Source organism: Simochromis diagramma, unplaced genomic scaffold (assembly GCF_900408965.1).
Source record: "Simochromis diagramma unplaced genomic scaffold, fSimDia1.1 OVJJ01000304.1, whole genome shotgun sequence".
NCBI lineage: Eukaryota > Metazoa > Chordata > Actinopteri > Cichliformes > Cichlidae > Simochromis > Simochromis diagramma.
Window position 1 is genome coordinate 8930529 of NW_024387030.1, and position 288358 is coordinate 9218886.

The following is a 288358-nucleotide window of genomic DNA, read 5'->3' on the forward strand; positions in this document are numbered from 1 at the left end:
TGCTCAAATGAATGAAATATGCTAAACTACCTCTTAACTCACTTTAATCATGCATATGTTATACAAATTGTTTAAAAATGTACCATGTTTTTTTTAAGTAACCTTGTTCTGAATGACAATTTTGAATAATAATGACATGCAAAACACGCACCCCAAAAATCTCAGAGGGATCGTGTGGCATTAATCACTCTTGCATATCAGTTCGATTATGTTTACGCGTCTGTTATCAGAGCAGAGAGATTGTAACACAGGCACTGCGTATGCTTTGAAATGCACGCACGTGCATCACTTAAGATATGGACCACCTCACTTTTTATTTGCCTGAATCCTCTGTTATCAAGCTTAGTTGCTGTTTGAAGGATGTCTTCAGAAGTGCAAAGTCTTCACAGATTTTTTGATATTTCTGTTTTCCTCTGTGAAGCATCGCCATCCTATTACAATCTAGGGAGGTGTCCCATCCTATGAGCCCCTCTTGAGAGCGAACAGGACATCAGTATGCAGACAACGCCCTACAGTTTGGCAGTGCATGCAGCGTGAAGCCACTAAATTATGGTGGAATATGCAGAGGGGAGAATTCATAACATTCTGTCATTTTCTGTTTGTTTATGATCCATCACCACAACCTGGTTGATATTCACTAAATTCCACAGGAGGACTGGGGGAGGCGACGGAGAGTTTTGTGTGTGTCTTTTTGCATGTGACTGCAGTGTGAAGTTGTGAATCAGCAGAAGCGTGTGTCTTCCTCTTTATCGACTTAAGAGATTTATCTTGTGGACAAAGGGGCGGTGCCCAAAACCGTGTATATCAGCAAAGTAACGACAACCGTGGCACCAGCGCCAGAGGGCAGCAATTAACATGAATTAATCACACTGATTTGGGCTCTCATCTGGTTAGAGCCCCGCCTTTCTCTCCTGCATGCACACATACATGAAGAGGCACACTCACCTAACCTGTTATCCATAAATCAAATTAGTTTTGCCCGGAATAATGGGATGATAATGGCTTCTTATCATTTGGCTCTCTGAACAAATAGAGGTCAAGTTTAATATATGTAGAGATCCTCAGATATGTGTCATCATCTTCTCATCAAGATACAATAAGCTGGTGAAGAGAACGGTGTGTAAATCTCCAAATTAATGAAATGACTTGAATTCAAAGCTTCATATTCTGTAAACAGAAGACAGTAGTGACAAAATTCTGACTGTCAAGCCTAAAGGAGGTTCAATGGCTGTTTCTTTATTCATATTCTAAAAAGTAATTATTGGGGTTTTTTTTTTCAGCCTACCACACGTTTCTATTCATTCATGTAATATAATACAATTTGTCCTTTCAAAGGAAAAATGATCATCTTGTAGCATAGTGATGTGCTCCGGTGTCTCTTTTCCTGACCGTCTCTACTAAGATCTCTAGTCTCTACTACTTCGACCACTGAGGGGCACTGCAGCTTCAGTTGAGTCCAGTGGAGCTCGAGAACCCGAATGAACTTTGAGCAGCGCGCACCAGCCGAGGCAGCGTCAGATCCTCACTTCAGTGCCAGCCTCTAAAACTTACCGAGGATGCCTAAATCTGCTGAGCTGTCTCCTCCTCCCGCTCCTCTACCGCAATATGACTTTTCCACCAACTCCCGAAGAAACTTCTTTATATCTCACTCTTCTGGTTATCCTCCTTTCCCCCCTGTTCGCTTTCCCTGTCGTGCTCTTACTCTATCGTCCTCTTTTCTTAGAGGCATCAGGTCCATTCCAGCTGTAGTCAATCTAATCCCTCTAATTCAGTTAATCTAATTTTCTGGATATGGTCACACTGCTGATCTCCACCACTGGTTCTGTATAATCTCTCTCTCCACTCAGATTTGGTGCCCAAATCCCCTGGAGCCTGCTCTTTCTCACTCCATCTCCACATTACTTATTAAAAAAGTAACAGATTGGCACCAGTTTGGTGAAGGTTGACAAAATATAACCAATACCAACAGCTTGCTTTAGGACATTCATTAAAAATACAGTATAGAATGATTTAATCTATGTAGCTTTTAGTGTTTGCTATATTGGGTGCTGCTTGTTTAAATATCGGTGGCATTATGCATGACTTTGCACTCAATGATTGGCACCAAGGCTTGGATGATTCATCTTTCATAATATCACTATTTTGCAAGTCAGATCACTTGTTAGGGGCAGTCTAAGCAACAAAAATAATGATTTCTTTAATTCATTTAAATCAGATTCAGGCTTGCAGTAATATAGATATGAGTTTAAGTATTTTAGTTTTTTCAGAATTGGGTTTAATAGATCTAATAATTTTTGGATATTTTTCACATTACAAGGAAGGCATGTTTGCTATTTGCTCATCTTTATAGTTTTCTGAAGATTATGCACAGGAAGTATACTATAGTGTTGAGAACACATCTAGAAATTTTAGTGGTGGAGAATCTATGAATTACTGGTTTCTAGCAAACTAGTCTCTCTCATTCATTAGAAGCAGTCAGTGTTCGGTACATGCGTGTTTGAGGGATTACCAAGGTCTATTAGCAGATAAGAGGGACTTTCTCAGTGGAAATCACTGGAGATACGTTATGTGGGTTAAACACTGTGTGCCCTGCCATTCACTTTTTAATCACATTGCTTGATAAGCTCAGTGTTATTCGCATCTTGCGGACCATTTTAATGCACAGCATCGCAGCATTAAAATACCACTTGTTCCATGATGCACTCACGCTGCCACTCTTTACTTTGTCTCCCTCACTTTGCCTCATCTATCCGTGGCTCCTGACTGCAGCAAATCTCTGCGGTTATTGTGAAAAAAAATGAATGCGTTTTATCCGCATGGAAAATCATTTTCTTTACACGCCCTCCTTTAAACTGTTATCATGTAAAAGTACAAAAGGGGGGGGAGGAAAAAAATCCAGTTTGCGTAGGGGGACAGGAATGGTGTCAGTCTCCGAGAGAGGATTAGGGCCAGGCTAACCAGACATTCACAGGAACTGAAAGTGGGCCGAACAGGACACACCCTTGTGTTGTTTGTCCTGCCTGACGGCTGAAGGGAGACAGCACATAATATCCCTGTGTGTCTGTCTCTTTCTATTTTTTCCTCCCATCTCTTTGGACTTCTCTTTTGATCAAAGCTCTCTAAGTCACACTTCTTTCATCTGTGTCTCTCTGTCCTTTCCCCTTGCCCCCTGCGGCCCACTTGTAGATTTATAGGTCAACCGTCTGGCGATTTCAGGTCTATCTTATTTAATTCCCTCCCAGTGGGTGAGATATCTGCTGCAGTTCAGTTTTCAGAAATACAGCAAGTAACCGTCCGGTGTCAGCTAAGCTGATAGACTGCAGGAATGCAATCTGTGCTGCACACGAAGAGTAAAATAGAAGTGTCCAGGATGAGTCTAATCAAATGTGAGAGTGAATAAGTGAGTGGTAGAGATATTTTTGTTCACAAATGATTTCATTCTTGAGGGCTGATTAGAGTTGATTGGAGCAACATGTGGCTTTGTCCTGTGACCTTCTGTGTCTAATGGAAAATTCAGACAAGTTTTGTCTTGCTAATAACACAGGGATGTGTGAGACATGCTGAAAAGTTTTCTTTTTTCTTTGTTGTCACTTTTTATTATATATTTATTACACTTCCTTGCGTACATCTTCCCCCCCCCCATCTCGCATTAGTTCTGACATTGTCCTAAGCTGCCTTTTCTTCGATCTGTCTTCTTTTCCCCAGTGAAATATGGACGTATTCAGGATGACTGCAATGCAGTTGAAACAACAGCAATGGTCTTACTCTCACATCAGACAAAAGGGAGGGTGGCCTGTCATCCCGGCCTGCGTAAAGGTTTAAAGAGCCCATGTGCTTTCAGGATCTGGATTGGACTGGGCCGGCTGACCTGCCTCGCCAACAGATCCTAGAAGAAGAAGAGAAACGCGTTGCTCTTGTCTCAGCATGGGCACGCCACTACAGAGAGGGAGAGATAAAAGAAACAGACACAGAGAGATAGAGACTGAGAAATAACAAGACAGACTTAAAAAAATGGGGGAAAAAAGAGAGAAAGTTAGAAAGCATAGTCACAGCCCACTCTAAAGTTCAACTTCCATGCATTCACAAAGGGAAACAGTCATGAAACGAAAGGCAAATATAACATATTTTTCATACGCAGCACAGAACCTGCTATCATTATCATGATGCAGTATTTTCAGAAACCGACCCGAGAGTCTCTCAGCGTCGACTCAGCCTCCTGCGGTCCGTGTAGGCAAGCCAGACAGGTGTTTTCCATTCTGCATTATCCTTTTGTTCAGTATTGCTGTCACACCTTAGCCAGGCCCCACGCCAACACAGCAGGTGACTCAGTGGCAGCCAGTGCTCACCATGCGTCAGCAAGTGTAAATATAACACTGACTTTGGGGCTTTGGAGTTAATTTGAATGCCATATGCAGCTCACTGTTTCCTTTCACTGATGTTGTATACAGTCCTGATTGTGAAAACAGTGGACAGGAATAACTAGAAACCATTAATTATTGCTAATCAGCTGTACAGATTTGACTGCCATGAGACACGAGATAACACATCAGCTGCACTTGGGGGCTGTTGTGTCAATTTGCTTGGATTTCTTACAGGATTGTAAAGTATAAATTATATATTTGTTTAAAAGTATGGTCTTTTTTTTTTTTTTTTTTGCGGAAAAAACAATGAAAGGAACCATAATCGTATTTTTAACCCTGTAACACCAAGTGTATCATACTCCTGTACAATCTGATGCATTCAATCAGACACCTGCAGTACTACTGTGAACAATAAATCGCACAAAAATAATGAATGTACATGTAAACAGCATGTCTTGTGTCCCATGTGAATGATCAGGACTGTCTGTCAGTGTCCTCCTGACTGTCAACCTGGGATGACAGACAATTAGTGGCAGTAAGAATGGCTTTTGAAGCAGACCCATTTCCCCCAAATTCCCTTGTCACAGCTCAGCGTAATAAGACTATGACTGTAGAAGCACTGCAAGCAGGATAGCGGGGCAGTTACACTGTGCATTTATATTTCAACATCCACTTGGGCTGGTATTCATTTAGAAAGGTACACACACATAAATACTCACCATAGCACTTAGAAAACAGGTCCTGCTCCATCAAGCACAAGCACGGTGTTTCACTCGAGAGTCTGATTATGCCTTCATGTGGTGCACTGAGCCCCAACATCGCTCACCGCAGATGTATTTAATCCACTCGATGAGGGAAAAATAATTTTTAATGTGATATTCAGAATTTAAATGCACTCCGCCACTGCGTGCTTAAAAACTACTAACTTATTCAGTGCACAAAAGCAATTAGGAGAAGAAATGTCTGCATTTGTGAGCACAGTTGATGTTTGCTGCTGTAGCTGTGGAGTGAATTAATTTTTAGATGTGCCAGAGAGAGAAATAGGGGGGGGGGAGTTGAAAATGTCAAATATAATCAGGAAATAATCTGTTAATGTGTTTTTCTTTCTCTGGTATCGGTGAACTGAGGCGTTATGTTGTTGGCTGTCTTTAGTTAAGAGAAAATGAGCACATGCCATTTTTTCCCGTGCTAAACGTTTGCAGGGATTAACATCACTACGTTGATGCAGCATGTTCAGCTTGTTACTTTCATTAATCGTCAGCCACGTGCTGCTCGAAATTAGTCCGAGTAAAACTCCTAGAGTTGTGACTCATGCTGTCATCTGAAAGTGTGTGTGTCTCTGTTACTCATCAGTTTGGGTAGATTTGCACAGAGAATTTTGCTGTGAATTAAGTTTCAGAATAATTGCTCTGTTTTTGTGAGTTTGCAGAAACGTGTATTAACTTATTAGTGCCAGGTTATACTTAATAAAAGTTATTTAAGTTAAAACTTTAATCTGAACTTTTTGTATTTATATCACTTGATATGCAGAGAAATTGCTCACATTCGTTTCAAAGAGGAGGCATAAAAATCAGTAATTTTGCTATGAATTATAAACATTAACCTGAATGACCCTCATATTAGAGATCTATTTAAACCTCATAAACAGGATATACAAATTGGTACTTTAATATATAACTTATGCGAAAACAAATTAGCAAAATGTTAATTTGTTTGTGCATAAAGAAGCTATTATTTGAAAGTGTTACACAATCATTTAGATTTCATATATTAGCAATTAAATAGGTAATTACATTTGTGAGAAAAACATTGGTGATCATTAGGCATACAGATTAAAGTGCATAAATGTGATTGATAGCTAATTAGTGGCACATAAAGGATGTAATTATATATACATTTATATACTCATATGTGAAGTTATATAAAATTTCATGTAGCAGATTACATAGTAGTTTAAATGATCTGCATGTTAAATCCTTCAAACAAGCTTTACCAATTTACGCAGATTTTTCAACATATCAAGGGAGGAACGTTACACTCTGCATGCTAGCTCGTATCAAGGTGGATGATTGAACACTACTCATTTACAGTGATGGATTTCTTTTTACATAAATCAGATAAGCTTAGAGTACTCTTTTTATTTAACCTTGCCAGATTAATCCTAAGCATTATACATGACCAGTAATGCCTGACAGCATACATTGCAAAGTGAGTGATCCAGTCTCCAGATGTTAAGTTGTATGTAGTGTAGCTTGATATATGTATTCCAGCGTGGTTACAGAACTCCAATTTTAAAAAGAAGTTGGGGCATAAAAACATTATGCAATGACTTGCAAATTGCATAAACGTATTGTATTTCTACTTTATTCACTGTAAAACAGAGTAAACATATCAAACGTTTAAACTCCTATTTAAAAATTTCCCATTTGAAAAACCCCCCAAGAAAGGTCATTTTGAATTGTATCATAGCAACATGTCTCGAAACAGCTGGGACAGGGCCACTGTGTTGTATCCCTTCTTTAGCAACAGTACATAAAAGTCTGGGAAATGAAGATACACTTCCTGGAGTTTTGGAGGAGGAATGCGGTCCAAGTCTTATCATCCAAGATTCTAGCTGCTCAACAGTCCTGGATCTTCTTTGTTGTAGTTTTCATTTCATGATGCTCCAAATATTTTACATTTGTGAAAGGTACTGTATGAGCTAAAGTCCACTTCGGCAGCTGGACTCTTCTGTGCAGTATGTGGTTTAGTATTGTCTTGCTGAAATATTTAAGGTATTGTCTGAAAAAGATGTCGTCTGCATATGTTAGCAGTGATGGTGCCTTTCCAGATGTGCAAGTTGCCTATTTCATAGGCACTAATGCAGAGATGCAGACTTTTGAATTGAGTGCTAATAATAATGGGTGGTTCCTCTCCTCTTTAGTCTGGAGGCATCCACGTTACCCAACAAGAATTTCAAATTTTGATTCGTCTCATCACAAAACAGTTCATAGCTTGGCTTCAGTGGCGTGAGGGCCCAAAGATCATGGGCATGCATTCATTTCCAGCCTTGTTCCTTGAGATTTCTCCAGATTCTTGGAGTCTTTTGGTGATATTATGCACTGCAGATTCGATTTTCATATTCAAAGTCTCCACGGTCTTATGTTGAGGAACCTTATTCTAAAATTGTTCCCCAATTAGTAGATTTTTTTATTGCAGATTGATGGACCTGTGCACATCTTTACTTCTAAGAAACTCCACCTCTCTAATATTCTCTATTTATACCCAGTCAGGTTGCTGAGCTGTTTCAAAATAACCTAATTAGTTGCAAAATTGGGTTATTTATTTCCCCCCAGCTAGTACTACTTATTTTTCTATCCAATTTTGTGACATTTTGCTGCCATCAAATTCAAAATGAACAAATCTTTTTCATGAAATAGTACAATCTCTTACTTCTAACATTTGATGTGTTTTATATTATTGTCTTTATATATTTTCTTTCTTTTTGTGGAATTGGGGCTTTAATTCAGAGATGGTGAAATCATTCTCTGTAGAATGTCCGTAGAAAAAACTAATAGCTGTTTGCATGTATTAATATGTGTGATTGGTTGGAAGCACAACAGCTTTACATGAACTTTACAGCTCAAACTGAGTTTATACTAAGAACAAGAACAAATGCAGAGAGCTGGTGATTTGGCATGGAAATCTAGTAGACCTAGTAGTAACTCTGTAGAAGAAACTTATGTCATATGTAAATCGCAGGGGTTTGAGATTTAAAGCTGACCTTTGTGCCCTGACCTTTTGCATCTATCTCTGAGTCAGCAAAGCTGAATAGTGGGCACTCAGCATCCCACTGCTGGATAGAGCGGGAGCTGAAGGGGAAAAATATACAGGACGAGCTGGGACTCTTTAAGCAGAGCTCCATAGGTTGGCGGGTCAGAGGGAGGCACCAGGCCTCTGAGACCTGCTTTGATCTCCTGGTCATGGCTTTATTTTTGCCTCACTTTGGGATTTAACACATGTGCTCCTCTGGTCAGCAGTTTGACTTAACATTAGCATTATTACAACGTGCTGGGCTGTGACATGGATTGCAGGTTTAAACCATTCCCCATGTGAGTCGGATTTTATGCGGCACTGTTCGCCTGTTGCATACTGAGATGCATAGATCACTATCTTAAACACCTGTTCATTATGTTCTACAGTCAGTAATATTAAAACCAGTAGCTGCAAAGCCTGTTATATATAGTAACTAAACCTGGCAGCTATATTAATCTTTTCTAATAAGCATTCATATTTCTTGTATTTGCTGAAAGAACATTTTCCTCAGGTCTGATGAGATCCATTATTAAACATTATGTATTTCACTTCTTGTATATATTGAGCCAAGCGTTATGATAAAGAATGCAGATTAAGTTTTTTACAAGGTAGACCCAAAAGGCACCATCTCTTGCAACATTAATGTACCATTATACGACAGTTAAAGCTGAATATTACATTCACTAACATCAGACATTATGTGCTTTTGCTCTTTGAATGTCATTTACCCTGAGAGCAGCGGCATGTCCAAGTTTGTATTGTCTTAGTATTTTCTGAAGGCACCGTATTAGGGAACATTGAATAATTTATGACCCCTATCAGCCACCAGGAGGAGGAAATTACATAACATCACACCACTCGCTCCAATTTACACCTTACTCGTCTACAAGCACGGCGCTCATGCCCTATCAGCTCTAACCAGCTGCAGGGGTCTAAAATTGTCATATCAAATATGATCTGAAGATGAGCAGCTAATAAAATTAATTTAGCCACTGAAACCCAACAGTGATATTTGTTCTTTGGGTAGGGGATTTGCTTTTTAGCTGTTGTACCCCAGGTGAAAGGTTTCCCTCTTGTTTCATCTCTGCTATCAACACTCATACCAAACCCCCTTTTCTTTCAGTGTATTATTCGTATCAAACATTGAGCCCTTTAAAGCATTCCGAACATCATTTTTCTTACGTGGGTAGTTAGGTTTTATTTTTACAAAATTTTGGTTTATTTAACACACAACGGTGACTTCTGCTGCTGTAATTTGTATTTAATATAAAACACTAAACACAATCCACCTTGGCCCCTGTGTCACAAATGTCTCTGTTGGTCTGTTTATCTCTCTTCTGTTCAATGAATCTGTCAATCCTCAGTCATGGCAGGTTCAGCCTTGACCCTGACCTGCACCAAACGTGTCAGAGCTGACAGCATTTTAAAAAGCCAACACATGTTTCCGTCCCTCTCTTTTCTTTGTGCTCAGCTGGTTTCCTATGTTCTTTATGTTGTAGGTGTATTTGATAATCACTTGAGTATTTTTGCATTGCCTGTGCATCGCTAACAGTTTTAGACCTCTAGGATTTAGGATGGCTTATCTTCATTTTGTTGTTGTAAATGGTTCTGGTCAGAACTGATGTGAAGCTAGAAAATGTTAGCTTGTATCCTCAACTGTTGAAGAATTCATACCTCTGCTGTCCTGTAGTATCAGCTTCTGGTGTGTCTCTATCAGACTCAGCCCTCCATCGTTACCCCTCCCCTTCTCCATTCCTCCATTCCTCCCCCTTGTCTCAACCCCCTAGAGAGGAGTGATACTGCTGATGCATCACCACCCAAGATAATTTGTTTAAATGACAGATTAGGACTATAACTCGATTTGTGTCCAATGCAGTATGTAGTGTCTGTTACCAATCTAATAAAGTCAAACTCCCCACCCCCTTTGCTCCTTCCTCTCAACCCATTCTCCTATCTATATACCCTGCCCCCTTTGCTTGTATCTGCCGCAATAAGCTCCTAGTTCAATGAGAAGGGAAGAGGAGGCGGGGGGCAGGAGAGGTTTGTCTCCAGTGTTTGCAACATGATTGTAGGCAGGGGCCACCAAGGCTTCCAGGTAATTGAATTGCAAGGCCGGGAAGCTGTGAGGTTTGGCGAGGCGCTCATTGACTCATTGATCGGCGCAGAGGGGCTTCAGAAATATGCCTCGCAGTCGTGACCAATCAATCAAACAATTAAGCCTCGTCTCTGCTGCCGCCTGTGCTCCATTTAAGTCTAAACTCTTCGCTCCCGGTGCAGCACATTCCAAATTAATTGCTTCTTTCCACAGAATAGGCCCACCTTACCCCACCCCCTCATCTTTTTACCTGTGGGGGAAAAAAAGGTAAGTGTGAGTCTGCATTTCTATAGAGCTTATGTTAAAAAGTAGGAAAAAAATCCAAAATTCCTGCTCTGCAGTATGTTTGCATAAGGGATGCTCGTGGGAGGGGGGTTGTGGGTTGGAGTAGCGCGGCCTTTCCTGCGGCATGCCCCTCCTCCTCCTTCCGTTACCACCACCTTCATCCCCTTCCCTTTTCCTCTTGCCTCCTTCCAGTCTTACAGGGCAGTAAAACCATGTCCTACAACAGCAGCAGGAGGATTATTCCTCGTTCATGGCTTCGTGACTGGAATCCACAGCTGCCTTCTTCTAGCCATATGGCATTATCTTTTTTTCACTGTGGCACTGCCTATCACCTTAAGACTGCGCCTCCCTGGCATGCCGCCCTAGCTAGCATCTGTCATACGGGACTAGTGAGGGTTTGATGTCTCTCTGTCTTGCTTACACTCTGCCTTTTTTCCTCGCTTTCTTCCCTTTCCCTCTCCCAGTTTTCCCTCAAATGCCCTCCTTCCATTTCATTACTGTCATCGTGGGGTGTAACATTTAGAAGGGTTTAGGAGAGATTGCGGGTCTAGTCTGAAACCTCATGGGTATCTGCAGAAAGCCTAGCTCCCCAGCCCTTTACTGATGCCCTTTTATAGCAGAGATATGATAAATCAGATGTGTCCATTTTTTAGGAACGTGTCCTTAATCTTTCCATTGGCCACCTGGCCTGATTTGTGACCTTGAGGATATGTGTCTGATGCTGCGAGGAGCAGCAGGATGTCACAATTGCACGCACTGGCACACACTACATATGCTCATGCATTCAGTGCACACACACGCACACATGCTCACATACATTCAGGCACATGACAAGAAGCCCACTTGTCACATGGATGTCCTTGAGCTGTAAACACAGTCAGCCTGAGAAGTGAAGGACCTGGGATGTCACGAAAAAAGGTGTGAGGATTAATTCTGTCATCAAGGAGGCATCTGATGTAAACCACCAAAGACAGGCAGAGACAGTGTGTTCATATATAAATATATGTGCATATCTATATCTATATCTATATCTATATATCTATATATATATATCTATATATATATATATATATATATATATATATATATATGCATGTATTGAGACAGACAAGTGGGAGTGTATAATTTAGGCTAAATTATACACTCCCACTGCTGTGTTTTATCATTAATGCAATCATATATGTGTGCACACATATTTAATGCTTCTAATGAAGTGCAGTTTCTTAAGATATGTAATCCCTCTGTGTGTGTGTGTGTGTGCGTGTATGTGTTTTATCATGCAGTCTTGTTTTGTTGTGTGTAGAAATAGTGGGTTTTATGATGAAAAAATCCTGCCACAACAGATTGTTTATGAACATCCTTAAATCTGATGCTTTGTGAAGCTCTGCTCCTACTTTTTGTGCATCTGTCGATGTATTTAGTGCTTCTTACGTAGTGTTTTTCAGGGTTCAGTCCTCAGCTTTTTTCTCCTTCATTTTTTATGCCAATAAGCTGAGGTTACATTATCCAGCATGACCCACAAATTGAATCAATAATATTACACATTCTGCGCGTTATTTTAGACACGTTTTGGTTCAAACAGCCAATCACAAAATGTAATTCATTCACAAACTAGCCTCTGTTTGTTGGGTATATGGTCAGATTTATCAAGGGCTCACCAGTATTCAAGGTACAAAATCTCTCTTGTCTGGTTTTATTGTATTATTTTATTCTAGTCTTTGATTTTCTTTCTTTCTTTCTTTTTTCTTTTTTTCTTTTTTTAAACACAGTTAATAGTGTTAACACCAAAATAAAATCAGGGAAGAGAGAGAGAGGAAGACAGACAGCAGCAGGAGGCTTGTGTTAACATTTACTTCTAAGCAGCTCCAGCCCGTCTTCAGTAGAACATTTACACTGTATTGAAATCATCCCAAACGCTGTGGCAGCTTATTTTAGCTTGGCAGCACTTATCTCATAGAAGGTAATTTTTAGTAAGATGATGTGTCTCTTATCTGTACGTTTGGAGCACTGGATTCTCAGAGTCCTGTGATTTAATATTCACAACACAAACGGGCATAAATGCTTCTAATCCGACCCGGGAGTTCTCTTTGCTTTCAGAAAATGAACATAAATATTCAGGTCGCTGATTCAGTGATTAAGAAATATTAGAGTGGCTGACAAAAACACTGGAGCACTATATGTTTTCAGGATTGCAAAAACCAGCCTCGAACTTGCTTCTTATTTGTGGGAGTGGATCTTTTTCATGGCTAGTCCCTCTTACAGAGATGTTATTTCCCCATATCTTCTATTCAGGTTTTGAATGTATGTGTGGAAAAAGCTAGCCTATCTAAGACAGGCATCTCGGAAGAAAGACAGCATATATTATATCCTCTAAATTTGCCCCTTTATATTCACATCTTCTTCTCTTAGCTCTTTGCATATGCCTTCATTAAGGGTTCACTCTTTCTCTTTCTCTTGTACTGTGTAACCATGACAAGAAAATGTTCGCTGTTAATGACTATCACACTTCCAATCACTAATTAGCTTAAGAGAGGAGCTCGTTAATTACTTTTTATACAGTTCACCAGTCACTTCTTTGAGGTTTTGAATACTGGGAAGGTGTTTTTTTTTTTTCTTCAGCTAATATTTCTGTTTTCACTGTATGGCCCAAAGAGAAAATGCTGCTTTATCTTCATTTTACTTTGTGTTATTACATTTCCAGTGAAGAGGTGGTTAACATCTTTGTCAGCTGTCTTGTAAAAACATGACAGCTAGCTAGCACATACCAATCATGTAATAATAACAAATACTAAGCGACTTATGGGCTTTCTGTTTTCCTCACCGCTGCTTTGAAAATCTCACTACTTCTGACAGCGTGTTACCTGTCAAGGTAACACAGACACACACATACACACAAGCTGTTGTGAATTACAGAGCTTGTTAAATAGCTGTCTGTTCCCATGTTTGTGTCAGAGGAAAAATGAGACAGCAACTGGGGAAACGGGGAGGTGGGCACATCCAATTATTCTGGAGGGTAGGCAAAATTGTAAACATTTTGGCAAGTCACAGTAATTATGACTGCCTGGCTCACCACTCCAAAGCACTCATCTGGAAGCTGAAACGCATTTGATGACAGATTCTTGTGTGTTTCTGTAACACTGAATGCAAGCTTTTGTATGCACGGGGAGGAGGGAAAAAGACAGAGACTAGTATGTCCCCTTATTTAGTTTTAAGCTCCGGCTCTGTCCGCTCTGACTGCTGACAGTGTGCAGGTTCGCAGTGAAAAGCTGCTGAGGAATCCCACAGGGATCCTATTAGGGACACTTCATCTAGATGCTGAGACTGCATTGCAGACATGCAGGGCACACTCGCTCTCTCTCACACACGCACACACAGATCATTTTTATTGGGCCACAGATTGTAAAAATTATACTATCATTTTGGTGTATTTACTTCTGTTATTGATGTTGAGTGACAGTTACCCAGGCTGTTAATACTCAGTCAGTGGACATTTATATTCCTTGAAAAAATACACTAAAAATGGAATTCACCTCAATATTTTAGACCGATTTCCCCACCCAAGCATTTTGACCAAACATCCCATCCCTTTTTTGATTTTGGTACAGCAATTATGTTGAACAGGTGCAGAGAGCTGAAGCAATGTACTATTGAACCGTTTAAAGGGCGTAGATTGATCTTGGTTGGAAGCCATCAATAAATGACCATCATGATAATCAAAGGCCGATCAATACGTGACCTTGTTACCGAAATACAAGTCAATACACAACCTTGTTATTATCATTTAATGATTTAACCGGCCATAAAATACACATCTGTAGAGTGCTCAAGCAACAGTGACGGCTACAATGGGGATAAAGAGCAGAGCTGAAGTAATTATAGTCAGTATATATTGCATCGTAGTGATAAGTGTTTAGAAACAAGCAGATACTTTGCTTTTATTGTGGTATCAGTTTCAATGCACCGGTGACTATTTGATGTGTCAGCAGATGCTTGTTTTATAAACCAAGAAACCATGAAGGAAAAAAAAACACAAAAGACAAATGTGTGGGATGGTATCCGATTTTCAGAATGTGACAGGGAAAATCACTTTGCAAGGCTGTATTTTTCAGACCTTTGGGAGAAGCCAGAGAACATGTAGAAAGTCAGTGTCAGAACAGGGTTACAGTGCATCCTGTTGGGATCACATGTACCATTTGATGCTCTGTAGAAATATATGAAATATGAGACTGATTCTGAAAGTGAATGAACACATACAATGAGCACTGTATCTGCTAAGTCTTCCCTAGGGTCCTCTCTTACATTACTTGAGAGCATTAAGGAGAGGGTGAAATAAAAACCTGTCTGGTTGACTGATTGGAGGCTCATTTTCTTTATTGGTGGATTTAGGCTCATTAGGACTGTTTTGCCCCATTACTTTTATTTCCAGTAGGCAAAGCAAAGATGTCCAACAGCTAAAACATGGGAACATGGACATACAGAAACTGTAATGCATAGGAATGAAATAATTATTCACTGTACTAGCAACTGGAGATTTATTTAATGCAGTTCTATTATAGTAATTGCTGAAAGGGAAAATTGTGGCTGGTAAGCTTTACTTTCGTGCTAGTTCATTAATTCCTCAGTTTTTGCATTTTTTTTTTTTTTATAGGAACTATGTGAGACACCTTACCAATGTGCATGCCCCACTGTTGATCAATAACTGAAGTGCTATGCTTTAGCCACTAGCACATTTTTGATGGCTTTAACCTCTAAGCAGCGAATTATAATTGCCCCAATGCAACGGCAAGTTTCTGCAGTTTACACCACTGATGCACATTGTAAATATATACATTATATGCACCTACATGCAAATTTGCCCACCTGCACGCACTTGTCACGTTGATGTTGTTTGTCCACACAGCTGTACACATAGCTTAAACAGAGATAACAGAGCCCGTATTTGAATTGCTGAGAAGGACTAGCAGTACGTTTGGCTCTTAGTCAGCGGCAAGATGACCTTCATTCACTTCTTTCTAGACAGCATAGATCCCTGTGAAGAGGATGAAGGGGATGGAGGGAGAGGCAGGTGGGGTGATGGTGGGGGATGGTGGTGTTGATGTTTCAGTTCTGTTCACTGGCTGCATTTCTATGTGTTTCTGGCTCTGAAACAGATACTCTCTCAAACAGGAGGAAGTGAGTGGGGGAGGATGGAAGACCTCTCAAGGTGAACAAGGCAAAGATATTCACAGATGGAAATATTGGTAGTTGTGGTGGTGGTAAATATTCTTTGCATATCTTTGCAAAAGATATGCAAAGAATACAAATGAAGGCTCAAACCAGGTAGCTGCAGTGCGGAAGACTGAGGAGGAAACTTCAGGGTAAGGTGGAATTGTAAATGTATTTCTCCTGGATTATTAGACAGAATTCATCAAGTTCCTCAGTGAAATTTATGCACGAAACATCCAGAGCCTCACACTACGACACCCATGTTTTATTTCTAATTAAGAAAAATGAGGTAGGTGCTACGTAAAATAGCACTTTCCAACTCGTTCATGAACATTAAAACTATACTGCATGCATAAATTAAACAAACATGCAAAAAAGGGGGAAAAAAAGACAAATGGTGAGATTCTACTGCGCTCTCTACGGATGTTTTAAATTGCAAATGCATACTGCCATACATTCATCTGGCACATCCGGCACCCTCCCAGGCACATAAAGTGTGAAACATGCATGATAGATAAGCCACGGAAGAGCATCCCATGTCCCTTTAATCAAAGTAGCAGGTGTAGTGAAGTGAGAAAACTACGCTGCTAAGAAGCAGAGATTGTTGGATTCCCAGCACACAAACTGATTGTGCAGGTGGGGGAGAGGGACCAGCAGAGAAAGAATACAGTTATACAAGGATAATGTAGGTAAGAGTGTCCAGATTAATGTCCTTACATGGATAGATAAGACGAACACATACTCTTTTGTCCTGTTAAGGTCACCAGGTGAAGTATATGTATCTGGGAGTAGTATAAGGTCAGTGTCTTCAGCAAGTGAATCATTATGATAATCGTTCAAGGACATCATCCTTGCTCCTGTGGACTATCCACAGAGCAGGTGCCTCAGTGGGTGTGACAGGGAGAAGCTGTTGGGGAGACACCCTCAGCTCCTCCAATAATAAGCGAGCTACAGTGATGACGCTGACTTACTCTGCACCTGCGCCATACGTTTCTGTCTTTGTCTGTGAAAAACAGCAGCACTTCATCTTGGAAGAAGTTTTCAAAAAAGAAAAAAAAAGATTTCGAAGTTCTGAAAAATGTTTTTTGTGTGTGGTCTCTATCTTGCGGAGACCTCAGCTTATTCATTTATGTCTCCTGTCATGGATATTTGTTTTTGGTCTATATCTTATGACTTATTTGAGCTACGCTACTAAGTCCTAATGTGCTTACAAACCGTGCTGGGAAGGTTACTTTTAAAATGTAGGAAATGCAGGAAATCACAAAAAAATTTAACTGAAATAAGCTTTTTTCATCACTTTGTCACATTAAACAAATGTCTAGATTAGTGGTTGAAACTGATCATTTTAACATGGCTGTAGTGTAAGAACTTTTAAAAAAAAATTGTTTGTTTGAACCTATTTCACTAAACTTCCAAATTGCATTTAGGTGTTCTAAATTAAACATGTGCAAGAGTTTCCTCTTCAAAGTAAGCTTAGACTCAAGTATTCAAGACTCAAGGTAAACTCAATAAATTACTTCAAATAATTAAAATCCAGCGTACACTTGAATTAGTGCTTAGATTTCTGCAAAAGAGATTTGTCTTGCAAATGGATACGATGCCAGAATTTGTACCATATACATAAAAAGTATACTGTCATGTTTGTTTAGTTTTGGGGGGTAAAATAATTGCCCCTGTGATGACTGCTAGCAATAATTAAATTCTTAGTTTTGTCCTTTGACGTGAAAATGTATCAATTGCACTGCTGCTTTGTGCCAATATACCCTCACCGGTCACTGTATTAGGTGCGCCTGTTCAGCTGATCAGCATGATGAATCACATGGTCAAGACCACCTGCTGAAGTTCAAACGGAGCATGGCTGTTGGTGCCGGAGGGGCTGTCTGGGATTTTCCCACACAACCATCTCATGTGTTTACAGAGAAAGGTCTGAAAAAAGTGGAAACCTCACAACAAATTATAACAGTTGTGATAGCAATAGAGGTCTAAACTGGCATCAGCAAGGCGTACTTGTGAGTGTGAAAGAATATAAATGTGTTTCTATAGTTAGCCCAGTTCAGTTCTTTGGCTTAGTGTAGTAACAGTTTACAGTTTATGAGTTACATTAAACATTCTTGCTGAGCCAGTGTTGCTGTTGCTGCATTATTAAAAACTGTGTTCTTTGTACGTAAGCCCAGGTAATGCAGACTTGTGTATAAGCTGATTGTCCCTCATTAGATGTCTGGATTAAGATCAGGATTGTTAACCTGCTCAAGGACTCTCTGACCCTCTACTTTTAGATTTCCACTTTAAAACTTAGTATTTTAAAGTGTTTTAAACCATTGCCATTTTCACCCACCAATCTAGCATTTATAACAAAACTGATTATTACCTCTACTCAGTTGTTTTGTCTTTTTTAATATCTGAATCTTTTATCAACACGCACTTTGTAGAAACACTTAATAGTCAGCAGATTTAAGTACGGCACTTTTCACAGACAAAGGTCACAAAAGAGTTTCCCATTGAGAAGGTACGTAGTACGTATTGAAACATAATAAAACATAAAAGGAAGTAATTATCTAAAAGCCTGTGTCAAAAACAATATCTTTATCTGTTTTCTAAACATGCCCTCAGAGCTAGCAGAGCAAACAGTAACAAGAAGCCATTCCAATGTAGGTGTTACCTGCAAACCTGGAATGCATGGACTTAACGGGTTTTTAATCAAGTATGATTTACTTTACATTATCAACAACCTTCGGTTTACTGAAGAGTAGACTAGTGTGTAGTGACTCATAAGTGGATGAACTACTTAAGAGTCCAGTGTCTTAAACTTAAGTGCAGCTTTTCCCCACTTAAAAGAAAAATGCATTCACTTTTAACTTTCTGAAGTATTTTTTAAAGGATAATTTTCTCTTGTTGGCAGTAGTGGAGCACTTAGCATCTCCTCTTCATAACAAATAGGTCCTGGGTTTGAACCTGCCGGCCAGCCTGTGCCTGCGTGGCTTCTCTCAGGAGGTCCCACTATCTTCCCAAAGATATGTTGTCAGGTTAACTCATGAATCTAAACTGGTCATAGATGTAGATGTGAGTGTGATGTGTTGTCTGATTCTCTGTGTGATGGACTGACAATCTGTCCAACCTGTACACCCTGCCTTTTGCCCTATAACAGCTACAGGGGTGGGCAATCTCAGTCCACGAGGGCCGATGTCCCTGCAGGTTTTAGATGTGTCCTCGAACCAACATAGCTGATTTAAATGGCTAAATTAGCTCCTCAACATGTCCTGAAGTTTTCCAGAGGCCTGGTAACGAACTAATCATGTGATTCAGGTGTGTTGACCCAAGATCTAAAACCTGCAGGGACACCGGCCCTCGTGGACTGAGATTGCCTACCCCTGAGGTAGGATAAGCTCATGTTCCTCACTGGATAAGTGGTTAAGAGAATGGATGGATGGATGGATGGATAAATTTTTTAGTGTTCATGGCATTATTTTTTTAAAGAATGACTACTGCACCTGCTGTTGGCAGGTATAGCTACTACCCACCGTTTTGGTTCAGTTGCCTTGGATACTCTCAATAGCCTCTCATTTTTATTTTAAGCCCTAAAATGTTATTTTATTTTTCATTTGTTCAGTCAGTTTCTTACCATGTGCAGCTGTGGTGTTTTAGACACAACCCAGGAGAGGTGAGATCACGGTGTGGTGTTAACAGATTACTTTATCATCTTGTTCATTCAGTTAGCTCTATTTAAACGTTATACCTCTGTTGGCACAGATGTACTTATTTTTATAGTGCTGAGGTTGTTTTTTGGGCCCTGTATTTTCTAGGTAGACTATTTAACCTGTTTGTTTTGAATTAAACAACATAAAAACTATAGTGTATAAAAACGTATATAGTATACATGCGGTTGTCGTATGGTGATGCATTTCTGAATCTGGATCCCTCTTAGAGGTATCTGTTTGAGCCCTTTTTGTTCATCAGATTTAGTTAAGCAAGAAGGTCAGAGAAGAATCATCTGATTCAGATGTGACGTAATCCAGCTCCCCAAGCTGACAAAGCAGGGGAAAGGCGGGCTTTGTGTGCCTATAGTGACTAATGTGCCTGTAAGCACTAAGCTGTGGGGTCATGGGTTTCTGGACACGTGTCATCCAAAGAAAAACTCCAATCCCCCAGACACAGTTACCACTGGTTTTCAGTGTCACATCCCTTGTCAGATGGATGCATTTTTGATATGGTTATGTGGCAAGACACTGGCACGAAACTGAATTAAAATCAAAATAATCTCAGGTTTTTTTGGTGACAAAAGAGAAGAAGGAAGTGTAGACACAGAAAACCAAGCGGATTGCTTGATTTTCGTTGTGCCTTAAGGTTCAACTCTGACTTCAGCTCTGCTTTGACGCTGGATCCAAATGACAGCCTCTGTTTCAGCTGCAAGACACCAACACTGACAGCTGTGTGTATGTGGTTTTGTCTGTGCTCAACATAACTGGACTGTCTAACATGTTTCACAAACTTACGCATGATAAAACTTTTATGCTCCTAAAATAACGCTAAAGGTAGTATGAAGACACACAGAGAGAAAACACATGAGACGGCACACACAAACACCCAACATGTGCTTTGATCTGTTTACACTGATGAAGAGAGAGGGAATCGGGGGGGAAAAAAGTAAACGTTTGTCCACCCATTTGCCATGCCAGCAAGGCTTAATTACTCGCTGAATCACACTGGCAGACTTGAAGCTCTCTCGTGATTACTGTAACTCAGAGGAGCTTTTGATGTGTCACTTTGCTCGCTGTGTGCACGCCTTCACCACAAATCTTTGCCACCGAGCTCCGGACACAATCTGATTTAAAAAACAAACAAAAAAACTGTCCGATTAGGTCATTTGTAACTTCATTTTCATATTTTTAACTTAAAAAAAATGCAGCAGCTTGATTGTCTGACAAATTAAATTAGATATTAAGATTGTGCAGCTATGTAAGGCTGTGTTTATGCAGTACTTCGAAGCATTTTGAACTAAGCAAAATCATTTTTGCCTTCTTTGTTTAATTTGTGAGCATCCTCTGATTTTCTGATCAAGTCTAACCGTAGCTCAGGATAATGGGAAGCCATTATTTTGCCCATGTAGGCATTCACAAATCAACATATTGCTTACATAATGTTCTTTTTTTTTTTTTAAATCTCATACAACTGTTATATGGTAAGTTAAAGGATTACAGTTCTTCCACTAAATCTACCAATGGAAGACTCTTGGTAGCACATGAACAAAGTCATCTGGATTCATTGTTGTAAGTCCACAAAAGTCTGTGCAATCCTTGTTTAGACATTACAGTAAAAACCAAACATTTTAACCTCACAGAGGTTTAAATGAGTAAGTCAGGAGATCAATGAAATCAATAGGATCCATCTTCAAAACAACATGATTTGTTAAGATTTGCTGGTGTGATGGACTGCCCCTCACAACAACATTACCAAACTTGAAGAATGTTTTGTGTACCCTGAACGTAGCACAATGATCACGGCTTTTAATTAATCTTAAACCATCTATGTACCTCCTGTAATCCGTGACATTGTTACTAATGTTCTGTAGCATAGAAAATAATCTGCAGTTCATCATCGAGAGCTACTGCATTTGCAAGGAAACATACAAGGTTGAATTCTTGCATGCCCACTCAGGCGTCTGCCTGTCTGTCTGTATCTCGTTCTTCTATGATAGGCCATCAGTCAAATTTAATGACAGGTCATTTACGCCCAATCTGTCACAGGACTATGACTGCTCTGCATGTCTTTCTATTCACCGGGAGGAGAAAAGGAGAGATTAACAGGAAGGAAGCAGGAAAGAAGACAGTAGGTGGGCAAAGATGGAAACAGAGATACATTTTTATGGTTTTAATGCGAGTGTCACTAGGAACCTAAGCCTCTGTCAGCCCTGATTCTCCAATAAAGTCTCTGGCTTTAATCCAGAGACCTCTTAAATCTCTCCAGAGAAGTATGACTAGCTTGTCCCAACATCTTACCCAGAGGGGTAATGGATGTTAGATGAGGTTAGAGGTTTACCACCTCAGTGTGTAAAATGTTGCATGTATAGATGTGCATGTATAGGTGATTATTCAAGTGTTTATCCAAGCTTGTGGTCTTGTCAGTCTATGCATTTATACATTATATGTTTGAGGGTATGTGAATTGCACATGTTTTTTGGCTTAAACTGCGGTCACATATGTTAAAACTGCTTGTTGGGCATTCATGTAAAAGCTATTGATTTTTTCCCTTCGTTTCTCAGTGGATCAATATCTGTCTGGGACAATGCATGCAAGTGCTGAGCTGAAAATCAGGGAACAACTCCATTGATGCCTTTGCTCTCAGGGTTTCACAAAAAACCAAAGATACTTAGATGGTGTCTGAGATTAAGAGCGCTGTTTCACATTGGCTTTGCTGTTTTTAGTGGAAGGATGTACCATTGTCTTGTCACCAAAAGCTCCTTCACTGACCTTATGAGGTATATAACTGCCACTGTGGATGGCTGTCATTGCATTGTTATTGCTAACATTATTTTTTCAAATTTTTAATCACTATTCACATTAAAATGGTCTCACTGTGCGATGGCCCGTGTAGTTTAATAATTACAGTTTTACTCAACATAGTTATTTAGCCCCATGCTGCTACATTTATTTCTGGACAATTTCATTACTGTGTGTCATTAAATATTCATAGAATCCGAATAAAATCCAGTTGGGGGTAATTATGTGTTTGTTAATGTGCAAACTAATCCTTTGTGGTGCATGAAATACTGACTGGCAGCTGTCAGCCTAATTTTAACTGTTTGCTATTATTTCTCATAGAATTGTTCTACCACAAATAACATTTTCTCTTCATTTAGTATGTATTTAAATAAATATTATTTAGAGTTCTTTATGCCTTTTGTATAGTCATATTTACTGAAATGGTTCTCACTGGGAAAAAAGGCTAACATATGTTTTATTTCTTTCTAATTTATTGATTATTTTTCTTTTGGTTTGGATGCAGTGAAAATTCTGATCTCATAAATGTTCAACTTCCAGTTGTTGAAAATATCAATGCCTTCAACTGTGCCGGGTTTCATGATTGATTTTTTTTTTTTTTAAATTGTTCATCTGTTGATATAGCTATGAGTACAGCACGCATAGTGTCCAAGAAAATGAGAAGTATGGAGCAAAAAAGACTGACAGCACCTGCTGTATTCTGAAAGACCGCTGTCTCCACTCCTATCCCATAACCCCTCTCTGCCTGTCAACACCAGAGGAACACAGCAATATGCAGTAGCAGGTGACACTTCCATGGCTCATCACAGTATGAATACACACACACATATACAGCGGATCAAGCTGTCAGTGTATGTGGAGGTCCTTGTAGGAGCATCGTGTCTTAGGCATCTTGAAAAATCAGTTCGCCTCCTGCATGTGACACATAACTCACAACGAATATTTTTAAAGATTTGTGCCCTTTTGTTCAAAAGGTTTTCAGAACTTTTTTGCTGGTTGTTGCATGTCACCTTTGAATCTGTGATAACATCTTGCTGGTGCCATAAAAAATGACAGCAGCTTTTTCACCTCTAGTATCTTTGCTTTATGTGCTGCAGTGGGAACAAGAGAGGGACAGATTTACTAATGGAAACCCTCTTTTGGAATTCAAAAGCCACTCTCCAGTGACCAAAGATGCACCGTGTATATTTTGTGACAGAAAGGAGCAGACAGAGTTTGGTTGTTTTTGTTTCACATTTATCAAGAATACAGCTGTTTCTAGTATCTAAGAACAGACACAATCCCCAGCATTTCTAATACAGAGATCCAACTCACCCATTACTATCACTGGGGTAGTTAAGCAACTCCTTGCAGCTAGGCTTCTGGGGTGACCTGTGTTTCTTGGGACCCTTGATGTTGTAAGACTGTCTTGTTGAAACACTTGTGAAATATCACATTGAGATCTCTGGATTGGTGCCTCTGGATTGCCTACTGGGGTGTTGGTTGCCATATAGTTTGCCCCACCAGTCTATATGTTTTTCTGTGAAATTGGAGAAGGCATTCTACCACGTGTCTCTGGGGATTCTGTGGGATGCGCTTCGAGAGTATGGGGTATCTGGTCAGTTGCTATGAGCCCTTATATTCCTGTACAGCAGCAGTGAGAGCTTGGTCCTCATTGCCAGCAGTAAATTGGATTCATTACCAGTGGGTGTTGTACTTTGTTAGGACTGCCCTTTGTCACTGATTCTCTTTATAGTTTTTTATGAATTAAAAACTATGAATTTTGAGGTGGAACTAAGAGGTAGAAAGCTTCCAATTTGGTAGCCTCAAGATCTCATCTGAGTTTTTTTTTGCAGATGATACAGTTCTTTTGGCTTCATCAGGTGGTGGCCACCAGCTTGCTCTGGAATAATTTAGAACCAAGTGTGAAGCAGCCTGAATAAGAACTCTCAACCAAATCAATTAGGGGTCAGGGACGAGTTGAACAACAACTAACCAAATCAAGAACATTTTCAAGGAGGTAGGTGTCGTGGGGTCTTGGCCACAAGTGAGGGGAGAGCTCGCTGTCCATCTCCCACCCATCTGCAGTGATATGGATCCTGATCCAGATCTATGTTCCTACCTTTGCCTATAGTCACGAGCTCTGGGTAGTGACCAAAAGAGTGAGACTGTGGATACAAGTGGCAGAAATGAGTTCCCTTCAAAGGGTAGCTGGGCTTTCCCTTAGAGATACAGTGAGGAGTTCATTCATTTCAGAGGTACTGATGGGAGAGCCACTACTCCTCGACATTGAACAATTGAACAATCTGAGGCGGTTCAAGCATCTAACTAGGATGCCTCCTGGGGACATCTTGGTTGAGGTGTTGATAGCAGCTAGCAGAAGGCTTCAGGGTAGACCCAGGGCATGCTGGAGAGAATACATCTATTGGCTCACCTGAAAATTCCCCCAGATGAGCTGTAAGAGGTGGGGCTGGTGAATAGGAAGTCTGGGCTTCTCTGGCTAGGCTGCCGCTTGATGACCAAGCACTAGATATGTTACAAAAAATGGATGGATGGACGTTTATGCCCCTCTCACACGAACTGTACTCAAATAAGTACAGCTAAACTTTTGATTGATACAGTATTTTGAAACTAAAAACATAGAAAGGAACAGCAAAAATATGCAAATAAAAAAAATGGAGGCAGTGAACATGATATACATAATACCTTCTAAATAAAATGAAAGAAAAGTAAAATCTGATTAGTGTTTAAGTTATTGCTCTTTATAAATATAAGAAGAATTTTTTTCAATCCTTATAAAATGTTGACAGTGAAACATGCCTGTATACAAATGTAACTGGGCCAGATTCAGCTATCCTGTCAGTTTTGCATACACACACATACACACAAAGCTGTCCAAAGCTGACAAGCTCAGCAGGACAGGGCCTTCTTCCTCTTCATCATTTATTCACCAACACAGCACACTGTGGGCAACACATCCTATAGAGCAAACATTTATTCTCAGCATTCTTCAATTTCCCTCACAAAGCTCTTTTCAAGCTTGGTGCTTAGCCGTTTCACTATGCAATGTGCTGGCAATATTGGTTCCATAAGCCAGTTTTCATTGCTTGTATATTGTGATCCGGTCAAATACTGCTGAGAGGTGATATCGGGGTAACTGAATACATGCATGCATGGACAGTATTATGTATGAATGGACAGGATGGAGTCATGTTTTTCACAATGTGTCGCCTGAAGGTCTTAATTTGTCAGCCTAAGACAAAGCACTGAACCAATGGCAGCTCTGGGAAATGATACATATCACCTGAAGTCTATTTGAAGTCCAGTTTGAAGCTACACTTGGTTCCATAAGTTTTTGGACAGTGACGCAATCTTTGCAATTTTCAAATATCTGGATCGCAGATATCTGTATATCAGCTCAGCAACACCAAAAGGTCTGAAAGACCACAGAAAAAACTAAAGTGCATGATCCCAAATTATTAAGAGCAACTAACCACATCAAGGACATTTTCAAGAAGGTAGATGTATCATTGTCAAAGTCTACAATTAACACACCCTTTCATTAGTGTCAATTCAGTTACATAGGACAAAACTGAAGGCAAAAAGACCCACAATGTCATTAGCAGTATTTTGGGGAATTTTTACATTTACCACCTGTATACCTCTCTCCATCTAGGTTGTTTTATAAATATATCTTACTTTATGCCACCATTTACAGCTGGAGATGGAGAGTTTACAGTGTTCAGTGATACAGTTCCCAAAATGAAGCACATAAAATGTGAAATGGCATGCGCATTTTTTTTTTTTTTTTTTAATTCACATTCCTCGCTTGCCAGAGCTATTCTATGCCGTTTCTGCATAGGTTGTGTCTCATAAGTCATACCCTAATGGTATTTGTGCTTGTGTGCCTGATAGATAGTTTCCCCATTGCAAATGGAGTTAAAGCAACAGCAGAATCATTAGCAATACCCCATTAGCACTGTAGTGGCAGGCACAAAGATTGGATGATTTAACTCACGTGTTTGTTTGTAATTCTTTTCGGGTACTATTTACTGTTTTTTTTTCTACTTCATATATTGTGCACAGAGAGGCAATTATATGAAATGACTTAAATTAGCTGCATTTAAATATTCTCACTATGACAATAGTATCAGAGCAATACAAGCATTTTTAAAAGCCTTCATGACATGTCATGTTATTGCATCAGTGAATATGTGAGGTAAAATGTAGAGTAGATCATGAAAATTTAAAAATGTGGATGGTAATTACAAGCTTCCATTTTCTAAACTCTGTTGTTGGTATGGCATGCATCTTATTGAGTTTTTCTTTCATACAGTGCCATGATGGAAGTCTTAGCTAAAGGTCTGTACTTTTGGGTCTAAACACACACTAGGAAACATTTAGCAAAAATCACCCAAAACAGGATGTTTTACAGCCGCTCAAACCAGGAGGGAATAGCATTGGAGGGCAATGATAAACTAGACGCTGTGCAGTGTCTATACAACACAATATAATTCAGTTTCACACAGGCATGTTTATATAAGCTTGAAGAGTAATGGCCAAATTTATACTTTTCTATTGAAATATCAACAGCAGCTGAGAAGCATCATAAATCAAAGAGGTGGGCAACATGGGGAAAAACGGGAAATGGCTACAGTAAAATAACATGAATCCTACAGGATACTAAGAACACGTAACTGTATAGTGAGGAAAGTCAGGCATATACAGTACTGAGATTCTTTGCACATTAAGTATTTACCCTGTTTTCGTCATCTTTTCATTCACAACAATCCTTATTATAAGACAGTGTTATTGCAGCTATACCTTTAGCTATTTCAAATTGAGGCTGTATAAGAAATAAAGAGATAATAATGTCTCTTTATGAAAGTCAAATCTGGAGACGTCGCCAGGTTGACTCACAGATTGACAGTCATAGGAGATGCTCCAGAGCAACATGAGTAAGATGGTGAAATGAAGCGCCTTAGACTACAGGGGGTTTATGAGCTCTGTGTCATTCACCCACCCAGTGCCTGTCCAACCCTCAGGGGAGCGGAGGAAGTCCCTTACTCGAAGCTTGAAGCTGAATACATCATGACATTGTCCCCCAGTTTGAATCCTGCTGCTCTCCCTGCTAACCTCTGACATGAGCAGCTCACTTATGCACAAAGGCCACAAAGTTCTATTAGAGGCGCGATGACTCTGCAGACTTTTGCTCACAGCTCAACTGAAAACTTTGCTGCCTAAGTCACAATGTACCAGGCGGGCATGTGTGGTAAGTGCTCAGAAGCACCAAGTTTCGTAATATTAGTCATTTGAGCTACAGAGGGATATAGCAACCTTGAGGCTGCAGTTCTGGCATTTGGAAAATAGAGTTGGAAGATTTAGAAAGGCATGAGTGAGAATAGGCAAAGGCTGCTGGGCTTTTCCCTCACTAATTTTCCGTCATAAACATTCCACCACCCTCTCATTTAAGGATGTCACCTGACTTAATTGCACCCATCTTACCTGTGATTTAGATATCAAATCTGGCATCTGGAGCTATAAAGCACTGGAATTTGTGCTATTCAGTCTACCAACAGCATCATTTACTTTCAAAGGATCGTCTAATTTTGATGTTACCCCTGTGTCACTTTCCATAGAGGAGCACATTGTTTTACTGGGTTTATTAACTGTGCTGCCTCTCTTGGACAACACTTCAAAGACGTCTCCTTGTGGTTTAGCAAGGTTTGCCAGTGTTTCCAATAAGAAAACCCAGGCCTACTATGGTTCTGCATCAGATCATCTGGGATGCCCAATGGTATACCCGCTTCTAAGCAGGACAAGCAGAAATACTCCCAGTCTCTGCACACATGCACAAATTCCTCCTCTTATAGCTGTTTGTGTATACAGCTCACCAGAAGCAGCTTAGCTCCTTGTCGACCTTGAGGGATAGATGCAGAGGTGGTAGAGCAGAGCTGAGTGGCCATGTGGAAGCTCATAAATAAGAATGAAGGATGGCCCCAGGGGCCTGGAGTGAGGAAGGTTTGGGGGCCATCAAGAAACACCCTGGTATACAGAAGCATGATATAGACACTTGGCTGTCCAGCACCCCTTCACTCATCTGGAGATTCATTACGCCCGTTTCAACATTACTATCCAGTACCCCCATCCCCCTCTGGGGAACCTTGACTCCTTCAACCTCATATGCACTCGTCATCCATGAAAATCTATCAGGCTATAAATTGCAGTATTTATGCTACTGTTAGGCTGCCTTAGAGGTTGAGAATTCCTATTCTTGTCATCAAATATCATTTAATATAACCTCTTTTTCCCACTGCATATCTGTAATCATATATGCAATGCAGGAGTAGGCGACGGGACTCTTTTTCCATTGGCCTTTCCCTGCATGATGACAGTGCTGCACTCATCATTCACCACATTGCCCTCAGAGCTTAAGCTGCCATTGGATATTGATAAGGCCTTTGAAAAATCACCCTCATAGAAAGCATTCTGCCAACAAGACCTATAAAGTAAGCTGTGGATCTATAAGGAGGGATAATGATGCTTAAAACCTGCCACACCGTACATGCTAATATATCAGTTGCCAATTATGTGGTAATTGTGGATTTCTGCAACAGTGCGCTGTCATTTAGGGGAAACCTTCAGTTTTACAGGAAATTCTGTTTTCTTTTCTTTTTTTCTTGAGGCTTTCAGTAAAATCTTTTGTAGCTTTCAAGTAGCAGGTATGCTAAAGGAGACATGCAATTAAAGCTTAGCTTAATAACAACACACAACTTACAATTATTTCAATCCACCCTGAGCCTTTAGTCAGTAATTATGATTTGTGATTGATATAAAGCTAAGGTCTTAATTCCTTTTATTTATCTCATATACCCATCTATTCATGAGTCTGTGTAGATAAAATACTGAATTAAGTCCATTTCTGCAGTGTGGCTATAAAAGTGAATGTCACGGCAATGAGAAAAGCTGACATTTCTGCTAACTTTGTTTTAAAGTATGATGTGACAAGAACGCTGACGTAGAATCGATTTTTCACTTTACACTGGTGTGATATGAGAAGCATGTTATTCCGTTAATTGGGAAGTATTTAGCAACCACGTCAAGGATTAAATACGACTTTAGAGATTTTTGCTTTAGATCCAGTTAAACTCTTTTTAAAATAAAGCCTGCTGTTAAGGATAGAAAAAAAGTATTCCCTTGTAATTTGTAATATAGTGTAGTATCATAGCTGCTTTAAATATAACGTTCTTTTCCTTTCTTAAACTCACAGTGGCACATAAATGTTTTTGTGTCTTTATCTTTTTCTTCTACAATATAAAAAATTCATAACTGAAGTGGAATATGTGAGCAAGGGGGCGCTTCATGGCTCGTTTAAAAATAATATATCACTTTTAATTGGATCACTTAAACGTGAACGGCTTACCAAACACGGTGAAATCTAAACACAAAACGCCATTTATTAAGAGTCGTGTCCCACGGCCCACAAGTACTTCAGTTTTTCCTACAAGACAAAAGACCATATAAAGAGATAAATGTGGAGTTGTTTATTTGTAGGAGGCGTTATATTTTGATCAACCTACCTTTTTGAAAAATCTACAATAAACCCAAAATGCTGTGAGGTTATATCATAAACTAATCTGCAATTTAAAAGTACAACAAAAAATTAATCAAAAGAAAATAAATCTAAGAAAAAAGATTTGCAGATAGATTTATAATGAAGTTATTAAATATTATATAAAATATTTTTAATATATCACAGCAGGGTTTTGCAACGCTTTGAAATCATGAGCCTTTTATGTTGTTTTGCAGCTAAATCTCATGTCAGCAGCTTAAGAGAGATGGATAGCTTCTATTTACAGCCTAATTATATGCCAGCAAAATTGCTAAACTTGTCTGTAGATCATGTTTTAGTAATCATTAAATGGTTTCTGGTTTGCAGGTGTTTTCCCTGGAGGAGCCAGGGTAATGAAACACATTTTTACTGATCCTAAACTAGACCTAGAAAATATAAAACTGTGGAAGATTAAAAACTGGCTCCCCAAGCCTGATTGGATTGTCTCTTGTCATGAATATAATAATGTACCGGTAAGTCAGTTTTTAATTCAAACTTCCAGATTGATGTGCGAATAAAGGATATGGTTTGATAAGAGGATTCAATCTGATTTTCTGTTCAGCTCTAAATTCTACCAGAACCACCAAAACCTGATGTGATCAGGGGTTATCTTTTCTTCCTACCCAAGCCCAACGAGAATGTGCTGCTTCAACAAAAACTTCTACTGTAACTTTGTACTTGTGCTGATGCTTGAACATTTACTAGCTTTATCTACACATTCTTGCATGACTCAGAACTTTTTAAAAATGATTTTATTCCCTTTTTTGTTCTGCTCATACCCTTCGGTCTTTGCTTTTGTATCTCTGTTTCCATCTCTCTATATATCTGTCCGTCTGACTTGCTCCCTCTGTTTTTGAATCTAAGCTTCAGAAACCTATACGGGGGAAGATAGCTGACAGGCTATCTAGGTTCTCAGTGAGAACATGACAGATATCCTCTACTCTCGCCTCCGTGTGTATGTCGAGCCTGAGTCTGAGCCAGTGCGGCTGTTCAGATTGCATTGTGACTGCTCTGTGTTAAAAAAGAAACCTCTCCATTATCTTTATTTATTCCTCAGGGAGCCCTGTCACTTGCATATCACCCTTACCCTCTGAAATAAAATATAAAGTTTGCAGGTAAGAAGAGAACAAACAGAATTCTTAGTCTGTATATTTACCATTAAAACACCTGCCAGATTCACTGTCCCAAACATGGAAACATCAACAGTTTGAAACAATATGTCCCAGTACACTATATATTGGACTTTGCACACCTTTCACCCACCGTCTGCACTGCAGTAGGAGGCGTAGATGCTCAGTACTTTTATTTTGCTTGGAGTATATATTGATCCAGCCACAGGCATAGTGCTCTAGAAATAGAACCAAAAGAGACAGAAGAGGGAGGGAGGGAGGGGCAAACACCTTTCAGGAGCCTAAAGTAAAACAGCCGCTGTTATGTCATGCTGCACCCCTCCACTCTCCCCTCTCTACTTTCTGTTTGTGTCCCTGTCCATCTCCTGATCCAGAATGAGATGACCTCTCTGAAAACAAACCTTGACTTTGCACTACGGGGACTTTGGTTTACTCACTGTTGGTCAGGCCTGTGTTGTGAACCCCTGGATCCGCTCTTAAGTACCGAGACCATGCAATAAATCAAAAGGGGTAATGGCTGTTCTCTCCTCTTCTGAGGTTATTAATGATGTGTGCTGAGAGAGGACAAAGCTGGAAGCTTGCTGCTCCTGCTGGGAGTATGAGCGTCGCCTTATATTTAAAAGCCCTATTTCCATATTGTTGCATGTATGTGCACATGTGTGGATCAACTGTGCACGTGCATGCACATTGTTTTTCACTTTGAAATTCCAAATAATTCACCACACAGCCTTCTTTATGTGGTAGCAATGCAAATGGGATGATCAAAATGGGATTTGGGAGCAAAAACAGATAGCAGTAACACTTCCTGTCCCCCCAACCAAAAAAGAAATCTAAAATTTCTGTTTAAAGGAACCTCCTCAGACAGCAACAGTCACTGAGACCATCCAAGGTCAACACTGACTAGACTACTTGTAGAGCAGAATGTCTTCCTGTGCTTTATGAAGTAGGGTTGTAGTCAAAGTGCCAAAACAATGACAGCATACTAATATGAATATTTTATTTACATAACCATCTAAGTGTAAACTCATTTAATAGTAACTGATGTGAGGATCAGTTTAGTTATCGAAGTAAATAAGATGTTAAAGGAAGGTTATGTTAGTCTGAAAAGGTTATGAATATCATTGAATTATTGATTCATGGCTTTTACGCATAAGAATAAATCATTCTGACAGTTTATTGCCTCAAGGGGCGAAAATGTTTTTATCACTGCTCTTTGATTCTTTTTTATATGAATAACCCAGAAAACAAAAGGAAGATTATGAAAAATAAATAGAATGCAATCTTTACCAGCAATATTTAAATGAGTCAAGTGTTTTGTTTAAAGTTTTCAAATACTCTCATATTCACAGCAGGTAGCTTCACATTTTTAAAGGGTTTCTGTCTTCATCCAGGAGCAAACTACTCTTAATAAACTAAATATTGAGTCTTTATTACTACAGGGAAACACGCTGTATGCTATAATTGTGCTTTTCTGTTCCATTTATGATCAGTTTTCAGTCATCGTATACACTTGCAGAAGCAAAAGGTAGAAGCTGTCCTGTGGTGCAGTAAAAGTACATCAACTTTTTTGTCCCTGCAGAAAGTTTAGCGAGTGCAACAAGTCATTTAGAAACAGAAGAACAGTGCTGGGTTTTGATCGTAGCGTGGGGGTTCAGGTAAAGAGTTGAACTGGCAAGATTAGAGTCATTATTCAGAAAAAGTAAAGTACATTACTCATTACTTTGTAGTAATGTATTATATTACTTGCTCCCCAGAAAAGCACTTTTTATACTACTTGTTAAATAACTGTCACATTTCTCCATAACATGTCCTGAAATGCATTATCACCTAATTATACAAACAGTCTACTGTCCCACACACTGACTCAAATTCCCATTTTAATGAGGGTATGTATGTAATCTTACTTTTTATTGTTTAAGTATGAACACAAAGCGAAGCTGAAAAGCTCAAAGAGCCTTCAACTCAATCTCGTTTCCGATTCTACAGTACAAACATGTGCAGGTAGAAATGGAGGCTACGGTGCTATAACCCTGACTGCTCATTGCTGCCATTATTTCTTGTTGAAGATCAGGCTATGTCTCCTCGGTCAGGTCGGCATATAGTAGTTTCGCTCTGAGTTCTTCACCAGCTTTGTGTTAGCATGGTGTCTGTGCAAGTTTTCGCAACAAGTAGATGTTGTGTTAGCACAATAATGCAGTTTTTGCACTTTACCATCATGCTCTTATCCTTTTGTGCAATATAAATAAAAGTAATGTCCACATCACCACTCCTTAAAAGTTCTAGGCTGCTCCAACAAGTGAAGACTGTAGAAAGTGTATAATACAATAATTTAACTGAAATAATAACATAATTCTGACTGGAATGATTACTGAATATATTGCGTTTAAGTATTGCTGTGCAAAAGCAGATAGAAAAATCATGCTTTTAATGTAGTGGAGTTTGAGTTAATTACTGCAGTACTATTAACCCTTTATACAAACTGTAAGGCACATACAGAAAAGAAAGACTATGTTGTCCTAGGAGCATCTCTGCAGCTATAGTCAGTGACAAGAGAAAATACCAGCCTTTATTATGAGAAAGCACTGAATAATGTCATATATGGCAGAAAGATTTAGCCTACAATAGTCCATAATTAGTTGCCATAAGAAGACGAATATAAGCTGATCACGTGAAAAAGTATTATGTCAACATTGTGTTTTTATTACTTTTCATTATAATTTTAAAAACCTCTTAATAGGTTTTTTTTCAAGCTCTTTCTACATATGTATAAATGGCTAATGACAACAGAAAACTAATAATACACATTAGCTAACTCAAGAGTTAAATCATGCACTTAAATATGAGTGTACAAGAAATTTTAGATACCTGATATGGCACTCCTTTTGTTGTTGTAATTTGTGTCTATGTTCATTCAGTGTCAAAAATGAGAAAACTTGAGAAAACCTTTGACAAGCTCAGGTATGAAAATTCTTTATTTTTAACTAAATCTGAAACTCTCAGATGAGGGTTCCACTTTTTTCTTTTGGATAAAAGGAAAACAAAGGAAGAAGGGAAAGTGAAGAACCAAGTAGAACAACAAAACAGGTGACACGGGAACACTATCCAATGAAAAATGAAGCTGCTGATGTCTGCTACGTAATACAAGTTGACATCTGCTTGTGTCAGCAGAATTTTTTATGGAATGCTCCACCCCCTCTCAAGAGAGTGTCACGGCAAATATTTCATGTCATCGCCAGGATGCAGAGAGTCTCCCAGGTTCTGTCATGCTCTAACCTCGGAAAAAGGCCGATATCAGCAGAGCAACCTGTCTTTGTATCCGGGCACGATGTGGCCTGTACTTTTAGGGGCAGCACACATCATCAAACCAAATCCATATTTAGATATGCCACAGCAAAAAAAGAAACATTTAAAAACACCTGTATGATTAATTATCCTCAGAACAGTGCTAACAGAGATTAAATCTTACCCATTTTGCTTTTGGAAGTGTTACATGGGCGGTAAAAACAACAAGCATAGTGCGACAGGAAGTAATGCCTGTAGCTGTAAAAATTAGAGCCCGCAATGCAAAAGTCTCATGACCTAAATAAATCAGCACAGACTTGCTTTCAGCTCCTTAGACTGTAATCTATGAAATGCAGGGAAACTTAACGTATTCTACAGCTACCCAAACATATCATGTGCCATTGCATTTGCTGAATGGATTGCATCGCTGTAGATTTAGATTTTTATTTGATGTAACTGCCAGCTGTGGCAAATTTGCAGCCAGTCTGCCGACAGTTTGTTGCCATGTCTTTAGTTCTTTTCTGTAATCGTCGGTGTCAGAAATGACTGAAACCTCTGACTCAGAGTCACAAGTCAGAGGCAGAAGTGAATAATTCTTTCACTCTACTGTTTGTAATTATGACTTAATCGATATGACGTGAACATGGCATTAATCCTAGCATTGATTCACCCCAGGTGCTTTAAGGTGGTCTGCAACTGTCTAATTTGCTTCCTTTTTTCTCACTCGTCTTCTTGTCTACTCTGCACATCCTCCTGTGTCAATCCTTTCATGAAGTGTACACGAGTTTGGAAGCTTTGATCATTCCGCGGATGCCTCCTGGTGTGAGAGTGGGAAGCTCATTAGCTGTACCTTTCACCTTTCTGTATGAGACAACAGGACTAACCAATCACTAATTAAGTGGCACATGGATATTACATCCTGTTGTTTATTGGACACATATTTAATATGTTACATGTATCCATGAAGTATCTAGAGTTTACTGAAAAATGCTACACTTTAAACATATATACTCGTAATCTATACATAAAATTAGGACAATTATGTAATTCATAGTTTGATATGTTGTTGATTACCAAACCACCAACTGATTTTTCCACAATCAGCAATTACAAATGGCACAAATGTAACTGCTCTTTATGCTTGTTCCAAATAACCACTTTATGTTGGACATAAAACACATCCAGCATACACTCGAGCAGCCACCCACAGGTATACCTGTTCAATTCCTTGTTAAGATAAATATCTAATCATAGACAAAGACTGGTCCAAAAAGAGGAAATAGCCAGAAAAGTTCTCTGTGTGAAAATGCCCTGTTCGTGCTAGAGGTCAGAGAAAAAATGAAGGCAACAGTAACTCTAATAACCACGACTAAAACATGCTGTGGTTATTAGAGTTACTGTTACTGCTGTTGTGATGGAAGACCACACCCATCAGATAAGAACAGTAAACTGAGGCTATAATTTGGCTCACCAAAACTGTAAAAAAAAGAAGACAGGAAAACTGTTTCCTTGTCATGTGAGTTTTAAATTCTGATGCAACATTAGGTCAGAATTTTACTAGAGCAATATGAAAGCACTGATCGAGTGGTTTAGGCTGCTGATGGTGGTGTAATGTGTGAGTGATATTCTAATATTTATATCTTTTAGTACCATCATTTAAACTGTCACTGACTGTGTCCATTTATTACCACCCATTTTTTGATGGCTGCTTTGAGCACAATAACAATCATGTCACAAAAACCAGAGCATCTCAAACATCATCTGTTTTCTTAAACATGTCAATTAGTACTCAAATAGCCTCCACAGTCAACAACTCCCAATCCAATAGAGCACCTTTGGAATATGGAGGAATAGGAAATTTGTATTTTGGATATGCAGCTGACCAATTTGCAGCACTGTGTGATGCTATCATGTGTCAATACGGACCAAGATCTCAGAGCAATGTTTCCAGCACTTTACTGAATATAATGCACAAAGAATTAAGCTGGTCCCAAAGGCCGAAGAAGGTTGCACCCTACCAGCAAGGTGTAACTAACAAGATAACCTTAATGTACAACATCCGGCTTCAGAAATATATGAAATATTAGTCCCTTAGGTCTATTCAAATATATCACAGCAAACAAAATGCTTTCCTTTTTCTTAATTTATGACTTTGCAGAAAGTTGCACAATAGGTAAAGCCTGATTTTGATGTGAGTTTGCATTTGTTATAGCACCACTGGGCCAGTCTATTGTTTTCATGGCCTTTGGAGCTCTGCAGAAATGAGTAAAAGTGCATAAAAAAGCTTTTCAGGGCACTGCAGTGGTATCCTACTGTATTTATCACCTGCTTGTCCTTCCTCTGTTCTTCTACTGAACTATATGAGTCACCAGCATTTATTGGCTTTGCTCCCTTTTACTTATACCAATTAATTTGTTTATTTCTTTTAAAATAAACTTTTGACCCATCTATCTCAATCTTTTCTTTCTGTCCTTTGAAAAGTGTCAGTTCACAATGGATGAGCTAAGTTTGAAAACCCTTCACTGGGATAAATTAGTGTAGTTTTAGATTTTTTTCAAGCCTCCTAGGAGGTGCTAAATCAGGTCTTAAAGGAGGCAGAGGGAGTGGAACACAAATGAAGCAGTCAGAAGTGAAAGGCAAGACAGAAAAGAGAAGCACAGTGAGCATGAGGAGGCTCTTTGTACTTTATTAGGTCGATATCGCAATCTGAGTGTCGGCAATGCAGTTCAGTTCATACTTTATCAGCCTCTTCTCCTCCCTTTCCGCAGAGAAAATCTCTCAGAAACCATTTAGTCTCTTTCTTTGATGTAAAGAACTTAATGTCATTCTGAGGGCTTTCTCTTTGTATTAAAAAAAGAGGTTCCTGAGCTTTCAGATAGCTGTGATAATAGCAGAGTTGTCACTGAGAACTAATGCAAAAATTGTCCTGTGGCTACTAAAGTAAACTTGAGCTCATTCCTATTAATATTTTGTGGTCAAGTGTGGGACATCACCTGAGAGAAATGTGCTTTATCCTTGAGGAAAGAGAGAAAGGGTGAAGGAAAGATTAATTTCAGTGTATTTCGTAGTATCTCCAGAAGCGACTAATTAATTATAGCCATAACAAGCCGAGAGAGCGAGCGCAAATTCCCCCTCTAACCAATGGCCACATGGTGGTGGATTTGATCTTGTACTGTTTGTTTTAGCTGCTGTTAGTTTCCCACCATGTGTAAATTAGACTAACTAGAACTTCTGGTTTTTAGGCATTTTATATGAAAGCATTGTTTTTATTTATATGTATCGTAAGAAGCACATATTTTTGCACCTGTCCAAATTTGTCTAAAATGTAGAACTTCCTTACCTTTGCTAATTTGTAATTTCACACACGTGGATAAAAGAACTACAGCTTTGGAACTATGTAACCAGACCGGCTCAGGTCTCTGGTGTATGGCAACATAAATATAATTTTTGTCACTGACTATTTCACTCTGTTTATGTACTTTGATCCTCAGGATGGAATTGCATAAAGATAAGTAGCAGAGAAAATGTTTTAATCAGCATGCCTTTATCTTGACATTGTAAGCTAAATGTTTCAGAAACGAATGCATTTCAAAGTTATGAAGCACAGTGTGGCTGTCAGAGCAGAATTTGAAAAAACAAAAACAATGATATGATATGATATGCTTTACATCAGGTTATTATTTAACTACTGCAAATAGCTTTGTATCCATGTAGGTCTGATGGTTGAGATGGTTAATGTGTTTCAAAAAGTCTGACACTGGGATTTGGAAAGAAGGCCCCTCTTAGATTCCTCCCCATATTAACAACTAGTTCAACTGATCAGTGTTAGCCAGTGATACCTCGGTTCAAGTTGAGGACAAAATGAGACTGTACTTTTTAGGCTGTGGCTCTAAGATTGCAGGACTTTCATGGGACTTAACATCTATCAGTCAGTATCAGTATCAGACCTCTTGTTGATACCTTTAAAAAGCAGATTAAAATCTTTCTTTTATTTCAATTAATCTATTTAATTTTTTTTGTCCTATATTATATTGTCCTTGTACTTTTGTGACTTTTGTTCTTAAAAGAACTATATAAAAATATACTATTACTACACAAATGTCAGATTTTTCGGAATAAATGTCCCATCTTACACAAATTTTGCTAATGTAGTTTTCACCAAAGTTCCGAATTTAATATTTAATAGCATAATAAGAAAAAAAATCTCCTGTATAATTTAAAACTCAATGTCAAATCTGTCAGTGAAAGTAGACAGTGAACTTTTTGATAAGGAAAAGCTATCTAACAAAGTTATGCTAATGTAATCAGGATACATTTATTAGATAGATATGCTGCTAATGTATTTCATCTGCTTTGTAGAGGAATATATACAATCTACAAACTAAACAAGTTGTAAATATATCTTTTTTTAATCTTTAGTGAAATTATTTTGTGAATCCTGCAGATTTTAAAAACATAATTATGCAGTCATTAAAACTGAATTGAATGGTATCAACCTTTAATTTGAATTAGTTTTCTCTTCTCCTTATTGTAATTCTTTTATTATTATTATTATTATTATTATTATTATTATTATTATTTCTTATTTTGAGGACTTTTCCCAAGACCTCTGACAGACTTCTGGGCCATAGGAATTAAATTATAGTCTAGTTATAGTTAAATTATCCTCAACAGTGCTGATTTAGTACCTGTGACTCCTGCAGTCCTCCATCAGCTTTGATTTGTTGATTCAATCGATCTTCCCCTTCCAAGACGAGCAGCACAGTGATCAATTAGAATACTCGGCTTTGGGAAGATTCGCTCCTTGATATGGTTTGGTTGTTTTAGTCTCAGAGTACTTTAAATTTCCTCTTAATAAAGTAATTTTCTAAACATCCTATTGAAAATATAACTTTTTCTGTATTTTAAACTTGTATTAACCCCCAGGATCTAATACATCATACTTTTTTTATTCTTATTGGTTAATGGTTTAAATGTTTAACACTTTATAGTTTGAAAGCTGAAACAATTGATCCATGGGTTTTTGTTGTTGTTGTTGTTGTTTTTATCTATATACTTAATGATTTCAAAACTTTGCAGGTCTTTAGTGTTTATGTGTTTTTGTTTAGCACTAACTGTGATGCATGGTAAAATAGGTTCTGCGTGAGATGTAATCAACTTTCATTGGGTGTTAACTGTTCTCTACGCTCTGCTTTTCAGTTCAGATAGAAGCAGGTTGGGTTGCGATAAGCCAGGATTGATGAGACACCCAGATCCCATCATGCCACGGATCATCCTAGGCTTGCAAACCAGTGAATTACAATCCTGACTGCCCTTTCAGTTCTTATTTGCTTATTGATCACAGATTGTCATCAGTCTTAAGTATTGAACTACTGCTGCGAGGACGGTCATGAATCTTATACCAAATAGCAGCACAAGCCATAAGTTATAGCCAAAATCAGGAGCTACTTGCCCAGTGGAAGCCCAACTCTCAGACTGAGGTTAACGTTGTAAATCCAGATCCAAGGCTTGTGATGGATATGTGGGGGCTGAAGGCTGAATATGAATAAGGCTGTTGATAAGGCTGAATAAGGCTGTTGATGCAAAATTCACATTGTTATTAACCTGCAGATGTGCCCCACATATCCATCACAAGCCTTGGATCTGGATTTACAATTATATATATGTAATGCATCAACAGCAATACACCTAAGAACAGCTATACATTATGTTGCACATACCAGACCACACCATGCACGCTTGGTGCAAGCACATGTATTTGTGCAAACATCAGCTGCATCTCTTATGCACTTCTGTCTGCATTGTTTGTCACTGTATCTCACAGCCATACAGCATGCACTATATTCACTGCTTCTCATGGTTTTCCCAGAAAACGGGGAGGGTCTCACTGACCTTTCAATTATACTGAATTATCATGTCAGTCCTGGAGTAACTACCAAGAGGATCATTAAACACTGCACCTTTATGTTCCGGTAAAGACTTTCTAATTCATTTCAAAGTTGTAAAATACTTTCAGTATATTAAATGAACTTATCCTTGCTTTTTCACATATTTTCCCAAATGCATCCTTCTGATGATGCAGAAAATGCTTCTCTACTTAGTCACTGACATGTCTGAAAAATATTTTAAAATCTGTTATTCTTTGGCTGAATTAGAATCATTCATAGTTAGCTTGTGTCTGTCTGTGCAGAACATAATCTCTTAAACTGCACTGACTACACATGCAAATCATTGCTTCCTTGTGAGAAGGCTTTTGCTGCATTCCCATTATCTGGAATGAATATGCTGACTGGACATGCATAATACATGAGAAAATGCATGCTTTTGCAATGCGTGTTTTTCAGTGGCAGTACCCTCACGGAGACAAAACGGACACTTACATCCAGTAAAAGGGACATCACAATACTGGAGGCCCATTGCCTTGATGCAATGCTAAGAGAGAAGAAGGGAGGAAAAAGAAAAAAAAGAAGGAAAAACTCAGAAGCCCAGAGCTGCTTCTTATTATTGTTGGACTCTCTTTCTTTCTCCATCCATTTTTCCTGCCTCTCCCATCCTTTCTTCCATCAGCCTCTGGCCCTTTAGCCACCATCCTCCTCTCTCCCCACTGGGCTACCACCAGTAAGTGGATATGGCCTGGATGTTGGCACTAAGCGCTAATTACACTGTCTATCTCACCACAGTGACAGTCATGGCCACGAAGATCTCTGCTCCCTTTTTTGCTAATCCACAGCTGGGGAAAGAACACTTCCATGAGCACTTGCTCCCAACTGATGTGTTTAAGTTGACATTTAGCAGCATACAAAAATGATGGGAATTCTTGCACCACAAGAAAGCATCCGTTGTCCGTTGGCATCACTCCAGCAAATGAAATGGCTTCAGAGGAATTATGACATGCTAATTATCATGTGTATGTACTGCATATACCATAGATAATTAGATTTGATGTAGTGTCTTTTGTGGTATGGTTAATGTGAATGATGTGATGCTGAAATCAGTGGTCATGCAGTCCATTCAAATGCTTGATTTTCCATGTTGCATAACATGTTGCATGTCAAGTTGAGGATGTCTGAGGAGACATGGGGTGGCACCACTGCAGACAAAAAAAGATCTTGGATCATTTACATTGTAATACACTTTACCATCCCATGTTTAGATGGTAAACTCCCCTAATCCTGTTACTTTAAGCCTTCTTTCAAACCTGAGGCTGCAGGCTGCCAAGCCTATTGCAGTGCCCACTATGTGTCCCAAAACGAATGATATCTCGAGAGAGGCACCTGTGTGGTTGTGGCTAATCATGTTGATCGTGCACTTGGTCATGCTACCTCATCTCTTGCCATAAGCAGGATAAAGGATAAGCTAACAAAAACAAGCCAAAGCAATGTCGCAGTGAGTGTGCTCACCAGTGCAGTCGTCTTTTCAAAAGACAATCATGTTTGTTTTTGTTCAGTAGAGAGTTGCATGAGAGACAAAAGACAATAGAGATTCCAGCCCACACTGACTTGAACAAATTCTGCCTTGACCCATTTAATCAAAAAAGGAATTTATGTTTACTGGAACAATGTCTCTAAAATTTGAGCTTTGATTACGGCTTTATTTTTTTGCATCACTGGTATTTTTGCAGCATCAAAAGTGGTGATAAGTTGATAAGATGCTGCCTACTTACCCAAAATTAGTAATTATGCGACATGTGCGACACAGCAGTTTTCGACACTTCCTCTTCTTTTTAGCCCTCCTCCAAAAACTGTGGTAAATACATGGGGGTGGGCTTATATTACTGATGATGATGTCTATGACTTCCCTTGCTCAGTGCTGTAGGTAGCGTTACAAAATACTTTGATTGTTAAATGTGTTTTTGATGCATAGCATAGCTGGAATCCTCTGACAGGACAGTTTCAGGCAAATCCTCAAAGCTTGAAGGAATGTGTCCACAACAGGCCATTCTTATTTTATCTGCTAAGCCTATTTAGTTGCAACACTAAGGACATCAGTGTTTTCTCATTGTCATGTTTACTTTTCCCAAACTCCATCTCCTGATACCACACAACAAGGTCAGGCCAATTAAAGGAGCTTTAATGAGACTCTAGCAGTGTACTGCATATGCGATTGTTGTCTGAGGGAACAAAGTTAATGAATAGCAGCTTGAAGACATTGCAACAGGTTCTATTTATACTTTATGTGAGTCAATAGTGATATATATATATATATATATATAAAGTTATCCAAGTAGCATTTGCAATCCCCAAACATTTCTAGTAAGCTGTAGCTTTCAAATATCTGCTGATTTATTTAAATTATTTTCTTCTAGTCATGTTACAGCACACAAAGACTGAGGGTCACCGGGTTTGACAACCTGTCACCTCACTGTCTTTGTAAGGTCTTGCGTGTGTGTGTGTGTGTGTGTGTGTGTGTGTGTGTGTGTGTGTGTGTGTGTGTGTGCAGTTCAGTATATTACTTCCCCTGCAGGATAACCTTTCAGGGACATATACCTTCACAGTGACCGGAGTGCTGATCAGCAAACAGGGATGAGGTAAATACACGTGCCATTCACAGCCACATGGGATCCCCTCTCCAAATGCAAGGGGGGGGGGGATGAAAATTAGAGACATTTGGGCTTTGACAGTAGACTGCACAATGCAACTTAAACGAGAGCTGGCAATATACAGGAAGCCATAGAGCTCTATCCCTTTAATACAGTTGCTGACCTGTACTGTATATTACAGTGCAACGACTGTGGAAAAGATCGGTTTGGGTCAGCTCCATCTCCTAAGTCAAGGTGATGTAAAAGAATCCGAGTCCTGTCTAAGTGAAGCCCTGCTGACTGCTGACCTTTGTGTCTTTTCCCATCTATCATGCCGAGCAGACTATGTGTGTGCGTTAGTGGTGAAGGGTGCTTGTTTGCGTGCCGGTTGGTGCATTTGGATGTGCATGTGCAAGTGAGGGACTTTGAAGGATTTGTCTTTGTCGTTGTGTTGCGTGAATGAGCAATCTGTCCTGCTCATATTCAGCCAAGCATATCCAGTTGTGGCCCTAGCCCTGCCTGTGGTGACAGGAAAGCCGTGGCAGTTTAAATCAGTTGACATTGTTCTGGCAGTGGGAAGTACTTATGGTGAAGATAAATCTGTTTGTTTTTGGTGATCTGCAACAATAAGAGTAGCAGAGTCATTGATAGATGCCAATCAGGGTGCAGAATTAAAGAGTAGAAGAAAACAATGCTGTAGATCAGAACTGCATTTTTACTATAGACATAGAATAAAAGATAATTTAACTCTATTCTTTATTTTAAAAAATACTTTTTTAAGTCTTTGAAATGACTCAAAATAATGGCTTTACAAGTAAATCACATTTTCATTTTCTTGTTAAAAGTTAGAAGATTGATAATATTCTCAGACATATCTATTATAAATTATAGAGCCCTCTAGCCGATATGCTTAAAATTCAAGCCCTGAACTTCAGGACTTTCCCCAGCAAAGGTGCATTCATTCGTCTCAGTTGGGCACTAAACCTTTATCTGTCAGCTCCCAAAATCTGTCTGTCTAACTGAATCTATTTGTGTAGATGTCAGAGAAGCACAGGTGAATGCAAAATTCAAATAGTTAGATGGATTCAAAGCTGGCAAGTAGGCATCATTTGTCTTCCCTCTTGCATGCTCTACTATGACTGCTAGTGGTGGGCGGATCAATCCAAATATTGATTATATCGATACCAAGTTGGTATCAGATCGATACTCGCCTGGTGAGATCAATTCTTTACATTAAGTTCTGCTCTTGTTTGCAATGATGTTAAGAATTTTAATTGTAATTTTTGTATTATAGTTTCTCAACAGTACTTGTTTGTTTTCATTTGTTTACTGATTTGTGTGCACTTTTTATTTAAGATTTTTCTAAAAAGTAAAAGGATAATATAATTTTCTATAAGCATTTTCTATTTAATTATAAACTTTGTCCTAATTATGTCCTGGGTTTTAACTATTTAGTAATAAAAAAGGAAACATCATAAAAAACACTTAAGGTCATGAAAATTTATTGAGATTTAGCAATTCAATGACGCATCCACCTTATTATTGAAAAGTATCGGTATCGGCAATACTGGGCCGTATTTACTTGGTATCGGATCGATACCAAAATAAGTAGTATGGCACACCACTAATGACTGCACCCATGTGTAAATCAAATAGTATTTCCAGTAGTGAGAACTACTCGGGAAAATGTCCCAACATTTTCTATATTTGATGTCTGAAAACACAGATAGTCCATATGTCTTTGGACAAGCCCCAAGGCTGGACTGGGACAAAAAATCGGCCCGGGCATTTTGACTAGAGACCGGCCCACCAGGATAAAGATTGAAAATGTGACGTCATTCAGGGGTAAAACCGCAAAGGGTTCTGGGAACTTGTGGCAAGAGGTACTAGCGCACGCAGGCTTTCAATTGAACTCAGTTACACAGCGATAAAAAGAAACCCAAAAAATGGCAAGAAGCTGTTGTATTATTAACTGCAATAGCCGGTCGCATGACAGCCACGGGCAGCCGACGGGTAAAAAGATCTTTTTTTTTTTTATCGGATTACGTCGTTGAAGAGAAATTTTTTTAAGCCATGTTTCCGAAGTAAGAGCCGACGGATGGTCTGGATATACCAAATATAACGTCTCAGAACACTCCAGCTCACATGTTAGTCTGCTCCAAGCATTCCTACAAAGGTCAGAGTTTTGTAGTAGTTAATACGTCATTTTTCTTAACATAATTGGTGAAATAGGTTACAAGCAAGTCTGGCGCTGAACAGAAATTGTTCAGCGCCAGAAACAGAAATGCTCCTTTGTTTATTGTGCATAAATAGTGAATTGTCCTGACACAATATTGCGTTTCGTTTCTGTTATTACCATGGTACATTGACAAAACCATATACATTTATCATTTATACCAGAAATTATTTCCACTACTAATTAATTACCGTTGAGCTCAAAGGTTATATTAATAAACGGTTAACGAATGTGTATTTATGACGACGATTTGTGAGACTGGTAAACTTACCTTTGTTCGTACGATGGTCTTTCGTTCTACACGGTGCATTTCAAGGTCCTGTACCCATCCGTCGGTAAACTGTACCTGGGCTTGTTGCAGTGACCTGAAGTTACTAAACTTCATGAGTGTATGCACTCACTCCAAGAACCGCTACATTTCACTGTGTGTTATACTTGTATAACTATGCATGTGACAAATAAAGAACCTTGAACCTTGAACCTTGAATTATAAATCTGAGCGTGGTGAAAGTTGGGCAGCACGCTAACGTCTTTTGTCCACTCTGTGTGCTCGTAAGGGTCTAACCCTTTCACTCAAGTCTGTCTTTGTATGGACTGGGATTACAAGGCATTGGAACCGGAGAATGAACGTTTTGCGGTGCTGCAAATGCTTGCATTTGATGCGGTACTTGGATTGTTTTGCCACGAGTTCCCGGCATGCAATGCGCGAAAATCACGTGATTGCTAAACAAGGGGGAGGGTGCATCCGGCCTCCTCGGCTGTAATTGGTCCAGCCCAGAGTCGATCATGACCAATTGGCCAATCCAACACCTTTCATTATACACTCAAAAAAATGAAACGTTGACTTTAATTAAAATTATTTTGTCAACAGGTTCCACGAAATTGAATTATGTTAGTTTAAAGCAAAAATCTTTAGTTCATCTAATTTAAAAAAAGTACTTAAGATTAACAAGACTTATTTAAGACTAACTAAATCAAGTTATGTTGTATGAACATAGATGATATATTTACAGGTTAGATAGTTTAGATTAGTTACTTCAACACATTTCTTATTTGTGGCAGTAAAATGTTAAATTTAAGTTAGATTAATTCAAATATTATATTTTCAGCCACCTTGTGCTTTATTAATTAGTTTTACATAAATCTATTTTGTCAACAGGTTCCACACAAATGAATTAAGTACATCCAACTTATTTTTTAAAATTTCTTTTATTGCCAACACATTCAGTGAGCATTTGTGTAAACCCAGTCCAAAATAAAACACAACAGCTCATTAGGGTTAGTAATTAACAGTATGTAGACAGATGCAACATCAAGACTTTAAATTAAATGTCTGTATCTACCAGAAATAGAAGGAAAAAAAAAAACGCATTGAAGATCACATAACACATTGATAAGATGACACTTGAGTTATGCACATGTGATGCTAGTAAGGTCTGTGGAGTGTTTTTTCTTTTAGTGTCTAAAATGAATAGCAAAGTTGCTATTTGCAATGATTGCTTAGGGTCAGTCCAGTAACACAACGCCAATGAAGTGCTTTCCTTTAACAATGCAAAGTGAAGTGTCCACCTCAACAGCCACAATTAAAAAAAAATAATTAATGTAATAATAATAATGATAATAATAATAATAAATAGTCCACTGATATTAGCAATCAAAGAAAATTACATCACCATCCCAAATAAAACTTTAACAAAACATGCCAACATTATGGTCTAACAATAAAACAGCTTGTCAGCGTTCAGTTTTTTTGCAACAGCACAGCAGTAACCATTTAACACTCGCCACTGTCAACGTTTATTTTACCAGTGTTTGGGCAAAAAAACTTCAGTTGTAAACATTTTAACATGGAAACAATTGTTCGTCTTTAAAAGTCCGCAAAATATACATTCATCCTGCATTCCTAACTTACCCTTATTCTTAGTATGTTTTGCAATTACCTTTACAATGCACACAATGTAACACAAACTGAATATGAACATATTTCCACCTCATAACAATATGTCTTGAACGCTAATATACACACCACCCTTCAACATTTCTGGTGCAGTATCATCTCTCAATTAAATCCTTTAAATCTCAATACTTTTGATGGTCTCTTACTAGCCCCCCCACAAGAGTAAAATCTCTCAAATTGTAGTAGTTTACAAACTTTTCAAAATGTTCTAAATTTCTCTTAAATGTAATTTTCCCTTTATCTGTCATTTACAAATTACCATTTTATTCCCATTCAGCCTCCGAAAAACTTCTGTCCATCTGACAGAACATTCATCATCCAAATTAAGGGTTGGCTTATTCATTCAGTTTATTCTTGAGCAACTGTACCTTGGTCAAGAGTCTGCTGACATACAGATGAAGGAAGAGCTTCTGAAGTACTTCAAAGAAAGCTTTCAGTCTCGAGGTTAACTGAGATTCAGTGTATATATCCCATCCATTAAGAGTGCACATGCAGAGGCCAGGTCTTCCAGGTCATGTAGGACACACTAGATCATAGGTGTCAAACTCTGGCCCGCGGGCCAAATTTGGCCCGCAGCCTACTTACATTTGGCCCGCAAAGCCATACCAAATTACTATCAGAGCTGGCCTACTGGTATGATACAGCTAATATATATATTGTTTAGTATTAAGCTTTGCTTGTTCCATATTCAGTTTTTCAGCAAAACGTGTCCATAAGAAAAGATTCATTCTTATATCTGGAGGAATAAATACATTTCAATAAATATTAACGTTAGCCCGCGACTTTGTTCCAGTTTTGAATTTTGGCCCACTGTGTATTTGAGTTTGACACCCCTGCACTAGATGGTTATACCCACATCGGCTGGAGGAGTGCTGGCATCAGCTCTTTTGATGGTAAAGATAGCAAGGGTAATTTGTTCCAGCTCCCTCTGAACATCTGTAGCTTAGACACAAAAACATAGAAAAATGGCATCCAGTTTTAAAAAAAGAAAGAAAAAGGGCCAAAGCTACCCTTTAATGACATAAACACAATATTAGGAACATGCACCCCAGTGCGCCACTATTTTAGACTACAGATTCAACAATAAATATAAATAGTTTGGGTATACAAGAAGATTTCCCAAAACATTTAAACAGGTTCCATGCAAATTACAACAACAACAACATTACAACATGCAACAACATTAGTTATTCAAAATTTGGTTTAATACAGATAAAAAACTAAACTAAAATTACCAACCAATTATTCTTTGAAGAGGATGCTTGGGTCTTCATTCAGGTAAAAAGGTAGTGCCCTGAGGACACACTCCCTCCCCTTTCAATAGTTTCCTTCTGTAGAGAGTGGCAGAGATACAGGAAGAGAAAACAGAAATACTTTAGGATGACACAAACTCACATTATATGCAAAATGAATGACATATCCACTGCACAGATAGACATGAACACAAGACCAACTAATCATCACATGGACGTGAATAGTTAACCTGTTGGGCAGGGTTTCCACCACATTATATATGTCCATAATGGAGGTAAAGACAAACTAATAAATCATCTTTTTTGCATTCAAAACATAACATAAAAACATTCACTTCTGGTTTAACCTAAATCGAGGGATCAGGTTTTATATATGTTTAGGTAATTTAAATTTTCCAACGTTTTGAGTACCAAACTTTGTCTTGCTTAATATAAATTAAGTGCACTGTGCAGCTACCGTACACTAGCTGTTTAAATTTGAAAATGATCTTATTAGCCATAATATTTTGCTACCAACAGAATAACTCACCTGTGTGGCAGGGGCCAAAGTTTGTCTAATTTTCTTCCCTGCAACGCCTCCTTTTTTCTTGAAGACTTTTATGAGCTGGTCAGTGTATTGGTCAAGTTGTGCAAAAAGCCTTGGAACAAGTGGAGCAGTAGTAATCCTCACAAATTCTGCTTCCACCTGAAAACATGTCAACAAACACAACATACTGTACTGTAAATATACATACTATATGTACACATATACATACTTTATAACTAAAACTAATGTAGTAAGACCTCATTAAAGCTATAATTTTAACAAAAACATTTACACAAAATGCTAAAGGAGCCATTACAGCTTTTATTGTTATTTATCAAGTTCCAAAAAATATTGATCACAGCTGATCTGAAAAGAATTTCATGCCTCAGGCCCTTGAACTGCAACCTTTACCATGGTTCAGATGTGGAGAAGAAATAACAGGGGCATGGGATGGGTGACTAAAGAAAACTTAACTTATAAAACAGTTTTGTTTTTAAAAGTATAACAGTTCACATACCACATACAAGCTCAGCAGTACCACATACACCACATCAGTATAGGAGGGAGCAGGTAAAGGCAGGATCTGAGATTTATAAAGTAAAACAAGAAATTCATTACTTAATTTCAAGAAGCAAATTATTGTTTGAATTACAACTTAATAAAATACTACTCAGAAGAAAAGCAAGAGATTGACACTGCCATGTGCTAACTTTCTATAGAAGCAATTATCACCAGGTCTGTCGACCTCCATTGTCTGTCCACTCATATGTCTTGAATAATTTTATTTAAAAATTTAAGTGTGTACTTTCACAAACTGTAATTTATAACTATGTTGATATGCATAACTCCGCTAGGAAACATGCTGTATTTACAGACCATTTTTACATAATACAGATTACTGATAGAGTATAACAATGGTGTCACAGTGGCTTTCGCCCTTGACTTTTTGGATTTTAAATGTCACTTTATGCTATCCTTGCTATCCTATTCGATATTTCCGACTCTCGGATTATAGAAAAGGAATCCCAAGAAAGCAAATAGAAAAATAACCCCTTGAAAAAATAACCCCATGAATCCCTGTAGCTAATCCCTTAATAAAACAAAAAAACAATAAAAATGTTTCTTACACAGTCCACAAAATAAGCATGTCCAGGACCCAGTAAAACTAATGTAGAACAAGCGCACGCAAACGATATAACATGTCTTGTAAGACAAACGCAAAATATAACCATGCTCGACATGTAGATACTACACAACATAGTCAAAGAAAAAAGTGATCTTACCTCTCAAAGAAACAGCAGCTTGGCGCCAAAACAGCGTTTTTCAATTAAATTTGAAGTCTTGCGCATGAGCAGGCACAAGCCGTGAAACCTTCTTGTTCTGCGCGGTTTCATTACAACTGTTTTTGCATTACTGCCACCTTGTGGATATACAAGGTATATCGATCCTAATTGACTTAACTTAAATGTTATGCCATCAAGTAACACATTAGTATTATGTACGTTGAATAATAGACACAATTACGTAGACTTGATTAGAAAAACATATGTTAACTTAACAAAAACATATATTTTAAGTAAAATGAAAATAAATAATTAATATACACTGAACAATCCACCTCATTCATTTTTTTGAGTGTATATACCCTTCCTAAAATAAATAAATAAATAAATAAATAAAAAATCCATCGGCCCATAAAAACAAAAAATCGCCAGCGGCCCACCGGGCAAATGCCCGGTATGCCCGATGGCCAGTCCAGCTATGACAAGCCCACATTATTTTGGATTTTTGCCTCTTTATAGCACCACAGAGAATTTTAAATCAAACCATTAATATTTGATTGAAGAGGAAATGTTTAGCTTTAATTCACAAAATTAACAAAAATTGTGTTATTTAGGAATTAAAGACATTTTTTCCATACTCTCCTATTTTAAGAGGCCCAAAATGATCTAGAAAAACTAACATAAGTGTAAAGGTGAGAATGTTTTTGATACATTGAAAATCTTTTTCAGTCAATGCCTACCCAAAGTCTAAGAACATTTCTTCCCTTTAAGATCTCTGCCAGGCCTTTATAACAGCCACCATCAGTATCTGCTTATTTTTGCGTCTCTCTGCCCTCAGCTTTGTCTTCATTAACTGAGAAGCACGCTCTATTTGGTTGAGATCAATTGACCGACTTGGCCATTGACGTATATCCCATTTCTTTGCCTTGAGAAACTCTTGGGGCGCTTTTGCAGTATCCTTTAGGTCTTTATCTATTTGCACCATGAAGCTACGTCCAATCTGTTTTGCAGATTGCTGAATCTCAGCAGAGAGTATAACATGTACATTTCAGAATTCCTCCTGCTGCTTCTATCAGCAGTCACATCACCAATAAACACCCATTGCCATGAATAAGATTGCTTCTGTCACTGCAGACAGGTGATGTGGTAAGCTTTTCATCATAATCCTGCATTTGTCCTTTGTGCACTTTTCTCTTCCCATACAAATTAATCTTCTTGAGTGTAACTAGAGGTTTTATACCTTTTTATAAAATATCTTTACATTTATGAAAGTGTCTCTTTGTCTCTTCAGTGCTTCACTAAGACATGCCTATGTTCTTCAACTGTTTTCTTAAAGTGGCTAGATGTTGTCAATGGTTTTCCATAAACAAGGAAGGAATTATGTGATCATCCACTTTGTCTTCTGTGGTCTTTCAGGCCTTTTGATGTTGTTGAGCTGTCCAGTGCATTCCAACACAATTCTTAAGCAGTTAATGCAACTTCTTTCTTAAACCTCTGGAATTAAGACTGAAAGTCATATCTTCATTGCTTGATTTCAAATTCTCTGTGGTGGTGTACAGAAGCAAAATTACAAAAAGAAAAAAAGCCCAATTACAAAAATTGCCCCAAAACCTACTGACCTAAGTGTAGCTTCGGAGTATTAGTCATTTCTCTGCAGTTGCTCTTAACAAGAAAGCATCAAACAGCAAAGTGTATTTTCTAACATGTCAGCTATTGATTTATTCCCTTAACCTCTCACCTCCACCCCCTCACTGACTTAGCTGTCCAGAATGTCTAATCGTTACATGAAATATATTATCATGGTCGGAAAATAAATGTACTGATGCGCAAACCAACAAGAATAGTAATAGCAGGGATCAGCATTCCAACATCTTGTTAATGGTGAGGTGCAAGTGTCATGTCAGGGGAATATTCACAGTTTTCCTGTCTTCCACAAGGATAACAATGGTGTATACAATGCAGTGCCACAGATGAGAGAGCTCAGACAGACAGTGGGATGTGTTTACCAGTACCAGAGGCATTCCCCAAGGCTCCATATTAATGGCCGCCTTACTCTGCATCTTTATGTTCATGGTTTTGGAGAGTGGCCAGTTCATTTCTTCTTTTTTCTTCATGCTACTTCATCTCCTACTTCCTACCCCTTGTGTCTTTTCTTCTCCTTTTTATCTTTTACCCTATCCTTCCTCCTCCTGCCTTTTATCTTTCACCCTTTGTTTTTAGCTTGTCCTCTTTCTGCCCCATGCCAGGGTGTAACAGTCTTTCTGTCTCTGTGTGTGTGTGTGTTTCAAGCCTATCACTCTAGGCTGATTTACTACACCGTGGGGGAGACCAAGGTGCAGGAAATGGAGGTCAGAACTCATTGTTAGTGGCAAATGAATTCTTAATTAGGGCAACAAATGGTGCAGTGCTTCCAGTGTGGCTGGACTACTCCCAAAGCACCAGAGATCGGAGGCCAGTCACCTACACTGCATGCTGTATGTGATTATGTGTTGGACTGCGGCAAAAATAGGTTATCGTTTAACTTGGTGACAGCATCTTTTACATACAGTCTCAGCAAATTGCAGCTTTAAAATTTGCTCTTATTGCAAAGACTAGCTTACTAATGTTTTAAGATGGAAGGCATGCTGAATAAATGAGAGGAGCGAGCAAAACCTATTATAAAGAGTCTCTGAGCGTGGTGTGGATGTGATATTCTATGTGCCTTAAGTGATAAAGTGATAATGGGAATACAACTGTGTGAGCTTGACTGTTTATGCACATTTAATGAGGACAGTAAGACAGCAGGCATTTTTAAAGTGCCAAGAGACCATTATTTTGTCTCGCTTTCATGTAATTGAAGCCGGCAATACCCTTTCTGGGAAGGGTCAGGACGAGAGCAGTAAAGCGAAACAGCTTTTCTCCATTTCCAAAAATTCATTTTAAAATCTTGGTAATTATTAATAAGTAAGAGCTTGTTGTAGTTTCACTGAATAGCACTGCATAATTACAAATTCCTTTATCATTCCTTTGGGTCCAGTCATTATGGTGAAATATAATAAGTTTTACAATTCTCTGGCACTCAGTAGGATCTGGTTATTGTGCATTTTTATCACAAAGCCTGACTTGGAAGAAGACGTTAGCAAACTTTGCAAGATTGTTTATAACACTTTTGTCTTAACTTAGTGAATTTGCAACCACTGAATTTGGGAAATCTTTTCCAATTCCAGCTTTCTATCCTCAAGGCTGTGCAGTAAATGATGATTCAAGTCAATACTTATCTAATTAGCAACTCAGCTTGTGACTGCTTGCCTTGACTGTAAAGACAAGTCATGGTCCACTGGTTCCCGATAATTCTCTAACAATTTAGCAATGCTGTTGCTGGAATGCAACATCTGTCACACATAAACAATGCTGGGTGTAAAGGAGCAAATACACCATGTAAATTTTATACCCATATTTACTCTCTCCCTTGGCGCATGTGTTATTTTCACCTGTTCCTTTCTCCTTTTCTCTCTCCTCCATCCATCTCTTCCTTCCTCCCATCTGTCCTCTCATCCTCATGTGGTACATCAAACGTTCCCAGGCTGGCTGTATGCTGACAGGCAGCCCACTGACAAGCTCCCAGGCCATTCTGAGGGGAGCCGAGCTTCCCTTCATGAGGCTAGAAGAGACAGTGTCACAGCAAATCCACTCTGGATGCTGCCCAGCCTAGTCAGGCTTGTTCAGAGAACACACTAGAAACAAAACATAGGAGTTCTAGTTTGTACATCTGTAATGTGTATAAAAAATTACAGCTAATGCAGTTATGTTGCATAACTGAAAAACAAAGGGCAAGGTTAAGATTCATTTAATGTGATAATTTGAGTAGATATAAAATTTCTAAAGTTTAATTCTAGCCTTTTAACACATTTTCCAATTATCCAACTACATATTAGCCAACACTAACACGGACAGTAAAACATCAGATTTGGATGTAACCTCTGGGTCTGCAGCATAAAGTTATTGTAGAAGTGTTTTAAACCTGCATTTCTTATAACCAACAAGGTGTGACTTAGTTGGTTGCAGGAAGATGTATACGAGTGTATGGGAAAATGGCCTTAGCTACCTTGCTTTGAGTGGATGTACTGTTCTAATGAGGCTGTGGACTTACACTGAATAAAACTTGAAGTTAATTTTGTATAATATGATCATTATTAGAGTAAGCCAGGAAGGATGATTATCCAAATATGGTCAATATGGTTTGGAAAATAGATATTGTCTAAAGATGGTTCATTCAAACGGTAGTGTGTCATTAGTTTCATTGTCAGATTAAAACATAAACATAAAATACTATAATTTTATGTACCAAACTTGCAGCACAGAGTTGTCTCTTAATACAACTGTCAGATGATTATTTGAACGACAACAAATGTGGGGTTAGTGAATCCAATCGGTTGTGAAACTCACCTGTCACTCAGAGCTGCCATTCCTCTAACAATACATAACTTTAAGCCTTAATACAATATGAACAGCGTAGTTATGAAATGTCTCGCTTTTGGAACTAGCTTCAAGCCACCTGTTGTTGGCCTCATAGGTTAAAGTAGGCTAGGGTTATCGTTTAGCATCGTGAAAAATAATTTAACTGGTAAAAGTGTTTTATTTTTCCTTTTTCATTTCCTGTATTTTGTCCTTTAGGGCAGGGCATGACTCTATAATCCTTTTTAAGTCTGAAGCATGGGTCCTCAGAATCATCCTTTTTGAATATTAACCCCCTTTGGAAGAATCAATGAGCTAGCATTAGACTAATTTGCTAGTTAGCTACAAGAGATAAAATCAGCTAGCAGAAGGTTTTTGGTGAGAAATTTAATGTCTGCTTTTCTTTGGATCTGTCAGGTTGATATCAATCACTTTTATTCAATTTCAAAGCACTTGCTAACCTAGGTGTGATAGTAACTAACTATCAGATACAGATATCAAAGACAAATGCTGAAAGAAACAGAAGGACAACTGATAGGCGAAGCGTATGGGTCTCTTAATATCACTCTGCAGATTACCTCAGTTGACTCAGTCATGGGACCAGTTAGAATAAGAGTAGCTCCCCAGGGAGCCTTTATGTAATTTCATCCCATGTTAGTAAGAATCAAATTTGAGTGCTTGTTTCTATTCCTTTTAATCTTTTCTATTCTGAACAGCTGCCAGGATTGCATGTACATTTTCTATTTGTTGTGCTTGTATATGTATATGAGTGAGTCACATGACATCTTTCATAATCTATAATTAAATGCTCTGCCAGAATCTGACAAAGTTGCAGCTGATTAATAACTAATTAATAAAGACAAGGCCCCAGAGGTTGAGGCAAGCCCAGAAAGAAATGAATTCATTACAAACAGAACTAAATCTTACAATCTAAACTAACTTTCCCTTTTCTGAGTTCTGCCTTTCATTTGTCTCATTTGTTGTTTTCATCTTGTTCAGCATTTCAGGAGTCTTATCACTGCTACCCTTTGGGAGAAGCTGCCCTGAAATTATCTGAAACGATCAATCTCACTTAACTTTCTTCAGAAGCTTCTCTTTGTCTGCCCTTTGGAAGGAAAGGGTGTTATGTTGTATGCATGTGTTTGTCTATGGCAGAGAGAAAGACAGTGCAGAGGGTGGTATTTAGATAAGTACACCCTCTACAATTCAGTACCTATGCTTGTTTATAAAAGATGTGGGATTGAAGATCAAGGAAATACTACTAAAACATAATGCTGTCCAACTATATCTGATCATCCTCACACACCCCCTCTCCAACGCAGATAAGCTTGCATTCACAAGAGCGCACAGGCACACATGCAATGTACACACAGCAACACGCGCACAGTGTCATCTTCAAAGGCACCCAGGGGCAGCATGGCCGACGTGACAACAGCCCTAATGAGCTCGCCTGAGTGGGTGACCCTGGCGCCTGGCGAGAGGAGTGGTGTCGCCATGGAGATGCGGGGGCGAAGGGTCTTAGTCATGGTGTCATGCAGGTGTTTTTGAAGCAAGATTAAACACCTTAATGTCATTTTAGTATTCTTACAAGTATGGAAAGTTACATGATGAGCCACTGGTGTGAGAAAACATCTTAAGAATAAACAATTGTGCTTAAATACATTTATTACCACACTAGATTTTCATATTTCCAGCACTGCCTGGGGTTTTTTTTTGTGCGTCTATCCATGGTATTTCAACCCAACATGCCTTTAGCTTATAAGTGCCCATTATTGTGCCTGACAGTCCAAACCATGACATATTTAGAAGTTTGAGGTGTATAATGATGCCTGTGTGCATCCCAGTCTTTCATCATCTTCAGCAAGAGAGAGAGAATCAGAAAAAGACAGCAAAAGTGTGAGAGAGAGGGAGAGAGAGGGAGAGAGAGTACGGAGTGAGAGGAATGCGGAGAGCTTCAGGGTCCCCACTGTGCTCAGTGATGATATGCGGGGTAATGAACATCCAGACTTTATGCATCAGAAAAATGACGCTCTGCATCGCCTTGACTGTCAGCAATTTCTGCCCTTTATTGGAGAGATGAGCCCCCCTATAATCTCCTTCCATCCACTCCATACCAGCTGTTGAGGCTCGCTCTGCCGACTTAAAGCCTGCATTTCATTTGTCAGCCTAATGGTGAAATTTGTAAGGAGTTTAAATTCTTGCTTCTCCTGGAGGTGTCATGTGTCATTGACAGTGGTGTCAGCGGGGAAAGAAACGTGTTTGCTGCTTGGTTTGAAAAGTAATCACTTTAAAGTTAGAGTGAGTTAGAGTGTCCTCGCAGAAGTACGACACTCAGTGAGACTCAGTTGCGTACAGTTGCAGTTATTATAGCGTAAATGTTGTGGATGCATGTATTAAACGGCACATTTTGGCTAATCCTTTAAGTTGCAGCTTGGTTATTTCTCTTGGATGTGATTGCACTGTGTTCATCAGGGCTGAGCTCAGCTGGAGTAATACATAACAGATCTAAGGAAATAATGTTGCTGAAAACTAGTAAAACTGTGTTGTTTTTTTCCAAACTGAACACACTCCAAAAGTAAAATGAATGAGATGGGTTGTTAACAAGACAAAATTATTTATTACCAAAAGTGAACCCGACAGCATAGTCATTATTCCCTTGAAACACAGAAATTGTAAAGATGGCAGTGGAAGTCTTTGTAGTGTGATGTATGCCCACAGCATTCATTCTCCTAATTACATTTTGACAACCTGAAATTTGTTTAATATCTTTAACCTTTAAATCCAAACAGCCACACTGGCACAAAAATGCACAGCGTGTGCGCGCACACAAACACGCCCGTGCATTTTCCGAAAGAAGCACTGGTTTCTTGGCTTGCAGTTGAGAAAAGCCAGAGCCTCTCATCACACATGAATAATTAAAACCGAAATAATGCCTTTGGTTTTTTGCAGGGTCAGCGCACAATCGGTTGGAAAGGTCGAATCTGTGGACTCTGTTTTGAAGGGGGAGGGAATGAAAACAAGCCTGTGCTGCGGCACACAGATAAAAGAGAGGTGTGGTGTTGAGATTGGGTGGCAGGAGGGTAGGGCATGGGATATTGGACGGGGTTTGAGAATGAGATGAAATGGATTCAGAGAGGGCGGATGCCTCTTTGGAGTTATTACAAAGAGGGATTGATATCTTGGTTTGGATGATTGAACTGAGAAATTGATCACATCTGTGAGGCTGGCTGATAAGACCATTTCTGCTGAAGCATTACCACCATGCCTGTCTTTATTACGTATTGTAGATGATATGCTCTGTGTCAGACTTTTTATTAGATTACGGTTGCAGAGCAACATTTCTCCATTTGAATGCGCTAATGTTTACATGCCTCTTTACACGAATACTAAAGATCAAGAGAAGGCGTATTTGTGCTGATGAGCATGTTGTGCATGCATGCAAATTAAAATATGCTAATGTGAGTGAGGGTCTGTATGTACATCTATAATTTGTTATATAAGTATTGACTACTAAGCAGTGACCGATGTGTCTTATTAAACTGAATGAACTTTGATATTCGATATTAAGCCCTTCAAGTAGAAAAAAGAAAATAGTGCTCGTTCTTTATAGTGACTTACAGGTTCCGGTGTGGAAAAGTAGATCAATTATAATCAGCTTATTCTAAAATTCTGTTGTTGTTTTTTTCCAAAAGAGATACATATGTATGCATTTATGTATGTGTGTATCTGTAATGTTGCCTCTACACTACATATTAGCTAGCTGCCAGCTGTCTTTATTAAGGAAACCAGAGCCTCAACTCAATTACTGTGATGGCTTAGTCCTGTGGTTCCCAACTGCTTTGGCTTGTGACCCCTTAAGAACAAAGCAATAACTACTTGTGACCTATTGTCCCTAGTTCCTGCTATTACTAATGGTAGGGTCAACATACCAAAACTAAGCAATTCTTTCCCATGTCTGATTTTGATGAGATGGGAACAGATAGAACCATTAGAGTCTAAATATAGCACAAAAATGTATTTTTTAAACACCAGGTCCTACTTTTTTTAAGCTGAACTAGCAACTGTTGGTTATATATAGGCCATGTGTTCTACAGTGATTACCGATCTGGTTCTGGGTACAAGGAGAACCTAACCCAATCAGCATTTACAGAACTCTAAGTCCTCATCAGGCTTTCACATGACCTCAGATTGGTACCAGACCATGTGTCCATTCTGCCCACTCTAATCATCAATCCGCAGCCTGGTTCACCAGCCGCTGGCACCTGTCAGGATGAAAGACATGGATTAGAGACATAGAGAGAGAACGTGAAAAAGGTTGGCCACACAATACTAGCATCACGTGTTCCGTTGCTAGGGAGGTTGTATGTGTGTGTTTCTGAGTGTGTGTGACTTAGGTCTGTCAGGCCTAGCCGCAGGCACAATGGGATAATATCCAGATTTATTTGTGTTTTTGTGTGTGTGTGCGTATGTGTGTGTGTGTGCTTTCTCTTCGACTCATGTGTGGCTTATGTGATTGTGTGTGAAGTGCAAGAAAGCTTGTGCTTCTTTGCGATGTTGTCTTGGAAAAGACTATCACCATGCATCATTCTCACCCATAGAATCAAACCTCCTTATTTGCGTGTGTACACACAGACACGCATACACACGCACTCACACACAGCCACATGCACATTGCTTGTACTTATCCCCTCCCCATTTCATGTCTAAAAATAGATCTTTTTCTCAATGATCTCTCTGCTTCTCAAAGCAGGCGGGCATGTGCATGGGGTTAACTACAGCCCATGCTCTGAAGAGCTTTCTCTTTCTCACCCACCCCCACCTCCACCCTTATACACATGCACACGCACCCTCAGAGCAGTCCATTCAGGGTGCAGATGGCAGCCAATGTATCTGAGACAAGAGACCCTGTGCGCTCAGACAGTTAACAGGGAATCGGGCTCATTGACATGCAGGCAGCGCTTCTCTTCCAGTCCAGGAGAGCAAGCCTCACCCTATAGAGAGCTGGGAGGTAGTTAGCTCACAATCTATGACAACCATGTCTTCATTACACCCTTACATCCTATCACCTCCCTCTGGAGAGGTTAATCTCAGGCTTACAATTAACACAACACAATCTAATGTAACAGAACTTGTAGTAGTTGAGCAAGTATGTGGGCTAAGGATGGACTGCTAAGGAGCTATAAATATGCAAGGGGTTTTTTCTTAAAATTGCTGGACATTTGTTGTTATGCAGAGGACACAATATGTTTGCTTCTATAATCAGCAACTATAAGACTGAACATCATGTAAAATCACACAGACAGTTAGCTCCTTAGCTAGGTGTCTTCCATGTAATCATGCAGTCATTCGTATAACCAGGCTGTCAGTTTAGCTGCACAGTGATTATAAAAGAGAATCGGGTGTTTTACACATAATTATCATTTAATATTTACTACTAAATTCATGAACAGGTAAATAAATATGGGTTACATGAAGTAAACTGAACGGATTTGCAATTTTAGATTGAATTAGACATTATTCTGTGGGTGCAGATGTAAGCTACAACATACTGTATTAGCGGTTGGGTAAGCTGGCAGGTGTTGTGAGAGAAATGTATCATTTATTTTGGTCTATGTGTAGGATTTGTCACAAACATGAAATAACACAAGCTTTTTCATCTGCATTGCATGTAGTGCATGCAGAGCTTTCTTCTGTTAAAACATTTCATGTAGATTCAAGTTTGAACTGACAGCACGTAGCCACAAAAAACACCCACAGTTGCAAACATGCAAGTAGCCAATGTCCTCATTAGGAGGTACAGCGTAGTGTTGCAGGTAAAGGGAAGGTCACTGGGCTGTGATTCGAGTCTACTTGAGTCTAACAAGCAGACAGGATCATGTGGGATTAGTACAGCCAAGCAATCTCTTAAACATGTGCAGGGTGACCATGAGTAGTTCAGAGGAATCAACTGATTTAAGGTACCTTTTAGTATTTCAAGTTGTTTATGGCCACTTGGGGCTTCCTGCATTTTATACTTTTGCACATAAACTGTCTTTTAATCCATTTTGTGTTGTGACTTATGAGCCACGTCAAAACAAAGCACACACAATAGAACACAAACCCTCCCTCATACTCACTCCCCAATTAGTAATACTGTTCATGTTCACATCTTTTTTTTACTGCCTCATGCAGTTATGTTAATTAATAAAATTGTCATCCCTCATAAATTAGGATAATTGCTGGACTGTGTGTGTGTGTGTGTGTGTGTGTGTGTGTGTGTCTGTCTGTCTGTCTGTGTGTCTGTCTGTCTGTCTAATCAGTGCATCTAGTACGCTTAACCAGTAGGAGCAGTATGTGTGTCAGCAATGGCTGTGCAATAAAGTACCATCTATCACTCTGCTCAGCCAGGCTTCAATAATAGGTTAGAATAAATGGGCCATGATTTTGGAGCAGAGAGAGGGAAAAAAGAGGAAAGATTGCCAGGCCAAAACAAAGCAACATACAATTCAATAACTAGGCCCCACCCAGAGAGGCAAGCAGCAGAGCAGGAGGCACAGTGAGGCAGAGGCTGCAGACACAAAGCGGATTGATGTCCTGTCCCTGGACGGGGCCAGTTCTGCATAAAGATATATCTGTTACTAATGCAGGGAGGAGGCTGTGGCCCTGAGGACGTGAGGCAGAATGACACAGCAAAACTTGGTAGTATTTTATCAGATAATATACAATGGAATTCATGGAAATATAACATTTTGTCATTGGAAGGATTTACATGCTGATAATGTTGACTATAGTACACCCAAGGTAAAGGAACAGTTCAACAGTGGAGTTTGAAACGTGGGGGTGAAACTTTCTTTTGCAGCTATTGAAAGATATAATGTCAAAACAGAATTCAAACTTTAAAGAATGGTGCATTCCAGAACAGCCACAGTACAATTAATAGAAATCATCAATGGGCTGTGCTGATGCCATTGAATGGGGCTCGTCTAAAGAAAGACAACTCTACCGTACACGTGTTGTTTATAGATCCAGAGCCTGGGTTCAGGCCACAGTCACTGCAATGGAGCCTTCAAGATCATTTGTGTGCATTCAAGTGGCATGATTTGCAAAAGCTTAGTAAAAACCAGCTACTCATGAAGTATCACGAGTCTTCCACGAGAAAAAAGTCTTCTGCACTCAGGGTCACAGTTGTGCAATATCTAAGTAATTGCATAAACAGAAAACCAATTGTTTACAAATCAAGGAACAATAGAATACATCAGATCATCAGATGAAGATTAAAAACTACTGGAAAAATTACTGCAAATAATTTAGAATAGTGACTGAAGCGACAAGAATAAGGAGAGTGAGACTTATCACTAGTACAAAAAAAGCAACAAAGGTACGGTCCAAGGTACCTCTGGGCATCTTGTGTCTTGTACAACAGCTCTTCTATCCACACCCACATGGAAACACATATTCATACTTGTGGCAGGAAGCTGATCCACCGACAGTCAGTGAACGACAAGGTAGCTGTCAGTAACTGTGAATCCTTTGGCAGATTCGCTTGTACTCATGCTCATACGCATTACTCACTTGCTGATACTATTTAATGTATACAGTGACGGATATAGAGAACAGAATGTGTATTACTGCAGATCATTCTCCAAAACAAAACAGGCGGAATCCACCTTCCTCCAGTGGATTCGCATCGGGAAAGAGATTAACACTGCTCTTCTTATAGAATCTTTCATGGTGTGAAACAGAGTAGTGGCTCGGATACAGCAAGGCAATGTGTTCCATTGCCTAAAGTGGGGGTTTTGAAGTCACAGATAATCTGCTTTTGAAACAATGAGATAGTGTTGCTTTTCATTCGGCTCAGTTAAGCCACGCTCCAAATGAGGAGAGGGAGATAGTGTGGATCAAACATTTTTTTGTGTGTTGATTCCTAAAATTTTACAGCTCTTTAAAGTCTCAACAGCTGCAAATTCTCCATCTGCTCTGCTTATTTATTTTGGAGATGATAGAATTTAGCATTTGGGAGGCGGTGAAAAAACCTAATAAAGAACTCAATACAAAAATTAATAAGAAAAGAACTCATTCTTTAAAAAAAAAACACACAGCTGTGTACTTGTATTGTGCAGTACTATCTGCATATAAGTAGCCTGTAGTAAGAAATACAAAAAACATAGCAAGTACAAAGAACAAAAGGTGACTCCACAGCAAGAGTGTAGTGACTTCATGTGCCATTATCTCAGTTCATCCATAGCCATAAACATTACAAGATTTCTCTTTTCATGAACATTTATAATTATTTTCATTACCAAAGGATTTTATTTAATTAAAAGAAATTCAGGCACTGATTCAATTTCTCCTCATTTAAAGGCATTAAAGGTATCAGCATGTTTTAAACAAATAAGAATATAATATGATGCACATGATTATAGATTACATTAAATAAGAATATAGCATAATTATTTATAGCAAGAATAAGGACATATAGAGAATACATCCATGATGTCGAGAAATTGATAGAAGGAGATAAGCAGCTCTAATGAATGTCAGACGCTTAAGCCTGATGATCAGAGTCAGCTACTATCACGTAACACTGTCACCCCATTTTATGACATCATGCAAGAGGAATTTACAAATCTTTTCTTTCCAGGGTTCATAGGTGAACAGTGAAAATATGCCATTCCCACTACAAAGAGAGTTTTCTACAAAGAATAATTGCATGCATGACTGCCCACTGCAGCACCTTGGCACAAGATATCACACTCTGTGACTCTGTTTTTTGTCCTAGTCTGAATCTGAATCCACACTGCACCGAAAAGAGCGGCCTCATTAAAATGAATGAGGGGACTGCATATTTTCACCCAGTGCTCTTCTTTGTCTATGTTTGGCCATAACAACTCACACCTGGCTAATTCCTGCAAAAACCTGATATAATTGTTGAGTAACTGGTTTTGCAAAGATGCTAAAAAATGTTATGGGTGAGGTGATGGTAGCAATTCTATAACAGGGACCTTGTTTGACACCATGGCATACAGCCATCATTTTTACCCCCTCAAATTAACCTGTTTATTGTTTTTCATGCTTTCATTTTGCCGGTTTAACTTATTTTACTCACTGTCTGTTGCTGACCTTCTGGTAACTAAACTTGGATCAATCTTAATCAATCTCAGTGGACCGATGGATATTTTAATACATACATAGTACTGAATGATCAAAGCTCATTTTGCACATTTGAACACAGTTAAACTTAACTTTTGAACGTAGTTTGAATTATATACTAGATCAATTTAGTCCAATCCATACCTTGCATATCAGTAATGGACAGCTTTTTATTACTCTTGTTATTATTATGACTGGGTTGTGATCCATGTAGTTCTCTAAAGCTGTAATTCAGATTTAAGCTTAACATAAATACTGATCCTTTTGTTCTGCTGCCTTTATTTGTATGGTAATGTTTGGGAAAGAGGCATGGTGCTGAATGACATTTCTGTATTACTTTGAATATAAGCCTTGCTGTGCAGAATACCAACTACTGTATTAGGATGTGAGGGCTGAAAAGGACAAAGCAGGACACTGCAGAATGGATCAGAACAGAGAGCAAAAAGAGATGTTTCTCATTGAAATTTCAGTCAGGAAAATTACTTCAACAATTTAATGTGATTTGTACACAGGACAATATTCTTTTTTCTCTGTGCGCATACACATGTTGCTCGCTCATGGCCCTATAGCGCAGCAGAGAAGGTGAAAGCTAAAAGGGGAATAAAAACTGAAAAAGGCAGAGAACACGGAGTCCTAAGCACACATATCCAGGTCTGCTAATGGAAACAGGCTGCTTCTCGGCCCTGCCACTTTGAAAAGAGCCCCGGACCATCGACCACGCTTTAATCTTTAGCAGGTGCACAAACACAGGCTTACATAGAAAACAGACATGAGGAAAGGGGAAACAAAGGTTAAGTGGAAAGAACGCTGTACAAAATGGAAACCATAGCAACTTGCTGCAGGTATAAAGTGACTGCCTATTACATAATACAGCTAAATTGGCGTCCACTCAGTCATACGCAGTCCCAACAATTCAGCTTTGTGTAATTGAACAGCGCTCTTTATTTTCATTAGTCATTGTGGCTTTTTCATTATTTCTTATAAGTGAAGCGCTATGAAAACACTTCACCCTTGCAGCTTTGTTTGAACACAAAGGTGTCGGTGTCATTTTAACTGTTATAATGATTTCCGAACGGGACGATCCAACAATTTTGGCATTTAAAATTTTCAGAGCCCAAAAACTTTGGTCAGAAAGAACATAAAAGTTAATGTTACTTTTTTTATCTGCTGCATGCAAGAGCAGCAAACTATTTAATAAATGTATGAATCAATATGTGAGTCTGTCTGCTCTTTGCCTTTCTGAACAACTATTCATCTGATCAGTTTGGTGGCTCATCATCTGGGTAAGTGCAATGCCAAGTTTAAAATCATTCAGCTTTTGGATATTTTCCTTTATAACCTCACAGATTCTCCCAGGCAGATCTTTCATAGGTTGTAACCTCACAACTAAAATCTTTGTTTTGACTTCACAATGACCAGTTCAGTTTAACAAACCTCTACAAGCAAGTATTGAACAGGGCATCACATCACATCACATTAATTTGTGATATCACACTCCTCTGCAGCCTTATAATATGAACACTTTGTTTTATAAATACACTTCCACTTTCTTTGACAGCTACATTTCCCAATGTTGGCATGCATCTGACAGCAGGCACTGCTCTACTAATTACTAATTAATTTACAGACACTATATGTCGCCTGTAAGTTACCATAACAATATTTATATGGCTGTGTGTGCATGCTGAATGCTTTCTCGCTTGTTTGTGTAGTTGTGTATGCTGTGTTGTGTGTGTTTGCTGTCTGAATAGCCTCTGGCAGCTCTCAGAAACAGAGTGCAGGATCAGAGATGAGGAAGGCACACTAGCCCCAGCTGAGCTCTGGCACTGATGAGCAAACAAGTAATCAAAGAGACGTGAAGAAGGAGAGATGCTCCAGATTTGTGATAGGAAGGAACTAACGAAGGACGGCGAAAAGAGTGTATTCTGTAGAGTTTTCGCATTAGCTGATCTGTTCCACTTTTGATGTCGACTGTAGTGGGTGACAGGCACAATATCTTACAACACAACTGTCAAGCTTGACGTGACTATGTTGTTATGCTTCTTATGTTACCGGTGTGGCAAAATGGATCAAAGAAGATCTCAGGTGCTTCATTTCATGTTAGCTAACGGACTGTAAGAAAGGCAACCGGCACTTTGTATTTCCCTCATCTAATCAGCAGCCTGGTCTTACAGTGTACCTTAGCTTCCCAACACAAGCAGCAACAACCTGAAGGAGCTGCAATTTGGAGCCCATCATGGTGGCATAACATGTGTTACTCACTCTAACTCACATTGTTAAGAACAGAACGTTAAAAGTCTTTGGATTGTTAAGAAGCTGCTCATACCTTTATGGTCTTGCAGCTGTTAGGTATGGCCCGTTTAGAGCTCAGGGTGTATTTTAGACTGACAAGTAAAAGAATTGTTGCCATTTCGGTCAACTACATGTTTTAAAGCATGATTTGTGGTATAGTAGCATGGTTAAAAATATATCAGGTGAGGTGCTGGTTATGTAGAGTGAATGCACAATCAGAAGGTGACTAGGAGAATTCACCAAGACAGTGCGGCACAGGTAGCATTACCTTTTTGTATATTGAAAAACGTATCTATCTCATTTTCTGTAAGTGGAAAGTCACAGTTTTAATCCCTGCAATAGCCTTTAGCCTGGGAGCCAGACTCAGGAAGTTGCCCTTATCTAAGGCTGCTGCATTAAGACCTGACCCATCTCGCAGCACTCAAATTAAATTTTAAAACCGATGCCCCTGTGCACTGCCAATACTGAAACTTCCTTTTTTTCTAAATCACTTTGCCTGGGGCCCAAATTTAAAACAGGAAAGAAACGAATAGAAAGTATGTCACTAGTTGAGTGTGTAGGTGCAGACTCTCAAGTGAGCAATGAAATGGATCAAAAGTGGCTCCCATGAGCACAAAAGCATCCATGAATCATTACTTAGGGGGCCAAGTTGAAGTCTGTGTTTTTGTACCATGCATTTTTTTTCTATTATATTATTCTTATCATTCAGTCCTACCTGAAACTGTCTCTCTGGAGATGGACCTCAGGACAACCTACGTCACCAGAAGTCTGTCAGCAACTTCACTTTTTATCACAAACTTCCCTTTCGTTGCCTCCTGCCACTTGAGAGGCCAAAGTGGAACATGAACACTGGGACATCCGGCAGGAGAGAGAGGGGAAAACTGGTTGGCTGACTGGAGAGGTGAGTCCTGCGGGAAGGCTCTCAGCCCTTCCAGAGAAAAAAATGACTGACAGTGAGTGTTTATATTGCTGGCAGACATGAGCACCCAGAGGTGGGTGAGGAGAGAGGGCCAGAATGGCAAAAGACGTGCCAGAATGGGGACAACAAACAAGGTCATCCAAACTGTGTCATCATCAAAACTACGAAAGGGCAAAAAGACTTTTGAGTTTATGGTTGCACTTTTGAACCTTAACTTTAGATACACATAAGTGTTTAGTTCATTTAAAAAGTATGTGAACGATTTGAAATAGTGAGAAAAGAAAATATCGTAGCTCTTGCATGGAAGTCATTGGTCCAGTTTATGAATGGTTTGATGTGCAGTGGATTTACAAAGGTTCACTGCAAAAAATGTGTAGAGGATTAGGAGTTTTAACACCTCCAGATAAACTGTTGATTAAATAGGAATTATCTTTCTAATTTGAAGGTGAAAAAAAAAATCTAGGTTACCACTGTAGAAGGGTGTGTCATGGCATTGTTAAAGATTTTGCTTACAAAGCATTTATCAATTATGTAAAACAATGTCTGCACTATTAGAATGTAAATGAATATAGGGCTCAGTTCTGACAGTGCAAAGGTAGATATCTTCAGCCAGACATCTTTATGTTAGAACACAGTTACACCTCAGCTCTGATGAATTATGCAGGTGAGTTGAGATTATGTTTTTGGGATTTGGGTTTCTCCTCTGTACCCAGTGTAGTAGTAAACACTGCATGATTTATCAAAGGCTGGAAACAGCTTGTAGACTGCTGCAGGTTTCCACAGAGGCTAGCAACTTGCATAAAAGTATTTGGCAGCTCCTTGCTAATGCTGGATGGCATAGTCTCTGTCTGCATGAGTGAGATCATATCCACAAACAAGGAAGCTGCGGTGAAGTCACGTCTGGCTGCCTGGAAGAGACACTGGCCTCACACGCTGCTCCCTGGATTCCATTCCCTGGTTCTTTTTCTCCTTCTGTAAGCCTTTATGTCTCTTTCTTTTCCACTTACCCTTCCTCACACTTATTTTGTCCTGGCCTTGTTCTGATTCACAGCACCCATGACGATGGATGTACATAGGTGATCTAGTGCAGGTCTGCGCTCATGAATGTTTGAGCAGAAATTTCACACTCTATTTCAGTCATGTGAGAAGCCAATCCAAAACAGGAGATTGACTGAGCACTTTCATAAAGTGAGTGGTTCTTTCCAGTCCTTCCCATCTGGTAACAATGAGAAAGAAAGAAAAAACACCTTAAAAACATCCCGTACATCTGAGAAATCCCAACAATCAGGTATATAAAGGCTCGCTATATTTTTCACTGTTTATATCTCCTCTATATTTACAGTATTTAGAAGCTATTAAACATATGGAGCTTACTGTGAATCAAGGGTTTCGTTTAAGTATGCATGTTCTCCGCTGTGCATACATTAACATAAGTTTGCATGAATTGACTATGATTATATTTCCAGAGCTGAAGTGGTTATTCAGTGAATCTCTTAGAACTTCAAACATTATTAAAGTTAAAGCAACAAAACTTCCAAACATTTATTTTTAAAATGTGTGGATCTATTGTTTTCTCTTTAAAACAGCTTGGCATAGTTACGGTGTATTTTCACTGGTGTTTGCTTGCTGGTTTATGTGTTTTCTGCAATGATTTTCTGTAAAGTTAGTGAAGGGGTAGTGTTTGGGCAGAACAAGGACCTTTTAAATTTTGGTGCTCATCCAGATCTGCTTATCTTCTTTGCAAGATAAGGAATTGGCCTTGGCAGAGAACTGCACTACAGGAGTGGTCTAGGAAATATATCAAACCAAACCATGTATTCAAACGTATCACTTTGTACTCTGAAATTGCAGTTTTTATTGATTTTTTTTTTTTTTTTTTTTACATAAACAATCATTCTGGTCAGTGATGAGTAGTTATTAAGAGTTTCCCAATTGTGGGGAAAGGTATTATCTTGCGTTTTCTTAATGATTTGTGTTGGAAGAACAATGAATCTTTGGTAAATTGATGTAAGCACTGAATTAAAACAGTCAACATAAATTTTGTACCGTTTGCATCTGATTTCATTAATAAATGTGTTTATGGAGCTCTCTGGATGTTGAAAGAGACAAAGAAGGGAGCTCCAGTAACCCAGAGAGAAAGAGAGTTACGAAAACAGCGCAGTCTTTGCCAGATGTGTGACGTCTCCCAGGAGGGAACCCTGGTGCACAGTGCTTCAGGATTATTCATTTGAATAAAAGAAAATATAATTAAAACCTTCCCTCATGCCCAGGCAATCAAATAGATAGAGAAAGGGAGAGAGAGAGAGAGAGAGTAGAGAGACAGCTTTGATGCTAACCAATTGCATCCCCAACCACATACACACACACACACACACACACACACACACACACACACACACACACACACACACACACACAAACACACAACACAACATGCATTTTGCATTTAGATGACATACTGTACATAAGCACAGCGAGCTGAAATGATAACTTCTGTCTCTCAAACACAAACAGCATCAAATTTTCCTGTGTGACATTATACCGGCCATGAGATGGGCTGGCAGTTGGAGTTTTGATTACCACATGAATCAGGAATGCAGTGGTAATGATTTTGTCTGCATGGCATCAAAAGACTGTTGGTATGTAAATAAACTGCAGGTCTTTTGCATTTTTTTGTGTTGTGGCTTGATCTCCATCAACAGAGTTTTTATATGATATAAAATCATTCTAATATATCTTTACAAATTTGACTATGTTTTAATTGTTGAGCACCTTCACTATCAGCTCTTGATAATGAACCAAAAATGTCTTCCTAAATAGGCTCTTTTATTCTAAGCCGTCCAAACACATTCCTTTGCAGGTCTTATATTAATAAAAATTCCCTTTATGCTTTTTATGTATTGTTTTAATTGTTCAGGAAAATAATTCCAAGTGACCAAATTATCTGAACTCTATGTCTGACTCATTTGATATTATTTTGTTTAAAGGTATCCATAGATAAATCCATTAACCCAAAAGAGCTGACAGTGACTTTGTGGAGCAACAGCACACATGAAGAAGAATGGACAACTTAAAATTCATGCATTCATGCATGTAGAGCGTTTACAAATCAATGTACAAAAATAATTCACAAATTAAATTATTTATGCAAAAACATATTTGTATACTGTTACAAAGAAAATATGAACCTTATACCACATCAGTGGTTTCCGAGATTTAGTCATAAAGCATTATTTCTTCTGGCCAGCAAGCGGCAACCTGTCTGATTTGACTCTGTAAACTTGTATGAGAGAAGAGCCTTACTGCTCACATGATCTAAGAGCTCATTAATCATGTTTTCATTGACTTTATGGTCTCAGTCATTGGTTTCAAGTTTATTTTTAATGCAACATGTGTTTATTTTGTAAATAAAGGTCTGCATTCGGAGCAAAAAAGATGACAATGTAGCATGTTTTTTAAGATTCTCAGTTGCTCCACTCCCATTTTTACACTGTTTCAGTCATTTGACAGCCTCCTCTGTATCCTTGATGACCAGTTGTGACACTTCAGTATACATCAATGAAGATGTGGTTTGATGATCGTTAGAAGACTGTAGCTGCTTATTCTATTAGAAGGTCAAAAAACATGACAGAAACCACTGAATTCAAAAAATAACTTCAGGTGTTACTCCCACTAGGCTTTCAAGCGATAAAGAGTTAAAGCAACAGTGAAAAAATTCCATTAGTCATAACATTTTGTAAGGTGTGTATATTTGAACTTGTTGTTTCCAAGCTCTGTAGAGTCATTTTGTATCCGTAATGACTCTACAAAATATTGTTTTATATGGATGGTTTTGGTCTTGTATGCCTTCTGGGTGTTCAACCTTCCACTGCAACATTTGTAAAGACTTGGCAAGCTACAAACCACCACTTCCTCAGTATTCATGAGGATATTCTGTAGTCCTGTATGTCAACATGGGGTGCATACAGCATCCTGGTTATGTTATCTAAGCACAGATTTATTGCCTATATGAAACAATGAGAGTAACTCTGCACTTTGCTTTTTTCATACCATGGCCTATACACATTATGCATACTGTACATCAGTATGTAAGTGCATAGAAACATCATGTTATGCTATATAAATATAATGCTACAAAATGACGTGAGCTTCAGCACAGAGGACATTCCCAGTCAGCAGTGTGTGATGCTGCAGGGAAGGACTGTGTGGGGGGAGGGGGGCAGCTGCTTGATCAGGTCATGTGAACCCAAATCTCTGTTTGGAGAGAGACCAGCTTGTCTCCAGTTGTGCCTCCTAAGGCCATGGGAGAGCTCCCAGACCAGCCTGAGCCTGACCAGCTCTAACTAGAGAGGCACTGTACCAAGTGCCTTTTACATGTCTGTGGACAAAAACAAGGCAGTTATAGGAAGACAAAAAAATCTTAAGTATAACAGAATAATTTTTGGTTAAAAAAGTGAAGTACAAAATGACTAAGTGAATACTTAAAAGAAAGAATGTCAAGGCAATGTGAAAAATCACCATCATCCAGAAAGAGGCACTTGCGTGGGCATATGTGTTCAGGGTCTTACATCTTGTGTGTCTTTGTGTGTTTTTTGGCAAAAGAAGTTACACATTAGTTTGCTCAAGGCAACCTTTTGAACACTCAAACACTTGCTTTAATGGAAAGACACAAACTGAGCTCTTCAGCACAAGACTACCTCAACCTAAGTAGAAAAATCCACAAACAACCCACATTCAAAGAATTGATGTACGACAGCGGTCTAATGCATCAAACCAACAGCAACTGATCAATAAAATGTAATTGCTACAGCAGATGTTTTGTTGTTGTCAAGTCAACCATCACAGATGGATATTTGCCAAATGTCTATAGGCTTGTTGGCCAGCACTGGGAATACCTTTTTAACTTGTGTTTTGGAAGATGTAAGGCAGAACAATGATGTTTTTCCCCAAGGAAGGTGGGAAGCACTGCCATATTCAGTACTAGTCAGCACGATAAAACTGTCTCAAGGATTCATGATTCTTTGCGATACTGAGCTAACCTGTGTAAAGCTGCCATTTTTCAAAATGTAAGCATTCTCCATAGCAACTAAAACTGTAGTGGACAGAAAACTGCCGAGAAAAAAATTACATTTCAACATTATAAAGGTACACATTTTTGGATTGTGATAGAATAAATCAGATGAAGTCAGAAAAAACAGACCCTCAGCAGCTAGAGCCCTTCTGTTTGTTGACTGTGTATTGATCCTAGAATACCATTAAGCCATTTCTTTAAGTATTCCACTGCATCAGCAGCCTGAAGGTACAGTACTGAACTCTGCCCCCACTGTCCTTGTGCAGGTTCTCATTAGTTCTCCAGTCTCATTATAGATTGCTGGTTTGCAACTTTCTTTAGTCAAGTCATGTGTAATTGACTAATAATTTTACATTTCTTACATAATATTCTTATTTTTTTCTAGTTTGAAGCTCTTCAATCCAGTTTCTTGCTGTTACAGTATCCAAATACAGGTTGTTAATTATGTTATGAAATCATGGCAGTGTTGCCTTTGGCTGTAAAGATAAGTTGGCAAGAGAAGGCAGAGAATCATTAACACAATCAACACATGCAGCATGTCATAGCCTGGCTGCGATGATCCTGCTAACAAATTTGCACTAGATTTGTCAGCGAAATGAATAACTCAGATTACGGGCTGATCTCTCATGATAAGGAATTTTATGGACACATTTCAAGTGCCGTACAGCTAAGACATCTTTTGGCAGGCTGGCGCACGGCGTGGCACGGATTTCTCATGTGTGGGGGAAGGTGTTCTGTGAAACCGGACTGCTTGGAAGGAGAGTCGAAGGCACAATTTCTCAGTCTAATTAACGCCTCAGTCACAACAGCAGCATACGTTTCCACACAAATTTCCCAGCAGCCCTTATTTTGTTTGGAGAATTGTCAATGGAGCATCACAGCATGTGTGCTTAAAGGTGTAGAATAGTCATTTCATGTTTCATTTTTGGCAATTATATAGAGTATTTGTAGTTCAAAGGCAACAGCCAACTTGTGTGTTACCATCACCACCGTGCTGCCCATGTCATAGATCAGAAGATTTCAAAATGTTTAAAGACAGACAGATATGAAACAGATATGATGTATGATAATGAAACCCTTTTTGTTTAATTGAATCATTCCAGCAACGACTCAAAACACAGCATGAAAATGTATAACAGGAGAAAACAATGTAATTTAGCTACCTATAATCAGCTTTATTTTCATGCCTAGTTAATAAAAAGAATAGAAATACATGGGGGATTTAAAGGTGATTTAAGTGACTCTGAATATGGTAAGGTTGTTGGTGTCAGATGGACTTCTCTGAGTATTTCATAAACTGTACCATGGGTGTACAGCAAACAAAACTGCAGCAATAGTGTGATACTCTCATGTCAATATGGAGCAGTATAGCTGAGGAATATTTCTAGCACATTCTTGCATAAATGCCAAGAACAGCAGCGCCGTGCTGTACTAGCAAGGTGTACCGAATATAGTCCAGTGAGGATATTTGCCCATTTGATATATTATTCTGTAATATGTCATACATATATTGTAACACTGTGCAATACTCCACTGGATACATTGTAGTCTTTATTATTCTCTCTTGACTCATTTAACTGTTGTATCCCTCTGTGCCATTTTTAAGTTAAACAAAGTGTTCTCTGAGCAGCGCTGCATCCAAAAATGACTGTGATAGCTACACAGTAAAAAAGTGTGATCTCATACTATTTTTTAAGGCCCTCTAAAACGACTGCCGTGTGATTCACAGCAGAGTGGCATCACATCTGAACAGGAGTGAGAGAATGGATGAGCAATGTGGAAGAACACACTAAGGAGGGAGGGAGGGAGAAAGAGATTATAGGTAGTGAAAGGTTGAGCATTGCAGAGAGAGGCAAGTGGGAGAAAGGCGGAGTAGATCCTTTAGCAAGAGTGAAAGGGAATAGGAAAGAAAAGGTAGAAATGAGGGAGAAATAGGATATTTACAGTAGATGGCTGTGTGTGGTTCATACAGAGTCCAAAGGTAAACCACAGTGAGCTACATCATAGCCTATGAATCAAATAGCAGTGGCAAGCGTCAGTCAGCCCAACCCATTGCCTCTTTGTAATCTTACACTTCCTCTAGAACCCATAAACAACTGAATTCATCATGAATGTACATTTGTATAATTTCTTTGTTTTTCTTATTCTGCATTTGCATCTCACAACACAAATGCTCTTTAAAAAAAAAAGTTATTTATTTTTGATAGCAGCAGCTTCCCACTCATCTGGCTCCTAAGCAGACAAGTTAGAAGGTAGTCCTTTTATTCTGCGCCCACAAATCTTACCAGATGGATGTTATCTTCTGTCCCTGTGTGCCTCTGTAGTGATTCATAGCCTTCTCTTTATGTGACTGCATTTCAGTGTGGGTAGTAGTAAATTAATATCTCTACACCTCTGCCTCTGTCTCCTCCCTCTTGCACACTGCTATTCTGTACCTCCTATATCAGTACAAGTTCAATTGGCCGGTGAACAGCTCTGTGTCCGATTAAGGCTTGCCAGCCACTGATTTTTATTGGCTGTGTAATGGTGCAGAACCTAAACATTTCTCAGGGTCGATGGGCTGTGTGTAGTACAAGCTATTAGGGAATGCAGAGGAGGCAAGTGGGTGTAGAAAGTTGGAACAGGCTGTAGATGCGAGAATGAATTGTCACCTCAGGAGGGAAATTTGAAATGTCACAAGCAAGAAATTATTTAGCTTTTGTTTATTGTTGCAGTGCGGCCTGGTCCCATCTGATTTGCATTAATAACATATACTTTACTAGGGGAACTTGGTGCAGTATGGCAAAAAAAAAAAGGTGGTATTACAAAGATTAGGGCTTAGACCTGTTAGATCTTCACCACAGAAAATTGTTACGATATAAAAAAAAGAATTAAAATGTAATGAGTAAAGTTACCTGGTCTTTTTTTTAAGTTCTAATAGTCTTATCCTGGCTAACTCCATCTTCCCCTGGCCTACCTGAACAATAGGAATCCATCAGATTTTGGGTTCAGGTGCATTGTGTCCTTACCCAGTTGCTGGCTGTCCCACTGTGAACCTCTGGTTGACAAATGTGAGTATAATCCGCTAATGTTCCTAATCCTCGGGTCACATTAAAAAATGGATGAGAAATTAATCTGTTCTCAGGTCTGTCAGGTATATTTTTTCAGTGCCAGTGCTTGTTTTCAACCAAATCCTTCTGTATGGGTCAATACGACCTAACCTACAACCAAACCAGCCAGCCAAATCCCTCAAACCAGACTCTGTCAGATGTTCTCTGTCCTTTAGTCCTTGTACCGTGAAGATTTCATTATATTGGTGATTTTTAAAGATAAAGCGACCATAGGCTTAGTGAATGAAAAGTTTGTTTTTCTGCTTCTTTTAGCAGCTTTAAAATAAATTGGAGAGGATGAAGAGACAGAGAAACCTACTTTACAGCCAGAACAAAGTGGATGCCTTCCCTCCTCCGGCAGACAGAAAGTTACAAAGTTGGTCACACTCTGCAAATGCTTTCCGGCGTCCTCCTCCACATGAACGTGAACATCCAGTGTGTTTTGTGTCAGTGTCTGCCATATCTGCCCATACCATGCTATACCATGCATATGTGCTACCGTAACCGGGCTAATTTTATTGCTTCTGGCTGAGTGGATCAAAAAGACCCACATTCACTGTTTTTCTTCTGTTTGCTCTCCACCTTTCATGCTGTAATCTGTGCAAAAGGCAGAATTAAAGCAGCACTTCCCTGGAGCCAGCCTTCTCTTTTCAGATTGGTAAAAGAGGGGAAATTGGGAGGATGTGCTTGTTTGGGGGCAAAAGGATTGCAGGATTTACTCTCAGGTGAAAGTTCTGGATTTCAAAGGCCACGCGGATCAAGTCGCGTTGCAGGAAAAACACAGACGAGCGGGTTCTTCTTCTTCTCAGAAATGTATTTCTAGGATCTTAAAAAAGATCATTTTAAGTTTTACAAAAGACAAACCCACAAACAAATAGACACCATATAGTGTTTCTAAAGTTTTTGTTTTTGGCAGTAAAATGTGAACCAATCTTCATCAAACCAACAGCTATACACAAAGAGCACGGGGTGAATTTTAGACAGTTTATTACAGAAAATATCCTGCATTACTCCTGATATATTTGGTCATTCTATTCCCTCTTGATAACAGCCATTCAAGCCGATGCAGTGGTATTTCCTTTACTTTCATCACTCCACAGCAGGTAATGGCAGTGTAACGGTGCTGTTTGCAATCCTTCCACTGTGGTGTCTTTCATTTGGCTACATTCCTTCTCAATAACTTACTGACAGTAACTTACTCAACCCAACCGGTCGTCGCCAAATAGCAACAGTGGGAACAATCTTATAATTTTTGTGTTTTTCTTTCTATGCATCAATGCAGGGTCTATCTTACAACATAAACAGCCTTGAGGTGACTGTTGTTATGATTTCGAGCTGTATAAATTGAGTTGAGTTGAATTAAACTGAATACAGTAGACTCATGAACAAGTGTTAACTAAACAAATGGTTCCTTCTGTAGCTGTGCCATGTTTTATTTATTTATTGGCATTTAATGCTAGGTATTAAAGTACTAATATATAATTAGTACTAATATAAATACTATATAAAGGAAACTATGTCGTCTTTTATGTGTAGATGTGGGCTGATGAAAATGACTTTTTTACTGTTTCCAGCTTTATTCAGAACAATGGTTCTTGACATTAGAAGATGTGTATTATGAACTTCAAATTCAGTTATTTGAGGGGTTTTTTTTCAGTTATTATGTCTCTAACCTCAGTGACTTTTTTATTTCATAGCTAAAGATTTCACATGCTTCTTCTAGCACAGAAAATGTTAGCATTTTATATTCTCTATGTATGGACAATCTGTGTTTAGGTTCCAGAGCAACACAGTGTTGTCTTTTGTTATTTCAAATAAACAGCATTTGTTATTAATTGCATCTTAGATGAAGCTCTTATATATCAAGCCTCGGCTTTAGCTTTGGCTTCATCACTTGTGCCTGCGAGCCTGGGCTTGCAAACACACTCTGGTCAGAATATAACACATTCCCAATTCCTAACCAGGAAAATTACTATTTTGGTTCTTCTCAAGAGAAAGCGAAACCAGGACAACATAGATCAGTAGATCAGCTCACTGAACCACAAACTAATTTCAGACCTAGGCTTGGAGCCACACTGTCGCTAAAATATAAGTACTATACTTGCTTCTGCAAACCTGTTGCTGTGTATAATATAAAATATTTCTGAATTACAAACACATACATTATTATGATGTCATACGTACAGTATAGTAGCAACAGAATCACATCAGACTGCTGTACTCTAAAATATTACATTCATACTATTTTTCTTTCTGTAATTCCACAGGTCGCTTTTTACCATTGTTACAGTATTTTTGCTGCTTTGTATTTTGATACATTTAAAATAGTTTTATGTCTATATATTTCATCTTCTGTTGAGCCAAGTGTGCCAAATTTCATGTCTTGTGCACTTGTTGTACACTGAATAACAATAAAAGCATGCGTGTCTGTTAACTGGAGCAGAATTCCTGTTAACATTAAAATAACTTCATAATTAAATAAAACCTCATTAGTATTTTTATTACCTGCATGTATTTCTTAGTATCACTGTAATATGTATGCCCTGTGTGGTGTTTGTTACATTATGCTTGGTTTTTTCTTTGTGCGTGTGATTTTGTTTAAACAGTAGATGATTATATTTTGTGTGAATTGTGTCTCATGAGACTGTGTGTTGTGGTAAGATTCATATTGTCCTTGTGCAACATAATTATTAACATTTGAATTAATTAGTTATATTGCTTTTCTGAGCAAATCACAATATGAGTCCCAAGATTTAAATCTTAGAGTCCTTATATTAAAAAAATAAACATTTACTATAAGAATGATTTTTTTTCTTTTTTCTGTGGTATGATACATTAATGTGAAATATCAAATGTGAAATAGAAATGTAAAAATAATTCTGCCAGCTACATTAAAAAGCAGATGTTTCTGAAGTGGAGATTCTTATAGTCTTTATTGATTTTTTTTTTTTTTTAAATGTTTTCACCACATTTATCAAAATCTGCAGGTTATTAAAGAATATCTTACATCTCTGATATCTGTGCATGTGCAGCACATGGTTTATTTTTATCAAGAAGCAAGGTGGCAGAGTTATGATGAAGAGGCCCACAATGCTCATAATAAATCCCTTTGTTTATGAGATGAGAGCCTTCCTCTCCCACAGTATACAGCCTAGGGAGAAGACCTTCCCTTTAATATAAGGGTGATTCTTTGTCTGTGACTCACATTAAAGGGGGAAATGGGACTCTAAAAACCCCTGCCTTCAACCTGTGCATCTGCAATCACATGAAATTAGAGGTGTTCCCACAGTGTTTTGACTTAGAGTTTTAAAAATAGCTCGCATATGCCCTTATTTTGTTCTACTGCAGTTGTCGGGGTGGCTGAGGCCAGCAGATAAATGCATATATCGTTGAGATTACTTGGTCTCCATATGCAGTGCACCTATATTGTCTCAGATGTTTAATCTCCCACAAGATATATGTCATGTGCATTTGTCAGATCACCGGGCAAACACTCTCTATGTGACTGGTAGCCTGGCTGCCATGACCACAAAAATGCAGACAACACATGCGCAACGTAATCTCCGCTGAGACCTGCAACATTCATATGATGTAAATGCAAAACAGCATGCGTAATTGCATTCCAACATACCCCAATAATTTTGCTCTATGGCTGGATTTTGAAACCAGGTAAAGTATTGCGAGAAATTAAATAAAACAATAGCATCCCATTCCTTTGTTTGTTTCTGGAGATACTTTTCATTTGATTTGATTTTTTTTTTTGTGGCAAAATTAAATGCAAAAAAAGAGAGCGAGACAAATGCACACAGCTGTAAACTGCACTGCGCTGAGTTAAAGTGGCAAACAGCTCTTCTTTCCTTTCATTTCTTCTCTTTTTTCATTTTTTTTACTTCAGGACTTAGAAAGAAATCTTTAGTCCCTGCTGAGATGGAGATGGATGTGTGGCTGCCCTTCCTCTTTGATTACACCCAGCTTTGCAGAGTCATCCTAGATGAGAAGGGACCAGCCTTTTCCCAGATCACCTGCAACGGTGAGCTGCAAAAATTCGTCTGTAACTGTATGTGCCCACCCCCCACCCCCTTTCCCATCTTTGTTTTCACTCTGACCTTCAGAAGATGCACACAAAGGCTCCCCTCAGCTCAGGCTGCTTGCTTTCCTTAAATAAGAGGAGAAGGGATGAGCAGAGAAAGGGCAGCTCTTTCAGCATTCAGAATAATAATCAGCTTTTCTCATCCCTGCACATTACAAGTAAATTCTCACAACAGTTTGCTCAATAATATATCACCCAAACACTCCGTCAGAGCTGAGGCCAGTGTCTGATTTGATGCATGTCATATAGACTAAAAGTTCCCCCAGGCCACTTCTTTATGTAGCATAAGTATTGATGCGCCTCGTGGAAGCAGCATCAGTGTTGCAACACATTGCAGATTGGTGAGATCCTGCACAAGGTGTGTCCTGCGGTAGGTTTTTCTTTTCCTTTTTTTCCTCCTTTTTTTTTTTAACTAAGTGGGTGTGGCTTAATTCTTCACTGCACCAAGGCAAAACTTCCACTGGATATCTGTGTGATAGGTCAGCTCCAAACAAGCTCCAGCAGCGGACACAAAGTACTGCACCTCACACATTTCTGGTGTACATTAATCCCACTTTTATTTTCCACAGAAAAAAAAAGATGTTAGTTTTTTTCTGATCTGTTTCGGTTACATTTTAAAACCATTCTATGAAAAACTGTAGCACCAGAGCAGATTTCTATTGCCCGTTCTTTGATAAAAATTTCAATTTTGTGCTATTTTTCAGTTTTTATCAGCTCGGTTTGGGGAGAGACATTTCTTGTATATAAAAAAAGAGTAGCACTTCATTTCTTCTTCCAGTCATTTGCAAAATAAAACAGATAAAATTTTATATCTCTTTTCTTTTTCGTTTAAATCACAACAAATACATTTAAAGCAAATAAGAAATTAGGCGGTATTTAGCATAATCCAAGCAGGGAATCGGCTTTCATGATGATTATTATATATTTATATATTCATATGTATACATATCTATATATATATATATTATGTCTATATACAAGTATGGCACTTGATTACACAAAAGCAAGAAAACACTTCACAAATAAAAGCAGTGGGCGCTTTGGTGTGTCATAAATTAAGGAAATCACAGACGTTAGCGTTTTGCAGCAAATTCACCAGATACTGTTTTGCAAGTTAGCTATTAAGCAGTGGAATGGATACATGTGTTAAGGTCAGTGGTGCAACACAGGCAACAAAAAAACATGAAGTAAGCTGATGTGTTTTATCTACGCTGAACCATAGTCAGTAAGGATTTATATATCTATATTTATATATAAATCTGGGTGGTTGATTTTTTTTTCCTTTGTATGGTGCCATTTAATTAGGTTGGTGCCAAAAACAAAACAGGTGGAAAGAAAATGTCTTAAAAACACCGTCAGGTCAGTAGCACATTTGGATAAGGTCAGGCTCTCAAGTGTTCACCTCTTAGTGCAATTATTTTTGCATTTACTCTCTTCAAGTACAGCAGAACAGCCCCAGAGTAAATATGTGAACACGTTAACATGGTCTCCGTTTACCATCCTACAGAGTATAAACGTTACTAAAAAGTTGCATCAGTGCAAGAATAAATAAGTAAACAAACGTGTAATCCACGCTTGCCATGAAGTCTGTCAAAGACCAACAAATTAAAAAGAAATTGCCCACTCTTTAAGTCATGACACGAATTCGGCGTGCACAGCTGTCCATCATGTCCATCATGGTTTTTGTTTTTTGTTTTTTACATGTTTTTTTTCCACGTGTGTTACACATAAGCTGAGTCACTGGATTGAGTGCGGCCAAAATTAGGCACACTCATCCTTGGCAAGTCCTTATTTCTGATTTCATAAATGGACTTTCGCCGAGCCTGCACGCCTCGCACGGCCGTTTTGATTTTCCGCCAGCCCAAGTGATTGAGTTCTGCCAGGTTCAACACCACACAAAACCCACTGACAGCGAACATGAAGACCAGGAACACCGTCTTCTCCGTGGGTCTGGAGACGTAGCACTCGACATCTTTTATGCAGGGGTAGCGATCACATTCATACACCGAGGGGACGTTGAATCCATACAAGAAATACTGACCCACCAAAAAGCCTATTTCCAGCGCGTTTCTGAAAACCACCTGGATGATGTAAAACCTGGAGATGCCCTCTTGCCTCCTCATTTTGGACTTTGTAGTTCTCATGGCCGAATTGGGGATCTCTTTGACTTCTAAACAGTCTGGCTCGGCTTCTTTGGTGGAGTTCTCTGTGTTCTGAAGTACTCCATTAACAATGGTGTTCTTTATCTTTTTGCTCTCGTCTCGTTTCAGCGAATCTTGATCCTTATCTAGTGTCAGATAGACTGTTGAGTAGCGCCGCTCCTTCTGCTTGGCCGACTGATGCACCGAGTATGTGATAAAACAAAGGCTCGGAGTGCACACCATGATGATTTGAAAAACCCAATATCTAATGTGTGAAATGGGGAATGCCTTGTCGTAGCATGCCTGGTTGCAACCCGGTTGCAAGGTGTTACAAACAAACATGGTCTGCTCGTCATCATAGACAGTCTCTCCAACTATCGCTACGATTAGAATCCGGAAGATGACCACCACTGTTAGTAGGATCCTAAAAAGCAAGCAAACAACAATGTGAAAATACGTGTAAATATGTACGGTTACTGTAAGCGTGGTTCAGTTGTGCGCTGCCTCGGTGGCTGATGCGCTTGGAGTCAAAATCTGGCGTGTTGGTGTAGGGAGCTGTCCAGTGCTGAAACAGGACGCTCTTTGACGTGTTATGTGCTTCTAACAGCGTTATTCTCTCATGGATAATGTCACGTCTGTATATAGAGCGTGTGTCTTATGATTTAATGGGAATGACATGTAGGAATCGGTGTTGCCGTTACTGTACCTGTGTGTGCTTTGTTAATGGAAGGAGGTGATAACGCCGACTCTCGTTCAATCTTTGTCTGCCACCCATGAGTGCACAACCACCACTCAAACTCACCACCAAACATCAAATGGATAAATGGATGAATGAACACATGAAACGACACATGGATTTTAGTTTAGGCTTTCAACTTCGCAGCACCATCCCAGGTTCTGAAGAGACAGCTGTTAACTGATCTACTCAGCTGTCTCGCTTAGGAGGAAGAGGACGACGACGACGACAAAAAAAGGATATCTGTGGAACAAGACAGAAAAATCCACAACACAGACACGAAGACTGGGCACCATGCTACAGAAGATCCTGGAGGTAAAAGACAGAAACGGGGGACTGGGAACCATGCTAAAGACGATCCTGGAGGCTGCTGCGTTTCTTCGGTTGATCTTGGTTTTTGTTGGTCATCTTACCTTCCGATCATAGTAGAGTGCTGCTGGACAGCAGCCTCCAGGAGCCTCTCTAGTATAGTCCATTCCCCCATTTCTGAGCATCCGGAGGAGACGAGAGCGCAACGGCACTGTGTTCAAATCCCTCCAAAAAGAAAGGGTTTTATTTCCCGTCCGGCTTCTTTCTGTCTATTGCTGTTGTCAGTCTCCACAAGACTCGATTTTAGCTAAAAAATGCATCTGTCACGGGATGCTGCTACCGTCCTCGTCTCTCTCTTTCTCTCTGCGCGCTATCTGGTTGGTTATGCGCTGAGCGCGCAGCGCCAGTCCTGCTGTGTGTGCCGAGCGCTCCCACAACGTTGCCACACTTTTCCTTGTCATGAGAGTCTGAAGGGCTGATTACTATAAGCCCTCCTATTTTCGATCTTCAGATCAGTTTGATGGGCTGCGCGCTGCGTCTGGATGGAGGGAGGTTGGATTTAATGTCTTGCCAGCGTTAATCCGCCTTTAAGTAGTCTTCCCCCTCCCTCCCACGCGTCACGTACGCGCAGACAGGTCGGTGGAGAGCAGCCAGAAGTATCAGGGTTTCTGATTTCCAGGTACTTAGTTTGGGACATAACGTGCACCGTCCAGTGGACTCTGCTGTAGACTAGGGTGTCCAGAGTGCTAGAATCAAAGGTTTATACATTTTTGCATAGCTTGCTTGAATCAAACCGGTACACTGTATTGTTACTTAACAAATTGAGGTACAAAACTGCACGTGCAGCCACATACAGCAACATCTATATTTTCTGGACAGTGCTTGTGGGGGCACCGTGTTCTGAGAACAAGGTCAAGGGGACTTTTCTGGGGGGGTTTTGTTTTTGTTGTTTTTTTTGTTTTAGTTTATAGATAAACACACTTACAGGCAGGCTGCGTCTACCTAGTGTTTCACATTGCATCAGTTTTAACAAAATCTATTGTTTTATCTGCGGTTCTAGGTTATATCTGAAACACAAAGCGAATGCAGCTTTATGGGCTAAGTGGAGGCAGTATTTCTTTCTTGGAGCAGACAGCTTTACATACCCGGAGGATTCCTCCCCATGTCGCCGTCATCTTTGCCCGGTTGGTAGCTGTTGTTTCCACCTCGGGCAAAGATGATGCTCTGGATACAGTGACAGAGTGAAAGTACCATCCGAGCTGCTAATCGCTTTACAAGGCAGCCTGCCTGTCTGCCTGCCTCTCTCTGTTTGTGTGGAAGTTTAAAAATAGAAGCAAAATATGTGACCCCGCCCTGTATAACGCTCCGAGGCTTCAACCTATGGCACGGCACTGTGTACTCATGCTAATATTAGACTGTTGTGTGGTTTATAGAACATGTTAAGTCAAAGCGCCCCCCCCCCCCCCCCCCCCCAAAAAAAAAATGTATATGTATACATACATATACATATATAGGAGCTTTATTACACAGACCTCTTTATATTAAAATTATAGCTGGTTTCAAACACTTTGTGTCCCCATATATCTGCATTTCTTAACCTCGGAGACGTGGTTTTCTGGTCACGTGACGGTGGCGTTTTCACTAAATGAAACTTTGCTAGGTTAATTTCTCATGAGGTGGCTTATCCTCTCCGCTCACTGTAATCTTTTCTAATTCAAATCTTTAATAACCTTTACTCATCCGTCACGTGATGAAAGGGCAAAGCTTTGGCGCTTAAGGGAGAAGGAAAGAAAGGGGCTGGGCAGGCTGTTTGTTTATTAATAAACTTGTACATCTTCACATAAAATTGCACTTGTGTAAACAAAAAACATTAACAGCAACGCGCGAATTGCTGTTTTTAGTCGTAACTTCGGTTGTAATAAAGGGTGAGGTAATAAAGGGTGAGTGCAATGCGGAGGTGGGCAGGTGGACTCTTAGAAGCACTTCCTGTGGACAATGGAGGGTCCAGCCTCGTCGTACTCCTGCTTGCTGATCCACATCTGCTGGAAGGTGGACAGCGAGGCGAGGATGGAGCCGCCGATCCACACAGAGTATTTCCTCTCAGGGGGGGCGATGATCTAAACACAAGCACGTTTGTCAACTTGGGAAAATTACAAATAAATGTGTTATTCAACAGTGTGTTAAGTTACCTTAATCTTCATGGTGCTGGGGGCGAGAGCTGTGATTTCCTTCTGCATGCGGTCAGCGATACCCGGATACATGGTGGTGCCGCCGGACATAACGTTGTTAGCGTACAGGTCTTTACGGATGTCAATGTCGCACTTCATGATGCTGTTGTATGTGGTTTCGTGAATGCCAGCGGATTCCATTCCTTGGCAAACACACAGAACAAGTGAGTGGGTTTTTACCTCGTGCAGCAAAGTACACATCTGACAGCGCGGTCAGCTGGCACAACAGGTGCTGAAAGGGACAGCTCCGCCAACAGCTGATGTTTGCGGAGCTAAGGTCAATGTGAAGTGGAAGGCACTGCTTTAGGCAACTGATATGCATTTAACGGTAATAAGGTGGTAAATCGGTGATGGATATATCTGAAGCTCCACTTGGTTGCCATAGTTAGTCAAAAATGTGAGAAATAGACGTGTATATGCTTAGAAAACAATTCATGTACAAATGTGTGGTAGTATTCTATGAATAGGCCTAAGGAATAATTAACAGTTATAAGCAAGCATTAAATATTGAGAGCCATATTAAGACCCAGATATTAGACTGATTCTTTGACTGACAGCTACCCCTCCTGCTTCACGATTGGTTCACATTAATATTGTAACAAGTTCCAGCAATGGAAGGAATTGAGCTGATCGAAACGTTCCTTACACCAGAAGAAAGTGAGTTTAACAGTCTGTACATTGCAGTGAAGGTCAGACTATACGTGAATGACTATTGCAGGGACTTACAGTTAATTCAGCGCGACGTTTCAACAGTGTCACTGCAATTAAATTAGTGCTTAGATGTTGTGTTCGCTTTTACGCACCAATGAATGAGGGTTGGAAGAGGGTTTCCGGGCAGCGGAAACGCTCATTGCCGATGGTGATGACCTGGCCGTCGGGCAACTCGTAGCTCTTTTCTAGAGAAGAGGATGAGGCGGCGGTGGCCATCTCGTTTTCAAAGTCCAGAGCGACGTAGCACAGCTTCTCCTTGATGTCACGAACAATCTCGCGTTCAGCTGACGGAGATAGACGGGCGCGTTGTAGTCAGAAAAAATGTACTTTGGACACAAGATAAATCTCTCCTCTGATACCGTGTTATAATAATTCTTTGTATCTTTATACCCGTGTTGATTGTTGAAATAAAACAAAATAAAAGTAAAGTAAAAGTAAATGATGTTTGAGTGATGTTTTAGTGCTTTACAGGTCGCCCGTGTTTGAAATTTGTGACTAACGCTTTACACTCACCGGTTGTGACAAAAGAATAACCACGCTCCGTCAGGATCTTCATGAGGTAATCTGTGAGGTCACGGCCGGCCAAGTCTAAGCGCATGATGGCGTGGGGAAGAGCGTACCCTTCATAGATGGGGACATTGTGGGTCACACCATCACCGGAGTCAAGGACAATACCTAGAGCCAACAGAGAATATGTAAACATTTAATGTACCTTTTTTTTAAAATCTACTCAAATGCTGCACAGCACCTGTCGGAGGTCTGTGTCATACCTGTGGTACGCCCAGAAGCGTACAAGGACAGCACTGCCTGGATGGCCACATACATTGCGGGGACATTGAAAGTCTCAAACATGATCTGTGTCATCTTTTCTCTGTTGGCCTTTGGGTTGAGGGGGGCTTCTGTCAATAGAGTGGGGTGTTCCTCTGGGGCCACGCGCAGCTCGTTGTAAAAGCTGTGGTGCCAGATTTTCTCCATGTCGTCCCAGTTGGTGATGATGCCGTGTTCGATGGGGTACTTTAGTGTCAGGATTCCTCTTTTGCTCTGGGCCTCGTCCCCGACGTAGGAGTCCTTCTGGCCCATACCAACCATGACGCCCTGAAAACATCAGGAATCGGTGAAGTGATGTAGTGAAGGATTTACTGATGATTAGAACAAAACATGGCTGGTGGGTTTCCTCCAGTGTAAACAATAGATGCGTGCGTAATTACGCACAACTCTGCTTATCCTTGCAAAGCCTTAGATTATTTTTGATTAAGTATAAATCATGCATACACGTCTCTACAGTGCCACTGTTGTGTTTATGAACAGTTTAAATTACCTGGTGACGTGGGCGACCAACAATGGAAGGGAACACCGCTCGTGGTGCGTCATCTCCGGCGAAACCCGCCTTCACCAGTCCAGAACCGTTATCACACACCAGGGCTGTAGTCTCCTCGTCGTCACACATGGCTGCAGGTCTGCAACAGACAGGCGGGTGCGCGCACGAGCACAATTAGTTCCGATAACAGTTGTCCTGTTCTTTTTGTTTTGTTTTGTTTTGGGGGTTTTTTGTTGTTGTTGTTTTGTTTGTTTGTTTTTTGATTGGGGGATTAAAGAGGTTCCCTTCTCTTTATAGGTTCAGCGCAAACAGCACACATAAGATCGTTTTTGGTGGATCCTGAAGCCAGAAAACTGGTTATGGATAATAATAAATTAGTTTTATGTAATATATCACATAACAAACTACATATTTCACGAATTTGAGAGTTGTTTATTCAGATATTTAAGTCACTAACACTAGCGCTGTGTAGCGTAAAAGCGTTGTTAGGACTTTGCATCAGTTGTAATCCACAAAAGAAGTTGATGATCCACATGTCGCTTTTGATGAAATGATCGGTTTAATTTAGATAATGATTCTTGTAAGTAAAAGATGGAGGTCATTGCCGTTTGCATTAAAGTCCTGGATCGATCCTAGTGTAATAAATCCAGTGTTTGTCATTTTTTCACTCCCGTTTGATCAGCTGTGAGTACTCACCAGATCAGCACCAGAGGCCGACTCTTGAGTGTGTAAACCAGGGGTGCTGAAATGTCATGCCCCGCCAGTTTATACTCTGACAGTGTCCACGAGAAGGGGCCAACCAGTGCGACCCCTTCTCCATATTTGGTAGCCCACTGCCCCATTGACAACAGCTTCTCCATGAAAGGCATGACAAGTAGAGGGATATCCCCATCTGTGCCTGCTCCCCATTTATGGACGACAGGGATGAGGACAAAGAGACAATGAGAGGCTTTCTTTTGATCCCTCTCGATAAATCACTGTAGGATTATTTAGAAACATCGCTGTGTCTGGAAAAGTTCTAATCTAGTCACACATTTCTATCTTACAGAATTGTTTGAACCCAGCCAAACTAAGTAAATTCCTACATTTAAACATGGGTTACACTTTCCTGTATAATCATTGTTTACACAATTCTGTCCATATAAGTACTGAAAGGCGTAATATTGGTCAATATATGCACAGCTTTTTTTTTTTCTTTTTTCATTTTTGCTATTGTAATATATTTGCTTGTAGATTTAAAGGACACAGCCTGTGCCAAGTGTAGAGACCACTTGTGCCACAAACCTGGTGTGAGCAGCTCTTTGACTTTTTAGAAGCTTCAAACCTCTCGTGTTGATTTTGTGTTAAACAAAGCATCTTCCTGAAGAAATAGTCTCATTCTGGTGCAGCGACTATGTATATGTTTAACATCCTTGACTTGCCACGAGGCAAAGGAAAAGAGATGTTCACAGATGCATTCAAATATTTCCATAAAATCTAAGTTTCCATGATTGTAATGGTCTCTCTGTAAAATAATAATGTTGTGGCCATAGTGCATGCTGCTTGTTTGCCTTTGGAATATACTCTAGTTCATGATTGAGCCCCTTCTGTTGTGTTTGCATTGAGTGTATTGAGCATAAAATACATGCATGAACCCACAGTCAAAAATAGAGGCAATTACTTGGTCATAGTATAATGTCAAAGGTCATTGTGGTATGCTGAAGGCACTTCTACTTGTTTCTTTCTCTCTGTCTGAACAGATAGTATTACCTCAAACACCAAATACTGTTCTAATAATTACCTTGTGATGTAAGAACAGCCAGAGATAATTCATTCTTCCTTGTAGGAAACCTTTGCAGATAAGTCAGATGTAACGCTGATACTATTTGCTGTTTCCGACATCAAAACAATAAAGAAAAGGGGAAATCTTCTGTTGTGACATGTGCCATATTCTTTCTTTATTCCTGCACTGAGGAAAGAACAAGACATAAGAAATGACATTGCCAGTATACTTGAAACAGACAGAGCCCAAGTTCTGAAGGCTGGAAAATAACATTGGCTAAGAGCAGTGGATGGTCCCACCACAAGGAGGACAAGACAAAAGGGCACAGCAAGCCATGAATCATATGCTGCTGTCACCCGACCCCAAGCCATAACCCTTCACTGTGTGACTCTTTGTTTTGGTGTTATGTAATAATTGGTAGGCAGTGGTCTGCTTTAAGCATCCCTTTGCCCCAGCATTTAAATATATTCCTAATATGTTTTTGACCATAGCTAAGTTAAGTCCATCTAGGTAGACCAGCACTGTAACTGTAGCTTAAGGTGGACATCTTTGCCCGTGTTCCAAAATATTATAGTTTGAAAATGACATTTCAGTGTTAGCCGCTGTTCTCTGCAGGTTCTGTCACTGCCAGGGTTCGTTCTTAGGATATATATTGTGTAACCATAAAATAATTTTTATGTCTGTTTTCCTAGCCTGTTTTCCACGGGTGTGAAAGGCTCACACCAGTGCCTGAAAAATACACAGAGACACTTGGAGGCTGCTCAAATAATCCTGTAGTGTGACTTTCACTTTAGCAGTTACTGAGATTAAATCATTGTGGCATGATCGTTCTTGTCCCGCTCACAACCCCTCCGGAGATCATCATCATTACTCAGCAGTGGAGATGAGCTAATAAGGACAAAAACTGTCCAGAACAAAGAAGTATATTGATTTTCTATGGGGAATCAATATTCATCATTAATAAAGCGCAAGTCTTTTTAATGAATCCAGCCTGGATGGAAGTCATTCACCTGATAGAGGCAAGGTGTTGTACATAGGTGGGAAAAGTGAAGGGCTGTTGAAATGTCCCAGGATTGAAGCATTTAATCGGTTCATCAGAAGCTCACTTGATATAAACTGTCTGGAAATGCTTTGGCCATTCCAACATTCATCTTTCTTGAGCACCAGGAGCCACTGAAAGGTCACAGCCAAAAGAAGACATGAAGCATATTGCTCAGTGAAAACTGGGTGTCCTCTTTCTGGCCCATGCACTGAATACTGAGTGACATGTTGTTGGCTTAAGTTAAAGTCTTCTGCTGGGTACCGCAAAGGAGCGCATGGTTTGGATCACTGTCACTATGCCTGAAGTTACACTGCAAGCATTTACTCATTCATTATCACTGATACTTGGACAGTAAGCTGCACTTTCCTAAAGTGCACAGTTTCCAGTTTTTAGACTTTATGAACATCTGTTACATAATAAGCTCATGAAGCTACTCTGAAGAGAAAATAAGTGCTGATTTTGGCGAAGAAAGTCCAAGTTTAGGTCTATCACATCTGCCTACACACACACACACGGAAAATGTTACATTTTTAATTGAGTAATCTAAACAATATCACAATTCTTAGTGTATTTGTTTGTTTTCTATAACTAACTTTTACTATTCCAATTAACTAATATACAATTCACAAAAAACGCCAACAAGAAATTCATATTTTGCAGTCTAAACATGTTTTTCCCAATAAATCACTTAAACAATATCTTTTTTGTTAAAATTGTTTATGATTCATTCAATTGAATAATGAAAAACACAATTAATAGACTAATTTTAGTCTATAATTGTGTAAATCTTTGCAAAACAAAACTTTGCATGAATCTACTTATAAGATTTTTTGTAATGTAGTTACACTGTTAACTAATTGATCATATTTCCATAATTAAGGTCTTAATGCAGCACAGTAAAACTGGGTCAAACCTCTTTACTTTGGGGGATGTTGACTTAAAGACATCCATGGTGAAATATTTATACTTGTTTACTTAGTCTGTGATCATCTATTTCCTGATTTAAATTATTTGAGCATACTGAGTGTAGCATTTTCATATACTAGATTGCACAAAATAATGGGTCCAAACATGCTTATGGTATTATATATACTCATTTTTTTGATGCAGAATTTAGTGACTGTTTAATGTAACCAGCTATGGGAAAAATAAAACCTCAAATTCCCATTTGGTGATTCCCATTAAAGGTAGAATTCCCACTTGTTGTTTCTATTGAAGGGCATTTTGTAGACAAGATACAAAGAACAACTACAACAACAAAAAACTTTGCAAAGATTCTGAGACCAGGAGAAGTTCTCCCTCCTGGTGTCCAGACGAATGGCAAACTGATATTTACTTATATAGCTAGCATCCACATCACCGTGTGTTTTTGTGTGCATGCGCATGCCTGTGTTTGGGGGAGAAATTACAGAGCAGTATGTGGCCAATTTAATGGTGAAAGTGTATACTCATCTTCTCTCTTTTTGCCCCCCAGGTTTCCCTGAAGCCAACAGGAACAGACTTTTTCCATAGCCAGTCTCAGACCCCAATAAAAAATTTACTAGCTCCTCTCTCTCTTTCTCTCTCTTCTCCCTCTCTCTCTCTCTCTCTCTCTCAATCAGCATCAAGGCCCATTGCCTTCTGTATCCTCTGCCAAGATTTCTGGAGTGAAAAGCAGACAAAGTTGAATTAAAATCTGGCTTTTCGCAAGTGACTTTTCTCCTCTGGATATTTGGGAGCAGAATTGGGCAGACAAAAAGCAATGTAACTAGGTCTCATATTGCACCCACATAAATATTGCAATATGCATTTGGGCATTGGCTACTTCATTTATTAAAGAAATCTGTGTCAGATTATAGCCGGCATTTGAAAGAATGATTGAAGTTTTGTCACAGTTTCAGTCAATAGTGAGGGCTAGAAAATGGGGATAAGAAGCAGTTTAGTTTGAACATGAATAATTTATGAATCAAATTTGAATAAGCTTCAACAATGACAGCTACACGGATTTGTAGGTAGGCTGCTCGGCAAGAGTATTTTGGTAAGTATTTAGAGGCGCTCCTAAGTGTTGAATCCTGAGCTATTTTGGTGGTGGCTGAGAACACATGATGCCAGTCAAAACTGATAGGGAAGCTTCTGACTTTTTAAGCAAAGAACCAGCGCACCCGAGGACGCACAGCTAAACAGGCTTTTGCTTTTTGCCTCGCACACATTTCAGCTGTTTTAGTTAGCCTCCACAGCATATACATATTTGCAATTCTAACACGCTGCTTGTGTTGCGTCATGCACCCTACTGGTTTCAGAGATGCTGTTATGGAGGTAAATCTGCTCCACACTCCAAAGGAAACTATGCCGCATGAAAGTACTGCGCATTTTCCCTCCAATAAATAGTTCAGTTATGCACTGCTATTTCATGACCCCATCTGCCCCTTTGGGATTTCTTTTGAGCTGTAATTCCGTTTCATGTGGTGCTGTTCATCTCACCACCAGCATCAAAAAGTATGTATATTACAAGATAAAAGAAGGTAAGGTGCTTCAGATGGACCTTTGAGCTGACTTTTTCATTGAACTTACTGTGATGTTTGCAGTGAATATATATACCGGACACTTTACACTTTATTAGCTACACCTTGCTAATACAGAGTTGGACTCCTTTAGTTCAGTTCCTTCAGAACTGCCTTAATCTTTTATGGCATAGATTCAACAAAGTGCTAGAGACATTCCTCTGAGATTTTGGTCCATGTTGATATGATAGCACCACACAGTTGCAGAGAATTTGTGGCCTAAACTTCTATGGTACAAATCTGCTGTTCTACCCAAGGTTATCTATTGAATTTGACTGTGAAGGCTGTTTGAGTACAGTGAACTTACTGTCATACTTTGAGTTTTCTGACATGTAGCATTGTCTAACTGGAGACAGCCATCAGAGGATGGGGACACTATAGTCATAAAGGGATAAACGTGGTCTGCAACAATACTCTAGGTCACAGGGATGTCGAACTCCAGGCCTCGAGGGCCGGTGTCCTGCAGGTTTTAGATCGCACCCTGGGTCAACACACCTGAATCAAATGATTAGTTCATTACCAGGCCTCTGGAGAACTTCAAGACATGTTGAGGAGGTAATTTAGCTATTTAAATCAGCTGTGTTGGATCAAGGACACATCTAAAACCTGCAGGATGCCGGCCCTCAAGGCCTGGAGTTCGACACCTGTGCTCTAGGATGTGGGGTTTAAATGATGCTCAGTTGATACTGAGGGACCTAAAATGTGTCATGAAAATATGTTTCACACATTACAACCGCCAGTACTCTGAGCCATTGATAAAAGACAGTATAGATCCTTGTTTTTGTGTTTTTTATGCCCAATTCTGACCCTACCATCTGGATGTCACCGCAGAAATCAAGATTCATCACACCAGGCAACCTTCTTCAATTTTGGTGAGCCCATGCAAATTGTAGCCTTGGTTAAGTAGTTGGACCTGGTGCGGTCTTCTGCTATTGTAGCTCATCTGCTTGAACGGTTGATGTGTTGTGCTTTCAGAGATGCTGTTCTGCATATTTTGGCTGTAACAAGTGGATATTTGAGTTAGTGTCTCCTTCTGATCAGCTTGAAGCAGCCTGGCCATGATGCTCTCTGGCATTTCACCCAGAGAACTGCTACTCGCTGGATATTTTCTCTTCTTTGGACCATTCTCTGCAAATCCTAGAAGTGGTTGTGTGTGAAAATCCCAGTAGATCATCAGTTTCTGAAATATTTAGGCCAGCCTATCTGAGACAATAATCATGCCATATACAGAGTCACTAAAATCACCTTTCTTTCCTATTTTGATGCTTAGTTTGAACTTTATCAGGTCATCTTGAGCATAACCCACATGCCTAGATGGATTGAGTTGCCACCATGTGACTGGCTAATTAGATATTTGCATTAATAAGCAGTGGAAGCGGTGTGCCTAATGAAGTGGCTGAGTGTATTTTCTAATGCCTTTGATACATATATATATATATATATATATATATATATATATATATATATATATACATACATACATATATATATGTGTGTATATGTATATGTATGTGTATATATATATATCACATCAACATCAACGGTGTCACATCAACACCGTGGTGAAAAAGGCCCGTCAGCGTCTCTACCACCTCAGACGCTTGAGAGACTTCCAACTGCCCTCCAAGGTGCTCAGGAACTTTTACTCCTGCACCATAGAGAGCATCCTGACGGGAAACATCTTAACCTGGTTCGGGAACAGCACCATGCAGGACAGACGAGCTCTACAGAGCGTTGTGCGGTCAGCTGAGCGCACCATCCGCTCCGAGCTCCCTGACCTGCACTCAATCTACAGCAGGCGGTGCTGGACCAAGGCCAGGAAGATCGTGAAGGACCTCAGCCATCCCAACAACGGACTGTTCTCTCTGTTGAGGTCAGGAAAGCGATTCCGCTCCCTGAAGACCAACACAGAGAGACTGAGGAGGAGCTTCTTCCCGCAGGCGATACGGTCTCTCAATCACACCACCACACAGTACTGACCCACACATACAGTTCTTACACACACTGGACATTCTGGACATTGTTTTCACTTCATTACTTAAATCACGCTGCTGTTATTGTGTATATGCTGCTGTTATTGTGTATATATTTATTTATATTTCTTCATACATTCTTATATAGTTCTATATTGTGTATTTTGCTGTACAGTTATTTTATTTTCAACTTTAATTTATATATTTTATCTTATTCTCCCAGTTAAATTTACCCTTCATTCTAATTTGTGTTGTACAGTTATTTAATTTTTAACCTTAATTTATATTTTATTCCTTCCTAGTTAAATTTACCCTTTTTAATTTTTCATATTTATTTCCTATCTTATTCATAGCCTTTTCCTTTTTTTGTTTTCCTCAGGTCACGAGCAGTTGTCCAAGCATTTCACTACATATCGTACTGTGTATGACTGTGTACGTGACAAATAAAATTTGAATTTGAATTTGATATGTATATGTATATATATATGTGTGTGTATGTGTGTGTGTGTGTGTGTGTGTGTATATATATATATATATCTATATACACACACACACACACACACACATATACCTATATATATATATATATATATATATATATATATATATATATGTATATGTGTGTGTGTGTGTGTGTGTGTATGTATATGTGTGTGTATGTATATGTATATATATGTGTATGTATATGTATGTGTGTGTATATATGTGTGTATATATATGTGTGTATATATAAAATGAAACTGATGCAATGCCACAAACAAATTCCAACAATTAACATCACCCACATGGTTCGTGTACAAAACGCTTGTGGTAACAGTTTGCAAATTATATAAAAAAAGGGATATTATTAACACTAATATATATGTATTGTTTTTTTTTTTTTTAATGTAGCCAAGTGAGAACTCTTCAAATTAGCTTTTAGTGAAGTACAAGTATAGGTGCAGTTACCTTAAAACTGTGATTAATACATTGCCTGTGTAAATGTATTTCGTTATATTCCACCACCTCACATGCTTTCAATATATTTTTTCGCTGATGAGTCATGGCAGATCCCCCATTTCAAAGAGACCAGAGTGGAATGTTCCACTTAACCTCTGGAGCCACATTACCTTTTGCCTTTTAGCTTTGGTTCTTTTCCAGGTTGCCGGTTACTACAAGTGAAGGGTACTGGGGGGGGGAAAGAAGCTTTTATGCTTTCGTAGTAACCTTTTTTCCCAGAAAAGAACAACTCATGAGCACAGTTACTGCTGGTCTCACGGCTCAACAAAGCTTTACTAGAGCAAATCTTACTCACCCCAACAGCAGTAACAGAGCAAAAAGGTGGCTTACGGTCACTAAATTAGTATGTGCTAGATGAAAATGATAATTTACCATGATCTTCCTCTAAAATGTTTGGTCAAGCACAAGCATTCCTCCCCTATTTGTCATGGTAGCTCACGGCACACTGCACTGAGTCATGTGGGTTGAATGTAACAATTAGCCTTAAAGAAATGGAATTAAACATAGGCTAATGTCCCTCTGAGACACTACATGGAATAATAGCATAGACTTAACTTGACTTAAGGTCAAAGTTAAAGTTTTATGGCAGTTTATTTGAAAAAGACAAAGAATAAAGGGCATTAAGGTCAGAAGAATGTGGAATTGCGTAATGCTTGAATATCCATGAATAAAACACAGAATAAAATAAAGTAGTGAATAAAATGAAAACACCAGTAATGAAAAGTGTTTAAGAAATAGGAAACAGAAAAGAATTCATTATAAACATCAAAACAACAAAAAAGTATATAAACTATATGGTTGTACGGTTTTATCTGAAAGTTATTAATCAAAGAAAAGTAACATACTGGTTACTTTTTTGCCTTCTGCCAATACAGAGATTTGAACAAGATCAACATCTTCACATTGGCTAGTCTAACACCTGGCTCTATTTATCTTATACAGTGGATAATGTGTTTATTGAATACTGAATGTCCAGTGACCTAGCTCTAGCCTTTAATCACATAAAATAATTTTGGACTTTATGTTGCATAAAGTCCAAATAACTCAGCAAACAGCACATTATCCAATTATCGGATGAAATAGCTCAGATTAATTATAATTGGCTCACAAAGCCAGGCTGAGAACCATTTAAGTTTTCCTTTGGGCTTTCACTTTTAAAATTTTCAATAACTTCCTCAGACTGGACCCCACAATGTCAAAACGCCTGTTCAGCCCTGCAGCACTTTGAGCCCCCTTGATGGTAATTCTTTGGAGAGTTTTCCCTTTTTTTTTTTTTTCTTTTTTTTTTTAACTTTTCAGTGTTTACTTAAGATGTATGTTTGCAAAGGAAAATTGGGTCTATACACTGAACCTTAACCTCAAAACTTTCATAACAAGTTTATTGTTTAGTCCAGTGCCAGTTGCAGTCTCAAAGTTATTACAAATTCCTCTGTAGAAATAATAGTACAGATAGAAGTAGCTTAGACAATCTTTGAGCTAATGGTTCTGAACACTCCATTTATCACTGGAAAGTTGACACTAGAGAAGCGGATAGAGAAGTTTATGATCTACCCGCAAGTGCGAGGGTTAGCAGCTCTCTGCCAGTAAATCATTTTATTTTAACATTTATTTTCTGAGTGCTTTTCCAGTGTTTTGCTGACTTAGTGTGGTCAGTTTGGTGCTGTGTTATCAGAAGTGCTCTAAACGTTTTTTACTACTAATAATAAATTCTTATACCGTGCAACAGTGACCATCAAATTCCAAACAGGGATAAAGCTGACAGTGGCTGAACAAAGTATGTCTATATACATATCTTTAAAAACTCTAATATTTGTGTGTACTGCTTACTTCACTGCCTCCAGGTGGCCAGAACAATCATTTAAAGTCATCGTTTTGGTTTTCCTCATTTTCTTGTCGTATGCATACTTTTACAGCAGTGGAAGCTCATATTAAACAGACAGGTTTCGGCTCTGTATGATGTCAAAGAGAAGGGATATCCTTAATGTGGTCATATTAGCAACATGGCAATGGTTGCGAGCCCCAAAGCCCCACTTACCTGCTGTCCATACATACATATACTGTTTGTGAGGGGCAGCCAATCAGAAGAAAGCTAGCTGGAAAGTAAATCGTGTGTGGAAAGCTGTGTTGAGCTTGGCATGACCTAGAGAGCATGTCTCAATATTGTCTCCTTGACTTCAATTTAATTAATTTTGTGGTGAGACCCAAACATCTGCGACCCCCTAATGTGAAAACACAGGTAGATAAAACTCAATGAAGGAAATGTAAAATGAATCTGTTCAAATCTGCAGCTCTCTCTTTCTCCCCACTTACTTTCAGTATTTCACGGCATGGATTTTCCTCAAAATACGTGCACCAAAAGTCAATTAACAAACACGAAGGGCAAGTTCAAAGCAGTTTTAATCGCATTTCCATATATTTCCATACAGACATTACCAAGTCTAAATATTTTCATTGTTAAATTGGCATTTTCGTTCTTATCGTCTCCACGCAGCGTCATCGTGAATTAAACAGCAAACACAGACCATGCACTGCAAGCCTATTTTCTTCCTGACAAACCCATGCAAATTTAAAATCTGTAGTTAATTACATGTTACCAGTGAGAGAGGAATCAATTTTCCAGGACTTTCTGGACCTTATTGTGACATAAGTTGCTGGAAGGTTTCTCAGGGAATTATGCACCAGTCGTGCTGGAATAGCTCCACATAAATCAGACATTAACAGTTCTTCCTGAGGTGAAGGCTTCGACCTCTGTTTTTTCTGGTCCTGATCAGACAGGATGGATTTCAACACAAAGGCTTGCTGTGCCTCATGTTATTGGCACAGGTTCTGCCCACATTAGCTCCCTCCAGGAGTAAATCAGACAGTCGGTCCAGACCAAGGCAGGTGGTGAGGGGGCTGATGAGGCCGTAGAGACCCCCTAAAGCGATGCTGATGGGCCAGCCAATGAACAGCAGAACAATGAGCCATATGATGCACCAGAAACATGACCCGCAAGTGGCCATCTTAGTCTGGAAAAAAAGAGAAGAAGCTTAGAATGATGATTTCCCCCAAGGTGGGCACACTTTCCAAAGGCAAATGCTTTTACTTTAGTTAAACAGCTCTAACACACTGTGCGGTAAAGAGCACTTTAGATGGCATACAATAGTGGGTCAGTCACCTCAGTGGCTACTGTGTTTCCTGTGAGCGGCAGTGCTTCTTTAGTGATGATAGGAGATTATTAGATTGAAATGTGTCATGTCAATGATCTGTATGTACAGGATTAGGCACCAGTCTTGACAAAGCACGCTAAGCTGGTAGTAATCACCAGATCTGCATACCCACTGGAGGTCAAAACTTACACAATGCTGAAGACCTGTGCAGGCACATTAGTCAGCCACTATGAGCAGATCAGCAGAGATCATAACTCATAACAAGTATACTGTACTGTGCAAAGTGTGCATACATCTGACTTGATGATTTATATTAGTATAGCAGCAAAAATGTGTAAAAATCTAATTATGAGAAAAGTTTTTTATTTTACAAAATGCAATCTTATGCCTGAGCAATCAGGCTGTAAATGTTTTTGTCCAATAAAACTGTACAAGATCTGCCCCAAGGACAGGCCCTGAAGTTGAGATTGTAAAACTGATGGTTTTACGAGCGCGAAAGTGTTGTGTGTTGTCAGATTCCTTGAGCTTAGTTTAGGTTTAAGACACAATGGTCAGATCCTCTTCCCCTCCAGGCTTTGCTGTCTTAACTCTATGTAATGTGTAATTTCCTGTTGTGACACTGCTGTCACGTAGTGTTGGGCAATAGATTAAAGATTCAACACGAGTTTGTCCCATGGTGGATCCCGTGCTTTGGTAAACGCTCTCACTTAAAACAAAAAAAAAAAAGACGAGGTAGAGGAACCACTAAAGTACAATGATTACAGCAACATGATGTGAAAATACTTAAAATTCCTCTTCTTCAGCTTTTTTTTCTTTTTTTTGCTTTTGCATTGTTACATTTGATCACAAGCACCTTTAAATAACCAAATACCAAACACAAATAAACCACCCTAAATCTGAACCTATTAAAAGATGTCAATTTTATCAGAACCTCTAAATTCACCTTACAAGTCAGCAAAACGCTAATGATTATTCAACACAGTGCGACTGCATGCTGTTAGTCTCACTCATGAATCAGCCCTTAGCAAAGGTTAGAATTGAGAGCTTTGCAAAGTAGCTATTAACCCAATGAATACCTGCCGTGTGAGTACAAAAGACATGTTCACCTTCAGCAGGAAAGAAGAACGGTTCTGGAAGACGTGTGCACCTGGTTTCCTTCTTGCTTGTAGAAAATCTCCCTGATCCTCCTGGAGATTCACAGAGATGATGATTGTGTGTGTGTGTGTGTCTGAGCAGTAGCCACGTCCCACCAGTTAGCTCTAATTTACTACAACAAGGTACCACAGGCAACTAAATTCTCATGAGGCAAGCTGAAAACAGAAGTTTAATAGAGGCAGGATATTACACAATGCAGACATTCATGTGACTCAAGAGAAAAGTATGCCTGGTGTCATGGGTTTCTAGGAGCTGGTAATGCAACAGAATATTTGATACATCTGCACCTAGGCTAGTTGTTCACTCTTAACGTAAAACCTATAAAATATTTAATCCTTATGTGACACAGTACACAGATATTGTTGTTGGCTCCATGTCAAAACTTTCAGCAATTTATATGTGCCCAAAGTCCTGAGCCAACAGAGGTAACCTCTTATCTAACCACTCATTCTAATCCTTTCCTTAGCCAACAGAAACACGTGTCTTATGACTCCAGAATACCTACTTTATACCTTAACCCAGAGTGCCCTGCACTCAGGAGACAGGAAATAAGAAAGACGTTTCATGGCTCCACACTTGACTGAGTTCCACTGATGTTACTCCACATCCAGCAACACATGGTTCTCCATCAGGTCTTTTAACTAACCCAGGCACAAGCAGCTGTGCAGCTGACCTGTTCCATCAACCTGCCTGAGGTATGATGTAACAATAAAAATAAAATGCTCTGGTGCATGACAGTGAATTAATTTCCGGTCTGTGTTTTTGCCTGCAGGGTTGTGGACTGTGCTAACCTCTTCATTTTAATTAATTTATTGATGTTTAAATCACCAAGTTCCGGCTGTTTTAAGTCAACATATATAGTTTGCCTGCTTGATTGTTTTCTTCAATCTGGTCATCATATGTTAACCCTAACATTTATTCAGCTGTGAAAACACTTTGCTGTTAGTGCACAAATCATGAATGGCAGATAACTTGAAATCCCCCAACACGCACACTTGGATATAGTGACTGACTTACAAATGGAGCTTTTTTGAAGCTTCTGTTGCTGATACAGGCTCAGCCAATGAAATCTGAGCTGTACTTTATGCAGAATGAAGTAGATGAATATATAAAAGTAGCATGACAGAGATTCTATCAGTCAAAGAAACCATCTTTTAAAAGACGGGAAATAATGGGGAAAACCTAAGGTATGTCAAATTACACCAGAAATGGACTGAAACTCAGTAACGACAGGTCTTTTGGAGCAATGACTCCAAACATGTGAAATGTTTGGTTTAAATCCTTTTAAGTACGTAGAGGAGATCAGGGAAGGGAACAACAGTGAGTGTTTGCAGACATTTCTAGAAGGTTGATCTGATATCCTCGTGTTGGTGTTGTTCCCAGATCATCATACTAAATGTTGTTCCAGGATCAACATTGCAAGTGACCAATCAGAATGTTGTGACGTCATACTTTTGCGACTTCGGGAAAAACCGCCGTAAAACAAAAAACTGTACTTAAGCTGCGTGAAACCGCCTCTGTCCACCGATCAACGGACCCTGACCCTAACCCTAACTTTTTAATAAACAGTAAGCAGAATTGATATTGTCCTTGCAACATTGGAATTTCATAAATGCACGAATGGCTTGGCGGGCAAAGGAATAACGTCACAACAATGTGATTGGTCACTTGCAATGTTGAACCTGGAACAACATTTTCATGATGGTCTGGGAACAACACCAACACGAGGATATCAGATCATCCTTTGTGGAACACAGTGGAGACTTCTCAAGGTTTGGAGCTGCATTTCAGCCAGTGGTGTTGGACATTTTGTCAAAATTGATGAAATTATGAACAAAGGAAAGTACCATCAGATTCTAATCCACAATGAAATGCCATCTGGAAAGTATGTGATTGGAAATATCATATTTTTTCAGCATGATAATGATCCCAAATACACTGCCAGTGCACTAAGATAGTGTTTCTCTGTGTGTTTTTCTATCAGTCTTGGACTGACCCCTCCCCGAGAGCCAGGACTTTAAACATTATTAAATCAGTGTGGGATCATCTTGACAGATATGGAACAAAAGGCAGCCAACATCCAAAGAGCTTTGAATGTCCTTCAAGAAGCCCGGAGACTACTTAAAAAAAATTGCAAGTGAGTTCAAGCTGTTTAAAGAATAGAGGTGGTCATACCAAATATTGACTTTCAATCTTATTAGAATTGTACAAACTCTTTTTTTGCCTTATATACTGTATTTATATAAATGTTTGCGGGGAAATGAGGAGGGGATTAATACTTTAGCACAGAGCTGTATGTGTTGGTTGTGTGTGGGACACCCATAGAATGGTATTAGTATAATGATGATGCCACAGTCTGAATAGATTTTTTTTAATAAAGTACTGATAGTAACAAAAATTAAATGTTTTAGAAAAAATAACAAAACATCACAATGCTCTTCTCTCAGTAGAAAACAGATTTAAAATAGGTGACTAAGCACTACATTTCTCTTCAGGGGATCCACTTGTTCCCTCTATGGTAGTCCCATGTCAGGATGTTCTACTGTTCTTGCTCATCTGCGCTCTCTCCATCGCTGTCGCTGTCTCTACCAGGATGCTCTGGCATCTTAGCATGGCCGTCAGTATCCTTGTTTCCTTCCTTCTCGCCGGCGTCCTCCGAGTTTGGCTCTGTGCTCGCCGTTCCTTCTGGGTTTTCCTGCTCCATGGGGGTTTCCTCCTGTGGCTCCTTAGATGTAGCCGTGGTCGACAAAGCGCCAGCATCTTTTTGGGTCTGTTTTGGAGGCAGAGCCAGTTCTTGCTGTTGCTGCTGAGAAGCCAAAAGAAAAGGGAAATGTTCAAAACACAAAGGAAAATATTTCCACTTTTTTTTGGCATTATATTGTCAAATATACTCAGCTAACTGATTATAAAGAGCACACGGCCAAAACTGATGTAATCTTATACAAAAACCCTGCAAGGAGTCCATCCTTTGCAATTTTCTTTAAGTTCTTTTTGCAGAGCCTGTCAGTCTACCACAATGCCACTGAACACCACTATGAACAGCGGCCTCTAAAACGTCTATTACATTACACACGTCTACGCATATGAAGGAAAAAATAAACATCACTATCTTCATGGATTTACTGCAGCACTCAAAATGCATTAGTTGGATTTAGGTGTTCGTAACAGCGTGGCAAATAAGTGTTTGACATATAGGTGTATCTACAGGAACATATTCTTTGTTGAGGGTATTTTAATAGAGATAGCTTTATAATAAAATGTCTCTTCCTTTTAAGTACACATGTTTTTAGTATCTACTATTATTTCTCTATAAATGATGATAAATGTATGTTGAAAAACTACATTGTTCTGTGTAGCCCGTTCCTTCTCTACATTTCTTACATCTGACCTATTTACTGTACTCCATTAAAAGTTAAAGATTAAAAATACAAAAATGGCAGCTGGGGACAGGCGCTGACAGCTGCCAGGAAAGTTGATGACATCTGTAAGCGTGTCAACGCAGGATGGTTGCCAGTTTTTAAACTGCCTCAGGTGTATCACAGAAGAAACTTTTATGATATCGCAGTATCATAAACATAGTAGGTGTGCTGCTGGTTGATTTATATGGCTCCTTTCACACAGTCCACTTTGTGGTTTTTACCTGTCTGTACTGCTGGGAGGTCTGGATCATGTGCATGTACATATTATACACCAGGTTGGCCATTTCCGGCATGTTCTTCACAATTTGGTCAGGCTGTCCAGAAGTATCTCGCTGAAAAGTAGAAACAAAAGAAGTTTGATTTCAGCCCAGGATGCGATCAGAGAGGAATTATAATGAAGAACTTTTATCGGTCTTGCTAGGGATCACTCTTTCAGGCACACGGACTTGGTTAAGTATTGATCTGAGGTAAAATGTGCAGGGAAATTACAATTCAGCAGCCCACTGCTACCCGCTGGTTATTTCAAACAAATTTCCCTCTCCAGTGATCACTGCTCATGTATTACCAAAGAAGTCGGGGATGCAGAGTTTTTAATTTGATAATATTAGTATGCAGACAGAGTCTTGGAGGCTAAACTGAAGACTGAGGCAAGCAGAATATTCAATCTGCTTGGCGGATGCCTCTTAAATACAGGGGAGATGCCCACAGAGGCCCTGGGGGCATCATGTCAAAGTATACTACTCCACAGTTTAACTTTGTGTGCTTTCACTGCAGTAAAACCTTCATTAAAAACACTGGGGGGGAGAGAATATGATAACTGCATATGATTATAGCTCGAATATGTATGTTTCCATATGAAGCTTTAGGCAGCTTTGTTTTTTTATAGCAGCTTCTGAGTTAGCACCGTTAAATAGCCCGTGACACTTCCAGTTGAGTGTTGCTTGACAAAGTCTGACTTTTAATCTACATGTGCGTGTAAGCAGCGGGGGTTTACTGACTCTAGATAGATGGGCTAAGCAGGGGCCACATGTGTGTGCCCGAAAGAACTGTCCCCCATGGGGATGAACACTCTAGTGTCAGAGAGGCTATTGGGTATTTTAGACATCACTGTTGCCAAACACGCCTGTCAGTGAGACACTGTGACCAGACAATGGTCGTTTCATGCTGGTCAGTCGGTGGTTTTGTCTTCTGACCTTTGGGGTTAATTATAGCCATAACTGTGTTTCTCATCTTTGCAGCTGGTCTGCAGAATGCTCTTACCAGACTGGGTAAAGCTGCAGTAAGAAGTGGGACCAGTGAGAACCAATATTCTGAGTGGAATGAAGATTCCACTCTGAATATAAAAAGGGGGGAATTAGACCGAGCCAGTGGGCTGTAGCGGCAATGACGTGGTGGGATGGTGAAGACGGCACGAATTTTATGGAAATAGGCACTGGCCTGAACCGTGGGAAAGAAGCTCAGTTCTTATCAGCATATCTCCCACTTGAATATCTCATAATGGGGCAGATCTGATATGGTAGGTTTTATGAGATCAGCATGAGCATGGGTATGACTGCTTACAGGCTGTTCCTGGTTGTAGTACTCGTGTGGTCTAATGTGTAGCTGCAGTGGTCTGGCAGTGAGCTGGTTGAAGGCAGGAGTCAATTCGAAGCAGTTCTGAAACAGTGACACTCGGGCAAAGATGTACAGGCCCAGTCTGGCTCTTGACATGGCTACCACCAGACGCCTCACATCCCTGTGGAGAGACAGAAAAAAGGATTGACTTGAGGGGAAAAGACGTGAAGGGGTGGTGGTAAAATGTGTGAAACTGTAAAGAGGAGAAGAGATCCTGCGTAGGGGCAAAAACAAAAACTGAAGTGAAGAGATCACAGTGAAAGAACCGAGTAATGGTTGAAGGGGAAGAGAAGAAAAGGCAGCGTAGTGTACGAGGAAAGAGGTTTAGTGAAGGATAAGCGGCACTACTTAAGTGGGAAAAATACTGAGGATAAGAGAGAAATACAGAAATGGAAGACAAAGGGCATGGATAAGCACTGCAGGCAAGGAGTCAGAGAGGTAGGAGAGCACGGGAAAGGGTAGGTGGAATAGGTTACTTTTTTATGCCATCAAGTAGTATTAAGAGATTAAGGACAGAGGCAGTCGTTTCTCTGAGCTTTCTCTGGCTTGCTGTACTAGCCAAAATACTTGTCTCTTTGCTCCCCTGCAAAAACACTGCTCGTAGTACACATCCCACTATACTGTACATTAGCATTCTATACAAAACACACATACATGAGGAGAGGGAGAAGATTTGGACAACTGTAAACACCACAGAATGAGGCATTTACAAGGGGTTTCCCTTTGAACCTATTGAATCCTTATATTGTCTCAGTTATCTGCACAGTTAAATTTGCTTATTAAAAAGAAACGTGTAACTATTTAACTGACCTGTAAGTCTGTGGTGTGAGATTAAACATTGGTGAAAGCATTTGAGGAAGAAGCTGTTTTTACTCAAACAGCTCTGGCAAAAGTCTTTATTTTGATGCTGATGAATAAGACACACAGCCATGTTTTTCTATATAGCCTACTCTTAAGTATAGCCAAAAATATGAAATGTGGAGTCCACCTGAGCACTTCATGGGATTAAGAGGATTAATCTTTGCAATATGCATGATGAGTTCTGTGAATATGACAAAAAGGCTTATGGGAGCCATTGTGCAGGGTACGAGTGAGTAAACGTGAGCAGCCTATAGATTAATGTGAAAATTACTGCACATTTCAGGCAAAAATGGGGGCACGGTACAAAATGAAACATTTCCACAGAGACAAACTACCGCTGCCTAGACCAATGAGCACAGACATGTGGAGCAGATGAACCAATCATGAAGCACGATAGCCTGTGGACATGGCACTACGGAGAGACGCCCACCTGGACTGTGCTGTGACATGACAGGGCAAAGTGGACGGTGTGTGTTCCCACATGTGTGTTCGTGCATGTCAGAGCATCTCTGAATTTGTGCTGCCCTGTCAAAGTGTGTGCTCCTGCATGTGAGCGTGCCCGTGTGTATCACGGGAATGCTTCCCCTGTCAAAGCGAGGGTCAGCTCATCATATGGTCAGCTGCATCCCCTGTGGTTGTCACGGCTGCGGATTGCCATGAGGAGAGGGGCAGGGGAGAGAGGGGGAGGAGGATTGTGAGGTAAAAGCCAGTGGTACACCGCAGTGATCCCATTATAAGAAAAACACAATGAACAGCACTAGGAGCTCCTATGAAGCACTGCTCTCTCAACCACTTAGCTGACCATTCACAAGCTGTCAGGGAAGCCAACATATGAATGACCATTATGAAAAACTATAGCAACAGACATAACTAGACATTTTCTGTTATATTTTACATTAATGGTTTATTCTGACTGACTCATGGTGGTTGATTTCTTATTCACACCCCTCACAGTTAACAATACATATTAACAATTAAAAAAGCAAATCTGAAATTTGATGCAGCCCGACAGAATAATCACAAAAAGGTTGATTCAAACATTCTTATATGAAATAACCACAAACATTATCAGTGACTGACAGCTTGGTTTTCAGGGCCTTGAAGCTCAGTGTTACCAAAAGTCTTATTCAAGGAGAATAGAAGCTCTAGAACTATTGTACGCTCCCTGCACTGAAAAACTGCTACACTGAGAATGTGTAAAAGGTGGGATGTAATATCGAGTCAAAGACAAGATCAAATGAATGATACAGAGAGGAGAGCAGGCACTGCCAGCAAGATAAAGCACCCTTCTCTGTAGTCAGCTGCAGTTTCTCATTTTCAGCTACATCAATTAATCGCTCCATCTGTGAGATGAAGAAAGAACAAAATAGAGTTTTTAAGTGTTTTCTGTGCTAGCTAAATGGCCACGGTGATGGGTGGGGTGCACAGAGCTACAAAGGGAATGGCTTATAATTTGCACTCGGGTTCCAATTTGCAGACTGTCCAATTCTCTGATAAAGCTGTGAGCAGTGCAACTGCAACAGCAGCTACTGTTCATCACAGCCAGCGGCCGGCATGTCAAGTAGAAGTGCTGTGGATCATATGCCTGGTATAAAACCCTTGGTTGTTGGAATCTCACAGCAGCAGAGAAGTGAAAGATCATTTGACTATAAATTAATTCAGTGACATGGGGCAAAGAGGCCATAGCCAAATGAACAGAAAGCAGAGAGAAAACAAAACAAAGCTGCCAATGAAAGAAGACGCCATGAAGGGGCGTGTAGCAGAGCAGTGATTATCCATCATACTGACTGCTTTACAGTTTGCCTTTGATCAGAACTGAGCTCTTTGTTAGTTATTGTCAACCTAATCATCAGAGCACAATTATTTCTCTTAATTGGAACAAAAACTACAGTCAGCTCCATAGATGTGTCCTTAAGCACCTTTATCCTCCCTGCATCATAATTAAGCTCATACTTACCTCAAAACTGCAACACTGTTATTTCCCTCAGCAAACTTTATTCAGTAGTTACACATGACAAAAAGAGAAAGCCTCCTGAGAGCAGCTGTCTCACGAGAATTAAGTGCCAGCTTTTCTGCAGTGTTATTTCCCTGGAGGATGTTTATCTTAGGTGTATTTCATATTACACAAGTATTTTAAAGCAGAATAGCTGCTGAGAGCTGAAGGCTAATTTGGATCAGATACTTTTTTTTCCTGCTTGGCATGCAAAGAAGTAATTACCTCAGGTGTCCCACAGCTTTGGTGCGGACCAGGGAGAGGATGATGTAGTTGTTCTGCTGACCCTGGAACCTGTCCACTGTCGTAATCTGTACAGACACAAACATATTTATTATTCAACAACACGACACACAAATGCACATAAATATCAAAGATATGCTAACTAAGCTCCGGCAGCGGATACGCTTTGCAAAGTAAATGAGTGTTTGCATTTTAGGTAGGTGGAGGGATTTAGCTGAAATGTTTAAAAACATGAGCGAGACTGCTTTCCGTCTTAAATTCTTTTTCTTTGCCTTTTCTTTCTTTTTTGAGGGTGAACGTTAAGAGATGGCAAGGTACTTTCTTGTTGCTGCCGTTATCGCTGTGGGCCACACGGGCAGCCAGCAGGGTTAATACGGCTTAAAGGGCATTTGCCACCAGCAGCCTCTTACCTGGTCTCCTGGGAATCAGGGCCACTTGGGAGGGGGAGGGGGGACTACTTGACTGCATCAGAGATTATTTCAAGGAGACAGAAAATGTAGAAGTGGCTTTCTCTGTGGAATTTTTTTTTTCTAAGCAAAAGGGAACCCGTGTCAGCCAATTTGCTTTTATACCCCAGTAATCCTGTCTTGCTGAGAAGTGTACTTATTCAACTACATAAAGAACTGTGCTGTGTTTTGACTTTGTCAGTCATGTTACTTTATGTAATAAAGCTATCATAAAGCATGTGCACTTCAAACTCGATACAAGGACTGGTCTTGATGAGATGCAAGAATGTGAAAACTTTCATACTGTACTACCTACACTGAGTGTGCACAGCCTTGACAGTGTTGGAGAGTGTATACATGGAATATGCTCCAACTTCATAAGCTCTTTCATGATCATATAGCCTTCACTCGGTGTCTATTTTTAGTGGTGTTTCCGAGTTGGACTAGAAATATCTTAGGGATGTAAATCTGAGTCCAAAATCACATTACACAGTGTCTACACTGTGTAAACAGCATGTGTGTAACTATAGACTGAAAAGTTGATGTTAATGCAAATAGTGTGATAGCTGGGTGCTCCTGTTGTTTTTGGTTAGAAGTTACATGGAGATGTTACTGGTTAATGCTTGGTTAAAGTATGCTGCTCTGGAAAAAAGCTGCAATGTTTAAAGATTATTCCGGAAAAATATTAAGTAGAATTATAATAACAGAGCTAAATTATTTTAATCAACTACTAATAACTGAGTGATTGTGCCTTGGGTAGAAATAATTCCTTCCATCCCCATTGTGTATATATCCATCCATCCATCCATCTATATAAATAATTGTTAAATCAATAACCGATTTAAATCTGATAGCACAGTATTAGAATGATCAAGGAAAAACACATCAGAGCTGGAGTGTCCCCTATCTTGCAAATGGTAACAGAACCAAATAAAAATTGAGTTTAAAAGCCAAGTTACTAAGTCCTTTTTTTTTAAAGTACTGCACAAAAATGCTTCTGTATAGTTACATACGACACGTGCTAAAAAAAAAAAACTCATAGCCAGGCAGAAAGAAGTTGGCCTGTCCTTTATAGTTTCGCTTTTTAAAATGGATCAGTAGGACATCAGCTTCCATTGAGGAGCCATACAGGCCCAGAACTACAGCATTCAGTAACTAGCCATGCTAAATAAATCATCCTGTGGTTGTGGTTACCACCTATTATTAAATGCAACCCTCAGTGAACCTCTCCAAAACTCCTTTTGGATAAGAGGAAGGGAATGTGGGGAGACTGTGTGAGTATGTGTGTTAATGTGTAAAATCGAGAGCGATGGGACTAATGAGGTATTTATTTACGTCTCCCTGTTGCTATGTAGAACAGGTGCAAGGCCAGAGGCAACAATATGTTGCTTTTACAATAGCAGGAGATATCGTTGGCCGTATGCTCAAATTACACATCCATGGTATGCATGCACGTACTGACACATGAGAAACGGTGAATCTTGGTTTGCAGTAAATGTGGCTCTTTAGAGAGGGAGTTATTCTTAGCCTACAGAAAGTGATAACAAAGCCCGGGTCGAAATTCTCCCCTAGGTATAGCATTCTGCATGGTGTTTAGTTATTTATGAGAAATCTTCCAGGGAGAGAATTACAGAGGTCGTGTCATTGTAGCACATGCATGTCCGAGGACATAAGGAAATACACACAGCGAATACACTGTGAGATACACAGACAGCTATTGCATTGCCAAATGTTTTCTTCCAACATGCCTTCTTCTTATGGAGACAATAGCACACTATTAGATGATGATCAACCACTGATCTCTCCCATCTTATTTTCTCTGTTACTCTGTCTTACTTATGGTAATTACTGCTGGGAATGTGCACAAGTCAGACCTCTGGATTATTCAATTTTTCACAAAAGGAATGGCAGGGACGCCAGAGTTAACAGCTTTGTATTGCTTGTGTGTTCAAGTCTACATGTGTCTCAGGATTTCAGACCTGTCTAAGAAAAAACCCCAACAAAAAATATGACGCTAGGAAATGTTAAGACACCTTTTCTAAACGTTTCATGTTGTCAAACAGGCTAGTACTGTTGCTCTCAGTATATGAAAGCTGTGTGTTTTTGGTCAAGGAGAAGAGTTAGACAACTGCAGAGGGTCATTCAGAATAAGGACTGAAACCTTAAATAGGTACTTTGTCACTCTGCATTCATCTCTTCTTGACTTGGTTGATGTATCTTCTTACTAACGAAATAGTCAAACTCTAACAGTCAGACTTCCAGCACTTCTTCATCAAAAGAAAAGAGAACCAAATGGATATTTTCTGTAAAACTCAGGAAAATAAATAAAAAGTGTTTGCGCACATGCTGTATTTACGCAAACTGTTGTTTGGGATTTGGTAAAAACCTTGAGCAAGCATGTTTGACGCTGGCACTGTGACTTGTGCTAACTGGCCTTCCTCTGCTTTTCTTTCTAATTAAAGTTATAACAGTAAAGTAAGCTGGATGTTGACATTTGCGCCGTTTTACCCTTTGTGACACACTGTCAGACACACTGTGGACACAGTGCTCAGCGCCATGACCTTTCAGCTGCTCAGCATTTTTTCCCACAAGAGCCCATCTTTCTATTTCATCCCTCTCTGTCTCTGGCCATCTTTCATCTCAGCAAATCTAACAACCTGTCACTCCTGTCACTTTATTACTAGGCATGCATACTGACTAAGGCCATGAGCACAATGAATGATGCTTTATGTCTTGACATTGCAGGACATTTCACATGGCTAAGCAAAATCTCTGGCTAGCTGTCAGTGCAGGGAATGTACTTCAAAACAAAACAACAAGGTAGGGTTGCACAGCAAAAAATACAGACACAACAGTATGGAATGAGTAAAGACTGAATCACAGTGGACGCTATAACAAACCACTATTCTAACCTCCAAATTGCTATCATACTTGGAAGAACCTGCTTCCTGTCTGCCTGCTTTTGGACAAAAACAGCCTATGTATATTTTTGATTCACTTTTTATGTACTCAGCAGGAACAGATGAGTAATGAGTAGACAGTAAACTTTACAAAATACTGTGTGATAAACAAAAAGATTCAAGTTACATACTATTTACATTTTCTGGGCATTTGTGGGAAATAAAAATACATGTCTTCTAAAATAGAGAATATATCTGGATTATTGCTCTGAGAGCCACCTCACTTTAACATTCCTGCTGTTAAAGAAATACCAAAAAATATGCACAACTAAACTAAACCGATCGCAATATTACTGAAGGCGTGCTGCTGCTGACCCTATGCTACCTGACATAACAAGGCTCCATATAACTGTTGATATGCCATTTTCACTCCACTCTTACTGGAATGCCGAAAGAGTCTGTGACATTGTTAAGTGTGTGAAAACCCTAAAAGAACAGAGACCGAAGAAAGGTGAGACAATGTGTGTAGCGGGAAAAAATGAAGAGCGAGGAAAGCATAACCTGAGGCTAGTGAGTAAAAGCATTTAGCAGTACAAACAGAAAGTGGATGGGAAACTGTGCCGGCGGGTTGCTGACTTAACACATTGTAAAGAAAGGAAAAGAGGAGAGACGAGAAGTTCGGGGGAATAACATAGGCTAGAAAAAAAAACAACCTAACTGTATCCCTCAGGGATGAACAGACTCTCCCTGTATTCACAGTCAGTCAAACAAATGTTGCAAATACTTGCACACCTCTAATTTGCTTTACCTGTTACCACTCTGCCTTTTACCCACCGTGAAAAACTGAGATTCACTAAAATTTAAATAGTATTTTAAGTTATACACGGATAAACTCCAGTTCAAATATAAAACTCTTCTTAAAATGAACAGACAAACAATACAGTTTACACATTAATGTTAATGAGTGACAAACACTTAAGGAAATCCCTCCAAGATGCTTGGAGAGCTGTGAATATCTTTCCCAGTGCAAAGGAGGATAAGAGGTTGGTGCAATAACTGCAGCTGGCATCCGGAGGTGTGAAAAAACTATCCATGTCATGTGTGATACGCGTTTCCAACACGCTAGTCGTAGCCCTACACATATATAGGTTATATATAAGTTTGACTGAATACTCGCAAAACCCAGTACTTGCTACAAAACCTGTCCAATAATCCAGTGTGTTTATTTAATCACCCCTTTCTTGTGCTTTGATAACATGACACATAAAAGACTGCTGCTTCTTAATTGGTTTGTTTCAAATGGTGCTTACCTTGTGGGGCTGACCAAACACTGGATTTCCAGCACAGCGTTGGTTGATGACATCTCTGATCAGGTGTTTTTGTCCATTGTAGGTGGTGAGGATGCTGATGCGCTCAGCTGGGTAGCCCAACAGACGCATGTACATGTACAGAGCCACAGAATACTCTGCCTCTGCCAGGTTCTTAACAGAGAGAGAGAAAGCTTGGTCAGAATAACATTATATTACTGAAATAAACCACCATTGCTGCCCAACCTCTGGGGCTGAAAAATGAAACTTGTGCTAAAGTGGTACATATTGCAGTCCCTCAAACTGCCACTTATAGCTGGCTCCAGAAGAAACTCAGTCCCTAATGAATTCCATGTTAAAGGAAGTTTTGATAACCTCAGACCACCATATTTTATAATGACACCAGGGACTATTGAGTAAATTGCAGCCTCTTGGTCACACACAACACATGCCTGCACACCATTTGCTTGCATCAGCCAAAAAAGTGATGATACATAAATAAGCCTGTCCTGCACTGTTGTATACTACTGTGCATCATGTGTTTTGCACATCAGTTATGAGACCAGTATATAAGCTGAGTATTAGTATAATGACAACAAATTTTACTTTGACAGGAAACAGCTGTCAGCACCAGAAACATGTTGTGTAACTAAGTTACAGTGAAATGGCCTACTGCTTGTTCATCATAGAAGGGAATGTTATTCATACATATTGAAGTATATATAACATAGTGAAGCAGGCAAGATACATTTAACAAGCTAGTGTTTGGCTGCAAATTTGCTATGTTGCACAAATATGGTGAAGTTTAGCTAAAAGAAAATTGGCAGCTTAAGTAATTTAGAATAATTAGCCAACTTGTTTGTTGATATTGGAGTCCATTTCTAAGCTACCACTTGCTATTGAAGCTCTCCGTTTACGCTGTGAGCAGACGAGAGGCACTGAAGTGATCGGAAGCAAGTGTAAACATCAGATTTCTGGAATTTTCACGGAAAATCACAACTCCAATGTTTACACAGACATTAGTCCCCAGTCAATCTGAGGCAACTAAGAGAGTCAGGGACAGTCTCTTTTTATGTTGCAATCACTCAGAAACTGGCAATGAAAAGCATTTAACCGCTGAAAAAGGTTACCTAACGTACATTTAAAATGCTCACCAACATGTGTTTTTTCTCTTTTTTGTCACTATGCACAACACAGGAGCTCTCTATGCTTCATAGATAGAAACACACATTCAAATAACCACACTGACAATGGCTACATTGTTACTACCTACACCTATCTGATATAATGATTATAATGATTTCTCTTTCATTTCCAATTACAAAGGACCTAGAAGTTTTTCTCCCAATGTGAATACATGTAAAACGTTATTCACCAAATTAACAATCAACAAATTCCCAAGCTCGTGCACCCTGGTTCCAAGGCTACATTCTGTCCTTCAAATAAAACCCAAAAAAGAAAAGAAATAAAGGCAGCGCCATGTATTATTCATTCAGTTTCAATTAAATGTGGACTGCTGCCTTGCATCTTTGATAATAATGTATGCAGCTTCATCAACAGTTCCTGAGCTAGCTGCACTAGAGTCAGCACATCAAAAACAATGACATCCTTTGTTCTTAGTCCCTTATTACCTGCCTACAAATGGCACAGATATTTAAAAATCGCAACTTACTTCTCCAGCAAAGTTACTTCTAACCCTCTGCATTTACAGATCATCTACAAAACCACAATCATGTAGCAAAAGCCAAAAATGCATATCTCATACACACACACACACAATTAAATAGACATTCAAGTAAAAATCTGTGACGCTTCCAGATTTCTGTCTTTCATTTGCATGTCTAACATACATCAGATCTAAAGCCTAAACCCCAAAAGAAGCTGGCAACTATTACAAGGTCAGACCTAAGCCATTGAAATTTGAGCCAGTGGTTCGTGACTGCAAAAGGACTAGATAGGATAGAATGATCAAACATGCACCGAGGAGAGAGGGTTACATACAGATACACTTTAGAGTAGATACAAGAACATTATTGATATCGAGAGGCATAAATTCAGGCTACCTGTAAGTAAACTCCACCATGCAGGTTGCTCTTATGCAATTTAAAATGTAGCTTGTAGAGCAGAAATTTCTATAACTAACAAGCCTAGTGGCTGAGGGAGGCAATTTCCAAACAGAAGATGTGGATTTAGATAGGTATCTTACTCTTCATGAGCCATTTGACAACAATGAGGTACTATCAGTTGGCTGAGACTCAACAGGGAAAGAGCTTTAGCAAATGAGGCAAAGCACGGGAAAAAGACCCTTTGCACTATATTTTGTGCACACAGTATTTGTGTATGGGTTCTGCACAGTTCACGTGCAACCACAAAGCAGTGGTTGTGGCAATGTTTGTTCAGCTGCGACATGTATTCAGTGTACACTGGATACAATTGCTCCTCTAGTGTCAAATTTATCCCCTTTGGTTTCCAGGAAAGTGCATCTGTGTGTGTGCTTGTCAAGCATAACGAGTGATATTGAGGAGATTCCCTTGAGGAGACTCAAAATGGCAACTGGCAAATAGAGTTGAGGTTCATGTGACCTGGTACTGCGACAAGCACACATGGTGCTGAATTAAGAACAATAAGAAGCTTTAGGGACTTGAGTGTGCACAGCGTGAATGTAGTTGCAAGATTCATGAAGCAATATGATCCACTTAATGGGTATGCAGGTTCTAAATTGAAAGCTTCAATTTGATATTTCAATCATTACACACGATACCTTATCTGAAATCCAGTGCTGTCGGTATCTTACATTTCTATAAGCTATACTATTTTTATTTCTCTTCTTGGAGAAATGTAATTTATTTTTTGTTTTTTTACTTCTTGGGCTGGTGCACTGCAAAAGTAAACACCCCTATCAACCCTGCCCTGTGCCCAGACACAGTCTTTGTGCCTCAGCAATGTCAGGATGAAACACAGTCTGTCTTCCGGTGTGAAGGACAAACCGCCTGGTCTGTGCTGGGCAGCCAATGTTAGCTGCACACTAAGCAGAGTGATGAATATATTATATGGACTGGTAGCTGAACCAGTGAAATTTAAAAATGAATGAACTGCTGTACAACAACCAATTTAGAGGAAATGGGGGCTAGAGAGAATATGCTTCTGTTTCCTGCTGGAAGTGTGAATGTGTTTATTTGTAAAGGAGTGTAGTTCCACAGCTTGTGTAACATGAACCATTTCAGCTATTCAAACAATTTCTGTACTTGTGCTACATATATACACAAAATAATAATGGTGTTCTGTTTGGAGTATTCAGTTATTTCAATTGAAGTAGCTCATACTTTGTTGTTTTTACATTTTTAAAATTAGTATTAAGATATTGGCAATATGTTGGACAAATGGCATACAAGGATGTGCAAGGATTACATCAAGTGGGTTCATTCGTGTGATCTACTAACCTGATAAAAGTAAGGGTTGGGCTCAGATTCTCCCACTCCATTGAAGTCTTCCACGTTAATTAGCTGGAAATCAAACGTCAGGCCAGGGTTGGGCACCTGAAACTCGGGAAGTTGCTGAACGTGAGGCAGGTTTCCCAGGTGTTTGTAGCGCCAGTTGTACAAATTGCACAGGCTGTGAGATAGCAACACAAACACGCATTAGGTCACATCTGTGTTACTGTAATACAGTTTCCCTGACAGGACCACTGGAAATTTTAATCAATCAGCACAATCAGGGTTCCCACAGCTTAAGGCAAGGCAGATATATTTATTGTGTTTAATGCAACTAAAACTGAAATGCAAGATCAATTTTACAGTAAATAAAGAAAAATATTGCAATTTCTCCATTCTAATTCAATTTCTGGGGGTTAGAAATAACCTCGCTCAGTTATTTAAACAATGCAGCACATCTTGGGCTGAGCTATGTCTTGTGAACTAACATCCCAAATATCTGGACTGGACTTTTTTTCTCATGTCAAAAGAGAACAAGCAGATTTTTTTTCTTCTTGCTTCATACAAGACAACTGATGCACAAAACGCCAGATTTCAGGCATTTGATCTTTCTTCATTGGTGTTGTCATTTTTGTGCATGTTACCATGATAACAGGTGTTATTCTGATTATGTTGCTATGCTCTGCAGCCTGCAGTCAGAGAACAGATGGGCTCTTCTCAGTAAATCCAGTAAAGGTATCATTTCCCAACTCTGGCTGTTTAAACAGAGTCTGCCTGACCATCCTGCTTGCCCGGCATTACTACACAAATGTTTTCTCCATTACCAAGCAAAAACATTTCTTTTGACAAAGGCTCAATAACTAAATATACTAAAATGAACTGATTTATCTTTAACTGTTTGCTAATGATTTGGACATTTCGCCGTCGCTGTGGCCAGTCTGAAAGGTTTTTTTTAGCAACAACAGTAAGAGGTCTCATGGTCATTGCTTAGACTGCCTTACCTAGATTTAGCTGCTCAGGTTTAATGCAAACTTGAACATTCTGAAGCAATAAGTTAATAAGTTTGAGTTTTTTGAATCAAGGTTAAGACCACTGACTTGCATCCATAAAATAAAGCACTGTAAAGCATAAAGGTATATAGAAAGAATAATTACTATTAAATTACTATTCAATTATGTTTAAAGAACTGTTTCCGAATTACATTTAAACATTACGTTTTTTTTAATCATTGTGAGCCCCTGTGGGTAGTGAGATTGTATTTTGCTTGGTGACCCACCTTGCACGTGCACGGCCCTGTGCATCCAAGTCTATTGTGGGCACACCTAGGCGCACAAATCGGGTGAAGAGAGACTGCTCCATGTTGGAGTACTTCTGGAAAGCCATGTTCTTGATGACTGGGGGCAACTGGTGGTGGTCGCCAATCATGATCCAGCGCTTTAGCCTGCTGTAGCCATCCTCTGGGTTCTGCAGATAGAGGAACATAAGATGATCAAGCAGTAAAAAATAATAATAATAATAATAATAATAATAATAATAGAGATACTGTGACAATATACAGTGATCAGTGAAGGTGAAACAGTTAATTTAGGTTTACATTTTAATTTCCAAATCATCATCTGGCATGCTTACTCTAACAAACATATAATGTGTCATACTGTAAAATGCAGTGATGTTATTTGGAGCTGGACCTCACAAAGATCTAATATCCCACCCATTGTCTAAGATTGTTTTAAAGTGTGATCACTGGTTGTGTGTTGAAAAGCTGGTAGTAAAAGGGAAGTGGAGGACAATGATCCTGGCCAAAGCCTCTGACTGGCACAGTGGTGAGGAGAGATAATGAGGAGTTCTGGCAAGGTTGCTGGATAGGCTGGTGTGCCTAATGATCTTTTCCGTAAACAGAAATTACAACACAGAATGTTAGTCATAGCTACCAGAGACCAACACCATTTTTATGGAGCCCATTAGGAAAACCTTAATGGGGAAAGTCAATTTGAAAAGGCTACTGATGTAAAGATTAAACTACACAAACCAGTCACAATGACAAATCCTGGCAGGTTTTGTGAGAATAATTTTTCAGTCAAGATTAACAGTCAAAACAAGTTAGCATTTCGGTTACCTGTAGTAATAGAGGGATGAAAGTCTCAATTTCCAGAATCTGTGCAGCTTCTTCCATCAGGATGTTGTCATACTAATAAAGAAAGGAACAGCTTGATGTAACTTCAATAAATAAACTAACTGCATCCAGACAAAATACAACCAGATTATTGGGAATGTATTTTTAAACTGACAAAAGTCTACCTTAAATCCCAGCTCCACTAGGTCGTGACGTTTGAGTGCAGCGTGTGTGCAGGTCATGGCAATGATTTTGGCTTCTTTCACTAGCAGATATTTGGAGCGATCCAGTCCACTTCTTAGCAGCTCGAAGGCCCTGAATTCCTTTTCGGATAGAAGAAAAGTGATACTCAGGAATGACGTCACAGAGCTATGTTATAAACCAGATTGATAGGGAACAAAAAAGTAAAATATTATCACAAAGAATTAAAATTGCTGACATTTATTCTGTATTGAGTCATTTTTAAAGGTTTTTTTCATACTAGTGTGGGGGATGACTTTAATGAACAATTAGTATGACAGATGATGGCTAATATAAAAATCTCTTGTAACATAATAGAATCTTAAATTTCAAAAAAGCACATTTCAATATTCAGAAATCCAGTCAGCACACATCACGATACACTGAGTGGCTTATCTTTCGTCCAAATGTTTGAATTTCTCCAACTGACTCTACTTTTCTTTGCCGAAGTGCCTAATTCAAAGTGACACCCGGAAGATGAACCACAATTCTAAACTTCAACAAAGTCATGATGGACATCTAAATGACTGGAAACTTACAGTACTCCACTTTTTAATGAAATGTATAATTAACATAATCCCTCTGCTTTCTTCTCTCATTAGAAGTGAGTGTCCTCTTTTTCCATGATGCAGTGATAGAGACTAGCCAGCCGCAGGGCTCTCCTGTGAAGTATGTGGGGTGTATTTTGTTTTTCAGTAGCTGTGGCTTGAGGAGCACTTTAGCAGAGATTTTCTTACATGGGTTACACTGTAAAGGAAAATTTGGGGGATTTTGTAACCCAAAAAACAAATCAGTTCATTTCAGGGTGGTGATATGATGACACTACAGAAAGCTGTGGGGGGGGATGCACAGAAGAGGAGTAATGGTAAACAGGCAAGGCTAGTTCTGGAGGGTAGGGATGGAGGAGAGGAGACTCGGACAGCACCATGGTATAAATATTTAATGTGTTACTATTTTAGCATTAATATTAAACTAATCAAAACATGGAATACTGATGAAGTCTATTTTTAAACCCCATGGTACCAAATGAGTTGAGGAGTGATATTAAGATTGTTAGAATTCATAGAAGTTGAAAAAAACTAGGAAAAGGGAACCAAAAATAAGTTAAAAAGTGGAATGAAACGGTGGAATTGCAGAGGAGTAAACAGCAGATGTCTATACATGAACGCAGGAGGCACACTGTCTCCCTCTCTCTCTCTGTTTGCCTAGCAATACATTCTTAGGATATTCCTTTGACAGCTTATTCAAAACTGCTTTTACATTTGAAAAGGTAGACAGATAAGCATATTCAGCACAATGTTGCTTCTGCTACCCTGCACCACACAGAGCAATACTTCTTAATGGGTGTACAGATTACACTGCAGCATGGGTGAGGCTCAGGGAGGAGGGAGGAGGTGCTGTGATGCAGTGATACAGAGGCCAGCCAGATAAATCAAGGTCACAACACATGTTGGGATATTACCTCTAGCCAATAACTTTTTTATTGCTTTTCGGAGACCACCTTGGTGTTCCCATAAATCTGAAATGTTTTTGTTATCCCTACAGAAACACTTTGATGGGCTCAGAAGGAATAATAACAGACTTTCAGCTGTGTTTGAGAGCGTGAAGGGGTGTGAAAAAGAGTGACAGAGAAAAACACAGAGCCATGAGCATATCTATAGGCATAACATGCAAGGCGGAATTTTAAACTCAGAATAAACACATCCAGGATTGTGGATAGTCACTATTAGCTGACAACAGTCTGTTAATGTGGGGGCCAGGTAGGTAGTTACTTGTGCAAGAGAGAATGTGCAATACCTGGAAAGACAGCTGGTATGAAAATAATCAAATACAGCAGGTAAAGCTTATATGTGGGTTTGAGTGAAAAGGGGTATATATTTATTGCTAATTTTAATTTGTATTTAAACATTAGTTTTAGATTTAATGACAAACTATCTATGAATAAAATTACCTTGGCTTTTTTTTTTTTTACTCAAGTAACCAGTTTACATGCCACTTGGAGTTGCTGGCCCTGTGATCTTCTTACCTCCAGCTGGGTAAATATTTTCTTGATGTGGCGATAGCAGCCCTCTGCGATGTCCATGTCCTCCTCGTATGACCGACCTTTGAACACAGGCTGGGGTGCATTGGAAAAGTACTTGTGGAAAGGAAAGTGTGCAGCAACAGCCTCCACCTCCACGTTCTTGCCCTGTTTTGGTTTTACTTTGCTCATGTACTCTTCCCAGCGGGATATCACCTGTTATGGGGAGAGACAACAGTCACAGAACACCCTCTCAAAGAGTCCCAGTAGCGATATTTAGTATACACCCGAGAATCAGACATCTATGTCTTATTCGGGTTTGAGTTGCAAGTGTTTGTCACCTTCAATAGAGTCAATCTTTTCTAGCAAGCTGTAATTGCTTTAAAGTGGGCTGTTATGCATGACAGGTGGTCCTGAGATTATGCTGAGAGGAAAATCACACCTGTTCACACCAATAAACTCTTAAGGGTCTGCAGCATTTTATTTGGGAGATTACTAATTAAGGGTTTCAAAAAGTAGCCTTACTTAGCCACGGCATTCAGAAAATGACCAGGGGTATTTTCTCACATGAGCGATGTTTGTATGTTCTCATACAACATTTGTTTTTGGACAGCAGAAGGAGGAGGACTGCCAATCTTAAATGGCTCTGCTAAGCTTAAATTCAGACAAAAATAGATAAACAAGCAAAAATGAACAAATGAGAAGCAATAGGCTCACTCTTGCTGAGGTGCTCCTGCTGAGTATCTAATAACCAAACCCAAACAGCAGGGTAGCTTATTTCTATAAATACCCCTTTAAAAAAACAACATTAAGGATAGCATTAATGAGTCTGCTAGAGGACTGAGCTTAATTGCATGTTGAGTATCTGTCTGCACAGATTATTAGGACTACCATGGAAACCTTAATGATATGTACAAAGTCACTGTTATCAACAATCACTCACATTCACACGAATAATCAAGGAAGTATGCTCACGGTCAAGTTATCACTACACCAACAACCTCCTGACAACATCTTCAAAAGACAAAGAACTATACAGTTGGGTCTGAAAATGTCTGAACAGTAACACCGTAATTTTGATCATTTTGGTTCTGGATGCCTACACAATAGATTTTACCTGAACAACTGAGATTCAATTACAGTCTTTAATTAGAGGGGTAAACAAGAATATTTTTACACAACATTAATTTAGCCCTGAGTGAAGGTGAAACCTTGGACTTCTGTGTCAAAAATGTTTATTTTTGGAATTGTTCTATTGAAACTGGGGAAATTGTAGTAGGTAATTGCTAGCAGTGGAAATTCTCCTGCAGCCTGAGGGGACTGTAATGATGAGGTGACGGGAATAAACAGAAAGCATTAAGAGCGTTTCTAAATATTTATATTCTTGACAGAAAGAGCAGATTGCCAGGAGAATGGAAACTTCAATAATGTCTGCATTTCATTCATCAACTGTCTGAGGAGGAGGATGGTCGTTACAGAAATCCATTCTAATTATTTCTGCAAAATATCTCCTTAACTCCATCTGAAAATCAATTTCAAAATCTCTACACAAATGGTGCTTAATGCTTAATAGAAGGATGGATCTGAAAATGGTTTTTCCCCTTACTTAAGTCACACACAAAATGAATAAAAGATCAGAGTTAGAAGTACATCCAACATTACACGTGAATTTTTTTTCTATATCACAGAAACACATGTACTGCCTTTTCTCTGCAAGAACAGACATGGCACGGCAACATTTACAGCAACACCTCAAAAACCAGGCCCTTCTGTTTCAAATGCTGTGTGGTCATGAGGTTATATAATAATCCTGTGACAGCTTTGCCCTTGACTTCAACTTCTGAGTGCACCAAAACAACACAAGTCATATCCATAACTGTGTGTGTGTGTGTGATATCAAAACAATAAAGCAATTGAGAAAACTGAAATGCTTTCTATCTGCACAGTAGTTTTTTAGAATGTTGATGCTGATGTTTTGAGTTTTCCATCCCGTTTCTCACTGATTACTGTCTTTTAAAAATTACCATTTGTTGCAAGTTTATCAACATCAAGGCCAGATACCAATTTTTTGGGGCAGTGAAAAGTATCAGATCTTTTTCCCCCCCTACCCTGAGTTCCTACAGGTGTTTCTGACACTGGAGGATAAACACAGATGTCTGCAGTGGACAATTGCCTATACTTGCTAATTTAGATTGCAGCTATTCACAGTCTTACCTGGTAGAGGTAGAAATGTCCAGCAGTCTCACAGGTATAAGAAACATCTCCTGGGACATCCAAGCTCTCCTGTAACCTTCCCACCTCTCGGAGAAGCTCCAGTCTTCTGGCCAGGACGTAGTTTACCCTTCCATATCTGAGGAGAGCACAGGAGTGTTAGTCAACAATCTAAATGGTTAACCCCTGTAAAAATAAGAAGGCAGTTGGAACAATGAGCCAGCTATAACAAGCTATCACAACATGACACAAGAGTGATATTGAATCGAAATCACACTTCCTATATACACCCAGAAAAAAAACAAGGCATAATAACTAGGGTATGTTTGATTAGTTACACTAACGTTCAATGGCCGAAAATTAATTTGTACCACATAACAGAATTAGAGATGAGTAAAACTGTTGTACATAGCAGAGGAACGTCTGTTTGCTCGTCCATATTTTTCTGTTAGCGCTGGCTTTCAACTTAACTGCTGGTTTTGTAGTAAAACTTAAATAATAAATCTTATTTATATCATCCTGATTGGGTTTTATGTATGTGTAAGGTTTGAGGGTGTATTTTTAACAGGCATTTAAAAATCCATACCCTCCAATCTCCAGGAGAAACAGAAAAGTAATTTGTAACAAATTGCTTTCTACATAAATCCAACAATGGTCATGACCTAAACCAGCATGTCTCGTGACCTGCATGCATGACTCATAGCAGCACGTATTTAAACGTACAATTGAGCAATAAGAAAACCTCAGACTGCAACTTATGGCAAACATGTGAGACAGGGTCTTGTGATTACTGACTTGACTGTGCAGAATATTGGCTGTCTGGTTATGGTCACCTGGGGATATACTTCCTTTTCTACGTTCTAACATACATCTCATTATGCAGCTAAACAATACTGCTGAAAAATGTCATCAGATGGCAGTGAGACAACAGACAGGAAGAAGGAGGGGTTACCGGGTAACACTAGAGGTGAACACTATTTTTAGACCCTCTCCAAAGATTCTCGGTCAGCAGATGACTCAAAGACGATCACACTGCTCTGCCTGAGTAAAATTAAATAAAAGTGAGAAGTGACGTTGCCTCTTAGGATGACACACCTGTAATACACTCACCAAAAGCCTAAAATAGATACAAAGGTATAGTGCATGTGCAGTGTACATTAATCTACAAGTCTGTCTTAGTGTTTTCGTAAACTCTGATAAATGTAAAACATCTGAATGAGAATGGTGTGTTTCATTTTCTGCCCTAAATTGGAATCATAAAATGATCTTGACAACCTGGGATGCAAATGTAGACCATCCAAAACTAAACAAGGGCTTCCTTAAGCCATCACCAAGATCCCCCTTTCAAAACTCATTAAAATGGCACAAAATTTTTCATGAAATGCATGGAGGCATTGTTAATTAAGGCTGTAGCTTCCCCCTTTGTTAAGCACTCAGAAAAGCACTGCCGTCTATTTTTTATCTCATGTACAGTGTTAATTAAAACTCTCTGGCTCTCTCCTCATTCTGGTGTCAGTGGGGTGGAAGAAGTGTGGAGTCGGCATGTTGTTGTGAGGCAACTGGGCAAGCGGGAACATGTCGACTGCTGCTAGCTAGAGCTCTTTCTTTTATGTCTGTGTTGCTGCATAATTTAAGAACGCATGAGACTGCCTTCATATGCGGATGCCCAGTTTCCATAAATCATCATTCATACTACAACCATGCACTCCCAGTAGACAGCAGTCATACAAAGGGTACAGCAAATGAGAGGCAATGTAACTCCTCCCTCGCTCCTTAAGGAAAGCTGAGAGCTATAGGGTGCAATTTGCTCAGTGCCATGGATGGATGAGATGGTAATTAACATTGTAGGGTATAAGAACACTTTAAATAGTAACAGCATAAAAAATGTATTAAAATTCAGTGACACTGAGCTATTTATATTCAGGAGGTGGCAGGAGAGCGCTGCCTGTGGTGAAAAAAAAGTTTCCGGCTGGTACATTTATTAAAGTGTTAAATACATTAGTGATTATATAAAACTGTACATGTTTTGAGTATTTTGTGATACTCTGGTTTTCTGAAGTGTGCCATGAGTACAGTGACCCCCACCTACTTTTTCATGCTATCTTACTACGTCTTAATAGTACTGAGTCACTATCCTTAAAGGCATTAGACATACTAGGAAAAAGCATATATAAGAGAGTTGGGAAACACTGGGACTTCCTTATGAGGACCAGTGAGTCTTATCTATGGTGTGTTCTGTGTCCTGCCTCCATTTTTGCATTTACAGCTAGTGTTAAGCCTGGGTGGTGCATGTATTTTATTATACTCAGATAATGTCAAATCACCACTGATTTAAAAATGGTTTCTTCCTGATCTAAACAAAATAAACGTTCCTAAGTTTTATGAATTTATGAATTTATTACACTGTTGATAATTCCTAATTAAACAGATCTTTCTATTCTTGAAGTAGATTAAGGACATTACTACTGCTACTTTTCCATCTGACTTATCACCAATGATCTTAATTATTTATTTAAACACTTCTTACTATGTATTAAGTTATTTACTTGACTTCTATAGTGCCAGCTCACAACATGTCATCACCAGGTGCTTTTTATCACAGCATAAATATCCTGTAAAATTAAGGGAAACATGCAAATGCTCCAAACAGTGGTAATCCATATAATTCTCTCTACATGGCCTGCTGCTATCTTATTAAAATTTATTTTAAAAACTGGGGCAGAACCAACCAATCAACTGTTGTGGTCCAGAATACCTATGAATGGGTTACTTGGGCATGTACTGCTTCTAAGTGCATGTCTGCTGAGACAGATCCCTTAGGCTGGTGGAAAGGACTGAGAGTCCAACAATGCCTAGTGAAAATAAACCAGGTCCAAAGCCTGACATATGAGAGTGTAGCAGCCCTGTCAGTGTATTGACTCAGACCTACGGTGTATGTGGGAGATGGCATTAATGGATGTGAGTTGCCTCTGCAATTTAGATACACTGTAACTCTGAGACATGATTTCCCACAAGTGATGGTGCATTCAAGAAATATTCAGTTTTCACATATGCAGTACTGTTTGGTTAGCTGTACCCATTTGTGTGTGTCATCTTCCACCTGTTATCTTCTTTGCTCACCTGCTGAAATCCTTCTCAGTCTCCAGCTCTTCCTCTCCATGGCCCAGACGCAGAAGGTGGCGCTCGTCGATGTCTAGGGCCATGATCTTTTCAAAGAGTTGGTTCAAAGCCTGATGTGGAATGAAAAAAAATCTCCTTCATTTGTATGTAATATACTTAAGTCAGTAAAATAATTTGGGAGGGTGTGCAGAGTCTTATACAGGGAAATAATTATCATCAAACTATACTTCTGGTGTTTAAGGTTCCTTCTGTCATGCTTCCCCTTAGTTTAAAGCAGCTAAAGATTACTTTATGATTAAATACTGAGGGGAAAAGACCAAGGCACAAGGGAGCTTAGCTTTTAATTTCTCCTCCATGGTTAGAATATGACTCTTGCCTGATTAATGGGCAGTTCTGAGAACAAGCTTTAAATTCTCTTGACAACTTTACATTTAGTTGATCGATGTGTTATAGAAACTTTTCAGAGATCAGACTTGCACGTGGAGATGCTGTGTGCGTATATGGAGGGGAGTGTTGACCTGATTTGAATGTGTGACTATGAGGGTCCTCTGCTCAGGGAAGTTGTGATACAGGTTTGAGATGATCTGAACGGCAACATCGGTCTTTCCAGTACCCGGTGGTCCCACAACCTGGAGGAGCGAAGTAAAAATGGGATTATGTCAGAAGAAATTAAGCATTTTAACTGTAGGACATAAAAAAAATAAGAAATTGGAAGTTAGGTTGCAAAGGCAACGTTTCTGTAGATTACAAAGGTAGACCTAAGCCAGTGGTATCCACATAAAGGTAGGGAACATAGCTAGCGAAACAAAGAAGAAAGTCGTAGGAGGAACAGAGAAGGAATAAATATTTTCAAGCCTCTCCTGGTTTACAAGTTATCATGATAATAAGCTCCAAATTTACTTACCTGGGGGGGAACAGCACATTAAATTTACTAAATTAATATTCATGAAACAGGTTGGTCTTAGTGTGGGTCTCTCAGGTGAGTAATCTCTGCTAAAATTAGTAAGCACAATTACACATTCATGCATAAATCAGTGCGTAATCAGCTCCTTCGTTTCTCTACATGAAAGCTAGGCAGACCAGGAGGTAGTGTGTGCTTGTTATGGCTGCTAATGACTGTGACATATGCCAAGAAGGAAGGTTAGAAGGGGTGAAGTGAGTGGCAGATGAAGGCATGCATACAGAGTTGTTTTATGGCTCTGGTGATAGCCTTCTTGCCATATTTACCTCAGCTAGCTGTGCAATAAATAACTCTGATCCCACTGCCAGTTTCCAGTCACCACAACAGAACAGCACTCTTGTCACAACAGTGTGTTAAACAACTTTTAACATAAAAATAGCAGGTTGGGGTGAAATTTTTGTGGTTGTGCATGTCAACTGGTGGCTTTAATCCTATTTTGACTATTTCGCTGGTATAGTCAATGTGTACTCCTCAAAAGTACACAGAGAATTTTAGTGAAATTTGATGTTTTCCATAAGTATACAAGACAGGGATGAGTTAGTTGTTTTTTTTTTGTCAAATACATAATAAGAAAATATCATTTTAAATAGATAGCTTCCACACAATCTTGAAACTAAAATCAAACACTGGATTCTTACCATTGTTAGACCTGGCTGCATCCCGGCTCGAATGGCTTCAATTTGAGTAGAAGTGAATGGAATTGTGTTCCTGTAAGACACGTACATGCTTGAAATTTATGAATCAAGTAATCTGATACTGAATACCCTTGGAAGCATAAACCTATTTGTATTCAAATGACTTCATTTGTTTTTCTAAGAGATGCTTTGTGCTGCAACTGTTGAGATGCATTTGGAGACCACACTGAAAGATTGCTAAGTCAGGGCCTCCCCACAGACATGCTGTTGCTATCAAGATTTGAATATCAAAGTGCAAACTGAAAATGCTCAGGAAGCACAGGATGAATCTCAACTTTTCATGTAGTACAATTATTTTGGGTTGTTGTAATTAGTACAGGAATATTACAGCCCCTTCTATTCCCCATTCATTTCATGCATAACACCAACCAAAACAGCACCACAATATTACATCCTAAACACATCAGATACCATGGAAACGATCATAGACAAAGAAATCAGAATAGATTAGTAGCTCAGTGTAGGGTACCTACGATGCGCATAGCTTAGAGATTTGCACCTCCACACTTCTTATATTGACATGAAGTCTTTGAATAACAGGTTAAGGACTTAATATGCATAAGATTATAAAAAAAATAGGTGTGGAACTCAAGAATATATTAGTGTACTATACAATGTGAGTAGAAGGTGTAATTGCATTACAGAAACAAATCAGTGCACTGTACAATTACTTGACAGTAAATCTTATTAAATGATAAATGGAAAGGTTCGAGTATTGATCTCTCACCGTTTGGGCTGATTGTAGGGATATGGCCCACGATTGGGGGTAACATAGGGTTCGACAATCAAGGTCTTGTCTTCCTCTTTGTTTTCCACTTCTTCATCAGCCTTTCTTTTCTTTCCTTTGTCTGCTGTGTTTGAGGTGGGAAATGTGATTCTGGTACAGCAAAAGAGAGAATAAGAAGGATAAATATCATGTATTATGACATATTTAACAATATATAAACAATTATATAAATATGGTTACGCAAACAGATTCTGATTAAGATTGATCAAACAAAACATTTTTCTTTTAAAATTCACCTGAATGGGGGAACCTGAAGTTCAGGGTTCTCCTCAGCGACCTTTATGGTGTTACCAGGGAAACATGAACGCAAGTGGTCCAATGACAAAAAGGTGTCGTTGAAGTCCAACGTCGAGATCTGATTGGGCATTTTTGAATAATGTGCGCTGCCCGGGTCACCATAACCTAAGATGATGTCATGAAGCCAGTCTGGGACGACACATTCTGTGTTCATCAGATGTCTGATGGTCTCTAGCACAGCCTGAAACAGAGAGAGAGAAACATGTTACAGATGACACTGAGCACAAAACAGACACAAAAACAGTTTGGCTGGGTAAGAATAGCTTTGTGGCAGACTGATGGGACAGCAGATAATTTATAAGTCTGTCAATTATATTTTAATGAGCTGCAAACTGTCTAATACTTTGTGCATCAAACGGGGAAGCGTGTTTACTTTTAGGTCTGTCATGCTTCAAAGATGGAGATGTTGCCTGAATATCTGTTAGCTGCTGCGCTTTTCAAATTCAGAAAAAAAGCAAAAACATCTGTAATTGCTGTGGCTGTGAAAGACAGAAACTGATGTGCAGAATTAGAATTAGCAGATCTGAAATGCTCTAATGAAAAGCTTTTAAAGAAAGAGATGGTGGGGGTGTTTTCTTCATGCCGGTTAACAATCTAATGACGCCACGCTACATAAAACCAGTAATAAAGGTCTCAGTACTCGCATGTTTGATTTTATCATGACCTGAATTCCATGATGTGAAATCTGTGTAACAGGTCTTGAAATCAAAACTTGAGGTTTGCATTTTGTTAACTTTCTAAGAACATGTTACACTGACTGTGTACCCCAGTCAAAATAGTTCACAGAAAGCATCACAACATTTTGAAACACTGCGAGTTTACTGCTACAAGAAAAGCCTTGGACGAGAGTTAGAGGGACCACTGAAAAGGACTCATTGTGTGGCAACCTCAGAGTCACCCTGGCCCCAATCTCAGAGCTAGAACACTAAAGACAGTGATACATCACTCAGGGCGATGTTGACAGAAGCAGAACTCAAGGTCTGAAGCTAAAGCAATCCAAACCTTGAAATTGTTTTCCTTAGGTTTGCGTCTCATGATGATGTTGAAAGTCTCATATGGGTCTTCGCTGTTACTCTGAATACTGCTGGTCATGTCCTGCTGGTACTGGTTTGGGTCAAGCCATACACGAAATGTTCTGACATCTCCACGCAGCTTAGGCTTTGGTTCAGGACCTAAACCAAAGTACCAAGGATTATTTATTATAGCAATGAAATAATGAAAAAAAATAACCTTAAAAAAAAAAAAATCAGAAACAGTATAGCATTTTAGAAACATTGTTAGAAAGTTTTATCCTAATCCTAAACACAGGAAAGTAAAACTAAGGACAGAGAAAAAGAATAAAGATCAATGTTAAGTGAGTCAATGTGAGCAAGTCAAAGTAATTAAACTCATATATTCTCAAATTAAAAAATAAAACCCTTTAAAAAGAGCTAAGACTTTCAATGCCTTCTCAGGAAGAGGAATTACATTACACTTGATTGACTGGCCATGGGCTTTAGGCCTATTCCCATTAGGGGGCCTGTGTGGTGCAGTGTGCAGCTATCACATATTTCTAAATAGAATCTGTGTGGAGCTGCAGGGCACATAGCAGAAACCAATCCACTCCAATTCTGACATGTGTTCCCATGTGCAAATGTGCACAGTTATGTGGGGATCAATAAAATCCACCTTACCAAAATGAGTGTGGTGATAGCTTAAGAGTGGAAGCTACACCCTCCACACTATTCAGTAACAATGTAGCGAGCTGGAGTAAGGTGTCTCAGCTGTTATAAAAGATATTTATGCCTTTGTATTAAGTTGTCAGTTATTAAAAGGTGGGATTAACTCAATACTTAATGTAAAGGGACATACATTGTTCAAGTCATTAAAAATACATTTAAACCATCGTAGCTCATATAAATGTTCTACACTTGAGCAGTTTTATAAAATGGTATGTCAGTTAGCTACGAGTGTCCCAAAATGCACACGTTGCCCTGTGTCTCCCCCCCGTACGTTCACCAAATGCCAGGTGATTTATGTGACATCTCCCCTCCACACAGCAAGCCAAAGTACCACTTATCCCTGTTGGGAAGCTGAAAGTTTAAACAAGCCAACATTGGCAGGACATGTTCCCCAGCATGTCTATTTCTAAAGCCATTCCCCTCTGCATATTTAAAACGTCATGAAAGAATAAGGGAAGGATGTTTCAACACATGTACACATGTTCTGACTCCCACACTTGCAACCAAAAACTGAATCAGCCAAGATTACTTTAAGGACTGTTGCAGAAATGTTTTTTTTAATTTCACAATCTGCTGCTGTTGGCAATACTTTCATCTAAGGTGATTGTAGCTTATGTACCACATTACTTAATTCTGCAGGACAAGTACATTAAGTGCCCTCTTATAGATAAAGCAAACCAGAGCAAGCCCTTCAGTTAAATCCAATAAGTAGAACAAAGAGGAGAGCCAGCAGCTCTCAGGTGTCATTGTTGACCACAGGTTAATGAAGTCTTAAGGTGAAAAAGGCCAAGTTTCACAGTGACAGTCACCATGACAACACCAGTCTGACCCTCTCCTGAGGATTAGCTGCTAGGGCTGACGGTGTACAGATCTGATAGGTGGATGGATGTCAGGTGTCACTGCTGTGTGTGTGAGCCTACGTATACAGGCGCAAACGCATATGAGCATACCTTCCTCGATGACACGCCCCTTGTCATCCAGCATACCCTGCACCTCACAGCCTCTCACATACACAAGGCCAGTCTGATCCACAAATGACTGACGCCGGTCAAAACGTGTGCCGTAGAGCAGCATGGGGCGCACCGTGATCAGAAAGCAAACATCATGTTTCCGCAGACCTGCAGGGGGGGAAAAAGGTTTATGGGTGTTAGACTTATAGCAAAAAGAGGAAAGGAAATGACTTAGAGATAAAAGATGGGAGAATGTAGTATGGTGGGGGAAGAAGATGAACCACCATGTCAACATTTGCCTGATCATTAAAACCTGAAGCTCTAGGGAAAGAGCTACTGGAAGTAAAGAATGGATGTAATATCTAACACTTACTGAAATACAAAATATAAATAAAACTATAAAAGTAGTTTTAGAGAGAACAGAGTTTTCAGTTTGTGATATATATATATATATATATATATATATATATATATATATATTAGGGGTGCAACGATACTCATATTGATATTGAACCGTTCGATACAGTGCTTTCGGTTCAGTATGCATATGTATCGAACAATACAACATTTGTAATTCATTTTATCAACTTTCCTTCTGACGATGCTGTCTGTGTTGAGCGCTCAGTGAATCTGCGTTCGACTACTCCGCCTAGGCTGCACTGTCGAGCGCAGATCCACTGAGCGTTCAACACAGACAGCATCATCAGAAGGAAGAGAGCAGGGCAAGCTAGCGAGACAGAAGTTAAGCTCTCCTTGCAACATGGCAAATTGAACCTCCCCCACCCTCATTCAGATCTGGCGTTTGGAATTATTTTGGTCATGGACTAAAGTAAAACAGTATGTTGGATGTGCCACGCAATGCTCAATTACATGGGTGGGAACTAGTGTGTTAGCGCAGTTAGCTCGTTAACGTGTTGGCCATCTAGCCCCATGCAGGGGTAGCTCGTTAACGGAGATTTGCCGTGTTGTGGCGTTAACGTCATTTCAACGAGATTAACGCTGACAGCACTAGTGGGAACACAACGAATATGACTGCACATTTACGCCGACATCATCCTAGTGCAAAGACAAGTGGAAGCAGACAAAAACAACAAGCATGCATGCTACAAACTTTACCCGAGTCATTTAGACAGCCGTTAGCACATGATTCTCCTTATGGGGACCTGATATGTTTAATATTGTGGCGAGCTCAGACAAGGAGGAGACGGAGGTGTTGTTTGGTCTTGCTTCCCGTGAGCTAGCCAGGGAGCACAGCCGTTTATTGACACCTGCAGAAGAACACTGCTGCTAGCTAACTGCTCAGCACGGCAACCGCACAGCAACAACAACAACAACACACAGGGCGCCCTCTGACCCCGGAAAGACACACCGTCGCAGCGAGAGGGCGTCACCCGTCACTATGGCAACATAAACAAAACATAACTGTACAAACAGAACCCCGAACAGCCCTGACCCGCTACATAGCCCCCACCTAAGGGGTCAGTCGTCCCCGACGACCCCATTACCCCACACAAAGTCCTGCAAATGTCCAGGTGCCTTCTTTTGGCGCACCGGCCGGTACACGACCGGCGGGGGAAAAGTCACTCAGGTCAGAACATGGGGTGCCACCATCATCCCACTTCTGACACCAATGTGGCGAGCTCAGACAACGAGGAGACGGAGGTGTCGTTTGGTCTTGCTTCCCGTGAGCTAGCCAGGGAGCACAGCCGTTTATTGACACCTGCAGAAGAACACTGCCGCTAGCTAACTGCTCAGCGCGGCAACCGCACAGCAACAACAACAACAACACACAGGGCGCCCTCTGACCCCGGAAGGACACACCGTCGCAGCGAGAGGGCGGCACCCGTCACTATGGCAACATAAACAAAACATAACTGTACAAACAGAACCCCGAACAGCCCTGACCCGCTACAATATGCTGCTGAGAATATAGCCCAGAAGAAACGGATAGTATAGCTTTTACTTTGGAAAGAGCCATTTCTCTGTAATAAACTCTCTTTTCCAAAGATGAGTGATTCCTCAATCAGATACAGGTGTTACCGCGCCAGATCCGCGGCCCCGAACCGTAGTAAGGAAACCTCTGGCAGTTACTTGAAGGTTCCGTAACTGACTCGTAGCCGGCAACAGCTTACTATACAGGTCAACTCCGCTAGCAAAAAGATCGAAGGAGGCGTAGGAAACTGCTTCACCGAACTTTATTTCTTCTCTAAGGCACGAACACCGCGTACAGTGGGCTGAAACAGTTTACTCACAGCGAGCATCGCCGACACAACTCTGGCTGTCGAGGGAGTTATTATATTCCTTTTATTTCTTTTCTTTTCGTCTCTTCTGTAGCTAACCGTTACTTTTTCCCCTTCTCCGCTCTCTCTCTTCACACACACACCAGGCAGTCCCGCTACACACATCCCGAATACATTTCCCATCAGGCTTCATCCTTAAAGGGCCATGCCTGTAACACAGGGCTTGCAAAATCGCTAGCCCGACGTCCCGGGCCTAGCGATTTTTCCAGTCGGGCTACCAAAATCTATCTCTGCCCTGCCCGTCGGGCTATCATAGGAAGGAAAGATATATGTCAATGCTTTTGCATTCTTTCGGAAATGTAGCTGGGTAATTATGTCATTGGCATCGGTGAGCCACTGTCAATATGTGACATATTGAAATCGCGTTTGAATTTGCGCTTGTTTTTTGCTTTCACTTTGCAAATGTCCAGGTGCCTTCTTTTGGCGCACCGGCCGGTCACGACCGGCGGGGGAAAAGTCACTCGGGTTAGAACATGGGGTGCCACCATCATCCCACTTCTGACACCAATGTGGCGAGCTCAGACAACGAGGAGACGGAGGTGTCGTTTGGTCTTGCTTCCCGTGAGCTAGCCAGGGAGCACAGCCGTTTATTGACACCTGCAGAAGAACACTGCTGCTAGCTAACTGCTCAGCGCAGCAACCACACAGCAACAACAACAACAACACACAGGGCGCCCTCTGACCCCGGAAGGACACACCGTCGCAGCGAGAGGGCGTCACCCGTCACTATGGCAACATAAACAAAACATAACTATACAAACAGAACCCCGAACAGCCCTGACCCGCTACAATATGCTGCTGAGAATATAGCCCAGAAGAAGCGGATAGTATAGCTTTTACTTTGGAAAGAGCCATTTCTCTGTAATAAACTCTCTTTTCCAAAGATGAGTGATTCCTCAATCAGATACAGGGCTCGCAAAATCGCTAGCCCGACGTCCCGGGGCTAGCGATTTTTCCAGTCGGGCTACCAAAATCTATCTCTGCCCTGCCCGTCGGGCTATTGTAGGAAGTAAAAATATATGTCAATGCTTTGGCATTCTTTCGGAAATGTAGCTGGGTAATTATGTCATTGGCATCGGTGAGCCACTGTCAATATGTGACATATTGAAATCGCGTTTGAATTTGCGCTTGTTTTTTGCTTTCACTTTGCAATAGCGTGAACTGTGTATAGAGAGCGACAGCACTGATTGGTGAGTGATGATAATTTGTGCACCAATTCCTCTGACATCGTCTTATCAATCGTTAGCTTACTATGCAAACATGACAAGTGAAATCTCCCGCAGCAAGCTTAAACATGTGAGAGGTTGATCGCGCAGAGAATCGCTGACCGTTATGTGTGTGTGTGTAAAAGCAGCAGGATATATATTTCAGTTCTGCTGAGCCAAATAAGACAGGTCAGGGTGAAGAAGTGACAGCCAAAGAAAAGTTTACCACAAACCGGAAAAGTTATGACAAATCAGACTATAAGGCAAAAAGAAAGTGCAGCTTTATGGTTTCATGGACAAAAGAATTTCTGTGGCTGCAATATGACGAGCTAAATAACCAGGGCTGCACATAAGTGGTCCGCAGGTGCGCATTCGCTGTCAAAAAAAAAAAAAAAAAAACGCGCACAAGATATGAAGTTGCAACGCGTGTTTGCATACATAAGATTTTCTGGAGGACAGACATTTGTTTAAAACTCTTAAAGATGTCGAAGAAGCTCCTTTAAGCAATTACTTTGGTGTTCCTCTACCTCCAAAGAAATGTCAGAAAGAGTCCGAACCACAAAAGAAGCACGTATTCTCGGAAAAGTGGTTGCAGGAGGTGAGCTGGCTTCAAACAAATGATGAACGCACAGAGATGTGGTGCGGAATGTGCCGTGAAAATCCCACTCTAGCGGACAAAAACAGTGCTTTTTAAATGGACGCAAACGCCCGTTGCAACTTCTTATCTGGTGCGCGTCTTTTTATTTTGACAGCGAATGAGCACATGCGGACCACTTATGTGCACCCATGTAAATAACATAATGTTCTGCCGGGTGTGTTGTTGGTTTTCTCTCGATTTCTGAGTCGACAAGCGCCTTTGTTACTGGGACCAGTCATTTTAAGAAAGGCCCCCATTAGAACCCATGAGAAATGCAAGAAATGCATTATTGCTCAGTCTGCAATATCTTTCCCAGAACAAACACCAATTGCAAATAACATACTAAAAATAAACCTGAAAAATCTGTTTAGAACAGCGTAGTATGTTGCAAAGAGTGAACTACCACTGGCAAAATTTAGCAGTCTTTGCAAACTTCAAAAAGCAAATGGCCTAGATCTTGGTTCCACTTGTCTCTTACCCGTGACTTCAGCGGAAATTTCAAATTCAGGATCTGACACAGACTGATTCATGTCCTACACAGTTCTTACAAGTTCATAGAAATTTCTGTTCAATTAGAACCAAGTATTTGAGTTGATGATTGTAATTTTTATACAATGTTGTAATTTGTTTTTCAACAATTTTTTGATTAATGTTTTGTTTCCTTTACAATATTATACTTTAATGTATAATATTGTAAAGGAAACAAAACAGGAAACAAAACATCAATCAAAAAATTGCTCTCTTTTTTATTCAGGCTACTTACATTTATTTTGGGCTACCAAAAACTGAAGAGTCCCTGCCCGAAGGGCTACCAGGGATTTTGAAATTTTGAGAGCCCTGAGATATATTAATTTTTTTAATTACTTTTGTTTCAGCAACATTAAATTTAAAAACTGTACTTTTGAGTTAAAATATATATTTATAATTTTTAATAAATGACAAATTAAAAAGGCATGAACATTTCTTTTGTATCGAAAAAATATTGAACCGTGACACCAAAGTATCGAACCGAACCGTGAAATTTGTGTATCGTTGCACCCCTTATATATATATATATATATATATATATATATATTTATATATATATATTATTTGCTTTTTTAAAATCCAGCAGAAAATCACCTTTTTAGAAATATAGCGATTACTTTTTTCCCCCTATAGCATTCATTTTCGCTAGTAATCAATCCAAATGCACTGGCATACATTTGCTTAGGAACATTGAGCTGGCATCTTTTTCCGGAAAGCTATAGCAAAGAGCCAGTCAGAGGCCTCGGTGTGTGTTTTATGTTCCCTGTGAATCACAACTGTCAAGCTCCTGTTGACATTATCTATAGCTGCCTCATCAACCACACTGAGAGATAGTAAGAAAAATGACCAGGAAATAAAACAAACGCTCTGTGGTAAAGGCAGAAAAAAGGGTCATGAGCCTGACAGGATAGAAAACAGCAGTACGGGAAGACTTTATAGTGATTATAAACCCCTGTAGAACTGTACAGAGGGGAAAAAAAGGAAAACTAAAAGTATACCAAGGTAATATGGAATGTGTAGTTAATCTATTGAAATAGGGTCAATTTCATAATCAGTTTGTTTGACTTTATAATGGTCCGCTACTTTTACCTTCCCACTCATGCTTAATATGGTCTTGTACATTGAGGTTGATAGTCACATCTGCGCGAACACGAGCAGGCCAGCTCTCTCCGATGTTGGGCTTGGCAACCTCAACTATGGAAAAAGAGGTGATTGGCTGAGCCATCCTCGCCCAGCCTCCAAACACCACTCCACCATACTCTGACTGCCTGTTAGAAAGACAAACACAACAAGAACTTAAGACAAGTGCTGTGGGCTGTTGTCAAGAATGGAAATCAGCTGGATTTAGGGCAACACATGGCACTACTGCTTACTTATTTACTTCTGCAGGAACAACAAGCAAGTTGCTACATCACTTGACATAATGGGAGCACTTATTATGTTAAGCAATGGGTTTTAAAATGTGGTGAACCAAATGCCATAAATTATTGTCAATGTGCTGCGCCACCACGTGACAGGTAGACAGAGGATACAATTCTTCATTAATTAATCTAAAAACACAAAGTATGCTATAGATTATTTAATGCTTTATTTTTGCATTAAAAGAAACACCAATGTTTATCATTCCTTTTTCAAACTATGTCTTTCTATTACTTTTTCAATGATGTTTGCATATTTTAAATCAAGAAAACAATAAGGCACTATAGATTAAGTGTTCTGTGCTGCCAACAAAATTGATGACATCTCACCATGGTTTCATGCGCCAAATCACATCTTCTATGTCCTGTCTGATCTCATAGGTGGACTCCAGACGAAAGAGGTTAAAGTTCCTCAGCAGGTAGTCGTGGAGTGTCAGGAACTGGAGATTTAGCTTTGGTAGAGCCAAACAACCTGAAAAGACAGAACAAAACTAATAACTGATGTCTGCATGTTCAGATGTAAACGTCTGTGAGACCTTGTGTTATAACACTGCATATATAACAGAATATCACAGAATGTGGGTATATATTTAGTATATGCAAATATGAGGCACAGATTAGACAGATATAGTAGCATGTATTCTATTTCATGTCAACTCACATAGATACATGCACAGACATGCTAACTCAGTAACAATTCACACATTCATTTATAATACACACCTTCTCCTGAGTAATACTCTGTTGGCACAATGTTCTCGTCCCAGATTATCTTCTCCGTTGGATAAAGGGGCATCTGGTTAAGTTGCTCAATCTGAGAGATTCTGCGCTCATGACAAGACACCTGTACGTGGATGGCAAACAGCAAGAGAGAAAAATGACACTGAGAACATGTTTGGAGAGAAGATGTCAATAAGCAAATGCTGCACTGCCCTATTGGCCCAATGTTTAGGATTCTTACTTCCTCCTTTAGACATAAAGTTATAGGCCTTTAATATAGTTTCATTTTTCAAATTAAATATGTTTTTTTTTCTGTTGAACTCTTGATTCTCTGTGCCTCATTTATCTACACTATATGGAAAAAAAAAAAGAGTACTGTGCCACCTACACCTACAGGAGCTGCTTGGCCATGCAAATAACACAATGTTTACAGATGTCTGATGTTTATCTGATGTGTCAGAAACATTTTGCACTGAGTAGATGTCTGAAGATGTGATGCAGAGCTGAAACAATTTAAAACAGTTACTTATACTAAGGATTTATTTGTTTCCTTGACATAAAGGGAGGATAAATAATGTCAACAATAAAATAAACTGTAAAAAAAAAAAAATGCTGTCATCTGCTATCCTTATAACTGGTTCATCCTATATGCTGTCTGTAATGACTGTGTTCAGTCAACTGCTTTGCTATAGCTTACAGTCCTGCAAACACTTGTTTTTGAATCTATCTGTGCAAGGATGTTGGTTTTAGGGCGTAACTTCATGCACACACAAATGAAAGCCCTCAAAGAGTCTCCTGCAAAAATTGACTCAGATAAATAAGACACAGCTCTTCTCCGTCACGTCTTATGTGTAATTGTGCTAAGGACAGCTTTGAAATAACCACTTTGATGAAGAGGTCTGCCACGAACAGGTAAGTGTGTATTGGAGAGACTAGACAAACAAGGGTCCCCCAGATTCCAGGAGAGGTTTTGAAAGAGAAAATTAGGAGAGCAAGCAAAGGGTGACTACAGAGCAAAATCAAAGCTTAGGCTTCTTCAGAGATTCCACGAAAGGAAATAAATAAATGACTCTCCATCATATTAGTCCTGCCTACGATTTACCCTATGTTACAGAAATGCCCACATGAAGCATTTATTGGATTAGAAGGCAAATTCACAAGGGACAGTGCAGTCAAACTGCAAAAATAAAATATTTATTTGAAGTTAATGAGATTAATTATTTTAAAATGTAAAATCCAATCCTAGTATACGGTATTGCCAAATGACCAGTGAATGTTTTGTAAAATAACTGTTTATAAACACCAGTGATACATCTTTTATATTCTCAGTTGCCATGTAACCAATGCCTGATGTATAGGTTTATTTAAAGGGTTAATTTAAAGTCTCAGGCGTTAACCATTGCCTACAAATCCTGGAATAAATATTTTATTTTTTAAATTTCAAGAAACATGTCATTAAAACAAACAAAATGAAACAAAAAAAAAACACTGATATGCTCACATACATAACCCAGTAAACCCAACAGTGCACTTACCAGCAACTCAAGCAGAACCTCTTTCTCAATAGTGGTGTCTTGCCCTTCAGGCAGTTCAGGCAAGAGGCACAAATAAGAGGCCACCTTGTGGAGCATATTGGGACTACAGAGAAAGAAAAATCAGAAAAAGAAGCAACACTTCTGTCTAGAGCAGGTATGACAATAAGTAAATATTAACTAAATCCTGTCTAATGTTTGGTAAAGACTCGAGTGATGAAGATTATAAGAATACCAACCATAGGATTTCTCAATTAAGAATACATTCTTACTATTATTTGTCCAACATCTATATACAATCTACACAAATCCCTGTTTTATTCAAAGAAGTACAAAGATAATATTTCAGAAGATGGGGGAGAGGTGCAACAGTGTTGGGGAAAATCCTCAACAATTAATTGTGTTTATTAATATACAGCTGCAAAGACATTAGTGATTTTATAATCTACCTTGCACAATACTGAAATGCCATGATCTTGCATTACTTAAAATAAGACACCATTCTGCAGTGGAATCCCTCCATGTGCTTGGGTATGCTCCTACAACAATTGTCAGTGTCATTAACTGCATGAGTAAATGTGCAGAAACTGCAAAGTCTATGATGCAGAGAAAAATCTAATATAAACAAGACAAAGAAATGCTGCCACCTTTTGTTACAGTAGAACAGACTTTTTTAAAATGAGGTGAAGTGGAAAACTGTCCTGTGGTCTGACAATTCCAAATTAGTATTTATTTATTTTTTGGCAGTCATGGATGGTTTTCAATCCACTAAATGGTAACATTGTAAACGTGTTAGAATAGGAGCCTCATCAAAGTCTTATTAGTGCTTATTAGCACTGTGGCACAAAATGCTTCTGTTTGCTTTGACACTGCATTCCTGCTCTGTCAGCATGTATGTTGAGGGGTCGAGCTGCACTGATGAGACAGGATTATGAAAATCAAAGTCCATCTCCGCTTCGGAAGGCTGAGGTGTGGCTCTCTGCATACAACCTATTTTAATCAGGCTGACACACTGTGACACAGACAGGGTCTGGTGCCCAACAAGGGACAAGGTCTGGACACACTTTGACAGGCCTGGGCAGCCACACGTGGACTGACCAACTGTAGCTGTGTATGTGCATGCATTTTGCTACTTGTGATGCCACGCTCGAGCAGTGGGGTGGCAATTCTGCCAATGATGCAGTTTGGTGGCCCACTGGATGTCCTGCCATGGATCATGTGGACATTCCTTCCCTTAGCAACAAAATAAACGCAGCACAACAACTTACTATAAGAAATGTAGATGGCCCAATTAGGTCAGAACTGACACCTAAGCCACTGCAGGATATGGTAAAGAGGGGGGGGGGGGGGGGGCATAACAGGAGTTTTTCTAAAGTTTACTATATATATCATGTCTACACACTTTTCTGAGCGAGGTTTTGGGGGAGAAAAAACCTAAGAATTCTCATGTTGATGCCAAAAATGTGTTGTGTGACCTTGACTTTTGACCAATAACAACTAATTTCAAGAATTTCCATCACATTTTGTGGAGATATTACATTCACAGGGATAGGTGGTACTGATGGTTGAACTACTTAAAACCATAATGCAACTGGTCATAGCTGTCCCAGAGGCAAAACAAAACAAAACAAAACAAACAAAAAAAAAACCCAGATAAAAAGGATCTAAACATCTGTACAAACATCTCCACAGTGACTATAATCCAGAGCACCAATCACACTCCTTATTTTAATATGCTGTGCAGTGTAGGTTAACATTTGTCACAATTAGGATTCTTTTCTGTTTGAATTCAATATCATTCAATTCATTTATGGCCACAAATGGCACTTCACCTGTTGTCACATAACTGAAAAAAAGTGTTTATTTGTGTTTGCGTATATATGTAATAGTATGGGTGTGTATAAGTGTGGGCTAGCTAGCTTTTGTGTGTTTTGGGGACTTAGTGGATAAATTCAGAGCGGCAGGTGACTGGGAGCTTAGCCCATGGGTAGTACTGCTGGAATAAACTGGCATTAGCAGGAGTTGTTTGGATGAAAAGTGCCTCGTTAAATCTGATCGTATATTTGGAGTAACCCAGGAGCAGCTTTGGTGACAGTTGTGGAGCAGTGAACAATGCCGTCCTGCTATATTCAAAACCTTAATTCTATGGAAAAATGGAGCAGAGCTCCTGCTCCTAGAAATGCACAAAATGGTTCAGCTAAGTCTTTACCTGATTCAGCTCAGCTCGGCTCATATCCCTTTGCCTGATTCAAAGAAATTTAATATGGGGTTTAAGCTTTTATAATCCACCACTGAAGTGGAAAGAAATATGTATATGGAGACATTGCCAGCTAAGACTAATTTTGAGTTGTTTAAACAACTATCACAAATAAAGAACTTCCATACAGTAAAAACAAAATAGTAATCACTTGGTGAAATAGAATAAAGCCGAGCCAAACACAAAGACCTTAAAAAAAAGTTTTGGTCAGTAATTTGAAAATGTCAACTTCAAGAAAGATAAAATCTTGAAGTAATTACAAATTACTAATGAATCTGTTTCTTTTCACTCTCATATACATGTGAACAAGTGAAAACAGACACACAGGCCAGTTCATCAAAGTGAGGGTGCTTTTTGGCTCCTTGGCAAGCTAATATGATCTGACAAACACAGCTGTTCCAAGAGTTTATTCTCAAGCCACTGCAAATCGATTAGATTAATGAGGCGTGCCTCTCTCTCCGGCTGGTACCAGCTGCCTGTTCAAGGGTTCACTAGCTGCCATTTAGCAGGAAGTCAGACAGCAATGGTGGAGCTGCTATATTACAACACAGGATCAAGATAATCATGGACATGGGCCTCAGCTGGTGGGATTGTTGTGTAAGCAAAAATCCTACTATATTGCTCATTATTATTACATTTTTTCCTTCTTTGTTTCAATTGTAACTTGTACTTTATGGTGTTCAGGAGAACCTCTGAACATGGTATCAATACGCTAGGAGCTGATTCTTTTGGACCTATACGCTGAGAATTTGAGCTTTCGAGGTCAAAAGGTACTTGAAAATAAGGCAGAATGATGAACACAGAAAGCCTCTAATAAACATGCAAAAATATTTACACATTAGCAATCATGCCAGCTAAAGCGATGTTCCGTTGCTAGCTAATTTAGCAGTTATGATGCATATCCTCCCATCACATCCTTTACAACATGCTACTTGTTTTAAATGATTTTAATTACCTGAGATGCCCAAAGTGTTTGGTCAAGGATTCTCGGGTGTCTACTGATGCGACACTGGATAAAGCAAAGTCGTGCAACTCTGGGAAATGAGCAAAGGCTGCCCTCTGCAAGACAGAACCCAATAAGCAGTGCTATGAGACACTGATGTCTAGATACACATCACCATTATAATACATAACTGTTTTTTCCATGAAATAGTTTCTTGAGATAGTTACTGAAAATGTGATTTATAAAGATATATATAGAAAAATCAACAGTCCTGAATACTTTACATTCATTCTTATTTATTCAGTCATTATATTCACATTCAGCATAAGATGAGGAAAGAGTTAATTTCTTATTACAACTATGAAAAAAAATGATCTGATACTCTGGTACATACATTTCTCTCTGCAACAGTTACTTTGATATATAAAACTAAAGATGCTTATGAGGCATGCTGGAAAATCAAAAGTATTCCATTACATTACATGGAATTCTGTTTTTTTCAGTCCCATTACCACAGGTGTATAACTCAAGCACCTAACCGTGCATCCATTTGTATGTAGTATTATATTACCCCTGCAACAAGTTTTTTCCCTCTTTGATATTCGATATTCAACTGTAAGTAGTATTACTGCATTTAGGAAACACCGTAACTTAGCCATGAAGCAGCAGTCCACATGAAGTTACCGAGCGGGGTTCCAGAGTGCTTAGGTGCATAAAAGTACGCCAATAGACTCAATAACTCAACAGCTCTAAACCACCACTGGTATTAACATCAGCACTGTGTGCTGGAAGCTTCAAAGCATTACACCTACAGCTCCTGCTGTGTATCTGGCCCAGTACTTTTATCCATATAGTTTATGCAAATGAAATCATATATCTGAAAATCATTTTATATCATTCTTACCTGCAGTGAGGTGATTCTGTCATAGTGCAAAGTGGTCATCTCTTTCTGAGTCAGTGCATTTCCTGTCTGATCATTGATTTCAAAACCAGTGTAGAACTTCAGCATGTCCAGCAACTAGAAAGATGAGGAAATAACAATTAATTCTTTGTGAACATGAATATTGTCATTGACAAGTTTTAATGCATATTTGCTTATTTTTGTACCTGACAGAAGAGATGCCCCTCCTTCTCTCTTTTTGTGAGGCTGGAGAGGTGACATCTGACCACCAAATGAGAGTCATCCAGCACTGTATTGAACCAACGCCTGGTGGGCAGCAGTGCCTATACACACATGAAACCATGTTTGTGGAAATAAATCCTCACCTCCAAACGATAACAAAGTAAACCACACTAAACTAAACTTTACTGGTTTGCGAACAACCATATTTTTCAGCATCGTGATTATCAAGGCATCTTATTGATTGCTGTTTTTTCGTCTTGAGGTTATTTTTCAACATACGGTAAGACAGTTTGTCTTATTTTTCGCTTTCTGACAGAAAGATGTGAAGACAATATGGCAAAAACTGTCTAACTCTCGTCTATATTCATTATTTATGTGGTTGATGCTTGCAGCACAGGAACATGACATAAAGGCAAGAACAGAGGAGACCTGTCAAAATGAGATAACAGACCTGCTTTGGTGAGAATATAACAAAGAACACTTTTGAGTGAGAGAGTGACTAGAGCATACAGATTCACACTATAAAGAGTGCTGCAAAGGGGAAAAATGAACACTAATGTGAAACCAAATGTGAAATACAAAACTGTGAGGCAAAACACAAACAAAATATCTATATCAATCATGGAAAAGTGATGTTCAAGGCAGCATGTGCTGGAGTAAGAGTAAGACCTAAAGAGAGAAAGAACAGATACCCTTTATATGCAACAGCAATCTCTGATCTCAACACGGTTCTGACAGTCAACACAGAACTGGCTTGATAATAGGTGTATTTTTCTCTGCAATCATTTTCATGTTGTCATCAGAGAGTAGAAGTATGGATTTCAGGCAACTGAGTCTTTGTACAATGATAGTGCTGAAGGACAGGAGATGAGTCTGGGGACAGTCAACTGGCCAGCTAGTAGCCACTGCCAGAAACAGCAAGGCCAGCCTGTCAGCAGAGGGCCAGATGACATCCATTGTGCTCACTCACTAGTAACAGCAGGTCTGCCCAGGCAGGAGGCGTAAAAATCTTACGTGACACTGTGTCTTAACACCACCTTCATTAGTCAGGAATTAAATAATTATGTGAAGTTCTGCGTCACTTCATTATTTCTTTAAAAAATGGATACATCAAAAATATTTCTTATCTTTAAAAGCTATTTCATCACCTTAAAAAAACAAAAAAAACCCCAAAAAAAACCTGACTCTGTGACAAAAACGCATCGTGATTTCCACAGTTGAATACACTCTATTGCATGGCATCTACGGCAACTAAATAAAGTTTTCTTAGTTTTTACTTTTTCTCTAGGAGAAGCTTCCCCCGCCTCAAAATATGAAGAAAAAAAAAAAAAAAAACAGCTGCAAATAGTACACCATGATTTTCATTGAGATTTGGTGGAATACATTTTTTTTTTTGCAGATCTCACATCTAATAACGCTGCAGCTCACAGCCGAAAGAAACTGACACTTTTAAATAACTATCTTTCACCTACAAGACCTTTGCCTCAAGTTTCCAGGCAACAGTCGAGCACACGGGAGTTAAATTAAGAACAGAAAACAGACATTGGAAAATAAATTCAAATCTGCAATCTGTTATAAATTTAAAGAGACCAACAAACCAAAAATATCCCCCCAAAACAAAACAAGGATATTTTAAATAAATTGTTCCTTCAAACATCATTTTTCTAAAAAGGGAATTGGATGTCCCCAAACATTATGTCATTGGGCTTTGTTATACTTTACAGTTTGTAGCACATGTCAAAAGCCATCACGCTGAAAATAACCTCTCATACTATGATCAGACTACTGCTTCAAATAGTGCATAGCTTTGCAGACAGGAAAGAGAGAAGCACAGAGAGCAAAGCTGATGCAGATCATTTATCCAGTGACTGTTAATGACATGAGTTAGCTATAAATGTGAAGGACAAAAGACAAACAAATGAGATCTGCAGAAAATTAAGTCTAGACTGCTTCCTTCATCAGGATATCATGATTACAAAAATACTGTAGAACTACCCTTGTACTGAAAGTCCCATAGAAACAAGTCTAAGAATGAATGCATTATCTCTCAACATAAATAAAAAATTAACATGGCTGAGAAATGTATGATTAAGAAGGTTGTGCTTTACCTCCAAATCAATCATGAGTTCTATGAATCTCTCGCAGTAATGCACTTGGTCCATGGATACAGGCCCTGTGGAAAATAAGAGGGCATAATTCAGGTTATAACTTTGGCTCAGGAAATCCACATTCACAGCAAAAGATAAAATATGATGAATAGACAAACCCAAAAAAGACAGGAAATATTAGATGTTGCTTTGTAGAGGGCGATGTGTAGTTTTCAACAAGGACACGAGGACAGCAAACGCATATGGACAACGCCAAAGTGCCATGCTGAGTGCGTGAGCCTCGCTACGAGATGCTGCACGGCTCGCACAGCAGCATGTTGGGTCCCCAGCTCTCATTAGGCATGCTGGTGTGTAAGTGTGTGTGTACACTTAGAAGTTGAGCCATGCAGTAAGTATTGGAGTGATGTGGATCCTACTGGGTTTTAGATTCTGATCTAATCTGTCAGGTTTGATTCTATCTAAACACACGAATACACACATTCTGTTTTTAGCATTCAGGTGGGGGGCCTGTGTGTCGGCCTGCATTACAACATAGCGGTGAGCGCCGTTGGCTGTGTGGCAGCTGGAGCACATCCTCCTTGGGCAGCTGCACGACTCGAAAAGAAAGAATAGGCGTGCTGCAACTGGCAACAGTTTACATCCATTTCTATCCAGACTCATATAACACACAGAGATTATATGAAGACAATCCAGTATCTAATCAAATGTTAAATATTCTCACAAATTTCACTCCTGCTCCTGAGATATGGCATTCGGTAAAAACTAGAAGGGTGTTTGTGCAGAACATTACGGTGTCATAGTGACCTTTGACCTTTTTGGGTATAAAAAAAAGCATTAGTTGACCATTTTATCTTATTAGACTTTTGTGTGGAATTTCATTATAGTCAGCATATTCATGCAATGGAGGTCATGATGACCTTGACCTTTAAGCACTAAAATCTCATCTGTTCTTCTTAAAAACTGCATCAAGGCAAGAGAGAAGAAAGAGAGAGAAGAAAGGATAGCTGGAAAACATAATGCATTATGTTGTGTCAAATTAGCCATTTCTGCTTCTCACACACACAGATACAGCATAGAATCGCATTTTCTTTGTGGCAACATTGTATTAACACCAAATTTTCAATATTTTATTAAATGAATTAAAACACTCTGGGAATGCTACAAACAAAAGGGCTCATCCCATGCACCACCATCTAGAGTTAGCTTAGCAAACTTAATTAAATCAGCTCAACTGAAAAACCATCCAACACTGGTCACGTCCTAGATTGTCAAAGGTTTGCAAATAATTGCTATTTAGTTGATAAATGTAGACAAATCAGCTTGACACTGCCAGTCTTAATGAGTTTTTGTCAGTGAGCACAACTCAAGGGAACTCAGCTCAACTGGCTGCAAGCTGGTTGTATTCTGGTTATGCTGCTAATAGAACAAAAGGTTTCGGAAGCACAAAAGTAACAGTTAAATGGGAATTTATGTCGATGCAAAAAGCAACAGATATGCGATTTGTGATTTTCCAGTTACTGCATGCAACTGACAACTTGACCCCCATTCAACTGCAGACCGACTCCAACTTTGGCAACATTTATGGCAGGTTTTAGTGACAGTGTCGGCATGCTTGACAATTTCATTTTGCAACACAAATAACAAAAATATCATGAGTAATGAATTGTGACAATATCGTACCATGGGGTTCTCGTATTTATAAAGAAATGTAATTTTTTTCACGTTTTTCATATTTGTATAGCAAATCAAGTCCACTTTTTCATCTGGCTTGCATTTCTCAGTTCAGCAGTTTTACTTTAAACCATGATTCAATAAACAGAACACATTTCTTTTTCTCCAACATCTCCGTCTCTTAGTTACACTTACAGTGAAAAAGCACTTCTGTTTGCTGTGGAATTCACTGCTGTGTCTGAGGTGCAAACAGCATTTAATTATGCAAATGATTAAGGAGTGTATATTTATGGATAAATACCAGAGTGGAAATAAAGCTTGTGCATGTGAGTACAATCTTACTATGACTAAGATTTATAAAAGAGGGCCATACACACAGATGTATCTGTTAATTTTACAAAGAGAATGCTTAAACACATTTATGTTTTTGAGATTTATGGATCTGACCAATTATTTACGGTGAAAGTCCAAGAGATAGTCACCTAGACTCTATAAAAACCTTCTAAAAGCTATTAGGACGTAAAGAAAGTCCTTATTAAATTGTTGTGTAGAGCTATTTCCCAAGAGATATACAAGCATTTTTTTACCTGTTGGTGGAATTGACGCAAGAACTCCGTGAAACTTTTTAATAAGAGCCGAGAGGAAGGTCCTCTCCTTCTTTGCCCTGAGGAAACACGAAGAAAGTAAATCAGAACAACCTAGAAACAGATTCTCTAAATCTGTATAGATTTCTTTGAACACAAATATCATTACTGCTCAGCTGTGTCAGCATCCATTTTATCAGATTTCTTTTTGATTAGATTCCAGAACTTCTGCAGCTTTGGAACTTTCTTCAACTCGTGCTGGAGTCTGGACTGTAAAAATCACAGAAACAAATGAGTAACAAATGAGTGTAAAGAGGGATTAGTCTCATAGCAAGGAAGCAATTCATTCCTTTAGAATTATCAAACATTACTTGGTGTGCCAATAAACACCACAGCTTCTTAATTACGATAATAGTTTGACATCTTACTGGTAAGAGGCACATCCACATTGGCAGAGAGATGAGCTGCTGCACCTGCTCTCTGATCAAATCTACCTCCTGGGAGGAAAGTGCAGAGAGAGAGAAAGAAAAAAAATGAGGGAAGATTAAGTGTGAGAGGTGGGGGTTGTCAAAATGCTTTGTGCATTATACTTTAAAAAAATATATCATACTTCAATCCCTAGTAGGAGTCTCCAACTAAATTATTTAGAGGCCTTTATGGGATACAATCAAAGGGCAGCAGGCTATCACAGCACATTTTAAGTGAAACATCCGCAGTGCTTGCCTGTGGTTTAATGCAACTGCAGAGGATACAGATGGAGAGCACCCAAATTGACCTGTCCTGTCTATTATTGCCATCTAGTGGACAGTAAAGATAATTGCATTAATTCTTACTTCGCTTGCCAGTACCAGTACATCAGGCATAACATCATGACCACCTGCCTAATATTGTGTTGGTACCCCTTTTGCTGCCAAAACAGACCTGACCTGTCAAGGCATGGACTCCACTAGACCCCTGAAGGTGTGCTGTGGTATTTTGGACCAAGATGTTAGTAACAGACTCTTTAGGTCCTGTGGGTATGAGGTGGGGCCTCCATGGATTGGACATGATTCTCAACTGGACTGAGATCTAGGGAATATGGAGGCCAAGCCAACACCTCAAACCATTCTTAAACCATTTTTGCTTTGTGACAGAGCACATTATCCTGCTGAAAGAGGCCACACGCATCAGAGAAGATAGTTTTCATGAATGGACCTAAATGGTCTGGAACAATGCTTGGGTAGTTGGTCCATGTCAAAGAAGCATCTACACAGATAGCAGAGCCCAAGGTTTCCCAACAGAGCATCGCCCAAAGCATCACACTTCCTTTGCTGGCTTGCCTTCTTCCCATAGTGCATCCTGGTACCCAGTGTTCCTCAGGTAAGCAACACACCCAGCCATGCATGTAATGTAAAAGAAAATGTGATTCATGAGACCAGGCCACCTTATGCCATTGCTCCGTTGTCCAGTTGATGAGCCCAAGCACAATAAACTGCGATGGACTGTGTATTCTCACACGTTTCTATCAGAACCAGCTACAGTAGCTCGACTGTTGGATCAGACCACACGGTGCCTTCACTCCCCACGTGCATCAGTGAACCCTGGCTGCTCATGACCCTGTATCTTTTAATAGATACTGACGACTGCAGACTGAGAACATCCCACAAGAGCTGCAGTTTTGGAGATGCTCTGCCAGCGTTGTCTAGCCAGCACAATTTGGCCCTTGTCAAACTTGCTAAAATCCTTATGCTTGCCCAATTTTCCTGCTTCTAACACATCAACTATAAGGACAAAATGTTCACTTGCTCACTAACGTATCACTCTCACTAACAGGTGCCATGATGAAGAGATAATCAGTGATGTTTACCTGACCTGTCAGTGATCATAATTCTATGATCACGGTGAAAGTTCAAGAGATAGTCACCTGGGCTCTTTAAAAACCTTTTATAAACTATTAGGACGTAAAGAAAGTCCATATTAAAATGTTGTGTAGAACCATTTCCCAAGAGATATACAAACATTTTTTTACCTTGTACCTCTTCAGTGTATGCTGACATTGCTTCCATTATGGTGTAAGAAAGTGTCTTAATTTGTATTATTTAAATCATTATGTAATTGGCTTTACATTTTAAGACACTAACCTGGCTTAAATAGACAAGTCATGTCATTTTATAATATATAAATACTGTCTTTAAAATATAAACCGATGACTCACAATAACACAGACACAAAAACAGACATCACTGTGGTAGTAGAATAACTCTAACTTCTCTGAATATTTAGTTATAAGATATCAGTGTAGTGGTACACACCAGACTGTTGAAACAGTGGTCCATAAAGACCAGAAGCACAGTTTGTTCCTTCAGAGTAAGACCAGCCTGCTCATCTGCCAGAACGGCTTCCATCACACATTTGAAGAAAAATGGAAAATGACTTGGTTCCTTCTTGAAAACCTGAAACACAGCAAACAATAGAAAATGTAAAAAGCTGAGCTCCTGCATTAGCTGTGGCAAACACAATCAAATATAGACAACATTTAATGATAATTAAGCTAAACTTCAACAAATTACTGCTTTTTTTTTTTACCTCCCAGGCTGGAACATTTTCTCTGAACTTCTCATTGACAATGCAACAAATGGACATGATGTAGGCATTGCTGGAAACCTCTGGAGTGTAGTTCACCCAAAGGTAGTTTTCAAGGTATTGGCTGAAATATTAGAAATAACAAATTAATATCCATGTAGCAAGTAGTGTTGTCAAATCACTGTTTTTCCAGTGATTGTTTAAATGATAACATAAAGAAAATCCAGTAAAAATAACTTACCTGAATTCAAGCAGCATAATTTTCCTAATGGCAAATCTGAAAATATAATGGGCATAACTCAAAAACAATGAACGGTGAAATATGTCCTTTATGTTTTTTTAAAGTGTTTCATAGGGGAAGAAAGTTCAAAATTCACTTACTTGGAGTTGAGAATCTCCTTCTCGTAAACATCTTCCATCACCTAACCCCCCCACAAAGAACATTCAAAGCATTATAAAAGCACAGAAATTTAGCGTTAACAAACATGCGCTTGGTAGTTTGCTGACTCGACTTACTATCTGAAACTATATGATAAATGATAAATCAATCTCTATTAGATACATGACCAAATCCTTATAGTGCTCCCACTCTGGGCTGATACCAAGGATTAAAATAACAATTAGGCCAATAAGCAGTTCCAATATCAACCTTTACTTTATTTTTGTTTGAACTTGATACAAATTATAAGCACTGCATTATAATGGAGCACAAACTGTGGCAATTTTCATCACTGAATGTTACACTGTTTGCCAAAAGCCCTGGTGACTGGTTATCACTAATAAAAGTTATACCAACACCTCTAAATTGCAAAAGCGCAAATAACTCACCTTAGGGTCAAAAGGTAGTTTGTTCTTTGCATGAGGCGCCCAATATTTGTTAGACAACTGAAAACGGGAAATGTGAAAATCACACATAGTATTAAATATAAACATGGAAGATGCAACAAATTGTTAATTGAACATATGCCATAGTTACAGCCATTTGGCCTATCCTATCTCCATGCAAAGCTGTCTTTATGTTTTTAGCATGACAAAGAATGCAACAAAAGAAAATCAGGACACTTTTTTTTTTTTTATCTTCAGCATACCAGCATCATGGAAAAACTTCACAACACAGTACTGAACCACATATGCAGAAAATAAATGCTGTGATTACCTGCGTGACATATTCCGCATTTATCTGGGATACAGACGGAGTAGCAGCCTTTTTAGCAGGGGTTTCTTTCTCCATGGTGGCCATAATAAAATGACGACTGTGAGAAGAAGAAGAAAAAGCGCAGAAATCGTTTGTTTTAAAGTATCGACTGATACAAGTATCTGTTTTCAACTTGAGCCTTTGTAAATATACGATAGCTGGACTAATACAGGGTAATTTACTGTTGAGAAAGTTCACAATCTCGGTTAAAAAGTAAACTAGGAGGTTTCATAACCACGAACTAACTGACTTTCCTGTACTTTAATTAACATCAAATTAAGAGTTACGAGTTCAGAAAGTAGTAACATGACATTAGTAACTGTTAGCATTCTCAATGAGGTGATATAGCTAATTAATAGCATTTAGACACAACTGACTCGTTAATCGTTCAATATTAACTCCAGTTCAGTGGTATAACGTTACCAGAATTTAGCTCACTAACCTTTTTTTATTATTATTATTATTATTTCAGCATGAATGTAACTGCCGTCGGACTGCTGGTTATGTACCTCCACAATCAAACGCGCTGCGTGCGACTAACTTCCTGAAAAGGTACGTCCCTCAAACCGTCCCCTAATTACGAAAGCTTGCAATCCGTTCCGTTCCCCCTGGTTTCGTATTTGTTGCGTGTGGAAACTGCTGGGAAAATTAAATCAGCTTTTTATTTTGGCGACAACGCAAGAAAAAATAATTGGTTAAAAAAAGGGATGGAACACGTAACAAAATAGACTATTTTCAAGTGAATGTGCATGCGCAAAGAAGATATTTTTATCAAAGGATGTTGAATAAAGTGCTGCCAAGCAGGAGGGGGACAGGAAGACCACAAATGCCACACCTAAGTGGCCTCTGTCCTGTGTGGACAGCATAATGCTTTGCGAATTTAGAAAGAGACACAAACTTTTTGAAGCAAATGCCACAATGATGGTCTGTCATTTGAATATTATTTGAACAAATGTGCCGCTTAAGATCCTTTTCATTTAGAAAACTCGCAGTGCACCTGTCTCATTCAGAAACACTGAGTGGTGCACACCAATCATTTTCTTGTTGGATCTGATTCTCAGCCACTGAATTTACCAATTCATCACTAAGCAGCTTGTCGCTACCTGAAACAGTTCTAACTCCTTTAGTCATTATTCTCATGCTTAACACTTGAGCTGGCATTTTTGATTCTCTACTTCAACAACTAGTTCAGTGGGAAATAAATTGCTAAAATTGTATGTAGCCTCTCTTTGCTTTTTCCCCGATTCGTTACCCTTCGTTCAAGGCTACCTCTTGATCTGCCAGCCAATCAGCATCCACGGCCTCCAAGCCCTGAACTACCTCTTTATTAGCAAATGACTTGTAACAAGTACTAGCATACAGTGACTTTGGTTTGATTTGGCATCCAAATCTGTACAATGAATACATGTTTGAATACACTTATCTGGACGTAGGCTGGCATTTTTCATTTCACTTTGGATACTGTTTGGAATTTCGTTGCAGTGCCTACATGTTTGCTCATGAGGTATCAGGTTACCCTTCTGTGGGAATATTTTGCTACATAAAACACATCTGTATGACCTAATCCCACAATGAGTGACCAAGTTTGTAGAGCATATTCTGCATAATTGAAGCTTCTCTTTTTTTTACATGACACAACACCTTCTGAGTTAGTCTTAACAAGGCTACTTACTTTAATGATGGATTTTGCACGTGTGCTGCAGGATACTTCATTCATTCCATTACGGACAACTTCAAAATCTGATAGTGTATCATGGGTGTTTGCAGACTTTTTCTGTGATGGCATATGAACAGTGATTCCTGAGAAAAAATGCTTTTCATGTGTCACTTTCAGTTTTCTGATGTTCTCCTGCTGGTTGAGGGGCTTGGTTGAGTTCCCTTTCAGTGAGTTCTTTTGTGGGTATTCAGATGAGAAGCTTGTCTGCATGCTTTTCCACATATAGGACAATGACATGGCTTCCTGCTTGCGTGCACTATCTCATGCCTTTGTAATTTAGAGGCACTCGGAAAACACTTAAAACAGTGGAAGCAGTTGTGCTGTACACCACCTGGGTTTTGTGTTGATTTAGGACTTTATTTCTTTTTCACAGTCACTCTGGAAACCTTTCTCACAGGTTCACCTTATTAATATTACACATCTGTGTTAACATTTGTGTCATTCTCTGTCTTTAGACTTTAAACGTATCACAGCAGTGTTCTGTGAGCTGGGAAATCTGTCCCCACCTTTGTATTTAAACTCGCTAACTCGCCAGTGTGGTCAGTTGATATCACGCGATTGCCATGTGTGGTATTTAGACCACATATGAGTGCGGCAGTGGAACCTCAAGTGGCTTTTCTGATGAAATCTCTTTCCACATATCTCACAGCCAAAGGGCCTTTGTCCTGTATGAATTATCTGAAGCTTGGATGTAGAAGGAAAACATTTTCTACAAATTCAGCACTGACGTAGAGCGTTAATTCGCTGCTTGCTGGTAGCACGGCAGGTTTCCCTCTGCTCCTTTCCCCTGATGTGATTAAGGCAACATCCTGAGGGAGAGAGCCATTGTAATCGCTGCAAAACTCACTGCACCCTTCTGGTTTCACAGTCATAATCTGGGAAATTGAGTCTGCATTACTGGGTTCAATTAAATGTTTTATTGTTTCTGAATTGGGTATTTTCACAGCATTGCTGTTTTGCACAGGGGGAAGACTTTCTAATTCTTTTTGACTCCTATGAATTTTGTGATGGCGTATCGAATTAACTTCCAACTGAAACGATCTTCTACAGATCCCACACCAGAATCGTTTCAAGTCTTCGCGTTTTATGTACTGCTGCTCTTTTCCTGCAGACTGCACAGGAGAAGGGTTTCTTTCAAGTATAAATAAGAAAATGTCTGTAATTTGGATAGTGAGCAGAAGGTTTGAGACATTTATGACATTGGTGTTTCAAAGTTATTTTGCAGTCCCAAGTGCATTCTCATATTTGCCATTGCAGGAAAGATCTGAGTTGACTCACTGCCTCTTTCTAACTGTTTTGGTCTGTTATGAGTGTGTAAGTGAATCCAAAGGTTATTAAATAATAAGCAGTCATTATGGGTAGTGCTTGCAGATGTCCACATTTGGACAATCAGCTTGCTCCCACAGTACTCGACCCACAACATTAGAAATGTTTCCCTGAGTCACTGGGCAATCATTTGCATGAGGCATATTTTTCGGACAGCCGGAGGAGGCCCCATATATGACTGCTAATGCCACAGTCTTGTCACAGTCAGGCCTGTGTAAAAGCCCTCTCCAGACTTTACAGATGAAGGGGTGTCTGATTGGATGAGATGATGTTGCTTCAGTGTGTATGGCAATGAAAAAGCTTTTGGACATACAGGACACACCAATGCATTGGTCTCACTGTACCTAAAGATTAAAATAGAGAATGATGAATAAACTCAAACTAGATCAGTCAATCAATACATGTGGCAAAATAAAACTAAAAAGAATCAAAATTACAAATAACTGGCACACTGTTTTACATGTGACATGACTAATGCGTGACACTTTCCTGTGTGTATGAAATTGAAAATATACCAACAACGTCAAATTTCGCAAAAGACGCCAACAGCAGGGACATGTACACAAACTAACAACTGAGCTGTGTAAAAGCGTAAATCAACAGTACTCCATATAGACGTCTGAAGCCCCAAAGACAAAAGCATTTACTTTTTTTTTTTTTAGCGTCTTAGCCTTCCTGCTAAAGATCTGAAAAGCGCAGGGACGCATGTTCACTCCTTAAAACATACCGTGGGAAACAAAGATTTTTCGTTCCTATCAGTCAGTCCGAAGATTGCGAGGACAACTCGTGGCTTGAGTGTTGTCAATAATAATAATAATAATAATAATAATAATAATAATAATAATAATAATAATTTATTCTTTCTGGTTGTTTGGTATGTCTCAGCTGCTTTATTTTATTTGGCCATGGCTAAAGTTTGTTTAGTTATTAATACTTTTTCAGCCTAATTATGGCCTCCCTTACTTGAACTGGAATCTCTCTGGGTCTCATATTTAAAATTACAGTGTTAATTATGAAATACAAAGTCAATATTTCTGCTTTATTAGGGCCCGAGCACTGACAGTGCGAAGGCCCTATTGTAATTGCTCTGTTTATTATTATTATTATTATTATTCCGGCAAATGAATCGGCCTTTTGAGGGCCTAAACATGCTCAAAAACTCATGAAATTTTGCACACGCGTCAGGTCTGGTGAAAATTTACGTATTTTAATGTCCGCAGACATGGCCAGGGAAAATTGGCTCAGTAGCGCCACCTAGAAAAATGAAAAACGCGAGCCCCCGGTGGGGGTATGACCTACATGTATGAAATTTGGCACACATGTGTACCATGCTGAGACGAACAAAAAAGTCTCCGGGGCCCATTGACGCAAACCCAACAGGAAGTCCGCAATTTTGGATTGAAGGTGACATTTTGGCTCTGATTTTACCATTTCCATGCCTTGTACTTTAACGAACTCCTCCTTGGGATTTGGTCCTACAAACTTCAAATTTGGACAGTGTCAACTACACCCTTGTGCCATGTTAAATTGCGGAGCTTTTGAGTTTTCACAATACTATGAGGCCGTGGCGCCATGGCGAATTTCGATGACTCGCCATGAAAATCTTATTGCCTCTCATTTTGTCATACATTTTCTGACCTTGACCAAAGTGAACACATATGATAAGGCTCCACCCCTGAACATATTTCAACTGCCATATTTGACATCAAGGACAGCGCCACCTAGTGGGAACAGGAAATGTCATGTTTTACACTTTGGGGTACAGTATAGTGATGGGTGACATCTGCAGCCTCAAATTTCTCCAGGAAAGCTTTAAGGAGTTGGTCTTGGGTTACAGTGAAAACTGTGAGTTTTCGCGAAAGGGTGTGACCCCAGCAGCATGGCGAACTTTGATGTCATGCCATGAAGAAACAAATTAGTATAACTCAATGAAATCCAGTCTGATCAGTACCAGACTTTACAGGCATGATGTCAGACCCGCCCTGAACAGATTGATGTGCCCATTGTCGGAAATACGGACAGCGCCACCTAGTGGGAACAGGAAATGTCATGGCTTTAATTTTGTTGTACTGATTTTCACAGGTTCATCGTGGCCACCTCAAAAGCGGTGAATATCACCATCAGTCCCTCGTGATGCTTCAGTGCAAAGATTATGACTTTAAACTGAACGGCGCACCCTGGTGGCAACGCTGTTCACCATGAAAGATGAAGTGGCTTTTGAGGGTCTTGGCAAGTTTATAGAGGCTTGAAATTTGGCACACACCTCCAATGTGACGAAGGCTTTGTTGTCATGTGATCATTTTCATTGAATATCCCAAAATGGCTCCACAGCGCCCCCTACAAAATTTCAAAACCGCAGCCCCAGCTCTGTGTTTTATGTATGAATCTGAAACCTGGTAGGCTTATAGGAGATATCAAGATGTACAAAAAAGTCTCTTGGAGCATTATCCCAAATCCAACAGGAAGTCAGCCATTTTAAAATTAATGTGCAATTTTGGCAACATTTTCCCCTCTTTTCAGGCACCGTGCTTTGACGTACTCCTCCAAGGGATTTCATCAGATTTATGCAATCTCCTGTGTGTGGAATCTAAAGACCTTTGTGATGTTAAATTGCGAAGCTTTTTACATTCAGGAAAATGGGGTGGTCATGGCGGCACGTGGAGTTTCAATCACTCGCCAAAAAGCAGTAATCTGCTGTCACTCAAAATCAAAATGTTCAATCTCTCCCAAAGGTCGCAGGCGTGATGAGACTCGAGCTAGGAAATGTTTGTTATGCCATTTGTCAGTAATGGTTAGACCGCCACCTAGTGGGACAAGTATAATCATGATTGAATGAGATGAATTGTTAGCTGGTGGTTAAATGCATGAATTCCATCAATGTGACATCAGATCGGAGGTGCTGGTTTTAGGTGTTGGGCGTGGCTCGACGCGCCGGGGGTGCGAGGGCCCTCATAACGCTGCTTGCAGCTTTAATTTATATTATAACTGCTTGATTTACCATGGAATAACAAGAGAACAGGCCTTGCCTAGCCATGAAACTGCTTGTCAGTTAATTGTCCAATTATTTCTGAGCCACTAAAATCAATTTCTTAAATTCCTAAATAGTTAATATAATCTTTGCAAACAAACAAATATTGAATTAAAGCTGGAATCCTGTGCTTCAGTGACATATTCTTCAATTTAAAATCTACTGTGGTGGTGTACAACTATGAAAACAGTGTCTCAAACAAATTATGGATCTAACATTCATCTTCAGTCTTCTAGTATTTTGTTTATCTAACAAAGAACTGATAAATATGACATATTTAAGACACGAATGAATATAATCAACAGGCATAGCCTTACCGACAGGCGTAACTAGATTGTTATTAACGGCATCCTGTTCAGGGGTTCTAGTGTTACAGCTTTGGTATGTTGTTTGATATTTTCAGGCTGGCTCATTATTACAATGACCAGAGTGAACCAGTTGTAAGCGCATTACTTTCACAAGTGCTTTTTCTGCTATTGTATATTGAAATACCTGTCGACTGGGCATGAGCGTAAATAAATTAGTCAATGAAAACACAAAAGTATGGAAAGAGCGATACTCAATTCCGTACTGTTTAGATATGGATTCAGCATTTCAGTACCTTCATATGATGTGAATGTGGGGGGAAAGAAAGAAATATTTCAGTGATCTTGCAAATAAGATATAAATGTAAACAAATTCTGTCTGTATTCCTGCTTGGCTAAATTCACACATGATTTCACTGAGGATATAATAGGAAAAGAGTGAAACTGGTTGCTCTTACTCGTTTAAATTGCAGTTTATACGCTGACCACATGAGGGCAGCAAACACCACTTAATAACAAGTCTCAGCTTCCCAGTTCAGGAGCATGAGGAAAGTTTCATGAAGTCAGAGCTGTGACCATAAAGACATCCTTTCACAATGCGTCAGGGGACGAAAACAATGCATTACGAAAGGAAAAGGATTCAAACATCAAAACAAACAAAACCACAGTCACTGAGGCAAGCAGACCACAATACGAGGAGGAGGCGTCTCATGCAGAGAGGCCGCTCCCGAGCTGGGCTCTGTAGCCCACTGCTATGGGGAAAGAGAGTCAAACACATCAGCGGGGTTTGCCTAGAGGAAGAAACACACAGTTAAAGTCCATGTGCAAGGCCACAATGACAAGGGCCCGAGGCTGGTACACTGCGCACAAAGGACAATATTAGCCACAACAGCCAGTTTGTTTGTAGAGTGGTTGCAGGTCAGCTTGGTAGAAAATGTACATTTGACAAAACACTCTTGAAAAATAAATGTCACCCTGTCTGTATTCATTTTGTGAGGCACCACAGTGGTAAGGACACAAAGAAGTGCGTCTGCCATAGGCCATCGCATTGGCTTGTGATGATATACTTGCCGCTTCGTCTGTGTCTCTGTGAGAACATTCCCACTGAAAGACGAAATGTAATGCTTGGCGCGTGATTGACAAGTTGTAGCTGTGCAAAGAATTTCAGTGGCTCTGCTCCTCTGTATTTACTGAGAAGCTGACTCTTGAATTTTAACAGTTTGTTTCATGGGAATTCCTCGTACTGTCGCTGTTTCACAATCAAAAAGAGGATTCAAAGCACAATAAAATTACATTTCTCAATATCCTTTGTAAAGCAATAAACAGAAAACTGCTGAGCATGCAAGTTTGTTTAGCACAGATTTGGTAGCATGTTGCTTGGAATTCACATATTTAAAAAAAGGAAAATGACATAGGAAAGACTGTTTTATTCAGATTTTTATATTTAAAGATTTATGGACAACATTAAAATACAGCCAAAAATTTGTGGATGACATTTACAGCTATTTACTCGACTCACAAAAATCAGCGTACAAAACAACAACAACACTGATACACATTTGACAGGTAAAAAAAATCCCCTGACGTTGGGCCCTTTAAAAACCAGGTGAAAGTTAAACGCTCTGTATTTATGGGGGATTGGCTCGCTCTCATGAATAATTGCTTGTTTGTGTTTTTTCAACCTTCAATAAAATTCTTCAGGCTCTATTGGCCACCTCTGTTGTTCAATTTTTGATAACAACAATCAAAACAGCGCCGTGGTGGGTTGGGTGAAGATCGATAAGCCCACTCAACTCCACCGCCATCACATGTGCGATGAAGAGAATAGCTGGAGTGAAGATGTATTCCAACTCAAATTATCAATACAGTTCATGATCTTTGAGAAAAGAAAAGCTCCAGGAGCAATGGTTAATGGTGTTATTTTCTTTGCGCATTGTCACACTGTGTCCACTGACAACCCCCTGCACCCCAAATACACACACTTTTACGTTCACAGGACACACACATGCCCTGCAGCTGTGTGTGGTAGCGTCTTTCTCCTATTAACCAGGCAGCCTTAGAATCAATAGAAAACATAAAGAGGCCTAATCTTTTCAGGTGCTTGGTGCTGATTGCCTATTACACAATAATAACACACCTTGAATCTCACAGAGCACGAGAGACAGAGAAAAACTCTCACCTCATTCTAATGCACTTAAAACAGCCACAAGCCAGTCGCACAGTAAATCTATAGGTTTGCAGTGGAGCAGATGGTTTCAGCTGTGGCCTTTATGAGGGCTGTTAGCTAGCGTGCTTAAAGAAATTCTACCAGAAGCAATGACATATCAGAGGATACAGTTTATTGCTACATGGAATGAGACACTACCAGTGTCTCCTTTTGCAAACTCCAGTCTCTTGTTGTTTGGCACGCAGCTTTAGGTTGTGGAAGTTCCATACGCTTTGTCTCAGAGGTAGAATAACAGCTGTTGCAGTCTATGTCTCCAGTGGAGGACAAAGGGGATTACCGGCCTTCATTCTGGGGTCTGAAGTGGACTAAAAACATCCTCAAAACCACACACTGTTAAAACCACTTGCAGGCGCATACGGCTTTGCTTTTCAACAACGAGCTGTAAAACAAAAAAAACAGTCAAACATTAATGAGCAGTTACGCCGTTTTTCTTTTTCCACATTCACTGATGTCCTGTTGTAAGTCATTAGGTGTTAGTCTGTCAGTGTCTTCCTCCAGAAAAGCTCTACTAAATTCCAGAGCTGTGTATGGCTTCAGTCTGGCTGTTGACTCTGGCTGAGATTCTATAAACTGAGCCAGCAGGACAGGTGGAAGATCTGGGAGTCAGGCAAGTCCAGGACTGGAACCAGTGCTATGGATGGACTGGACTCTGCTACTGAGCTTCTTAAAGTTTCCTCAAGTCCTGAAAAGTAGATTTGGGGAGGTGGGTAAAAGGGTGAGGACAAGAAAAGCATTAGTTTCATTAAAACTTTCGCAGGAGTTGAACATTATGTTCTCATGTAGATGCCCCACTGGGGGTGTCCCAGGACAGAGGCTACATTTACCCTTCGACCAGGGAACACGGCCCATTTACAAATTATTGGCATTCTTAAATACTTGGCAGATTGCAGCTGCCCACCCCCACTTCATTCATCTTCCTGCAGTGCAAGCATATGGTCAAGCAAGGACTGATCTCTAGGCTACCCCTCCCAAATTTTGAGACACATATGACCAAACACATACACAGACACATGCGGCCTACAGGGGGCTAAAGGGGTCTCAATTTGCCCTTTTGGACAATTGAGCAGCTTGTTGGGGGTATCTAGTGGACTGCATCCTTTACTCTTGTTGAGTGGGGATATTAGGAAACTGTGTTGGGGCTGTCACTCAGCTTCGCTGGAGCTGAGACATGTTGTTAGAGCATGTGTATGTGTGTGTGCACGCGCGTTTGTGTGTGGCTACAGATGAACAGTGGACATGTGAGAATTCTTTGAGTGTCTCAGAGGCTGTTCTTGATGACAGCCTGTCTATGTAGCAGTAGCCAGCTGGGATTTTGGTCCTTCCCTCATCTGCTCTGTGCACTAATTGATCACAAGTGTTCCTGTCTCATGGTTGACTGTCCTGCATTATTTCTTCTGATTTAGCAGCACGTCGGATGAGTCTTGGGTGTGGTCACTACAATCCAGCAAGGTCGTAGAATTAAACATCTGGGAAACACGCTGCCGTAAGTGTAGCATCACAGACCTCACTTATGTTACATTAGCAATTATATTTGGCAAAAATAAATTCCTGATGATTTACCTTCAATCTGAGTGGTCAAAAACAAACTAGTGCTCTTTTAATAACATCTACTAGTACTATATAGTAGTCTGTGACATCTGTATGAACTTCTAAAAAGAGAAATCAGGACACAGAGGTTACAAGAGTAGTTCTGCACTATTTAATAATCCCCATTCTCTTTCATTTGAAACACACACAGCATGTCAGACATCCTTACAAAGAGCCCACACACCCTAATTAGCTAATATGCACTACAGCTTAAAATGCCCCCACTGAACATAGGCCTTTTGTGTGGGGGGGCATTAAAAGCCTAAATATGTGTTATCAGAGCATGTGGCACACCCTGGGAAGCGGGATCCTCTAGAGATGGCAAGCTGACAACTGAATGAGCTATGGCGATCACAGACAGGGGATGGTTTTATTAAGAGAAGAAACATACCCTTCATCACACCTTGTGTGCTAAGCCTGTTTTATGTCAGGATGTTTTAATCTTTGTACCAATGGATAGGAAATAATTGTGCTCTCTCTTTGAGAGTCACTTTCAGTGTCTGTGTGCACAGACATGCATGGATGGAAGGCAGGAGGGGGGTGAAGGTGACATGAATGACCACGCAATTTTTTGTGGGGATTTTTTTTTTTGGTCTTTTTAGATAAAAAGTGAGCAAAGGGAGAGTGCCTCTTTCCTCCTGTCCCTATAAAAGCTTCTGTAAAATTCACACAAAGTCCGATGAGTACTTCCCATCATATACCCAATCCCCTTCCCCTGGTCTCTTAGCCCCCCGCCCCCCTTTTGGGGGCTACATGGGGAGCCTCATTGTGAGGCTCAGTGGACAGAAGCTGTAAGATTCAAAAAGCCATCAAATTAGCATAAGATGAGACTAAACCATCTACCCAAGAGGACCAGTCATTATTCTGCTTCACGGCAAACACACAGGGAGCTGAAAAGGCTGTTTTCAAAACCAAAACATTACTAATGCCCACAACACCCTTTTATGCTAAACATTAACAGCCATTTTGTTTGAAGCGATTAATACATAAATATTGTAAGCCTAAGTGAATAGAAGGAGGGGTGTCAGTGAAGGCTGTGGTGGGGAGGAAAGAAAAGGGGTCTTCCTGTGTGGAATGGATAATGCCTGCTGGGGTTGTGGGGCTTTTAAGCCGTGGCTAAGGCCCAGAGCCAGTGGTTTTTAGTTGTGCTACACTGACTTCCAAACTGGTCAAATTAACCGGTAAACGAGGTGGTAATTAGCAAGTGTTGGCTCATGAAAATTGTTTATTTAGTCCGAAGAGAATAAAGAGAGAAGCCGAGGAACCGGAGGAGCACAAGGCTTGCACACCTCTCTTTAGCAATCTTTCTATGCTAACGCCAAACCACATGACTTCTTGTAATGTGAAAGTTTTCTTGTAAAAATGAACCCACAGAGAATTACCGCGCCCAGCTGTAGCTCTTGTCAGTTCTGCTGAGGCTTACATTGTTAAATTACCTACATTTTATTTTATTCAATTTCTGTTACTCATTATGCAAAATAACGGATTTGTTTCTAATTATATATTTTTTTCTTTTATTGTAAAATAAGACTATTTAGGTCCATCAAAAAAAAAAGATTTATTTTCTTCAGTTGTGAGGTTCTATCTTTGAAGGAACCTTTCTATCGTAACTAACAAGTTGAGACAAGATGTTTAAAGGTTTCATTCGAACCATATGTCATGTCTATCAACTGTGAATCCTAACGCAACCAAAGAAAGGAGGGGGTGTGCAGTCACATTTTGCTCCAGTGGTGTCTGTCTGCCCGCTGTCAGCGGCAGTTGCAGCACTGTGACTGCTTGCGCCAGAGGTGTTACTTTTCCTCCTTTGACTTTTTGGATTCATCACCCAATGAGCACAGGCTGTGACCCATAAAAAAGCCCACGGGTAAGCTTCCAGGGCTTAGTTGTGCATGTGCTGTACGGGAGCAAATTCTACCTCAATGATGAGTCAGTAAATGGTTTGAGGAAAGCAGTGTGTGCGGTCCATAATCAAAGAAACAAACATGTCAAGGGTAAATATCTAGGTTGAGCTTGCTCCAGTTCACAAATGACCCGGTAACACGGCTAACAGTTTCTATTAAAACAACAAAATCTGGAAAAACAAGCTTTTCCTTTTGTAGTGGATGACACAAGAAACAAATGGAAAGAGTTGTATATCATGAAACAATGTTCAGTAGCAATTATATAATTAGGTAAAAAAACAAACAGCTCTGCTTGGCTGGCACACATATATCAAGACGTATTCTCAACAGAGCAACCTTTTTCTCATTCATATCTGGTAACTGTAATTTCACATCCTCAAAGTGATGAGTTATGTCAAAGCTAAAAGTGACAGTAAGATGGCTGGTTTGGCACAAACTCAAAAATGTTAATTAACTGCTTCAGAGATGACTTGACAACTGAGCCTATGTGATCGATGTGCTCATCGCCCTTTTTCCCTCCGAGAGAACATCTCTCAGGATAAAACAAATACCGCTCCACGTTTGTCTTGACAAGAACCTAGAATCCTGGGACGACGATATGGCGGCGTATGAAAGTGTAATGATGACAAAAGACTGCCAGCTGCTTGGGTTACTGTACACAGTGCAGACACAACAAATGAGTTATAATAATTAAACACAGGAAGGAGTTGAGATCCTCAGGAGAGACTGTTTCCTTCAATACTTTATGTTGACTTAACCAGTGTCAGCTCAAACTTTCTTTGAAACAAGAGCGCAGAGAGAGACAGAGAGACAGTGAGTCACTTTGTTTTCATTAATACAGTGATGTGCAGCTTAACTCAGAAGAGCAGTATATCTCACACGTGTTCCTTCTAACAAAGCAGCCTATTTAGGATAAATCCTCTTAATGGGCGCAAATATTGGATCACTTTAAAAGCACGTATGTGTGTGTGTGTGGTGTTACAAGTGAAGCCCGTGACATACCTTTAACAATCTGCTGTGCCAGTGAGTGGCTGCACTTGAAGAACACCCTAGCACACTGTGGCACCAGCTTAGCATCCATCTTCTTTGTGGCTTTCCTGAATGCAGTGCCAACTTCTTCTGTTACATGCTTTACATCAGTGGCCTCCAAGTTATCACCATGGACAGCCAGGGAAAGTGAAAGCGAAGCACTATGGCTGTCAGCAGACAGAGTGTAACACTCTATAGATCCACAGGCTATCTTTGTAGTCACGTGACAGGAAGTCCTTTGGGTGGGATCGTCACGAACTGCAGTTGCATGAAGCTCAACGGCTGCACCCTTGGGCAAGGCAGGTACCACAACGACCAATAACGGCACACGTCTGATCGCAGAGTCCCACAACAAGTCCTGCAATGTAGACAGATGGTACTGAAATGAATTGGGTGGCAAATTATATACTATGTTGTGTTACGCACTACAATCAAATGTATGGCCCTCCTGCTGAGTTTCACGCTGCGTCTTCGGAACAAAAACACTACTCCATCAGCATTATCCCAAATGCTACCACACGGCAGTAGGACAGGCTTTTTACTTGAAAGACTGACAGACTATCAATTAATGTGAGACTGGGAGGTGACCCTTGGTAATGATAGTGTACAAACAATTCAGAAAGAATCCATCGTGCTTGCAGCCACCATGAATAAAACACATAAATGCATTCATTTGAGCTTCATGCACTGACATGGCAGGTCCTATCAAAATGACTTCTCACCTTTCTAAGAAGATCATCCACAACATGTGACGGCAGTTTCACCGCACGCATTTAGAGAGAAATGGCCTCGAATTTAACTACAGGGCCAAAATTTCTCCTTTTTTTCCCTCCTCTGGACTGAGGGCCATTAGCACTAACAAAATGTCTTGGAGCAGTGCTACAATGTGGCCCTCTAATAATACTTGGCTGTGGCTTCATCTGCTAATGGGAGAGAAATGAGTGTTTTATATAACCGTCATTTCAGTCAGAGTCGATAGGGCAAAAACACTTAACCCCCCCCCTTTCAATTTGCTGGATCAATTTTCATCCACTTACACCCCACTTCGTAAGTGCAGAATAATAACAGGTTACTTACATTTTATTTTGATATTCACTCACAAAAAGAAGAAATCATTGACAAGCCACATGGCGGCCTCTTTGTCCCTTCAGCAGACAAACCTGTCATGACCCAAACCGCCACATTCACTGAAGCAGCACTTACCTTCAGATTAAACTTCAGCAAATGCTTAATTGTGTATCAACAGCTAACCTCTTGACTTGGAGAGTTAGAAAAAGAAGAAAAAAAACCATGAAAAATGCAGGTGTCCACAATGAGTGTGTGTAAAGAGGTTAGGTTAAGATTTCGCTACTCTTTACTGATTTTGAAGAGCGCTAGCTTGCAGTGATCAACAATAACAATCTCAGAAGGAGAAGCAGAACAATTACCATGTGATCTCAAGCCTCTTAGCATGTCAGACAAAGTGACAGCACACATACGTGTCCTATGCTTTGATAAATGTTATATTAGCACTTCTGGCTCAGGCTAGGTATTTTCCTAGAGGGAACTGGTTCTCCACTTGTCAATAGTGATTGAACATAGGACTGAGAGCTGAAACTGAAGAGAAGAATGACAGGACAGAGGGGTCTTGCTCAGCCAGGCTTAAAGGCCACCCTGCGGGGCCTTGAATGCTAAGATGCTATACCCCACCGACTGTCTACAAGGAGATCAGAGGGACTTCAGCGCAGTGCTCTAGCCTCTGGCAGGACATTATTGTCGCAGCAGAGTTGCTGACTTTCTGTTAAGAGCTGTCTGTTAATGTTACATCTACTTCATTTTGCCTTTTTGTAATCGATGTACCACAATGTTAGAATTCATGGGATGTTTATTCAGCGGTTCTGTAAATGTGTTTAAATCGCAAAATTGTGTATGTTTCTGCATTTGTGTGTATGATCTGTGGATGCGGATCATGCTTCTCTTGCAGTGGACTGAGAGGGGAAGAACTCACGTCTACCTGGTGAGAGGTTATTAATGACATTAAACTAATAAAAAATCTAATTTGATATATGGTGGAGCTGAGTGCTGGAGAGGCAAGTGGGGCAGGCTGACAGGTGGCTGCGTGTAGATGGTTCAATTCTGCTATACGCAAGCCACTTAGCACGCTCATTACTTCATGCCAATTCATTTCCAGGGCAGGCAAACACTCCCCCTGTGCTCTCTCTGTAGGCAGCAGGTAAAAGCATATAGTCTGAATCTGCTGCGCTCAGCTCTCCACACTGATGGGGTGTGACCTGCTTCTCCTTATGTTTGTTTTCTTTCTCCCCACTTTCCTCCCTCTAACTCACGTCCATGTGCCTGGAGCGTGTGCAGGGTTGAAGGGCCAAGAGGCGTGAAAGCCGAACGGTAAACACGGTAATAAGGAAGTGGTGTAAAGGCGGGGAACAGCAGGGAGCTGATGGGACTTGCTCTGCTTAGCCAGTTCCCCTACATTTCCTGCCCAGCAGGATGCCTTCAGCATGTGGTTCTATGCCTCAGCACTTACTGTAGTGCTGTCAGTCTGCTATAATATCCCTTCCCATTCACTCCCTCATTCACTCTTCTTTTCTCAAGATTCCACTCTGAAGCTCATCAGACTGTTTTTGTAAATGAAACACACAGGGCCATGTCAGTGAGGCGAAAAGTGGAAGAATATGAGGGTATTTCAAAATCACAGCAGAGGCCACAGTTCCTTAAATCTCCCGTAGTAAGCATGTTTACTGTGGTGTACAAAAAAGAAACTTTGTACACTGCAAATTCAGCGTTTTATTTCCAAATTTCAAAACCAAACATTTCTTTAAGAACGTCTCGTCTTTTGCAAAATAACTCGACGTTTGTGCATGTGCAAATCAAGTTCCATTTAAACCTTAATAGACAAAAAAAGAGAAAAACAACAACAATTGAAAGCTGCCATGCTTTCAGAAGCTATTGCTGCTAAACAAAGAGATGTCTGTTTAACATTTATTGACTTATCACATCAACATCTCCCTGTTCATCAACCCTTCTGCACACACATGCACACAGACAAACAGGCTCTTTGTGGTTTAATGCACCGTAAATACAATTTCACACTTGTAGCGACTCCAGTATGCTCCCAATTAACCCTGCAAGCTTCTTCATCCACCTGATTAGAGAAATTATCAACGCACAACAACAACATGGCCCTTTAGCTTCACAAACACACTAGGCACTGGTGTTTCTTAATATTATAAAATTGCACTTCACAGGTCTGCTGGGCCTTTATATCTTTGCATATAAAAGAATAAGACCACATAATCCAACACATGTTTTTCTAACTATTTTTTAAGTGTAATATCTTAACAGTTTTTAACCTCACACAGCATGTTGTTATTATTATTTTTGCTAGTGAGATGCATATATTTACATATCATCTGTATCCTTTTCCCCTAAAACTATTTTGAGCTTTGTTTTGAAAAGGCTTTATAAATTTGGTTTAATAAGTCACTAACTTATCGCTAACTTATAGCTACTCATAATTTAAGCACTTGTCTTTGTTCTTTCGTGTGTTCCCTGTATTTCTTCTGCTGTGTGTTATAAATCTACAGCACAGAGAGCAAAGTGTAGGGGTCAAGGGAAGATGACATGTCAAAAGCTAGACCAAAGACAAAAGGTGATAGAGCACAGAGTTAGGCTAGTAACCCAGCACCCTGCTTATAGGTGAGGCACCCTGATCTGTCAAGTACTGTTGTTTAATTTGGAGTCAGTTGAAATTAAAATGTGGTCTCCTGGTAGCAATCCCAGGTCAGTTGAATGAATATTTTCATTGTTCTGACACATTGCTTGGAAGGAGACCAGATGGCTGGAGTTGTACATCTTCAGTGACCTCTGATATGAACCTAGTCCGGTTGCCCCCCAAAGCTTTGTCCTCAGTTAGCCCTGTTATTATGTGAATGACTCACTCAGTACTTCAAATTTCCACTACACTGTCAATGCTTTAAAATTCTATTCCAATGTGAGTTACAAGGACAAGCAGAACAACACTAACCTAATCACTATACTAGACTTATCTATACGACATGTTTATATTTTAGAATTCAGAAATTTCTAGTTTTATATATACACGACTGCAGGATTTAAATAATATTTGGAATTTTATATTCTGGTATACTACTAAATACTGTTAACTGACATGATGTTGACATTCTCTATCCACTCTTTAACAGTGTTCGCCACTCTACCAAGCCACATGTTGGAGGTGGGCTCCTGCATTTCTCCCTAAGGCCCTATTCCCATGGCTAGAGAGATTACTGTGGGAGGAGAAGGGCTGCCAAGGGAGACTGGAGCCCCTATTAGATGTATGGAGCGGCGTTGTAAGCCTTGGCGGTAGAATGAAGGGAAGGATGGAGGGAGGTGGCAGGAAAGAGGGGTAAGGAGGGAGATAAGCTGCTCTGAGAGTTGAACGGAGCTCCAAAATGGTGTGTGGGGGCAAAGGATTAGGGAGGCTCTGAGGAAGACATCTGCTTCTGTGCCAAGCTCCACATTATCAAAGACACCAGCGTTTCCCACATCATCAACTTTTCATGAGTGCACTCACTGGTAAATATCAGTAGCAGCGGCTTGGGTCTCAAGGGGGCAAAGAGGGGCGAGAAATCTTGCCTTATTTCACAACTATAAACCACAATTCTGAAAGGCCTCTCTGAAAAACTTGGATACCAAATCAAGTTTCTCTTCTTTTACTTATTCATTGATGCATGGATCCCACTGTCTTGTAATCCATTAAACATGTGTTCATCTTATGTGGGTGTAACATTTTATAAGTATGATCAATATTTCCTCTGCATCCATGATAAAACAGTCAGACATTGCTCTGGCATAAATTTTACAAATAAAAATCTCACTCCAGAGTGACTGACCTTCTCTCCTTCTGTGGCTCTCAGCATGCTCTCCCAAACGGCACGGATGATCTGGATGTCTTGGTGCCTTGTAGTGTAGCAATGGGCCTGGACAACATGAGCCAGAGTCAAGCTGCCAATCACAGCTTCCAGAACCTTCTTCATATGGCTGAAGGACAAGTGAGCCTGGGTGTAGGTGGCAGCTTTTACCAACTCCATTTTACAGGGTACCAAAGCAATTTGGCCAGAACAGAACACCACGTCATTGATCTGGAGAAGAAATATAAGGAAAAATGTTACAATGGTATGGTAAAAACCCAGACTAAGCATTAACAACCCACTATGTTAGCTGGGCATATTGAAGGCTGTGTGTGGACAGATATTATCAATAGGTGGAGTGATGCAGATAAATTTAAGCATACTGAGAAATCAGCAGGGTGCATGCTAGAATCTGATGGAACATTAGCCACAAAATGTGATATCCATGGATTAAAAAGAAAATAAATCTCAGTTTTCATTATGTTTCACATAAGGGATTGGTTCAATAGATACAGTTGCATTTTTAGATGTTTTAATAATTCTAGCATATTATCTTTCTGTGGGTTTAGTATCTTGATCTCACATATAAAAACTAAGAAGGAGCAGAGCATTTCTAGCACCAGCCACCTGACAGGAGTCACTGCAAAGAGCACCAGAAACAGTGGGGATATATGGTGTCAGAGTTTGCTTCAAATTAACTGATAACAATATCTATTTTATTAGCAAAATTGTAATAAAAGACAAAAAAATTTAAAAATTTCTCCTGCTGCTTGGTAGGAGGAGCTAAAACTGCTCTTTTGAAGCTGAAGGTTGCCGATGCCTGCCATAGTCTGACCTAGCAATCCACTGGATCCATCTATCTTGGACAGTTAATCTGGGTCCAGGTAATGGAGGAGCAAACCAAGCAGAAATGCACTTTTCTCTGGTCCCTGCCTCCAGCTCCTCTGCTGAGATAATGTGGCGTTCTTAAGTCAGCCAAGAAACATAATCTCAGAATATCCAGCGTGTCCTTGATCCATCGTCTGAGTCTCCTCTTGATTGAACATGCCCAAAACACCTCACCTAAATGCTGTCCAGGTGGCATCCTAGATGCCAGAACCCCCTTCATATGGAAGAACAGTGATAGACACCCTTTTAAGGAAGCCTTTTTTTAACTATTAGCAGAGAGAATGAATGTAAAGTGACCAGTAAATTCCCTGCCTTAACATACAGACTCACTTCTCTTTTTCCAAAACGATACAGCAATTGCAGAAATTGAGATAAATCATCCATCTCCCCATTCACTTTGTGTCCAAGACAATTGAACTCCACAACTTGAGGTTCATCCCAAAACTCAACAAGGCACTTTACCCTTTTCAGATGAGAACCATGTCCCTGTTAGTTCTCATTCAAACCACTTGGCAAACCCAGAGGTCACTGCTCGATGAAACCTAAGGCAGTTAATGGGTTTAACTACATGTCCATAGGTGTGAATGAGAGTATAAATGGTTGTCTGTCTCTCTGTATTAGCTCTGTGAGAGAATGGTAATCTGCACATGGTGTACCCTGCATGTATGGATGGGTGGACGGATGAAATCATCATCAACATGTATGGAGGAGGTCAGTAAAGAGGTACAACATCTGGAAAGCATCTAATTGGCAACAGCTTCTTTTTTAAGCGTTTGTTTTTCTATCCACGCAAAGAACGTGGATAGGAAAACACAGAATGGAACAACATCAGTCATGGATTGACCTCCCCAGACCCCGAATCTAAACATTATCGAAGCAGTATGGGTTCATCCTAACAAGAATTCATGACTAGCGGAGCCCCAACGACTATAGAGGCCCCTGGGATGGATTTGAACCCACGATTGCTGTGAGGTGCTAGTGCTACCCACAACACAACTATGATTCATGATCTCAAAATCAAAATCCCAGCAGAGACAATGGAAACATAAAAATAAGCACTGTTTAAGACGTGCAATCAGTCCAATTCAAAAAGTTGTTTTATTTCTCTAAAAAAGTACAATACTAAAAAAGGTGTTATAATCAGATTAACATTAATTATAAGCATGTTTGATTAGCAGTGAATTAATTAACAAGTTATGCCCCCCCCATTTTCAGCATCTTATCACCAACCATTCTCATTTCACAGTTCTTAAACAAGCTGTTTTTTAGTGAGAGGTCTGCCAATATATCTCAGTGGCACCAGTGTTATTTATAAGCATAATTAACTTAATAAGCTCAATTTTCTTTTAATACCTCTGTTAGAAATAAGCTCCTTGCATAATGAAACCTGAAAAAAATCTATCTGTTTAATGCAGAGAGACGAATAGGGCTGAGGAGCGGCATTAAGGAGGTCAGGTCTTTAGAGACCTTGTAGCTCACCAGTGCTCGAGACTGGATGGCATTAGTGCTGGACACTGGCTGATGGTCAATGCAAATAAATGCCGATGATAAGATGAAAATAGCATTACTCTGAAGGATCCGGATCTCCAGGGAGTAGCAGCCCAAGACAAGGTATTCTACTAATTTGCAAAGACCTAGTTGGGGCTCATGTATTTAACTGCAAGATTACCAGGGTAAGCATGAAGTAAAAGTCATATTTAAAGGCTTTCATTCACGCTTTCAGTGGCTGCTTTAGTGTGTTATGTTACTATCTTCCAAATGAAAACACTGTTGAACTGCTGGATTGGTGGCCGAGGCTTTTCCTCTGTTAGTTATCTACATCACATGTGCAGGCGGTTGCCAGCTCACATGCTTTTGGGTAGCGAGACATGTTTTTACGGTTGGTCTCATGCTCTCACACCGCCCAAACACATCTCAAATGAAGTCTCACAGGTCAATTTGATCAAACTCACAGACAAAGAAGCTTTTAGTTTGGGGTTTTAAAGAATAATCTGTGTTACTATTATGTTGAGGAACTGTTGAAGAACGAGCAGTTGCATTGCAGCCATCCGCAGCACAGGAGAGAGGTTTTTTTTTTTTACGATGAAGCATGTAAATCAGCTATAGTGTAGTACAGTAGACATCCCTAATGAAAAACGAACCTGTAATTTGTCTACTAAGGGCTCTTTGAGACTGGACAACCCCTAAAGTTCTTCTCCTCCACACTCACTGCAATTCAAACTAAACTTTTTCTTGTAGGATTCAATTCTAATTGGTCCGCACAGATGGCACTTTATTTAATCTTGAAAACCTGAAGCAGGCTGTGTACCATTTAGAAATTCCATTTAAAACACTAACAGGACAACATGCTACATAGCCATTTAGAGGTCAGACGCAATCATGGCTATTTCCATAATCAAATGTGCCTTCCATGAATCACAACTCCTGGCCTCACTTTTCAGCTCTGATGAATCTTTTGCTTCCATCTCTGCTGCTGCAAATTACTGGAACAGTGACAAGAGATGGAGAGAAGACAAATGCAAGCAATGTGAGCGAGTGAGGGGGCAAAGAGAGGGGAGATAAGGCCTCCAGTGCTTTCAAGCATTTGGATCAATCACCGGATCACTTACCTGCTACAATGATCTACCTAAGAGCCAGCGTTACTGTGACTGGCTAACATAAAAGCCAGATTCCCACACATCAACAACAAATTGTCATTGGCGTTCCATTTATGAGCCATCAAATGCCATCATATCCACTCCAACAAAGAAGAGCTCCATCAGGTTGAATGGGTGGCCAGAATCTTTTAACAAGCTCATCCCCTATGAAAAGACCTCACTTCTTTCTAAATTCATAAAGGCCAGCTACAATTTGTCAATTTGAATATCAAAAGGGTCTAGCATGGGGTCCCTTGGCTGTTAAAGGCAGACTCCCATAGCTGCTACCAAGCAGGTGTGTGATGATCAATTATTAAGGATCCCACTCTGGTTACTCTTAGTGGGAGGTGAAACTGGGGATCTGGGGGGTTTGTGGTGGTGGGGGAACATATTTCTGTGTTGAACCTGGATGGGAGAGAGACAGCAGAGAAGGGAGAGCGAATACTATTTACATAAAATTAACAGTTCAAAAGAATGAGTTCACACACCAATCAAACTTGTTAATTGACTGTCAATGGTGTGTCCCTGAATATACAACACAACTACATTATTCATCTTAGGCCTTGACAGGAAGACAGTCCAATTTGCATGGGTGTTCTAAACGTGATCAACAACCACAATGCCACATGCATTTTTAATAGGCCAGAGATGGGATCCTTTAATATTCATAAGGGTCAAACAATTGCATATGACATTAAACTTTCTATAACAAGGTAAGTATTTTTCAAATGCTAGCCTTAGTGATCTAAATGGCCCGCAGAGAAAAGGGAGAAAGTGCTATCTTCCAGTCTTCACAGTGAATCAATGCTATATGTCCATGTTGGTTCATTTTATTTAAATATCAAATAATATTAGCTATGTATTGCCAAAATAAGGTTGACTGAAAGTTGATTTAATATTAGTCAGTTGGTTCCGAGCTGGTTTTATTTATTTCTTCATTTACCAATGTTTGAGAATAACACGCATCATTAGTTTAAACAACCATGTTGAGACATTTTTCATTACGTAACAATAACTGAGATTTACACAGCTATAATAACAAAACATCAAACTTAAAAAAACACTTCTTGAACGATCTCTAAGCCGTGCTTCCAATTTACCGAACAACTGAGAAGATAAAACATTTTCCAACTAATTTGTGTTTTTGTGCTGTACTTCACTGACCTTTATTCCACGGTAAAAACAATGTGATTCTTCTAATGAACCCAATGACACATCCAAAGGTCACCAAATTCAAAGACATTTTTTCCCTCTCTGAGAGGCGCAGACAGTAGAACGTATGTAAATGTACTCAGGAAGCGCCTGGCTGTGTCCACTCCCAGTCCTTAACAGTGTCTCGTTTCAGACTGGTGTGTCTGAGGTGTTTCTAATTGCAGTTTGTGTCAAAGGGTTTCCAGAGATGACCAGACAGTGCTAGACTATATTCACATCGGTGTCGAAGCCCTCTGGGCCCCCATCCCGTTGAAGACATCTCCAAGTGTCATTAGCAGAGCCTTGGAATGGTATAGATGAACTAGGCAGGCCTGGATAAAATGACCTGGTATTGATGAACAGTCAGGCTTTTCTGCCTGGTTCCAAGGACAGAGAGGTGGAAAACTGCTCCACCACTCCTATCAGATATGCTAATGGTCACATTTCTCCCCATTGAGACCTCATGCATAATTTAACTAGGAAAATGATAATACAAAATGTGTAAAATAGGTTAGATTAATATGGTGTAACTTTTCCTTTATCCAAGGACATATAACAAAGCTAATGGGGCAATGGCAGTACAATATCAGCTACACTGTCAGTAATTAAATGCAAAATGTAACTAATATTTGGTAAATTTAATTTGTTTAAATGCTGTTGCGTGTTTTTTATATAGTGAAGACTAACCACGGAGTAAGAGTAAGTAAAAGGCAACTTGTTCATTGTTGAAGCGTTACATTGCACAGGACTGATGACGATTTTTGAAAACGTGGAAAATGGAACAGAATAAAATGGTAAAATTGTATGTGTAAGAAGCACTAGACTACAAGTAAACCCACAATACTGCGATTAAATGTTATTTGAAACCCTAAATTGATGTATAAGTTATAAAAAACACTTTTATTGGAAAATTCTTTGGTTTACTTTTAATCCCATATGGAGCATTTTTAATGTGACAAATTTTTCTTTGGTAATTTTCTTCTTTTCTTGAATACTTTAGGGTTGGCAAATAGCTCAAAATAGTTCAAAATCTGGGGATCAAAAACTGAGGTTGAAGTTTTGTTGAATGTATTTAAGTGCATATATTATTCCTGCTTGTTGGCGCGGATTTGATATGCAACAACCGTTTAATCCTTGTGTGGTGGATGGCAGTTTGTCAGGGATGTGTGCTGTGATTTCATCTCAAACTGGCTTCAAGTCAGTGGGGTTCTTTCAGCATTAGTGAATTCAAAGCAGATCACGTCTGGGAGTGGGAAATGATAAGAAATGGGCTCGTGTTGTGCCGCGCCCTGAGGAAATCCTGCCTCTTCTGACACCTCATTTCGAAAATACAAACCTTTCAGGAGAACCACAACCTTTCTCCCTTCTCCCAAATCTTTCAGCATGTTAGTCTTCTCATTTAAGGCTTCATGGGAAGGGGAAAAGATATTTGCCTTTTTTTTTTTAATTCCCTCCTCTTTTTTCCACTCTCTTTATTTTTGTCATCCTGTTTGTGTTCCAGTTTGAGCCTAACCCCTGTATGCTCAACTGTCAGACGACATCAGTGTTACTTAAACTGCGACATAAATAGCCATATAAACTGCACAAAGAAGAGGCATTTCTGAATGCGTGCTCTCAGGTCTAAAATGGAACATTTATTTTGAAAGCAATCCATAAACATATGTTGAAGACACTGTGACAATTTTAGCAAAATATGCAATATTACGCAAGTATAATGACCCATTGTTGAAGCAATGTGTGGTCAGTCTGAGGGGCTCTGGCTATTCCCCAGCCCCCCACCCTCACTAAGCTCATCTGTATTTTTATTTTCTGTCTGTTATGTCTGCCCTCGACATGCCTACTCCATACACAATGAACCTTGTGGAAGAGTAACACTGCCATGCCAGCTCTAGTCAACTTAATGCTGGTCAGGAGCTGCCAGTCAGTACTATAACCAAGGTCAGAGGAGCTTGACTGCTGGATGCCAAGGGACACACACTGGAACGTCAACAGGCATAAACAAAAGACAAAACAAAAAAAGTAAATGCATCTTTCCCCGTCATAAAAAATGTAAACTTAAAAAAATAAAATAAAATATGTGTTGTGTTGTGTTGTGTTTTGCTGGACACATGTATTGCTGCTAAAATGATGTTAAATTTAAGAAATAGGATCAAATAAACATAACAAATACCTCAAACTGATGTAATATAATTGTCTGCTGCTTCAGACTACTGTGCCACACCAGAGTTGGGTTGAAAATGAAGAGTGATGGAGGGGCATGGGTTTTCATTGCGTTAGGCAAAATGCCCTGCTGCCTTCAACTGTCCCGACCTCACATTTTTTGACAAATTGGTTGTGAGGCTTTTACGACTGATGCACATATCGCAAAAATCATTTCTGCCAAGCTTCCTCTATGACCTGCCCGTGGGACATGACAAGCCTCTCCATGCATCGCTCTATCAAGCCGAATCTTTCCAGGACAATGCAAATTATGACAAATTCCATCATCCTGCATTATGCGCTTTCCCGCTAATCTCCCTAATTCGAGAGAATCGGGGAGGGTCTCGCTGTTTCAGCTGAGGGGCATGTTGTCTGACTGAATGATGCTGAAACTACAACCCTCATCCCCCGTTCTTTCTCCCTCCCCAGCTGCGACCACCTCGTCTCTTCTGTCTTTTCATATTTTTCTTTTCCGTGAAGCAACATTTCTTAGTCTGGCTGGTAAGAGAAGCGTCAACTTAACCTGGCCACAGAAGAATTATGTCAAAATAAAATGCTATAGCCGTTAAAGTGTAACTGTCAGGAGTGGTGAAGTTAAACAAGTCTGTGTGTGAGTGTATATGAGGTATAACCAGCACAGGACCACGGTGTGAAATGTCTATTCTGCATGACACAGGCTGAATCAATCATTCTGTGTCGCAGCAACATGAAGCTGCTAATCGAGCGAGAAAAGTCCATACACATACACACATCCTGTCTTGTCTATCCTCTTGAAAATTATTTTTTTGCAGTGGACACAATGTGTAGCTTAGTGTGGAAAAATAAACAACAAATTAAACATTTAAAATAAGAAGACTAGCTGACAGAAATATGATAGAGAAACTGCAGCGCAGAGCAAATGAAATGTATTCCTTCTTCATCTCAACAGATGGCAGTATGACTGCATTAAAAAGGCAGCTGGCACATCAGCCATGGCGCAGATACTGTATAAAGTCCAGTCAAAGCACGGACATTCTGACCAGACAGCATCAGAGTCTCCGTGGATTTTCGTTTCATTTCTTTCTTTCTTTCTTTTTTTTGACCAAGTTAACATATTCACAGAAACAAGCCACAAATACAACTGGTGAATTGCAGGATCGTGGATTTAAAAAACAAAACAAAAAAAGAAACAATAGGAGGAAAATATATTTTTAACATTCACTTGATTCCACTTTGTATTTTTTCATTTTATCAATGAAACGCCAACATAGCTGCAACGTGACATTAATAATATAAAGAGGAACAAATCAAAATCACAAAGATGAAAAAATATTTTAGTAAAAAAGGGCACAAGGATGGATAACGTCAAATAATAAACTATCATGTATTATTCCTACAGTATGAGTATTGTATAATAATATAACACTATTGGAAAATATAAAAAAATATGGTTCGTAAAATGCACCAAATCCTAGGTGAAAAACCTAGAAGAAAATTAACAGCTGTGTGAGTGCATCAAATTTAGCTCAATGCATTTTGGCATGCAGAAGACATTGTGCAGTCTATATTATATTAAATGAACATCTCAAATTCATCATATATTACCGATACACACAGTGCCTGACATTCTCTTTCATAAAAGTTCTATAGGAAAAATTAGAAGAAAAAAAAACATAATAAAAGTAAACATGCTGACACATGCCAAAAAAAGAGGAGGCAGTATATTATTCATCTGCAGTATTTTTACCTCAGCAAAGCATACGTTGATGACAATGGCATTTTGAAAAATGAATAACCCAGGTTTGAAGCTACTACTTACAAGAACTGCTCTATGTGAAATTTATGATAGAGTGAGGGTGTAAAATTAAAAAGATGCAATACTCATTTCTAAGCTAGTCACTTACAGCCATGTTTAATATGTTGAACTTGTGGAATAGCTGAAACACAGGCATAACAAATATAGAAATAGCGTATAATGGCAGCTGTATTAAACTCTTTCCAATATTGAATTCAATCATCAGTGAGAGTTAGATTCAATTAATGTTTCTGAGCTGACTGTTTGGCTTTAAAGACTTTGGGTAAGAATAAATTGTTGACAAGGCGGTGGGTTACAATTCCTAATGCTGTTACTTATTACTGTCTGCATGTCACCACACTAGCATGTATGCGTGTTGGTCACTGTATTGTTCTGTCTAGATTTGCCACACATGTAGATTTCACAAGAAAAGCGTCTTCCAGACCCTCCCTATCTGTGTGTTTGCATGTGCGAGTGTGTGTAGGCCCTGTCAGCTATGCCCTCTCGTCACTGCTGGGGGAAGAAACACACCGGGGCAGCTCTGAATATAGTGGCTAGTTACCATAGTAATGGGATGGTCATACGTCTCTCCTCTCTCAGACAGTGATGGAAGTGGACAGGACACGCTGCCATGCTTTTTATCTATGCATTTGGTATTCAGTTATTTCATTCCGCAAATAAAAAAGCTAAGCCATCCCACCTCTCCTTTTTCTGTATTCAAATAGATGGGTGAAATGCGAAGTAAATAGTTGGATATGGGGTAATAATTCACACATGGGACTACAAATAATTGATGTGTTTTGACTGAGTGTTTGTGATTGCAATTGTAATAGCGCAAGTGTCTTGGCAGATGTCTGCGGTGGTGGGATCTTTACATGACGCTTTTCAGATGCCTTCTTGATGTCTCTGAACCATTCACCCCTCCACTGCTCATCAGCAGTGACAAAGTGAGAAGCAAACAAGGATGCATTCACATACACACACAAATACATACAGAAATAGCAAACAGACAAAACACACACACACACACACACGTACCATGTGGTTCTCTCAAATTAAAAAGCAGAGACTACTATTTATCAAGTGTAATCATATTCATACACCACAACTGATTACATTAATCTACATATCATTAAATATTCTAGTGCATTCCCTACATACAAACCCCCAAATGTTATATATATATACACACATGTATATATCTATTTTTTTTTTAACAAATGGAAGTTTACTTATTTGTAAAACTGCAAAGATGATTGACTTTTGTAGATGCTATCCACTAGAGACACAACTCAATTTCTTGAGGGAATCAAGGTCTTTGTAGCTTTAATATTTAATTGTGTGTAAAGACACACTTACACAATGTGTAAATACTTATATTAATATATTGGCATCTTTGTCTGTATACTATGTACATATATAAGGGGAAAAAAAGAGAGATGATAACTGTGGCAATGCTGTCCCTGCTTCCCATGGCTTGTTGACATGGACCAAGGCAGTCAGGCACCAATAATACATGAAGAGCTGTTCAAAGGCAATTAGGATCAGTTGTCATGGCTGGGCCCATTAATGAGTGGGAGTGTGGCAGGGGCCGAAGCAGAGGCACAGCGCCGGCAAATGCGACCGCATGAGAGCCGATGTATTCTGACAGATCCAGTCCTTCCCCTGTCCTCGCCTGGTACAAGCTGATACCAGCCTGTACCCACATAGTGCTGCAGCAGCAGCAGCAGCACAGGATAATGTAGCAAAGAACGTCATGCCTTCTGGAAATGACTACTGCCGCGGTAGGTCAGCCTCCACACAATCACAGCAGGAGAGAAAGGGGGGACAAGGGCCAGGGAGGATAGGGCTGGAAAGAATATAATTACCCTTGCTGCTGTGTAGCGCTTCACATAAAACTGCCTCTTCATCAGATTAAAAAGGTAATCTCCTTTGACCTGTCACATATAAGTGTAGACATTTAGAGGCAAAAATGTACATTCCCCGTGCAGTAGCTCCAGCACGGTCCCTAGACGAAACTATGAACCATATTTCAAAGCGGATATATTTCTCAGGATTATATTTGGGGAGGCAAAGGAAGTCCTGTTTCTGTAATATAGGAGAGATTATGTGTATATGTTGTCTGTATGCAAGTAAATATTTGACAACATTTGTTAGGTGTACATTTACTGATGGTTTGAGATGATGCGTGTACGCTCGGGTGTTTATTTTGTTTGCCTTTGCATACATATATATATATATATATATATATATATATATATATATATTTGCATCTTGCTGAGTTTAGCATGACTGCTGTGTACCTATCCTGTCAATCATGAGTGTATTACATTGAGTCAGCTGTGACTTTTTTTAATGACCAAACCAGTTTACCTTGTCACTCAGACAGAGCTTATCGCAAAGAGCACACAGGTGTGTGTGTGTCCTTGTAAGACTCGGCCTCAGGGCATACAGCCGACATGCCACTGTGGTAAGGTCTTACCGGGTTTGATCATTGTGTTTTGTGTGTGTCCAATTCAAGTGGAGACAGTTGACCCTGGTGTTAGGGTAGGATAACTAAAGCCTACATAGACAGACTTGGGTGATGCATAGAGACAGGGACTGAATCAATGATTGTTTGGGAAACGCTCTGAGGTGAAGCTTAACTGTCAGTTAAAACCTTTCAGACTAGAAAGACAAAGGTTCAATTCATTGCACATAATTCAGGAAAGGAAACAAGCAGCCTATTCTCCCTGTGCTTATTCTCAGTGAAATAAAAAGATAAAAAACAAACAAATCTGTGTTAACATCCTCTTCTGCAACTTAGGAGCAAGTAACTACATGCGCTAAAGAACACCGCAGCTTCAACTAGCCTTCAATCTCACGACTGCTGAAACCACTGAGCCTTCAAGACCTCATTTTTCATCGACTCAATTACTCGACAACTGTTCCCCTCCTGGCCCAACCCGTTTCCCCCCTCGCCGGTTCATCTTCCCTCCTCCTTAGTTGGAAGTGATCATTTGTTCTTTTATTAAAGTTGATAACATCCCTTGCATTGTCTGAGCATTCAAGCTGGAGAGCCGCCCCTACTGTTCTAGCCTCCAGTGTTTTCATATTATTGGTGCATTATTTCACGCATGCCCTCCTCTTTTATCAAGAGCTTTTGAAGTAATGTTAATAGACTAGAAAATTGAGACATTTATGAAGTATGGGCCATGTTTATGAAAAAATCCATAAAGTATGACAGGGGAGAGGTGAGATAAAAGCAAGGTTTTAATAGATTATGGCAAACAGGGGAGAAGCGTCAGATGCTGACAGGCACCTCCTCCGAGATCCCTCATTTTTTATGGGATTAATTTTGTTGTATTAGAAATGAAGTTAAATGTCCTAATTAATCTGTTCGTGCTGCATGAATACCTCCCTGAACGCAGATGCGTGCACACACACTGGTTTTTGGCTAATTACTCTTCTGTGGTAATTGAGGTAGATGTAGTCTCTGGATGTAGGCTGAGGAAGTTTCGGTAGGTGGGGGCATATTTGATGTGGTAGGGGCCTGCTGAATTTTGCATGCCGGCTCCTTTACACGAGTGAAAAATTCAGAGTGAAACCCATAAAACGTACCCACATTTTTACCGTTTGCCAGTCTTTATTTACTTATTTGTGTACATTTATCTACTGTTAAATTTCTGTTGAAGCTCCAAAGAACATATACACATATTTTTGTTTATTGTGTGTCAGCAGTTTCAGCTGCTTACCGTGAAACCACAAAGTCTATTTTCAGTTGTGTTTGGAAATATTTGTCACATTTCATTCAGAGTTCTTTCATATTGTGTTTCCTTTCCATCTACAATGTCAATTATGTTAAACAGACTTAAAGCAATGTTTGTTATTTAACTTGTATTCAATGCAATTAAACTGAAGCTTTAAACAAGCAGAGCAATTTTCTCTTTTGTCCAGCACGGGTGGCCCAGTCTGACTTTGACTCAGCCTGACCTCTTAGCTCTTCATCAAAAGGGCCAAACAAAGTTCAGCTCTTTGTTTTTAGACATTCATGCTCCTGTAAGAAGATTATTCAAATTCTACCGCCTGCCTCAACACACTCCTCCCTTTGATACTAATTGGCAGCGTCAGATTCACTTCCCTCCTGATGCCTCACGGTCCACTTTGACAATTTTCAAAATCCAATGCAAATCCTATCGTGGGCTTGTGCATGACAATCTTCTACAATATTGACTGTCACTCACAATTAGGGGAATGAGGCAAGGGGTTAGTGCTCACCAGCAACCTGAGGCTAGCGCAGTCAACTCCCCAAACGTACCTCGCCGAATCTGATCAGTGAGAATAATGTCCCAGCAAATATCCCAGGGGTGAGCCACTTACCTTAACTGGAAAGAGGAGATGTTTAACAACCATCCAGCTGATAGTTTGTCTGTTCAGACATGGTTTGGGTATCGTACGTGCCGCAGTAAATGTTGCTCAGAAGTGAATGTGACTGAACGGCCAGCATTAATTTAAACAGATCTTGCAAGTAAGAGACCCCTGTTGCTAACTCTGACTTTAGTGAATGATAGACCAATTTGATCCATCTGGCAACTAATAAGCGTAATCTATTATTATTAGTAATACATTTCTGTGTAAAACATGGAACATAGCCAACGAGAAACAGACTTGTGCTCCTTCCCCCGCCTCCTGCTTCTTTTATGTCACTCCAAAAGAATTGCCTAAAAGCTTTCATAAAAGCATTCCATTACTCGGCTTTCGTTGTAATGAGAAAATTTGTTTTGATATTTTCCAACTGAGAAACATCCTTTGTCTTAATGAATTGATTGCTGTAGTAAAAGACTGAAATTTCTTATATCTTAATTAGATGATGTAAATTGCGTCTAAAACAAATGACAGCTAAATTTTCATTAGATCCCTGACAAACAAGACAGCAAAACAAAACAATTAAAGAGAAGAACTTTGATACAGCTACGCTCACTAATAACACGATAAGATTACTCTACAGTTCATATCACAGTGAATTCAACCTGTAAACACATGTCTGTCAGGCATGAAACAACATGAAACATTATTAAAAAAAAGGGCATAAATTAAATTAGTGTTTTTTTTTTCTTTATGGCTTGCGGCTTTAACCTAAACTGATGCCATATTATATATCAACATACAATACACCAACAGGCCCTCAAGAGGCCCCCAGCTTTGACATTATAAAGGTTAACTAATTCTTTAAATCAAGTCACATCTAAATCTGTCAGCTTACCAGGCCAAGCCGGCGTTCAGTCAGCCTGCCATTTCAGAAAGCTGAAGCAGAGAGACATGACAAGCTGAGCAGACAGATGAATAGACGAATAGAATTTGAAGGTCCAGCATCCATCAAATGCCAATCCATAATGCCATTCCCTATACCTCCACCAGTACCAAGCCTCAATGTGGAGACCTACTGTAATTAAGTCCTGCAGGGGCAAAGCGTTCTGTCAGCAGCCATGTGCTGTCTTTCAAACCAGTGGACATTTGTCAAAAGAATAAACTGATCCCAGTACAGCTGGACATTGATTAGTTTAGAGCCCTGACTGACTACCCTAGATTCACATGGTTAGCATTACTATATATGTATATTATATATACATATATATTATATATATTTACTATAATTGTTAAAGAAAGGTAACAGAAACCTTTTTTATTTTTCCAATTGTTTCCATTTTTTCCCCCTAGGTTCAACTCATTATCTTAAAAATAGCTGAGCTTCACATAGCTGACTGGATTCTCTGGTCATGATTATGATCTAATATTCTGATATCCATTACCCCCAACTTCCAATCCCTTTGTATTGTTAAATCCCTCTTTTATTCACTAATTCATTTCCGTGGGATGGAATGTATGAGAAGGTTTCTCCACAAGAGCTCTTTGGTCGCTGTTCTCGCCCTGTCCCTGTTGCCAACACTCACCAAGAAAAAAAGTGTCATTAAGATGGCATCACCATGGTGCTGGTGAGAGGAGGGGTGGGACTGCATGCTTGCTCACAGCAAGGGGGTAATTGTATCAATATGTAAAACTCCCTATCTGTACTGAAGAGACGTTAATACATTTTTGATCAAATTAAGCCATTGTAGCGTGGAGGAGGAGTAGACACATTGAGAGACCACGCAGGGGTCGTACGAAGCTCCGCGCACAGCTCTGAACAAACTCTTCTCATTGTTTTCTCAAATTGCTTTGGATATGAACGATCATTAGAGGAATGAAAGATTAGATTGCTTTCCAGAGGCAACATCGCATGCACACAGCTGACATCAATTTCATGTCTCGATGAGACTCCATTGAGGAAATCAAACACTGCTGGCATGTTAAAAGCAAACCTGACTCTGTAGGTTGCATCTCAGGACTCCAAACTGAACTTCGGTGACACACTGGAGAGATATGCCATCAAGCTCTGAATGAATGGCTAATCCACACATGTTCTCACTCATAGACGGATTTGGCTGCAACATCAAGGACGGTGTGGAGGAGATGGACACTATCCTTGTTGACAGTACCTTGACAAGTGTAATCCTATATAATACACACTGGGTAAACACAACACCAAGCCAACCGTGCAACCACAGCCCACACTTCCTTTTCTCTCCCTTTGAATTCTAGATTCTTTCTGGGTTTGAAACAATATGAAAGAAGTTTGAGTTTTAACTTTACAAACAAGTGCAAAAATGAATATGCACTCCCCACTATGAAAGAGATACATATTTACATGTATACACAACACAAGTCATACAGAACAATCACATGCATACGCACACGTGCATCTCTATATAAACAAAAGACAAAAGAGACGGACAAGCACAATTTTAATTGCCTTTCAAGAGCGCACAATTACAAAGCATACGAATCACCAGGAAGGTTTGTCAATCATCAGATTAATCCTTGATTATCCTTCTTTAATCTAATGCTTACTTTTCTACAGTAATGTTTCCTATTTTTTGCTTGGTCCAAGCCAAAAACTTACTTTATCATTTGGAAACCAATAATTTCTGTGAATAACAGGGCTGAAATGTAAATACTTATTAATAAGTAAATAGAAGAAATAGTTTCCCTTTTGGGGATATTTTTCTAGACTTACTCTGAGGGCCTGGCTGTAGGGTCCGATGTTGGCTGGGGCCCAGTGGGACAGACTCTGGACGTGCAGAGCTTCTCTCTGATTGAAGCAGCCATCTGCCAGGGGCTCGGTCCAGTCATGGAGGAGACAGTCCATCTGCAGCAGCTGGCCAGCAGGTAGAGGCACCTGGACACACACCCTACACAAAAACAAGAAGAAAACTGGATGATTGCTGTACTAAAAAGAAATAAAATAAACACAGAATAAGAATGAGCTGTAAATGCAGGTTTGAGCAGCGTAAATACTGAAGATGTTTTACACTTACCTGGCTGGAGGGTTGATGTCAAAGTGTTTCTTATAGACTGCATTGAGTTCAACAAAATCTTCCATGTTTTTTACGTACAGGTGAACCAGAACAATGTCCTTCATCTTCCAGCCCCTGCTGTCCAACTCCCCTATAGACAGTAAATACATTGGAAGTGATAATAATATATTATAAATAAATTACACTAGCCTAACATTATTACTGCTTGGTTAAAATATGCATTTTTACAAAAGGCTTTTGTGTGCAACATACAATAAAACAACAGTACAGTACAGTCCAAATAAAATCCAAATGCAAAGGTCTGTGGCAAATGAAAGTGTCTCGCTAAGCACCATTACAGTGAGGTCATTAAGTTTCTGGACAGAATGAAAATGAGATTTTTTTTTTTATTTTATGGATATTTTTTAATGTTGTCTTATTACACCACCACAGTGAATTCTACAGCAAATGATAAATATGTTTCAGAGGTTTACCAAAACTTTTACATTAACTGTTTGGGAATTTCATCCATTTTTACACATAATCCATTATAGAAAGTATTTACACGATTGACTGACAAGCAGTTTCATGGTCATATGAGACCTGTTCTCTCCTTATTTCATGACAAATTAAGCTGATAAGAGATGTTGTGTTGATCAAATATTGAACATTTGGTATCTTTTTACTGGGATACTTAATATGAGGTCCAAAGAGATATCAACGCATGTGAAGCAGGTCATGATTAGGCTGAAAAACAAAAATAAACCTACAAGAAATACGATTTTTGTTTGCAAGAGCTCAGTCCCACTAGAGTAAAAATAGGACAATAGGAAACCACTTTTGGTCACCAGTTCACCTGGTGGGAGACAACCTGTCTCAGTCTAACTCAGACTGACTGCAATCATTCTCAAACAGACTGGCAAAGGTTAAAGTCAGTCTGCGCTGATGAGTTCTGCTCCATCAAATGATGAAACACACAAACATGAGTTACTAAGGTTTGTGGCTGGTAGTTTACTGCAAATTGCACTAAATTTAACACATTATTTTGCCACTGATATGTATGCGATAATTGCTGATAGGAGTGCTCATTTATTTGTAATTAGTGGGAGAGATGTTATCAGAACAAGTGTATAATTGGCACTTGTGGATGGCTCAAAGCTCTGAGTGCAACTTTGGCACTGTCTGTCCGGCTGATGTTTACTCAGTCCTCACTCTGTTTCAAGTTGCCTCCCTGTATATTCCTACTCTAAGATAATAATAGGAGTTTACTGAAAGAGAGCAGAGCTGAACATAACTTAATGGTGCAACTCAACTTTAATATTTAATATGAAGTAAGTGTCAAAAGGCAACAGCCGAAAATCGCTTCAGTTTAAAGAATTAAAAAGCTACAGTAGATTCCTAAGAAAACAGTGCGCTTTGATGATGGCTTTCCTGCAGCTTGTCACTTTTTTATTTATTTCTTTTTCTAAACACATCACAGGGCTTACAGGGAGTGAAGCATATATTTACTGAAATAAACAGCAGACTTTCAGACTTTGAGAGTTAATAAATATGTAAAAATGACTGGACTCTGTAACATGTTTATGGCATCATGAACCACAAGTTCTAACTGTCAACGAAGGAGTGAACGATGTTTAGGTTTGGGTTGATCTTATCACTCAGGAGTTTGGCTTCTCCTTTCTACTGGCCCATTTCTTCAGAGACACAATCATACCAAAGCTTTCTCACTGTAGGATCTGAGATAGCAGTCCCAGTGCACAGCTCCCACTCAGTTTCACACAGAGCGGAAAAACCTGGAGGGATCTGGGACAATAACAATATTTTCATTTACACGTGGAAACCTTGGTTTCTGACAGTATCTAATATCTCATATTTAAATGGAAAAATATGGAGAAAAACACGGAGAAAAAATCTTGCGCTCCACCTGACTGTCAGCCCTCAGGACGGCACACAGTCCACAGCAATTTATAACACAAGAATTAACCCTTACAAAACGTGTCTTGTTTGCTTGTTTATAAATGCATAAATTATAAATGTTACCCATCTGACCCAGTGAGTGACCAAGATTGGGTGGGTGGCATGCCGTGTGCCACATTATTGCAAAAAGATTGCATATAATTTCCATCTTGACCCTGTTGAAAACTGATAGGAGACTGCTTTATCGCCATTTTATCCCAGTTTTGTTGTTGTCTTGACATAATAGAGCTGGTCTCCATTATTTCAAAGGCATTGACTGCACATGGTCGCCACCTGGTCTCCAACAACTGTTTTCCTAATTGTCACAAACTAGTCAGCAAGACTAGAAATTTCCTTTCAGACAATAAATAATAAACATGTCAGCCATATGAATGAGCCCCCTAAACCATGTTACATAAAAAACACAACAACCTTACTAATTTGAACCTAGTGATAAATGTGTCACTTTCAACACAGCACAACCCTGAACTGCATCCACTAGTGTTAATGGACAGGTTTGAACAAGATTCGCATTTTCAGCTATATTTACCAAAAGCCTGAGATTTTTTTGTTTTACTTTTCTGAATCTATTCGGCATAAAGCTACACCTACTGCATACTTACTCAATATTCATGTCATTTTAATTCTGTCACTTTAGTATTTAAAAGGTGGATAGATTAGAAATGTTTTCTGACATTGAAATCTATTGCTTTAAAGTGGTAATGGTGGACCTCTTCTGTAAAGTGCAGTCTAGCACAGTATGCACACACGATGTAGGCTTTGGATGCAAACGCAGGCACAAGGGCTCAAAGCAAAGCCTTTCTCGCTACAATCATTTGAAAGAGCTTCAAGTTTGTTTTTCCTTTGCCGACACTAGCGTCTCAGACTACTTCGCCCTCATACAAAGAGGTTGTTCATTAAATATTAACTTGTTTAATATTGTCTCTGCACTGTGAAGGCTGTTCAGCCAAGCACCACGATAAACATTAAATATGCTTTTCATCTTTCGCTCCTCTTTCCCCATCAAAAAAAGAGAAGGAGAAAAAAAGACTGTGATACACTGTAAAAGCCTACACTTTCAAACTTCTGCAGGGAAAAAAAAAAAAGATAACCCACCCAACACGCCTGCACAGTGCGTGTGTGTAAAAAGCTTTAGTTTTCGTTAATTTGCAATGCTTGTCCTTGCTTGGTGGCCAGCATGCGATCCTGTTCTTGTCATGGACAGAGTCTTTGACACATGCTTTGCCTGCTGCCTTGACGAGCACTTCTAAGTAAGAATGACTTGTCTCTGCTACTTCTCCTGGTGTGTGTTTAGCTAACCCAGCGAGGAGAAAGAAAGACACTCAGGGGACAAAATTCTCTCCACGTGTTTCTTTTCATTGTTTTTTTTTCTTTCATTTTTTTGTTTTGGTGGGTGGGTGTGGAGGGTGGGTGTAAAGTGAGCAGTGCAGCACAGTAAGCCCGCCATATTTTTTTTGTTTTTTACTGAACAGCTTACATTACCTCTGCACAAAAGAATTATATTCTACCCCCCTCGACCATATCAAAGATGTCATTTTTATTTGATTGAAGAACACATAACTCATTCAAGTATAGTTTACTTTTGTGTGTTATGTGCTTTTGCGATTTCAGGGAGGCAAAAAAGAATTTTCTAGCAGACCCTTGTGGTTTTCCAGAGAGCTCAACACTTTTAATACTTTCCCTTACTTTGCAGCTGGATGAAAGCTGCCGATGTCTGGCCCTGGATCCCAGAGTCTTGGCTCTGCAGGCCATTGATGCCACAGATCCACTGATAACCCCCGGAACTTCTTAAAGAGCAAGATGGAGAGACGTCTGCATGAAGAGATACGAGATGAAGAGAAAATGTTAGTTTACTTTTTAAAGTATTTTTTCTCTGTTCATAACTTTGAGAAACCCCAAAATGAGAGATCAATCTGTTTGTTTATTCATTTATAACTATTTAAATATTGCTTAAGAGACAAACTGTGCATAAACGGTTTATGTCAGAGGAATTATTAATTCAGAGACTGCCACAAAATGACAGGTCTTGTCAAACAATCATTCAGAAATACTAGCATTAAGATGCTGGCCACATGACACAGATTCAGCCCGCTTACACCACACAAAGATATCATCTGGCACACCAAGACATAAATATAGACTCATGCATGCATATCAGTGCATGCGATTCTCCCAATAAATGAATCTCACCGTGGCCCCACTGACAACTAAGGTCACAGTTTGATGAAAATTCGTCCTGGTTGTCTTCGGCTTGATCAGCATATTCCACCTCCTCAGTCATCTTGTCAATGGCATTTTGGCAAGGACAACTACCATGGGGCAAAGCTCTCGCCACCACATCCTGCAATAAAGCACCACAGGGAATAAATCAGGCCAAATGCCCAGCAAAGAGCAAGGAGCCTTCTGCAAAGACAGACAAAACGCTGTATAATTAGCCAATCTTTTCAAATACCCCACCAAGTGGGCTGTGTGTGTCAGTCTTTCATGACAAGGACCCAGACACGCATAACTTCAAGGTGAATGAATATGAAACAACATGCTAACATATTCGCGGTTCGGGCGAATAGGGAGTGGTGTTTTCTGATACTGTAGATTCAATCACGCTGGCTGTCAGTCAAAACTCATGACTGGATGGGTGAGACATGTTCTGGATTTCATCTGTTTACTTATACTTTCCCTCTGCACTCTGCTACTCCTTTAAATAACAAATCATTACCATTCTCTAAGGCATACATATTACCTGCCAAATCCTGCTGGGGCGTCACATATTTAAATACATATTTCATATCTTCACAACGCCCCCCTCACCATGCCCAACACTCATTCACCCCCCTCATCGGCTGTCAACCGCATTAGGCAATATGATAATCAAATTAATTATACTTCAGCCCCTCTCTCCTGGCCAGCATGAAAAATAGCTTGACTAGCATTAACGGAGGGCAAATGATGGTGGTCCATCCCCACCCCCTGAGCTTGGTGCGGTTTCCTCTAGTGCTGGTGTCACCGCAGATCTGTCACCCTGACGAGAAAAGCTTCAGAAGGCTGAACCAGGGCAGGTTCTCCCCTGGTTGCCCCCGCCCCCTCCGCTCCCACTCGTGCAGGCCCTGGTTCTCCGTGCTCTTCCCCCAGCAACCTAGGGGGGGCTAGAGGGGCTCTGAGAGGCTGTGAATGTGTCTGTGTGTTGGGGGTTGGAGTGTGGGGAGTTAAAAATTATATAGCTGTAGGGAGTGAGGCTGCAGGGTCACAGAAGATGTGGGACAGGGGTATGTTTTCTGTCCATAACAGTCCCATCCCCCCATCCAGCATCAAGATATACTTACATACATATATAAATACAAACACAAACGCACTCTATTGCACATAAAAACCCACAATGAAACTCACGTGGAAATCACATGCTCCACCCTGGAGACATGTTAATCCCACAGTGCAACTTTGAGCTCACAGCACCGTTACACAAGGAGCATTTCTTATTGAACTACACAACTTAAAATAGCATAATTAAAAAGTAAACATAAATGAAGGCAATGTCTCGATCAGAACTTTCTGGGAATTATTTAAGGATTCTAAAGTTGTCCGCTCTTGCAGACAAAGTAAAATGTTTGCAAATCTTCAAGCCTGTGAGGCCCTCCGCAGCTTCTAATTTACCAAAAGCCAATTTCTACTCCCCCCCACCCCCATCCACAACCCTTGCTTATGTCCGCTTAGCCAGCTACCTGAATGCAAAGTGCCTTAATGTGAGCAGACATGTTTATTAAGCTGGGCCTAGTTTCAGGCTGCAGTGAATATTGCAGACGTCAAAGTAGGCCATGTGGGGCTAGAGGAGAGAGAGTGAGGGATGAAGGGAAAGACCGAGAGCAAAAGTTTGTAAGAGAGAGAGCGCCGGAGCAAGAGAGAGGCCCTCTGGAGGTCGATCTGAACCCTGCCCTGCAGTGCTGTGTTTCTCCTCAACAAAGTTATCAGACACCAAAGGGTTTTGTTCTTGTATTTGTTTTGCCCTGAGGGCAGTTTTAAAGCAATCAATCCCGAAGCGACTCAAACTTTTGCTTGTAAAATTATCGATTCGGCATCGAACGCTATTGATCTCATTTGCGAAACAAGTTATAACTCATGGAAGTTTGACTCACGGTGTCTTTGCTCTCCGTGTGCATTTTAGTGAAACGCAGGTAGCCAACCGGTGCGAAGGCATCTGCTGAGTGGATCACCGTCTCCGCCCCATCACTGCACAAACGCACAATGAACGTCCATATATATTTGGGGAAAGAACACACATGCTGCAAAAGTGTCAGACACAGTTCATAATGCTTTACACTCACATGACGATCTTCTTTTTGAAGAGAGGACAATCAAGGGTGAAGGTTTCATATTCACCTCCTTCCCCACATATATGGACTCCATACTTCTGGGAGAGCTACTCAGGGAGAGAAAAACTTTCAGTTTATAATTTTTTAATCTCAATTCAATCCCAAATTTTCAATAGAACACTGGATTTTAAAATGTATAAAGTGCTGAATGAAAAAATATATTTATATTAAATCATAAATCATAAATCATATTATAATATATATATCTATATATATATATAGATATATATATATATATATATATATATATATATATAGATATATATATATAAATCATCAAGACAATGCATCATTTTAACTACATGATTTCATATTGTTTCATAGCCAACTTTGAAATGAACATCAGGTACTGTCCTGGAGATAAGAGGCTGAAAGTGTGGTGGAGTATCTGCCATCCAATTACCTGTTTCAAGTAGGGCTCCATGTCAGCCAGAGGTTTTCCTAAGTGCTTCTCTGGATCCAGGCCTGGCACACATGTGGGAAGAGACACATATGAATGTACACAAAGCAATACACAAAGACAGAAATACAAACACAAACACCATTGCAAACAGACAAACGTATGCACAGACAGAGAACGAGAGAGAGAGCGCGGTCGGATCAGCAACACAACACAGTGATTGAAGATGACAGGCAGGGAGGTTTACGGGCAGTCGCACAAACACACATGTAAACCTGCGCCCTGGATCTATTTGTTTGACTTTGCAAGTAGTGTACACAGATCTCTCCGGGTAAGGGCAACAGTTTTCAGTTGCTGGCCACAGACCCCCCCCCCCCCCCCCAATCCTTCGCCCACAACCCCCCACCCCAACAAGTTCCCTTTGAGAACATAAACTCTGGAAAGAGATCTTGTTTATTTGGCTTTCCCCTCCCCTTCCCCTGAAATGGTGCATGGAAGTGACTCACAGGAATGGGAGCGAAAAGAAGAAAGGGAAGAGAAGGGTGGTGGAGAGTTTTGTATGCATATCCAGTGGTGCCACGCTTTTAAAATACAGGCTGACTGGCTCTCAGTCCCCAGACACAAAAACAAGTAAATCCAACCAGCAGCCCGCTTCCCCTTTTGATAACATATCCAAATCCAGACCTGAGCTTAAATGAAAGATTAGTGCGTTGATAGCTCTAATTTAGGAACACTCTACATATTAGTAGGAATAAAAGGCTGAAAACAGCGAGGAGTTTACTCAGCTTGTTGAGAATTGCAGGGTTTTACTACTTTGTGACACTGAGTCCTGATTTTGTGCTCTACAGGCTCTTTCCTGAGGGCACTAAGCAGAACTCCATCTCACCCTGTCACTCCTTTCACAAAGAAAGTGCAGCCAATGATTTCCTGCTGCACATTCTTTGCTGTTCCGACAAAACACAAAGCTTTGAGTACCAGGTGCTCTCTACAAAGAATAGAACAATAAAAACATAACAGGACACGAATGTAAAATGCTATATTTTAAGAAAGCCAAGTCATGCTGTTGCCTGCATGTTTAGAGCGAAACACCTGACTGTTTTACAGAAATACGATGACCACTAGTGAAGTCTCTCCTTATTCTTCATCATTTTTCTTTGCCCTTTCTGTGGTTGCCTATTAACTGATCGACATAATCATTATCAAGTAACTGATGAGTAACATGACAACGATGTCATCGCCATAAAAAAAAAGCTGCTGACCCAAATTATTTCTCTCAAAATCTAATATAGCTCCACTACTCCTAGACATCAGGTGATCCTGTTCATTGGCATGTTCATGTGTTTAATTAAAGGAACTAAGTTAATTGTAATGTGAGAATCTCTCTTCTCTCATGGCCTGACAGCCTCAAAGGTTAACGTGTCATCAACGGGCCCCCATGGGGAGCAATGGATGGGAGATGTGAGGGAAGGCAGAGGTGATGTGAAGGAAGGACGTCGCATCCCATCCCAGTTCATCTTAATCCCAGCTGTGTCTCTCCTCCGGGCCCCGGTGGTCCGGCACTACAGGGAGAGATGGAGGGCCACAACAGTGGGAGGGACGGAGGGCCATAACAGTGAGAAGGCGGGAGGGAAGGAGGGTGGAGAAAGTGTGGAGAGAGAATGAGCAGACCCTTATTCTCTTCCCAGGGGATCTGTGGTCTTAATTAGTGTGAGAATATCTAATCTCAACATCCTCTCATCTTAACCCTGCCACAAAGGTAATAAGGAGAGACGAAAAAAAAAGCATTAAAATTCAATCCAATTTAAATATCCTCTTTAATTAGTCATGCCTTTTAACAAATTTTAATAATTGGCTCCAAATTGCTGAGGGGATGCCGCATTTTTTAATACGTTCATTAACCTCCTCACTCTTAAATAATATATCATACATGATTTGATATTTACAAGGAAAGAAGAGGATGACGGAAACCAGGAAGACAGGAGTGAGTGATAAAACGATACAAAGACGACACTAATGTGGAGGCATTTCTCCCAAGACCACTTAGCACTTGTATGAGTGTTCTCTTAATTGACGTTTCTGACTGACTTAAGGTTACTCAAACCAACTGGAAATGAGAGTAGATGCAGTGAGCTTGTACTTGGGAACATACATTCTTTGCAAAGTGTTTGAGTAGCCGCCAGTGTGAGCCTTTAGCAATCTAACATCACTCATTTACATGATCTTCACATCTCTGTCTCCTCTGAACCTGTTTTACAACTTGACCTAAACCCAATTACCTAACCTCATTATGCCACATTAAACCCAAATAAGCCCACCAGAAGCTGCCATTAGTCTGTCGCCAGAGACAGCAAGATCGCACTTTGTAGAGAGAGGAGCTTTCCTAAGAGAGACTGAGAGGAATAGCTCTCCTTTAAAAGGGCTTTTTACCTCGTATTATCCTATAAAACTCCAATTAAATTCAGTGAACTTTAAAACCAGGGAGTCCAGTAATGAGGGAGAGCATTTCTTTTCAAGAACAGTGCCGACATTTAGGGTTTGAAATTAAGGAGGAAGAAAAAGTTTACCAGGAAACCGAGAGTCATTTACACAATTATGTTTTTATACCGAGGTTTAAAAAATAGTCTTTAAAAACAATCTAAAAATATAAAAACACATATAAAACACTAAAACTGCAAGCTGTAGGAGAAGTTAACTGATAAATAATAATAAAAAATGTTTTAAAGCATAGACGTGTTCTCGAAAAAATAAATCCATCTGATCTCTACAGAAAATCTTAGAAGTCACTGAATGAAATTATTTCTTTTAATGTTGTACTAATTCCTTTAAACGATCGCGATTGGGTTTTCCCATCTCGAAAAGGTTGATTCATGTAAACCCACAGCAGTGAGTTACCTATTTAATTGAAAGTGACTGTGATTTTGCTTACTGAGCCTAATGCCAAATTAAAAACTGGGAGATTCTAGATACTGTCTGAGCTGAGCTGAGCTGAGCGCAGTATCGCAGGCATCCGCAGGTTGTCTTAAGATCTGGCAGCTGACAGCTCAGCTTTAATCCTTGCCTTCAGAGAGAAAAGGCAGAGAAAATTGGATTCATGATGTGTAACATTTTAGCCTTTAAATGGATGAAATAAGCATCTCCTCCCTAGTAGGTGAGCTGCACCAGCCTTTAAACAACGCACTCAAAGACCCCCGCCAAAACAATAGCTGTTCACTATCACCTAATCTTCGCAAGACAGACAGAGGAATACAAAACGGAGAGGAAGAAAGGAGAAGAGGGAAGTAGCACGGTACAAAGGATGATAAGATTAAGGTTATATGTGAAATTTGTCAAGCTCTTATCTGAAATTCAGTGTCTGTTAGCAGAATAATGGGCAGCATGAACCGCGTAGCAATCACATCAAGATGAAATCTTTCCAGTCCAACAAATGATAGAGAAGAAACTGGGGACCAAAATGAACCTGTGGAAAATATTTTTCAGGTCTAGAGTGAAACTGAACAATGTGTAATTTAAAAAACAAACAAAAAATGCAGCCCATCATTCTTAAACTATTTAAGGTAAACCTTGAGCCTCAACCCCAAAACAGCCCAAACCATCTGCAGTAGAGAACTTCTTTTTGTTTTTAACACGTGAATTTCATAATTTTCACTGAACAGAAGAACAACAGAATCTCCAGTGCATGTCATGTAATGGAAATTTAAAAAATAAATGGATTCTAATAACTGATAGCAAAGTAAAATTAGTACATTTATCTTGGAATATTATAATGGATGAAATTAAAAGAGCTGGAAAAGTTTATTTAAGAATTCACCAATGAACTTATTCCTCATTTAGTCATTTTTTCCAGCACATTCTCTGATTGGTTGCTTCTCTTTCTGATTTGTACTAGTACACTCAGGATATTTCGATTACTATAATTGAACAGTTGATCTGAATATGCGACTTGACTGGAAACAAAAGGTATACATACAGTATTTCCTCGATTAGGTCGAAAGGTAAAAATCCACAAAGTAGAAACCATATGTTTATTCCATTATTTTTAATAATTAATTAATTAGTGATTCATTTTGAGTCATAAAAACCCTCCCCACACTCTTATAAACCTTCCCACGGACTGAAAACCCTGTTATAACTCTGTTATTAATTTTCTAGGTTAGAAAATGCTTATTTTACTGCAAAAATAATTGAAATGTAAAAAAGAATTAAATACTTATAGAAACATGCAATGAAATTCCTGCAATATAAATTTACAGATGATGTACCGAGTCCATGAAAGGTGCACCGTGATGTGGCGTGGGAATACTGTGTATGTATTTTTTTTTTTAAATAATCTATTACCTATCTGTCTAACTAACTTCATCTTTGTTAGTTTCTAAACAGCCAAAGCAGAAAGCAGTTGAACCTGACGTGCGAGCAGTAAGCTAAACTTGCAACCTGAAATCACATGTCTGTTATTGACTATCTACGGAAGAGGATTAGGATTGTTTGTTTGTTTTTGTCCCAGACAAAAGATGACAATGTGAAAAAAAATCATGGCGACATCTTTAGTCAGAGGCCCTCCATTGCACCATGTGTGAAGTTCAAAGTTGTCCATTATAACCACTCTGCAATCCAAGGCAAAATCCTGACAATGGCAGAAATTTAGGACGATCATCTCACAATGTGACTTGTATAACAACCCACAACTACAAAACAAAAAATAGGAATGCAGCACGAAAACACGCAACACCAGCACTGTGCCAAATGTAACAAAGCATGGAAAGCAATAGTGAAGGAATAACAACCATGGATCCTGGGCACTAATTCAGCAGGTAATGCCATCCTGCAATCTGCATCAAACCTGATCCTACAGTGTGGCTTTCTAAAGTCTCAATTTGTAATGGTGCCTTCATATATAGAAACAATACCAAGCAAAGACTCTTTTTATTTACACTATCAGATACCCTGTGGCGCCATGGTACTTCATTGTGGTACAGAAAATGTCTACAAATAACATAAGTTTGTTTAAAAAAACAAATGAAATCGGTCCGGGTTAGAGGACAGAACACTTAATTTCAGGAACAACCTGCATCTTTTTACAGGGGTTGATAATCTCATATCTGATAACAGGCTCTGTTTGGTACTGTTTCTATATCTAGATGCTTTGCCAATGTAGTTCTAATATTCAAATCAAACATACAAACCATTGAGGTCTCTGATCACTAATTGTCCTTTAAATATACATTAAACTATGATAAAGTGACGAGGTGATCAGTGACAGCAAACACGTGACATAAGTTCCCTAATTCCGAGCTTAAAGGATGTGTTCGTGTGAAGGGTAAAAGTTCATGCAGAGATAAAAGATTTTCCAACAGGCAGACCGTGATTTCACACATGCCAATTATCTCTGGAGCTGAGGACCAATTAACTGCTGAACCTGTGCCCTTATACGCACATGCACTAATCAATTGATTAACTAATTACATGAATATTTAATACTAGCTTTTAGGATTTCCAATTATCCACAGTTAGCTGCAGAGACACAGCACCAAAAACGGGAATGTGCCTCCACCTTTCAGACGAATGCTTTTTTGCTCATTAGAAGCTTTAGCTGACATTCGTAGGCTCAGATCCAGTTGAACTTATTTCCCTGCCTGCAATTTGGGATCTTCAATGACTGAATTTTTTTCCCCCACCGTCAGCACACAAAGGAACACTTCCAGAGAATTCACTAAGAGGATCATCCTGCATTTGGACACCTGTCTTTTCATTACAGGGATTTATTACTAAGAAACATAAACTTCTTTAAAAAAAAAAGACAGAAAGAAAAGAGAAAGAAAGAAAGAAAGAAAAAAAAAGGCCCCAAAAAACTCAGTTTCTTCCAGCTACAGAATATTCTAAGTTGTAGCTATCTGTGCAACTGCAAACTTAACCCTTGCCCTGTGAAAGTATTTTTCCTCTCCTCCTGGGGTTTGCACACCTAAATCCCTCCAAATCTCTTTTTTCTTGCTTTCTCTCTCACACACAAACACCAAAGGCCACCAGGTATGCCCCTCTGTCACCCAATCTCCCCCAAACAGCACACCTCACTGCACAGGCCTGCTTCCACCAAAGCTGCAATTATATGAGTGCTGCCTAAAATGCCTTGGGCTCTTGCACCCCTATTCAATTCTCTCCTTTCTAATTACCGCTGCCTTGGGACAGGTGAGAAGTCAGGGCTGATAAAATCTTTTCTTTTTACCTGTAGCCAACACACACATCCCTAAATACACACAAACACCTACAGTGGGAGGCCAAGATACACACTCACAGTCACCTGAGGTGATTTTCCTTTCTAATTATAATCTTCCAGAAAATGTTGAGAATTTGCTTTTAGAGTTAAGATGTGTTTAGAGTAAAAAGCTTGGCAGACGCTGCAGGGTTAGAGGGTGATTGAGGTCTTTAAGGTAGGCTGTTTTGGTTACATGCTTGTCATTTCAGGAAGTTGATTGATAGCTAATATAAATGCAGACTTAGATTTTATCGAGTTACAAATGCAAATCAAGATAAGAAAAAAAAATGTTGTCTGTAGTAAACACAATTATGATACTGTGAGAGAAAAATGGATTCTGACATCATCTCCACCCTGATGGGCATCTGACAAGTTAATATTATTTATTACCAATATGTCCTTTATAAAAGCCATTAAAAATGAGCAATGGCTCCAGGAAATAAAGCACCAATGATGTATGGCTTGACAAGTGCATTCCATAAGAGGTTATTTGAGCAGTGTTGAAAGATATGCAGAATATCATGAACGCCTCACACAGCTCTGTGGGTCATCAGTCAGCCGTGGACCCCTTTTCGACTGATTGCTACCAAAGGTGACAACAACCACTTAACAGCACGTAAACAGTGTCTACATGATGATCTATCTCCACGAGTAGTTTGAGAGTAAAAAGAACCATTTGTAGCCATAATTATCGTTTATCACCGGCACCGTCAAAGGGGATCCAGCTGCACTGTCAAGTAGATACAGGTAGGGATCTTAACATCATATACCAGGGAAAGAAAAACTTTTTTTTCCCCTTTGTCTCTCCTGTTATTCTGTAATCTGATCTTCCTGTCCTCGGGCTCCAAAACAGGCATGTAGAGAGCAGGTGACACCACATTAACCTCTTCCGTCAGTGCTGAAGCAGTTGAAAAACGTAAATGAGAGGTACCAGATTTTAATCTTCGCTTCACGGACCATGTATTCTGAGCTATGCATAAGCACAGACAGCAGAGTTTCTCACATACAATGGGGACATGTGTCGCTTATTGACAGGTTGCATTCATGTACGGGGCAATCAACCGTGATTATTTCTCGACTGCCAACCTTTCCTCCACACACCCTCCTAATACAGCCGCACACTTTTCCTCAACCCTCCTCCTTCTGTGCGTCTTATCTTTTCATATTGTTCTCTGCTTCGATACTTTTGCCGCTGGCACAAGTCTTAACACCGCGGCTAAGCTGCAGATTAATGATTAGGGCATTACTCTGCTTGTCTCTCTTTTCCCCCTCTGGTTACACCTTATTTTTACTTTCCTAAAGCTCACTTATGCAAATTCTTCCTTCGGTGCCCATTCCAAACACAGCTTAACCAATATAGCACCTTGAGAGAACATAAAGAGAGCGTTCACCAGTGGGCTGAAACACAAACTCACCGAAAGCAGCAACTTTGATGAGGATCGCATGAAGGTCTGATGATATCATCTCAGAGAGCAAGGACTCTTGGTCTCGCCGCCACAGGTAGGCCAATGGCTGCAAACCAAGCCGCAAACATCTGGGAAACAGGTGAAGGGATGCAAACTGGTTAATACTGAATATTAGCCAATGTTAGAACAACTTCAAAGCCTACTTGGCTGGGCAACTCTTCATTTACGGGAAAGCTGCCACCCTGATGGGCCCACAGCACATGCTGCCACCTGCCACCGCAGCCAGCGGTTTTATTCAAGGAGAAGACACACACACGCACATATACACACACACAAAAATCCCCCCAAAAAACTTCATCTTAAGCTGTGGCTTGTCTTTCACATAAACTCAGGTGAAACACACATATCCACAGCAGGTAACTGGAGCCAAACTGTCTGCAGACAAACGTCTACTGCTCAAGAAATGCCTGAGCTGCTTACCTATATATTTGTGTGGGAAAACAATAGCTGACTGACAGCAGGATTTGTTAATGTGAAGAGAGCCTTTGTGTTCTGCTATGTCCAGTTTATGAAAATAAAAAAAAACAAGAAAAGTAGGATAAAAGAAAAGATAAGAGTAAAAGTAATACTTGTAGGTGTCTCTCACACGAGGGAACTATTTTTTCTTTCTCGAGTAAGAGCTGTGCGTCTACCCCAAAAGGAAAATGCACTTTTAAAATGATCAAAGTCACTTGGCAATTAGGTAACCATCAGTTTCAACCATCATTTCATTTAATTTTGCTCCATAAAAACAGAACCACTTCAAAGTTAGTCTAAATAACTTGACATAAATATAATGCAGTGCATGGATGTGTGTGTGTTTAAGCAAAACTCGCCCCCAAATTTGGAGCGCAGGGAAGTAAGACTGCAGGCGATGTGCTCTTTTCTTCAGTGGACATAACAGTGTGTCTCATATAAGTTCAGGGGTGCACGTGCACGTTGAACTAACAGTGTGTTCTGGATCGTGAGTGTGCACGTGGTCAACTTACACATTCTCCACCCGGACCCTCTGGTAATCAGAGAGAATGGCCCCTACTGACACCGCTTCGACGCCCTCCTTTTCCTGTGTGGAGCAAAAGATGGAGGAAACTTAACAACAAACATTTCTTGACTTTTCCATTATAAAGCATGTGCGATGTGCATAATGTAACAGCAATTTGATGTCACCAGTCTCTCGAGGCCAAATACCCCTTTCTCAAACTATAACGGTATCCCAAAGTGTTATCTGAACAAAACCACACACACACACAGATGTAAACACAGACACACAGAGACTGAAAGACACAAAGAAAGCAGATTCCTGACAGCTCACTCCTTTCATTGGACCGCAATCCTGTGGGGATGTTTACACTCTGGTCGTATCAAGGCCTTTACGGTCCAGCCCATATCCCCTGGAGGTTTGCGCACATGGCTCTGTGAGTGAACTTGCATGTTTATGCTTACGTTTGTGTGTGTGTGTGTACGTATGTGTGACTGGAGGCACCAGCACCACCAAAGGCAATTGCTGGACCTTATCAGTAGTCTAGTATAAGCAGGAGATGAGAGTGTCTGGCTGCAGCCTGCATCCTGTACACCCACAGCTGGAAGATGGAACCACAGTGACAACTTGAAGTATCAGCGGAACTTTGTGTCTGTGAGTGGCATGTATCTTTAATACTGCTAAGGGCTAATCTAATTGCTTTTCATATCATATTCATATTTCAGAAACAGTGAGACAACTATGCACTCGAGAGATACTGACACAGCCTTGAGATGCATTCAATCTTCTTACAGAAAAACAAGCTTGATCTGGAGTGACAAATACAAGCACACACACACACTTACACACGCACGCAAGCAAGGGCTACATGCTGACGTGCATACATACAACGAAATAAAGGCACAACCTCCGTCTCCACCTAAATGCCCCTCCCCTACTCAAACCCACCTGCAGATTCATTAGAACCTTACATGGGCTGTAATTAGAATAAGAGGCAGGGGTAGAAGCAGTGGAGGGATGCACAAGTCTCCACTAAATTACCTTGTAGCCGTTATCAATTTCCCTGGCTACTGGTCCTTAAGATAAACCCCCCCACCACCACCACACACACACAAAGACACAAAAACACACACCCCTCCTTCTCCCTGTGGTCCCTTCCTGCAATTTTTCTCTGCCTGATAAACATGCTGATTAAAGCGAACAGCGTGTAAACCTTTGATACTTTCCTAAATGAAATCCATGCCCTGCCTGGGGCCTGATGCTGAGCTGAAACGCACTGTACCTCACACACGCAAACACACACACAGCTCCACAAAGGCGTGCCAGCTAATCAGATAAAGGATGTGCTCTGTGTGTGTGTGGCTTTGCGAATGTGTTTAGCAGAGAATGTGAGGAATAAAAGTGATACTAAACACATACCACAAATAATCCTTTGACCTAAAGTTAAACACAAAGCGATCTTAAGAAGGCATTCGGCACTCCAGTATTGTTTTCTTTTTTTATCTCGCCAATCTGTTCCGCACTGTAATGTACATTTATAGTCAATCCCATTGCCCGGTGACAGTAATTAAGTCAGACTGATAACATTTCAGCCCAGCACAGAACGAAGGGGGATGCAGGCAGTGCCATGTAATTCTAGGTAAGCCTCAAGGCCAGCACTCTATTCTAATGCAATGATAACCTTTTCCCTAAATGCAACTGTCACTCCCTAAAGAGGCAAATTAGGAGGTACAGAGTGGGATAAGAAGAGACACAAAGAAAGACGAAAAGATATCCAAATGAGAGTGTTGAAGAAGTGTGCTACATCAACACCAATTTGGTCCCTTGACTTTAAACTTGCCAGGACCTGACAGACTATCAGAGCATCAGAGCAACAACAAACAGCTTCGTCTCGCATTTCTGTCTCTCTGTCTCCCTCTATCTTGTTTCTCTCAGGAGCAAACTGTTGTAGGTACTTGGACCTCTGAGGGTCAACCTGACTAATTAAATGGCTTCACTTTTCTTTTCCATTCAGCCTTACAACCAGGCACACTCGCCACTAATGACAACACAAAAAAAAAAAATTCTCACACATCCCCTTGTTTTCAGTGGAGATTCTAACTACTAGACCATTTGGCAACGGCTTTGGGAAATGATTATTTTTGGAAGTGGTAATGTTTTTGTCGCTATTATAGCCATCGCCAGGAGACAGGCAGGAATGAGGGGGCAGCTAATGCTGCTCTGGATGTGATTTTATAAATTCTAGACATATTTTCTCATCCTCTGTGGGAGGAGGTAGGATAAATTATTGTGAAGAGGGGGTATATGTACATATAAATCTAAACTGATGGATATTATGGGAATTGTTCTATGTCTATTCATGACGCCATAAAAAAATCCAAACTTTGATTTTATAGTAGCTGAAAAATTTATCAAAATGGTTTATAGTGGAAATATTTGACAAAGCGACTAGGTAGCTCATGAAGCACAGTATAATAATAAATAATAATAAAATCTTTATGAGAGCTATCTGGCTAAACGATGTTTTGACTATATTAGAGGTGGGATCTGGGTAACATAATGATAAATCAAGGCAAAGGTCATGAAGAGGCCTGTGACCTACAAACCACTTCTCTTCCTCAGTGATTGTTGGCACTAGATCTAAAGAAAGAACTCCCTCGCTGCCCTGATTCAATGTCACTCTTCTTTTTTCAGCATTTAATGACCCTTGTTCATAAACGGAAGCCTCACCTGATCCAGGACCTGAGGCCCTGTGTTATCTCATGCCCAGAGCAGGACTAATTCTCGCATGGTGCTGTGCAACAGTGCAACCCCTCAGCAGCTCCGTCAGAGGCAGACTAAACAAAAGCCTGGCCTGGCTTCCCCTGTCCTCTCCGGCAGGCAGAAAAGCTATTAATGAGGATCTATGGCCCAAAGCAGTGGAAGTCCTTAGTCCCCCCAGCCATGTCCATCAGGGTACTTAGCCCCATGCAGTCATTAACTTCTGTTACTAATTGTCAAATTCATTAAACTAATCCTTCCCCCACATCCGGATGTCTCCCGTGGAAATGGATGGAGAGGGCTGAGTTATTAAGATGTCAGCTGTGGAGAAGATTAAGGCCAGCAGACATGCTCCACAAAGAAACGATACGGCCATTAAACTCTATATCAAGGTAGTGTGCGTGATATACTTTGTAATTATATATACATTCATCTTAGTAAGGGAGTGAAAGACTGCTTCAAATGTATTCACAGTCACAGACATGCCTTTGGTAAAGATATGTATCTGCCTCAAAGACAAAAAAAATCAACTACAGAATTCAGCTATGATCTCAGCGTTAAAGGTACTAACCCATTCCACATTTTCATTCAGGGTAATATTCAACATTCAAAGCCATTAACAGCAACTAAAGCAATTAGAAAGCCATAAAATATTAAAAATTCAATAATCATATTCATATGGAATACATCAGAACCCTCATTAACTCGCTCTCAATGGCTGTCACAATGAGGTCTTAATTATACACCCTAACAATACAAAGCTCCATTTTGCAAAATGGTAGGTTTCCAAAATGCCCGATTGAGTCTGTTCTGACAGCCAGGAGTCCAGAGCTGGCAGATCTCAACTATTATTGACACCAGGCCACACGTTTCCTTAAAATATCCGCTTTTTATCAAGTCTAAATCTGTTGACACGCTCACTGTATAATATTACTGCCTGGTGTATGCAGCATTCCTGTCTGTGATAGCAGGAAGGTGGGGAAGTCGACAAAGTGGGGAAATTAATTAAAGTGGTTCGAATGACAGTTTGCTCAAGGGCACCAAGGTGCCATTACATGCTCTCCATTGCTGCAATCACACTGTCACATCGTCACCGTGCCTGACCCCAAGACCTCCAATCCCACCCCTCCTTCTCTTCAACATTCCTTTCCCCTCTCTGTGTCTTCTCTTCACCCCTCTCTTCCTGGATCCATCAAGTAAGTGACTGGATGCGACATGGTTTTAATGTTCTCTGCATTAGCTCTGGGCCTGTTCCAGCGTAATGGGATTGTTCTCCCTTGTTCACCTGCATGGAAGGAACATGGGGAGGGGTTGGACCCTGTTGTAGTAGCTCAAATAGATGTCATACAGGAGATGGGGCTCGCTAGGGTCAAGCGGTTGTGTTTAATGTAATGTAGACACAGTCTTGGGGCGTGTTGGGCTGTCCTGACAGCGTAGACATGCCAAACTGACAGGAAGCTTAGTGTGAGCTTAGTAGGAGGAGACACTGCTTATTTGTTGTAAATCAGCTTCCTCATTGTCATTCCAACGAGACTGTTAAACTCCAAGGTGACTCCAAGAGTTGGTAAAGGAGAAATGGGATGCTGAATGGTGCACACAAGGCACAGGATATTCTTAATGATCGTTTAAATTAAGGTACACCCAACGTTCACAAAATCATATTCTGCTTATACAGTACATACTGCGTCTCAAACAACAGGTATGGTGTCTGATCCATCAAAACAAACAAAACGGACACGCAGGCTTAGCGAATGTTTTTGTAAAACAAACATCGGCAAAATCTTGTTCTGAAAGGCTTTCAGAGACATTCCCTTCGGTAAATTGGCGGAGCTCTGCATCTAAAACAGCTGTTGAAAGACAGGCTCTTCCTTTGTGTTTGAGGACGGTCTGGCAAGATGACTCAACACGTGTCAGTCTTCAACCATATAGAGTGGTGGAATAAGAAAAACAAAGTTCTCACAAAGCCAGCTGTTCGCAAAGCCAAATGCCCTGAACGGTTCCTGAGATGATGCAGGTCATAGTTACGAGAAGTGTGGAGAGGAAGCAGACGAGGGGAGAGTATTATCCTCTGCTGAGGCCACTGTGCAGGTGTGACCAGGCAACAGAGGATATGACATGAGGCATTGTCTATTTAGCACGATGAGTGAAGGACGCTTATCAGTCGAAAGCCAAAGAAATGTGATGAGTGACAGCGAAGTGTGCACTGATTAGGGTATGGGGAAGAATGAAAAAGAAGCTGTTTTTATCCACGAAGGTACTAATGCTGCTTTTTATGGCTGAGCATGAATTTTTTCAGTTTCCCAGCCTTAAGTTTACACATACCCACACGCACACACACACACACGCACAGTCTTTAGTCTTGGATAGTGATTCATTTACAATGACAGAGCTGTTTTCAGCAATAGAGCCTGAGCATAAATATGCCATGCCGCACAGCTGGAAAATGTAGAAATTCATCAGGGTTAAAAAGTAGAGAGATTAACGTTTCACGAGTTTCCTCTAAGATATATACGGTTACGTAAACACAGGCCCCGCCAGTCATCAGGCAGGGAGGGAGAGGGCCTTCGCCAAAGCAAGCACAAAGCCCTGGTTTCAGCAGGCCAAGGACAAGGAGGCTTTCCATATCAACACACATGGAAAACTAAATGTCGGGAAGCACCAGTGAGACAGGTTGTTTATCGATGTATGGTATAACCATGAATACTTGCAATTCAAGAAAACAAGTTTAGTCGTTAGTACTTAAAATGCAATACTTTATTTTTTGTAGACCACATTAAATAAACTGTCAGCCTTTAACTTTAAGTTGATTCATGATTTTTTAGGATTTTTTAAATAAAACCACTGTGATTTCCTGCAAACATTAAATTGAACTAAACTAAATATTAAACAGATAAGATATTCTCACTTATATCATGAGTGAAGTCCATAAGGTGTATCCATACATACGTAATGTTGATGTATCCACACAGAAGACACTGGCCCACGGAGACAAGAAGACAAGAAGACACACACACACACACACACACACACACACACACACACACACACACACACACACACACAGAGCCTAAAATGTAAATGTTTTTCTGGTGAGGTCAGAATCCAGGCTCTTGGCATTTTGGCTCTTCTGCCCTCCGTCTTACATAGTTCCAACAGACGTCATGCTCCCCCAACACACGCGCGCACGCACAAACACACGCGCGCACACACACTCCCCAGAGAGACCCCAGAGAAAAATATTGCTGTGATGCTGGTTTAACCCACTCTCCAGACTCCAGACAGTGTTTTTCTACGGCTGGTTATGACTTTAGCTGCGGGAGGTGATGGGGCCTGCCACAAATATTTCTTGAGGGGAATGGTTCACAAAACAAAACATAAAAGCCCTCTTAATTTCTGAGTAGATGAATGGCAGGGAGTTGAAAGACTTGACACAATTCCTCAGCTGTCAGTTCTGAGGCAGACAGAGTTGGGCCTGACTAACTGTTGATACTGGTGCATTTAAAAGGTTTTATTGAAAGTCCAATCTCCTCCACAACTTGCGTTTTTCTTACAAGGTTGGATCCTTCATATTTTATGATATCTGGAGAGTAAAAACAACTCGACTGAGTCTGAGGAAGGCATGTAAAGCTTAGATTAGATTTTCAGACAAAGCTAAAAATTTGAGGTTTTTAAAGCAGAGAAGAAATTGTTGAAGATGTAACAATAGATCTCTGATGATGAAGCAGAAATTGATTTGCAAAAGTCATTCAAAGGCATTTTGAAGAAGGCATGCCAAACAATCACAGTGACAAAAAAGAGATAAAAAATATTGCTTGCCAGGACTAGAAAATTATCACAACTTTTTTCTTAATAAAAAACTGAAACAAGGAATCATATGAACACACTTTGTATAATCCTTTACTTCAGCGCATAACACTGAAGCAATAGCTAAAATGCAATAACCTTCCGATACAGCTACAATTTATCCAGCATCAAAATAAAACAACAACAACAAAAAAAAAAAACACGCACGTTTCTCATTGAACAATGTTCAACAATGTAGTGGTTTGTGCCCTCGGCAAGTCGAGATAAGGCTATCAGCTTCCATCATCGCTAAACAAGATTGAGCAAAGTACATTAAGCAGAAAAATACAAACAAATTACAAAGGCTTGAGGCTTGACTCTTTATCTAATGTTTGTGGGGACTGCTAGCGTCAGTTGGTGGGAAATGGGCCTGCATCTAATAGATCCTGTCCCACCACTTCCACACGGCCCGCGAACAATACACAGTGCCATTATCTCAGAGCTAATGCTATCCTTCCTCATGTGCAAAACAAGTCTGCAATCTCAACCTCACTGCCACTGAGCCGACCAACACAAATACAAGCATCTCAGGACCAAAGGAAAAGATAACAATGGCTATCGCAAAAAGAGGCAACACCGAGAGACAGCTGTTTGAAATCTGTCTGAAATCTACACTTTAACATGCTGTGCTGCATCTTAAAGTTAGGAACTGCAAACTTTGCTGAAACGTAAGAAAACAAAACGGTCACCAAAGTGATTATCCTTTGGTTTGAGGCTGCTTGCGAGCTACTTCCAGTAACACCATTTAGAGGTCTCTCAGCACCACAAACAAGCTTCAACAAGCTTGCATTAGCTTTGTTATTGATCTGATCTCCTAAACCCTCGCTGTGACCCCAGAGGTCATGATTTATGTATTAAGCAGCTTTTTAAAGAAATCCATTTTCCTGTTGAGCCCCCAATGTACGTCTAATGCGGCACCATGCCAGTAATCAGAGAAGGGCTGTGTGTTTGATTTTGGGCCCCCCCCCTTTCATAGTTCACACTCCTCCTGAACATCTTGTCTCACAACACCTCAGCTGCCTAATCAATACTACAAAGATACAGAGATTCCTCCGCCTGCCTACCAGCCAGTCTGCCCTCCTCTTCCTTTCTGCTCCATTCTTTCTATTATGTCTCAGTCCTTTTCCCTTCTTTCCTCACAGCAGGATGCACCTCCATCAGGGAACTTGCAACAAGGCAGTGCCAGGCTTCTGAAAGGTCCGGATGAAAGTGCGACGACAGCACAATGGAGACAGAGATGTAGAAGAGAGAAGGAAGGAGTGAGGAGCGGGAAAGAGGAATGAGACAGATTGTTTGGACTTGTGGACGGGCTGCTTCTGCGATCCCAGAGGGCCCCACTCTTGTCTGCTGATGTCGATAATGGCGCGGCAGTAGTTACTGAGGACGAGGGGGGAATGTCTATGTAACAATGGTCAGGAGAAACGGGGAATAGGGGGAGAGTGTGCGCAAGTTTAGGAGAAAGATTAGCTCACTAAAAACAAGGTGTTCTAACACACACCAATGGAACAGAATGTTTCATCTACAAAGGCCAAAGGTCTCAGTGCGCCTTCCCAGGACTTTTCTCAGACATCTTAAAAAAAAAAACAACAACAACAAAAAAAATATACACACACACACACACACACACACACACACACACACACACACACACACACACACACACACACACACACACACACACACACACACACACACATATACTGGCTTGTTAAAAAAAAGAAAAGGGGGAAAGCTGGATCTTAACTGAACTGTCTTATAAAAATAATTAATTAATTAAAAACATGTTTCTGAAAAGTCGAATGCATTAGAGGACAGGAAATTGGATTTGAAAGTAACATTTCCATCGTTCTCAAAGCAGGGTCTCAGTATGACAGAGATGTCACAGCGCTGCTAATTAGAGCTGGCAGAATAGAACATGTGCATAGATATCATCTATTGTTCCTCATCACTCTAATGAGCTTAAATGTCTTTGTCTTTATTCATCAGCTCAAAGGTTGCAGAGTTGCTGCAATAGAGTCATTTTCTTTTTATAAAGTATCTATTACCATATCAAGTGACTGAAGCTACAATTACGCCTTTCCAAAACTCAGTGCCATATAGGTTGTCCTATTTCTGAAGGATCTTTGTGTTGTAAAATGGAATTAACTACTCATAATTCAAAACATCTACTTGTGCACAATAGTTCGTGGCTGAGGGTGACAAATAGAGTGCATATGGATTGTAGTGAAAGGACTACAGTGCTGAAAGAGAGGCAGAGGTGTGTGCACGGATGACAGCGATAGACCTGTTATCATGTAACACAGGCCTGTTTTGACCTGACCTTGAACACGCAAGCACGAACGCACACACACACACACAAGCTGGGTCACAGGGAATAAAGAGCCGCTGTGTCAGGTCACAGAGCACAGAGAGAAGGATAAAGGAATTGAGGGATGTGATATGACTAATATGAGGGGTTTTGCAGGCCTTTGGGGGAACTGGCTTTACAGCCAGGGGTGACTGACACTGTTGATCTGTATCACACATGAGAGCGGATCACAGCAGAGGGGAGCAGAGCAGCCACACAATGAAGTATGGACACACTACCTATGAAATCCACAAAAAAGCACACTTATACAGGAGTTGGATTTTAATTCTTAGCAATAAATACAAATGTTGCGCTTACAGAAAAACATCTTTATGTAAACTTTATATTCTAGTGTCGTTTGAAAGCATCGTTGAGAATGAAAAGATGTCATTTCTGTGAAAATGCATTCTCAGCTGTATATACGTAAAAGTGCTCCACCAAAACTTATTTCTCCCCCTCAAAGAGCAGGTTCAAAGATCAGCACCTAGCAGGATGGGCTTGCATGCATGTTGATCGGGTTACACACTTCAAAGAAGCACAGCTATACACAGCCAGCGATGAGAGCAAAGGGGGCCAAGGATAGGGCCACATTGTCATTCTGCTATTATCAGTACTGCCAGGGAATGGATAGCTCATTTTTTCTATTACAATCTGGCTTTTTTCCCCTTCTGTCAACAAAGGTTCTGAAGAATATGATCTCTTCCTTTGAATCTTTCGAATGGCTTCAAACATTCTTAGAGGCCAGTCTGTATAGATTATGTTTGGTTTGTCAGCAAACGGGAACGATCCATAGATGGCACTGTTGGCTCATGCTACGAGTCAGACACTAGCACTGCAAAACGGGGAGGAGGAGGAAGTGAAGAGAATCCACTTAAAACTCATCAACTTTGGATCTGAGGGAAAAAAATCTTTCATCTATGCTCAAGTGTCATTTGCCAAATATAATCTTGTAACTTCTAATTAATTCAAACTGTGAGAAAGAATCTTTCAAAATATCACACTTTCCAAAACAGAACACATTTTTTCATGCTAAAACTGTTCTTTTCCAGCAATAGTGATTTAACAGCTCATTATCAAAAGCTGTGTTTTTTTCCCCTTCCTTTTACTCCCCCCTCCATCAATTCCTTCACTAATCAACAACACTAAAAAGTTTATGGTCAAAGAAATATGTTTTTTTGTCTATTTTTTTAGAAATAAAGAAAAAAGAAACAAACTGAAGATCTACTCAACTTGATGGAACGTAACAGAATTTCTAAGACGATATTTGAGATGACACGAGAGAGTTTGGGAAGTTTAAAAATACACTTCAAGTTAAATAACTTACTATTTCAATACAGTACATAATGTGGAACTGTGGTACAAGTTAGTCACTCGTTGAAAAATTAACTTTCGAGAGCAGTAACTTGAAATTTGAGATTAAAAGATTGTATTCTTATGGTTGCCATAACTTTACGGATGAGAGGAAACCTGTTGTTTATGGTCCAGGTCTGCTGATGACAGAGGAGTTTGAGGGGTGTGCTGGGTGACCAGTGGAGGTCTCCCAGCCTGGGAGGGCCTCATTGGAGTCAAACTGCCCTGATCTATGGCCTGTCTGACTGGCGAGGTCAGACCAAAAAACCCTGGAAATGGGAAATTAGCAGCCCTATGCAATTAGAGCCCTGACCACAGGCAGAGTGGGCATACTGCATCACATTCCACAAAGCTGTCCACTACTTGACTCACAAAAGAGGTAAATACTGAGCTGTGTGGATGTGGTTGTATCAATAAGATCAAAAACTCCAAAAATCAAGAACTTGCCCATGTAGCTGCATGTGAAAAGATTTCTACTGAACACGGCAAAGGAAGTAAGGAAATAAAGGTGAAAATGCCTTCAGGCGGACTGGCCCCTGCCACTAAGGCAGTGTAGGGCCTTAAAGGAGTCAGATGAACATGTCTCCACACATACCTGCACAACGATTCACACATACCTCTGTCATATACACCACATAAAGCAGAATCCCATTTCAACAACAAAGTCCCATCCAGCATCCCATAACAAGTGCTTAAATGTTGATGCTGCCAGCTAAAATAAGAGGTTGTGTGGGGATAAAGTGTTACACAGGATCAATCCCACATGGTGTTTGTGCTGACAGCAGGGAGAGCCTTTGCTCCTGTTGAAGCGTGTGTCCATGTAGCCTCCTCATGGCTGCAGGCGGTCAGGTAGGCAAGCAGTGCCAGCAGTGTTCTAAACACACATGCAGTTATCTCAAACCTGTCAGTCAGCCACCCTGTACCTGGTTGGACCACCAAGGCCTCATACATAATTTGCCATCAAATGAATATTTTCTCAGAGTCCTGTCAAAAGTGGTATTTGATGAAATATTAATTTGGTGATTAATTTTTGCATCTGATCTTCTGTCAAGTGAGATAAAAAAAGAATGGAATTTTTCCTGTGAAGCCATTGTTCAAGGGCACCTCTCTCCAACTTTGCCCATAAAACATTGATTAAGTGATCCAACAGACACTCTATTATTCCAGAGTAAAATAAAAGGAAAACATACCTTATTTTCAAAGGAAAAATTAAAATACGCTAAATCAGGCAGGCTAAAAGCACTATATGGGCTTTTTAGTCTCCCCGGCAGTTTGCAATAGGAACTAGGAACTGACTAGAAAGTTCAACTTCAACTTCTCTTTGGGAATTAAGGAAGCGCAAAAGCAACACTATGTGGATTTTTATTAGAATGCAGCTGAAAAGTCAGCACTCATTACAGTATAGAGTGCTTTAGTGCACCCGGCATGAAAAGGAAACATTAAAAAAGCCTTTTTAGGAAAAGGACTTTCATATTGTAGCAAGACAATAACAAACCACATAATCATCATGTATTACAACAATATGACTCCACTGTAAAAGAGTTTGGGTGCCTGCAGTGTAGACCTGTCATCCACTGAAAACACTCAGCAGATTATAAAACACTAAACTACAACCAAAACTGTCAAGCAGTAGAAATCTTACTTCAAGCAAGTAAGCATTTTACACAGTTACCTTAATGTCTTTGGAAGTTGTACTCTACAGATAAATCAAGAAAATGAAACAATATTTTTGTGCATGGAAATAAAATGTCATGGGCTCCTAAAGTATTAAGGCCTCTTGGCCGGAGGACATGGATTGAAAATGCACATCTGGGGTAATAAACTCTTCTGGCACAGATGCCTACCTTCACAAGGTGCAGCAGCTGATAAAGGTCCTCTACCTCATCTCCCTCTGTCTCTCTGTAGTTTCTGCTAGTGTCCAGGCTGGATCCCTGGATGGTGCGTCTATATAGAGGTAAGTCCATGGCATCAGCATACAGTTCTATAGCCTGGTGGCCCACCGTCTGGTACATGTAGCTGTCCAATTCATCTAATGCATGAAGGAAAATGAGTTACAACCTGTGCCTGATGAGAGCCTTAATCGTGTCTGACAAAAGGGATTTCACTGGATTATGCACAAGAAGTGATGGTGCAATTCCCTGAGAAATAACTGACATTAAATATCTACCTCTACAGCTCTACAATTAATGAATACTATATTAAAAATGATCTGACTATATGTTTTTATTAATACAATGCATTGTATATTCAAGATACCACACGTTAAAGAAAGAATTTTTTAAATGAAAGTAATTTCAAACAAAAGTCTGAACAAACTTAACTGAAAGTTTCAAGTTTCATCATTTTTGCAGCAGTGACCTAAAAACTTGTCCCGGTGCCTCAGAGGTCACAGGTGCAATTTCCAGATGGACACAGTAAATTTGGATTGGTGAAGTGAAAGAGCAGCACTTGCACCTTCCTCATTAACACCACTTATATGCACTTCAAAAAGGCCCTTAAACCCTAACTGCTCCAGAGGAGCTGCTCAGCAGCCAATATAACCCTGTGCCACTCGGTCAGGCTTGTACTGGGCCGCTTCCAGGTGTTAATAAGAAACTATGAAAACATGCACTAGGGATGCATGAGACTGGAGGGTGAAAAGCAAAAACTAGAAATGCGCAAAATTCAGTAACTAAGCAACTGATTTTTAGCTCTGTGTTGCTACATATATACAAGTGTGGCTCCTCACACATGCACATAGGCAAGAGAGTGACACGTACTATAGTTTATAATCAAAGTTCAAGTTAGTTACAGTTATAACAAACTCTTCCATTTTAGCTTAAAAGGTGAAGCAGACTTGGATAGTTGGGAAATGGCACTATAGCTTAGTGTATGAATACAACTGAACTGAACTAAACTGGAAAAAAATCCCAACAACTCAGGCCACTTATCATAGTTAGGCCAACATCTTAAATTATACCAGACAGACAGAAACCAAAGATTTCCTTTGGGAAAGCACTCAGTGTGAGTGTGGAGGAAAAACTCCTTTTTAACCTCAAGAGACCTCTGGCAGACTTAGGGAGGGCAGGCATCTATGCGAACCAACTGCAAGATCTGGGCAACTCCAAACCATACAGAGCACCCGCTTCAGTATTTCAATCACTAAAAATAGAGAATACTTTTTCAGAGCCCCATTTAGTGATATTTGAAAATATCAATAAAAGTAAAGTTCATGGAGTTGTTCTTCCTCATGAAAAGTTCTTCCTCAGTAAATTTTAATTCCTCAGGATTAACGTGTTCAAAAATACAGGAAGTATCAATTTTAGACAATAATGCTGTAGTGTAGGCTATACTGGACAAGGAAGAATAACTGTAAAACACAGGGGAGACGTTTAATTAGAGATACATAATTTTAAGTAAGTTTACAACAAAGAAAATTAAGTGCCATTATTGAGAAGAATTTTAGTTAAGTACTAGAGAGAGCTTTGCCGTTGCATTAGATAAATAGAACCTGTTAATCTGCAATTGGACATGTTGTTTCTCTTCACATTTCTTTCAGTTATACAGATTAATGTGTTGGCATTAGACACAAAATACATATTATATGGGCATACAGTATAGTGTGAATAGGGAATTCTTGTAAACTTCTTCTAGTATATTGTGGGTAAATGTTTTAAATGTATTTAATCATTAACTTACTTTTGAAACTATTCAAATATTTTTGGCCTACTTAGCATTCCATAAATGACTTTGGTTATTTTAAATACTAACATTTGAATATTTTATTTGTTAAAACATCAAATCAGATCAAATATATATAAGGACACAGCACACAAACATGCAGTTCAAAAGTGAAATGATCAAATATTTAATTTATGTACAGTTATTGGGAACGGAAGTGCAGCTGGTTGGCCCATATAGCAAAGCCAGCTCCAGCCAGCTCCCGGGGCTTACAGGTAAATCCCAGGAGCACGTTTTACTCACCTGTGTGAGCAGGGCGCAGGTTGGCCAGAGCTACGATCCGGTGCCCAGCAGCAACACACTGCATCATGTTGTAGCAGCTGTCTTTGCCCCCACTGGAACACAACATAACAAACAGACACAGAGGCTAAGCTGACACACACATTATCATGGGTGCAAAGTTTAGCAATGTGGGAATGTGGTGCACCAGATTTAATATCCAGGGTTGGAACACAAGTTTGTGGATGTACCGGGTGAGTTCTGGTGCACTACTCTCGCAGCATGTTACAGCTACTCTATGCCACTCTTTCATTCGTCTTCAAACCCTTAGGCAATAATTCTACACCTACATGGGTGTCATATTCTTGGTTTGAATTAACTCATATAGATACATCAGCATCTGTAGCTTACTGCTCTGCAAGCACAAATCATCAGTGACAGACCTGTGTAACGGTTAAAGCGGCAAGCTGCGATTACCTTATTAACGCAACCACTTTCATCCTGTTAGATTTCGTTTTTGAGCCTAAAAGCACCACAAGTATTGACTACAATGTGATAACACCGCTTAGCAACCGGCGAGCGTACACAAAAACATGTGGAAGCCAGACTTCCGGGTTGTTGAAGGACCCTCGTCATTCGACTGAGGTGCCCTCTAATGTGCCTGACAGAAAATCCGTAACACCGCTCTCTTTCTTACTTACATTATTGAAATGTAAGGTTTGTTAACAGTTGCTCCTTAATAATTCAAATCTTTTAAAAGAAAAATAAAGTATAACGGTACTTGTTCAACCAATAGTGGATAAAAGATATTACACTGAAAGACACCAAGAAAAGAAAAATAAATAAACAAATAAATAAATAAATAGATGTTATTTATTTTAAAGTGCTTAAAAGAGGGTAGTGCCGAGGGATATTACCAAGCCTGTTGGTCAAAGGTTTATACTCTGTATGTTCAGTTAGTGCTGCATATTCCCATCACAGTGCAAAGACATGCAGCAAAGACTTACTGTTTCACTGTGTTAGGTGCTTCCAGGGTGTACATAAGTTACAAAAAAAGAGTGTGTGTGTTTTTTAAACATACGTGAAATGGCATATTTCATATATAAAAAATGAGTTTGACATGTCTACTTTTTTAAAGATATAGCTGAAAAAACATTTTAAAAAAAGGTTTATTTACACTGTTGCCACTGCTTGCTGTATTATAACGTAATCAAAGTGGATAGGCACTGCAACTCTATTGACACGCATCCTTTGCCTCTTGTGTCTCAAGAGAGGGCCTAAAGTCCATGCACTGGTATTCACACACAGGTTGCGCTTTTCCTCTGAGGGAGCCCTATTTTGCTCAGAGGAAAGCCTTTGATGCTCCTTTTGCTCTCTGTTGTTGTGCCAGAGCAGAATAATTGCACTGCTTTTGTGTGCTTCCCTCACCTTCTACCCTTAAGCAGGCCAAAGGCAACTGATTCTGTCTGAGTGTACAAAATTGAGAGAGACGTCTCTTCATCCCCTTGCTTTTTTTTTTTACTAGGTTCCCTCTTTTGTTTTTGTTTTGGTTTGGCTGTATTCATCCTGAATATATAGCAAAATCTACAACCTGCAGATGAGCTTCGTTTATGTTGGGGTGCAGACAGTATAGGCTGAATGGAAGGATTTGTTTTCTAATGGAGTAATATTTTCTTATGATATGTTCATTCGATTGTTTTGGTTTTTTCCCTCTTTATTACATAAGATGATAAAAGATGTAATATTTGGTCACTTAATTTTTTGTAATTTCTTTCCTTGTCCTTTATTTATTTATAACAATAAAAAGAATTGAGTTGTATTCAAGATATAATATAGCTGAGCAAGTTACTCAGTCCCCAGTCTAGTGTACCAAAAATATGCACAACAAACAAGTGCCTGTATATCTGTAGAATTAATATTTCAATATTTTGATCTTATAGGAAATTTCAGTTGAAAGGATGAGTGATATGGTTTTAAAAAATGTTCCTTTGACATGTTTGTTTGAAAAATGGCCTCCTCCTGGCCTCCTGGAGAGCCAGTCACATCCCTCTGAGTCTGGTTGTCCTTCAGTTTTGTAAACTCATTAATACATCACCTGTGTTTTCCAATTGTGCAGGTTATATTTAATATTAAAAGTTCTCAGCCTGTGGTAATTTCCATTAAAGCCCATAACATAGGACTAATGCAAATTTTGTCGCTTATCACTTTTAATTTATGTCGTTTATTACCTAGACAAATAAAGAGGTGTGTTGTTCATGTTTTATTTGTGGCAGCATTTTGCTGACGTAAAAGAGCGTTTTATGTCCATATTGTTGGTGTGATGGGGATAAAAAGTGTTGATGGATGGCCCAACTGAGACACAGCCAATGGACGTGAATATGAGACGCATAAATATGAAAGCGAGGCAGCAGGAATCAAATGACACCCTTGGCCTTTTCTTAAAGGAGCATGTGCATATGACAGGTGATTTACACAGACACACAAACTAATTTTTGTCGCACAAGGACACAAAAACTTTGGGTGTAATGAGAAACTAAGGCCTCAAATCACAGGACAATAAATTGAGTGTCAGAACAGGCCAGCCAAGGTTGCAGGCTGAGTGGCCAGAATACAAACACACAAACACACTTGTGCACCAAATCATGTATGGAAGCAGAGAATGCTTTTTTTTTTTTTTTGAATAACAGTTGCTGTAATGCTTACAGGATATTTATGCATTACATTGAAAATAAAGAAAATAAATAAATAGTACATAGTAAATAGTAGTACATTTTATTTATCGATAAAATATTAAGTTGAAAGGTAAAAATGTAAGTAAATGTAATGTAAGATTAGATCTTACCAGTAAATGTTAACTCTAAAGAGAAAATTAGTTTTACTGCTGACAAAAAACACAAGGTTGTACAACTTGTGAATAAATGTGCATGTAAGTGCCATCATAGCCAATAAAAGGAAACAATAAGATGCAATAAAATACCTAAAAAAAATAATAATAATTTATCACACAATATAACAGTTATTGTAATCATTTATACTCTGTATTTTTCAGATGTAGCGCAAAAATACTGGATTCACATGCTGTTGACATCTAAAATTAATTTTAAAATGACATATAAATTCTGTTATGTGAACAAGTATTTACAACACATCCAAAGTACGTTCATCTGAGGGCCATGTTTTGTTTTGTTTTGTTCAGTTGGTTTTATATCAGGGTTGACTCTTTCTAAAGAGAAATTAAATATTGGGACAATTAACAAAACATGTACTAATGACCTTAAAACAGCCTTAATTTTAGGTTCATTTTTTTAGAGGCCTTTAATAAAATAAAACTGTGTGAGCAATGTTTGGCATCGTTCTTCTCAAAGAGAACTTTCTGTTTCAGCTCAAGAAAATCAACTTCTCTGTTCTGACTCTACACCAAACATAAATTGGATGTGAATGTTACTGTAATTTGGAATTAAGTTTCAACTAAGCCACAAACAAAGTAGGGCACAAATGAAGCTATTTGCTTGAAACATCCAGTTTCCTCACGTTATTCTAAACTTTTGTGAATCAACAACTACCCAAATGTCAGAGATTTATTTAAGTCATTCTTCTCTATAGAAAACTCCTGTTAATTATAGGTGAAGTTTAACAAGCACTGGTGGCCGCCAAACGTTTTAAAGTACTGGTAAATTTGCTCTCAAGTGAGCAATGGTTGAAAGCAGTCCTGTGTATTCTTAACTCTACACCACTCTGGTGTTGTCTCCATCAGGGGCTCATTTTCCAAAGAACTATCAACATAATGATACCTCTTTAGGGCCTAACCACATCCAAATCAGTTAGTAAACAACCCAAACGGGGATCTGTACACATTTTTACAGACAATTAACTGTTATCACGAGGGGCCCAAATGGATTAGTAGGCTCATTAATGTCTGAGGCTAATCGGTCCTTGATTGGAAATGCGAGAGAATGTGAAAAAAAAAAAAGTCACGGTTTGATCCAAATCGTGTTTGATCATGACATTGTCCTGAACAACCCCCCCTCCTCCAGTCTGCAAACGCTAATTGAGTTTTTCCCCCAAGTCTCCCAATGAAAATTTAGCTGTTACCCCTGTTCCATTTGGCTTCTACATGACATAAAGCATTAAAATGGTTGAAAAATGTTTTGCCCAATAAGATGCTGCACTTTTGTGAGCGATCCAAGATCATTTTGCTTAGAGCTGTTATTTGGTCTTCAAAATAATAAACATCTTTGCGCAGAAAAGTGGCTTTCACAGGCGTTTAAAGTGGTGCTTTTATCTCATATCTCAACTCAACCTGAATGCAATAATATGTATATAATGCTTCACAGAACAAAAATAAATAAATAAAAAATAATGACAGTTATGCTACTAAGAACCTTTACTGCGTTTTTAAGGATCATTTAGCAGCAACAGAACTGCAAGTTCAGAAATTTGCTGTTATATCTTCACAGTTTATATTTTTATTATTATTATTAAACAAGACAACATGGCTAATGTGGCCTTTATTTGGGGCATAATGATGCTTTCAGTTAGATGGTAATGTTTTGTAATGGCATGGTGATTTTTAGTAATGTTTACCTTGTTCAGCGTGTTAGTCTAGCTTCTTGAAACATGAATTCCTAATTAGCACTGAATACATACCAAAGGAGCATTGTTAAAGACTAATAAATAGTGAACCCTGAAATCGCAGCTCTCTTGTTAGCCCTCTACATTTATCATCATTATTGATCAGGGTAGACTATTTAAAAATAGACATTATACTTAAGAATGAGCCTGGATGTATTTTTGTATTAATCAAGGGTTAAAAGTAGATGAAGAAAAAAAATCACTATCCCCTGATCCATGCAGCCCTGTAGAAATGGAAACTTTCCAATAGCCAAACCAGCCAACCATCCCTAAGTACAAATGTAATTTCCTGAATATTTCTCCTTGATTTGAAATCGTCTTGCCCTACTTATAGCATCCTAGAGTCAAATTATGGCTTCAGTGGTTGAAACTTGTGAAGCTTCAGCCAAAAGGATGTGGCCCATTTAAGTATACCACCATTCAACTAATTTTGAAGCAGCCAAAGCAAACTGCACATGCTGCTATCACCTGACTCTAATGCTGCCTGGCAATGGTCTACATATGGGATCTTCAGCCTAATGGTTCACAGAAACTATATCCTCCTAGAAATGAAAACCAGGGGACATCAAGCCTTAAAGCTGTGCCATACAAATCCAATATGGATATCCTGAAACAACAAACAAACAGATAAATATACTGTTTTTCTGTCCTTATGTTATATATTGAGGTGAGCAAAACATATAAATTCTGTTTTTGTTGCTGGCCGGTGTGTTACTTAAATACTAAACTGTGGATGGGATGCTATAATTAGCTAGTCTGCTCTCTGATATACAATCCTCAGACAGTTTCCATCTCAGTCGACAAACATAATCCTAATCCAGGAAATATCCTGCAATCAGAGTATTGGAGTTGACATCAGAGGTAGCCACAGAGGCGATTCCCACACACTCCTCCCATAGCTTCAAAGGTCTTCCTGGGCCTGTTATGGGTTTCCCTCGTGATGAAGTGTGACACTCCACAAACACAAAAGCCCCAGCCCTCTCGTGGGTCTGCTTTGCTTTTCTTGGATCACTCCAGTCAGACCAATGCCAAGTCAACTTGGCGGTTGTCAAAACTGGCCTCATATCTCTGTGGAGTGTGCGTGGTGCCTTGTGCTGTCTGCATGTATGCGTGTGGTTATGTGTTGAGTGTGAGTAGATAGCTTGTCACAGTGGCAGGGCCTAGTTTGCATGTCTGTGTGTGGTTATGCGTGTTTGCTTCCACCTTGAAATGATGTAATGCGCATTCAAAACCACCTCTAGGTTTGCAGTGGGAGTTGCTGGTTTTCCAAATAACTCCACAAGACTAGTTCTTGAAGGCAAATTTTCTTTTGGCTTTTCTTACATTAGAAAAATCAAATATAACTACAAAAAAATACACAGACAAAATATTAAGCTGTTCATTTTTATCTCAAAATAATATTCTATTGTTTAATGTTGGAAGAAAACGTTTGGCATAGAATAAGAATGGTGTTAGTGGAAGGCATCATGGAGAAAACGTCTTTTAAAAAATTGGGAAAAATTATAGAAATTAACAGGATACTCCAAATTATCCAAATCTGAAAACTGTGGAATACTATCTAAGAATAAAAGGCACTGTACATCAACACCAAAACATCCCCACCTTGAAGCACGGTGTAGGGAGCATCATAGTTTAGCTTGAGCTGCTTTGCTACCTCAGGGCCTTAGGAATGATAGCTCTTATTTAATATGTGCTCAGGAATGATCTTACCTTTTACAAAAATGAGTGTACACTCAAAATCACCATCAAAGTTTTGACACCTGTACACTGGCCAAGTTTGTTCTTACTGCCACACATTTGTCTAAAATCTGCATAAAATCTGCGTACAGCCACGCTGCCATTTCTTTATATGGAAATACCCTTTCCTGGAGGTGAGGTGCATAGAGTGGTGACGATAAAAAAAACCTACACTGTTGAAGGCAGAAAGAAAGAAAGTCAGACTGGAGAAACTTAATAATGTTGTCTGAGGAAGAAGTTTAAAATAAATAAAAGATAAAGTAAAAATGACTTGGGCTTAAATTACAGGGGTACTAAATGTTGTTTCCCCCTGATATATTCACTGTGGCTCAAATACTTACCTGACGCTTAGGAGATGATGGGTGATGTAACATGACAATGACCTAAGGCACACAACTAAATCAACAACAAAGGGATTTAAAAAGGACAAAACTAATATTTTGAAAAGGCCACGTCAGAGTCCCGACCTCACCTAAACTCGAATGTTGTGGTGGGACCTCACGAGGGCTGTTCAGTCAATACATCCCAGAAATACAGATGAACCAAAACAGTTTCATTGGAATAGATGGTTTAATATTTCTGCACATTGTTGCTCAAGCTCTCATAAAAAGCTACAAATGATGGAGGCTTTTACCTGTAAAGGAGTGTCTATATGTTATTGAATTCAAGTGTTCACTTAGCTTTTCTGCACTACACTCAAAAAAATAATTCATTGGATGAACGTAATTTTATCTCGCCACTTATATTCCATCTAAACAAATCATGTTATATTAATCCATCTTGATTGTGTTGTGTCAACACGATATATGTGTGTAGGTTTAACATAATATTAACATTAACATTCAATTAATTTGACTTTTGTTCAATCAACATGTTTGCACCACGTTAGTCTAATTAAATTTATTTAAATCCATCTTATATTGTTTAAACACTTTGGCACATCAAAAATCAGTCTTGTTACATGAACTAGTAAAATATTTGTTTGTTACACCAATGATAATCTTGTTCAATGAATGAAATGTAACTTATGTCTGTAGTACATGTTGTATTCATATTAAGGAATGTTCAACCAAAAAAAAAATCAATGGATTTACAGCAACTTCCAATCCACCCATCTTCTTAGCTTCATCTGGGCTGCGGAAGTGATAGGGCAAGAGGGACAGGGTACATCCTGGACAGGTTGCCAGTCAATCATACAGAGACAAACAATCATTTGCACTTCAACACCTTTGGGCAATTTAGAATAACCAGTTACCCTTACAACTGCATTACTTTTAACTGTGGAGGAAACCAGAGTACGCAGAGAGAACCCACTGCAAACTTCGCCACATTGTGGATTTGAACCCAGGATCTTCTTGCTCTGAGGCAACAGCACGAACCACCATGGCATTAATCTGTCAATACAGACTTAACAAAAGTAGGAAAGCTATGCTTGATGATGCTTTATGTTGTTGTTCTTGACAAGTTAAACCATAAGAAATAGTAACAGCATACACGTGGTGTGGTTGTCTTCCTCTTGTAACCCCACTGATTTTCCTGTGGTTTGACATCTAATGTGATCTTGTGAATTTCGTGAGTCGACCCCCAAAATGAAATTGGGTGGTTGTTACATGCACAAGATCCAAACTTGTAATTTGAACTAAATAATTCCATGTTTCTATGGTGAACGTAATTAAATCATGTAGCATCTGCATGGAATTCAGCAACTTAATTTGTTCTTGTTGAAATGACATCATACAATCTAGTAAGAGCGGTTAGTTGCCTGGATCCAGCCACTCTTACTAGATTGTATGATGTCATCTCAACAAGAACAAATTAAGTTGCTGAATTTCATGCAGATGCTACATGATTTAATTACGTTCACCATAGAAACATGGAATTATTTAGTTCAAATTACAAGTTTGGATCTTATGCATGTAACAACCACCCAATTTCATTTTTTTGAGTGTATGAAGAGTAGCTAAATGTATTCAATAAAGACATAAAAATATGAAAAATGTGTGTGTTTATAAATGAATGTGTTTAAAAACACCCCTCATGCTTGCCGGTTGCCTTTCCTTTACATTTTGTTTTCTTACCTTTCAGCAAATTTCTCTCTGCTCTCCTTCCATTTCCCTCTGTCCCGCTCCCATTCTTTAAACTGTTCCCACATTTTCATTCATCCACCACCCACCTTTCTTCCTTGCAGTAAGATGTCATTCGTGCTGAATGGCTGGCCTCAGCTAAGTCAGACCAGGAAACTTGCTGCCAGAACACAGCGAGCTCTGATCTGCCATTTGTCTTGTGGTTTTGAGTCTAGGATATTTGTCTAACCTGCTGTCCAATGTCAACACTCACTCTAAATACCCTCACTGCTGCATGAAGTGGACTTCCTTAGGGAGGATAAGGATTAATGTTTGGTTGGAGATGAAATTGAGAGGGAAGAAGAAGAGGAAAGAAGACAGAGAGGACTACTACTGAGAAAAGAGGCTCATCAAAGCAAGGACTGAAATGTATGGCAGATGACAAGAAGAGCCATACCACTCAATCAATCTGCGGATAAAAAAGTTTCTGAATAAAAACAAAACCTGTTTTATAGTAGTAGCTTGAATTTTCTTTGTTTTTTCTCCATTTCTCAGACACCCTGTGTACACAGGGGGTTAACCAATTTAAAGCCATGACAGACTGAATGTAAAAAATAGCCTCCGATCATTCAGAACCATTTCTAAACCTGTGACTAACCATAAATAACAAACAAAATCCAAGGCCTCCCTCCAGCATTAACGCCAGCATCACCAGATGAGAAACTGTCGGCTAGATAGGAGATGACCTCAAGTTTACAGCCTAAAACCTGTTGATCCTGAGCGATTGATTGTCACCCGTAAGCAAGAGCCAGCGCCTCCATCAACCACCATCTCAGCAGGAACAAGATGAATTCTAGCAGCGATTCTGCCATGAGAGGCACATCAGTGGCCTGTGCCTTTTCTTTTACGAGGAGAATTCCATACACTGGGCCCAATATTCCTGGTTACTGGAGTCTGGTGATTAAAGTGTATAAAAAAGGGGGCAGGCCCACTAAAAGGCAGTGATTTAGTGAGCTGTCACCCCAGTTCAGATGGGGCAACAAGTTCAAATCCTCGCAGGAGGGTTGTAATGAAAATGAAACAAGGAATGAGACAGTGTTAGAGGGGAGAGGTTGAATGGCTCGAGGGTTGAAGGGTTAAGGAGTCTGAGGTGTTGGTAGGAGACATGCGGCCATCTGGAGGCTACTCCTGAGCAACAATGAATACTTGCGTATGCAGGTTAACTTCAGTAACATAGTTAAAGTTTACAATAGGATCAAATATATATATATATTTTTGCAACATTTTCACTGATTTACCAGCTCTATCTATTTTACTGTGGTATAAACATCAACAAACTAGTGTCATCATCCTATGAAACTACAGCAGCTGTTTTAAAGAAAATAATGTTGACCAGTGTTGTTGACATATGACCACATTAGTTTCTTTTCTTAGTTGGCTTACGTTTGTACTCAGTGTTGGATTTTTGGCACAATTTTGTATTAATGTAATTAGTGTATAGCTGAGATATGACACTGATAAACATTTTTGACTGAATACAAGTCTTTATATAGCCAATACATGTCTACAAAAATGTATTTTAAACCTTATGCTGTGATTTGGCATGCAATACAGAATTGAATCTAAGGACCTTTAAAGGAAAAGCTCTGGGCACTGCATGATACAGTATTCATACAGCTGCAGCCAGCAGCCTTGGCGAGATAGTGAATAATAATAAAAAAAGGTCTACCTCCATCTTTGTGTCATTTAGGCCTCAACCAGTGTTAATACACAATGTGATATCTCACCCGTACAATGGTGTTAACACAATTCCAACATCGTAGACTGAAAAGAAGAGATTACTGAGTTTCTGACCTTTCGCTAACCTCATCCTGACCTTGTAAAAACCCTGACCCCGTCATTTCCACCCTTACAGGATTCATCTGCTAGCTGGACTGCCTGCCTCTGGGAGTGACGTTTGATTCCTTCAAGTACCAGCCAGCTATAAAAGACACATCCTGATGGGCCTTCCTCTGTTGTGTTTAATAGCTGTCTCTCTCCCCCTCCTCCTCCATCCTGACCTCCGCCACCACACCCACCCTCAGCCTCTGCTCTGGCCCTTGGCTAACCTCTTATATTCAGGGTTCAGGGTCAGGGCAGCAGACTCCCAGCCAACTGGGCGGTTGCCCAGAGGAGCTGATGTAGCCGTGAGCAGCAAGAGAGACGTAAGAGACCCAGGGACCCCTCTGATGTTCCTGAGAGTTTCCAAGAGGGAGCGGCTGCAGTGTGTTTACGACATCTTAAAGTTAGGGAGGGAAGGAACGCTGCACAGGCTTAGACAGAGAATGACGAAAGCGCAGTGCAGTGTATAAATAAATGTCATGTAAAAAGAAGAATGTGACTCTTGTTGCAGTCAGACATCTGAATGAAGGCAGACAGAAGAATGACACACAGTAATGGTTTCCTTGATGTAGTTCAGCAAAGGTTCTTTTGTGCGTGCATTGTCTTGCTCTTCATTGCTGTCACATCTTTATTTGGAGCTAAACGTCTAGAAATGGACACCAAAGATAAACAAAGAGGTGACTGTTCTTCAAAATTCCTGGCAAGGTGGGCAGATTATTTTCAGGAAGCAACTAAATCAGGGCATAGTTATTCTTATGAATCTAAGTGTTGTGCTAACTCCGTAGCAGACTATGAACACTCTGCTTTTACTCATTTCCACTTAAGGAAGTCTCTTCTGGCCTTGAGAGCACCAGCTTAGAAGTCTGGTTTCTGTTGCTTTCTAATGCAGGACAAAGGGAACACAAATACGCACACTTAGTCATCTAACACTTTTAGCATTACGTGCGTGTGAATCTTTGACATTTTCAATTCATGTTTACATTTCTTTTGGTTCCTCTGGATATGAAATATAGCCCTGCTGTTGTTTGTACTTGTAACCCACTTATTTCCTAAGCAACTATTGCACAATGGACTACTGTAATAGATGTAAATCAGTTAAGGAATGTCTTCAAAAGTAAAGATGATGACAGTACAAACAATAACATCCACAAAGCCTTCTTGCCGAAATGAAATCTTTGGAATAACAAATGTTGGCTGCTTATGGCTCTCTGATGGCTTCATTTTTCACTCAGGATAACGTGCTAATTTTTACTGCTCAATGTCCTCCACTCAGCTTGTGTCACTAAGTCATAAGCCTGCTGCTCCTGGCTGATATATGGGTCCACAAGATGATGTCAGCGAAAAACACTTTCAATAATTGCTATGATTAATATTCTCAACCTTCCAACACCTTCCCTTTTCCATCCAGCCACATATCTCCACTAAGGTTCATCTATCAGTCTGCTCTCAATCTGTTTAAGTCCTCTGAGTGATGCATAGCATAGTGTAAATTCTATGTTCCAGTGCACCTCTGTTTACATTTATTCAAATTATGAATTGATGATGCTCTTGTGTGCAAAATTGTCAACGGTTAAAGGTAGCAAAGTAAAATATTTACCATTTAGTTGTTTTTAAAAACATTTGTAAAAGGAAAATTTCCCTTCTTCTCTTCAGGTTTCACGTCCCCTATTATTCTTTTGCTTAAAAATGTGTAAATTGCATAGATAGGTGAACGTTTGCCAACACTTATTTTGTCTGTATACTGGATACAGTTGCGTAACATCATGCAGCTGGTTGCACTAGCAAGAATAAGTGTGGAAAACAAACAGGACGGGTTTCCTTTTGGCCGGCTCACTAATTGTTTAGGAGGAAAAAGGTGAAAGAGATATGTATAAACAGTGTAGGGCTTCCAGGGAGTTGGGAGAGGCCTAGAGGGCCTGGGACAGTAGCTGACCTGTAATATTCACTATATACACTGAGGAGTCAGGTCTGCCCTATTCTGTCTGGTGGCGTCAGAAAAAAATAAACTTTTGCTTCCTCATTGGTGACGGACAAATTTGTACTCAACTGGGAAACACTTCCTGTAGATACTGGCTTTGAACATCTCTGGTCGTCCAGAGAATACACTGTCAACTGCCAAATTAAAGGAAAGCCCGACTTAAAGTGTCTCAGTAAGATATACTAGCTGCCAGAAAACTGCTTCTATATACTTTGGCTTAGAGTCTATGAGCCTCGGAAATGATCATTACTACTTTTTGTTTGTTGTTTTGCGTTGACATGCTTTGTAGAACATTTATTCTTGTGCATTTTGCTCCCGTCAAAACAAAACATCTTGGCCTGAACACCTCCATAAGTGTCAAATTGGTGATTTCCAGGGCCACATATGACACCCAACCAATGATTCACTGACCTCTCATTCCCCATAGATGGGAGGCATTGTCATTTTGGAAAAGACCACTTACATCAAGATATGTTTTATCGGGATAAAAGGCGATCCCTCAGGGCAACTTTGTATTGATTTGCAGTGAGCATCTCCTCTAAGGAGATAAGTGAACCCAAACCACGCCAGTAAATTAGTCCCCACAGCACAACAAAGCCACCAGATCCCCTCACTGAGGATTTTTAATTTTAAAACTACAGGGTATGTGTGTATGTGCGTTCACTGTTTTATCCTTAAATCGTCTTGCATACTACTTGTTCATACGCTACTTCATTGTCTTTGTGAATCCCAAAAGTGGTGATCATAAAAAAGTAATATGGTCATTGCTGGAAATGTGTCTGCTCCCAGTATGAATAGGATCTTTAGACAATGATGTTCATTGTAACAAATTGATATGAGTCAATTAAACATCTATTATTAACCTCCTATGGTTCACTGTCAATTATCTGTCCCATTAACTCTGTAATACTGTAAGCAGTATGTGTTTAATACTAAGGAGATCCAGTATGGCTCATCTAATCACTTATGAAAAAATAGCCTTAAATAATGACTTTTAATGTCAATTCAATTTAATTAGATTTAATGAAATAGTTAAGGTCTTTATAGCTCTGTTCCTGGTTCTTAGATCATTTATTTGAATAATAAGGTACACTTATATCGATTAGTCATAAATTTCCAACTTTTACTCTAGTGTGTTAAGAGTCTTTTTAAAGATAATATTATTGCCTACTTCAAAGATGATGGGGAATTTCTTTTAAAGGTATTTTTTAAATTGATGAAGTTAATACAAAGGGAACTTTCTGAAAAGCACCACAATCACCGCCACGTGGGAATAAAGCATTTTTATTGCAAGCGGCATGTGCAAAAATGCCTTGCAATTTCTTCCATGCTGCTTGCGTGTCTGTTGCATGATGCCAGTTCCTGTCATGTTCTTCTTGATGTTCATCAACAAACCACTGTGCTTGTAACAGGAAATCATTTTACAGCTCCACTCACAGAGTCCTATTTACACAAACTCCCCCGAAACACTTAAGGCAGGATATTTGATTGTGAGTAGACTTTTCCGTGCTGTTTTCCCAGACCTGCCCATCACCATGGGTTAAGACCTAAACATTTAAAAAACACAACTTACAGAACTGCTTGCATAGTACAATAAAAAATAATAAATTTAAAATTTAATCATAAAAACCTGCTAGTCATGAGAAACAGCTCTGATGTAGCATAATGCCATTGTTTTTTTGGGTTGGGTTTTCAACAGTGTACTGAATCATGTGCTAGTGCATTAAGGCACATTGCATCGAGGTTCAGGAAACAGGCCAAACCATAAAATATTCACAACACAATGATATTCAAGGATATTATGTTAAGATTCAATTCTTTTGCTATTTGGAAATGAAACCATGCTAACTACAGAAATCCCAAATACTAGCTAGTTTGTTGCTGGCATAAAAGCCCTGGGCTGCCAGGGACATGCTGTCATCTGACTCTGGTGAATGGACTGCAACTTGTAACACTTGTGTCTATAGTTAGTGCCTGGACATCCTCTGTGTGGGAATAGACTGGCAATGTCCCTGTGGCAAAGTCCCTGCCAGCCATTTTCTTCCTAATGGCCCTTCCCTGAGAGATTTATGATCCACAGATAAAGAACAATTAGAGAAAAGGAAATACAAACATTTGTAGCTCTCCAAAGAAAGGTTTACACTTACAGAAATACTATTTTTGAAACTGAAAGTCTGATTTGACACTGCTGATGGTCTTATTCATTAGATGACTCGGTTGCACGTACAATGCCAGGTTCATTCAGGTGTCATTTAACAGGTTGCCTCATTACATCTTTTCCTAGTCTGTGGTTGTATGCTGTGACTGACATGTCCTTTTTGTTTGCTCACCATTGTTTATCTGCTATTAACACTGACATATCTAATAATTGTGTCACTTTGAGATATATGGCATTATGGCAGAACATATTTGTTACAGAGGTTACCACCCCACGAACAGTTCAACTGGGGCCTCCGCATGTCTGTCCACTCAGGAAGTGAAACAGGATGTACTTGTAGTCATCCTCCAAGACACCAGGAACCTGAAGTCCTGAAACACAGAGAAGGGGCATAAGACCACATAACAGGGAGGGTCTGAAGTGAAGGGGAAAAAAGAGGAAATGAAAGAAGTTTTTGTGAATAAAATTATAGATTCAAGATTAAATCCACAGTATGTTGTCCTTTTTGGTAGACAACATCAAAGAGCATGTATTAGTCATTGCTTATGCTCCTAGACTGTAGACATGCCACTAGAACACTGGGAATAGCATTTATGTAGCATTGTTGGTTACAAGCCACATTTAACAGTATTCATACAATGCTTTATTCTATATACCGTATCTATCACATACCAAAAGGCAATTTACCAATGGTTGAACTGATGCCAACTAGTGAAAGCCTGCTAAAGTCGATGAGCTTCCTGTTGTGCAAAATAGAAAAAGGCCACATAAAATTCAGCAAGTCGTCCAGTCAAGAACTTATGGACAGTAGCAGCCTTTGGCCTTGTGATTTTAGTTGAGACTGGTTGGATTTCAGTCATATTTTTTAGTGACCTCTTACAATGTATTTGTAAAGACACGTTTTTCGTGCACAAGTTCCATGTGTTGGATCTTATGCACAGCATTCACCGTAATCAGGAATTATGCAGATTCCCATAATGATACTAAATTTGTACTAAGCCCTTGCATCTTTTACTCCCTTTCCTCTCTGTGTCTGACATATTGCTCAGCGATTGTGTTCTTTGATTGTCCATGTTTAATGGCAGCCTCCATCTGCCAGCCCCGTGTGTCTGCAGGGTAGCGGTCCGCGGTGCCCCACATTAGAGTCTGTTGGCGTGGGCCCCAGGCACATTCCGCTTCTGGAAGTGTGATTATTGAGGCCTGATTACAATGTCTGCGACCACGATAACGAACCAACACTCACTGAGTTCTTGGCAATCTCATTGCCAAACAAAACGGCTGGAGAATTAATGATGCTTCAAACTCGGACAGGTTTTTTAGTGCTGATAATCTGGATCCAGGGTAATTTGAAACAATTGGTGGCATATGGTTTGGTTTTACAATTGTCCAGCAACAGATATGAAATCTGTTGGACTGAGAATGTTACAGCACCCAATAATCAGATCCATTCAAGTTAATTTAGGGTAACTGGATAAACAAACACAGCAGTTGCACAAATGAATAAAAAGTTAAGAAAAAGAAAATAAAATGAATGAAAGGAAGACAAATTAAAAGAAAATGATTATAGGAATTTCTAGGATTTGGCATTCATCAAAAAAACAGTAGATCTGTCTGGTTTGGATTTTGTGGAGGCTGTCTGTAGGGTGGTTAAAACACACTGCTGTGGAGAGGAACCGGAGAACAGAGAGCATGCTGCTTAGTGTTTGACACACACCTGAAAGCCCCTCATGTTCTCCTTCTGTAGAAATGCCTGTGGTGGTCTCCAACTGCCTACTAGGTTTTGAGGGGTACTGATTGCCTCATCCCTGCCTCCAGGCAAAACTTCGTCCTTATCACTACCTCCTCTCTTTTCTGTTTTTCTATTCTCCTTCTCCCCTCACTCATCAGCTTCCTCTTTTGCTCAGTCTACTCTCACTCTCTCTTTTCTTCTCTGTTTCTCACTCTCTTCATCCCCTCAGGGCAGCAGGTTCGGGTAGAAGTCTATTGCGGCGATCACAGCTGATAACCTGTATTCTGGACAGGCGGGCCACATGGGGCCACACCTTGCCCGAGGATAGGTCCATCCATGCTGGGGGCAACATAGGCACGGGGGCCGGGGGGCTAAGGCCGGGGGCTAGGTCTAAAGTCGGGGTTGAGAACTTGAAGTGAAGCAGGAGCAGGGGGGAAGTGGGCTGGATGCTGGGATGGCAGCTGCAGGAGCCTGAAGGCCAGGGCAGGCGAAAGGGAATGCAAAGAGGGGTGAGGGGTAGAGCTATAGAGCCTGGACAAGAGGAAAGGGTCAGCGTTAGTGACAGGAGTTTGCGTGGTCTATCTGAAGCACTACTGAGGCATGGTCGAGCGGAGCTGACAGGTGAGAGAACAGCACCACCCCTAATGATGCCAGTCAAGGTGCCGGTTGGTGTGCACTCCACTGTGAGGTGAACTTGATGGGCTGGTAGAGGCAAGAGGTGAAAGAAGGTGAAGTGAGAGCTGGATACTGTGGAGAATGACGCTTTATAGCTTATAGCCTGCTGTGTGTAAAGCTTTTGTTTATATTGATGTTGCTTCAAATCAGATCAATTGGACACTTCAGCCTAGCTGTTTTTGCAGTGAAGCTACTGCGCTGTAAAAGCACCATATAATTATTACTAACTGCTGGCATTACAATCCCTTTATGAGCGTATGTGCGAATGCGCACGCATTCACATTTTTTTATTTGAAAAAACTGCAAAATCTAGTCCTGGAGTTACAAAAATCTAATCTAATCACTAGACGGTCTCTAGTGATTAGATTCTCCATCCACAGAGTAATAATGCGTTTTTATTCACTTAGCTGGCTCCACAGGATAAGACAGCAGGCCATGAGTCTGCTTCCACTGTGGTCTTGAAAATAGTACTATGTCACTTTAGTTAGAGACCACAAGCTGAAGTAGCTGGTCAGAAGGTTTTGTGTGCAATCCTATTTGTGCCTTTGTGTACTTCTTTAGGAGCGCATACGCGCGCCTTTGTTTTATAATCATGTGTATTGCAGATGCAGGACTGTGTTGCAACGCTCCATCTGCTTGGCTGCCTGGATTGCCCTGTCTGTGCTGCTCTGATTCCATCACCTTCAGTGGGTTTGTGGGTTGGAGAGAGTGGGGAGTCGATTGGAGGGGGGGAAGGAATGGCGATGGTGGAGAGTGTACACAAAAAGTCACCCTGAATCTGCCAGCTGATTAATCAAGGGTGATTCGGCAGCAAGTACAGCCTACCCGCTCCTTCCTGGCTAGTCCGTGTGTATTTATTTAGAGTAACCCGTGGCCAGTCACGCCTGACCTCAAACCATCAGGAACAGCCACGGTTGCGCCCAAGCATAAACAAAAAATGCGTAATGAAAGTAAGAGGACAGGGGACGGGGTGGTGTGGTGTGGGGCAGAGATGAAGGGGAGGGGGAAAGAACGGCGGGCAGGCTCTTTTTCTTTTCTCAGAGATAGGGATCTTAAGCTTCACAGCAGAGCTCATGGGTCCAGACACAGAGCTGAAATAGCTGCCTGTGTCCCGGTGTTTACTTCTCAGCTGACATGGGAAGGGAAATCATTGACCTCTGTCAGATCAACCAAAGTCCATCCATCTTCCAGGCTAAAGGTATTTTTTTGTTGGGTATCAAATAGCTGATGGTGAGTGGGAAACCTTCCCTCTTGCATAAAGACTTAGTCAGAGCTCCACAACTGGCTGCATTTGCGACAAAAATACACAAGTTTGCTGAGCTTTTCTGCTCCCGTTTCTGAATTTGCTCAAGTTCATATTGGGTTAAAAGCATCAAGTTTGATAAATTTCATCATCTTAGCTGTGATGTAAGTAGCAAGGCAAGCAGGAGAACAGAATCAAACAAACTCCAAAGATGGAGCCTCTATGGAGAATTATTGATCGAACATGAAGGTTAGCCAGAAGTCTGAGAAGGTTGGCTCTCAGTGCTCCCAAGTGGTGCAAGAGGCCCAAATCTCTCTGTCTTTAAGTGCACAAAACATAGAAAAGAACAAATACAGCGGATGGGTGAGAGGAAGGGGAGAACAATATAACACACTCTCAAGTCTGAGAATGTGTGTTTTGATGAAGCACATAAAGAATAGTTATTGTTTTAAAAAGTATTTCAGAAAGTATCCCAAAATTCATTAGTGCATATGATTTAAAATCATTCACCGCATCTGTGTTTACATTTGAAGTTTTCAAAGTTATTTTAAAGGCACACTGGAAGCACAAGTCAGCTGTGACAAGGTCAGCATGTTTACCAACCTCCTTGTCCTCTTTGTCTGCCTCTTTGCCTTAGTAAGTAATCTGCATGGCACATGTTGATCGTCCAGGGGAGGCAGAGTGGCATTTCAGCTGAGCAGGTGGAAGCGGGCAATGCACCACCTGGTGCTAGGAAAAATGGAGAGGTGAGAAAGAGCACGGCCTTCCAGCACAGCTTGTTGGGTTTTGACCCACTACAACTCTCAATCTCCTCGCCAGAACATTTCTTTTTTTTTTGCTGCCATCACATTCAGATCAGCCACACAGCACCTGCGTTACTGAAGCACGAGGGGGCCTGTCTCCCGTAGAGATAAACAGAGAATGGGAGGATGGAGGATGAAGGGAGGGCAGGAGAGAAGGAACATAGCGGTAAACAACAGCACCTTTGGTCCTGCATCTGTCTGAGCCTGGCATCCTACAGTGTGTGACAGTTAGAGATGCACATGTTACATTCAACAATCCCTGGCATAGATGTTGAGTCATCCCAGATGGCCATCACTTTTTTCCTCCACTCTACTTGTTTCTCTTTCTCTTCCTCTACCTCATCATTGCTTTTACCACCTACTGTCAACAAGGGACAGCCACTGAGGTGTGATTTTGAGTTTTGCTTTGGGTAGCGTAACTGGTTATTGCAGAAATTCCAAATAATGTTTTTTGGCATTTTATGACTGGAGGAAGATAAAAACCTGTGCTTCAACAGAGGGGACAAAGAAGGATGATTAACCCTCTTTAATAAAACGTCTGACATAATCATGCGCATGCCAGAGGTAAAGAAGAATGCACTGTCAAAGTTAATACCCCTGACAGCTTCTCAGCTCTCAATGACAAAATAGAAGAAAAAAAAATGGATAACCCTTTGACTTTCGACAGTTGGATTTAGAATTCGACTTGACAGATGCTATGCTATTCCCCACATATTGAGATGGGGAAAAAATATGAAAATGCATTATTAATTCCACAATGCGAATAGCCAGTATGCACAGAGTGCAAAGGAAGAGTAGGCAGGCAGGCAGGCAGGCTGCCGAATGTGCCAGCCAACGAGTGAACGAGCAACTCTAACCTTGAGCTTTCACCATCACTGTTTGACATCTCTGAAAACATGTTCTCTTTTTTTTCCAAGTGTGGGTTGTCAGTAGCACTGTCACTGGCAGGGAGAGGCGACGTTAAGTAAAGAAGGACACATGTGGCTCCGTCAGGAGGAGGGGTCTCTGTAAAGTCACTCACACAGCTCCTGTCACGGTTAAGTAGACAGGTGCTTACTGTTAACACCCCACTAATATCTTTATGCATATTTATGAATCCCCCTCCCTTATAATACTTGCTCGTTAATGTCACAGCTGCCAAATATTGACTATGACTTTCTTTTAAAAAGCGCATAAATAAAACAGCTTTTAAAGATTCTGACCTGCTTAAATACATCACTTTTCCTCTCCCTTTGATCAGGAAGCTTTTCATTATTTAAACCTCTGTGCTGCTTTATAGTTTTGCCACCTCATCTGCTGCAAATATGCAATATATCTTCATTTAGAGTGGGTATCTATCACTTCATCTAACGTACCCACATTTAATCCTCACTCTTTTCGCTGCGTATAAGTGTGGTCAGAGACGTCTAAGTGCTCTCATTATGGGAAAAGTTTGTGAGAGGGGCAGAACTTGCTGCTGGGTCTCATCAGTGAGAAAGAGGGAAATGGCTTTTTGGTCTCTGAGGATTTGTATGCTGATTGCTCTTGCTCCATAAGCAGGCCTTTCTATTCCCATGAAAACTTGGCCAAGAAATGCAACGTGCTGCGTATGGCAGGAAGCGCTTTGACGAGATGTCTACAAAACTGGACAAGTTACTGCTTTGCTGTGAAATCCTAATCCAACCCAAAAAAAAGGATCTGAATTTCATCTTCCTATTACAATTTCTTTGGGGTTCAAACAAAAGTCTTGACTAGAAACTCTGTATGGAGAAATTCACCTATACCCATTATAACCCACTAAAAAGCCTTTTCTTGCAGCAGAAAGGTGTGTTCTTTTAAAAGCATCAAAAATGTAAATTTAATATTTTAATTCTGGATTAATGTATGACATAAAAATCCTGTTCGGATGTCGTTAAAGACCATTATTTTACAATTTCAGTCAATGGCTTGTTAGAAGTTTTTAATGGTGCTTTTAAGACTGCTATGTGGGGACATGCTCGCAATGTCAAGTATGGGATGTTACTATGTGCATTCTGGCAATAAAATGGATACATTTGATGTCTATTACCTTTCCAGGTGATTGGCTGTTTGCCGAGTTCCAAGCATTTGCTTGAATTGTGAACTTTTTTGTCTCTCCCATTGTTATCCAGAGTGGGTGTTCAAGAACAGTCTTTCAAGTTTTGTCAAGATTACTAAACACACAAAGGATAGATGAAGCAGCCATACCAACAGCCTGGTACTTCTTATTTGCATCACATAACCAATGAAGAAATATGAAAGATCACCCCACAACCACTGGCCCTCATGAGGACCTGCTATTTGCAGTTAACCAGTGACAATACAGAAGCATAATAACATCACCAGCTCTGACACTCAGACAACATGGACAGAACTCGGCTCTGTAAATCCTATGGCACATTTTTAATCTAGCTGGGGTGGATTCAAATTGCCCAATTAAAATCTGCGGTCCTCTTTTAACCAGAACACTTAATAAGCAATAGTAAGCATATGTAAACAACAACATATCAATTGTTTGAAAATGTGCAAATTTAAGACTTCCTTTGGGATTTATGGCAAATGTGTCATGAAGCTTGGTTGATTCAAGTAATGATCAACCAAACATGAAGCCTAAAAGAACAGACCATTGATCAGGGATGGATAACCTACCGTGCGATATATTATCATGCACAGAGTGCCCATATTCAAGCCCGCACTAATTTAAATTCTAAAGGGATTTTAGTTTGCCTCTTCCTGTCTCTAAAAGTAAACAAATTAGCCCTGTGGAGCCATGGGTGGGGTCAGAGGTCAGGCCTGACACGAAGGCAGGGTGTGACAGGCTTAGGCCACTTGGACTTCTCGCCCGAGGAACAGATGTTAGTGGCGGCAGTGTGATTATCACCACGGCGACCGAGGAACAGGAGCAGCGGCCCTTGGATGGATGCTGGTAATTACCCAGGCTCCCCTGGGAAGGAGATGACACGTGCCCGCCACTCTTGGAGATCACAGGGGCGTAATTAAAGCTGCAGTACCAGTTGTTAATAGGGCAGCCAGTAAAGGTAGCAGAGGATGAGGGGAAAGAGAAAGCAAGAGGAAGGGAAACGAGGGGGGGTCTACTAGAGGATTGTCTCTCTTTTGTCCTTTATCTTGCTTGTTTTGCACACTGTGACCTTCCTGTATGGCATTGGATTCCACAAAAAACTGTTTATTACAATAAGGTTAAAGAAAACCTCACCAAAAATATATGCTGAGCTTAATAAAAATTTCGCAATTTCGAGGTGAACAAAATGTTATTTTGTCTCCTGTTGACCAAAAGGAAAAATGGAATACATTCCAACACTTTGCAAGAATATTCAGCAAATTCACTTCTTTTTCAGAGTCACAAAAACAAACTTTGTGGCACAGAAAGAGCTATAGCTTCAGTCATGTTCAGCCAAAGAGAACAAAAAAAGGTTTACTGTACAACAAAATTGTCACAAAGTCACCCCAAGACCTCTGCTGGCATGCAGGAATCGCTTTAAGTGCAGCCGTAGTGTTTGCTAGTGACAGGTATGTTTTTGTCTTGCTTGGCAGCGTGTGATGCAGAGATTGCCCACGCAGAGCTCTTAAAAGCACCATACAAGACCCTAAGTGTCAGAGCACATCACCACAGCCTTTTAGAGCCACAAAACCCACTGACAGCACCAAAATGGCCTCTCTTGCTTTTTTTGTGCTCCAGTCGGCTTCTTATAAATGACCACATTCAACCCCTGTATGGCTCTTGACAGCCCTATGAATTCTTCTTCCAGAAAGGACTGGTGCAAAAAAATACACATTGCTTTGAGGGCGTGGGTTGGGGCATTCTCTAAGTGCGTTTAGACTTTGTGTGAACAACTTAAAGGGTTTTCATCTTGATAGTAAGTTCTTCTTTGGATGTCAAAGAGTTGAAAAATTGTTAAATTGGAAATTGTTAGGGCGGGGGGGGGGGGGCAAGTGCAAAGTTGCCAAAACATTATGGCACACTCCTGAAACATCCAGTGGATGAAAACTGGAATAATTTCAGTGCTCATAAATGACCTGATACAAATGAAATGTGTGATTCTAGGCAGCTTATTTAATTAATTACTATCTTTGTGAAGTTATACCTGTAGTTAACATGAAGACCTAATCATCTTTGCCTAACGTACCATTTCTGACCATTCAGAGACCTCTCCATTAGCAGAACAAGGGGACTGTGGCGATAATATGTAAGTTTGCCAGTCAAGTCTGTCTTCCTTAGCAGAGGGGAGTCCCAGAGAGAATTAGCCATGCTGAGCTTGACACAGAGTACCCCCACAGATAAATGGCAAGGTTCTGGCAGGACATATTTTTGGGATCAACTCACTGACCCCAAAAAAGTGATGTCGGCAAAATGGGCTCACCAGGGACAGGGGAAAAGAAGTAGCCATTTCTATACCTGTTAGAGCCAATGTCAGCCAATGAACCATGATCTTTCAATTACTGTCGTTTAGCTCTCAAAGAGAAGAGATCCACCATGGATTGTTTGTCTAGCAAGAAGCTGCCAAATCATACATATAGCTTGCCAAGGCAAAGGTATGGATAAACCATCTTTATTCAAGCAAAATGAACAAATCCCTAAATATAATGTTCCAATCTTTATCCTAAATAGTTTTCATTTTCATTTTATTTTTCATTTTTTATTTAGACCACCACTGATGTTACAATGGAAACCCTTTCTCTTTTTCTCTTGCTGTATCTCTCTCTCCTCTCTTTTCTCTGCGGTAACATTCACACATCACACATTGCGAATGTCCACATGCTTTTTGTTTCATTGAGTGTGGTGTTGTCAGTGTTTCATGACTTATTCACTCATTTTGTCCCACACAGAACATCAATATTTAATAGGGGATGGAAGCAAGTATTCCCTTGGCTTACTAAAAGATTCGGTGTGCATGCACAACAAAAGCACGCACAGTATGTGAATGCATATGTGAGTATGTTGTCTGCTGGGGCAAAACTGCTTATGTTCTCTGCTGTCTTCCTGTGGTGAAGAACAAATATTGTCTATGTTGTCTTCAGGATACAATATTTCAGTCTGTGGGAAGACAACACAAAAAGCATAAAAAGTAATAATCCAAATTTATATAAATTGGTAACTTTATTTGCTATAAATGTGGATTTTGACACATTACATATCAACCAATTGGACCTCTCATTCAATTCAGGGTTGCATGGGGGATGAAGTCTATTCCAGCTGTCATAGAGGTGGGGTAAAAATGCAAGTTACATCTGGACCGGTTACCAGCCTATCACAGTAAACTAAGGGTAAAATCTAACCTCTATTATTAGACACTTATGTCACATTTCACATCTTGTGTTTTTTATTTCTTCATTTATCCAGAGCTTTTGACATAGCTGTCCATTTCATTTTGGTGGCCAGACCGCACAATACTGATTTGGGCATTTTTCAAATTACCTGTTAACTAGAACAGTGTATCCACTTTGCTCTGTTTTCTTTCCCCTTTGATCATGTATATGAAGGTGTGCCTCAGGGTTCTGTATTAGGGCCACTGCTCTATATGCAGGTTTTTGGTTAATTTTGGGGGGTATTTTGAAGGCATATTTATATATTGTTCATCCCCTTTTGTAGCATAACCCCTTGAGTTTGCTTTGATAGCTTTTCATCTATTTTAAGTTGACTTAAGTATTGTTAAATGAAGAGTAATCCACACTAATTATATGGTTATTTTGAATCGTTCTGAGAAAGAAACTGCTCAGCATATATAAGTATTTAGGTATTATTACTGTGATAGACCCAGGAAATGCCTATTGCAAAATGGAAACAGAGGTTTTCTTTCCTGTTACTTGAATATCAAAATAACTTCTAATTATTACTATTTTTATTTTTAGCAATGCCCTTAAATAGTGGTTATTTCAAGGAACACAAACAGAAACTAATATTTTAATTCCAAAATGATTGCTAACTAAAGAAATTGTGAAACTATAATTACTAACCTGTCCTGTAACTGTGTATGTGAACACTTTTCAACATGCGGACTCTTTTAAAATTCATATTATGTATATGAAACAACTTTAAATAAATATTTACCTCCACTGGTTACCTTCCTTTCTTTGTCAAAACCCTGCACAAACTTTAAAAATTGAAAAGCACAATTTTTTTAAATTTGATCCATCACTGGGTTTAGTGAGTCAAATCAGTGCGTAAAACCTCATCTATTCAAAGGCCAAGCGTGACTGCATTAACATACTATGTTACTTGATTAGCTACCGATCGGTAGAGTCCTACAGCTATATCAATTCCACAGTTAACACTCATCAAATCTAATCCAGGCTGGAAATCCCTGTGCAACTTGCTGTCATATACCATTGACAGGTTGCATCTAAACTGATTTGGCAACCTTTTGTCTTCCCTAATCTGGTCAAATCAATGGAAACATCCACCCTTGATCAGCATAGGGGGCTGGGATCAATATAAATATTGATCAATAAGTGGTACTGGATGCACTGGGAGGTCAGCCATTCCAAGTAGGGTCGAGGCTAATCAGTTTAAGTTACCCACAGGCAGAAAACGAGGGCTAAGCGAAGTTTAAGTAGTGACCTGGCCTGCAGAGAGGGTCCCTGGCTCCTTCTGTGTCATGAAAGCAGGAGAATGTGGGAGGATATATGAATCAAATGAAAAGACTTTAATGTAATATGTCAGATTATTTATGCATGGTGCCACTTTTACTCTCACCTGTGCTTAAATAGCTGTTGTCCCTGTCTGTATAAACCACCTAGATTACTTCTTTTAAAAAACAAAACATCAGCTTGTCAGATTCTAAAAACAGACAGCACTTTCATTGGTGTTTAGGTAACGCAGTTGTCACCCTGACAAAATCTAAGGAACTTTTTATCTATTGGTGAAGCGTATATTAATTAGCTACCAAAACACTGAAGCTTTTATTTTCTAACCCATTCATCCATTTTCTATGACAACATAAGCTGGCTCCTTTGTTTGCTTCAGTTGACTACTTTGGCCTCTAGAGGGCTTTGGCCCTCACATTCTTCCTGCCTGATTATATTAGTAAAAGATTCATACTTAAAAGCACAACACTCGCATTTGGAGGAATCTGACACACATTTGAAATCTGATGTGTATAACAGAACACAGCGGCTATAGTCAGGCTAACAGATTAGATGTGGCACTGATGAATGAGACATGGCCATGGTGTCGACACACACAGAGACACACACAAGCCTTCGGGGGGGTAATTAACACAGGGTTAGTGACTCTAACTAAAACCTGTTCCTACACAACATGCTTTAGCAAATTCTATGAGCTTTATATTTGTCTTGAAGTGATTGTTTTACATCTTACTTTCCCTGCCTCAGCTCTTTCCTTTTTTGTGTTTCTCACTCCAAGATGTACGTCCTGACCAGACCAAGGTCAAGGATATACAGAATCATTCAAAGAGATGAGGGGAATGAAGGAGCTCACCAAAAGTCACATGACATGAATAATAAAGTGCCATATTCTTTAGAGTTAAAACACAAAGACCTTATAAAAGAAAAAGAAAAAAAAAAGATGCAGGGACCACGAGACAGACACAGAGGTATTAGTGAGGAGGAAAACAAGAGCATGGTGAGTTGTGCCAGAGCCAGGGCAATAAATGACCTTTTCAGAGAAAGCCCCTTACGCAGTCTTGGGCCAAGGTACACTTTTATTTATAGAAGGTATTTATAGAAGCGATTTTCCCGAGGTTATCCTGAGCAAAATGCCAGTTCTCATTACCAGCCGGGTCCTGCCTGTGCCTCATTTTACGGCTGGATGAGCCCAGGCAGCGGGGGACCCAGCATGCAGCCCAGGGTCACCTATTAAATCCTCATGTCCAAGAGAGCACCGTCATGCACTTCTTGTTCTACACTGGGTGGGGCTTTGGAGCAGCAAGAATAGAGTGAGTAAACGGGTGGCCAGGTGTGTGTACGCAGGTGTGTGTGCTTGCTATTGTGCAGAGAGTGATTTATTAAGGGAGTATGCCATTAGTACTTGAGTTTGCTGCTATGTACCTATTGCATTTTTTTTTTTCAGGTTCTGATGATTGCATTTGAAATCTGCCACATGTTTTTTTATGTTCAAAATGTGTCACGCTAACAAAACTAGTTAAATATATTTTAATTTAGTTGCACTGGTTCACAAAGGGTATCATATCTGTCTACAAAAAATTAATGAATTGCCAACAAGAAAACATTTATGCACGCATCTGTATCCATGAGCCTGATTCACTTCCTCTGCATTGTTTCTGAGTCTCCATGAGAGTGTATGTGAGTGTCAGTGTAAATGAATGTGTCTCTCATCAGAGCAGCTATAAGTCACCCTGGCGAAGCACTTCAGGCCCTTCTGGTGGGGCCTGGGAGCCTCAGCATGGGGTCATCACAGCTCTGGGGCATAGAGAGCATTGAATGTCAACTCAAAGACATGTACAGGTTCCAGAAAAAAGAAAAAAAAAGAAAAAGAAAAATTACACTGATGACAGTAAAGAACGAATGCCAAATTATATACTGTCAAAACAAAAAGTTGGAAGCTAACGATTAAGACTTATTGACCAATATACGGAAGGATGACACTGCCAACAAAACTACTTTCATATTTCTCAGTGTGCTTCTTTTTCATGTAAAATAAAACTACAAAATAGACGACACAGCAAAAAAAAAAAGAAAAAAAAGAAAGAAAATAGTTTAACACACCTGCACATTTTTCTTCTCATCTGTCTCTGAACGAGAGCAGAAGAGTGGGGAAGGTAGAGCCTGGACAGATACGGTATGGTACATGGACAATAGAAACCCTGGGGAATTGTGCAATATTCACAAAGAGCAGCATCAAAAGAATCTTCTGCCCCCACATTTTAGTCTTGAGGGATTTCAGTGCTGCAAGAGAATCAGATGTATAAATCAAATTACTTTAAAATTCAGATAGAAAAATGACCTGCTTACCTTAATGCGTATTTCCTAAGACATTCTGTACTTGGTGAAAATGTATTAATAATCTACACAATCTACTGAAGACAGTCCCCTCTTTACTTAGCAATAAATAAAGAAATCTGATACTTTATCGGTAGAATCATAAACAGTGTAGGTTTTCTATCAGCTGTATTTTCTCCTAGAAAATAAAAGTTATTCCCATTTTTCCAGATATTACAGTCCTCAGCCTCCTACACGTGTGCTGCTTATTTGGTGCAGAGTTGTGAGGCTTTCAGGTGACACACCATTTCACTGGATCATGACAAGTTAAAGCAATGATGGCAATGTAGAGGACACACACACAAAAACACTTTTTTTTTTTTTTTTTTACCATTATGATACCCAGAATTTTCGGTGGTCCCACTTTGTTAAAAAAAAGCCCCCAAAATACAAAAACTAAAATACCATACAGGTAAGATCAAAGAAATTAGAATTACAAACATCATTTAATTTTATAAACAGTATTTTTATTTGTATTATTTATTTGTTAGCTTATCCAACAATGTTGGAGTAGAAAAAAGGAAGTCAAGTAAAAAGATTGAGTTATTTTTACATACGAGTCGTGTGGGACCATACAATGAAATGTTTCACTCTGTAGACATCGCCTCTTGTATTAAAGCCTTGTGGAGGTTTGTGTGTAGGAGTGATCAAGTCACACAGATTCAGTCTGACAATGGGACCAACCTAGTCGGTGCAGAGAATGAGCTGCAAAAAGCTGAATCTCTGAATGGAACCAAAATAAGATTCAGAAAGCGATGCCTAAGTGAGGAGTTTGAAATTGCGTTTGAATCCTGCAGCTCTTGGCAAAGTTTGGGAAAGACTTTTGCTTTTATTGGATAGTGGAGCAGTGAAGATAGACAGGAAAGTGTGGAGAGAGAGAACGAGCGAGAGAGAGAGCGGTTGATGACATGCAGCAAAGGGCTTTTGGGTCAGACTCAAACACAGCCTGCTGCACTCTGGCCATGTGGCCTGTGGTCGCCTGGTCACCCACTGATGTAAAGTGCCAGCCAACTAAACAAACAGCTTTTAGTATGTTAATCTGCCAATAAGCTAAAAAAAAAAAACCCCAAAAACAAATAAAAACCCTAAAGATTCATACTGTAATGCATAATATACTTTCTGTAGTCATGGCAAGCTACCACTTACTTCTTACATAAAAATTCAATGTTTGATTCACTGTAATGTAAATGGTTGGTGATAGAAAATACTCCGCTTTAGTGCCATAGGCTAACTCCCTGTTTATTCTTCAATAAAATTATCATATACCACCTAGCCAGAATTATAGATGACCCTATTATTTACTTTCGACTGCATTGGCAAGACCATCACCATTCTCAAAGTCACAGCTAATGAAAAAAGATAGTTATCAATCTATAGACTAAGTAATAAAGTTGTAGGAATTTCCATTATTGTGCTGAAAGATGTGTATAATTGAACGCTTATTTTTGGTACATAGTGTTAATTTTATTTGAAAAAGGTTTTAAATTTATTCATTGGTGTTACCATGTTTGGAAGAGTGTACTGGTACTTATTTTCAAAAATAAGGATGATGTGCAAAGCTTTAGTAACTACAGAGAAGACATATAAGACGTATCATGAGGCTATGGGAAAGAGTTGCTGAAGCTAAGTTAAGAACTGACGTGATGATCAGCAGGCAGCAGTATGGCTTCATGCCGAGAAAGAGCATTATGGATGTGATGCATGCTTTGGGAGATAGAGAAGTATAGACAAGGTCAAGAGTTGCACTCTATTTTTGTGGATCAAGAGAAAGCATCTGATAGAGTGCCAAGAGAGGAACTGGTACTGCATAAAGAAGTCAGTAGGGTGGTGCAGGACATGTATGAGGATAGCAAGATACTGGCAGGAGTGAGAGACAGGTTCAAGATAGGGGTGGAATTACATCAGGGATTGACTGTGAGCCCCTTCTTTTTTGCAGTGGTGATGTACAGGTTGTCAGATGAGGTCAAACAGGATTCTCCATGGACTGTGTTGTTTGCAGATGACATTGTAATCTGCAGTGAGAGTAGTAAGCCGGTGGAAGAGAGTCTGGAGAGGTGGAGGCATGCACTGGAGAAAAGAGGAATGAAAGTCAGCAGAAACAAGACAGATCACATATATGTGAATGAGATTAAGAAAGGTATAACAGTGAAGATGTTAAAGATTTCAGTTAGGAGTGACAAGGATGAATGAGATTAGTAACGAATACATCAGAGGGCCATCACAGGCTGGGCAATTTGTAGAGCAAGTTCGAGAGACAAATCTGAAATTGTTTAGACATGTGCAGAGGAGGGACAGTGTATTCGCTGGGCAAAGGATGTTGCATATGAAGCTACACTATCATACAGAAAGAAAACAGGAAGACCACAAAAAAGACATGCAAAGTCTGCTAGGGATAAGGTGAGACGGAGGCAGATGATCTGCTGCGGTGAGCCTAGTGGGGCCATCTGAAAGAAAAAGAAGAAGCAACAATACCCTTGTTTCTTCTGTCCTAGCAAAGACATTGCCAAATGGTAATTACACACTTTCAGAAGTGTGGCATTGCACAGGGGGCACTGAAGAGCAAACATTAACACACACTTCACTCACACATTTAGTTCTTGCTATCTTGTGTACCAAGTGAAAACTGCAGGAGGCACAAGCACACTTTTGAGTTCAGGAGACTCTTGAACTTGTTTAAAAAGGAAATGTATTGTGGAGGGGCCTTGAATTTGGACTTCACAGAGGAGTTGCCCCATATTATTGGTTTTCTCCCTGGACCCTTCAACATTAGAAATATAAGTACACACACACACTCACTTTTGTAACTGTTACAGATGCTTGATGGGCAAGAATCAGTAAGTTTCAGAGTTGGTTTCAGGCCTCTCTTAGCCATGTTAATTCTTCTGGTCATTTTTCTTGTGTGATTGTGATTGGATGAGTTGCACAGAAGGACAGAAGGAGAGAAAGAGTCTGGCCCTAAGCCAACCTATATTTCAAAGCTTTATATAGATTACAGTAGAAGATGTCTAATCTGTCAGTTGTCATTTCCTCCCACTGAGGAAGAAATCTGCCCGGATCAGATCTTATTTATTTCACATGGGGGGTGGAATTCAACCACACATTTGACATAATCTTTATCTTACTTCTTGGCCTCATCATCTCACTGGTAGGACTAGATTGGTGCTTGTCAGAGCTTGGCTGTTTTCCCATAGTTCTATAACCCCCCCAATGTCTGATTGGCTTTTAGGCTTTACTGTAGGGTTGTAATTCTTTCCATCCCACAAGGCTATACAACACTTAGCATGAATGGAACAGTTCCAGAGGAAAGATAGTTCATGTGAACTTGCCTTTGCCAGTTCTAATACTTGGAAGAAAGATTTTGCCATCCAACGTTTAAGCAAATAAAATGAGAGCGAGGACATACTAGATTAAAGACTTGGTTGATACAAAATGTACTTTTATCTTACAAAATGGGCACTTTTAAATGACTAGTTTCAATAGGTTTGCACCACAATTCAATAATATGTTTGTTAACTCATTCACACACATGTCCATACAGTGTATCATCTACCACATTCACACACTCACATACCAAATGACATATCGGGGAACGTCTGGGGTTCAGCATCTTGCTTAAGGATGTGAAAAGGAGAAACTACGAAAGACTCACAAGCCTTTAATGCCCTATAACTCCAAAACTACAGCTATCCATTTTCTTGGCAAGGGCATTGTTTTTATTGGTGCTCAATCTAGTTCATCACTATCTTTATTTTATGCTAAAAACTTGACATAGATCCTTCACTGATTCATGAATAGTAGGTGTGATATAGCGATGAGTTATTGACCATATCTAAATACAACAGAACTAGAATTCAGTCTCAAGAGATGGAGCTTTTTTCTCTGGCGTTTAGAATGAAGAAAAAGATAGCTATGCAAATTGAATCCCAGACACGTGGTCTGAGAGTATGGCTGCTGTGCTCTGACAATACATTATATTGACAAAGCATGACATCTTCATTCATATGATCCTTCCTGTGAGTCTCACAGAATTAGTTAAAATCTCATCAACCACCTCCATCATTTGGGTTTTTGACCATCAAGGACAGTCCCTGAAGGTGAGACCCACCTACCAGGATGTGCACCCAAATACCTTTCCATAGCCACATAATTCCAGGCATTCCCAGTGTTTGGAAGTGAGGGAGCAAGGTCTGTCCCCCAAGGCTGTTTGCCTGCCTGTCTGACATCATAGACTGTGGCATCTTCTGATCCGCCGGCGCAGAGAGACGATCTGACAGGCTTAATTTACAATGTCAGGCCTTTCAAAACCATTTCCCCCTCATGCTGACAGCAATCCTGCATTTATAAATTAGCAGAAACATTAACCTTTAGACTGATTATAACGTGTTCTGAGGGAGGCAAATTAACTTCCATTTGTTAATGTCAGATTTGGGGTTCAAATGGTACCGAAGAAAATGAAGTAAGGAGATTGAGAAGATAATGTGATGCACTGCGTGTCCTAGAATGAAATGTTTTGTCAGCTTTTGATGATGAATATGATATTGTTTTTGAGGTAATGTGAAGCGTGTTGCAGATAGGTGAGGCTGGATAATTGCAGTCACGCTCCCATCCCATGCGGCACAAAGGTCTTATTGTTTTTAGAAAACACGCAAATCTTTTTTCATTTGACAAGATTTGACCTTATGCAACCTTAGACTGAAAATGCAGAAATTAAAAATAGAAAATGTGCAAGTTAAAGAAAGACTATAATTCTGCAGATGCGATCCACTTCACGGGAACAATGCCAAATTAGATAAATATGGAATCTTCTGTTCGTTATTAAAATGGTGCATTGCTGTTCAGTTACATCAGTGTAATTGCTAACTTGTGCCTATCAAACCCAGAAAAGTCTTCACACATTGGCATGTAACAGCTTGTCATGAGAAACTGTTGCAGTAATATTTGCGGCTATTACCCTAATTAGAGGAAAGCACACAGATGGTGTTGTTTCACAAACTCACAGACTGAGAATCAAAATGTCATCACTGCCAAAATTAGTGATGGTCTGAGAAAAAAAACGACATCGCTCTTTCTCACAGCCCAGTTTGCATTTTCAAAACTTCTTTCTTCTCTCCAAGTGAAGCTGACATTAAATGGCCTTTCTTCCATGATGAAAAAACAGGGTCTTTAGTGGTGAAACAATGGTACTTTGGTACCATATGCTGCATTTAAACGCTGTAAGACAGCTGTGAAGTCTGAGTGTTCCTGGATGTGGGCCAGCTCCCAGAAGAAGCCCTCACTGGTTGGAAAATGTTTCCAGTGAGAGCAGGAAGAAGCCACTTTTCATGGAGCAACTTCCAGATGCAGGACACAGAAGATGAGTGTCTCTGTGTGTCTGAAAATTTGCGCGTGTGTGTATATTTTTCCATGTGTGCTCCAGTAGTGTACCACATTGTAGAGCACTTCTACGTTGATATCTTTAACGAAGCAAGCAAAAGAGGTCCATTTTTTTGCAGGTGGATAATATAATTGATTTGATTTTACTCATTTACTTCACATTATTTTTTTTTTTCCTTTTGGCTGAAGCTTGTGAAATCTGATCTCTTTAAATGTTACTCGGCTTTGCCTATGCTTAAGTATCAATCACTTTTTAAAAACTTTTTTTTTTTTTTTATCAAGAAAGTGCATTTTTCACCTTTCAGAGAAAACTGAAAAAGAATATCTTGTATTTCTGTTCAGCCACACAGGAGGGGGTAGGCAGTTATGCTGCTGTACTGTTTCTGACTCTGACTTTATTACTTACCCCCACAGAAACTGTCTGTCAATCAAATCATGCTCCTTCACAGACTAGCCCAAGGGTAGAGTGCTAGTGCACCTTCACAACAATGTTACATTGTTCACTACATATAGCATATCTACCACAGAGAGGCACAGAATTCAATAAGGAGACCATAAGGTAAGATGATCCCCTTTGTTAAAAAAAAATGCTGAGGATTTTATATTGGTGAGGTGAGCTTTTATGTGATGCTTGAAAATGGTTATGATGAGGTGAGAAGTTTCCAATAACTGTATTTTGCCTTCAGCAGGGATTAAACTGAATCTATGCCCAATGCTGGAATCTCAGATTACAAATCCCGCCAAAGGGCTTTTCAACTCATCTCTGTCATTCCAGAATAATCTCCTCACATAATACATGTTTTTCAGCGATTTTATGTCTTAAACATAAATACAAGGCCTTTTTTTTACTAGACATTTTGCAGTGGCTTGTTCAATAGTTTGGGATTTGTGAGAGGACTTTGTGTGAGATATTATCAAGTTCTGACAATTCTCTTTATCCTGTTTGGAAGACATTTGTGTTTGTTTGTTTGTTAGACAACAAAAGGGAGGAATTGAGGCATTTCTAGCACCTATGAGCAGAAGGTCTAATAAGTAATGCTGCAGGTAGACGGAGAATTAGAACTGAAAGAGAAAAAAAATGTGTGAAAGAAAGAGAATGAGATATTTTCACTGGGAAACAGGTTGACATCAGATTCACTCCTCAGAGCTTTAATAAAATGTGCTCAGTTAGCCCCTTCTCATTACTATACTATGAGTATTGACTTTGGCCTAGAGTCATGACCAGATAAAATGGTGTAAGGCCTTGTCCTAAGTGATTACTCTGAATTACAAATCTGTCTGCATGTAACCCAATACGACCTGTCTGCTGAGCAGTTTAACTGGCAAAGAACACTTCTTCTACACGTACATAAACACTTACAACTTGAACCCACTTACAAGGGGTGGCTATTTAAGAGCATGCATGGACACGAGGGCGTCGTGTACACCTTAGGACACTGAAATACACACATCCTGTATACAAACAAAAACACACAAGTGGCTTGAGGAGAAAAGGGTTTATTCATCAGCTAATGATTGCATGAGCACATGAACACACACACACTTTCTCTCTGCTATCTCACAGTCACACTCAGTCACCCAGTGTTGGTATAGTGTCTGGTCCTGACAGCTGAGTTTTAATTGGCCGGGGTGGTGCAGCATGGGCCGCTGTCATGCAGCTGGCAGTTTGAGGGGTTGTGGGACAGGCCCCACTGTGGGGGCTGTCAAACGGCCCACGGTCTCCACGGGAACCCCCACCGTGGGTGTCCCGCCTCATTTAGGAGCGTGCAGACAAAGCGCCAATTAAGAAGGGCTTTAAACAATCAAACAGAGTTCCTCAGGGCCCACAGACACTCCACAGGGCACTAAGAAAGACAGACAGACACACATTTCCACGGCTGATAGTGCACATACACACCAACATAGACAAAGATTTTTTTTTTTTTTAAAAAAGGTAAAAATAGACTGATCATGACTTGATCTGAAGACATATTTAATGCTTGTTCACAGGACTGCACGAGAGAACCTGTGTGCTGGCATTCCTCTGAGTTAAGCTGGAAATGAAATGGGGCTGACAACAAATTAATCGAATTAAACTGAGTATTAAAATAAAACGTAATAGTAGATGTGTTCTGCAGAAGGCCTCATAATAGTCCTTTTTCCTGCTTGTAGAATATTTTTTACATTTTCAAACCCAGTTCATAACTCCAAACAATTATTTTGGCAAGAGAAAACTTGCTCGAATCACAAAAGGACACAAAACTCTTGCATCTGGTTGTGTTTGTTTGCCTCCACGGAAGGAAGCATCACTGACTGATATTCCCCGCTAAACTGATGAACCCTGCATTTTTAAGAGCAAAACAGTGTCTTTAATGTATATCTCTGTCACTCCCCTCCTTTTGCCCCATCCTCTACTATGAGCTTCCATATGCCACTTCCATATGGCCCTGCACCCTCTCCTGACAAGCCTATGGCTAAAGCCCATCCATCATTCTAGGGAGTGCACTCACTTGTTATCAGCTCAGGCTGGCGCTGGGGAGTAGGTAACACAGATGAGAATGGGGTTGGGAAAAACAGAATTCAGGCAAAATGCCCGAGTCCCTCCTAAAACTATTTTGTCTCTGAACAGAGCATCTATTGGCTGCTGATATTTCATTTAGGATTTTTTTTTTCCTGCCCCCTCTGGTGATTTGAAAGACAGATTTCAGAATTTGAGGATGAAGATGGAGAAGGAGATGTTGTGCTCCAACTGCTGCTTTCTCAAGCCTCAGTGTTGAGGGAAAATGGGACCATAATGCAAGTTGTCCTGGAGGGGGAGATACAGGCATGCAATCGAGCTGGAGCGCTACAGAACACTACACCATACTATGGTGGAGAAAAGAGCAGAGACATGGTCTGCACCTCAGTAAAATGAAGCGTATGCTTGCATATTCTTTAAAAAAAAAAAGAGTTGATATTAAAAATAGATTACGGCTATATTATCGACAACAATAATAACAGCAGGAAGACGAAGAAAAGAAAGAACTAAAGGAATCTGAAAAAAATAGATCATCCTTCCTAAACTGTAGAAAAATAAACACTGTCCTTAAGACCAGATGCTGCCTGAATTCATGATGTTTATCAATGCTAGTATAAACATGGACCACAGACAGTTTACATTTCTATTAGAGAGAGCATGTTCTGCGCTCTCTCAGTATTAGAAGAAAAATATATTTTCAAGTGCAAGTGGGTAGAAATTGAAGCCTGTGTCTGCATTATATTTTAATTATAAAAACATTTCTGGAAAAAAACATCACAGCAAGAGTGGGATGTTTATGAAAAGCACAATATCCAACACACAAAACATTTCTGTATTTTTTACATGCGTGAGCAGTATTTTTTTAATTTTTTTTATAACGTGAGTCAAGTGGGGCTATAAGTGTGCCTGATGCATATGTTCCAAATGAGAAAAAAAAAACATCTGGAAAGAAGATAAAGAAAAAGACATCTCAAGAATATGAGCACTGGTGGCCGCAGGTGTAATGACATTCAAACGCTGATAGAAATCAGCAAACACTCTGCAACATAAAAATGAAAAGCAGCTCTATATACAGGCAAACAGTGGAGGAAAAAAAATATATCGTTCTATCCTCTGGTGACAAACAAGCACCTTGAAACTACAGAAAAGGTGTGGAAAACAAGGGAAAGGGTGAGGAAGACGATGCAGAGATAACAAAGATGACAAGGACGAGGTGGAAGTGGAGGCATAGTGGCCATTATGTGGTATCAGTGGTGCCAGACATTCTATCTGGAGGACCACGTAGCCTCCATGTGCTTGTATGCCATGTATGTGGTCACACTAGTAGTCTGCAGGGTAGCAGGATGAGTAATTTTAAACCCCATTAACAATCACCATATTTATTTATGAGGCTGGGGTTGGCTTGGTATATATTGTTGCCCACACTTTCTTACTTACAATGAGTCCAGAGGACAGATGATCCTTGTCTGAGGCTTTCTCAAAGGAAGAGAAGCCTCACTTCCTTGTAGACACTGTGATAGCATGAATTATTGAGTGGGTGCAAGGAAAAGAAGGAACTTAAGTGTAATATGTGGCCTTGTTATTGGCTTCCACCTTTTGTAACCTTTCAGCTTTAATTAACATTGTGGGGATAACGTGGGGGCCGGTGTGGAGAGTGCAGGTTGGCAAGTAAGTAGATGCCTGACAATAGCTGTGTAAGCAATGCAAAAAGCATGTTTGTCTATGTGGGTGTCCACGAGGAGTAACGATGTTCTTTTGCTTTCATGTTTATAGGAAAATTGCTGTCAATAAAGACACATCTGGGGATATTCTCTCCATATTTTCTGCACGTTCCTGTCACTACTTCATATCAATTATAGGGTCAAAAGGATCATGGATTAGCTCATGTTTTTATGACGAAGGATGGTTCTTATCCCAAACATGTTGTTGAAATACGCCTGTGCCAAATACCTCTGCATCAACCCGATCATAAAACAACAGCCTCATGCTCATCCTCTTCTGCTGTTAAGGTCAAAAACTTTCCCCAGTCAAACACTCTGTGCCTTATTCTGCCCATGTGTCTCCAACAACAAGTGCTCTCAATATGGTCACCTCTCTTCACGCTCCCTGGGTGGGACATTGTACCATCGCCCCCCGATAACTTCAAAAGAACCCATAGCATTGCGCATAACTGACAGTCGGGCAAAGAGGCGGCCTGATGTAAATAAACACGAAGGCATTTTACCATCAAAGAGGCTTAACTATTGTTGTGGTCAGTGTCATCTCACGTGTCATGTCGGATGATGTGAATGGAGTGCGTTGGTTGTTTTGATGTACAGTGGTGCTTTTTATGACCTCTTAAAGGATTGCGGAGAAGGGGGTGTGCGCTCAACCACACTGCTGAAACTCAGTCGATCAAAGTCAAGTGTCAAAACAGTTGGGTGATATGGTATCAGTGAGTGTTTCTCTCCTTAAAACCATAGAGAAAAGCTTTCGATATATTTTAGTGGACTTTTATTCCTGAGAACCACAGATAAACAACATACTTATATTTTTTAGCTGGTCCACTGAAGATGTTCAACTGTAAAACAAAGTGTGGTAATATAAAGTACTGAAAATACATGATAAAAGAAGCGAGAATAAAAACGCACTCACTTGGATCTCGAGTCAAAGTAGAGAAACTATAAGATATACACAAAACACATTCTACGGCATTCAAGTTCTGAAAGCACGGTCCGGGCTTCCTGCTTTAGGCTGTCATTCAAAGAGTTTGTATTGTAAGCAATTTTTCTTTTGCCCTCTTCCAGTTTTCTTTGTGCGCCACTGGCGACCATCATAAGAAAACACCTTTGTTTATGTTTTCTCTCGCGCAACCGCCTCTTCTCCCTTTTGCCCCGTTTCTTCAAAAGATGTGTCATCTTTTTTACGTGATAGATCTGGACCTGCAGGAAAGCCCTCCCTGTCCAGCTGTTTTGTTCTGCGGGCAAAGTCTGGGGAGAGTGATGGGGGGTCAACATGGGGGAGAGGGAAAGAGACAGAGGGGAAGTCTTAGAGCTGTGTTTGAAGGGCTTCTCCTTCTTAGCTCCTATCATGTTAGCCATAAAGATGTGTGTGTGTATGGGAGGGAGAAGGAGAAAGAGAGAACCGGGGTCTGAATATTTCCACACGGCCCTCACAGCAAAGGCATTTCCATAGCAGGTGGTCTGGCTCAGCCGCCATCTGGAAGCCTCGATGGCCAGATAACCTTCGCTATTTACAAACCCCAAACTTTGTTTAGACAAACCCTCTAAAAGCCATGTGATGGCCAAAAGAAACTTCAGGCTGACTTTTGTTTTTAACCATTGAGACCTGGGAAAAGAGAAAGTCATGCTGAATTTCCCCAAGACACAAAGAACTGGGAATATGTAAATAAATAGTGAATTAGAATAAGATTCTGTAGATACCTCTCAGATGTCTTGCATACCAGAAATCAAAGCCCATAAAGTGGAAATTCATGGGGCTGCACATGAAGTAGTTTCTTATTATATCCCTGACAAAGAGTAAAAATAATCATTTAATTTACATGCTATTACATATCAGTCTTTCTCTTCCGTGATATGGGAAATGATCCGGCAGGGAAGTTAAACAAAGAAAAATCTGTCATTTTTAAGACGGTTTTCCTAAATCTGAATTTCCTTCTGTTCTATTTGCATGTCTTTCTTATTCTGAGACAACCTGGCAAGAATGCAACAGATCATTCCAAATTATGGTTAAAAAAATCTCCACCTCTAATTTCACTGCCAGATCTCCCTACGCAACAAATTATTTTCATAGACTACAGCAGGTGCAGAGCTGGTTCAGGAGTTTTGTTGAAAACTAGGTCATTTGCATTGTAGATAAACCTGAGTTCAACACTCTTTGAATTTAGTTTGCACATTTTTTCCCCCCATGCAGCACTCCTCCTTCCCAGTGATTGGGAGTGTAATACAGGCCGACTGCATTAAAGCCATTTCCGCTAAGTGAAATATGTGTCCCATCAGTGCGGCTCATTCATTATTTATCCGTTTGCTCACATCTGAAACAAACCTGGAAAAAAACAAAGCTGTTTATGGCCCTGTGGGTTGGAGGAACACTCACTGATGTCATCCAGGGGATGTGCTGCATGCTGATTTATTCGGAATGTTATTAACCTTTCCCTCCCTGGAAGGTTTGCATCACCTCGAAGTAAGCAAGAAAGGTAGAGTACTGAAAGAGGAAAAGTGTATCGAGGATTGGGTTGCTTCACATTGCTTGGGTCAATCTGGGCAAACCCTGTTTTTTCAAGTTCAAAGCAGATAGCATGCGGTTTTTCACTGTCCTGTGAGTAATTATGGATGGTAAAATAAAGTCACTATGATATTGTCATAACTGAGCAAGCAGCTGTGGATGATTTCCAGATGTCCTTTACGCACAAATGCATTTGCTACAGCAATAAAAATACTTTTGATTATATTTTCATTTTAAGAATAGCTGGAGCTATCATTGCAACTGGAACAAAGGCACATGAAAAGCCAGAGGAAGATCAGAGGGACATGATCAGAGGTCGGGATTCCAGGAAAATGGCATTATTGATAGAATTTTACTACGGGTAAGAGAAAGGGAAAGCTTGAGAGGGAGAGAAGGACTTCGGCTCTCAGTGTGCTCAGAATTTATCGCCTGATTGCAGGAGCAAGCAAGGAAATTAAGCGATAAGAAAATCAATTGAATACTCCTGGATCCATATAAATGTTCCTAATGTTCAAACTTCCCAGTAAAAAGCACAGAATGCAGCAGGAGAGGAGGGGTGGGGTGTGTGTGTGAGGGGGGGACTTGGGAGAAGTAAAGGGTTGCAAGAGAGGATGTGGGTGGGTGGGTGAGTGGGGAGGGGTCGAGGGGCGTGGAAGAGAAGGTCATCAATCACATCTGGGTGACACACAATGAAATCTGACCGCAGCCCAAGATGTTTTAATACGGCATCCATTAGAGCCCTCAAATAAATTGCAATTTGGAAAACAGAACATAATACCAGCCAAGTTTTCCTCATCCATCTTGCAGTGTGTCATGTAATGTAATTGCGTTGTTAATTTATCCAAGAATTTCCTTGGTACACCATTTCATCCGCATTGGTTAATTTCCCTGTAGAGTATATTTTCTCCCTTTCCCTCAGTCAGCCCTCCCCTCCTCTAGCTGTATAGCTAGCGGGGCAGAGTAATGTTTCTGCTTAGCATGGCATTAGTCGAAGGGCTAATCAAAGCACTGAAGTCTGTGACACTTTATCAATGCCTGGCTGTGCGCCGGCCAACCTTGCTGTAGTGCAGATCCAATCAGGCCTCCACTGCCTGTCATTATGTCTCTGTGACAGCAGGATCACTCAAAAATGCCCGTGGATTACATCAATATTATTGACAGAGTCTGGGGCATTTAAAGCTGGGCAGCAGCACCAAATGCATAGCAGGGGGCTGACACTTCCTGTGTTTGGGCCGAGGCATTACGGCAAGCTTGGGGGACCGCGAGAGTGGGAGAGATGTATGAGCAGAGCCAGAGTAAATACAAAAATCAATGCAATGCCTAAAATGAATCAGAGGAATAAGACAAACAGATGGTATAATGACCCATTGTTGACTTTGATATGTAAAATTGCAACTTCCCAAGCAGATCTGCCATGCTTAAATGTGCCCTTCCCTTTATATTTTGAAGAATTCCCAATAACAATGACAAGACAAGCACCTGGGTGGTTTAGCTGTCAGTGGTAATGGGCTAAAGACTTGTTAATGCAACAATAAAACCCTAGAAATTTTCTTCATTCCTAAAATGGTTCAATCTTGATAGGGGATTGGCAAGTTTTGACTTCACTTGACAGATGCGTGTCATAATATCCACAGGTGTGGACCCATGTCTTAGTTAGAAGGATGCTGCGGATGGTGCACGGAGGGAGACTAATATAGGCCTTCTTGTGTCTGAGAAAAAACTTGAGTGTTTTCATACCTCCTGTCACCTGAGTGAGGGTCTTGAGGGGAAGGGGCTGGGAGGTGACAGCAGAAATTGCCCTGTGGGGGGAAAAGGACTGGTGGGAGTGGGATACCTTTGTCTCTCTCCTGGCAGAGTCCTGTATGTATATATCTCTCACATCAGACCTATAAGGGTAGACAGAGAAAAGGAAGAGAGCACGAAGTCTGATATGATCAAAGGATGACAGGAGAGCATAGAGGAGGAGAGTCGACCAAAACAAAGGCTCATTCTAAAGTTCCCTGGTGCTGGGTTCCTTACTATCTGACAGAGAGGGAGAGACATGGACTCCACCCCTCAGGCAGAACTCATTTCTACTTGGACACATCACAGGCAACCCTTATTTGATTCATCTGCATATTTTACAGACAAGGAGCATTCACTCAGGTCCAAAGTATGCACATATGTTCTGAAGAATTGCAAAGTTCCATGAGTTCAGGAATTTAGACCGTACTTAGAACAAGTAGAAGTTCAGTTATGTACACCAATTCAAATGCTGTAAAGTGACCCATTTGAGTGTAGAGTCCCATTTTGAAGTGTCAGTTTGGGTCATCACCATCTGTTTTAGCTTTTTATTCATATTTTTAGAGTCAGAAATGCCTTAACCATAGGTGGCCGAGTGCCACGTTGCTAGCTTACTTAGCAAGGTGCTTTGTATGAGTGCATCACAAAGACCCAGATACCTACTAAGTAGTGATAAGTTACATCAAAACAAAATGTTCATTAATTTCTTGGATGGTCTGTCAGTACATGTAACCACACTGCAAGCCATAAAAATTGCATGAAAACTTCTATAGAAGTGTTTGTAAGTTACTGGAAATAATAGAGGGTCTGGCACTTTCAAGATCCAGAGGTTGCTGCTTGTACAGTACATAAAAAATCTTTAGCAGCTATAGGCGCATATAATTCTGTCAGGAGCATATTAAGAACAAAACAGGAGGTCAAGGAGGAAGGATTATTGGACTTGCATTAATCGGGTGGATATAAATAAACGCCAACTGCTCACTAGCTTAACACATTATTTAAATAACACAAATATTTCAGTGAAACTGCATTTACTAACTAACTATGTGGAGGAGTATTGGGTACAAATTGTACCCCTTCCTTCTAAAATGTTAAATAGAAATATCAAATAAACAGAATAAAACACTGAAGAAAGTATTACTTTACCACCAGTGGCTGCACAATCAGAAACATGCAAAGAGTGAGTGTGCAGCTGATCTGCTGATGTCTATTTAACTTGAAATTTAAATTCTGATTCATAACTCACTTCATGGTTTAGCTGAGCTGTCTTCCCCATGTTCTACAAATATATCATTTATACTTCAGTGGTTTACACAGAGAAAGTCACTATTTTCAGATAAATCAGTGAAATAATGACAAAACCTTGCATGCATGTTGAAAAATTGCAGCCCTCCAACCTTACAAACCTCAAAGCCAAGGCTGCAGAAAGACATATTTATTTTCATGGTTTTGAGACATATAATCTGATGTCATTGTGTGGATTTGGCTTAGCTGAACATATACATTAGAGAAATGGTTAGACTTTTGAAAACAGCACTGAAACACATGGAAGTTTTCCTTCAGAGGCCTACATCTCGGCAAGGAACTGCAATGTTTAGGCATTAATCATTTGATTCAGTTTTGATTTTGCATTGAACTAATTTCTTCCGGAATTAGATTTTACACATTACTAGAGATCAAATACACATTATACTTTTAAACTGTCACATCCGGAAGATTTAAAGGAAAACCAGAACACCAAACATCTGGTTTCACTGATTTAGAAGGTCGGATGATTTTCTTTAGGTTTTTTGTCCCCCCTGTTTGCCAGCCCAGTATTGAACATCATCTTTCCTGAGGTGGAGAACTGTGAGAACTGAGACTTTTATATCCAGCTACAGCTCCGATCACTTTTTCTTCCACATTTTTCTTTATAAGAGTAAATGATGTCTCAGGAGGAAGAAGACAAGGAAGAGTTACTTGGCCCTCCAAATCCCACACTCTCATACGAAGCATACCATTAAGAGGTGTGGGGTCCTTAAAATCTGCTCTCTGTCTATTTCCTCTCACAGCCTATGTGGCTAAAGACATCAGAGGGGCAAACAAACCCTTGTATGTCCGTTTCCATTCTGACAGGTAAAATAAAAAGTTGACAGCACTGAAATCAAGCTTGGCCCTGAGACAAGGTATCCTCCGCTGTTAGTCCAGTCTAGGGAAAGATGAGACATAAATTAGTAATAGCTCTTTTTGTGTCAACTAGACAATCACTCCTGGTTGTCGACCCATTGGTGTGTTTACAGAAAGCAAGTGAAACACATTCACCGTCAGTCTAAAACTTAACAATATGCTCAAGGTGGTTGGATGAGGAAGGAATCAATAAAACTTGCTCACTTATAAGGCACCAAGGTCAGTGGCAAACTTCACGTGTCTGTCCACTGTTACACTGCTACATCTACTTTCATTTGTCTTCTTCCTCAGTCTGTTAGGTAAAATAAATGGGTCTATGTTCTTCTTAAAAGAATACTTTATAGTTGGACTCGTATAAACTCAACAGTACGTTTTGTTTCTCAGCTATCGACTGCTTCATAGATGGAGCTATTTGTAATGCAGCATCCGTGGTACATTTTGTTGGCCTTTTGCAGGCTTCATTTTTAACCATCAGGCTTTCATGACCCCTTAAATCTTTCTGTGGAATTCTACAGGCTGGTAAAATTGTTATGACCTCTTTATCTGTTTTATGGACTCCCTGGTCATTTCAGATGGGTAAAAATCAATGCCATTTTTGACCGAAATCAATCGAATTTACTGGTGGTAATTTGAACATGTAGCCGTGTGATACAACAGAATTGTGGACTAGAAGACCATTGATGGGGCGATTTCAGCCCAATCAATAAATACTATAGTTGAACTTTAGACTTTAGACCTTCTTTACCCTGAAGGTCCCTGTACTGAGAACAGAGACACAACTGCCACTAGCTTTTAAATGTTACCAAGTATGGACAATCAGTGCAAAGGCCATTTGATACTAACTTTGAACTGATTGTGGTGATTTGAAATCTTCAGAAATTTGAGAAAGAAGAACAAGGGCTTAAAACATTTTAAAGGAAAAGATGCTAAAAATAGCTACAACCTTAAAAATCTTCATTAAAAGAATACAATTATAAATATGTCTGAGCTTATATTTACCGTAATGATAGTTTGCTGAAAAAGTCTTTTAATTTGGATGTACTGCTTCATAGAAGAAGGAATACAGCATCTTTTCTTTGACAAGACATCACTGATTGTTTTGTTATGAACGCCACATCCTGGTAATCCCGCTCTACCTCTTGCCGTCACTGCACTGTCTAATGATGCACAGATTGACACAATAGCCCCTCCTCCTTTCCTTTCCCCCTCTCTGCCATCTGTATGAGAGATCCTAGCACACAGAACTGCTTCTGCATGTTCTCTTAAATGTGTCTCCCAGGCTGGGAGAATAAGGGATTAATGAGATAGATTTATCTTTTCTGGTAATACACTCGCCATTGTTTTCTCCATGCATGTCCTAAATGCATCCCAGAGTGGCTTGGAAGAGAGCTGCATCATTGAGTCCCATAGATCAGCAGTGAGGCTTTCTTTTCCACATTCCCATATCCATTTTTGAGAAATGAATGTATCTACGTATACATATAAAATTCATTTAACATTTAACCTGTTAAAATATACTGCCTTTTACACGGGGAAGCTAATAATCTACGCTTTTATAGTGCATTGAAGTTGATCCAATATGTATAATTACAAGAGACAAATTGCATAGTTGTATATATCTATTTGCCAATGTGTTAGTATTAATAATGGAACGTATCCTCTCCTGTTCATTTTGTCAGTCACTGCACTTATTAGAAAGAGCATAAATAATTGGATACAATTATAGAGAAATTAGTTTTGAAATGCTGTTCTGATTACCCTTCAATCCATGATTGTACAGTTTACTGAGACTACATACATGAACTCATCAAACCCAATCTGATACAACCTAGAGCTATATACATATAGACAATTATATTGTCCTTCGGAGAGTAGTTAAAAAAGGCTAAGAGTCAATAATGACGTACATGTTCTTATTTGGTTTCATCAGAGCTTTTGCCCTCACTTGTAAATTGTTTTGCTGCACTGCCTCAAGGATGATGTAAATTAGGTAAAATTTTGCATTACTGCCGCACAGATGAATATGCGAAAGCTTTATCTTGGGGGACAATTACAGCATTTATGTAGATTGTCAGTGCAGTGCCCATTTACACTTAGAAGTATTTGTTTTAGAAAAATGGTAAAATTGTATTTATATTTATCTTTTGGGAATCAAGATTAGCGTTATAAGTATTGATTCAAAATGCAATTAAAATATAAACTCATGTCCACATGTCACAGTCTATCAACAGAAAAGCACAAATCCTTCTTAGGGCATATAGCATCTGTTTGAATGCCGGTAGTCAGCTGCTAATAATAAGAGGACATGCACTGTAATTATCAAGGCATGAATCACACACACTGTCCTCCCACTGAAATGCAATGCTGCCTGGGTGGCAAACCAGAGCAAAATACACAGTGACCCCAGAAACTAGTGGTTGATCTGCTAACAGGTGAAGACCCAGCTTTCAGCACACCACAGATCAAGTTTCTGAAGAAACCTGGGGTGGGTGTGAGAACACTGATGGGTGTTCAGGCTCCACATTCAAAGTGTGAGTATTTTTTTTCCCCAAACTGCAGTGACCCAGGCCAGATCAGGCACACATTTAGTCCATGACCTCACAGAATGAATGGCAAATGTTTTGGAAATCCACAGTGGATGATTGGGTCATATTTAAATGCAGCTTTACAGTTAACTTTCTGAACATTTAAAGCAGTGAAGTATGTAGTTGTTGGTAATTTGGTGTCCTACTGGAAGCTTCCTAAGTGAGTAGCTAAGGGTTTTAATAATTATTGAGTTGGAACTTGGCATTTGTTCTTGCCCTTTTTGTCAGACTTTAGAGTAAAATGAATGAGACTGTATAGACTGTATATCATTACAGCCCCCTAGACTTGCAGTCATCTGAAAATCATATTTACAATGTACGTTTTGTTTATTTTGTCTCCTCTTTATGTCCTATAAGCTTGGTGTGGAAAGATAGCCATGTTCCTGTTTAATCCCTTGTCTTATGTTTTGAAGGTGAAGAGAAAAGACAAGGCTAAACCTGCAGAACAAGCAGCTACCACAGAAACAAATGAGCGATCACTCGACTTGATGACTTTAGGCCCAGTGTCACAGTAATGTGCGCGGCTGTCTTAACTTGAAATGGCAAGGCAACTGAAGAGGGCTTCCTCCCATGAATCCCTTGCTCCACTCCACACATGCACAGCCATCAGCAGGTTAATTAACTGTGAAAGCTGCTCACTTGAAACCTTAAATCACTCATTCAGCGTTCTGTCATGAGCCACCAGCTTAGCCACGCTGACAAGGGTTCCGCCTTGTTTACCCAACACTGGAGACAGAAGCGTGGAGATGGGGAGGGTTGAGATTTAGGTGGTGTGGCGAGGTACTGCACGACGGGCATCAAATCTGGGTTGTAATGATGGAAGTAAAATGTCAGTGAGTGATCTAAAACCACATGCAGAAATATACCCCTGGGTGTGACAATAAACGTGTTGCTGCTGTTTCTCATACTCTCCCGGGAAACCAGGAATATGTCTTCTAGTTTATTTTTCTTTTTTGTGAGTTCTTGCCTATTGTGGGTAATAAACATGATTATTATTTAGACATTTGTAAATCTGATTTTATTACAGATTTCAGTGCTTGGTTAAGTACTTTGCTGTCAGAATGAATCTAGGAGTTTGTAATTTGCAACATCAAAGAAGTGAGTAATCACACAAAACATCAAATTCTTGCTCCTGTTTGACACCCTTCTTGCTGTTTGACTTTCTCGTCATTGCTGATTTTTGTACATGGATCTTTTATTTTTGTTTTTTTGTACCAAACATGCCCCATGCAAGGCAGAGGTCATCAGCACTTGACTATTGTTGTAGCATTTAGCAATCTTCCAAGGACTGAAAAGAGTGATGAATGATGAAATGTTTCTGCCAGTGAAAATGCTTTGTCCTGATGACTAGAATCAACTTTCTGGGATTTCCTTACCTGGATTTCTTAACATGCAAAAAATTATTATTGAGCCTCCTTCTTCTTTTTCTTCACATATTGAGATTAGTCTCATCTCTCCAAAGGATAGGATGTTTTTATGTACAGTGCAAGTCATAAATAGGGGTACTGCTTTAAAATGCTATAACACTAAGAATTAAATACATAAATACAGTAATAGTGAAAATAAATTACACCCCCTGTTAGTTCTATTATGTTCTGATTTGCTTATCAGAACATAATAAATAATCTGGTGTTTGATTGGCAGTTATCTTGAAAAAAATGAAGAGGGCTGCCAGTCTTCCCAGGAGTGGACATCCCAGCAGATTTTCCCAAGATCAATCCCCCGAGAAACTGCAAAAAACCCCAAAAGCTACATCTCAGACTCTACAGGCCTCATTTAGCATGTTAAATGTTAAAGTTCATGACAGCACAATAAGAAAAAACGACTGAACAAATATGGCCTGTTTGGATGGACTGACAAATAATCTCTCTAAAAAGAAGACGGCAACTTGACTTAGGTGTGCAAAGTTGAATCTAAACCAAATCACAAGACTTCTGGAATAACTTCCTTTGGACAGATGAGACCAAAGTGGAAATGTCTGGCCATAACGCACAGCACCATGTGAGAACCAAACATGGTAAATCAGCACAAACACCTCAAACCAACTGTCAGCACAGCAGTTAAGGGGTCATGATCTGGGCTTGTTTTGCAGCCACATGACCAGGGTACCTAGCAGTCACTGAGTTGACCATGAACTCCTCTGCATTAAGTATTTTAAGCCCATGTCTCACACAGTTGAAGCTTGGACAGAGTTGGGTCTAACTTTAAGACATGTCAACGGCCAGATTGTCTTTTGTCTTTGGGCAGTCTTACAAATAGGTTAACACAACCTGTATGTATAACTTTTCCAAATCATTCTCTTTGTTGCAAAGAATGGTCTGGTAACACAATGTCAAGAACTTCAGAAATACCAAAGTAACTGTAATTTCTTGGGTGGTGTTGGTCTTCTAGGTATCCATCCCCAAGCTGAGCCCTTTTCACACCCTTCAGGGTCTGTATTATTCCTGCCTCTATAGGTCATCCATAATATTCAAATGTGTTTGCTTAGGGAAAACTGTGACATACGCCTATTTTCCCCCATTAGTCAAATAGCTGTGGCCGTATAGGACGCTCTTTCAGAGCAGACCCAACAGAGAGGTTGTGTTCTTGTCTGCTCATTTCTCCTTTTAACAGGTTGGACATCTCAGAGGCACGGGTTCATTTTGTTCTCACTGCAGGGGTATTGAACTGTAATGGCACCCTGGGGAGGACTGGACTAATATGTAAGAGCTTTCAACAAGAGCAAATATCTGGGACACAGATTTGGATTCACGTGTGTCATGAACAAATTCGTTCATTAATAAAGAATAAGATGAGCACAGAATTACATTTTGAAACGCAGCTTACTGCTGAAGTGATGATAGCACTGACAGGATGACCGGCCCCAGTGTGAGAATTCTTCCCCTCTGTGCATTAGCCTGCCTTTACAATCCTCTGTCCTTTCTTTGAAGCATTACCGTTGAATATGACATCCATAAATCAACTGCCATCCAAATAATCTCATAAACTAGTTTACAGCGTAATTCATGCTCATCAGCATTCTTTGTTTAACATTTATGTTTATTGATAAATGAAGATAGGTTTAAATAATTCAAACCAAACATTAGCTATGAGCAGAGAGATTAATAATTGATGGGGTGTGTGAAGGGCTTGGCCACTCTGGGAATAGATAATATTAGCTTAATGCAGAGCTGTGTGAACAGGGGAAGTGTAATGGACCCGCCGCCTTTAACTGATGATGGTTATTGTGGCCTGAAAGTTGTTACAAAAGGGGAAAAGGGGTCTGCGTCGTGCTGAGGGGGGGAGGGTTGCAGTTTGGCCATAGATTTGGCTCATAGGAGCTGACAGTGCAAATTGTGGTTTTAATAGCAGGAGGTTTACACATTCTACTGAGAGGCCCTAATGGCCAGGCCTGTGCTTTGCGTAAAGGGAGAAAAATGGCCCTGCGCTATTAAAATGAAACTTGAGAAGGTCCTTGCTCTTAGTTTGGTGTTTTCCTTTTTTCCCAGTCAAACTCTGTCTCTCCATCACTCATTCTGATCCCCTCCTGTCCATTTCCTGCTCGGGCTCTCTCTTAAGTTTGCCCACACACCCTCAACGTGGTGGCTTGCAAAGTGATCTAATGCACTGACCCTGTGTGCGGCAGACAGGCTCATTTTACACAGAAAACTAAGGAGCAGACCAGGTTATGTATAAGACAGTCTGAGCCTGTGTGGCAGATGATGCTCAGAGAATGATATCTCATAGATATTGCATTAAATAATAATATATGAATGACTGAACCACAAATTGGAAACATTCTCTGTCTAAATAAAACCATACAGTACAGCAGTAAAAGGACCCGTTACTGCATATACAATAAAACCATATCATTAAGACACTCTTATCTCTTGTACACAAAAGAAGAATGCAGCAATGTTTGATATTACCCATATGCTTATGTTAATGGCTGCTCAGTGCCTGCAGGTCAGCCTGCAACAAAAGGGCCTTACTCTCCAAGGGATACTATGCTTGTTGTGCCGGGCTAGTAAAAAAAGATGCCGAGAGATAATGTGTATCAAAGGCAGAGGAGGACCCCTTCATTCCATATTGCTATCACAGCAGCATATTAGCATCTAAACAAAGGAAGCAGAATCCCCTGCAGCGCAGCGGTGTTTCATGTGGTCACTCACTGCTTTTATTTATTTCTCAATCCAACACATTTTATGCTGAGTAGCAGAATTCAGCGCACTCCCCTCCCACCCCCCACCCCTAAAAAAAAAAAAAAAATCCTCTTGTGTTTTCAGCACAAAAGTGTTGAAGTTGCTGCTTCTTCTCTTTTTCCTCTCTCCTTCTCTCTGCTCTCTCACTCTCTCTCTCTCTCTCGTTTGACTTTATTGCACAGCTATGACAGCTGTCATCACTCCTCAGCAGGCTTCAGATCTGCATTTCAAGGTTTGCAAGTTCACAGGTTCACCAGGTTCTGCTTAGGCAGACAACACAGGCAGCCAGTCTCCCGATGAGTCCCTCCCATAAACAATAGGTCATGCATACACGCACAGCAACAGGAAATGCATATAACATTGGCCCAACTATTTTTGGCTCCGTATTTGCAGTACGCTTTCTATTAGATAAAACAGTTTCTGCAAAAGAAGCTAACGTGCATTCATATGGCAGTGATAGGTTGCATTATGTCTATTAATCAGGAAGATACATCAAAGTAGAGTATGAGAGAAGCAGTATATTAATAGAAAAACATCTCATATTGGTAGGAGAAAATACATCTTAAAGGATCTGGATTTGAAAGAGGACAGTGAGAGTGCAACTATTAACAGACAAGATTATGAGTGCTGTATTACCTAAAAAATTATTAAATAACATTTTCTAATCATCAATACTAATTAAAAATAAACTTCATGTCAAATTAAGAAACGGTTAAAGGAATTCCATGCATATTTGCATTTTTTGCATACTGCTGCGGTCTAACAAGAGAAAGATTGGTGATTATGCAGCACAAAATAAAAGATTACTGTGATAACATTAAATGCATCTGTAATTATCACATTACTAAAAGCATATCCTTTGCATTGCACATCAGTTCTTCAAGTTCTTTAATTTTCTTGTCCCATTTTGCCTTTTTCACAGCCAAAATAGGACAAATACATGATGGTAAACTGCTAAGTTCAGATTAATTAGATCAATTATGTGACAATGCATCTCTGGTAATGTTGCTGCAGAAGTAATGTAGCAAGTAGTGTGACAAGTTATTTTTCTTAAAGGTAACAAGTAATACTTTAAATTTCGGGGGAAATGTTCCAAAAACTGGTAACAAAATGTAACGATAAACATAAGAACAAGGCTTTTTGCAGCCATAATCACACAACACTGCTATATTATTGGGTTTTTTTTAAATTCTATATAAGAAAGACATGTTCATAGTTATATTTTACCAAGCACAATGGTTTCCTGCAGGCTCTTTTGTTTAAGATCCTAACAGCAAATTGTAGGTTATTGTCATTTCCTTTTCAACATTAATCAGCATCTCTAGGTTACAACAAAAGCTAAAGTGTCTCAAAACTATTTCTAAAAGAAAATGTTGCATGTAGCATACAAACATGACAACCACATTTCCAGTTGTTTTAAATTGTTAGACTATTACTTTAACATACTTATTGATATATCTGTGACTTTAATGCTCACAGTCCATCCTAACCAAACTAAACCATATATCTGTTCAAACTTGTACGAGGAAGTGCTTTAAAAATTGATTCCTCTGGGTTTTGGAATGAGCAATCTGAAGCAGACAAGACTCTGGCCTCTTGTTACAGCCTTGACAGACAGACCTGTTTGTTTTTGACCCTGGCTGCTCTCCTCTAATGCTGTCACTGTCAAAACTGAAATGCCCTTTAAGACAGATATTTGACTGGTCAGCTGGTGACCTGCCTTGCAGCTGCTGGATGGATGGACAACATGCTAAGACCAACTCTGCAATTTGCCAGATCTAGCTTTGACAGCAAATTGAAAACGATCAATAATAACCTGTCAGGAAGAGGCAGCGTTTCCCTCTCATTTAGTGATAAAGGTGAGTTTGTGTTTGATGAGTTGCAAGTGGATAGACAGGAGAAGAGCGAAACAAGAGATTGGACACAGATGTAGTTGGACAATTTTCCACTAAATTGGTATAAAAAAAACACATAAAAGTAGGCCATTTTGGTTATATTTCTGTGGTAATTCGGTTGTCCAAGCAAAAGCTGTCTGAGTGATGCCATCATTGTCCTAAGGTTGGTGTATGACCTCTGGGCACGGGGATGACTGTGCATATGTAACCAGGCTAATTTAGACAATGCTCTGAGCAAGCTTTACTCCATAATTCACAGGCTTGGGGTTTTTTTTAACCCCTTTTTCCCCCATCAGACAAACCCTAGGTCTGCAACCATGCACAACTTCTGCTCCCCAGCTCATCTGGATAGCTGGAGGCCTAGTCAGAGACAGATAATGGACCAAAGGTACAAAGGCGCACATATCTCAATACATGCATGAGAGGAAAGTGCTGGGTCGTTATGGTAGTCTGAGATAGCCCCAGTCTCATCACTTTCTCTGATGTGTGTGTACATGAGTGACATGTCATTGTCCTCACATCGGCCTAAAGCAAAGCTCCTTTGTTATCATCTCTGAATGCATAAACCTTTCTAGTCTGGACCTCAAAACAGAGGACAGGGCAATTAAACACCATGGTGTCGCTTGAAAGAATTTTCTGTGCATTTTTTTCCAGTCCCTTTTAAAAATGATGTCCCATAAAGGAGAACGAATTGCTCCATGGAACTGATGCATTTATTTATGTTTTGTTTTGGGGTTGTTGGTTTTTTTTTTTTTAGCTTTTTTAAAAAAATAATAAAAAACATTGATTGTTATAGAAATAACTTCTGAAACACATTCATTACAAATAAAAATGATAAATTAGACTTCAAGGTAACTATTAATAAAAACCTCTGTACAAAACATGCAAAATACATCAAAGTATTTATTTGGTCTCTCAGCTACAAATGGGAGACTAAAGAAAAAAAAGTCTTGACATGGTATTCCAGACTAAAAGCAAAACTAAAATTTCAGATCACTTCAGCGAGCCTTCAAAACAAACTTCACTGCCAAATCGGAGAAATGCTACCACGGTTCCTCTGTTCCTCTGTGATTGTGATGACGAGTCGTTCTCCCAGTTCAGAGCCCTAATGGTGTCTGTGGAAGGAATGTAGAACTGAGTTCCAGGCTGGCAGGGACGTGCTTAGAGCTGCACACTTGTCACAGTATATGATATGAGCACTCCTCTGAACTACAGCCGTTAATAATTTCTTCAAGATCCAAAAGTCTTTTTCTTTTTTTTCTCTCCACACTGTCTTTACAGAACTAGCCACCAAGTCCCTGTAACTATTTCAACACTTGCAGTAGAGAAAGCAAAGAGATGGAACACTCTCTTTGTTTAACTGAAGAAAGTTTGCAGAACCGGTCTCAGAACTTGACATGAAAAGAAGAGCAGTGTGAGCAGTCAGGCAGACAGATAGTCAGGGTGGCAGGCTCTGAAAGGAATTCTGGGTACCAGTTAGCTTATCTAATTGCAAACGAGCACAGAAGTGCGTGGACACTCATCACACGCTTGTCAAAACATAGCTGCCCAAGATTTTGCTCTGCTGTTTGCTAAAGATTTTGTTTACATCCAGACAGGCGTTATCTAATTCCACTTTGAGAGGACAATTGTAGCAATTACTCTCAGATAGGTTTGGTACAGCTGGAGAAACAAAAGAATGAAAAGATTTATCAAAAGCATCTCTTAGAATTATTGCGTCATCCCTGGGCTGTCTATGTGCATGAGCTTTGAACAAAGACTTGAAGATATGTGTTTTTTTTCCTGATAGTTTAACATCTATGGTAAAGATTAACAGGCTATTAAAAGTTGTGTGTTATTGATGGAATATGATAAAAGAAAGTTGTTAAAGGTTCAATTACAAAAATGAGCCTATAAACACTGAGTAAAATCAAATGGTTTCATATGGAGAGAAGTTAATGTGTCTTTGTAGTTGTAGAAAACAAATTTTAGAAAACAACAACTGCTATACCAACCGGTCTGTAAGGCTTCAATCACAGAGACCTAGAAACAAATTGGTGGCTTCAGGGGAAAAATTTGTAGTCCTTTGAAATGTGTCTGTGAGTGTTTGTTGGCTGACTCGTCAATCAGAGTGAGTGTATGTGACATCAGTTAGGACTGGGACTTTGGGACCTGCCGGCAAACTTCACCAAATACTTGCAACCAGTGAGGGAACACACATTATTTCCTAGCGTCCCGTGGTTGCTAGGTGCTCGCTAACCATATCTGATGACGGATTCAGTCGTCTGCAGTGAATCTTGGTAGAACCTATGATGTAATCTACGTAAGCGCTCTACACTGTTGCCAGTAGGAGGTGATAATATAAGGTAACATACATGCTAATTATGCATCAGGTTACGCTGAAGTTTAGAGTGCTCTGTGGTTACAATGTAGCTATGGCATAAGTCTCTAGTAAACCTGTGTAACATCAGTCTCCTAGCCTGCTCCCAAGGTCAATACTGACATGCTTTTCGAGCCACTTCAATATTAATACCTTTTTTTTTTAAATTTTTTTTTTTTATTGTTTTAGTTTAGCATACTAGCAGGGTAACATGTTCTAATTATCAAAACTAATTAAAATAATTTTAATGTCACTAGTTTGGAAGTTAGCCTGGTAGCGCTGAGGAAAACATTGCAGAATGGCAATCTGTGGGACCGTTTGAAGAGAATTTTTTCTATTGAAAACTACAAGTGCCACACTCATGGCTGAACTAGAAGAAAAGACAAGGAAAAACCGAAAAATTCCCTGTTATCCTCTGGGTGCTGTGGATAACTGTACCAAAATTCACGGCAAGCCAATCTAACAGCTGTCAAGACATTTCAGTAAAAGCAGAACATGTCAACCTGCTGGTTAAAAGTTGCTGAAGTATTTCAGTCTGGAGTCTGAAGTGGCCTTCCCTAGAGCAATCCCCTAGCATGGGTAAAAAAAATGGTGACAGGTGTCTTACTTAAAGGAACACTGCTGGTAGTGAGAACTAGAAGAATTTCTGAAAGAACAGGAAGATTAACACAAACACTGAACTTAAGTTGATCTTATTTTCACAATGCTGAGGGAAAGAGAGAAAAGTCTCCTTACACAAATATTCAGGATCCCCTTCTAACACTGCAACTGAATCACAGCACACGTCTTGTGGTTTTTCCAAACATACAGCGCATTAAGTAGACATGTTCTTTTGAATTCAGTGGAACATCCTCACTCACCAGGTGTCACTAGCTGAACGGGGGTCAAAGTTTAAGGAAGGAAGAGGCCATTTTGTTTTTCACCATAGACCTGAAACTGCTGATGGATGCACTTCCTATGTCTTTGCATCCACACACACATACTGGAACAAATGGTGTGACTGTATGCTAATGTTCTTGCTTGTGGCCATGCATTATCTGCTCAACAGAGCAAAAGATTAAAAACAACCACAGATCACTTGTGTTTTGAAGAAAAAAAAAATATTTGTTCAACAGCATTTTGCACTTCTCTCTTAATGCCACAAGGCATTCGTGTTGAGTAATGAGTCAGACTAATCCCTCATTGGTTTCTGTGGCTTTGAGCATTAAAACATGATGCGTCTCCTCACTTCACTGTAAATGCCTGTGGACCTCTTAATGTAGCCAAATGCCCTGCTGGGTTGGATTGACCGTAATGGATTTGGTCCAATGACAGATATCCCGCTCTCATAAATTGATTTGATCTCAGAGGACATAAAATTAGAGAATTTTTACAATTGAAACATCAATGGGAGATAAACCACAATGGCATGAAGAAAGTCAATGCCTGCTGAACTGGCACTGGAAGAATCAAACATGTTACTCAAGTGACTGGTTATTAATACTTCTGATCTGCTTTTATCTTAATTTTGTGAGGTCGCTGATTTGTTTAATAGATGAAATACATCTTTCTAATTTAAATCCAAAAGCAGCTGCAACTAGTAAATAAAATTTCTTCCTAACTTCCATTTAAATTATTGTCACTGGAATGTTTTACCTATGATATGTGGACTAAAAATAACATGATGCTAATTCCAACTCCCTTTTTATTGTTAATGCCGGTATCAACATATTTTAGCATGAAAGATGTGTAATCTATCACAGGGTCTATTTTTAAAATCAGTCACTCAGCCAGAGTCCGATTGCTCATAAATTCAGCATCGAATAAAGTGATCAGATTACATTTAATGCATTTTTTTTGTTTCCGCGGGCCTCGGCTATAAATTAAAACCATCTGAAAGCGTCTAGAGTGCATTTCATTTTGCCTTGATTCATGCGCTGTAATATAACCCCTCTCCGATTCCCTGTGTGGCACAGGACAGCGGGGCGAGTGAGCTGAGTGCGTCAGGAGATTAAAACCTAACCGCGAGATTGGACTCAGGATGTAGGCATCAGATAATATACTAGAGATATAATGAAAGTGCAAACAAAAACCTGGCACAAGAGAAACGCCTGCTCATAAAATCTCTTCTCTCACCATTGTCTTTCTGACAAAAGAGATTCCACAAGCCTGGCGCCCTGCGAGTTATTAACAGTTGACTGAATTACATACTTCAGAAACTTAAGTGATTTGAGTTTTGCCCTAGCTTTTCCATTGCCAGACAGTGTGTGTAGCTGTCCTTATGAGGGCTAAGTACACAAGGAGCACATTGTATGCATGTAATTGAAAAACTGACCCATCAATGGAATAAAGGTGTCAGAATATTGTGTTTCCTACACAGACAGGGAGGTCAATGAAGCAACTTTAGCAAATGCAGTTCTGCGAGGGGAGATCATGACGTGTAAAGCTCTTGCACTCTGTCAGTGCAGTGCTGAGCCCCTCTTCTCGACAGGCTTGGTTTACACCTTTGTGTCCTTGTGTGCCCGGCTGCTGTAGTGATAGATTGGTCGTCGCTTCCACGTTGGGAGCAGCACTGAATGAGACGCCTGCCGGACAGCTGTGCTGGCACACACTGCCATCCTTGCTGCCAAGTCGCAGAGCCTTTTTACCCCCTCTGCTCCCTGAACACTGCTCAGTGCTTACCGTCAGCCTCTTCCCTGTCGTGCTTCAATGACAAAACACACGTCAGGCTTTAACAGCTCACTTTGCACTAGCTTGGCGGATCCAGGCCAGCTTTTGTGTTATTGGCAGGGTCGCTGTCTGAGGTGTGTGCTGGGCCAGTGGAGCATACAAGGTCATATTTGGTCTCTGCTGTTCATGCTAATATATTAGATGACTGAGATGATTAGTGCAGACATACGCAGGCTGCAATTTCCCGGCCTTGTGGGAGCTGTTATCATTTTATTTAAAGTCTAAAACAACTTACATTAAACACCTTCCTGGGAGAGGCATTACAGGAGAATCCTGAAGTACCCATCGCTGTCAGGTTCTGAAGGCCTTGAATTGAGATGTACTTTTAGTTACAGTAATTGAAGAAGTTAACATGGAAGATGTAGAGGGGTGTAATATGTGATTAGCATTTTGCTGTGGCACCAGACTGCATTAATAAGAGATGATGAAAAATCAATAGCAGTCATTACACCACTATGCAGGATAAAATATTAACTAGTTTGGAAACTGACCTGAGGAGATTTCTTTTCCTCCAGCAGAGAAGGCTTGATGTGGTTATTGGTAATAAACACCTACAGGAGTGCAAAAGCTAGCCGAGGAAACATCATATCTACCAAAGAAAGGGAAGATGAGCAGTTAACCTTCAGCATAATTAGATCAACCTGGCCTCGTATGTGTTTTTTGCATCAGTCAAGTAAAGGAAGGTGAATGTATTTGAGCAGAGAGAATGATAAGTAATACAAATGCACACTGGCAAATTCAGTTCCTGCATTTGTAGGCATGTATTGACTCCAGACTTCAAAATGTATATCATGGCTTTGTGGAAACATCTGTCAGTGTCATTGTATGGCTTCACAAATGGCTTTGATCTCTCCAAGCTACTTCAAGTGCGAATGCAGAATCTCTTTCTAAGGCATGTTATGATTGTCTGTATTAAAAGCATAAATTTTAAACGGGAAGCAGATGATGTTATTAACCAGATCCTCCATATTGTTGTTACCATTCTCACTGAGGACTGTAGTCTTCCTCTTTCTGTCTTTTCTGAATAGATTCCCAGTGGAGGGATCGACATGGATTTCACAAACAATTTATCCCAAATTGCAGGAAAATTGACTGCAGATCTTACAGAGAGGACAAGAAAAAAAGAGAGGAACGAGCTTACGATGATCCACAGGGTATTTATTCACCAAGGCTCTCATGGTCGTTCCACAGGGTTCTCTCCTTTCAAAATAACCCACGGCCCCCTTTTCAAACCACCCTCCAACAATCACCACCCCCACCCATTCGTTCGCCGTTTCAAATGTATTAATGGGCCGGAACCTTCCTGGATGATCTTGGCCCTCTCCCTAATGAAAACACTCTGTGGCTGGATCCCAGTGCAGTAATCAGGATCTGGCCTCCAGAGCACTGGAGCATGCAACATGCAGAGCAGGAAGAGCCCCCCAGTGACCCCACACTGTGTCCTTCAGTCACCCCATGTTGCCCTGCGCCCTCTCTGGCCTGGGCCTCTTCTCTTCTAAAGCCCTCAATGCCTGAAGCCACAAGCCAGGACCTCTACAGTTTGAGGAGTTTGATAGGCTAGAAACAGCGCCCATTACCGAATTTACTGTTTATGTAATGTCAATGAGGTGTAACGCTCTGCAGTATCACAGTTTTGTAGGCAATTAGAGTTTATGGATATTCAAAAGATTTTGAGTATGTGTTGATATATTATTATCCCGTGGTAAGCTGTTTGTTTCGAGCTCATTTCTAGACAAAATGTTAGACAATATTTACTCTGACATGTATTCAAATAATCTCAGTATGTACCTCAGTGAAGAAAAGTTGTTGTTACATGTTTCAAAATATTACATCATCTTTAACTGTGAAAGCTGTGTATACTGTGCACTCTGCTTTGGGCATCTCTGATTCATCATCAAATCAGAGCCCTCAGCTACCATAAACAGAAGCTAGCCGCATATTGTAAACGGTGAAATAAAAGCCTTCCACTTCCAGGGGAGGTGTCATTTTTAAAGGCTGATCGGGACAAAACAGAAGCAGAAACCATGTCTTGGGCTCTCTCTGTGTTTAGCCTGTCGGTAGCCAGAAAGACTTTGTTTGGTCTGCTTTGACAGGCCTCCTTTAGTCTCCACTCTCTGTCCCCCCAGGCCCCAGCCTTCAGCCTCGAGGTAAGCCCAGCCAGATGTGGCGACCCAGGGTTCTTTACAGCTGCACGTGTAGAGGGGCACTAGAGTGATGGTGCAGTCGCTGGGATGTGCATCATCTGTTTTAACTTGTCTGTCTTCCCTGACAGACCCGCCGAGTGCTGTTTTCATTCCCCTTGGATAATATCTTTTACAGTTTTGCGAAACTGTCAGCAACCTAAAGCGGTGATCCCCACCTACCTGTACTGTTGCCCATCACCCCTAATGACAACCAGACACCCTCAAAGACAGGGCACTAAGGTGCTAACTACCCCACAGAGCTACAGTACATCTAACACACTTCCCAGCTCACATTTTCCAGATAGAATGTAAGGTTCAGTTTATTTAGCTGAAACATCTGTTACGTGATTTTACTGTTGTCTTTTACTTTTTGGTGGGTGGAGCATCTTTTAGTTTTTCTTTTTTCTACTAGTAAACATGCACCATTTCTAATATTGGCTTTAAAAAGAACTTTGCACATCGTAGGGGTGTGATAATGTAATAGAGGGTTGATGTCACTCAAACTCAGCGACACTAGATAAATTCTGGGGACCATTTTTGCAAATTGTGAAAAATGCCCCTCTTACTTTGGTTTATGCGAGAGACATTTATGTGTGAGCACTTCTTCAGGGCAATTTATTTGAGAATAAAAGAGGAGCCAGCCTTCACATGTGTTAGTGGAGCGTGTGACAACTACACTATGGTCTGCATTTGTTTTTCTTGGGCTCTTTCATTCTCTCCCTCTGACCTTGGGGGAACAAGGACCAGTGGGCAATTGTCTGGTGTCTCGAATAGTTAAGTCAGACATTTTGCTGCTCTACAAAGAACTGCAGGCCCGCTAACTACTGAAGAAATTATAGAGGAAAAAATAATGAAAGAAAATCTGTCAGATATGAAGAAGTCTCAGCTTTTTAGTGTCAATGCTCAGCCAGGCATAAAATGCTCCATTTAGACCCCTGTTCCAGAAACAAAGCTTTCTAGCACAGCCTCACAGGTAGTGATTGTCTGAGAATGTACAGAAAGATTTCCATGTCTCCCTTGCCCCCTCCTTTCTCCTCCGCTTCCTCCAGCCCTCCCTCTCTCCTCATATGAGACTGTAGCGTTCAGCAGCTCAGCTACGAGTTGTGAAGCAAACTTGGTGAAAAGCAGCAGGAGATGAATCTCTTTAAGTCCCCTTGAACAACATAAAACAGTCTGGGCTTCCATTATTCAGGGGCCTATGCTGCTTGTTTACAGTAGACTGGGCCCCGGTGCACCTGCACTCCGGATGGCCTGACAGCTTGATGGGCCCTTTAATGGTGATTCACTGGCCAGATATATGTGGATAAAAATGGAATTCTGGGAGAGCAATCTAATAAGAAAATAAAGCGCTGAATGGTTGCCATGGCTGTTGGATGAGCTTGTTGGGCCCTGTTCACCAGACCATGCTGGCTGGAAATCAAATCCAAACTTTGATCTTGGGGCTTTATTACATGCTATCACCTCAGCTATGGGTCCCTTCAAATAGAGTGTCACAGGGTCAAGTAGATGGTACTTTAGTTTTACCTTTTAAAACTCAGGCTTTAACCTTGATGCTCTGTAAACAGGAATTCAATCCCAGCGTTGAACATTATTTGGGTGTCTGTGGCAGTGTGCCCATAGTAAACTGTACAGTAAATTCTACACAGAAAAGAAATAAAATATCAGGCTGGTATGGAGCTATGCCAGAAATCTGACTCTAAACATAGCACTCAGAAGAACAGAACAACAAGCCTCACAGAAATCAAAGTTTACTAACTTGATCTCTGGAGGAATATTACTTTCTAAACAAGCAACTTAAAACACAGCCAATTTTATTGTAATTATATTATTATATAATGTATATGATTACATTATAATCTAATTAGTGGATATGATCTTTTGAAGGCATCTGACCCTGCTATTCCCAGCCTTTCGTCAGTGAGATATAAGGTATCCAGAGGCAGTCCAGTCTCTATGATGTTCAACAGCATGTACCCATTAAATACAGAGTGCATGACATGGTGCACGCACACACACATGAAAGGACACACATGAAAGCATACAAACGCTCGCACTCACACGCAAACACATATCCAGGATTCTAACGTGAGGTGCATTGATCTCCCTTGTCATATATCATTAATGAGGGTATTAAATCCATGTTTAGGAAGCAGAAGGCTGGCTTTAAGCTGGTTTTGCTGGAGTAATGCAAAAGACCCTTGCAGAAATCTCCCCCAAGGAAGTGCCGAGCTCTGGCTCTCTGGCTGAGGAGCACATTAATGGAGTGATGTCATGGTAGCTCATATAACTTGCTCTGTCCAGGGACAGGGAGAAATTTCAAGTCTCTGACCCATAAAGTGACCCTAAATCAGCAAATGATAACGTGCAATTATTGAAAGCATATGTTCATATAAATACCAAGACCAAAAGCTGGAAACGTTTCTTTTTTGTGAGAAAGAATATTCAGATTGATGATAATGTAGGAAGCAAATAGCATATGATGCATCCTTATAAAAACCTTGTCATACTGTATACCAGCTCTATTGATCAGGCTAAAATTCTCCCCTGCGTGCCTCACCCCTGGGTTATCATCGCATCATTACCATCCGGAGTTTGGAGAGATGCTACAGTATGATATGGCAAATGGACTCACTATTGATTTTGTCAGAGAAAGACAGAATGGCAGATGGAGAGGAAATCAAGAAAGAACATCTGGAAGGGGACAGGGAGAAAAGGGTGTACAAAGGGCCTCAGATGAGAGATGATACAGGAGGATGGGGATTCGCATAATCCTGTTGAAATTTGCAACTGTGCAACGCAGAACAATTTCTGTGGAAGAAATATTTAAAGTCAGTGGACCTAAAATAGGCAGGATATGTTTGTTTCACACTCTTTGTACTTTCATTACACGTGATTTAAAAAAAAGAAAGTCAATTTTTTATCTTGTATTAAAGGAAAATAGAAGGCTGTAGCACATTAGAAAATAGCAACTTTTCTCTGACTAATCCCATTATGAGAGGGAGTCTTCGCTTTGGAGCAAAGCTGAGGTGTTAATGTGATGAGCAGCATGAATGCTGAAAAAAATGGGACAATCCTTCCTTTCGGGAAAGGGATATCCTGAGGCACAGCTATATAGACCTTAAGTGCTGACAAAGAAGATATTGTATTTTTCCAGTAATCCTTTTAAACACCACAAGGCAGAAGCATACAGTTCATTTCAGAGTAATGCTTTTAAATTTCATTGAGGAAAGACTTCTTTTGTGATTTTTATCAATCATTTATTACAAGCCTGGCAGAAAAAGGTGAATATTCATATGCATAAAAGTCACAGTGTGCTTCTACAAAGAGAAATACTAAGAAAATAAAATAATCGCAGCAGTTCCTCCTGAATCAGGTCATCCACACACACACACACACACACACACACACACACACACACACACACACACACACACACACACACACACACACACACACGCACACACCAAAAGACCAGTATTTTTTTCTCTTTCTTCCCACTGGCTTGGTTTGTTTTGTTCTGCTTGATTAACCGAGAATGCTTGAAACTGTATGTATTGTTTCCGCACCATGAGCAGTGTCTAAAATATTTGCTGTGCATTAAATACTTTAGCAGACAATCAAAATCCTTTCAGCACTCCCCATTACTGTGAATAGGCTTAAGGGAAAATAATGTGCTGGGCATGCTGGTTTCGGAAAACATGTCAACAATTTATCGTCAGTAGAGTTTCTTGCTGTCAGGTGGAGCTTACTAGGGGCTACGATTAGTGCGGATTTGTGTGATGCACCATAACCTTGACACTGAACTGTAAAACAGCTTCACGCAACATTCCAAAGCACCTGTCAATCACCTCACACCTACAAGGATAAATATCCATCTGCTAGGGCAGCGCTTTGAAAGATGTGTTAAAGTGAGTTCTGTGTAGCTGTTTTAGTTACATCGGGAATATGTTTTAAGATACATTCTTGGCTGAACTTTCTGTTTTTGCACAACAGCGGACATTGTGATGTGCAAAGATCCACTAAATACTCAGGAAGACTGTGTGGTGTCTTTAAAACATATAGTTATACCTTGAGAAGGTACAGCCAGGTCTGTCTCCCCAAAGCGAGACTTTCTGACCAGACAGTCTTCTCATTATGACCAGCACAGGTGGATCCTTGCTCTAGTCTGCTCTATTGTTCAGGCTTTGGACACTATGAGAGTACCATTAACAGTAGAGGTTATGTGAAATGTGAAGGTGGGAGGAAACACATTTTTCAATACATTAATTTTTAGGAAGCATCTTTCACAAATGTCTCCGCTATTAGCTGACCTGTGGGAAGCTGCTGAATGAGTTTCACCCAGCGTTCAAGGTAGGATGGCAGCTTTTAGGAAGGGCAAAGGTCAGAGAGCATTTGCTTTCATAAAACTGGTTTTAATCACTCCTTTGCCACTTACTGCTTAGACTGAACTTTTGGAGAGTGCATGCATGTGTGTGTGTCTTTCTTCTCTACCTGTTCAAATCTGCTAGCTTCATTTGCCCTTCGAAGATATAAAGAGAACTTAGTTTATTTATTGTAAAGTCACTATCTACAGTAGCCAAGGGGACAGCAAAAAGAGCATAAACCACTTAGCAGCTAGAAGTCTTTTTGAATTTATTGCAGGATTTTTAACTGGTTATTTTCCTTGCCAACAACTGCACATACTTTATGCAACATCTCATGGCTGAGAAATACAGGAAGTCTGGCGGCTTTACCGGGGGAAGCTGGAAGTGTTGCAGGGTATCCCACTGAGAGGAAAGATGGACAGAGGTGTGGTGGAGTGGCCAGGGCACCTCACAGGAGACCAAAAAGGATTTCACACCAGTTGTGGCCAATTGTTTTGGCTTATCTCAGAATTTATCCCAACTCCACCTCAGAGGCAGAAATATGGATATAAGAAACCAATAGTTCGACATAACACATCAGGAAGTAAAAATATGTTAATTATTCAAGCTCGCAGCAAAATAATAATAAATGAATTCTCTGGAATGCTTTTATTATTACACTGAATACCATTTGTGTTGTTAACAATAACGAGATTAATACACCGGCCTCACCCCCTGCCATTCCTCCTGGATTATGGTATTGGCTGGGTGGTGAAGCTGTCAGTCACCAACATGTCTGGACGCATCAACCCCTAATCATCAGAGTTTTAACAAAGTCCCTCACTTCTAACAGCTTAGGATGACTGATACATCACAGGAGCGGGCACCACTGCCTCAACATGCACCTTAATGCAGTATAAGTCTTTCAAAACCGAAACAGGATGACATGGCCACACTCCTAAAGCATGTTTTGGAGACCAATCCTCCTTTGGGCAGATTAAAGAATATATTTTCCTGGTTTGTACCTTGGATTCACAATGTAGAGTTTGACAAAGGCTGGCATTCCCTTTGACATCCCTTCATTTGGTCTGTGGCTCTGTGCCATCAGGCCTCTTGAGGGTGGGAGATGAGTGGCATGGTGAGGTTCAGTACACGTTTGCCTGCTGGTGTGATGCAAGGGCAGTGTTTATGCGACATCATAAATATGCATGTTGCTTTGTGAAGTGCAGGGGCATTTATGACAGTAGAGTGACAGTATTTGCACTTTCAGAGGTCATTTACCTGTCATCTACTGTGACAGTGGGGATGAACAAGGCAGAGGACAACTACGCATCACAACTGATAGGACAGTTTGAAAGGGTTTAAGTGACTAAGGGGACTTAGTTTTAATTAATTATTATGATGTAATGTAACATTTCCCCTAAATTATAATTGCTACCTTATCTGCATGAGATGAAGTGTACTTTAAGTATTTATAAAAGAAATCGCAGAAGACATATTAAGACATAGTGTTTTTCTTCTTTGGTCTTTGATTGTTCTTTCTAGCTTGAGGATACTTTTCATAAGCTGATTGGGGTTAATACACTAGCCAATAGCACAATGCTGCACTTCTGTTCCACTCTGCTATTTTTTGGGGGTGTTGCTACTTTGGAGTGTCTACATCAGCCCTAGCCTCAAAATAATGTTTCCCAGACCTGAACACTGGCCCCAGCATGTGGTATCACTTTGATGGAAGATTAGCAAGGCTGATATCATCAGGCCTTGTGACCTGATGCTTGTCCTGTGGCTGTATAAAAACATTATGAAGATGTCTTGACTGTGAGGTTGTCCCAGAATTTCTTAAATAATAATAATTTCTTAAAATAAGTAAAATTACAGAATATATTAGGTGAGGCACTCTGAGGTAATTTGGCATAGACACTTGGGCATAGAGACATTTCTATTTACAAAATTTTAATTTCAGACTAGAAGTTGATGAAAAAACATCAATTGTGTGATGTCATCTTATAAGTAAGATTAGGCAGCAATGGTTGAGTCTTTTCCTGGAATGACACGGGGTTGGTCAGAGGAGGTGCTCATCAGCCAGGATAAGCTCTGGATATCTACGCGCCCCCACCTCAGACAGATCACGCGATGTGGAGAGCTATGTCCAAATGAACACAGGTGCTCTGATTCGTCCTGCGTGTTCAAACACAAATCCAGGCCTCTAGGGAACCATGCTATCCTTCCCCAAAGAGCATCTGCCTCGGGGGATCTAATGTCAACAATGAGGGGATGTTTTGGAGCTACGGTGCATTTTAAAGTTCTGAGTCAGATGTGTATGGGGTATGTGTATGAGAAAAAAGAGCGCAGGAAAGGGGCATACTGGACACTGGATAAGCATTCCTTTTAAATCACTAAAAAGGTATTTCACAATATTTTTCATGAAGTAAACAAGTAAAAAATAAACAATGTTGACCAAGGGATATTGAAAGTTTTACAAACTGAGTCCTCTAATTTAGACATTGTCTGCATAGATAAATGTAATATGTGAAGTTATAACAAGAAAACAGCCAAAAGATTTGCACAAACCACAAAATCATATGTGTCAGTAAGTTGAGAACCTGATAAACCCCATCAAAACCAAACCCTGCTGTGCCGGGACTCACAATAGCTCACTATTTCCCGTCTTGGATACAAGTCTCAACAACCTCCTCTCACTGGGTCAAAGTGCTATATGGCACAAGTCCAAACACAGGCCTACAGTAAATAGAGAGTGTTTCAGAGTGCATAGAGTCTTGCTTCAGAGGGACAGTGTTTGGATAGGCCCTCCTCTGTCTCATGCACATGGACTTAAGTTGAAATAATGTGCTCACATGCTGCATGCTAGATTTATGTACCTGAAAGTGCTGCTCCATCTCCGCAGCTTAGTGCTCTCGGGTCTTTCACCAACATTGATAACTATGAAGCAACAGCAAACAACTGCTGGGGCACTTGTAACTTGAGTCCATGACAAGTATAAACATACATGATGTTGTTGCCTTTTTTGTCAGTTTTCCTTCCTTCCGTGTTTACCGAGCTATAAGATGAAAAGTGTTAGCCCCTGGCTTTTCCTTGGAGTTTGTCCATTGTCAATGTGTTATGAGCTCACATGATTAGTTATGTGTGCTTAAATTGCTAAAATTCAAGTAATGACAATGCCTATGGCAGAATGAAGTAATATTTATGCATAGTGTTTACTGTACAAAAATATGCAGGGTGGAGGTGGATGCCAAAAAAATCAAAACAAACCTATTTCCTACTTTCCTCTGACTGCTTGGATCTGGGCTGATCTGTCCCTGGCATGAGCCCCAGGCACAGAGAGTGAAGATATACTCCCTAAAATGATCGTCCTGTGCAAGTCTTACACGGCTCAGCTAAAAGACTCATTAGGGCTGGAAGGACAGAAGAAAGGCGGAGGAGTCTGGGATGTTGCAAGTTTGTTTGCGTATGAGTATGTGTTCGGGCAGAAAGGGAGTACGTATGATCAAAAGCAATGGGGAGGCAGGAAATGATGCAAGGCTGTAAAAAAGACAAACTGCTGGTGGTGCTTATTTTCACTACACTCACCACTAAAAATGGACCAAGGTCTGAGGGCCTGAAAGGTTAGGGCCGATGCCTTGGAAGTGACCAAGCTCTACAAATAGCCCCCCTGCCCTTGTCTAAATGTCATTGTTTGAATTCCATCTGGAATATGGATAGTTCCTACAGGGTCAGGATCCCAGGAGATGGATATTTCCCTCTTGTCCAAATCTACAGAGGAAAGGAAATATTAAACAACTCCACTGCACCTTGATGTTTCTGCAGACCAATTTTTTTTCTGACAGAAATCCTTCATATTAAGGAAACAGACAAGATGCAGTGCATGCTCTTACCATCTCTAAATTCTGCACTGCAGCATTAAAATGACACGGAGAAATACAAACTAAGAAAAATAGAGGATAGTGTAGCTGCACTCTCAAACAGGAAGGTAAGGGGCAGTAGACATCAAACTGTCACTGTCAGTCTATATGCTGCATCTCCATAAACTGCTGGATACAGACTGGCTCAGCATGAGGCCAGGGCCCCCATTCAGCAGAGCGTTCCACTAGAGTGAGCCCAGGGGAGCCCTGGGCCAGGTAAAGTACTATCCCAGTGCCTGTCTTCTGCATCTAGAATCACAGCCCATCTAATGAATGAGACAGAGCACTTCCACCACTGACTCTCGGAGTCATTAACAACCTTCACTCACAAAGATTTATAACTTCATGATAAATGCATGTGTGACTAACTACAATAAAGACACTTCCAAGGATAACAGTTTATTTTTGGTCAAGCATGTGTGTGTGTGTGTGCCTTGTGTTTGGCAACAGCGGAAAAAAAATCGCACCATTTAACAAAATTTGAGACAAAAACAAATTTTGCAGATCATTTCCATTTTATAATGATGTCCTTTATGGTGTGCACTTTCAAGATAACTTCAACAATTTTCCAAAACCGATATTTCTAAATACATATATTTATATGTATAATATTTCAATCTAATATGCATATATTAAATTTAATCTGTGCTAACATATGAGCTACACCTTGAAATAGAAATAATAGAAATAGCCCTCTACTGACCGTAATGGAAACCCATAAAGTGGATTATATGCAGAATGCATGTGAGGTTTAAGTAATCTGATAAAACCATCAGTTGGAGCAAATCGCCAACAAACTTAAACTGTGCGCAGAAACACACACAGCTGCACATGGGAACAGACGCGCGGCACTATCTGGTAAAGAACACAGCAGGTAATCTGAAGCAGTTCCAGGACTGTGCTGCTTAGATGGCTCCATGCCTTGAGGGCCTGCTAAACACTACTCCCTTGGCGAAAGCCCCATAGAGGAAGAATCAAGGAGAAATCAGTGTCTGAGATCATCCAGGCCTACAGCACAGAGAGCTAATAGTAAAGCTAACCCTCACCTGTCCATGAAGACTCCCACCTCCATGTGTGCCGTGAGTGTGTAGTGTGTGTATTTTGCATGATGGAATCGGGAGAATATCTGTGCTTGTGTGTGTGTGTGCCAAGAAAGTCCTTGCCAAAAGCACAGCTGCCTTCATTGTGACGCATGGTTCCATCCCATCTGATCTATCTATCCAGAAAATGAAAAACCCACTTTTTTTTACTCTGATACCACTCCGCTGCTACCTCTCTCTTTCTTTCAATTTTCTCCTCCTTTTTTTTACTCCATAATTTCTTCCAGTCATGCCGTCTGAATGTTCTCTCCAGACTCACATGGCAGGACAGAACCTGGAGCCCCAGCTCTCCTCCTGGAATGCCATTAATTCCAACATTCCCATCTCTGTCTAAAGTTAGATGATTAGACCGCTCACTTGCTATGGAGTTAAGATATTGTTCTGATGAAAACATTCTGCTGCCTTGTCCTCCTTTCTTTCGCTGCTAGTGTGAGCCAGAGGTTGAGAATGGATCCAATAGAAAGAAGATAAAACCTGTTTAAAAGCACTCTTTTTATACCCCCAAACATATGCAGACAAATACATTTTTCTGCACATATTTCTAATGATACGTATGCTGGACGTTAGTAGAGAATGTTATGATGATACTACTTGAAAAAAAAAAACTATTATTGTATAAACTATGATCTTTGGTGCAAGAGATTTGATTGATCATATGCATTTAAGTCTGCAAAGTTGGAAAGAGTGCATACTCAGGATCAAGTGAAGAACAAGTCAGTCACTTTTAAACTCTCACAGGGAAACCAAGGTCAATACAGCATACAAGTCCGATGAATTCGACTCATTGAATATTGATCAGAATGGGGGAAAAGTAAATGATCGATGGGAGAGGTAGAAGACTGCTGAAAATCTGGAGGTCCTCATCTACTGTGAAAAAGATTCCCAGATTATAGAGAACAGGTGAGAACGTGGTCGGACGGCTCAGGCTACAGATGTTCGCTAATGTATTTCTCAAGCGGCCTGTCATTTTTACTTCTACTACCTTTTTTAAACCTACATAAATTAAAATATGGTTTCAAACAACTTTATTAAGTGCATTCACACAAATTAAACAGTGTCCTTCTGACCAAAGGTTGTTGTGCAATCTGACTCAGGCCAAATGAACAAATAAAAGCCTTTAAAAGAACACCTCAACTCAATTAGGCCTTTTAACCAAACCACGGCAAACAAATCACTTTGTTGATCAATCTCTTCAATAATTAAATGCCGGGCAATAGCTTTTGTGTTTGGCTGCTGTCAATACAACTGAAATTTATTTCTCACTGCCTGTACAGGAAGTCAATTTTTACAACCTTTCGATTTTTGACTGTGAAAGCAAATAATCTGAATGCAGCAGTGAGTGGGGTATTAAACAGTCAGTGGTGTAACTGCAGACGATGATGTCTTTTAAGGTTTTTTTTTGGTTTTGTTTTTTCCTCCTGCAACATTAATCAATAGATGAATTTAGATATGCCCTGCAGTGCTAAATCCCATGCACTATGCTTGAGGAATTTTGGTGCACAATGCCAAGATATACAGGATATGAATATGATATAACCATCCAGTAGTGGTACTATCCACTGCAGTAATCTAACATGATGAAATACATCCTCTGAAAGCATTTCACAAAGTTTTCTGCAAGGGTTTGATTGTGTCTCATGCTGTAGTCTCCCTCTGGATGAGACTGTATATCATTATTTTTTCCTAACCTCGGGCTATTTACTACTCTTTACACTGACGAAATAACTTACTTTCAATCGGCAACCCTTGCCCTCTTTGTAAGGTAATTTCCCTGGCTGAGAATGGAGCAACCAGAGGAGGAAGCAAAGGGACAAATTACCCTCTGTGTCTAGACAGGTACATGGGCAACAACAAAGGCTAACCTCTACAGAGAACAGATCTGAAGAAAAGACAGGCACATGGTCAAATCTCTAGGCTGCAACCCAAGGTTTTCAGAATGGCGAAGCAATGTACAGTATTTTTAAGTGTACAAAAGTAAATAATTATAACAAACAGAAATAAATAATAAAGTTGTCAGCCAATGGAAGGAAGAGTACGTGGGGAACATAAATCACACAAGTATCACAATGCAGCACCTCCTTTAGCACAGTCCCTAGAGAGAAGGTCTGGGCAGACTTAGATCCTGGACTCTCTCACAGCTATGTAAATCATACCTGCTGTATTAGACCCTTCAATAGACCCCAACAGCTCCCTCCAGACACTAGTCACAGGTCCCCTGCTCAACTGTTAATTCAAACCAGAAATCACTACAGCCACTGAGCCTGTTGTTCCAACATAAGTCTCAGAGGAAGTGCTCTAACCCCAACCACAAAGCTCCAGACCTCTAACCTCAGATCCTCCAGGTACATGAGCTCTTAGCTTGAGTCACAGTTGTGATGCTATAGTGGTAAGGTCCATTTTAAAGTTATTCTCAAAACTAAAAATAACATGACGACAACTCTCAGTGCTCAAAAAAATGAGAATAAAGAAACTTGCTGGATTAAAAAAAAGGAATCATAATGATAATGGAAGACATCCATGTGAAGAAAGCCAAAAAAGCTGTTAAAAGCTTCACTTAAGAGGCCATATTTGATCCTTCCAGACACTTCATTGGGAGCCCAGCAGGAGGAAAAAAAAGAGCAGTTGATGGAATGCAGCCATTTGTTTGACCCCGTGGCCGTCTCGGGGAGGAAGGCCGGAGACAGGTAGATATATGGCTAGTTTGTTATTGTGAATTCCAGATCCTGTGATTATCTCTGACTCTCAACCTTCTGGAGTTTTTTAATCTGGGGATTCTTGAGACAGTTCACTTGCAGCCGCTGACGTCGCTTCACGCTCACCTTTTTCTGACCCCCTCTTCACTACTTTGTTACTGCACACACAGCACACATATGCAAAAGCTACAGGATTCCCTGTTTAAGAGAGAAGAAAAAAAAAGAAGTGGGGAAAAAAAGCAGTACCTTACAGAGTCCAGGGCCAGGGTCAGGTTTCGTTTTAATGTCCGTTGCATGAGGATGGGGGCCTGTGGAAGTGGGTTGCTGGGCAAAAAATGGGGTTACCATGGAAGAGTGTGGGGTTAACAGGAGTTCCCATTCTGCACATACAAGCCTGCTGATGTCACACACAGCTACTTGGAAGCTGGATGACGAGTCGCAGCTTTTTTGCTGCCACTTAAATCGCTTCTCTTACTGCTGATGGGGAATTGGAAATAATGTTAGCTGTAAAAGATGGTGATAGACAAGACAAACAGGAGACCCCCGATAGCAGAGACTTCTAGACAAAAGGAATCAAGTTTCTGCGCCTTTCTCCAAATGAGAGGTGGCTGATTGAAACCAGATAAGGTTAAAATGGAACTGTTAGGTCCAGTAATGAGATTCCCTGAGTGTATGTTTGGATTAGGTGATTACAGAACTTGCCTTCCTCCTTGCAGTCACTCAGACATGCACACTGACACAGTCTGTATGTACAGACACCTACACGTATGCAGGCGCACACTGAGCACTAGGCTATCATGAGGGTAAGAGTTCATGAAAATGGTGAAATACAACTCTGTCTTCCTGTTTCTATACTATAAGGAGGTGTAGCAGAACAAAAGGGAAATGGGTTATGAAAATAGACACAGCTGGTAGAGCCTAAACAATGGGCCAGCTGGTTCTTTTTGAAAGTAATGATCCTCATGACTTCTAACACTCGTGACAGGGTGTGCAGAGTTACCAATAAAAGTAAAGCAGAAGATGAAAAGACAAGCAAAACTCAATAGAACCCGAGCGTCAGACTAACACCTGCCTATATGCAGGTTAATGTCAGATTCGGGATAAATCCAATGCAGACTGAAGCTCAAAAAAACCCAAATTAACAAACAAAAATATCCCAATTTTATTTTTCTCCATCTGTGGAAAAATCTGTTCAAATGATCATTTTTTAAATCGCATTTAAGTTTTTCCCCGAAATTAAATCTTTCATTCTACCGACGCGCCTGTAGTACGCAGGGACTCTAGCGAAGTATACTGACATATGTTGAAAGTTTGTTGGCTTAAGTATTCCGATAAAAAATATGGCGTGCATAATTAGGTGATGTTTCCATTTTTTAACTGCTGGGACAACACTGTCAGACAGGCTTGCAGCCGCTCACTTCAATAACGGTGTGTGTGTGCATTGTTCTTTTGAAAAGTTTGTCACACTGACAGCGTCACCAGGGTTTTTGACATCGCCTGTCATGCTGAAGATCTCTGCTGCCTCTG

The 288358-nt window shown here is 39.9% G+C and overlaps 4 protein-coding genes and 1 long non-coding RNA gene across 8 annotated transcripts; all 5 read right to left on the minus strand.

Annotated features, from left to right (window-relative positions):
* Positions 1-79445: 79445 nt before the first annotated feature.
* On the minus strand, positions 79446-83676 carry gjd2b (gap junction protein delta 2b). The gene is made up of 2 exons (XM_040042568.1): positions 82326-83676; positions 79446-81600 (listed from the first exon to the last, which is right to left on the minus strand). The coding sequence occupies exons 1-2, from the start codon at positions 82394-82396 to the stop codon at positions 80757-80759; spliced, it is 915 nt and encodes a 304-aa protein (XP_039898502.1). The 5' UTR covers positions 82397-83676; the 3' UTR covers positions 79446-80756.
* Positions 83677-84016: 340 nt separating this feature from the next.
* Positions 84017-87278, minus strand: LOC120740303 (actin, alpha cardiac muscle 1). The gene is made up of 7 exons (XM_040042564.1): positions 87175-87278; positions 86479-86617; positions 85931-86255; positions 85674-85835; positions 85253-85444; positions 84411-84592; positions 84017-84338 (listed from the first exon to the last, which is right to left on the minus strand). The coding sequence occupies exons 2-7, from the start codon at positions 86605-86607 to the stop codon at positions 84195-84197; spliced, it is 1134 nt and encodes a 377-aa protein (XP_039898498.1). The 5' UTR covers positions 86608-86617; positions 87175-87278; the 3' UTR covers positions 84017-84194.
* A 9895-nt stretch (positions 87279-97173) lies between these two features.
* LOC120740306 lies at positions 97174-100427 on the minus strand. The gene is made up of 2 exons (XR_005697350.1): positions 99050-100427; positions 97174-97802 (listed from the first exon to the last, which is right to left on the minus strand). It is a non-coding gene; the product is annotated as an uncharacterized LOC120740306 (long non-coding RNA).
* Positions 100428-101510: 1083 nt separating this feature from the next.
* aqr (aquarius intron-binding spliceosomal factor) lies at positions 101511-164163 on the minus strand. 3 transcript variants are annotated; one of them, XM_040042559.1, is made up of 36 exons: positions 164159-164163; positions 151172-151268; positions 150844-150900; positions 150397-150437; positions 150257-150292; positions 150019-150139; positions 149745-149885; positions 147882-147950; positions 147623-147723; positions 147457-147533; positions 145199-145263; positions 143075-143191; positions 142872-142985; positions 141980-142083; positions 138771-138873; positions 137239-137359; positions 136846-136987; positions 136187-136365; positions 130428-130595; positions 128759-128928; positions 127696-127937; positions 127400-127549; positions 126616-126685; positions 125535-125645; positions 125017-125126; positions 121900-122035; positions 119692-119901; positions 117611-117748; positions 117429-117500; positions 116589-116776; positions 115322-115493; positions 111885-112055; positions 107211-107296; positions 104078-104252; positions 102739-102849; positions 101511-101904 (listed from the first exon to the last, which is right to left on the minus strand). In XM_040042559.1, exons 2-36 carry the CDS (start codon positions 151253-151255, stop codon positions 101638-101640), a joined length of 4419 nt encoding a protein of 1472 aa, XP_039898493.1. In that variant the 5' UTR covers positions 151256-151268; positions 164159-164163; the 3' UTR covers positions 101511-101637. The 3 variants fall into 3 exon arrangements, with proteins under 3 accessions (XP_039898493.1, XP_039898494.1, XP_039898492.1); XM_040042560.1 differs by lacking the exon at positions 164159-164163 and adding an exon at positions 151653-151788 and having other exon boundaries at positions 101511-101901; XM_040042558.1 differs by lacking the exon at positions 164159-164163 and adding an exon at positions 151653-151788.
* Positions 160185-215663, minus strand: dph6 (diphthamine biosynthesis 6). 2 transcript variants are annotated; one of them, XM_040042561.1, is made up of 15 exons: positions 215427-215663; positions 214974-215065; positions 212855-213039; positions 200721-200794; positions 199702-199820; positions 192043-192104; positions 191592-191686; positions 191403-191496; positions 189466-189616; positions 188962-189087; positions 185320-185449; positions 185019-185193; positions 169220-169468; positions 164304-164688; positions 160185-160495 (listed from the first exon to the last, which is right to left on the minus strand). In XM_040042561.1, the coding sequence occupies exons 1-15, from the start codon at positions 215447-215449 to the stop codon at positions 160377-160379; spliced, it is 2079 nt and encodes a 692-aa protein (XP_039898495.1). In that variant the 5' UTR covers positions 215450-215663; the 3' UTR covers positions 160185-160376. The 2 variants fall into 2 exon arrangements, with proteins under 2 accessions (XP_039898495.1, XP_039898496.1); XM_040042562.1 differs by lacking the exon at positions 164304-164688.
* Positions 215664-288358: the final 72695 nt, after the last annotated feature.

Excerpts from the sequence above, each read along its gene's own strand:
- gjd2b (XM_040042568.1), bottom strand. The coding sequence starts at position 82,396 with ATGGGGGAATGGACTATACTAGAGAGGCTCCTGGAGGCTGCTGTCCAG. Across the intron at positions 81,601-82,325 it reads CACTCTACTATGATCGGAAG|GATCCTACTAACAGTGGTGG; the intron begins GTAAGATGACCA and ends CTTGCTTTTTAG.
- LOC120740303 (XM_040042564.1), bottom strand. The coding sequence starts at position 86,607 with ATGTGTGACGACGAGGAGACTACAGCCCTGGTGTGTGATAACGGTTCT. Across the intron at positions 86,256-86,478 it reads TTGGTCGCCCACGTCACCAG|GGCGTCATGGTTGGTATGGG; the intron begins GTAATTTAAACT and ends TGATGTTTTCAG. Across the intron at positions 84,339-84,410 it reads CCAGCACCATGAAGATTAAG|ATCATCGCCCCCCCTGAGAG; the intron begins GTAACTTAACAC and ends GCTTGTGTTTAG.
- aqr (XM_040042559.1), bottom strand. The coding sequence starts at position 151,255 with ATGGCCACCATGGAGAAAGAAACCCCTGCTAAAAAGGCTGCTACTCCG. Across the intron at positions 150,140-150,256 it reads ATTATGCTGCTTGAATTCAG|CCAATACCTTGAAAACTACC; the intron begins GTAAGTTATTTT and ends CTAATATTTCAG. Across the intron at positions 127,550-127,695 it reads CTTCAGGTTCCCCCATTCAG|AATCACATTTCCCACCTCAA; the intron begins GTGAATTTTAAA and ends TTGCTGTACCAG.
- dph6 (XM_040042561.1), bottom strand. The coding sequence starts at position 215,449 with ATGAAAGTGGTTGCGTTAATAAG. Across the intron at positions 169,469-185,018 it reads CCTACAGCCAGGCCCTCAGA|ATCAATGACGTGGTGTTCTG; the intron begins GTAAGTCTAGAA and ends TTTCTTCTCCAG. Across the intron at positions 164,689-169,219 it reads GAGCCACAGAAGGAGAGAAG|GACTTGTTGTGGGACTCTGC; the intron begins GTCAGTCACTCT and ends TCTACATTGCAG.